The sequence below is a fragment of the Vanacampus margaritifer genome, chromosome 14 (genome assembly GCF_051991255.1).
Source record: "Vanacampus margaritifer isolate UIUO_Vmar chromosome 14, RoL_Vmar_1.0, whole genome shotgun sequence".
In the NCBI taxonomy this organism is placed as follows: domain Eukaryota; kingdom Metazoa; phylum Chordata; class Actinopteri; order Syngnathiformes; family Syngnathidae; genus Vanacampus; species Vanacampus margaritifer.
This window is the reverse complement of record NC_135445.1, coordinates 9,355,070-9,598,862: the sequence shown is the minus strand read 5'-3', so window position 1 is coordinate 9,598,862 and position 243,793 is coordinate 9,355,070. Positions and strand designations below refer to the sequence as shown.

At 38.2% G+C, this 243,793-nt stretch overlaps 4 protein-coding genes and 1 long non-coding RNA gene across 8 annotated transcripts; 2 read left to right on the top strand and 3 right to left on the bottom strand.

Annotated features, from left to right (window-relative positions):
* Positions 1–1,264: 1,264 nt before the first annotated feature.
* On the bottom strand, positions 1,265–7,174 carry LOC144063940 (bromodomain-containing protein 3-like). 3 transcript variants are annotated; one of them, XM_077585980.1, is made up of 12 exons: positions 7,011–7,174; positions 6,894–6,940; positions 6,048–6,389; positions 5,323–5,460; positions 5,109–5,241; positions 3,864–3,940; positions 3,452–3,781; positions 2,633–2,761; positions 2,380–2,541; positions 2,198–2,310; positions 1,625–1,893; positions 1,265–1,416 (listed from the first exon to the last, which is right to left on the bottom strand). In XM_077585980.1, exons 3-12 carry the CDS (start codon positions 6,240–6,242, stop codon positions 1,319–1,321), a joined length of 1,644 nt encoding a protein of 547 aa, XP_077442106.1. In that variant the 5' UTR covers positions 6,243–6,389; positions 6,894–6,940; positions 7,011–7,174; the 3' UTR covers positions 1,265–1,318. The 3 variants fall into 3 exon arrangements, with proteins under 3 accessions (XP_077442106.1, XP_077442107.1, XP_077442108.1); XM_077585981.1 differs by lacking the exon at positions 6,894–6,940 and having other exon boundaries at positions 7,011–7,172; XM_077585982.1 differs by lacking the exon at positions 6,894–6,940 and having other exon boundaries at positions 7,085–7,158.
* A 394-nt stretch (positions 7,175–7,568) lies between these two features.
* Positions 7,569–15,766, top strand: LOC144034320 (uncharacterized). 2 transcript variants are annotated; one of them, XM_077543067.1, is made up of 9 exons: positions 7,569–7,757; positions 8,992–9,377; positions 9,672–9,733; positions 10,046–10,114; positions 10,227–10,295; positions 13,735–13,894; positions 14,670–14,777; positions 14,851–14,899; positions 15,081–15,766. In XM_077543067.1, the coding sequence occupies exons 2-9, from the start codon at positions 9,072–9,074 to the stop codon at positions 15,179–15,181; spliced, it is 924 nt and encodes a 307-aa protein (XP_077399193.1). In that variant the 5' UTR covers positions 7,569–7,757; positions 8,992–9,071; the 3' UTR covers positions 15,182–15,766. The 2 variants fall into 2 exon arrangements, with proteins under 2 accessions (XP_077399193.1, XP_077399194.1); XM_077543068.1 differs by lacking the exon at positions 10,227–10,295.
* A 578-nt stretch (positions 15,767–16,344) lies between these two features.
* Positions 16,345–24,546, top strand: wdr5 (WD repeat domain 5). The gene is made up of 14 exons (XM_077543061.1): positions 16,345–16,550; positions 17,334–17,438; positions 17,533–17,641; positions 17,864–17,937; positions 18,633–18,722; positions 20,876–20,965; positions 21,086–21,169; positions 21,264–21,319; positions 21,391–21,437; positions 21,536–21,611; positions 23,481–23,514; positions 23,631–23,705; positions 23,782–23,869; positions 23,963–24,546. Exons 2-14 carry the CDS (start codon positions 17,361–17,363, stop codon positions 24,061–24,063), a joined length of 1,002 nt encoding a protein of 333 aa, XP_077399187.1. The 5' UTR covers positions 16,345–16,550; positions 17,334–17,360; the 3' UTR covers positions 24,064–24,546.
* A 744-nt stretch (positions 24,547–25,290) lies between these two features.
* On the bottom strand, positions 25,291–129,446 carry rxraa (retinoid X receptor, alpha a). Its single transcript, XM_077542300.1, has 13 exons — positions 129,409–129,446; positions 129,050–129,134; positions 126,861–127,257; positions 103,166–103,279; positions 71,817–72,037; positions 55,817–55,967; positions 53,384–53,563; positions 49,152–49,321; positions 39,694–39,823; positions 36,532–36,664; positions 33,249–33,340; positions 31,358–31,463; positions 25,291–30,121 (listed from the first exon to the last, which is right to left on the bottom strand). The coding sequence occupies exons 3-13, from the start codon at positions 126,886–126,888 to the stop codon at positions 29,971–29,973; spliced, it is 1,476 nt and encodes a 491-aa protein (XP_077398426.1). The 5' UTR covers positions 126,889–127,257; positions 129,050–129,134; positions 129,409–129,446; the 3' UTR covers positions 25,291–29,970.
* An 83,944-nt stretch (positions 129,447–213,390) lies between these two features.
* On the bottom strand, positions 213,391–218,535 carry LOC144063629 (uncharacterized). The gene is made up of 3 exons (XR_013296610.1): positions 218,364–218,535; positions 217,943–218,069; positions 213,391–214,135 (listed from the first exon to the last, which is right to left on the bottom strand). It is a non-coding gene; the product is annotated as an uncharacterized LOC144063629 (long non-coding RNA).
* Between the last annotated feature and the right edge of the window lie 25,258 nt (positions 218,536–243,793).

Sequence of the window (243,793 nt, the reverse complement as noted above, 5' to 3'; positions counted from 1 at the left end):
TTTTGGTCTGTATCAAAACTTGTATTGTGACTAAGATTCCAAAACCCAAGTACCTGTACTTCAACATGAGAAACTGCCACCAAATAAATAATAAAAGCATATTCTCCAATTGTTTTAGTATTTCAGGGTAATATTAAGCTCCAAAAAAGGCACATTAAGACAACTCGGGTAAGTGGTTAATGTGTGGCCAGTAAAAATAATAATAAATCAAGCACTGGGGAAAACATGATCACATTAGATGAAAATGTCAAGAATGCAGACAGTTAACTATTTAAGAGTATAATTATATGCTAAAACACAAACTTGTGAAAAGGAACATGTACAGCGGCATAAATATACTGCCCAGCTATGAACAGCACGTACAGTATGGCTGAATGAATAATTGACCAGCCGGAATCAAATTCAAGTCAGACTCAGTATTTTATAGTTTCAGGTTATACTGAAATTTTAAAAAAAAGTTCAGCATGAAGAGCAAAATAAAAATGTGATTAGACTCAAGAACAAGGAAGTTTTGGGTCATCAAACACAGATTGATGAGTGCCCTCTTATATGACATGTAATGTAAAAATAAAAATAAAAAAAAATACTTCAATGAAAAAAATGATCACATTTGTCCAGTTTGGTATGCCTGAGATTGGTTGTTGACGTCTTTGAAAGCTAAGCTTCATTTCTTTTAACAAATAATTGGCAACGTTTCACTGTATGACCAAACTGAAACGCAAGGACTTGGCCTTATCTTTATATATAAAGTGGATATAAAAAGTCTATACAGTTTGGTTCAAAATATATAGGGCCAGCGAAGTGAGAAAAACAAATGTTTGGCAGGATTCTCACTCTATTTTTAGAATTCTGACTTTAAAATCAGAATTTAAAATATTTAAAGTCAGCATTCTGAGATTAAAATCAGCATTCAGACTTTAAAAAAAATCTGAATTTAAAGTCAGCATTCAGACTTTAAAGTCAGCATTCTCATTTTGAAATCAGAATTCTCTGAAATCTGAATTTAAAGTCTTTACAGCCCAGCATTCTGACTTTAAAGCCAGCATTTTCACTTTAAAGTCAGAATTCTGAGATTAAAGTCAGAATCCTACCAACCTTTTTTTCCCCTCTTCACTGGCCCTAATCCTCTTTCGCAAAAAGACAAGTATTTGTGATCAACAAAAACCGATATAAATAATTTCAAAAGCTTTATATTAAAAAAAACTTTGCGTTTCATTCATTAAATGATTAGTGTCTGATAAAAGTAAAGCTACACCATAGAACATAGGAGAAAGTGTGTTTATTAAAAAGGCAAAAAAAACAAAAACAATTGTCACTTTCACAGGTCAGTATTTTCTGCACTGGAGGCTAAACTGTGATCAGAATCTGAGGAGCTGCTGCTTTCCATCTGATGAGACCCAACTTGACTCGGCTTCTCTGTGTTATTGAAAAGCAGTCAGTGAGTCACTGCAACGTTAATGATTCATAATAAATATATAATATAAATGATATATAACTGAAATTACATGTATTCCATATACACATATTAATATTATTACAACAATGAAATATAATGAACATAATTTAAAAAAAAAAAACACACATTTCCATAAGCAAAAATCTATCTAAATTATTGTTCACTTACTTTGAAATCTCTTGAACTTCTTGTATAGGCAACAACGGACATACTGCTGCAGTTCACGCAGAGTTGACGGTCTCAGTGTCTCAAAGTCGATCTCGATCTCGTCGGGATTTGGGTCACATACTGATGGCTCTCGTTTCTGAATGATGTGCACAACCCGGCCCAGCTTTATACCAGATAGCCTGTTGATGTCAAGGCTCAGTTGGTGCTTCTCGTCGTACGTCAATTGCAGGGATTCTTCATCGCAGTTATCGACGACATCCTTTGACCTCCTTGAAGTAAAGACGGCGGTACGTAAACACATTTCAAAAGCGGAGGTGGGCACTTGTTGTCATTGACGGATACCCGGCCGCATTTTTTCGACAAGTGCTTTATGATGCAAAGCCTTGAAAAAAATACACAGACTGAGAACGACCGTCTGTACTTACCCGGATTGACAGATGTACAGTAAACCTGCTTGTCGGTGCTCAAAGGCTTCGCTCGATGAAAATGCGGAAGCGCGTACCGAAAGGTGGGCATCCGTCAATGATGGGACGACGCCAAGTGCTCACCTCAGTCAATTTCAGGCCTTCTTACCTTGAGCTGTCAATATGAACAAATTCGTTGCTGTCTTTACTTTGTCTCCTGTCGGTCTTCTTCCTTGGTGGGACTTGCGAGAGCATTGTGAGCCGTTTGTGAACATCTTTAAACTGCGTCAGACAGATCGGAGTTAGAGTGTTTTCAACCAACCCCCTTAGAGCAATAGAAACTTTACCCACCTGCTGTTGCAACTCTGCAAATTGTGTGGTTTGTTCATCGGATTTATCCAAAGTGGATGAGACTGTGGTGCTCAACCCACTAAGCACCGGACTGTAGGCCACCTGTGAAGGGCTCCTGATGGGCTCGTCTGGAATCGTAGCGAATCTCCTCTCAAATACGCCCTATGGCAAACAGGAAGGAGTTTAATCAAAGAAGTTGAAGTCCGGGAGAGAAACGTGCGAGTTGAACTGCGTGATGTTCTACTGATAGTACTTGAAGCTTCTTGGCCAGGGCGACAATATCAAGGTGCGGTGGGTTGTATTTGTAGCAGTTGGAGAAAATCAATCGGACGTCTACAGCAAAACTTTGAGCATCCTGGTACTCTCCTCGGTTCATTTTTTCCTGGTAACAAAATGAAGTTGAGAGATGACAGCGTTTGCTGAAATCCAATAGCACCATTTGTTAAAAGTAGGTAGAATTTTTAATCGTAATTAATCACATGACTTCAATAGTTAACTCAATTAATTGCAAATTTTATATCTGTTCTAAATGTACAATAAAATATTTTTTTCCAAGTTTTCATTATCTTGTTAACATTAAAGTGGATTTTTTTTTTAAACTAATAGCAATATAGATGCATCTTTTAGTCATTGCTACAGTAATTTCGAATAATTTAGTTAAAATTATGATGTACTGTAAAAAACAAGTATTGAAGTATTTTTTCTGCCACTAGATGGCATAATTGCATTTGTAAGACGTTGATGACAGCTCAGTGCATTTTCATATTAAGAGCTATCTAATCTTTAACATGAAGTAAATTATGCAAACATTTTATATATTATAAAAAGTCAAATACAACTTGACCCAAGTCTTCATAAACATATACATTATTATTAAATTTATTACTGCTAAATTTTGACGTGCTGCGTTGTGACTGGAATTCCCCAGTACAGGCTTTCCAAGTAAGGGGCGGTCATTAATCGCACGTTAAAAAAAATTTGTGGCATTAAAGAAACGTTCAATTAAATCAAAATTAACACACTCATTTTGACACCCCTAGTTAAAAACAAAAATAAATATGTGACTGAATACCTTGACAGTACTAAGATCCATTGGGTATTTGATGATGTCATGATAGTCATGCAGCTGCAAAGCTTCGGCATCCACGGGCTTGTAGAAAGGCCAGGCGTACGCTGCATGCTTCTTGGAGAGCATTTCCTTCAGGATTTCCTCGCAGTATGGGAGTTGTTTGCTCAGCTGGATCGTCTCACCGTCTAGAAGCGCCAGCACTTTTTCGCTGACATCGCTGGGAGAAAGCACGGCCGAACGGTCTGGGATTTCCCGTCTTCTCTTGTTTTCTGGTGACTCGCTGAGACCGGTTGCGTCAATGTCTGAATTGCTCTTCCTCTTCAGGCCTTTCGTCTTCAATAATACAATGAAATAATACAGTAAGCTCTCAAAATACAAAAAAATTATCATATGGTGCAGGAACAAGACGACATACAATGGTGGCCTGTGACGCCTCTGTGGAATCTGTCTGTAGGGACGGATCTGAAAGAGACGCAATCGCTTTCGGACAACCTGCAGGCATAAATGAACCCAAATTTGTTAACTCTGGATTCTAATTGCATTCAGGAGTTTTTAAGAGACTGCAATTTCATTTGAAATTAAATTTAAGAAACACTTCACAATAGTTGGGTTTCCATTTCCATCTTCCCTTTTTTTATTTTCCAGAAATTACTTACCCAACTTTTACCTTCATCTGTATTTTGATTGGCAGCCCTTAACTCATTCATTCACTGCCATTGACGGTTATAGACGTCAAAAAATAATTTTAACTATTTCTATGAGTTTATCTTTTTTTTCTACTTTTGTTAACAAGAGTATGAAAACCAAGACATTTTTTAAATAATCTTTTTTGGTGTTGAAAAAAAAGAAAAGATTATTAAAAATTAGGGGCGTCAGGTGATTTTTATTTTTAATTAATCGCATGACTTCAATAGTTAACTCACGATTAATCACAAATTTTCTATCTGTTCTAAATGTACATTTTCATAATCTTGTTAACAAAAGTGGAAAAAAATGTTAAACTAATAGAAATAGTTCAAATGAATTTTTTATGTCTATAGCCATCAATGGCAGTGAATGAGTTCATCGTGAGGTAACTTTTGAAGTCATGCGATTAATTAAAAATAAAAAAATAAAAATCACCTGACGCCCCTAATTTTTAATAATCATCTCGTCAGGCGGTTAATCACAAATTTTCTATCTGTTCTAAATGTACATTTTCATACAATTGTTAACAAAAGTGGAAAAAAATGTTAAACAAATAGAAATAGTTCAAATGATTTTTTTACGTTTATAGCCATCAATGGCAGTGAATGAGTTAATGGTCACGTTATTCTCTTTGAATTCTATGTGGCGAGGCAGTTTAGTGTTTAAAAACATTATTGCCATGTTAGTCCGAACTTATTATCACAACTTGACTAGGAACTGAAAGGCCAGTTGCATAAAAGGCAGCTATGTAAATCATGCCACTGCCACTCGGTGGTGTAGAATCTTACTTTATGCAAAGATAGATCAATTAAATGACCAGAGGTAAAGCTTCACTGACAAGTATCTTAAAAGCACTTGTTTTTGTGAACCCACTATCGGGTTGGTCCCGACTTACAACAGTCAAACAAAGTTCACCAATGCATTAAGGCCAAAGTACTGATGTAACAATCTGACGAGGCATTGATTCCATTACCTGAACTTTTCTTTTTGCTTTTCCCTTTGGCTGCATGAGGCAACAGCTCCACTTCGTTCTGAGGCATGTGTGCAACTCTTTGCAAATACATTTTTTCCAAGTCAAGAGCCATCAGCACAATATCATCTGTAGGCTAGAGGAGAAGATGGAGTAAGGGTCAACCCAAGAGCAGTTAGGAGGCAAAGCAGCGAACAATAAGGTGCAACTTACTCACCTTGTTATAAATGTAGCAGTTGGAGAACATGGTGTTGAAGTCCTGCAAACATTCACTGGCACTCCAATAGTACTTGTTCTCCAGCCGTTGTTTGATGGTTCCCAAGTCCATAGGATTGGTTACTATGGTATGATAATCCTAATTAATAGAAAGAGTCCTTGTGTTACAGAAGTGATGTCACTTTTTTGTCTTCTTTTTTCTCTCTCTACATTTTACACACAAACATAATTAGTGATTTTAGGAAAGCCTAAATCCTAATTGTGTTCAGACTTTGGCCTGCTTTTACATAAAAAAAGATACACTTATGCATATGAATGCATAATTAAATTACACAATACACACTATAGAATAAATTAGAAATTATACATTCTAGCAGCCTAGCTCTGTGCTAAGTGCTAACCGGCAAATTGTATTTTTATGTAATTAATGCTTCTGGTCATTGTATTTATGTCTATTTTTTTAAAGTCATTTAAGGCCTTGATTTTCAACAAAATCAATGTAATTAATTTTAATGCTTTTTAATGGCCCATGGAAACCCTGTCTATCACTATGACTTGGACTTGTTTTAACTCATATTTAACATAATTGATCATTAAAATATTCAAATTAGTGAATCCAAGAACACTGTTGCATTATATTACTGTGGTACAATCAAAAATATTCAGGAGAACTCATATCTACCTATTTATTTATTATCCCATTTATTGCCCATGCACAGTACTCACTGGTAATTTAAGAGCCACAGCATCGACAGGATGGTAAAAAGGCCAAGCAAAATGATGCTTCCACACAGCCTTCACAACACTCTGCATGAACTGAAGCTGGTTGGTCCTTCGACTTAACTTGTTGGCATTTCTGACCTCAGGAGGTGGAGGGTTCTCAACTCGTGGTGCACGTGGGTCCGTGTCCGGTGGCATCATCGTCGGTGCAAGATCAGAAAAACCTTTAAAACACCCACCAGTGTTTTATATTATCTTCTGCGAATTGCACAGCTGCTGTCTTCTGTGTGGTAAAAGAAAACTGCAGCCATTTTTTGCATTCTTCTTCTTCGGGCCACACAGCATAACCTATTGGAATGAAAAATGGTTAGCACAATGTGATGGCTAAATAAAGAATACCAACATAAGTCAGCAGTCACCAGTACAATTATTTACTAGTCCATTTAATACAAACGTCATCACTCAACTGGTACATTATAATCAGATCCAATTCAAGTTTATAGAATAAAGTTAACTTGTTTGCCGTGATGTAAAGCCTACTGTATTATACTGAAAGAAGTGTCTGATATTTTGGTGGGTTTTGTTGTTACATAGAGGGCAAACTAAGAAACAATGTTACATGCATTCTGTAAGACAGAAATACAGTATCATTCACCTCGACCTTGCAGATAAGCACAAGGAAAATGAGCGCACACATTATGCACTGAAAGCCACTTGTTATCTTATTGTTAGCCTAGCTTGGCCATTGTGCGCAACGCCCAAAAAAAGCATTCATTTGAGAATGAATGGCATCATGTCTTTCTTGAGTAGTAAACACCCTTGCTACATAGCAAGCCTTCCTGCATCATCTACCTGCACTTTGCGACACGTGTTTCTCATCTTGGAGCACAACAGGCAATCTAAGACAGAAAGCAAAGTCACTTTCGTTTCACTTCGAAAGTGAAACAAAACATTATTTAATCGCATTACCTCGAAGGCGGGGCGAGGGAGCCGTTAGTTCGTTTCGGAAAATACAGACATGGTCAATGAAAATAAATATGTACTGTATGTTTGGGGAAAGTTTCTCTTCCAGGACAACGGTATAAAGTTGCTGCCTCTCCTCACTATCGCTGTGGCGTTACGCAGTAAAAGCATTATGGCGCCCCTTTTGTTTAGGAGGCCCAACTACAGATACCACCTTATTTCACTTTCTTTTTTTTCTCTAAACTTATTTTTTGGTATCCCTGAACCCAACAACTTTAACACTGTAAATAAGAGGTTCGGAAAATGGATGGATGATGGATATATTTTTGACCACCATTTAACATCGTTGCATATAAAAAGTATAAATGTGGTCAATTTTGCTTTAAATTACTTTATTTTGACATCAACTCGTGCAACGCGACTATAACAGGCAAAACCCATCTCTAGTTTAAAAGGTTAATGCGCTGTACTAATGCACCAAAGTCAAAATTACATCTTTAAAAAAATAAATAAAAAATAAATAAAAACAGGAAACGGAAACGGTAGTGGTTGCCCCGCAACGCATATTTCTATGTGATACGTTTAGGCTTTCATATGACAATTTTTTTTCCTCCAGTCTGTTGTCTAATTTTAACGGCACTTTAAACAACAGTCCGTTGTGAGCCGAGGAACTAAATCCTCGCATGCAGAGCAACTGAGACACATTGGGGACAACTTCAAGTCGGGAGAAATGATGTGTCGTTGATCGCAGCTGTAAGTTGTGCGACTTATTTTCAAGTCTTTGAAGTGGTCAGCTGACCTCTAGGTAAAAATGTCAGTGTGATCATTTCATTATTTACAGTGCAAATTCCCCATCTCGGTAATATTTAGCATTTCGTTTTAATTTCCCACGTCTTTATTTCTATGGACCCAAGTCAGCGATTGCTCGCTGTATCCAAGCAACACACGATTTCTGGAGAGTTCTCTCTGTCCTTTACTTTGATGTCACGTCAGCTAGTGGAACATGGCTTTTTTTTTTTTTTGTACTAATACAGGTCAGATCAGGTTTTACATAGTTTATTAAAGCCAAAGTCAATAATTTGTTGTTTTTATTTTGGGGTTCATCAAAACCCAACTGCTATAAAACAAACAAACAAAAAAAACGTTACGTCCAGGTCGACGTAATAATAATAATAATAATAATTAAATAATAATAATAATAATAGGATACGATTTCGGATAATGCATGGATAATAATCATAACACCAATGATGATCATCATATGAAAATCTCTTCATTATTCCACAAATCATCCATAAGTAACAGTTAACTCCAGAAAAGAATTGTATTTAATTAAAATATCCCCTCCGACTTCAGTTACATCATCAAAATGTGTTATAAAGATGTTAATTAATAATAATGTTTTAATTTTGATTAATAATGACTACTTTTTTGGCTGGTATGGCGCTAACTGCCTTAGGAGAGTCTTATGGTGTCCATTTTGTCTTAATTACCAAATGTTGTTCCTTTCTCTACAAAGGACAAACCATTTTCTTTCGACCAACCACATTGCATCTGATGTTTTATTTATTTATTTATTTTACTGATTAAGCGATTATTTTTTTCCCCCAATATTTAGAATTCTTTGATTAAAATGTTTCTTTGTCTATTAACACAAACTATTTTCATCTGATCAATGACATTGCATCTGTTTTATTTATTTATTTATTCATTCATTCATACATACTGACTTTAAACGATTATAATTTTTTCTCAATATTTAGAAATCTTTGAGTAAAATGTTCTTTTCTCTATAAAGGCAAACTATTTTCATTCGATCATTGACATTGCATCTGATGTTTCTTTTCTTCTTCTTTTTTTAACTGTAAACATTTTTTGCTCAATATTCATAATTATCTTTGAGTAAAGCAAGCTCACTACATCTGTGATCTATGATGTGACCCTCAAAAGTGTCTCAAAAGCAGCTTCCCATTGATGTGTGTCACAGGGACCCATAGTCTTCAGCCGTTGTCATTCTTCAGGAGGGAGAGGCGAGGAGTAGGGTCAGAAGGCGCTAGTTCTGACAGTATGGAGCAGCTCAGGGCAGAATTTGAGAAAGTTGTAGCAGAACTCAAGTGGGAGGAAGTTGTTTCCACTCTCCTGGAGGTGGTCAGCGGCATGGTGTGTACCACGGCGAGCTGTCCACCTCCCGTGCCTTCTTGGCTCAGGTTTGACACCCACTGTCAGTTGGTCGCTGGTCACAACAGAGGCTACGGCGGGTGCGTCCCGCCCAGTTCAGCTTTTGTGCAGCCAGGTCAGATGATGGCAGGACCGCAGTCAAATCCGTACAGCATGCACGCATTTGACATCAAAAGTCAGGCAGGTGGCCCTCAGGTGAGTGGATAATAGATGGTAACCTGTGCCTAGCTGGATGTAAAGGCTCTCAGTTCATAAAGGCTTTGTATATGTTTACCTTTGTGATAGTTATAAATAGGGGAAATACAAATTTTTAGGTTTTCCACTGGAAGAAGTTAACTCATTCACTGCCCAGCCTAGTTCAAATGGATTTTTGACGTCTATAGCCGTCAATGGCACTCAATGAGTTAATGTAGCTGAATTGGAGAGGAGCATGCTGCCACCTTGTGGACATTTGGCGACTAACTTTTTCTGTTTTATTTGCACGACCAGAATATATCTGTACCTGGACGATCACTTCCCGAAAGTTCCAACTGGTGTCCTCCTGGCATGCTGTAAGTATCATACGCAGAAGGCTTCATCAATATATTCACATCCCGTTTCAAATAGTGTTGTTCCGATACCGTTTTTGCCCCCACCACGATACGATTCCGATAACCAGCTTTGCAGTATCGACTGATGCCGATACCATACCGATATCTAAGGTGTTTTTCTCAACATAAAAAAGCTGTCTTGCCATTGGTTTGCCTATATTAGCGTGTTAGCATGTTACTTGTTAATACTCACTGATACCGATACAACTGTTTTAATGCCGATACCAGTATCGGAACAACCCTAGTTTCAAAATACCATTTCAATCAATACAGGAATGGAGGAGACATGTTTCAGATGACAGGCCCTTCGGTCTATGCTGGTCCAATGAGTTCCACCTCAAAGTAAGAATTTTTTTTTCCACGTTTGCGACTTTTCAAGCGGACACATAGCATCAAAACAATTTTATATCTTTTTTTCCCTTTAACAAATTGTTTGTTTCCTTTATCCGTATAGAAATGGAGGGGTGGTCTATCACATTGCTGGCCCCCCTGTCTTTGCTGCTCCCCCAATAACATGCACAAAGTAAGATAAAATAAAATAAAAGTCACTGTTGTGTGAAGATTTTATGGTTGAGTGAGTGAATGCAGTTTTTCGCAGGTGTTGTTAAGCATCAATAATCCACCCGTCTCGGGGGGGGGGCGGGAAAATGACGTTACAGTTGCTCAGGGCTCTGGTAACGACCAATCACGGCTCAGGTTCAGAAAACAGGAGAGCCGTGATTGGTTGTTACTTCAGCCCTGAGCAACTGAAACAAAATGGCCGCCCCCTGAGAATGGATGCAAACAGATGCATTTTGCTGCTTAACTCATTCCACAAACGCTGTATTAATCAGAATACCATGTTTAGACGAGTGGGGCTGCATAGAACATAATTTTGTTAAGAAAATGTTATTGTTGCAACTGTCAGCAACAATGGTAAGTGCAGATAAATTTTCGGCCATTGAAAAGTACGGTAGTACAGGTTGCTAGCCACTAGCCACCAACTTTATTTGAACAATTTAAATTACTAACAGCACTGTGTAATTACACTTTTTTTTTTTTTGCGGATTGATTATTCTCGATGATGGAGATAGAATACCAATTTGAACAATGCAGAACCATGAGAAGAGCCGTTGTGAGTCAAAGTGTCTGCCTTTAGCTAGCTAAAAAAGTGGATCTGACCGATGATGTGTAGCTTATTGTTGAATATTTTAACAACATTATCTGATTTAGTTTGACCACAGCTAACCAAGTCCGGTCCTTGAGAGCCCCTATTCAGCCTGTTTTTTTTGTTTTTTTTTTAATGTTTGTTTTTGAATCAAATGATCAGCTCATCAGCAAGCCCCAAAGAAGCCTGATTCATTTGATTCAGGTGTTTTGGAAGAGGAAGACATGGAAAACAGGTTGGATACGGGCTCTCGAAGACCAGACTTTGATAACCTTGCCAGCAAGCTGAATTCACAAACTTTGGAGAATACATCTTGTACCGCTCTCACTGATATTTTTGAAACCGACCTTTTTTAGGTTGGACCAATCAGGGTTTAGGGTGGAAGAAGCGCCGATGACAGGGTGGGTGGGAGAAACAAACAAACCTAACAGACGAATGGATGCTGCAATTAATTCTGTTTTCACAGAATTACTCTCCGTTTCCTTGGTGAATGTTAAACAGGGAGAGGCGCTACCTGCATTTTTACATTTTTAGGGTAAATCCTTGGTAGAATTAAGTAAACAACATTATATCAAAGCGCACCCCCTGGGGACTCCCTCGTTCTGCTGGGGGACTTCAACGCTCACGTGGGTAATGACAGTGAGACCTGGAGGGGCGTGATTGGGAGGAATGGCCCCCCCCCCCGATCGAAACCCGAGCGGTGTTTTGTTGTTGGACTTCTGTGCTCGCCGCGGACTGACCATAACGAACACCATGTTCAAGCACAAGAGTGTCCATATGTGCACTTGGCACCAGGACACCCTTGGCCGCAGCATTGCATCTCTGCTTTTTGCAGATGATGTGGTGCTGTTGGCTTCTTCAAGCCGTGATCTCAAGATCTCACTGGAGCGGTTCGCAGCCGAGTGTGAAGCGGTTGGGATGAGAATCAGCACCTCCAAATCCGAGACCCTCTCCGGGTCGGGGATGAGATCCTGCCCCAAGTGGAGGAGTTCAAGTATCTTGGGGTCTTGCTCACGAGTGAGGGTAGGTTAGAGCGGGAGATCGACAGGCGGATCGGTGCAGTGATGCGGACGCTGTATCGGTCCGTTGTAGTGAAGAAGGAGCTGAGCCGAAAGGCAAAGCCTATGGTCACGAGCTGTGGGTCGTGACCGAAAGAACAAGATCCCGGATACAAGCAGCCGAAATGAGTTTCCTCCGCAGGGTAGCCGGGCTCTCCCTTAGAGATAGGGTGAGAAGCTCGGTCATCCGGGAGGGACTCAGCGTCGAGCCGCTGCTCCTCCACGTTGAGAGGAACCAGTTGAGGTGGCTCGGGCATCTGGTTCGGATGCCCCCTGGACGCCTCCCTGGGGAGGTGTTCTGGGCATGTCCTACCGGCGGGAGGCCCCGGGGACGACCCAGGACACGCTGGAGAGACTACGTCTCTCGGCTGGCCTGGGAACGCCTTGGGATCCCGTCGGAGGAGCTGGCTGAAGTGGCTGGGGAGAGGGAAGTCTGGGCTTCCCTGCGAAAGCTGCTGCCCCCGCGACCCGACCCCGGATAAGCGGAAGAAGACGGATGGACGGACATTATATCAAGACAATACATTATAAAATATAATACATTAAATAAATAAAGTGCACATCATAGGCAACAATAAAAGCAACAAAATTCCAGCTCTTTATTTTTCTTTATTTTTTTAAGCATTTGTTTATTGAACAACTTTTAGCATTTGTAAAATATTGGAGTGTTTAAAAAAAAAATCTTTGTCAATAATCAAACAAAAAGTTCTGGGCTCTCCTAGGGGCAGTAGCATTTTTTAAAAGGTTAAATAAAAACTTAAACAATTGTTTTCTACAGTAAATTATTCAAAAATTTCAAAATATCTGAATTTAATTTTTATTTATCTTTCTTAACTCATTCACTGCCATTGACGGCTATAAACGTCAAAAATTCATTTTAACTATTTATATTAGTTTAACATTTTTTTCACTTTTTTTACCAAGAGTATGAAAACCTAGATTTTTAAAACAGATATGAGATTTGTAATTAATCGCGAGTTAACTAGTGAAGTCATCCGATTAATTACGATTAAAAACTGACGCCCTGAATTTTGTATCTTTTTAAAAAAATAAAAAATAGTCATTCACTGCCATTGACGGGTGTAAATGTCAAAAATTTATTTTAACTATTTCTATTTAACATTTTTCCCCCCACTTTTGTTAACAAGAGTATGAAAACCTAGAATTTTATTATCGTATATTTAGAACCAATATAAAATTTGTGATTAATCGTGAGTTTAATTAATTACAATTAAATATTTTAATCGCCTCTTGCCCCTAATTTTTTATAATCTTTAAAAAAAAAAAATGAATTTATGGCAGTGAATGAGTTAAAAACAGAAGGTACAGAGAGTTTCCAGGGCCATCATAATCTCTGAAATTACAAAAAATAATAATTAAATTGTTCCCTGAAGTTAACTTTGTAAAAAAAATTGATCTATTATCGGCCATATGATTCTTCAAAATGGCTGACGCGGCCGATAATCGATCTATCCCTACTGTCTACAACCTCTTGCAAGGCCCCTTTTCACACGAACCCCAACCAAACTTCCCGGAGTCCTGGTCCCATCACCATTGTACTGTGACTCATCTCCACTTAATGCCTGAAAGCAAAACTCACTTCCCTGTTGAACAGGTGTGCTTTAGCTGTTCAAAAATTCCAATCATTATTGAATTTTCCTTCAATCCTGTTTCAGTATTTTTTTCTATCTTTACCAAACGTCCTATTTTCACACAAGAGTAACCTGAGTTCTTTGTTTGTTGTTTCCGTACATCAGAAGAAAACGAAGGCGCCGGCGCATACGGGATGCAGACCAACCATACGTCAAGAAGCCACCCAACGCATTCATGTGTTTTCTGAAGGAGCAGAGACAACATGTAAAGGCACAGATGAATTTAAAAGACAGTGCTTCTGTCAATACTGTCCTAGGGCACATGGTGAGTGTGCTTGTCCTTAACTACATTAACTCATTCACTGCTATTGACAGCAATAGACGTCCAAAATTAATTTGAACTATTTCTATTAGTTGATTTTTTCCCCCCCGTTTTTGTTAACAAGAGTATGAAAGCCTAGGATTTTTTTTGTACATTTAGAACAGATATAAAATTTGTGATTAATTGTGAGTTAACTAGTGAAGTTATGCGATTAATTACGATTACAAATTTCAATCACCTGATGCCCCTAATTTTTAATAATCTTTTATTTTCTTTAATTTAAATTATTTATTTTTTTTAAAGAAAAGATTATTAAAAATTAGGGGCATCAGGTGATTGAAATTTGAAATCGTAATTAATCGCATGACTTCACTAGTTAACTCACGATTAATCACAAATGTTATATCTGTTCTACATGTAATTTTTAATTTCTAATTTTTAATATCTAATTTTTAATATTTATCTTTTCTTTAATTTATTTTTTTTTTTTAAAGAAAAGATTATTAAAAATTAGGGGTGTCAGGCGATTACAATTTTTAATCGGAATTAATCGCATGACTGCGCTAGTTAACTCACGATTAATCACACATTTTATATCTGTTCTAATACAATAAAAAAAAATCTAGGTATTCATGTTCTTGTTAACAAAAGTGGGAAAAATGTTAAACTAATAGAAATAGTTCAAATGAATTTTTGACGTCTATAGCCGTCGATGGCAGTTAATGAGCCTGAATATTGAGTACAAATGTGTGTGTGCTTTTTTTGTTGTTGTCCACAGTGGAAGTTGTTGACTGACGAGGGACAGGCAAAATATTATAAGATCGCTGATGCTGAGAAAAAACTCCATTCCCAGATGTATCCAGAGTGGTCCAGCAGTGACAACTATGTGAGCCCGACCTCCCCCTTTTCAAATTGTATTAGTAGTGGACAAAAAGTCAAAATGTTTTTTTTGTGTGTAGGGCAACAAGAAGAGGAGGCGCAGCGTCACAACATCCGCCAATATTGCAGGTGTGAAATTAACAAATCAATCCCTCACATCCTGTTAATACCGGGTCATATTTATAATGGCCTCCAAGCGGGTTTCTATCCTGTGAATCATGGTTAGCTTACCACATGGGCTACCTGCTGGTATAGTGGTAGTATAAATGGAATGATGCCTTTCTTTTTTCTTTTTCTTTTTCTGTTCCAGAGCCAGATTCTCCAGGTGAAACTCCAACTCCACAAACCAGTGATGATTCTGAAAAAATGCGTATTGCGGACAAAGTCTTACATATGCTGGGGTGTGCCTAGTCAACTTAATGCTCCATCATTGGTTGCGGGTGCTGCCGGCAGCCCTCCTGTAACACTGTGTCCACTGCAGATGATTGTTATTTAATTTATATAAATACATTTAAATATGTACAAAAAAATGCAAATATGTTTTAGTATTTTACTGTATTGTTTTTGATTAGACCAATAACAACAATGATGTATTGAATTCACACCTTCTGGATTTTCGCACAAGTTCCAAAACACAAGATGGAAAGGTGTGAAGATGTTTCAAATAAAACGGTTACCTATGTTATTATGCACACACCAAAAACAAGACAAAGCAAATGTATCCCCGTGGGATGCCAGATATTCACAAAGTGAATGAAATTATGGAATCAAAACAGGCTTAACATTAGCAAGCGTGTCAAGCTAATGCTGGTCTTGGTGTTTTACCAACATGTGCATCTTTACAATGTTCATGTCAAACAAAGTAATTAGTAGCTAAATAGGATGTTTGTCAATTATGTAAACCTGAACCACTGTTTGTGTAACACTGATGAGTCATGACTGTGACATGCAAAGGCACAACAATGAACAAAATGCTGAATAAAAATGTGAATTATGGATCTTGTTCATATTTTATCTTTGGGTTTATATGATGATTTTAAATGTATGATGACTTTCCTGGCCTCTAATAGACAGACATACCTCAGATTTATGCATGCATCTTGCAAGGAGTACACAATTATAAATTGAAATCAAATTAGAATAAATGAAAAAAATAATGTTAAAGTAGGCACAGGAAATGATTGTCCTGTTATCACAGTGGTTCTTACCTTGGCGGAGGTACAGAACCCCATCAGTTACATATGCACATTCACAGAACCCTTTATTGAATAATGATTTTAATAATCCCTTCAAGTTTAAGATAAAGGTATAGAGTTTACTGGAGAACCAAATGAACGGGGAGAGTAGCCTTAAATCGGTCTTCATCTTGAATTCAGCAAACTCTTTAATAATTAAAATAATCATGCAAAAACTATTTTTTTTTTGTTTACTTGGGTTATCTTTGACATTTAAAATTAAATTTCACAAAAGGGCAGAAACACAGCATTGAAAATGACATACAGTAGTTTACATATTGACATGAAGTCCAAAGCGCGTTTGTGCCCGTTTTGTTGTGTGTCCCTCCTGGCGGCCCGTATCTCATGAGGTAATCGCGCATGCGCTGTGGACGCCACTGCAGCAGCACATTCCCCGCTTTTCGTCGCTGCTACTTAACAGCAAACGTCCAGCAGTAAACACATTCGGCTCTCCCTAATTGTTTTGACGCCAAAACACGTGCACATATTCATACCGGTATTTTATGAGGAGCAGCAAGCAGACGCCAAAAGTCAATTAAATCCCCGTGAGTATCGATTTATGTACGACGCCTCATTGTGTGAAATGAGGGCCGCTGCATAGTAGTTAACTCAGTTTGTCAACAGCATCAGTGCGTGGGTAGCGGTCGGCTGATCGAGCGCTAGCAACTTGTAGCTCTTGCATGTAAACTGAAAATTCATAAAGCTTTAAGATGACAATATTGTCCTTTATATGCCAAACGCTGAGCAATATAGTAGAGAGGTTGTAGCTTAGCATAGCATGTTAGCCTGACTATCAGCTGCATGTCAGGGAATGGTTGAATTTCTGTGATATTTCCCGATCATGGTTTTAGTTTGAACAAGAAATTATTTGATTTGGCATACAGTAACATTTTACTAAGCTCCAAAATTGTCTTGAGGTGGTGCTTGCAAGTTACAATAGATATTGTAATGATTATGGGCGCAACTTCCTGTGAGACACCGGAAGTAGCAATGAACCATTTGTTTTTCTTTCCCCGGAGCAGTTTATTTGAACATTTTGTTTACGTTTTTAAACGTATTACCCCCCCATAGCATTTTTAAATATTTTGTGCATCTTGGGTTTGGGAACTTGTTCTGATATATGATGGTGTGGACTCAATGCCAGGGGACAACCATCTTGCGTTGCCACTGTTACCGACAACTTATTTTTTCCCACTGAAAACACTGTTATTAGTGTATGTTTTATGCCAGGATTCCTGTATGGAGTAATGAGAGCCTCTCAAACCACAAACTTCACTTTTAGTGCACACATAAATACTGATTGCACTATATTGTGCATTTACTGACAGTGCACAGTTGATGCTTCCTCCATTGCCATGGCAACAGAAGACAAGAAGCCTGAGACTGACACAAAACCTCCAGTGGGGACGACAGCATCTTCCACTCAGGGCAAGGTTGGCCAGACTTCAATACAATGAAGAAAAATGACCAAATTGCAGTTTTTTTCTCGCCATATTTGGTGATTATCTGTCATATATTCTTTTGCAGTCAGCACCTGCCAAGCCCAACTACGGACTGAAGTTTACACTAGCAGGCCACACTAAAGCCGTCTCCTCTGTCAAGTTCAGTCCCAGTGGAGAGTGGCTCGCCAGCTCTTGTAAGCTCGTCAGCCATCTTCTATGACTATAACTTTAAGATTGTGCAAAAAGGATGGCTTGTTCGCTAAAAATATTTCAAATTTGCTAAAGTTCTTTTGACCTGTTTTCTGGAAATTGACTGCAACATGTCCACCACTTTGCAACCCTACTCAAGCTCCTCACTGTTTTGCATTCTCATATCTAAAACAACCTGTGGATGCCTGTGTCCTTTTTCTATACAGCTGCTGATAAACTCATCAAAATCTGGGGAGCTTATGATGGCAAGTTTGAGAAAACCATATCCGGACACAAACTTGTAAGTTGAACTAAGGCTGATCGATTATGGGGGGAAATAATAATCATGATTATTTTGGCAATAATTGAAATCACGATTATTCTAATTATTATTTTTTGGGGTACAAAACAAGAAAATGTTTAAGCATTTAAAAATATTAAGACCAGTTAAAACAAATTTGAAACACTTCAATTATGTAAGTTCCTTTTGGACCAAACTGAATTTATAATAACATATATTTATAATAATATATATTTATTTATTTATGCAAAAACTTGAAGTTGGAGGAGAGCTTCTGCACTGTGCAGTAGGACGATCATTTATTTTTTGGTACAAAACAAGAAAATGTTTACGTAAAAACTAATTAAAAATATTAAGACAAATAAAAAAATGTTGGGGGAAATACTACAATTATGCAAATTCCTTCCTTCCTGAAACAAAATTTATTAAATTATTATTTTAAAATAAAAAAAGGTGTACTGCACATTTAAAGAACTCAAAAATTTGTATTAATATTCATTTATTTTATGATTATGCTGATTTTGTAATTGTGGGGTGTAATAATTGAAATTGTAATATAAATATATATATGAATCAGAAAATCTATTTTTGCTATATTTGATCTGACAGAGGGCCATTCATGTTTGCATTTGTGTGGACTAAACGAGCACGCGCAAGCGGGTCCTTCTCACGGCACATTCCTCTGAATCCCACAGGGCATATCCGACGTGGCCTGGTCGTCCGACTCCAACCTCCTGGTGTCTGCGTCCGACGATAAGACCTTGAAGATCTGGGACGTGAGCTCGGTACGTTCTGAGACCCGTGTCGTCTGTGTGGTGACTTTGCAGAAATTGTTTTTCCACGATAAACTGGAAGAACAACCTTGTTATTCTCTTTGGTGGTTTGCCGTAAAGCTTTGAGACACAAGGTCATGTTTTTAATCGCAAAACTAGACAAAAAAAAACAAACTATTATGACTGAACTTCTTTTTTAAATAAACTATTATTCTTAAGTGGGTTTTGCTAAATTTCGGAATTAAAATGGCATAAAAAGCAATAAATATGATGTCCAAACATGACATGCAAATGTTTTAATATTGCTGTTCATACTTTATTTTACGTACGCTGTTGTACAAAAGAGTCCCTAAAACGCAATCTAGCAATAATAAATGTGATTAAAAATATATGTATTTGTGAGGAGTGGTGACTAATATGCACTGTTCCCCTCACCAGCGTCCAACATGAAACACTAATGCCACCTAGTAGCAGAAAACTACCTCAACAGTAACACAAATGTATGACTCAACGATTTACACTCCTTTTAACTTTTAAAAAATATTTTTAACTGCAAGTAATATAATATGAAATATTTACTATACAATTACTGTGTCAATGGTCGAAAAGACACAACCACATTTGTCCAGTTTTATGTTAATTAACGAGAGTATGTAAAAACTTTTTTAAGAAGTACATAAAGAAACGTGAATTTAATTTGCGATCAATCATGAGTTAACTATGAAGATCGTGATTAATTCTGATAAAAAAATTGTAATCAACTGAAATCCCTAATATATAAATCGTATATCGTTGCTGCTATGTGGAAAAACACTTATGTTCATTTTTGTTTTTTTAAAAAAAATATTATAATTTTTTTTTTTTTTACATTTGTATGTTTTTGGTATGAAACTGAATGCGGATATCCCAAAAATGGAAAATTGGGGAAAAAATGGACATAAGTGTTTTTCTCATAGCAGCGACGATATGCATATACATGCATGCATGTATATGTTTGTGCGTGTGCATATATACAGGGATGTGATTTTTCCGCTAATTCGCGGAATTCCGCTTTTTTTTTTATCTTCCCCCCCAAAAAAAATCCGATTTATTATTATTATTATATTTTTTTTTTTTGTAGTTCATTGTGTATGCACATGACTCCGACAGATAACATCTTCTGCTATAACAAAGACATTTGTGGTATGCTCTAATATGAGTGACTTTTCATTTGGTCATGATACAATTATTTGTTCATGAAATTTGAACTCTTCAACATTATTTATGTGTTAACTTAGTAATCACATTAGTTAGATATGATGATATTCTCAGTGATAGTTTTTAAAAGCAAAGGCAGTCCAATGTTTTTGAATGTGACTGATTTTGAGTTGACTAAAACTGCCATTTTATATGGGATAGTTCAATATACATTGAAAATTTATGCTGTTGTTTTGTCTATTTCTTTGTCATGTGAGTGCATTGAAAGTACTTAAAAACACGGAAAACCCATGAGCCAACCCTGGACCTAGCTGGGTGCCAGCGGCCCCCAGACCCCCGGCTAAATTTTCAGATAATTTCACTTTGGTCAAATCACATCCCTGATATATAGTATGACATGGCCGTTACATTTATTTTAAGTTGCATTAGAAATCATTAAATTAGACTTGCTGATACCTGCAGAAACCCGGGTGAGCAATTACCGTACTTTTTTTTTTTTTTAATTAAGCAAGCAAAGTTAATATGACATTTGAAAGGCACATCTGCTGACTCAATTTTGCATTATGCCTTTGTCACCCAAATTCACAACAGATGGAAAATACCTTTTTAAATCTTAGGTCAGCCAGTATTTGGCAATGTATGGAATGTTTGCCTTCCAATGTTCCACTGTAGTTTATGTCCCGGCACTGCGTTCTTTCATACTTTGGCTTCAAATGAGCATTCCACATTGAGCTTAAACAACCTCGATTTATGTTCCATCATTACCGCGTTGCCGTTTTGGCCTGCTAGCTTTTGGGCTCTGGTGATGACTTTATTAGTTTGAGAGCGTGTCGAGGCATATCTGCTGATGAATCAGCTGTGTTGATGATAGTTGGACCACGCTACATTTTATTTACTATCTTGAATGTGTGTGTGTGTGTGTGTGCATATTGGGGGTAAGCAATAATTCTCTCTCTCTGTGTCTGTAGGGGAAATGCCTAAAAACCCTGAAAGGTCACAGCAACTACGTGTTCTGCTGCAACTTCAACCCGCAGTCCAATCTTATTGTGTCGGGATCAGTGAGTACACTTTTTTTTTTGTTTTAGAAAACCACCAGGAATTAAAGGAATTTGACCATAATACGTAAATTTTTTTTTTATTTAAATTTTTTATTTATTTATATTTTTACTTTCTCCTAGTTTGACGAGAGTGTGCGAATATGGGACGTGAAAACCGGCAAGTGTTTGAAAACATTGCCCGCTCATTCGGACCCCGTCTCTGCCGTAAGGATGTTTGCGCAGCTTTTATTGATCAGCTCTCAACGTGAAATGATGGAACGAATCACGAACGGGATCGTCCGTTTCTGCTCCTTTTTAGGTCCATTTCAACAGGGACGGCTCACTGATCGTGTCCAGCAGCTACGACGGACTCTGGTGAGAAACAACCGACACGTATCATAATTGCTACGAAGAATGGATGCAAACTTTTTTTCTTTTGTTTCCAGCCGAATTTGGGACACAGCATCCGGGCAGTGCTTAAAAACCTTAATAGGTACGCTGACGCAATTGTTGTTTGTTCAATTCATAAAAAGACATAAAAAGTTGAATGTCACAATTGGTGCAAATGTTGGCTTGTGTTGTTTGTGTTAGATGACGACAACCCTCCTGTGTCCTTTGTCAAGTTTTCTCCCAACGGGAAATACATCCTGGCTGCCACACTGGATAAGTGAGTAACCAAACAACGCCCCTTCATATTGACACCCCCCCCCTGTCAGTCACTTTATTGAAATTTCTGCTCAGAAATGACCTTTTTGAAATATTGATGTAAATAATGAAAAAAAGAAAGCCTGTTTAACACAACTGATTTCATTTTTTAACTAAATATAGAATAACTAGTACAGGAGTAACGTGGATAAGCTTAAAGGGACAGCAACATGAAAAATCAACTTTTTGGAGCTTTTATCCATGTTAACTCATTCACTGCCATTGACGGCTATAGACGTCAAAAACTCTTTCTATTAGTTTAACATTTTCCCCACTTTTGTTAACAAGAGTATGAAAACCTAAAAAAAAATATTAATTGTGATTCATCGTGAATTAACTAGAAGTCATGCGATTAATTACAATTACAAATTTTGCCTGACGCCCCAAATTTTTGATAATGTTTTCCTTTTTAAAAAAAAAATAAAAAATCATTCACTGTCATTGACGGCTATAAACATCAAAAATTCATTTAAACTATTTCTATTAGTTTAACATATTTTTTTCCACTTTTGGTAACAAAAGTATGAAAACGTATAATTTTTTTATTGTACGTTTAGAACAGATATAACATTTGTGATTAATCGTGAGTTAACTAGAAGTCATGCGATTAATTACAATTACAAATTTTGCCTGACGCCCCAAATTTTTGATCATGTTTTCCTTTTTTTAAAAAAAAAAATCATTCACTGCCATTGACGGCTATAAACATCAAAAATTCCTTTAAACTATTTCTATTAGTTTAACATATTTTTTTCCACTTTTGGTAACAAAAGTATGAAAATGTATAATTTTTTTATTGTACGTTTAGAACAGATATAACATTTGTGATTAATCGTGAGTTAACTAGAAGTCATGCGATTAATTACAATTACAAATTTTGCTTGACGCCCCAAATTTTTGATAATGTTTTCCTTTTAAAAAAAAAAAAAATCATTCACTGCCATTGACAGCTATAAACATCAAAAATTCATTTAAACTATTTCTATTAGTTTAACATATTTTTTCCACTTTTGGTAACAAAAGTATGAAAAGGTATAATTTTTTTATTGTACGTTTAGAACAGATATAACATTTGTGATTAATCGTGACTTAACTAGTGAGGTCATGCGATTAATTACAATTAAAAAAAAATTAATCGCCTGTTGCCCCTAATTTTTAATAATCTTTTTTATTTATTTATGAATTTATAGCAGTGAATGAGTTAAAATGCTAATACATCACCAAAGTGGTGCTACCCTCCATTCGCCCCTCAATGAGAAATTCTAGGTCATTCTGCTCTCCAAGCACCAGCCCCTCCCAACCTGAAAAAAACAAGCGGGTTCTCACTGTATGACGTCATGAGTTTGCGAAAGGTCTTAAAATACCGTGATGTGATCCCTTTAAATATATATTTTTTACATTCTTCCTTTAAAAATCTACTTTATTAAGTCAGTGTCCCATCACTGGCCAGCTAATTTTGAGAACGGTCCCTTAGGCCATAGGTGTCAAACAGTCCTGCAGGTTTTGGAGGTTTCCCTCTTCCAACACAAGCTGATTCCAATCAGCAGGATCGTTATCAGGCTTATGCAGAGCTCGCTGATGAGCTGATCATATATCAGAACGGAAAACATCCAAAACCTGCAGGACCGGAGTTTGACACCCATGCCTTGGGCTACTCGCGTTGCCATTGATAGATGTTCATCAAGGGGGATGTTGTGATGCTCCATAATCTTAACAAGGGGAAGCATGTAGATATTAAAGTGGTTCAAGAAGGGAGCCTTGTGGAACGCCACATGTGAGCGTTGTTTCTTTTTCTTGCTTAAACTGTCTCCGTTTGTATTTTGCCCCTCAGCACACTGAAGCTGTGGGACTACAGCAAAGGAAAGGTGAGAATGTTCATCTTTTTTTTTTTTTTCTCCCTGAGAATTAAATCAGCTAGCCGACTTTGAATCCCAATCACGACGGTGCTTAATTCCTCCTCTTTGTTGCTTCAACTTTGCAGTGCTTGAAGACGTACACGGGCCATAAAAATGAGAAGTACTGCGTATTTGCCAACTTCTCGGTCACAGGTGGAAAGGTCAGGTGAAATGGAAGACACGTTTTTTTTTCTTTTCTTGTTGTGGTAACATGAGACCAAATGTGCTCCCTCGCAGTGGATCGTGTCGGGCTCTGAGGACAATATGGTGTACATCTGGAACCTGCAGACGAAGGAGATCGTGCAGAAACTGCCGGGCCACACAGGTACTGCTAACAAAAGGCTCCGTCTGAATAGCTTTTAAAAAATATATATATATATTTTTTTTTAAATCAAAATGTTCCTTTTCCAAATTCCAGATGTGGTCATTTCGACCGCCTGCCACCCGACAGAGAACATCATCGCATCAGCCGCACTAGAAAATGACAAAACCATCAAGCTTTGGAAAAGTGATTGCTAAAGCCTGACTATTCATATTTTTTCTTTAGATTTTTTTTTTTATATGTATAAAAAAAAGAGGACTTTTTCTTCCCACCAGTGAGCTTGTGCTGGATGCAGAGCTTCCAGGGAACGAACTTTAGCAACGATGCGAAAAATGAATTCCCTTCAGTGGAAAAACAATAAAAAAATCTGTTAGGCATTTTGTCTTGCACAACATGCAATCATAAGTCCATGTGCTTTTGTGTCTCGCAGCCTCCCTACACCACACATTTTGTCATTTAACAAAATGGATAATTTAACAAACTTGATGACACCATTTCTAGTGCTTCAGTATTATTGGACAAAACTTTTAACGTCGGTGACAACACGGTTCATGACAATTCACTTATGTCCTGTACAAGAAAACAAAATAAAAGGTTACTACTTTTGCCTTTTATGTATGTGTTATTGTCTAGTGATGTCAATCTTGATGATGTTTTTCTAATAAACAAGTTACCCCATACATTGGAGTTTTCTTTTCTTTTTTTTTTTTTTTTTTTTTACATATATGCAAAACAAATGTACTGTAAACCTCATTACCAAAAAATCATTTGCATTTGTGTTACTGTGTGCAAAGGTGAAATTCAGACAATTGCATTATTTTATATGGTTTACAATGATCATTTAGCATGATTTGTGCCTTATAGTGATGACCCGCCCCCATCATGATATGCAAATCAACTTATTTTAAAAACACACATATATATATATATATATATATATAATTTGTTCCGATATTATTTAGAAAAAAACACCCTGATTTTATTAGAAGCTAAAAAAAAAAATCTTAAATCTGGACAATAAGTTTGGAGTGTATTACACTTCTAAATTAAATACTGTGTTTAATTGTGTTTTTGTGTGTAAACTGTTCATCTGATTTAAAGTAATAGTTACACATATTCTAAATCAATCTTTGCAACTTGTAATGGACTAATGAAGCACTTGTGATTTTTCTTTTTACTCCTCCAAATGGCACTCTTGTTTTAAAGATTAAATCATGTCCCATTGCACTTGCCTTGACATTTTAAACCAAGAGCACCAACTCGAGAAGTAAAAAAAACAAAACAAAAACAACTTCATGTTCCCTACCTGTAATACAAGAAAATCAGTTGTGATGTGTGAACACTAGGGGCGCTATGTCCATAAATAATAGACGAAGAAGAGTATTAGTTTCCCTGTTGTATTCTCACAAAAGCTAGCAGCCATGTTCACTTTGATGTTGTTTTTTTTTAATACATTTTTTTTCTCTGTCCATGAAACAGTGGACAACACACAAAGAACAGATGACAAAAATTCCATCTCCTTAAAAGTCAACACAAAATTATGACGGGACAGTTTGCCACTTGGCGGCGATAAGTCAAACACGGCAATGTAAAAAGCCACAGTTTATTAGCAAGGTGCCGGCTCCTCCTCAACATTATTGTCCGCGTAAACATCAGCCCACAAGAAGAACGGGACAAAAACGAGTACATAAGCAAGGGATAAAATTTACTTTTCTACAAAAATAGATCTGTTTTTTCCTCTCAAAGTTTTTTTTTTTTACTTTTACATTTCTCTTGAATAGTTAACTGTCTGCACCAAACAAAGCAGTGATTGTTTCACAAGTTCAGCTTATTATTTTTTTTCCTGATTACATTTTCGAACATACAATTGCCAAGCAAAACATACAATTTGAGGAGGTTAATGTCCATAACCGTCTTCTTTTCTATAGAGTTTGAGGTCCCATTAGTCGGCTGAAGAGCTGGTTGTTGTTATTGTACACATTTTGGGCTACTGGGATTCTGCTGGTTGTTGTTTTCAAAAGGCTGCAACGCATAAAATTGCCTTCCTTGATAATCGTGTAAAGACACCAGAAAACTGGCGTGGAATTATTTTGGTCTGAAAGACTCCTCTTCCTCTTTCAATGCTGGATATACTCAAGAAACAGAGCTGCTGATATATTTATTTATAAATATATACACATATACATATTAACAAAATATAGCTTTTACATTATGAAGCGTCTATGAAGGTTTTCATTTTTTATGTTTTATTTTTTGTTTGGGGTGGGGGGGGGGTGAGCTTACATCTCATCCACATTTTATGGCTTAAAAGACCTTCAAAGAGAGGACTTTTTTTTCTTTTCAATGTTATATTATTTTGGGGAAACTAGTGGCTAGAAATTCTGGCTAAAAAGCTGAAACACTCCTCCCAAAAAAAAGTTTATTTTTTCAACATACAAATTATTTTTTTTTTGTATGCATAAATTTAATATATAAATACTGTACTGTAAACTGAGCTCACACTGGCAGTCAATACTGTCACCTGGATAGTTCATATTAATAATACAGGCCACCTTGCTTGCAGAGAAACCCCAATAAGTCATGAATAGTTATTGCTCCTTTTTTCTCTCTCTCTCTCTCTTTCTTTTTGGCAATAGCAAGCACGGAGACTGTGCCACATAAACCCTGTGAGAAAGTGCCGCCTCTGTCAAGATGATGAAAAATAATAATAATAAAAACTCGTGGTGTTGCAGTGCAGATTCTCCTCCACTAGAGGGGGCAAGAAGGTCATCCCTGGTTTTTAACATGCTCTTTGCCTTGGGACCAATTTGAGGGGCTTGCTTTTGAAAGGGCTGTATGATAAGACAAGAGATTTATACACACGTGTCCGGAATTTCCATCGGATATCAAAACCTCAAACATGGGCATGACGTCATTGCTGTCTTGAGAGTAGCAGAGTCACCAGGGTGCCACTCGAATAGTTTAAGACTGTTGATTGTTTTGTTTAGGAGTATTTAGGCCATATTGAAGAGAAAAGATCATTAAAAAAAATTACAAGAAAAAAGTTGTAATGTTATGAGAATATAGTCACAATATTAGTTCTGGCCCTACGATTGGCTGGTGACCAGTCCAGGGTGTAACCACCTGCGTGCGACCTTTGTTAAAAATATCAGAATTGATATTGGGTGAACTTTAGTTCTGATGTTTTGACCTCCTGGCAGTCCTGACATTACGTGAAAAAATAAATCACAATCTAATGACAATTTGACAAAGGAAAAAAAAAAGGTTAATATTGTGAGAAAGTCCAAATAGAACTGCCAATTTATGACTGTGGCATTATGGGCGGAAAAAAAGGTCAAACTGAAATCATGCACAGCAGACATATTGATAAATCATCCAAATTGCGGCTAAGCAACGTTTACTTAATTTTCAAACATACTGGTCTAATTTAGGGCAAATGCTTAAAAAAAGAAGCTTGCACATGCAAGCATCATGGGGGGAAAAATGCTACATTTTTAGCAATTAGCCTTCAAGTACGTTTTTTTGCAAATCATATACACAAGTAACTTTAAATGTATTTGCAAGCATGTTTGAACGTATTTAAACTCGTATTTGAAAACAAGTTTGAACGTATTTGCTCGTCAAGAATGTTTACTTAAAAATACTCAAATTCTGGCAATATGACTTATTCTCATACAATTGCAACCATGTTGTTTGATTATGATTTTCTCCGTAATATATTTGTCTTCATTATTTTCCACGTGGCCTTCGGAAAACGAGTAGAACAATGTGATTAGTAAGATTCGTTAAACTGAAGATCAGAATGTCTTCAACGCCCTCTTTTAATAAAAGAAGTAAAATGGCGTGAGAAGTAATCAAGGATTGAAATTAAACTGACAAGTGGCACAGCCCCCCGACTCTGTTACACCTCCTTAGTATTAATACAACACAGTGCTCAGGTCCTGACTGCTTCAAAGTGCTTATGAAAGGAAAGAACATGCAGATCAAAAAGAAAATTCATGAAATTATCATCTTTTTTTAGTGTTCTTTTTTTCCCTCTCATATTCAACATGTCCCCTTGACTCCGTTGTTCCATAATCTATATATACTGTATATACATAATTGGAGATGAAAAAAGAATAAGAAAAAAGAAGCTGTCCTATGTAAAGCCAATAATGAGTGGTGGGATGTGAGGAGAGCAACGTGCCAAACATCTGCATGAAGTGAGAATGGTGAGATTTCATATTTCCTCATCCCAGACAGCAAGTTGAGGAGGAAAATAAGTGGGGCCGTCCTGATTGGGCCAAATTCCCAACTCGGGAGGTCAATTGCGTTGACGTCAGCTGTGCCGTGAGCTTAAGTGCAAAAAGTAACATATAAACAAACAACCGCTCTGCTGCGATGACAAGCGCTTCTCTTTTCAATGTATACTGTCAGTGGGTGAGGAGGGTCAACGAACTGAGGTAATAGTGCAGTGCTTGCTCTGAAATGGAACAAAAACAAAACAAAAAAGACGTAAATACTGTTTCTGGTTGTAACTTCCTGCCTGGAAAGAGATGAGGTGACGTTTGAGACGCTGACACCTGTGGTGTTGAGCGCTTGAGGGGTGGAGGTTGGAATTATGGAGGACCAAAAGTGCCAAAATTAAAAAGAAATAAATGAACAAATAAATGAATAAAAGTGAAAATAAAAATAGATATAAAAAAATATCATTCAGAAATTTGATGCAAAAAAATATAAATGGAAAAAATAATAATGAAAAAAATATCTATCCATCTATCTACAAATACATAAAAGTAAAATAAATGCAAATATGAAAAACAAATATTTATTTATATTTTTTGAATCTCGTTTTTTTTTTAAATTAATTTTTACTTTTATTTATTTATTTAGGGATAGATATATATTTTGTTGTTTCCATTTATATTTATTTTTTGTATTTAATTTTTGAATTATATATAAAAAATATAATTCAAAAATTAAACAAAAAATACAAGATCTATCTATCTATCTATCTATATATATATATATATATATATATATATTTTTTTTTTTGAATCTCGTTTTTATTTTTGTATTTATTTTTTATTTCTATTTATAAATATATATATATATAATATAATTTTGGAATTATATTTTTATATCCGTTTTTAATTTCAGTTGTATTTATTTATTTAATCATTTATTTATTTTTTGCAGTTTTGGTCCTCCATACGGAATTCACATCAATGAGAGGGGCGACTGCTGAAATGAACACTGAACAATGAACACGCAATATTTTTTTCTGCTGCAAAGATAAAAAAAATAAAATAATTAAAAATAAAAGGCAGAATGTTCGAATATCAGTTGCCGGTCGTGTCAACTGACAACCGCCTGGCTTCTTCCTGTGCGCACAAACAACTGTGCGGATTGTACATACATAACATGCCCCCCCCCAATTCAGCATCTCGAGGCGGATCACAACATTTTCCTGATTAGGCCGATTGGTAAAGTCGCCCTCGCCGATGTTGTTGCACAGTGTTGATACAGTAAGACATGGTTGGATTGGTTTGGACCTGGGCCAGACACCTGAGGTTCTTTTAACACTTGCAGTCTTTGTAGCACACCTGTCAAGTTAACATCCACATCCCAGAAAGCTGACACCATATATATATATTTTTTTTAGTGCAAGACGTGTTGAGTCCAGTCGGGCGAGGACCTGCAGTTTGTTTTGATGACGAGCAAGAGTTTGCGTCCGATTGTCCTGCTCACCAGGCTGAGGGTCCCAACGTGACGTCCGCACCGTCTTTGCGTACACCCGGCGAGCGTTTGCGTGGTTGAGGATGCTGAGTCGTCTTGTCAAGATGCTGGGAAAATGCTAAGAATGGCTCAGTACATTGCTTTTGTCTTCTCTCCACCGCATATTCTGCTGATATATTTATATATAGAATTCTTATTGATAGTACTTTACAAGGTATAAAAACACACCCATAATGAATTTTTTGTTTCCGGGGATTGATGATGGCGAAGGGGGGGGAAAAATGTTCACCATCCCATGATGGGTCTCTCAGTGGAAAAAAAAAAAAAGAAAAAGAAAAAAAAAGACCCTGCTGGGAAATGAAGACGACGGGGCTCCGCCCTCTCCGCTATAACGTCATTTGATGCGGCGCTTCGAGCATTTCCATGAGGAAGGTGTCGATGGGCGTGTCGCCTATGAGTTTGAAGAAGAACAAGTGTTCCAGACACTTGAGGCCGATGGAGCGCAGTGCCGGTAACCGCAGCAGCAGCTTGGCGAATCTGTCACACAGCCGAGTGATGAAGTTGGAGGGAAGGTTAAGAGCAGTTTAGCTCGGTATGCATTTTGCAGAGTTTGCTGTCAATAGTTAAAGCAATTATTATTATTATTTTTCTCCAGAAAAGGAAAAAAAAAATAGTTAAAGCAATTTATTTTTACGTATTTTATGCACCGCAGGAAAAAAATAATCATCATTATTTTGGCAATAATTGAAATCACAATGATTCAAACGAGTATTAATTTTTTGGTACAAAACAAAAAAATGTTTAAGCATTTAAAAATATTAAGACTAATTTAAAAAAACACACTAATTATTTAAGTTCCTTTTGGATATCAATAATAATATATATTTATTTATTTATGTTGGCAAAAACTTGAAGTTGGTCATTTATGTTTAAACGTAAAAAACTAAAAAAAAATATTGTTACAAATATACAATTCTTTGAAACACTATAATTATGCAAGTTCCTTTTGGATGAAACAAAATGTATTAAATTAGTTATTTTAAATTTAAAAAAAAGGTATAAATGTATACACTTAAACAACTCAGTATTAAACATTTTTTTTTTTTTTTTTTTACGATTTTGTTGTGGAGTGTAATAATTGAAATTGTAATTGAATTTCAATTAATTGCACAGCCCTAACGGACCATTAGTATAACCCCATAACCGTATTATTAGGCACAATATCAATGAAGGGCTCTATTTTAAAATATTCTCATACATAGGGGCATTTTTTTGGGTGAAGCACTACCACCTATTTTTATTAAAATTTTCAAGAATTGCAAAAATAAACCTGAATGGAATAGTACAAATTAGAAAAAAGGCCTAATATTGGCAAAAAAATAAATAAAAAATTTAAAAATAAAAAAATATATACTGTATATATTTTTAAATGCGGCAGACGATAAGGTATGATATGGTTTTGGGGGATAAAGAAATAAAAAAAAGTGGAATTAATAAAAGAAGCGAACATTAATATTTTGTTGCCAGTCAGCCGAGTGTCTCGTGGCAGAGAGTCAAGTCAAGTCAACTTATATAGCACCTTATAATGAAAAGAAACAACTCAAAGTGCTTTTCACATAAAAAAAACACTCTTTTTCTCTCTTTAGACCCAGAGCAGCTAAAGCTTCAATGGTATTTTTTTTATTTTATTTTATTTTTTATCCCGGTAGAAAATGATCAGTTCGAATCTCGGCAAGGTCATTTTGACTTTTTAAATTGTAAGCGTTGTCATACCTGCCAGGCTGCTCCGGGTACTTGTGTTTGCAGTAGGCCTCTAAAGACGCGTAGACTTTCTCTCTGAGAGCTTCTACCTCACTTGGGTTTGACAGACCTTTGGAGTCTGGGAAGAGACGCACACAAATGACAGCTTTAAGTCAGAAACAACACTAAAATAAACTTTTTTTTTTTTTTCACTTGAGGGGTTACCGTTTATTATTTCGGGTAGAGGGGAGCCTACTGTTATGAAAGTGGCAATCAATTTCTCACCTCCTGCTGTGAAACACAGATGAAGGGCAGGAGTTTGTGATAGACAAGTTGAGCTTTAACCTCCCGGCCCTGTGAGGACCTCTCGTACCTTTGCATTCTGTGCAATTAGCACTCCTTTTTAATGACGTTGTTGATTGAACCAAAAAAACTAACAAAAAAAAAATCTTTTTCCACTAATGGCTGAACTCAAGATGACACACAGTGAGAATGAAGCACTCCCTTTTTTTTTCTGTCAGAACAATCTGGTGAACTCTAATTAACAAGGACTCAGGCAAAAGAAGTGAAGCGGGGCCAGCAGGCCCGGGCCGGCGGAGTCCCCAAACAAAAAAGTGGAACACAGAGGATCAGTGTGTCTGGTGTGGTCTGATCCACATTGGCCTCACAGGGACGGGGAATCCCACACTGGGTCATGTTGGTGGTTTGGTTTAATGGCTTACTTTGGCGTGTTGTTCGTTTGTAACATAGTGCAAAAACATGAAGCTCGGGTCAGAGAAGATGTTGTGGCAGGCTTGAACAATTGAATTTCATTGAAATGTGTTAAATTTTTGCCTGTTTAACTCACAACTCAGCATGGACGAAAAATGTCATTTTCTCATGTAGCAGTGTAGAAATAGTCAATTCACTTCACAACTAGCTAGAGCTACACGACACTAGATGGGAACATTTACACCAAAGTTATTATAGTTAAAAAAAAAAACTAGCAAAATAACCAAATACAATTAAAAAAAAATATATATATTTTAACCCAAAAAAATGTACTTAAAAAAATATATATTCATTTCATACATGAGCTTTTGAAGACCCATTAAAAAAATAGATATAATATATTAGTGCTGTCAAAGTTAAAGCGTTAACTGATTAATTAATCAGAAGAAATTATCGCATTAATCGTGAATTAATGCAGATTAATCACACTATTATTATTTTGACCACAGATTACCCTTTAGCGTGACAGCTGATGGCTACGTTTAAGGTAGCACAGGTTGTTTGAGCAATAAACATAATTACATGCATGTAAGTAAAGCATTTAATAAATGTTTTCGTATCAGCTTTAAAATATTTGTTCATGTCAAAATATCGGGGTCAAACCTTCCCCCCCCACACACATTTTTAATTATGAAAGTAATTAACTGATTAGAAAAAGAGGAGGCTGAGCATGTGCAGTGGATAAAAAAATGTTGAAGAAGTCCTCATAACATTAAATGTCAAAAGAATTAACACATTTTTGGCGGGATTTTTTAAAAAAAAGAAGTTTTTTTTAAGCGATTAATCGTGATTAATCACAATTCTAAAATGTCAAAAATTTAATTGTTTGACAGCTCTAATATATATATATATATATATATAAACTTCAGCCAGTGTTTTTTATCATCTGAGATGAGTAAATACTTGATCTGCAAAAGTCCCCCATTTTCTGGCAGCGTCCCAAAACCCCAAGCTACATTCCAGTTTTTGACAACATTCCAGAATCACAACAGGTTTCAAACATGACATGTCTCTGCTGTTTAGAGGTCTAATTCCTCCATCTGATTGTTGATGGTTCGAAGTAAAAATACAACCCCCCCCCCCCCCGCGCGTTATTAGAGATGATTATGTACAGCTGGTTCAAAGCGCCACTGAAAAGCTCCCTCATAGTTACCTGGGTTGAAAAGGACTATCGCTCGAAGGCACCCCAGTTCTGTCTTATCCATCTGCATATCCCGCATCTTAGACACCAGCTCTGTGAGAACCCTGCACCAAAGACACAAAAAGGCGGAGATAACATGATTTACATTGTTATTGACATAAAACTCATTTCTTATCATCAATGCTGCTGTCAGCTCCGTCAAACCTTTACTCGATTCAGTACAAGATTTCCATAATAGGAAAAGTCACAGAGCTAACGTTAGTTCAGTCGCTGGAAACTCTTCGCCCTTCTCCGACAAAGTCACACCCTCTTCATTCCGTCTCTCTCGATTGTGACTCTAAACTCATTGTAATTCAATTTGCTACGAGGAACAACACAGGGAAAAAAAAAAAAAAAGACTGAGGTGTTTATGATAATCTGTCTCATTTAAATGAGGAAGACAGCGAGAGGGAACGGGAGAGCTTTAGATAAATAAACATTATCAGCTCTGTGTATCTTAACGCACGCCGCACTTGTTACGGAGATGTAATATATCCTGAGGCTGTGACAGCAGATTGCGCAGAGACTGGCAAAGATATTGACAGATGACTCCAACATTGCTATTAATCCCCCTGCCAGTTTAATCTCTTGTTCAAGGGATGATACAACCGGCAGAGCAACAGACACTCATGGGCCACTTCATTAGACACACTCCACAGAATCAAATTCCGAGACAAGAGGTGTAAAAAATACTGTTTACAAATGATGATCTGCTTTGATCTCTTCTATGTTTTATTTTTCTCTCTCTCTCTCTAAATGAGATATTATAATATGTTAATGCAGGGTGCCATTGCAAACTGAGTTTCGATCAAAACAGAGCATTCTTTTCTTCTTTTTGCTAGACAATTGATCATAATATTTTATTTTTAACGGCTTGAGACGTGGGTGGGTCTATTTGGCACGACTCCTGATTTGTTTCACTCATACCTGTCAGAATTATTATTATTATTTTTTTGTCAGCTTAGGTAACTGTGTTTCACAAACGTTTGATATTGAATATGGTGTTCCGCAGGGCAGCATTCTTGGTCCTGTTCTTTTTTCTTTGAATATGCTTCCTTTAGGCAACAAAATTCGTCAACATAACATTAATTTAGCATTCAAATGGATTGATTCTCTATAGTATATATATTTGAATGTGTATTGTATTGGAATGTATTTTAATGTATTTGTTTTATATCATGCCTTTTAACTTGCTTGTTAAGTATGTTGGGTTGCATGTCAGCATAAAAAATAATAGGCTACATAAATAACATTTATAATAATAATGATAATAATAATAATTATTATTAACTCATTCACTCCCATCCATTTTCACTGAAGCAACCCCCTTCGCTCCCAGCTGTTTTAATGGATTTTGACAGATTTTGCAAGGCCCGCAGAATATTGTGTTCTATTGCTATAAAAACCTGGAACCTACGTAACAAAAGATTAGAGTCTCTTCTTTCATCAGGAAAAAAAATATATTTCTATCTGTTTCCGTTCAGCATTAGAATATAGCTAAGTTTCATCGTTATTCACAAATCTGTCTAAAACTGCGGGGAAAACAGCTCGTTGCAAGATGGCCCTGGTTGATCTCTTATACTCTGCTGCCACTTGCTGGCCGTTTTTGTAATTAATTAATCTCTGCACTTAGGAGGCTGCATCAAAGCCTTCTGAATGCTCTAGCATAAAAAAATAAATAAATAAAAAACGTATAAATACGTCTTTGTGACAGTGGCAATATTTAAAATAGAACGTATTGTTATGTTTTGGGAAGCAAATGAGTTAAAATTATCTGTGTAAATGTTTAACACAGCTTTTAAATTGGATCTTATTAGACTGTGCCGGGTTACCTACTGTCATGAAAGAAATGAAAGCAGCGTGTCGCCGCATTTAAGAAACGGCAAGTTGCAAATACTTTTCAGCATAATTCATCGAAAAACACTGCTGTTCAACAGATGCTGCAGCCGCCTGTGAGATATTAGCCTGTGACAGTTTGTTGACCTGAAACATCAACAGAAGTCACCAGGGGGGTTCCTTCACTGGCCGTGGCTTTTTTTCTTTTTCTTTTTTTTCTTCTTCTCATGCCCTTCACTGTTTGGCATAATTAATTCTCCTAACACGCTGTGAACTAGAAATTGTTTTGATTGTTTAGTGTTGTAGGTTAATATGTTGTGAGATAAGTAAGCTAAATTAACAAAGTAATTCAAACAATGCAAATAATTTAAAAAAAGAAACATGTGACAATAACATGACAGTGGAGCCTCTAATGTAAAATCTAAAAGTCATAAAACACTATCTAAACTTCATAGATGATAGGCAAAATAATAAAAGAAAAATGAGTGGCTTTGCATATACATCGAAAACATTTCCTTATTAATTTTTCTGCTATAATTAGACCTAGGCAATGTGTGTGTGTGTTTTTTTCCAAGAAAACAAACAAACAATTTCAGTAATTAATGTTCCCCCGCGCTTACAGGAAAAGCAAATGACAATCTCATTATTCAAAACAAATATAGTTCCCTCAATACCCCCTTCCGCGATTTGCTTTATGAATTTTTCTTCAAACCACCATCTTAGCGTATAATTTTTTTTTCTTGGTATATAAAATGCATGACAAACATTGCAACAATGACAATAATAGAACATGTATTATTTGTATATGTAAATTTACATAGTTTTTAAAATTATCTATTTTTTGTGTGCCACGGTGTTTTTTTTTCATTTTGTCTTTCTCTCATCTGCTTAAGGGAGCAAGACGAGATATTGCAAACTCATATGCCTTTTTGCTCTGATTCACGTTCACTATCCTTACGAGAAAAAAACTAGTGCCAGCGGATACTGGTTAGCCCCAAGGACAACATGAGTAGCCCACGGGTTTGTTCTAATAATAGTTCACTAGAGATGGGACACTGTAAGTTACTAAGATACTGCAATCACAGTTGCCTTTTTGCTCTGATTCATGTGCACTGTCCTTAAAAAAAAAAAAAACTGCCAGCAAATACTAGTCAGTAGTCAGCTCCAAGGACAACATGAGTAGCCCACGGGTCTGTTCTAATAATAGTTCACGGGTGATAAGACACTGTGAGTTACTAAGATACTGCAAACACAGTTGCCTTTTTGCTCTGATTCATGTGCACTTTGCCCCCACCAAAAAAAGTACCAATGGGTACTAGTTAGCCCCATGGACAACATAAGTATTTTTTTTTTTAACATTCAATATCGTGATGCACATCAAAAACAGGCAGGTGAAATAAGCTTCAAAACACCCACAGACCTGTCAAAGATGGCTCCCACTCCCGCACTGTGGGCGCTGTTGCGGTGTACGTGGAGCCCGGTTGCCAGCAGAATCCCGTCCTTAACGGCTATCGAGCGGTGCGAAAATGACGCAATGAGGAGTTCGTTCCAACCTGTGGCAAAAATGGTGAGAGGGATTGAGGAAAAGTGCAAAGTAGTGGGAGAAAACAAGCAAATCCCGGTACAAAAGTTCACAGTGCTTTCAGGCTAAATGAAAGTGACAACAAAGGGCGGGTGTGGGGGGAGAACTGCAATGATTCAATTAAGCTGCGTGGTGAAAGCGCTCAGGGTTCTCAAGCACCGGCATCGGGTTATTACTAAGACATTGGATTCATACTTTCTGAAGAGACAGGCGTGTAAAAGGGATGAACTGTGGCTGCCAACACGATAAAGACAACAGGCTTGATGTGCCAAAGCAGGGGCTTGACACCAAGAGCACCAAAGACACAAGACGCTGATCTGTGAGTGACAGGGCTCCTTTAACAGTTCTGCCTGGCAACACTCGCCTCTTCTCCCCAGAGTTGAGTTCGGTACGAGAGGAGCCGGGTTTCTTTTATCTGTGATACAGCAGAACTAAAGCGGTTATTTATAGAAAACCTGAGAGCTGAGAGGAGACGAGCTCTCTGGAATAATGTCTCTCTCGCTCGCTCTGCTTGGCTGAAGTCTCTCCATCACTTGTGTGTGCACAGCATAAAGACTGATGGGAGGATGTGTTTTGATTTCGGGGGGTGTGTAATAGCATTTCTTTTCCTCAAGGTGGATTAGGAATATAATGGTGTAATTTGGAGCGACAGGCAGCCAACAGGGGCAATGTGTTGGGAGACCCTGAAAGACCCTCCTGCGTGTGATGTTGGTGAATGGAGAAGAAGTGACAGACAAGTCACACTGTTTTAAATCCCTACTTGCGTGATCGTGAGCGTCTACACACATATCAGAAAGACACAATTCTCTTTGCCTCTTGTTCTAGTCACAGGACACTGAGAGCAACACGTGGCTCTGAACAGTGTGAGAATGGAGAGTATTTTTTTTTTTTAAATTTAAAACACCACATCTTGGTGGACCAATTAGTCAACGACAAATTTACTATAAAATTATATATGCACCCGTGTATAATTTTTCTATAACTTGTGGAAAATACTGTAATGCTATAGTGTATATTCTCTTTCAAAGTATTTTCAAAATAGAGTTTGATTTTTCAGGGCCGATAATGATACCGATGTCAAGGAGGTTGATAACCTTTTATCCGCAGTCGATATTCATTTTCATATTAGCGTAAAAAACTAACTTTTTTTGAAATGTCGTCTTTAAAACACAATTAATGAACAACTTTTCAGATTTTTCGTAGACAATAGCCACCTTTGTTTTACAATTCTAACACAAAGTCCAAGGAGTTGCCAATGTCATCGGCATGTCTTAAAAAGCTAAATAAAAACTTGGGCAAATGCCTCCTTATAGTTTTCTGCAGTGAACAGTTTTCCAAAACTTCAAAATATCTGAAATGTATAATTTCTATGTACGCATTTTTATTTGTTATTTTAAGCAAAAACAGATGGTGCAGAGAGTTTCCTTGGGTTAGCAGCATCTCTTATAACGTTAACAAGACAATTAAATAGTCCCCTGAATAGTTCCCAGTTTTTGTCACAGTTGTGGAGTGGAGGACCCAAATGCAGGGATGCATGTTATACTGAAAACGATTTCTTTAACAAAAAACACTAAAATGTGTACTGGGTGACCAAAACCAACAACTATCTGAAAAGACCAAAAATCAAAGTAACATCAAAACACCAGTGGTGACAGCAACAATGATCCAACCCAGACTGAGGGGAGACAGGAGACTAAATACACACACACTAACGACACAACAAGACACACCTGGGGCAAGACATGAGGGCACGGATTGGTTGACACGAGGAAGGGCAGGATTACGCTCAACAAGACCAAGAGAGACACACAACCAAAAACAGAAACCAAACATGACAGTTTTCAATTAATATAGTATCGGTCGTCAGATTTTTTTTTAAAAACACTGATGCCGATATTTGTCAAAATGCTGAATATCAAGACCCATAATTGGCCTGGCTAATAATTGGTCTGCCTTTATGTTAAAATAATGTTTTCAAAAATCCGGCCCACTAAACTCTTTCGATTTTTAGCGAACAATTTCTTTCCCTTTACTTTACTTTTATGTTTTTTTTCCCTCCTGCTTCTAAATGGTATTAACATATTGAGTTATGTTGTGTATGAAATGCGCTATAAATAAGTGCTATTATCATTTTTAACAACTCCTAGGTACTGACTGCCTAGGTACTGATAAATGTTTAAACAATGTGAATATTTAAAAATTTTTATTAAGCCCTCTGTATAATAGCCTACCACATTATTTTTTATTTTTTTGCAAAATAAAGAGAAAAGAAAGAGTGCTATCCATAGGATTTTACAGGAATTGGCAACATATTTACTATGTGAAGTGGGATTCAAGCAGCAATGATATATTTGGCTTACTTGGAGAAAATACAGTATATACTATGACAAAAGTAGCTGAACGCCAGGCCATGAAAATGACTGGCTCTTGGAATACTTTCAAAAAAGATATACAGTATATCTGTACAATTTTTCCATGCATGCAGAAGAGCATTTGTGAGGTTAGAGCAGGGGAGGGCAGTGATGTAGAACGTTTGGAGTTGAGGGCTGTGGTCTGTGGGACAGTTAAAAATTTCCCCACCAAACGCATCCAGCTGTAGCCTTTAAAACATGGCAGATAAACTAAATGTGGCAAGATGTCAATCAGAAATAATCACAACTGAAGAACTTGCCTGCAAGTTTTTTTTTTTAAATTTAGACAACACTACCCCACGTACAGAGCTTTTTGTTGTTGGGTAAATTAAACAAGACAGTGGTTTCCGTGATCGAAACAAACATTGTTCTTATGAATCTCGTACTTCTCAAGACTTCCTGGGGAAGGTTTCTGTGGTTGAGATGAATCATATACTGAAGATTCAACTTGAACTCTCATTGATGAAAAATATGGGTCGTAAGACTTCATCCATTAAAGTATCTATGAATTAGAGAAATTATATTCTGTCTTCATCTCAAGTCTCATAATAATAATCATTTTTATTGTGTTGATTTTTTTTTAACACACCTGCTCGTAAAAGGATGACCTGGTCGTCGAGCGGCAGTTCAGAGAAGTGAGGAATCCTCTTGGCCCACTCGACTAGCGTAAAGAGCTGTTTGTCTGCGGCTTGACAGATATTTGTCACCGGGTCGTTGGGCTGCAAAGAAGGAAAGACAGAAGAACCTGAGTTAGTTATTTGATTAAAAAAAAAAAAGTTTTGGATTAAGGAGCTTTTACGTACTTGTGTATTACAATTACACAAACATAGAAAATAAACCTAGGGAATTATCGTTGCTTTAAAATATACGGGCAGCTGGTGGTCCAATAAATTTGTTGAGCACTATTTCTATATGAACACCGCAGAAAAAAAATACTTTCACTAAAGCAGACTTTCTTTTTTTGTGGCTCTTTCAGCAGACACAAAGCAGCTGTTTGGATCGCTGGTAGAGCTCAAGAGGCCCAAGCTGACATTTCACAACAGCTTTAAATGTGACTTCATCTCCAGATTGGTCATGGCTCCACCGTTTCTATACATCCTTTACATATTGTTAATGTCGCCATTTTAGTGGTAGAACATTTGATATAGACAGAAGATAAAAGCAGGCAGTTCTTGGAAATGGGGCGGAAAAAAGGTCACACCGCCTTGTCCATCTAGCTGGCAAAATAGGAACACAGGCTAGTTTCTATGTGGAAAAAAAAGTGTGCATGAATCAAGCAGGAAAAGTAATCTATTGATTTTCCTTCATTAGAGCCACTCAAGCTATGAGGGCAGATGAGCATAAAAGCTTTGAGAAATGATCAGGCAGATGAAAGCAGCTATTTTTTTTTTCCAAGTATGCCATGTAAGACACCGAGTACTCTTTTATAAAGCCTTTTTTTCACTTTGGGAGTACAATGACAAAATGTGCGTCATGAAAAATCATGGCGAATGATCGGCTATAAAAAAAAAAAGTTGCATTGTACATCCCTCATAAAAACAATACAATTTACTGATTAACATAAAGAAAAGACCAGCCATGCTTAAACATGAACACAACCAAGGTTAGCATGTGCCGGTAGGTTTCAGTTTCTTACATAGGGAAATTTATTGCCCGCCGCTGCACTTTTGGAACAAACGTATTGGGACATGGAGTCATAAAATGTGGGGAATAAAATGTGGAAAATAAAGTTATGTTCAAAACTCACTGGATCATGACTGTTTTTATGATTTGCACAGTGGATTTAAAAACATGCGGTTTTGATTTAAGACGTTTAAAAAATGCGTTCTACAATTAATTAGGTCATTTTATGTAGTCTCTATTTTCAGGATATTTTGAATAAAGTGAAGTCATTGTAAATGTTTTATGTTTAATACTTGGCTCGGGTACGGTGGCTGGCTGAATTTTGAAGCTTACTGGAGTTCGTTTAACTTTTTGCAACATTCTCTATTAAAACTGAAAGTCCAGAAATGTCTTGTGACGGTGAAGAATTACGACTTAGCGGAAACTACGGGGCCAAGTAACAATTATACCTATATGATTTACAGAGGTGGCAAGGTCAATGAATTCCATTCCAATCACTTGTCAACAGTTGGAACACCCTTTCGTTATCGTCAATACGTCAGTATTTCAAGCCGAACCAAACTGTAATTGTTAATCCGTCATTCCTCAGTGAAATGCGGCGTCTGTCAATGTTTCTGTCATTTCTCGTTCATCAGCAAGATGGGCATTCCATCAATATTTCCGTCATTCGTCATTTAAGTGGATATTCCGTCATTGACGGAATGCCCAGATTTGTTAGTACTGACCCGGTTATTGACGATAACATACATTGACGGATGAAAACCCCCTTCAGACAATGTTTAGTTTTTTTTTTTTTTGAAGTTTCCGATTGATTGTTAATTATCAACAAAATAGGCGTCTTTGAGTGCCGGATTGACAAACCTTCCGTCAATAGTCACTCTCATGACTTATTTATATATAGATTATGTTTAGGACTTTCGATTTATTATCTCAATGCTTCTGAAGTTTGAAAACCGAGACCTGGAGTGCATGTCGTAAAGTGTCCAAAACCAAATATTCAGAGGCTTTGTTCTTTTGTCCCACAGAGAGCGTATTATACAGTGCTGAGATTGTAATGCAACACAGACCCGGCTAACTAAAGTGTAAATCCACTCCAATCCCAAATTCCTGTGCCAATCTCTAATGAGTAATCTGCTGCCATCCTTGGAATACAAACACTTGATATGAACCTCCGTAAACAAAGACTGAGCACACGCTTTTGTGTATAATTTAAATGAGGTAAGTATGCTTAAATTCGAAGTATCCCCGTGTGAACTCGCGTACGAACATAATCGGCAGAACCTCCCCAGTTTCTTTCTCCAAAGCCTGTTGATCGATTCTAAAAGCTTGGAGGATCCAAACTATCAACTGCACCTCTCAAGAGGAGATTAGTTCAGGATGAAGGAGAAAGCGTCCCTCCACTCACGTCCTCCTTTTGTAACACGCAGACCAGAGACATCTCTGTCTGTCCTCCATATTCCCTCCCTTCGGTGTGAAACTCACACTGACTGCTCAGTATCACAGAGATGCAGTGGAAACAAGAAAAAAAAAAAAGTTAGAGCAGACACAAAGACGACACTCTTGGAAAATGAAAGTAGTGTCGTATTCTTCAGCGGGAGAGTGAATACTGGCAACTCATGAATATTGCAGCATGTGATCTCCTTGGGAGATGTGGACGGTGTAGTTGGGCATGACGGATATCGTGAGACGTTCTTCCTCTCAAAAGCACATCAGTTAATTCATTGCAAAAGGGCAGACCCAGCCGAAACAAAAAGCAACCACAATGCGTCTTCGCAGTGCAACGCAGTTGAACCTCACCTCTTACACAAGTCCCGGAGTTGTCGTTAAACACGGCAAGCCTCATGAATGTTGCATGACTATCTTAGCAGTGTTTACACTGACCCGGTTTCTTTGCCTCTGTTTGTGGAGATGACAGGGGAGTTTTTTCCTGCAGCAATCCGCAGGCATCACATTACTTTAGACACTGTTCAAATCTCCAGGCAGCATTTAGGATGTTATCTGGTCACAATGGAGCGGCCCATTGAAAGATGAGAGAGGGAAGTCTCAATTTCACTACAATGACTACGTTTGCATTAGGGGGGTTAAAATGAGTGCGTTCATTTTGAGTTAATTTACATTTCCTTTAACGCCACTCATTTTTTTAACGCGTGATTAATGACCACCCCTTACTTGGAAAGCCTGTACTGGGAGGATTCCAGTTGCAACTCAGCAGACATTTTCCACGTTGAAATTGAGCAGTATTAAAAGTATTAATAATGCATGTATTTGTGGAGACTGGGGTAAACTTGTGTTTCACGGTTTTAAAAATGTGCAGAATTTCACAAGTTACTTCACGTTAAAGATTAGATAGCTCTTAATATGAAAAGAAAAATGCACTGATCTGTCGCCAATGTCTTACAAATGCAATTATGCCATCTAGTGGCAGAAAAATTACCTAAACACAAATCAATATCACATTGTTTTTTTACAGTACAGTACATATTTTTAATGTTAACTAAATTTTATGAATTATTATGAATTTATTGCATCAATGACTAAAAGATACAGCCATACTGTAATTCTATTAGTTTAATATTTTTTCACACTTTTATGTTAACAAAAGTGTGAAAACTTAGGAAAAAAACATTTTATTGTACATGTAGAATATATATCAAATTTGTGATTAATCGTGAGTTAACTCGAAGTGATGCGATTAATTATGATTTTAATTGCCTGACACCCCTAGTTTACATACAATCAATATTCGGGTTAAGGTCGAACATGCCCATTTTTTTACATCCTGTCCGGTCATCCAGGGTTGTTTTGTAAATTCATGAAAACATCCACCTTTCATTGTTTTTATGGCACCAGTTTTGTGCGCATCTGTTATTATTGTTATATATTTTTAAAATTATTTTATTATCTTTTTAAAGAAAAAGTGGGTCAGCTTTTTAAGTTAGTAAAACCTCACTTCCTGAGTGGTCAAATACGGTGCTGACCTGTGTCGGTGACCCAAAAAACTTTAGCTCACCGGTAGCGCTCTGTGTTTGCAAACCGGAGACGTATTTCATTATTTATTCATTTGTCAAGTAAGACTTAAAAAAAAAAGAGTTATATTTTTTGTTTTGTTTTATTTTCTAGCCACAGATGAGGCACATATTAAAATGCTTATAATGATGGCATCTTTGAGTAAAGCATCTCGAGGCCAAGCGTCCTCTTTTTTTTGTTCCGTAAATCAAAATACGGTAGTCTTAGCTACGCAAGTGGCAACGTAAGACGGCTGCCGCGTATACAAGTGGTCCAGACCAAGATTCCTTTTGAATAGAGCGTGCACAGAACACAAACCAAAGTTCCGTACAAAGGAGCTACCACCATATACGTTTGATCAACTATTTGGAGTAGAGAACGAGTCTTATTCAGGTTCTAAAAATCTGAATAAGGGCATATATTGCCTATACTGTATTCAGGTTTTGAAACGGTTACTGACTGCATGCAACGTAATTTTGCAAGTCCTACCATCGCTCGAGACAAAAAATATGTGAACTTTTATAACGGAAAAAAAACGCTTAATGCAACTAGCATGGTTGTTCATCCGACCAAGTTTGGGAAAAAATGCCAGGCATGCACGTTCTCCTATTAAGATTTCATCGCCTGAGGAAAAAGATTTTCCTTTCAATTTTTCATTATTGTACTCGAACCAGCCAATAAGAGAGTGATAACTAGGAGAAAATTGAATGCTCACACATCAGCATAGAAATGAATTACTCAAGTGCCCCACTTTTTTTTGGGGGGGGGGGACTCCTACGTCAGTAGAAGGGATGAATCATCAGTTAATCCTGCCTATATTTCTATGATAATCAACTAAAGCTCGACAGAAACTCGAGCATGGACATTTGAGAACATGTATCCAGAAGAAAAAACAAAACACCTGCAGGATTAAGGTAACTAAAGCCTCCCCTCCATCTTAAGAAGAGGCCTCCCCTTATCTGACTGGGCACACATTACTAACGCATGTTTAACTTCTGTTCTAGGTCACCATGAGATAAACACACTTTATTCAGCTTGGCCAGACCCCAGCCATTAGACGTTGGTGGTGGCCCATTCATGGTTGTGCACTCATGGCTCGGGCCCTGTGATTAATTACAGCACGGGGCAGTGCTTCTCAATGGAGACCTTGCGGGGAGGGGGGTCGAGAGGCAGGGAATGTGACTTGAGAGAAGAGGAGTCCTTGTGGTCAAGACAGCCTGCAAGGAAGTTATTTTGCTAACATCCCAGGTCACAGTTTGGTTAAGTGGACTGTTATCCAAAATTATTATCCCAGAGGTATCTAAGCATGCGTTTTTTAAGTACAGCACAGCCTCAGAGGGTTTTTCTTTGTCTTTTGAGAAAAAGCAATATACAGACACATTCAATGAATTAATCACGCTACAATATAATACAGTGGAAACTCAAAATTTGAAGGGCCCCGAGGCTTAAGAATTCAACCCAATTGGCACACTTTTTTTCCTGCCATCTTATCAAGATGTATTCTATAAGAAGGAGCAGCCTCAACAAGGTATTTAAAGACAAAAAACAATATCAAAGTTACATGAATGGGACTCGTATTCCAAGCATTAAAGACTCCAGCGTCACTTTTTATTTATTTATTGCTAAGGTAGCGTGTTATATTACCTTTTAACTTTAACTGCATTCACCTCTTTTGTGCACTTGTATGACCATAAAGAATGGCAAAATGTTACTTCAAATAGCATGTGCTGTTAATAAAAATTGTATGATGCTATGGTGTAGTTTTACTATATGTACGTGAACAATAGGAGTACTCCAAACTTGATACCTACCTTTTGTATACAGCTGAATTTTCTCACCAAGCTAATGTATTACTTACTTTAAAAAAGTCTTATAAACTGCTAAAAAAAATTCAACACCAATAATAAACTCGTACTTTGCAGCCTGCAGTCAACTAGAGACCAGCTTGTGTGCAGGGTAGCATCCCCTGCCTAGGTTCTTAACATTAGCGATGTAACAATAACGGCAATATTGCAGTATTAAAATTTGCTACATTATCATCGTTGACATGTCATAATATTAAAAACATCACATCTGTTAAAAAGGGAGGCTGTATTCTATTCGTGCAATTCCAGCATACTCTGGTTATATTACTAGTGCAGTTTAATTTCAATTAGGCATGTTTTGGCCACCTACGTGTAAGACCCATGTTTAGGGTCAGATGAAGGGGAACATAACATGTTTGAGTTCCTCCACAAATTGACTCGATTCACAATGTGTGCGTGCATTAATGTGGGTGGATTTTTTAAAAATGTGATTCATTAATTCATCACCAAAAAATTATTGACAGATCAATCGAATCAACAGTTAACCCACATGTTCAGACCGGCCGATCTCACCATAAAACCGTGATCCGAATACCCCTAGTAATGCAAACTTTCTTCTTACCTTTCTAATAATGTATCAACATTTCTAAAAAAAAAATAAATAAATTATGTGAATATATCGAATAGCACATGATGTGTTCAAGTCAGCCCAAGCATGAGTTGTACTTCCTTCATGCATCATAAAATGATAACCGTTTGGTTTCACAAATCAAAATGTTACCAGAGGCACACTGTGATAATTTACTGTACGGTAAATTCTCATTGGTTTTCGTTCGCTTTATATTGTTTACCGCTGTGGTGCAGTTCTACCGAGTAATCAATCTGACATACATACATACATGTTTCTCCGTTGTTGTGTGACGGCAAAACAACAATGAGCCACAGGAACCCTATGTACCTCCACTGTTGGTGGAAAAAGCTAAGTGAATGAGTGAGTCAGAGTGTCTGAGCTGACACCTTAATGTCAACGCTCATCTCCCACATGTCTATCTGGCCTCCTAAAATAGCTCCATTTACTCACATAACAGCCTTCACATCTCCACTTTCACTTCATAGGGCATTTCCCTCTCCCGAAGCAGACGAATCCCAGAAGAAGCCCTCCGCTCTCGCTCTCTCTCTCCCCTCTACCTTCGTCTTCAGCCTCACCTTCCCTCCCTCCTTCTCTCTCGCCCTCCTTAGGCTGCTGCACAGCTCCCATGTTTCTCATGCTCCGGCAGAATTCCTGAGAAAGCGGAGACTATGTGGGGATGCTTTCAAGAACAGTCTGCCTGTTGTATTATTCATCACTTTTCGTCTCTACTGTGTCAAAGACGGCCCACATGGCCAGCTGTTGCAGAGGGGATAACGGGGCGAGACTGGCAATGAGGGGAGCTCGTACAAGGTGAGCAAGGAGAACGCTCGTGATCATAAGTAGTCCTTGTCAAAGGGACTCTGGAGAGGAGCTGCTCTGACCAGGAGAGATTTCAAATTTGTGCGGCTAATGTTACTCTGACCAAATAACATTTCAAATCTGTGCGATTTTCAATAATAACATCGAAATATTCTCTGTTTAAAGCTAATACGATGTGCAAGAACAATACAAGTGCAGACCTGGCAGTACACAGTAATTGGAAGGAACTCCAATTCCCTAATGTGAATTCCAAATATACGTAGTTTCTCCAGTACATTTATAGAGAAATATCAGTGCACAAAAACACATACTGCATGTTTGTAACTGACAGGCTACATGACTCCCCAAACATATTTTATGTTTTTATGCAATGGTGTCCCGTTGTAAGATATGATACATTTTACAGTAATAATGCTCTTTCTATATAATAATAGTCACAGCAGTAGAAGCCCCGGAAATAGCAAAAACTAAAAGAAAATGTATGTTTAAAAAGCCCCCAAAAACCTGTACAGACGCTCCCCTACTTACGAACATTCGAGTTACGAACAACGGTACATACGAACATTTCTGCGCGTACAGTATGTCGAAAAATGTTCGGAAAGAGATGCTGTAAGTTAGATTTTGTATTGCGCGTAGTGCTTCTTTCCGCCGCTAATACCGACGCTTGGCGCTGTGAGAGCTCATTGGAGGCTGAGCAACGTGTCGAGGAGGAGGAGGAAGAAACGCCGGTCCCCATGAAGCAGGAAATAACTTTTAAAGCCGATTCCAGCGACGATGAAGAATCTCTCATGATATAAAATCCTCCTCTTCCTCCTCCTCCATCATCTCCTTAAGCATCGAGTACATCTTCCAAAAGTAAGTTAAACTTCATTTTATTTATCTTATTACGTACATGTACAGTACATACTGTGTGTGTCTCTCGCTCTCTCTCTCTAACATACGTAGTACAGTACAGTACTGTACGTATTCTCTCCATTTTATTAAAAGTTTTTTTCAGTACAAACCAATGCAGGTTACTTGTACAAGCCTTAAACATACTTATATAAACCTTCAATATACTTATATAGGCTTTAAACATAAATTATAATACAAAATATAGCACTGAAGCAACTTACGAACAAATTCATCTTACGAACGATCGTCCGGAACGTAACTCGTTCGTAAGGTGGGGAGCGTCTGTATATATAAAAATTATGGGTGTCAAAATTTGTGTGTTCATTTTGAGTTAATTTGAAGTTCATTTAACGCCACTAAGTTTTTAACGTGATTGACCGACCCTAACTTGGAAAGCCTGTATTGGGGGAATTTCAGTCACAATGCAGCAGACACGTCCACGCAAAAATTTAGCAGTATTACATTTTATAATAATGCATATATTTGTGGAGACTAGGGTCAAGTTGTATTTTACAATTTAAAAAAAAGTGCTGAATTTCACAAGTTACTTCATGTTAAAGATTAGATAACTCTTAAAAGGAACCCCGACTGTAATGACAAGTTTGCTCTATATTATTATGCGGCGTGCAGCCAAATAAAAATTCTACAACATGTAATAAACTGAAAATGATTTTTGAAAAATGAATCTCATAACCTAACTTGTAACTAATAACTACATAATATAGAGCAAACTTGTCATGACAGTTGGGGTTCCTTTTAATATAAAAAAAAAATGCACTGAGCTGTCACCAGCGTCTTACAAATTCAATTATGCCATCTAGTGGCAGAAAAATTACATCAACACAAATCAATATCACACTTGTTTTTTACAGTACATATTTTACATTTTAACTAAATTTTTTTTGAATTATCATGAAATTACTGTATCAATGACTAAAAGATGCAGCCACATTTCTATTAGTTTAACTTTTTTCCCCACTTTTATGTTAGCAAGAGTATGAAAACTTGCAAAAAATGTTTATTCTACATTTAAAACAGATATAAATTTTGCGATTAATTGTGAGTTAACTATTGAAGTCATGCAATTAATTACGATTAAAAAAATTTAATCGCCTGACACCCCTAATAAACATCAACTAAAAGCTCCACCAAACAGTTGCAAATGAGTTCTCTGTGAACATTAGTATGGTTTCATAGTATGTGATATGGAGAAAAGTGATGATTTGTTATGCATACCACCACAATTAAAACAAACAAAAGCCAACTCACTGAATTGGATGGAACCCCGAGGTTGGTGTCGATGTAGGTTTCGGTTTTGGGTTCAACCGCCTGCTCGGCTTCCAGTATCTTCTCCACGGGCATGTCCTCATTGGCGCAGCTGGTCGACTCCACCTCATTCTCATTCTTTTCCTTGGCTCGCTGGCGCTCCTCCTGAACGGCTGCATGTAATAAAACTGGTTCCGGTCACTACTGCTGTTTATTATTTAAGATATACATACAGTATATAAGATATTCATTTTGCATTTATCCACTAAATGCCGAATTCATTCGAAAGGGTCACTAATTCTACTTTTGCCGAAAAACACGTTATAGTTAAAAAAATATGAAACATCCAATTTGGTCATAATGGTAAATGAAGTGTGTCTACAGTACATTTATCTGCATAAAGCACTTTTACAAGCCTGATATTCACTTTTTTGAAAACATTGTGTACCAAGACTGTTAACTGAAGATTTCAATCTCAAAGATCCCTCGCCGTACACTGTCCAACGGCAGACCCACAGTGTTTTTTTGTTTGTTTTGCTTTTGGTAGTTTGAAATATATCTGTGTCAAGTCTGTTGTACTTAGGGTGGCCAGACATCTCATTTTGCCCCGGAGAGTCCCATTTTGAGCCTTCGATTACGCATCCGTCCTGTCCCGGCGTCCCTGTTTTTTTTGCCATCTGTTTATATAAACCCATTAAAAGGGAATCTAAGAGTTAAATGACTTCCTATTTACTTCCAAATTCATGTTTGCATTCTCATTCGCATCTAATCATTAACAGGCCGGAACTAGAATTACTTCCTGCTTCCGTGATTAAGAATCATGGGAAATGTAGTCCTACTGCTGCGGTTGCTGGTCGTCAGAGCCAAGGCAAGCTGAGCTTTTCTGGCGGTATGTTTCTAATGGCGCGAGGTAAGCAACACAGCCATCTTCCAATAGCTGCCGGGACAAAGCAAAAAACGTTTGATTGTCTAGCGCTGGTGAAGTGCCAACCAAGATAGCATTTAGCATTAGCTAAAGTAGTACCCCTGACAAAGATTGACTGGTGATTACATTTGGTGAGAATTTATTGTAGAGTTCATTGTCAGCGTAATTGTAGTGTCCCAGTGTTTAATTGTGAAAATCTGGTCACCCTAGTGCTACTACTAGCTAGTGCTAAGCTAACCTAAGACGGTTCGTCACTCCGGTCCAACGTCCAAGTTTGCAAACTCCCTTTGTCCTAGGACTGTAACTTAATATTTTAAAATGCGCGGGGTTGGTTGTCAGCGTAATTGTAGCATCCCAGTTTTTAATGGTGAACATCTGGCTACCCTAATCATACTACTAGTATGCGCTAAACTAATCTAGGACGGTTCGTCACTCCGGTCCAATGTCCAAGTTTGCAAACTCCCTTTGTCCTAGGACTGTAACTTAATATTTAAAAATGCATGGAGTTGGTTGTCAGCGTAATTGTAGCATCCCAGTTTTTAATGGTGAACATCTGGTCACCCTAATCCTACTAATAGCAAGAACTAAGCTAACCTAGGACGGTTTGTCACTCCGGTCCAACGTCCAAGTTTGCAAATTCCCTTTGTCCTAGGACTGTAACATAATATTTAAAAATGCGTGGAGTTGGTTGTCAGCGTAATTGTAGCATCCCAGTTTTTAATGGTGAACATCTGGCTACCCTAATTATACTACTAGCAAGCGCTAAACTAATCTAGGACGGTTCGTCACTCTGGTCCAACGTCCAACTTTGCAAACTCCCTTTATGCTAGGACTGTAACTTAATATTTAAAAATGTGCGGAGGGGGGGATGCAGTAAGTTTTTCGTGTTTTACAGCTTTTCACAGCTTCTTGGACTCAATATTACACACAGACTATGTGCAAAAGGCCTTGAGTGTATACAGTATCCCTGAACCCACAACACAAGCAAACACATCCGAGTGAGTTCAGTCATCAATAATTGCTTCAAAACCGTCCAACACTACAGATCTGCATTATTCACGCAGCATTGTGGGAATGCTCAAGGACTTATCTCTTTTCCTCCCAAAGCAATGTGTTTTTCATGCGATCATACTATGACAAACATCTGGCGCCTTTTATTCACAAATCATTTCTAAACACATAAACAAAGTAAAGTCTGTCACTAACGTGTGGTCGCCAAACTGTCTCAGCTTCAGTACAACACAAATCAATGAGGACTTTGTTTTGAACATCCATTTTTTTTCTACATGTCGCATACACTAGCGCATAACTGTAGTGGTTCTGTCATCTGATTGGCTTGGCGAGGAGACACAGGAAATGGTTTGTGTGCTCAGCAGACACCGAGACTCACTGTGGCTAAGGCAAGAAAAACCGCACCTTCACCCTTGAGTGGAGAGAGGAAAAGATGCACAAATGTGTGTGCATGTTTTTTTTTTTAAAGTATAATTAACTTGAATCAAAATAGTACATAAAAAAATTGAGTAGCTATTTTAAAGTTTATCCTTGTGGGTAAATAAAAGGTTTGACACAAAATCTCGTTGCATCATTGTGACTTTTAGCAATTTGGACTCAATGTCCACACACACCTGGAAAAGTGACCTGACGCACAAACGCAACCAACGGTGAGTTTGCAGAACGGTCTGTTTTCATACGTTTCTGCGGTCACGATGAAGGGGGCTAGCAGTGGTTGTTTGAGGAGGAGAAGGAAAGGGGCCCCACTTTAGAGGATCTGCTGTCTGGCGGTGGAGGTCAGCCCAAGGGTAAAATACTTGTGTTGGAGTCAGAGAGAGGTGAAGAGGGCTGAAATCATGTTAACTTCACCCTCATCCCTCCTCCTTCTCCTCTCTCCTGACTGCAAGAGTATAAATTTATATAATCCTGTTCGTCTTTCTGCGGATTCACTTAGCCTTTTGGGCTACTACTCGCCTTGTTCTGCAACTACTACCCTCAGGGTGTAGTAGGCGGCTTAGGCAGCACCGTGAGTGAGGCAAGTGACGGTAAATGATAATACCCTTGAAAGAGTCCTTCACTGGTGGAGGGGAGGCCAACTAAAGGTCAAGGCAAAAATGGTCTTGTATATAGAAAGTGTTTAGTCACACTCTCAGGTGCACACACATGCTCTTGGTTAACACCCTTCAACATCTTTAATCATTGCCTCCTGCCCATATGTGTTGCTCACACGGTATATGCCTGTATTTGGTAACAGTGGTCACCATAATTTCAAGAGTGATTGGTGCTTTCAATGTGCGAAACAGCTCCGAACAGCGCTGCAGAGAGCGATAATACTTTTAACACTCTCACGAGGTGTTAAAATTCACACCTTCATGTCTAGGAGCACCCCCCCCCCCCCCCCATCCCAACTCTCCATGGTTTTATATTTAATATTTACTGGAATCTTTCAGACCAGGAGATCTGGTTTCTGATTTCAATTTGGTAAAAGTCACATTTTTGTCAAAAGCCCCACAAACAGAAATTGTTTCAAATGCATGCCAGGACACGCCACTTGTCCTCCCGCAGGAAGTTGGTTTGAATACACTTCCTTGCAAATGTGAGGCGCTTCACGAATGAAGCAATTCAATTTTCATAATTGGGTATTTCATAATATCAACACACAATACATGTGTTGTGTGGGTGAAAAGCTGTTCCAAACAATTTCCAACAAGTTCCTATGAATCAGCAGGGCTGTGACTGCAAAAAGCCAAAGGATGCGTTACAAGGAGAGGTTCACACGCCTCTTTTTCTGTTTTCATATCTCCAATCAACATAACATGCTTCCCTCAGGACAGCCTATTCTCATAAACTTCGTACAGAGTTTCCATATCCAGCGAGGCAGGGCTTCTTTGGGTTGCAAAAGCAGAAATCAATATTATCCCAAACGTATTGCTTGAAGCAGAACATTTTATAGTAGAGCCATTATGAAGATAATGTGATTACTACAAAATGCTTCGCATGTTTTTCGAGAAATAAAAAGATTATTATATAATTTATGACTATTATTGTATATAGTTAAAAAGCAATGTTAACTAGCTGGTAGCAGCTGTGTTGAGTTGCGGGGGATTTGAGTCTGACATTAATATTATTTTGGGATGATGAATTAAAGTAAAGCAAAATTAAATAAGTACTGTTTCACCAGTATTTTAAAAACAAGTTAACCCATCCACCCATCCAGCTGATATGACAGTTTGATTATTCCCACTGTTTAATGGTATCAAATGCATATTCGTCAAAGTACGTGTGTAAGTGTGACTATCCTCAACGGTATGTGCTTTACCTTCTCTCTTCATGCCCATCGCTAAACACTTTTGGTAGCGGCAGTATTGGCACCGGTTCCTCTGGCGTTTGTCAATGACGCAGTCCTTGTTATCGCGGCACGTGTAGGTGAGGTCTTTGCGCACTGTCCTTTTGAAGAAACCTTTGCAGCCCTCACAACTGTATACACCGTAGTGTTTTCCTGAGGAAGGGTAGACAGAAATGTGTGGTTTGTCAATAAACAATCCAACCAACACCAACATGCTACAATGTAACAACAACAAAAAGCTGAAAAAATAATAATAAAAAATAAATAAATAATATATATATATATATATATATATATATATATATATATATATATATATATATATATATATATATATATATATATAATTTTTTATTTTTTTTTAATTTAAAAATAAAAAAAAGCAAAAAAAGGGAACATGTATTTACCAAGAGCTGGTAGTGGGAAAAATATACAAGCTGAATAGCCCCCCACGGATTTGCGTTGTGTTATGATAAGGAACGGTTGGTTCGGAAATGGTTTCTCCGCTATTCTCAACTTCGCCTCTTTGCTATTTATGGTAGCTCAACCGAATAAATTCTTCAGCTCAGTCTGATTCTTTGTAAGTCCTCTTCTGGTCAGATAGAAAAGATAACAGAGAGCGCCTCCAAGCACAGTTCAATGAAGCATGACTTGATATTAAGGATTTGATTGTTCCCTTTGGTTCCATGTGACGGCAACGCTGTAGGACGGCTTTTGAATGAATTTGATTGGTATTAGGGCTGAACAAAGTTGCAATGTAATAGAATGTCATTTTCAAGACGCAAAGGTCATCATGTTGATGGCAGCGAACAAGATCTGGCTGGATACAAAACTTCCGCTTTGAGCGACTGGAACGTTTTAGTTTAAAATGGTTTACAGAAAGAACCGTAACTGGAAATTGATAAATGGACTGTTTTTTGTATATACTGTATATATCACTATGTCTACAACATATGTGTCCAAAGCGCTTTACAAAGCCTCACATTCATCCATTCACACACATGCCATGCGGGGTACCGCCAGGCCCACTGGGAGCGAATCGGAGTTCAGTGTCTTGCTCAAGGACACTTCGACATGGTCCCCAGGGGTGAGGATCGAACCCACAATCTCACAGATGGAGAGTCATCCCGCCCATGTGATATTATATTTTTTCCTTCTTTTTCATGATGCATTATTTTGTTTGGTGTGACACTCTCTGGAGTGACTAATAGTTCGAATAATACAGTAGATTATTTTAAAAAAAATTGTTGAGCCCTAATGTTGTGGCAGTGATATTCTAATATTTATAGTTACCATATTTTTGTAAACATGCTAGTGAAGGTTGGCTGGGATTTTTTTTTTTACTGGCTAACAGGGACGGTTTAGTTGCTTTCAGAGCCTTCTTTGGTTGCACCCTTACACTCCAAAGTATTTCTTGCCACTTCTCATGGTTATGAAAAGATTTCAACTTCTTTTCATGTGCTTTTTTTCTCAAGAGTTGCTTCTCTTTGACTTTACTACCCTTTAGCCCGAAATTCTCAAGACTGTTCTACCAACTACATTCATACTTCCCCCTCACAGCAGAGCTGCCGGGCTTATTTATTTGTTTAGTTTTTAGTAGGACGGCTGGCTCCCAAGGTTGAGGTTGTGAGTTCGTTCCTACGTTGAGTCACTTTTATTTATTCCAATTCTTTATTTTACTATCTTCCAAGTGTAAACATTACTCTAAAATAGTCTATTTGGTCCTTATCTAAATAGAGTCAAACTGACTACAGAATTTACTGTGTAGATTAATTTAACATGCAATATCCAATCTGAGATGAATTTCGATGGCTGAATTTGCGTTTTTTTGAATACCACATCTGAAAGGCAGGTGCAAACCGGCATGCAGAGCGGTGCCAGCATAGCACAGGAAAAATGAGCGGCCAACCACAAAATGGAGTCATAACAAATCACCTATGACAAATGTTCTTTCAACCCTCTCCCAAAGCAGTTTTTTCAGGTGTGCTGTCCTAAGTTTCAAATACACTGTTACGTAGGATGAGTATGGACATAGCCAATACACACACACACATTCAGGGAGATTTAAATAACAAAAAAAGCTCTGCTTTTATGCTATCTGCCTTCCCCAAAATTATCGGAGCAATCCTATAACTGTTTGTCTTCCACTAACACTTCCAATTCCATCACTTTGTGCTCGAGATTTTCTCCTAAATTTTCCATGGAAAAAAAAACATCAAAGCTACCTTAAGTGCAGCCGTCTCTCCTGCATTTACACCTCTTGCCAGTGTAGAGTAAGTAAACATGCACCACATCACACCACAGCCACTAATTTGGGATCGTCAAGCAGGCCTTTATGTTTTTCCTGCATGTAATTTGACATGCATAATGATACACATCAAGCATGTCATCATTAGAGCATCTTACCTGAGGAGCGGTCCCCACAGATGGCACAGATGTGTTTGGTGAGCGACAGCGCCGTGCCAGAGGGCTGAGCGGGCACTTTCATCACGCCGTTGAGGCCCAGCGGGGGCTTAATGTCCTCCGTGCTGCTGACCGAGTTCATCGGCGAGTTCAGCTGGAACATCAACATACACAAACACACACAGGCAACAGGTCACAAAGCAGTCCTGCTGAAAGCAAAACGGATATCAAACACACTTCACATTAAACAGGCCTGTTCTAACATTAAGTAAAGTTGGTGGAACATACAGTGGTAGCTTCGAGTTTGAACGAGTTCAATAGAAATGTTCACTTTTGAAGTGTAGCCACCACCATACGGTACGTGAGCGCTCATGCTAACTAAATAGCAAACTAGCAAACTCAAATTATCTAACTAACTAGCTAACAAATGTGAGACGAGAAGAAGTGTATCCACCAAAAGTTAAAATTAAATAAATTGTCTGACTTTTTCCAATGTTATGGCAGTCTGAGAAAAATGTCCATAACTTTGTAAATGAGCATGAATGTTGGTTATGTTTCAGATTTTACCTTCCACAGCCAAATCTCACACGATTCAACCATTGGAACTCTGTTATTTATCCTCAACATGCCCCATTGCTTCAAAAATGATTGACACACAAAATCTACCGGTAGACCATTAAAAAAATCAGCGGTATATCTGGAAGCTTAAATCTTACCATTTCTCTCTGAAATTGAGCTTTGATAAAAAGTTCTTCTGAAGATGACCCCTCTTTGCCTTTTGCTAAAACTGTGAAGTAAGTAAGGCAAATTATTTTTTTTAACTACCTACACGCTGTTTCAGGGGAGATAAATGTTAGGCGAGCATAGAAATTATCCTAAAAGACTAAATGTACTGAATGGAACAGAATACTGCAGCCCACCATTGGCAACATTCCAGGGGGAAAAAAGCATCAATCCTCTGACTAGTGTCAAGCAACGCTATAGAGAAGCATTATGGTGTGGAAGCAAAGGCAAAAATAGTGTGCATTTGGCTTGTATTGTCATGTGTTGTAGTTGCTATACATGTAAAATGTATGCTATGTAAAATGCATGTATCTTTTTCACTGAAAAAGATCTATAGGGAACAGTTCAGTCAGAGGTCAACTGTGTGCTTGTAATATTCCTGTGCTTATGGTACTTGATTTATAAAGCACTTTTCCACCTGGCAAGGCCCTCAAAACATTCAACGACCAATCTACCACTGAGCCACGCCGCCCGTTGTAGCATATATACAATTGTTGAGATTGTATGTATGATTGTATCAACAACTGCCTGTCATACTGACCAAATGGCAAAAAGTATATTGTTGCTAAGAAAATCACCAATATATATTATAATATGCTGGGCTATGACAAAGGACGAGGACACTTGTATTATAAACACACTACTCACAAAAAATAAAAAAAATAAAAATACAATAAAATACAAAATACAAAATACAAAATACAAAATAAAAAAATAAAAAATAAAAAATAAAAAATAAAAAATAAAAAATAAAAAATAAAAAATAAAAAATAAAAAATAAAAAAATTAAATAAAATGAAAAATAAACACACTACGAGTAAAAGGCAGCTTGAAATAGCTGCCGGAACCGGGCAAATAGAGTTGGATAATGCTGAGTGCATTGGCTTGCTCAGCGGTATCGAACTGTCAACCAAGATAGCATTAAGCATTAGCTAAAGTAATAACACAACCACCAGTCACCAGATTGTCTCGCGATTAAATTTCTTATAAATAGTAATAATTATTGTATATTTGATTTTCAGCGAAATTGTAGTGCCCTGGTGTTTAATTTTGAAAATAAGAGTCACCCTATTCTATGTAGTAATAATACATGAGAAACTGTGTTCACACATTTGACTAGTAATGCATTTATAAACATTATAAACCTGTGGAATGGATATACAGTACATATGAGTCTGTAACACACAGTTCAACTCCAGTCAATAAAAGCACAATTGTAGTAAAAAAAACATAACTATACTGTACTGTAGGTAAATATATACAGTTCACAGATACAAGTTATATTGTGAGCTATTTCTAATTTCTAACACACACATACATAAAATATGAGACACATACTAGTAAAAGCTGGAGAAGGTGTAAAAAAAAGAAAAAGAAAAGAAAGATGTACAAGTCTAGACACACGCAGGATTTGCTCCTGGCATCACATTTCACATTTTTAAACTCTTAAACACTTAAATCTTCAACAACATCACTGCCATGTACATTCTTGCTCAAAGCGATAATGTATTGTGTCTTCGTAGACATACATACAGTATTCCAAGCCAGATGCTTCACCGTCCAATCACATGGAAAATTCCAGAGGACTTCTGCAACTTTTTAAACTCTTTTTTTTTTTTTATAGAATTCAGCATGACATGTGTGGTGTCATGGGAACTTGCGTTGGACCGAGACTAGAAAATCAAAAGCTCATGTGGGCTTCAATATTTGGCTGGTTCAGTCGGTTGAAAAGTTTAAAACCTCCCCAAACACTTTAAACACACTAAAAGACACACACACACACACACACATTGGCATATATGCGCAAATAGTTCATTAGGCCATTGAGATTAAATTCCAAATATAACACACTCTTTCATTAATAATTTCAAGGGATGCAATCTGTGAATTTCAAGGAATATCCACAGATCTTGTGCTCTGTGGCAACCCGAGCTGCCACTGCATACAAAACAAAGTCATTGTAAGGATTTTTTGCTGAAAGGCAAAGCAGCATGTTGCCAGCAATTAATGCAACAGCACAACCGCGCTGATGTCAATGAGTCCAAGTTACTTAACGTCTATCTCGAGGCTAATAAAAGCAACTGAGGAACTTTGTCAATCTTTGTTGTTGTGCACAGATTGGCCAATGGGAAATCCCATTCAGTTTTTGTATGTTAGGTAACGGGAATATGCGAAAACACATAATACACTTCTGGTAAATGTCAGAATCGAGGAATTTATCTTTCTTGTCTGTTATATCAGCTTGCCTTAAGGGCAGAGTTATGAAGTGATGTAGAACTGTGGTGGGAAACTTTTGTGTCATCCATCCAAGCTTGTTTACCTGCTAAAGCCAAACTCTGGCAGAGTTGTTACTTTCTGGACCTGAATTTCCCATCTTTGTTGTTTCGGAATGTTTTGCCTCCGCAGAGATTTGACCTTCTGAATGTCATCCTCTCTGTCCTGTTGTTAAAATCAGCCCCCCAAATTGAAGTAATCGCCTCATATAGACGGCTGACTTTCACACACCCTTCCGCCGTCGACGAACGATGATTAGGATTCGGTGAATGTTGTTCATTGTCCGCACCCTCTCCATTGACGAAAACGATTCTTCGCGTGTCGTCGTTCGTCGTCTGCACCCCCCCCACCTCAACATCTCCCCACGCTCCTTACCGATGTCGCCGAAAAGGATTCGAAATATTTTCCCAGCCTGAATTTTGTTCCCAGTCTGTCCGTGACCGCTAGGCTTAGCAGGTTTTCTGGGGGAAACCCTCTACTGCCATTTATGTAATCTAAGTAAATAGCACAAAAATTGAGAAAATTATGTCAGGGTTAACCCTATAAAGCCTGAACCAAGAAACATATGAGAGAAAATTCAGATTTGTTGTAAATAGAGTATTTATTGGTCCTTTTGAACAAACAATTTTTTGGGGGAAAATCAACTGCCTCATATGACTTTTGATTTGTGTCATATTTGATAAATCCGGTCACAATGCTTAAAATTTGTATATTTATAACTGTCAAAAATATAAAAATAAGCAGACATGTCAAACACATTAGTATTTCCAAAAATCAGAAATAACATTGAGTTATTGAGTGATACTGCCTTCAAATGTATTATCTGTGCAATGCATGTGTCAGATCATATACGTGAGGGTTTTATGGGAAAAAAATATTATAGGCTACTCATGAAATAGAGCGCTCAAAATGTCTTGTATTTAATAGGATGAATTTGGCTTTATAGGGTTAAAAAACATTTTGAGTAACTCACCACACATTTTAGCCACAGGTACATATGAAATTATAAATAGTTAAATATTATTGTAAAACATAAAGCTGAAATATTACCTAGTACGGTGGTGGCTTTTTTGTTGTTGTAAAAATCTTCTCTTTTTTTTCCTTTAGTATTTTGGATTGGCTTTTACATCAGCGACCTTGTAATGTCTTTCACCTGCAATTCAAATTCTGAATTGCAGCATTAGTTGTCGACAGTTGGCCCCACACACATACTATGCGACAGTTCGGCACTGTTTGTTGTCGACAACACAGCTGCATGAACTGTTCGGTACCAGTTTTGAAACCAAGTGCACAGCCACCTACATCTCAGCGTACTCAAAGATGCGCATACGTGCACGCGCGCGCACATACACGGTCTTACCTCACTTTAAACGCTTGTGTCTAGTCTTTTGCCCTGCAGCGTGGCACTAACAGAGCTGTCCCGTCAGCTGGGATGGTTTCTATCAAACCCTCTTCTGCCTGACACAAAAGACTCTTCCATTCACAATCTATTTTCAGTAAACTTGCAATTCAATCTCAACAGTGATGCTCAGTGCTGTGGGGTGGGTTGGCTGGGACCCTTTTTCTCCTGCTCTTCTATCCATGGTGAAGGACTCAAGTCTGGGGGATTAAAGTAGCTCAGGGCCGGTACTGGAAATAGAATATATGCCCCCTGAACACATACATGTGACCCCACACAGAAAGGTATGCCAGCTGTGTGTACAGTATTATCATCTTAGAAAATCCCTTGACGATCCCATCTTACATATTGTATGCATCTGTTTTGTTTTCTTGCAGTGAAAGTGGAATGCTTAGTTTGAAACTTTTACAGACTTAGCGAGATAAACAAATTAGGGGCATTTAATCTCAAGGACTGGAAATGTAGGACATAGGACTCCCTGCAGTACAATGTGCAACATGAGTGGATGTAATACCCCAGATGAATAAGTTTCATGTGCAGGATGTGTTATGTAATGTGATGAGGAGAACATTTGGCTGGTACATCCAGTACATTGGCTGCATATGTATACTTGTAGGTGTAACATTCATAGAATTGATGTATGCAAAAATGTAGTTATCTGTGCTACCAGCTGGATTAGCCATATTGCTAAACTATTCAGCCAAGATGTAGTATGGAATTGAGACTGGATACAAATTTGAAATCTAAAAATATATTTTTTGGTGTAAAAGATTAGAATCCTGAGAATTGTAACAGCAAGCAATACTCAAAGCATTGTGACTACATTTGCATGCAGTCAATAACCGTTTCAAAACCAAATTATTTGCAATATGATGGTTTTGAAAGGTCATGTAAATGCGCAAAAACCTGTAAGTGTGGCGGCCATCTTACGTTGCCACTCTGTAAACAAGCCAATTTTAAATACATTGCCATTTTGCCACATTGATGTTTCTGCATTTGGCAATTTATTATTACATTATATTATTAGTATGGAATTTTTTTTAATGGGCTTTAGGTGAACTGATGAATACACACACGCTCGCACGCTCGCACGCACGCACGCACACACACACATACAAAAAAAAGTGTGTGTATATATATATATATATATATGTGTGTATATGTATATATATATATATATGTTTAAAAAAAAAAAAGAAAAAAAAGAAAAGAAAAGAAAAATGAGAAAAAAAAACATTTTTATTTATTTTTTTATTTTTTTTTAAAAAGGAGAGCAATGATGATGTCAAATCGAATGAACAATACTGAGCTCTCCTTAAAAAAAAAAAATACATTGCCATTTTCAAGTTATTTTCTCTCTGTCTCTACTGTAAGTCTCTTTCTCTCGGTGATAATGCCACAGCGTGTATATGTACACAGTACACACACATGTGTGTATGTAAATCAGTGCTTCTGGCGCACAACCTACCATAAATACACAAAGAAGTAAACGAACAGGGAGAAACTGAAATGGATCACAGCAGCAAACTTTTGTAGCAGGGACCAGACTGACTACTTTATTAGTGGGATGAGTGAAAAGAATATGTCTTCTTGACCATACAACGCTAAAAGCGGAAATTACGTCTATGTGCGTAATGACGTTGTCCGTGCGTCCCGGTTTAGATCTGGGTATGTATACGGGAGTAACTTTGCCCGCTCACGCATGTAAACAAGTTATCCTGAGTGTTTCAGAAACCGGAATTTTGACCTTAACCCGAATAGTCAATTAACTCTTTGACTGCCAGACGTTTTCAGAAAAGGGATGTCGCCAGTGCCAGCCGATTTAAGCATTTTGACTGATCTTTCAAGGTCCACAGAAAATTATGTGTTTGGACTATGGAAACACACATACTACCAAATGAAAGATTGAACTCTCATCTTTCATCAGAAAAAAAAGTTTGTTTCTACCTTATTCTGTTTCTGAGTAATCAACAATAGAAAATGGTTAGTTTCACCTCTGTTTTGAAACAAACGTCTTTTAACGTCTTTGGCACTCCTCCATAGGATTTTACTAAACGTTATTTAACGTTTTTGGCAGTCAAAGAGTTAAGGTTTGAAAATAAGATCGCCATGGCAATTCCTATAATAGCCACTAATCTTGGTTGAGTCGTTCCTATAAACAATTAGTATGCAACGCAAAACACGTTGCTGAAAAAAAATGAAAAGAGCCATCCCTGGAGTGAGCAGAGGAGAAAAGGAAAAAGAGTGGAGACAGTTGAGGCCTCTGCTTAAGAGGGGCTTAGTTTGATTCAGAGCACAGACTTTGCTCAGAAAGACACTTCAAAAGCAAACATCAAATCCGAGCGCACCACTCTTCAATACGTAACTCTCTTGTGGAACTCCGGTTGCTTTCCAGTTCAAGGGCACCTTTTTTAACTTACAAAAAGTTATCTCCACAGTATTAGTGTACTGCAATGATCTACAACGTTCTAGTAAAAAGAGGAAAGTTTTTCTTCGGATTTGTGAAAACTTCCACAAAAAGACGACGTGATCCTAATTCACACAGTCCTGCAAAAAGTCCTATCACTGTAATATTTAGTAATGACCAGTGGATGATTTGGTAAAGAAACATGCATATATGAACAAACATCCTTATCCTCGGTCTTTTACAAAACTTTTATGCTTTTTGTCAGCAGACTTGCAGTTATATGCACTAGCACTGAAGTAGTTGCAAACTTTTCAAACCAAAAATGAAACAATAACCTTGTACCTTTACATTCTTTTTAACTTGTGAGGTATACATGATTTGATTTAACTTGTGGTGGGCATTTGACTTCATTTCCTTGATGGACTATGGGAAACAACTGAATAGGAGCCCTATGAACAGGATTGGGGAATCTCTAAAACTGCTGAATTCCACTTTCTATGTCATGTTGCCATCAATGCCAAAACAAAGGAGGCATTAGACTTTAGTGACAAAACAGACTTTCAGCCCGTTTTCATTGCGGGGGACTGCATGAAGAGGGTCTCCGACTTCCAGTTACTGGCCGTGCACATTGATTATGCCCTGAACCAGAGCGAGAACAGCAGAGCCATTATCAAAAAGGCACAGCAGTTTGTAGTTTCACAGAAAGAGCAAATTTGTGGACAGTAGCTTAATCTGTGAGGATTTGTACTTCAGGATCGGAGGGCATTGTTCAAACCCCAGTGTGGACAAATACATGTAAAAATGGCAACTAGTTCTTGGAGAGCTTGCTGTCTACTGTCACAATGCCCTTGAGCAAGGCACCGTCCCAAGTGGTGCAGCCCGTGTGAGATTTATGTGTGTGGTGTGTGACACAAAGTATACTTTGGAGTGTGAGTTAAGATTTCCCCTTGAGGGACTTAAATAAAAAGTCCTTTTACGTCGCTCCATTGAGAGCATCCTATCATATTGCATCTGCATGGATGTCCACCTGTACAGCGGCAGACTGGAAAGCACTCGGACGCGTTGTCGACTAACAGGGATGTGATTTGACCAAAGTGAAATTATCTGAAAATTTAGCCGGGGGTCTGGGGGCCGCTGGCACCCAGCTAGGTCCAGGGTCATGGGTTTTCTGTGTTTTTAAGTACTTTCAATGCACTCACATGACAAAGAAATAGACAAAACAACAGCATAAATTTTCAATGTATATTGAACTATCCCATATAAAATGGCAGTTTTAGTCAACTCAAAATCAGTCACATTCAAAAACATTGGACTGCCTTTGCTTTTAAAAACTATCACTGAGAATATCATCATATCTAACTAATGTGATTACTAAGTTAACACATAAATAATGTTGAGGGGTTCAAATTTCATGAACAAATAAATGTATCATGACCAAATGAAAAGTAACTCATATTAGAGCATACCACAAATGTCTTTGTTATAGCAGAAGATGTTATCTGTCGGAGTCATGTGCATACACAATGAACTACAAAAAATAAATAAATAAATAAATAAATAATAAAAAATCTATTTTTTTTGGGGGGGGGGGGGTAGATAAAAAAAAGCGGAATTCCGCGAATTAGCGGAAAAATCACATCCCTGGACTAAGAAACAGTTCTTAGGTGGGAGCTGTAATTGCACTGAACACTGCCAAATTGCCAAAATAATTTCAGATTCCTCACATTCTTTTTCATACCACACCTTTTTTGTGTACCTACAACGAGAATAAAGCCATTCCTATTGATCTTGAACTATTTGAAAGATTTTTCTCTCTTTACACTTTGGACAGAAAGATGTTCCCAACTTTCGCAAGTAATTCTGTGCATTGTAAGGAAGAATGTTAAGAGAAAAATAAAGTGGAGAGGATCTCAAATCTCCTGTTGACAAGAGTCAACACCTAACCAGCTGCCTTCACAGAGGCGTGGACAGAGATAAGGTCATGATATAACCTAACGATAACCCTGTGTCACCTTTCAACCCTCACAGAGACCATTTCCTTCGAAAAGCAATTTACCTTAACTTAGCAAAGTACTGCTGGCTTGACTAGGAACTTTCTTTTTTTATCCCTAATTAGTGTGTGTGTGCTTTTGTGTGCGTCTTATCGAGACACGAATCAGCAGAAACGGAGGATTGGGTTTCACACAGGAGGGTGTTAATGGGATTGCGCTTCTGTGGCCTTCAGGGCGAGATATTCACAATAAGACAACCTTTGGGATCAATTACACTTTTATATGTTTGAGGAACACCTGTTTGAACAATACGTGCTTCACAAACAAGTACATGTGGGTGAATGCATGTACAGCATATGTGGCTCCCAGACACTATGTATGTGTGCTGATGGACTGTAGGGAACTTCTGCAAATACCTGTCATATCACGGCAATTATTATTGAGATTACTTTCACAACCTGGATGCATAAAAAAGATTGCTTTCTGATTTTTACACAATTAAAGGTCTTGTAAAATTAGTTAAGAGGTTTGTTTATAAATACATTATATATGTTTGAAGATACAGTATTTGCTGAAAAGTATTTAGTGACAACTATGTAGTACCTAAAGGCCTTTGGGAATAATGACTACCGCCGCCGATGGTATGGAGGGGAATAACTTCTCGCACATGCGCTGAAGGTGAGTAATAGTCGGGTCGGTGCGGTGTGTATTTATTAATTTTTCTACGCGTATCTAAGCCTTAAGTGAGGAAATACAGTGTCAAACTTTTTCTTTTTCTTTTTTTTTACTTTTCCGTTTTCTTTATTTTTGGGATGTGTCTAAAATGGCACTTGTGACCCACTGGGTTAGCACTTAAATAATTTATTTGCATACTTCTACTAGCTACAGGGATGTGATTTGACCAAAGTGAAATTATCTGAAAATTTAGCCGGGGGTCTGGGGGCCCCCCGGAGCTCATGGGTTTTCCGTGTTTTTAAGTACTTTCAATGCACTCACATGACAAAGAAATAGACAAAACAACAGCATAAATTTTCAATGTATATTGAACTATCCCATATAAAATGGCAGTTTTAGTCAACTCAAAATCAGTCACATTCAAAAACATTGGACTGCCTTTGCTTTTAAAAACTATCACTGAGAATATCATCATATCTAACTAATGTGATTACTAAGTTAACACATAAATAATGTTGAAGAGTTCAAATTTCATGAACAAATAATTGTATCATGACCAAATGAAAAGTAACTCATATTAGAGCATACCACAAATGTCTTTGTTATAGCAGAAGATGTTATCTGTCGGAGTCATGTGCATACACAATGAACTACTATAAAAAAATAAATAATTTTTTTTTAAAAAATCGGATTTTTTTTTTTTTTGGGGGGGAGATAAAAAAAGCGGAATTCCGCGAATTAGCGGAAAAATCACATCCCTGTAGCTAGCCATGTTTACACCCCCAAAATGTATCTTTCCTTGATGCCAAAATTTACCAAAGAGTGAGGTGTTGATATTTAGAAACCCAACTGATATGTATTTTGTGTTAATCAGGCTACCGTATTATGCTGGATGTAAAAGCGTTGTGGATATATAACTAGCAGGAATTATGTGCCCAAATGTCTGTCATGTAGTGTGAACCGCAGGCTGAATAATGTGTGCTGCCAAGTTTATTAAACAGTTGACTTTTTCTTAAGTGTCTCTGGACCCACACACTGACATAACACCAAGTGATGAGCCGGCTGCCCGTCCGTCGGCTGAAAGGAGCTGAAAGGTTTGAAGAATGCTCCGTGACGATATGGTGAGATATATTCCAGCCACCTGGGCCTTGAAACAGCTATATTTTCGTGGCTAATACTGTAGTGCTGATAAATAGGCTATATGTGAATAAATCACTTACATTAATGCTGCCCATTAAAAAAAAAACACGCACTTTCTACACACTCCCACTGGATAGTATTTAAGGGGAAGTACACTAGACAGCTCAGAGGTTACTCAAATTTACCCCATGCTGGGCCCCACTGGCTAACGTTAATGGCTCAGAAGCAATGCTGGCTTTTCACTCTATTTTGTTTTTTAAAAGCAAAATACAAAACTGAGAAGAAATGCGAGGGCAAATATGCAGTTTTTGAAAAAATACTTGACAAATTATCCAAATAGTTGCCACTTGACGTTTTTGTAAAAATTACGATTGAACAAGAAATGAACCATTAATCTTCCAGTTGCCTAAACATCTACTTGAACGTGTAAAATAACTTGAGAGCAATGTAAATTGTTTTTCACACACCCCTGTTTATATTGGAGGCCATAGATATCTACACTATGGCGGCTCAAGCGTCTGACATTTTCGGACAGGGTGCGCTGACCCACTTGAATACACGTAACTTGCTAAATCTTTACCGTTTTACAGATGATTGGTTTCTTACAAACATTATTAAAGTGGCTATGATTCAGGCAAAACGTTTAAAATCTGATTTTTTTTTTTTTAAACATGGCATAATTGTTTGTGTCATCTCTGTGTCATATCTAACAAAAATGAAAAATCAGCGGAGAATTTGGAAGAGTTGAGATATATCTACAGTTAAATCAAAGCCGGCAAATTCGACATGTTGAATCGGCGTCGGGCGCATTTGATCACTGTGATTGGCTAGCGGATCAGCGCACGGGGCAAGAAGAGCAAGTGACAACGCGGATAAACTACTCTGTGTACGTACAATACAAAAATGGGAAGCAATGTGCGTACATTGATACTTGGTTGTCTTCCACATGTTATTACACTTGACAATAATGTCAGATCAGCATGTATTATGGCCATGAATTATTTGAATGTATACTACCTGGAATGGTCCATTTTCTGCATTAGTAGTTCTATAACTTAAACCTAACGTTGCTTAATGCAGCTAGATCAATTTCCTAAACAAGAGTATGAGCTCCAAGAACGCACACAAAAGTGGATGTTGGTGACATTCCTAAGTTGGTATATAAAAACATCCCAAATAAATTTTAAGTGGTTCTCAGAAATTTTTACTTCAATAGTTGTTATTCCCCCAATCTACTTTTCAGGTCTTTCATGTATCAGGCTTCTGTTAATCAAAGCAACACCTCCTACAAAAGTTTCTGCATGGATGCCTTCCAAGTTGGAGTTGTTTTAAGCATTGAGTTTGCATTAACAGCAAACAGCTGCAGTAAACATCAGAAAATGGGAGCAGAGCAGGGGAAAAAAACATTCCAATTCTATAAAATATGCAAGTATGCTCTAAATACAACTCCAAAATAGCTTTACTACATTTCTGGTAGTGGTACTTTGTTAAACTGCCATTAGTGGGGGTGGCGAGCGAGCTGCTTCTAATTGCCACCTGGAAACAACTTTGGCTGCGAAAACTCTTGTCCCCCATCCATTTGGGGGTTGATTGACATTAGAGAGTCTTAACTGTTCTCCAGGGAGCCAACACAGAGCCCCTTTGTGCGGCCAATAGAGCCCCGCAACTATGATGTCATGCAGAGTGACTGCAGCAAGGCCCATCAAAGACAGGGAATGGACCTTTATGACTCCCACACAGGAAGCGCTCTCTCTCTCTCTCTCTTTCTCTCTCTGTCATTTGCTGTCTCTTAGCGCTCTCTCGTTCGCTGCCACTTAACTCTTTCTTTTGGACATGTTGTATTCCAGTTGCCAAGCGACCCTTGCGAAAACATGACATATTCAAAAGTGGTGCATGACATCACCGTCGCTGCTCATTTTTAAAACTCATTTGGCCCGAGCACCATTTCTTTTAAATCATTTACACCCAAAAATGAGTGTCTCTTCTGTGTTTGAATTGAGAAACACGTTTTAGATGTATTTTTAAGGCATACTGAAAGTCGCCGCATGGCCTCTTACGGGTTAGAGTGTTTAGAAACATTACAGAAGGACAACGTATAAATCATATAGACCAAACTAAAACAAGGAAAATGTCGGAAACATTGGTCCACATTTTAAGGTTGACCTTTTCTTAAAAAAAATAAATAAATTGCCACACAGTTAACAGTCATTATGAACTAGTTCCATGCTTAATAATGTCTTCCAGATGCTTTGACAGTTAGAGGGGACAGGGCGTACTGCCAGCAAGCTGAAGCCTAAAGATCTGACCACTTGCTTAATTGGCTATGTTCTGGCTTCTCCCTATGACAGGATATCCAGCAACATTGTGCATCTACCAAAAGTTCCAAGAAAGTGATGCCTTATTATGTGTCAGAACAACACCGATACAGTATTTTCTGACCAGGTCTAAAACACCCTTGGCTAATAAACAGGAGCTGAAATGCAAAAAAACTACAGAGACAAAGTACATTTGTGTTTCTGGCTGTTGGGACATAACTTAAGAGAAAAAAGTAACATTTTCTTTGCATTGATGTAAGAACTGGCTGATGATGAAGGACAGTCTTTCTCTCAACATGTGGTTTGGGCTTTGAGAGAACACAAGAACCTAGTCATAATGGGAGTTTAGTCATCCTTTCCCCTGCTTTCATTGTGGTGTCATTTCTGCCCATCATTGCAGGAAATGCTGTTTAAGGCTCATTAAATTACACATTTACAGCTTTAGAACATGAGGATGTCTTTGTTTAACACAAATCTAGCAAGTAACACAAGAATATAGTGAAGATACTTTTTGTAATGCCTTTAACTGTCTCGATCAGGGATGCTCAATACGTCGAGCAGGTAGTATTAGTAGATTGCATGGCGTTAGTCAGCCTATCATCCAAAATAAGCGTTAAAATTACGTGCTCAGTTTTGTCGACGGTCCAGAGATTAGATTCCATGTGAACTGGATGCGACGTTGGTGTTTTCCGGCAGGTGCACGGATTCTGCCATAGTGGTTATGGAAGAATACAGACTCTTATCTGTAACTTTGTTCCAGTTAACTCGCAGAACAGTAGTCAGGCGAGTGTTTTGATCAAATAGCAGCGGTCGCCTGATGCAATTCACTGTCCCATCTAACACCGCACGACCAGAGACATGCCGTCATCTCAACCCTCCGAGTGACATTTTCACATCAAATTGACGTTCTCCGCCCTCAAAATGCAACAGTGAACAGCCCCTGCAGTCTAAGCTATGCAAACATTCCCGGATTAAAGGCTCAAATCATCAAACATTAGACATCACACATTATGTCAGATCGAGGACTTTGCAGAATTTCAATGTGCAATGCATGCTAATAAATGCATGAGTATTTGTGCAATAATAGGACTGGGACGCATTAATTTCACATAATTATTTACAGAAAAATATAGCCCATTTAGAAAGAACACATTTAATCACACTTTTGTATTCCTGCACTCTTGGCGTCACAGAATATCTCTGTGCCCTAATTCCTGGCACACTGATGTACAAAATGAGAATATGAGATTGCAGGATGCAAAATATATTTTTTTAAATGGACAAAAATATCTAATAGAGAGGAATTTCAAGCCATATGCTGTCACCTCAATCCAAAACAAGTTGAGCATGGCTCACCAGAGCTAATATTAGCATCATCAACAGTTCAAATATGAACAAGCAGTTTATGGGTCCAAGTCTGGTTTGGGTGTATTAGCCTAATGGAAAATCAACATTTTCCATTGAATTTTGTTGTTTAAGTTCACATTTATAGCATTAGGCCATTACACATTAAGGTTTCAAGGCACTCATAACATGGAAGTGAACAATAATAATAAAACTGAAATATTAAAAACTGTATAGCTGGCCTGGAATGAATCACACCCACATTGATTTAAATTAAAGTAAACTTGCCATTACTCCACTGGTCACTGACAGCAATTGTTTTCATTATTTATTGCATTCAGATCATATTTAATGGTGAACATGTGTTATATTTGCAGCGGTTTGGATACATGATGGATGCTTTTTGTGTTCATTTGTGTTTATACAGGTGTGCATATGTAACCAATTTGTGTATTGACGATATTAGGGTCATATTGATGGGATAAAGGCAATCTGTCCTTTTACACTGCCGGAAATTTGAGAGATTTTATTCAGATTATTTTCCATTTGAATAATAAAAATAAATAAATAAACAATAATAATAATAATAATAATACATGTGCCCTGTAACATGTGTATACCGCCTATAATGAATGACAAAGCCTCTAATTAATTAAATATTATTTCTATCAAAACAATAATAACAACATTCAACCAATCTACTTTATACTCTATATGTAGATGTTGTAAACTTGATCTTACCAATAAATGGTAACTTCGAAAACAGTTATAAAGTGTTAAAAACAAAAAACTCTCTGTATGCCTTTCTAGCAATTAAAAAAAAGTGGTCGCCTTTTGTCATCCACACTAGTTTTTGCTCAGAAGGGAGCGATAAGCCCTACTATTGTATGAATAGTCCATCCAAATAATTTCACGAAGCACAATTATTAGCAACCACAAAAAGGGCAGCAAATGCATTTTAAAAGAAACTTTCAATTTTAGATATGGCTCAAGGCAGAAATTGGGCCACTGCAGACTTTGATGTCTTAATTGTGTGTGCGTGCCCTTGTATTTGTAAGTGTGTACGTGTATGTGTGTGTTTTGATTCCAAAGAAACTAGCTTGATGAACAAAAATGACAGAAAGGGGAAGATGATGCAAAATAGATGAAGGAAAAAAGGACTACCACAGAGAGAACTGAAGAAGATTGAAGGGATAGAGGCAATGTGTGGAGTGAGACAGCGACAAATGCGTCTCTTATATAGCAGAAGAGTGACAGAGCTAAACTACTATGGAATCCAAGTTGAATAGGCCTTGATTAACTGTGGCATGGGGTCAAAGAAGAGCCTCAGTCTGATGGGGCCTACTTAAGAGAATTAAGTGTGTGTCATAGTCAGCGTGTGCGATTTGCACTTCTGAGACACGTCAATACAATTTGTAAGACACGATAAATTAAAAGGGCAGCTGTAGTTTTTTTTTCCCAGTGTGACACAATATGAAAAAAAAAACCTATTAAAATAATAAGGCACTGAAAAATAACGTTAGTCACAGAGAGGGGCACAGAGAAACCATGTGAGGAAAAGCACCCAACAGAAACAGTGTAACGAATCACCGTTGCACTTGCAACTTCATTAAAAGGTTACATTGGTTAACAGTGGCACATGTACGCACGTGTCAGTGTCTGTTACTGGCCTTACCTGGGGGCTGACACTGGGGCCGTAGCCCATGCCGGGCGAGGTCATGGAGTGGGGGCCCATGGGCGAGCTGATGACAGAGAAGGGTGAGGCCAGGCCGTTCATGGGCGAGCTCAACGTGCTGATGGGCGAGTGGAGAGACCCGGAGGGCCCCATGCTCGTTGGACTTAGCAAAGATGGATGCATTCGATGGGAGGTGGGGGAGCCCATTGGACCTGATGAGTCTGTTCAGAAGGAAATTATACATTTTTGAGTGTTTTGTATTGCTTTCATACATCTATCCATCCATCCATCCATCTCCTCTCCCACTTTCTGTCTGGAGTGTATTTTAGCGAGTTTGGGTGATAGGTGATGTCACCCTCAATTGGTTGCCAAAAAGCAAAAAGAGGGTGAAAAAATACCTGGGAACTTTTTCTCTAACAGCTGCGCAACTTATCGAAGTTTAATATGTGGTTGACGAGTGAAAGAGTGGTCTCTGGAGGATTGAAAAAAAAACAACCTTGCACTCAAGTTGAAGGTTACAAGATTGAAGAGAGAGTGATGTGTTCATGAGTATTGGAGATATTCTCTCACTCTCTCTTGCTCTCCCTCATAGAAAAGTCCTACGCTTAACCTTGAATGAAAATCTATCAAGCATCATCCCATCAGATGTCAACACACAAGATACGGAACAGGCAAGAGCAAAGAATTTGGTGACAGGGTCGTATGTGCACTGATAATGACACCTTCCCACCTGTGTAATCTTTCAGCACTGCCTTTCACTCAGTTACCCCCCCCCCCCACTAAGGTCTTTTTTTTTTTTACACTTGTATAACAATGAATAGAACCCAACAAATAAGAAAATGTCAAATGGAAAAGAGGGTGAATCTTTGCATCAATGTGTTGTGCGTTTCTCAGCGCAGCAAGCTCGCTGCCAACTCAACTCAGCCAAACATTTTCCTGCACATCCTGCTTGCTTCATGAGCACTTCCTGTGAGCGCATACACACACACAGACCTCATCCTTTGGAAAACAAACACACATCCTTCTTAATAAAAGCCAAACAACAGCTCTGCATCAGGCTGTATTAGTTCGGTGTTTAATCCTTTGACTGATACTCCTCGAGCTTCTATCCCTCCAATTACATTTTTTTCCCTAAAATGCGCCCACACACATAATTCCTTCAAAAATAAACAAATAAACAAATAGATCTTTATGAGCCAGCAATTCCCACAACCCCTTTCCAATTGAGTTTTAATTCAGGCAGATAAAAAGAGCTGCGGTATTAGAGTTGCCAATCTGCCATTGTAGGCCTCAGCAGGGGGTGCTAGGGGGGCTTTGGGGATGGACTCAGCTGACAGATTCCCAGCCAGTTCCACTTCTAGGGGGATAACAGACTGGAAGGTAGATCTTGTTCTGTCCCATTCATTCTCTAGTATTCCTTCCAATCCATTTCTCTTGGATGAAAGCAGAACATTCATACAAAAAGATGACAACATCCTCTCTGATGGTGATCAAGTGATGTTAGCAAAGCGCTGCAACAAAATATCTCACAGTAAAACAAATGCATGTCTGTGTTTGCTTGTTAATTCTTGCCTGCCAGAAGTGAGATTAGAGCAGGAGGGAAAAGTATTCTCTTCATTTCCTGCCTTCGCACCACAGGATGGAAGGTCAAAGGAAAGTATCCTAAAATTACATTTTGAAAATAGTTGCAGCATCCAAGACAAGATTGTAAGTCATTCAGCTTCTATGCATGCCAACATACTGTACACAAACACAGACTTATTTAAATGGGGCACAATACTGCATCGCTATTGTTCAAACGACGTAAATGTACCACCGACAGATAGAAATAAACAAATTAGTACCCATCTTCTACTGCAGCAGCCAACAGCAGATTTTCCTGTTTACCGCCTCCATTCTCCATACAAGCATCTCTTATTCCTAAACAATACTTCCTCTTCCCTTCGCTCTTATCCTCTGTTGTTTAGTGTGAATGTGAAGAGGAAATTTGCCAATTTGTGCTCTGCTGTTGCAGTCTTGGATGCTTTATATGAATGGATGATTGAGAGCTATGCGAGGATAAAAGCAGCCTACAAAATTACAGCATGTGTTATTAGATGAAACACTCGCAACACGGTTCTGTTTTGTGTGACAGGTGAGCTTTTATAGTGGATGCCAGCAATGACCATCGTCTCCAAATAGACCCTCCTAATTTGTCCACCAACTGAGGTGATGTTTTTGCAGTGTTTTTTGTTTGTTGTGTTTTAGTAGAAAAGTGAAAAGGGGCTAACATAAAGCATTGGAAGGAAGTTTAGCGTGGATGATTAGTTTGTCACCTGGAGTTATTCTGTCTTAAATATTAGTTCTTATCCTTTTTTTTCCCAAACCGATACGAGTACGAGTACTGAATTCTAGTAGTCACTGAGACTGATACCAGGTAGTGATACCACTAGTACTTTTGATACATAAAATTTCTAATGAAATATAATTTTAAAGAAAGACATTTGCATCCCAATATATAGTATTTTTGCTTAAAATTGCATGAAATTAATGGCATTTAAAAAAATATATTTTATTATTTCTAGTTCCTGATCGTACTGGTAAGTAACTGCAAGTACCTTCAAATAATACCTGGTACCTGGTATCGTACTTGCCCATCCCTAATTTCTGTATTAATAAATACAGTTTTTATTTGCCTATCGTTACTCCATTAAATTGAAAGAATTCTCAACTAAATGATGAATCTGCCTTTCCCTATTAAAAAAAAAAAACGGTGGTTTAAGCCACATAAACATGATTTATTCAAAAGAAACAAGAGGAAATACAAAACTGTTAAATTTATTTAACACCTAAGACCCATCTACAAGATAATTAGCATCAAAAAATGACTGACCTAACTGACCTGGCAACAGTGGTTCTATTTTGAATATAATGTATCTTACTTTTACTGTCTTGGAGTGTTTGCAATTCATGTCAGGCTCGCATTTTGTTTTGTCCCTGCTTTTCTTTCTTTTTTAAATGCAAGCACAAACACCTTTTTTTTTTTAATAATGGCTATAATGTAAACAAATTAAATTTTTGATTCAGTTCTGCTGGCATTGGGGCAATGCTGGTGAGATGCAACACATATTGGATAAACAAAAATAAAATTCATGGGTTGACTGCAGAGTAAATAACATCCATGAGTCACTTATGCCTACAATTGTGTATATGAGCAAACTGTGGTTCCTCCGAGAGGAGACTGGTCAAAAACAGTTTGTTTGTTTTTTCTCTCGATTCTAGGTGCCAAGTATATTTTCCCATTTTTCACAGGGACTTTTAGGAGAGGCAGGTGAGTCAGTTTTGAAATGCACAGTGCTCCACAGCAGAGTCTGGATGAGACGCTCGTCATTAGCATTTCTCCAGAAGTCTTCAGAATAAGTAGAAAGGAGAGGGGAGAGAAATTCAACAAAAATCCCAAGCGAGTGAGACAATTGCGTAAAACCCAGAGCCCAAAATAACGCAGAATTCAGTATAACAACTTAATTTTTTGACTCTTTACGCTGATATCTATATCAGTATGACAATAGAGAGCTCATATTTCATTCAGTGTTCCATGGAGCTATGTGGTTTATTGTTCAGTCAACGTCACGCTACCTTATCTCTCAATAAACAGAGCAGACTTGTATAGTTCAATTCAGTAAACCCTGATATGGATTGGATTTTGACAGAAATGTGAAAATATGATAGCTGTGGCTGGTACTTTGCTTACATAGCATCATACTAGCTGTACTGTTCGGTATGGTATCGATAGAGACAAAACAGGTTCTTTAATTTAGGGTCAAGATAATATAATTGACCGGCTGATGACAAGTAAACAGTTGATGTTGAATATGGGATGTGCAGTTGCCAAGAGTATACATATTTGGTATTCGCAAGAGTACAACTATAATAATTCTATCTCAGCTGCAGTGCTGTAAAAGACCATTGTTTTTGAATCATCAACGTTAATTTATAATAGATTAATGAATTTCAAGCGCGGTATAGTCTAATTGAATAAATAAATAAATAAACAAATCAACGGACCCTTTAAATGAAATTAACCTGCTGTGGGTGATGAGTAATCATATGAAAATCCTAATCCCGTAAAATCATACATAATCATGCACAATACATACAGTACGTATCATACGTAATCGTATGTAAAAATACGCATGATTTTTACATACAAAAATAATGGCAAAAAGTCCATAAACTCAAACGTCTTGTAAGCTGTGATCACTGACGTATTTGTAATTATTTATAATAAGAACTTATTCCAAAATTGAAATACAGGTATATGTTAAGGAAACAAAGATGCACTGGTGGATGATTCATTTCAAACCAATTGCGGCAATGGGGAAAAAGAGACGGTAAATACTATTAATGTCTGTCCAATTAGAAGGAAAAAAATTGCCCCTCACATTCCAACATTCACGGTACATTGAGAAGCTTGTGTAAGGTGCTTGTCAGGACACGTTGTGATCACACAGACTCGCTAAAGCTACAGCTGAAGCTTGACAGCTCAAATCAAAAGTATTCAATCCCTCGTTCGGCTGCTTTTAACGCCCCTATCTGCTGACATCCATGATCCAACTTGCAGACTAAAATGTAAGAGCAAAAGAAACAAGTTTTAATGGAGACAAAATGGCAGAAAAGAACCAAAACAGGCCACCCATAATTTTACAGTAGGTGGGCCACAATCATTTGATGCCCAGTGTTTATATAACCCCATTCTGCCCTCATTAAAGACTTAAATCTTTCCCTTACGCTCCTTATTAGTGTTTTCTGTCACTCGGCTGACTTTATTTTCCTCAAATTTTCATACATTGCCCAAATATGATGTGGATGAAAGCACAGCCTCTTCAGACATGCCCATGCCCTCTCTGCCTTTTGAGTGTCTGAAGAGGCTGTGTGGCTGGCCATGGCTGGATGCCAACTACAGCCACAGATTACTGGAGCTATTGCAAACACTTCTACGACTGCCAACACTCCAGTCTGCTGATATGGCCTAATTGTTCTCTTCGGCTCTGAAGTGTTATACCGTCTCTGGCTAGGAACTCAGAGCAAGAGCGCTGCGAGGAGAACCGTACAAGACAAGTTTGAACAAATGCTGCTGAGAATAGCAGTCTGAAAATACCTACACAAGCCCACATGATAAAAGTATTACTATGAAAACTGTGGAATTGGCCCACCTTGATTCCCCAAAAATAGTGAAAGAATTTATTTGATATGTGAAATATTTTCCAATGAATTCAGACTACGGAACTCAATAACTATGAACATGACATTAGGTTACTAGACTGCTGTCCACGTATGAATACATTTGAAGTGATTATGCAACAACATTAACATTAAACATTAATTCTGTAGCTATTTAAAGAAAAGGTTCAGAACAGAAGATGAGGTTAAACTGGAGAAAGTGATGTGGACCCTTAGCCCGAAATGGCCTTAGAACAGCAGATTCGTCTATACCGGATCACCTACTGTGTCTAATTTGTACTCCAGATATGTGTCATTGAAAAGAACTAGCACATCTATTATACTTTAAGAAGAAAAGCCAATGGAGAAACAAGCCCTGAAGAAAGAATAATCATACACACTAATAAGAAAAAGATGCAATACACAAATGAAAAACAGCCAGCTCACTCAATGAACCACACTGGCTGTCCTTTGGTCAGCATCTTATAACAGGACCATCAAATTGACAATAGTATTTTCATCAAGGAGAAGACACATAGTAATAATTGTCTCCAGGGCCTGTGGAGCAGGCATCAGGGGATTACATTTACAACAGATGTCCTTCTGCTCTTTTTTAGGACTTTTCATTTCATGACAACATGATTGTATAGAGCTACCAACAGGACAAACTTTAATTTACACATAAATGATTGAGTTAGTCCAAAAAATATTTGTATGTGGAATTCCCGTCCAACCTAAATCTATAGTATAGTCATGAATGGCACATTTGTATGAATCCAAGCCACAGTAGTAGTGCAAGGCTGTCAGGAAGCTATGATTTATCAAGCTTCCTCGTCGAGATGAAAATCACCACCCAGGCCCCTTATCTATCTCTCTCATTGCCAAAACACACTAGAAAGCTTTCGGTCAAATATATACATAGCTCGAACATAGGGAGATAACATGGCTGCAACAGCAGCAGTTGTACGAAATCTGATCTTACGTTCACCAATTTTGTTAGCTTTGCTATCAGATGTTTGACAGTTTGATTTGATAAAATTAAATGGAGGATAATGAACTGCCTCAGCGAAAGCATCAAGTTGCAGCTAGATTACACTTCTGGACAAGTATGAAAGGAAACAAATGCCAACGGGAAATGACAGACAATACATATACAGCACACAGCTAAAACAACAGTAACAGTCAAAAGTTTGTACACACCTTCGTTGACTTGTACTGTATTTGACATGGTGTGAATATTAATTTGGGTTGATTGATTTTGCCATAAATAAAGTAATTGGTCTGTTGCAGGTGGTGTGTTTCCACACAGACATTCCATGGATTTTCTTGTAATTTGGTGTTTACATTTTCAGCATTATTAAGTTGTCAAGACACTTGATTTATGGTAAAAGTCTTTTCTTCAACCTGCAATTACAGTAAAGTGTCTGTTTGAGTGGTATCTGAAACATTGATATATGGGCTATACACCATGAATATACACACTCACAAAGTTGAGAAGTTTGTCAGTAAGTGCCTAAATACACACTTTCACATACCAACACACTTTTTCAGATAGTACAGTGTTGACTTTTCATAGAAAAACAGAAGAAGGAGAGGAAGAAGAATATTAAGTAGTAGTAGTCGTAGTAGGAGTCGTGGCCGTGGTAGTAGTAGTAGTAGTAGCAGCAGCAATAAGTAGTAGTAGTGCCGGTGGGCACCTTCATTAGCATGCTAGAAAAGGTGGCGGTAGGGCACCAAAATACTTTACCAAATGTAAGTAGAAGAAGAAGAAGACAGTTGAACAACGCTCTGAATTTCCGAACGGTCGGGGTGAACAGTGTCACCCAGAATGTATTTCAGATGTGCTCACGATTAAGGAATGGGACATTTGAGTGCAAGTTTGAGTTCTACTGTTCTTGGTCTCGGCTTTTGTAAAATACATTTCTCAACAAAAGGCAACTTACGCTCCGGAGGGACTTAAAGTCCGAAAAATACGGTATTTGATTGCATTTAAAGTAATCAGAGTTACCCCGAGGCACATGTACGGGTAATTAAGAAAATAGTCAATGAAAAAGAAACCCTTCAAGTCTTTATTTATATCTGCTTGCTTTCTAATAGTCTTTAGCAATGTACAGCCGTTTGTGTATTGAAGAGAGGAAAGAACAATCATTGTTGTTCTGGGAGGCATTCAGCACATCAAAACAAGATGCTGTACTTGTGCATCTGTGCATGTGAGAACACCAGGATGAGGGCCGCAGCAGATGTTCCTGACCATTGTGCCCCATATCAAACCCATACCTGGGAATTGAAGAGCTAAATATTGCATTGATTTCAATTAATGGCTATTTTATAAGCCTCTTAGTCCTCCAACTACGCACAGTCTTTTACTTTGTTTTACTTTCCAATTTTCCTCTGAGCTCCAACATTCACTTTTCTCGCTCCTTCTTAGAAAAAAAAAAGTGATGAGGAAAATGGGCAAAACAAACAATGAATGCTTGAATCAATAGAAAAGGGTGTATGTACGCTGTATTTCGAGAACATTTAGATCAAACCATGTAGCGTGAGTAAGAAAAAGCAGCCTCAGAAACATTTTGAAACCCCTGGGGGCTTAGTGGAGTGGAGGTTAATGGTGAGATCCGGTGGCAATGGGAATTTAAGGCGTCTATGCGCTGCAAGAAGAGGCTTCATGGACCAGCGATACCTACATGCTATCTATGTGTGTGCATGAGTACAGCATGTTGAGCGCGTTGAGTGTACTTTGGATCAGTGTATTGACCCACAGCAAGCAAACACGGCTCCTTTGATTCCACGAAAGACACTCTGTCCAGTACACACTAAATATATGAACTATTGGCCCATCATAAACAAATAAGTTGCATAGTCAGTTTGACAGTATACCTTGTTCAACTAAGGATGTGTTTCGGGTTACACTGAGTACTGAATGCATGGAATCTCTTCGTGTTCAATAACAGATAAGTTAAGATAAGATCAATTATTTGATTGTGGTTAAGATCTTAAACTCTACATGGTTAAAAAAAACAAATATGTAATTAACATAAAATTGATTTACTTAATCCAGTAAATTAGATGGGAATGTTGCTTCACTACTTTAATTAACCATTTCAACTCATAGCCTAGGATATAATTTATACCTGTATAATGCAAATGGCAGAGGTGGGCATTCACTGTCACTGACAGACAGCCGTTTGCTGACGAATGACAAGAGTCTAAAAAAAGCAATAACAACAAAAACCCACAATAGACGGTGGTGGATTTTTGTCCGTCAGTGTAATCATCGCTAACAAAATCAAGTACCGAAAGACCTCTCAATCCAGATGCCCGTTTTGTTGATGATTGACGTACTGACGAACAGTCCGTCAATACGACCAAATGACCACCTTTGTCTGTCGGTCCTAAAGTGGTGATGATGGCGTGATGGCGGAAGCGTAGTTAAAATAAAATGACGTACTGATTATTTCAATTTGATTATTGATTGGCTAATAGTAAAAAAGAGACAGACTAACAAAGATGCAAGCTATGACATGCTAATAGGGTTAAAGAGCCTCCTAATATTATTAGTAGAGTGACGATCTTTAATAAAGCCTGTTTGGTCGCTATGAATGATTGTCGAGATTACTGTTTCTAGTCTAGATGCGAAAGCCTTAGTGATAATTTTAATATCAGTGTTAATTAGTGAAATCGGACGGTAACTTGATGGAAGGGTGGGGTCTTTTTCTGGCTTTAATAAAAGTTTAATTGCTGCTGTATTCATGTGTGGGCGTATGTAACCATTCGTTTAAATTTCTGTTACTACTCTTAACTCTTTCACTGCCACTGACGTTTAAAGACGTCAAGTAAAAACCTACGCTTCACTGCCAATGATGTCAAAAGACGTCATCCAATGATTTTTTATTTTTTTTTTTGAAACAGGTAGAGGAAACCCTTCCGCATGTCTGGTGAAAGTTTCAAGTCTGTCTGTTGTGCCTAATGACTATTTTTGGCCCCTAGAGGGCAGCGATGACTCTCTTTTGACAAGATCGGGTGGGCGTCAGTAGAGGCGGAGCTAGAGCGTCGAGCAGGAGATGAGAATGGAAGACAAAGGAAAAATGGCGGCCGGTCGCGAGGAGCTCACACCCGAGACGTTTTTTTCAAAGACCAAAAGCATCGCTGAAAAAGCACATTGTTGACGACGATGATCATCATAGATGATGAAGATGAGGGTGACTCCGTGGTTGGAAAGCATTGACGCGGCAGTAGAAGACGTTAGATGGAGCTAGATGGAGGAGGGAACGGGCAATGGCGAGCGTTTGCAAGCAGCTCTACACTTACAAGACGAAAGGCATCGACCAACGCTAAAATAGTACATTGATGACGACGGTGATCATCCTCGATGATGATGAAGGTGAATCCGAGCTTGACGGCGAAATTGGAACCGCTGACGCGGCGGCTATGACGGTGTCGTAACGCGGAGCGCAACCGAGCACGCACAGGCGGACGTTCGATCGGACGACGGAGAGTGCCCCGAGTCCAATGCATATTCATCGGAGGAGTGTGTACAGTCTGCTACTTGCTTTTTATTCCCCGGAAAAAAAGGCCGTCAAGAAAGTGTAACGTTTGCACGCAAAACGGACCAATGTGAAAGTGAAAGTAAACTGTTGTGCGAGTCCTGGCGTCTCCTTGCACGCAGGAGAGCGTTACAAAAGGAAAAACTGTATTTGAAACATCCACATAATTGTAAGTAGTACCACAGTTGCACACATTTGTAAATAGTTTGCGAAATTGTTTTGTCAAATTGTTACACTGTTGAATGGAAATAAACGCATTTTGCAATCAAAAAACACTTTTTCATTGTTGGTGAAAGCGTTTTACAGAAGTAAAGCACTATTTAGGTGTTTGTGGCATCATTCATGGACAAAAAGAAGTGTACAATTCACTAGAGTGCATGAAATAACATCGTTTCACAAAAAGCTCTTTTTCTCCGTTTTTTGTTTCAAAAGAGAGAATTTCGGTGAAAGTAACCATTTTCTATTGTTGATTACTGAAGAACGGAATAAGGTAGAAACAAACTTTTTTTTTCTGATGAAAGCTGAGAGTCCAATCTTTCATTTGGTAGTATGTGTGTTTCCATAGTCCAAACACAACATTTTCTGTGGACCTTGAAAGATCACTCAAAATGCTTAAATCGGCTGGCAGTGGGGACAACCCGTTTCTGAAAACGTCTGGCAGTGAAAGAGTTAAGAATAGTGGAGCCAGCATTAACCAGAAATGCTTAAAAAATATAGCCGGATAACCATCCGGACCAGGTGCTTTGCCATTAGGCATACTATCTAGAGCACTGTACAACTCGTTTATAGTAAGTGGCGCATCTAACATATCTTTATATTCAGTAGTTAACTGAGGTGGGTGTTGACAAATATCGGACTAGCAACATTTTGTAAAATGCTCATCTCTGGCAAACGTTCTTCCAGATGAATGGGAAAACATTTTCAGAAAATATGTTGCAAAATATTGTTGTAAGATTTCTGAGACAAAGAAAAGCCGGTCCATATTTTCTTCCAATTTTCTGTTCTTATAGATCTCATGGCCAGGTGTCCCAATGCGTTTGTTTGTTTTGTTTTTTTCCAGGGATGAGATCAAACAGGGACATGGGTCCCTGGTCCATGAATATAATTACTAAGCAGTACCTCAGGGGGCTTGAGGCATGTTTTGAAAATAAATTAATACATACAAAACATGAGCCAAGCATGAAGGTGGTCAACAAAGAATTGTAAGCATGAGAAGGCCCCTGCGTGGACTCGTGGAGTCAGAGCGGACTGCACTGTATGTCTCTTTCATCTCTCCCTGGTGCTCATGCTCCCACATTTCATTTTCTCATTCTCTCGTTCTCATCTGTTCCTACTTCTCTCTCCATTTATTTCCACATCCTTCCAGTTGCATTCAGTGCTCATCAGAGAAACTCCCAGGAGGTCGGACTAATCCCAGTTCGAAGCATGAGTCTTTCATGTTCTAGTAAGAGGACTGGCAACTCTGCATCAGCTACCTGGCCTTGCAACGTCTATGTCCACCCCCCCCCCCCCCATTCTTGTTTTTGTTTGGGTTCTTTTTCATTACAGAACAATCAGTTCTGCGGGGGACGAGACTAACAAAGCTTGCTTACGATTAGCACTGGCACAGTAAAAATGCCACATACTTTGTTGCATCTCAAGGTTTTTCATAGCACACCTATGCCTGCTCTGCCTAGAAAAGTTTTCACTTATTATAGTGTTGGTGAACTATGACACCAGAGTTGACAATGAGTGACATGCCTTTACCCACAATTACCTCTACAACTAAGCATTTGAAGTGTTGGCATGGATTGGGAGTTTCACTCTAAATGTGAGCAAAATGGACGTCGTACATCGTCCCAGAATACACTGCAACCTTAAAAATTCCATGATATTACCATACTAAGAGCATGCTACAGGGTTTCCCCCAGAAAACTTGCTAATCCAGGTGGTTAGGGACCCTTAGCCTGGCAGGGGTGGCCCATCAGGCTTATAAAACACTAGGGGAAACAATGATGCACATGTACACATGATGTGTTTACAGTCAAACTCCTAAAAAAGTACTTTAATGCAATGTCTATTATGTTTATATTTGTTGCCTGGACAACTCATACTATTCTTAATAACGCATAACAAGATACATCAAGTGTCCATAATATGTAAGAAAAGGATTCACATTTGCAATCTAGTTTACAATTATTCAAACATGAAAAAGCAAAAGGCAAAAAAAAATGATACATTTTTCCAGCACATGAATGTTGAACAAAGATCCCTCAGTGCTGTCAAAGGGTGAAGAACATTTTTCCGATGATACAACTTGCATTTGCTTTGACAGTTGTGCTGGGAAAGTCATTTTCTGGAAGGTCCATTTAGCAACGATAAAATCCATATTTTTATTTTTTTAGCTTTGCCTCCCATGGGCTGGATGTCAGTGAATTATGTGTTGGGATTGGCTATACGACAGCAACCAAATAAAGAGGGTGTTATGACTGGCATGGACAGCCATGCTTGAAAGACACAAGTGTTGTTCATTGGTTTGCACTAGTTTATCCATTGCTTTGGAAGGAAGACTCTTCATTGGTGAGTGTGAGCTACTGATGCGATGAGAGAAAAAAAAAGCATAAGGAAGGGAGGGAGGTTGAGGGGCATGGCGAAGAACACACCACCTCAACAGCCGACCTGACAAGGTCAATCTTAACAGCAGTCAACAGAAGACGGCCAGTCTGCTGACTTCCCTTCTGTTGCATTTGCACTGGCGCCTGTCCAACAAATACATGCTGTCCGGTAAGCTTTTCAAAAGGAACATCTACTTGGATTTTTCCACTGCGGTCTTTTTTTTTAATTGCAAAGCCAAATGAAAGAAAGCTAAAATAAAAGTCTAATTGTCATTGTGATGAACAGCTAAATAGTGACAATGGCTCATGCAAATTGTGCACAATGCATTTCAATTAAGAGCGTGGACTGACCTAGAAAAGAAAAAAATCTTATTGGTTCCCTTTTTTATTACTTCTTGAAGATACTGTACCTAACTCGCCTACCCTTGCCACCCAAAGGCAGAGGTCCAGAGTTCAGTGAGTCTGTCTCAGGGGTTCGGAGGAGGTCAAGACACACACACTCGACTCAAACTATTTGTGATGACACACCCCGAGTATGATCACGATCCATTGTTTGGCCTATCTGTGCTGCAGGGAATTTAGTGCAATATGAATTCACATGTATAACGGGACATATGGTGTTCCACAGGGTTCAACTCTGGGGCCTCTGCTGTTTTCATATTCAATTTATATTTCATATTCAATCATATTTTATTTTTCAATAGAGAAGGGTTCGGTGAATGCACATGCAGTAGGGAACTGGTGGGGTTGAGTACCTCCAACAAGATTAAGAACCACTACCCCAAGAGGCCCTTCTGCCTTGACGAAAATGCCCCCTTAGGGTAAAAAGGACATTGGCGTCTCACTCTATTTCTTCTTTGAATCCTTCCTTGTGTGTTTAACGGGTCTTGGTTGTGTGAGAGGGAAACATCCAAACACCATGATAAGCCCCGTTAGACACTAATGAAAGGTCAGTGACCACAAAACTGCAGCTCCGCAATGCCACACAAGGAGAAATATTTTATTTGGAGCTCAGATTAATGAAATGGGCTGAAACTCAGATGGCTGGCCGTCTGTCTCTTCTCAGCTGAGTAAAACTCTTTACGCTAGGGGAGTGTCAGTTCAGGCCTATGAAGAGCAGGACTCCCACGGTCACACATTGTCTCTGGAGATAAGTCACGGATCTTTTACAAACACACATTGATATCCCACCCACAAAAACATGATTAACACGCCAATTAGACCAGGAAGCCACAGGCCCAAAGGCCTGCTTTTTTGTGTCATAAATAGAACACATACATGTATATACATGCAAAAACATCCTGCAAATGTGTGCAGGAAAGCCCACCACGCATAGGCACGAATACATAAACATACATACCATGGAATGATCAAATGATTCTACAATCATGTACCCACCTTTATCCCCCCCACCCCACCCCCACACACACATATATATATATGGAAGAAAGATACAGATAAATACAAATGTACAGATGCTAATGTGTCATCACACTGACCTACAAAAGGAACTACTGGACAGGCATTGCAGCATTTTCAGTGTGCACTGCACAGTGTAAAATAAAGAAAAATATTATACACAAGCAGACTGTCAGCTTGTTCTCTCTGGACAATGTCTTTAAGAGCCTTTGTCACTGTATATAATGTATGTGGTGTATGAATGAAGCACATATTAATGCAATTCCACTGTCACAACAGTAATGCAGTAAATCAATACTTCCTTGGGAAAGTATTAGGTATGTTCCATATCACTTTTTTCAGACCAAAACCAGTACGAATACTCAACTATGTAGTATTTTTGATCAGTGTTTGAATGGAAGAGATAATAATGTAAAAAAATAAATAAATAGATAAATGTGTGTTTTCAAGCTCCGAAATGCTATCGTATGGAAGAGATATCAGTTGGTCTCCTGTAAATCAGTTCAATCCTCTTTACATACCCAAAAACATCTATTTAAATACTGGAAATGAATTACAAAATTTTGACAAAAGGAACAAAAACAAAAACACTTTCTTAAAATGTACAATTCAACAATTTTAAACAGGATCCATCCATTTCCTGTACCTCATAATCCTCATTCGGATTTTGGGTGTGCTGGAGTCTATCCCAGCTGACTTCAGTCGAGAGGCAGCGAGAGTACATTCTGGACTGGTCACCAGCCAATCACCGTGTCTCAATTCCATTTTCACATTTAAGTCATAAGAGAATGACATTTAACCGTGGTACATTAGAATAGGGCACCCATTCGTATATATTTACTGTTAAATTGAAAATATTTGGAGATTTATGGAATATGAGTAGTTACATGAAGCAGCTACTTCTGAGTCAGGAGCTGAGAAGAACCTGTCTGAGCTCAGAGAGCTGCCGTTGCGCCTCGACTTGACGCTGACTGATAGCTGCCTATGGTTCCTGAAGGGCATGGTGAGTTTAATCACCTATAACCGCAATTACCGACGTACACGTCAGACTCATAAAGCACTGAAACAAGATGAGAGTCTCCCTCCTATCCTCCCCTTGGCGCACATCAGCCAAATTCCACTAAAGCCAGAGGAGGAGCTGAAGGCATAAGCCTGGAGTGAGAGCCCTACCTAGAGTACTGCATTAGAGGGAGAACTCATTCACATTAATTAGTGCTTTTAATACACTTATGAGCCATTAAACAAGTCATAATGAGCTGACTGTTAAGTAACGATGCATTGTTGGTTGAGTGAAGAGGTGTGTGATATTTTTTATGTTATTTTTAAGTTATTTGAAGATCTCTAGGAGCCTTGAAATAGAAGATTCAAAGGGCTGAACCACTGCATCAGCGATTGCAGAAAAATACAACATTAACATATCAAATATACAAACCCACAAGCACACGTATACCTAAAGTGTGTATGTTCATGTGAGCACACACACCCTTAATGATCACATAAAAGCTCATAGTACACAGTAAGACAGGCCTAAGGATGGATTAAGATGCAAGCCTTTATCAGTGGGTTCCCACAATCCCCTGTGGAATATCTCATCTCTTTTTTCTTTTTTTTCCCTTTTTTTTGGTCCACTCCCTACTTCACTTTCCTTCATACCTCAGGGATTGTGCTATGAGAAAAATAGACGAGAGAGGAGAAAGAGAAATACTTGACCACATGGCCAGATAGACAGCCCACTAGCAGAAGGTCAGCTCCTTTTTTTTTTTTTATCTTCATGTGCTTGACAGTTTAGCAACAAATTAGATCCAAAGTCATCATTATGGTCTTTGAAAGTCAAGCGTTAAAGTGGATAAAGGGGGGGGGGGGGGGCACCATTTATTGGCAAATAGCATACGCTGGCAGGGGTCACCCAGTCAAATGGCTGTCATCTGCAGTGATAGGAGATGATCGAAAAAGAGGAATCACATGGTAAAGAAGATTAACCCCTCTAACACTGGTTATGTTGTGAATGCAGCATCTTAGCATTGACTTCAGTTATCAATCAGATGTGAGATCTGCCACAATAACATACAAAGTTCTGACAGCAAACATGGAATGAATCACGCTTAAATAAAGAAGAGCTTATTTGATTTAGGAATAAAATGAATGCAAAATCAGACATATCAGATGATATATTCAGTTACGACTGCAACAAAATAGATAGACTTTCATCAAATGTATCCTCAAGTGAACCTAAACGGTATATGGGTCATTGACGAATATGGTTCTCCGATGATGCCTATTTTATGAATTATCATGTGGTGTGACCAAAAATAAATAACCAATTCGGGACTTTTACTCTGAACTACATTCAAAAACAATAATTTGGATCATCCACAAGACAGTCGAAAATCCATGGGAACAGCTATCAGGTTTGTATTGTCAAAACTATGTAAAAAAAAGTTACTCGTTTAGCAACGAGTGGTCATCTTTGGACATTATGTGGCATGACATGAAATAAATAATATTAATTTTGTCCAACAAATATATATTTTCATTATAATTTTACTTGTGTGGATAGTTAGCTTGTTTTGTTTAGATGGCTAATTGTTAGCCTTATAACCTTAAGTTGACAATATGATGTGGTGCAACCAACCATCATTTGGGGTGGAATATGGTAGAAAGCTTTCCATGATAAATGTATGTCCGGAAATTACAGATGTCCTCAATTGTAGATAATGGTAAAATTAAAATAGTAGGTAATAGTAAATTATAATAAAGAATTCATATTTATGTGTTATTATAATGAATTAAATGTGCTGGGTCTGGTAAAACCCTTACCCGTCAATGAGCCGTATACAGTATATCGTAAGGCTGGAGTATTGCCAACAACCTCACAATGCGATACGTATCGCGATACACATATATTACGATACATGGCCTTCAAGGCGATAAGTATCCCAATATTTTACATTGAATACGTTTTTATGAAAACTGTCTTATGTATTATATCCAGCTGATATTTTTATTCTGCTTGATGGCAAAAACATTTTCTTCTTCTAATGTTAGCAGTGCTTCCGGTTTACCGCCAGTGTCATGCCTGGTCGCAATGTGTGCATACTGTAGCAAGGAGCAGCTTTCAGAGACTTGCCAGCAAACTTTATGTATGTGCAATATCGATTCTGACGCCTCCGTATTGATATGTGTACTGTAAAGAGGCCCGCAACGATACATTACCGTATCGATTTTTTTTTTAGCACACCCCTAGTATATCGTAGCTGTTTAAAGTTAAAGTACCACTTAATTGTCACACCCACCTAATTGGGGCGAAATTTGCTCTCCGCATTTGACCCACCCAAACTGCTGTGCCTCAGATTAGGCAATTTGGGTGGCCTCGCTGTATACGTAAGCAGAATTTCATCTGATTCCAGTCATAGAGGGGCTAGTTTACACCTCTCTTTGCTGTTCAAGAGCATATTTGGAAAAAGCTTCAGCGTCAACCTTTGAACTCCACCATTGAGAAGAGGGAGCAGCAGGTCACAAGATCACTGGAGCAGTTGATTCATGAGATGGTGACTGCACAAGGCTGTCTCTGTCTTCCACACACGGACCCCTCCATAAATAAGCCCTTGGCCAGGGGCGATGAAACTATATGGACGTGAACATCAGAGGAAAACATCACGTTTTCTCTCATCATTGCCACTCACGCAGACCTGAGTGTTTTTCTCTGCTACCGTCAACAAAATTTCCCACATGATTGGCTCCAATTGAGTCGTCAGCTGCACGCTGATGTGGGGTAAAAAAAAAAAGAAAGGGTATGCTGCCCTGTGTGTGAAAGGTCAATGTCTCTATTGGGCAATGGCAGGCGGACACTGTGTAAACAAGACAGGCTGAAAGATCAATCATCGTGACCATTGTAATTGGCTTTGTGGCGTAGGTGTACATTAGTCAGGACAACTCAGATGGCAGAAAGTAAAAAAAAAAAAAAAGAGAAGTTCATCGGCTTGATTTAAGATATCAATCTAAGTCAAACTTTTAGGTAACATTCTTAAAGCAATGAACAGTAAAGATAAACACAGACAGCAAGACAAAGGATGGAGAGAGATGTGAAGCATGCGTGATGGTTGATACTTTGACAGATCATTAGCGACCTGTGCGTTTGACTAAGAAATTGCTCTGCAATTCAAAGTGTAATGAGGGAAGGAAACAGTCTGTCACATTAGCAGCCTTCACAGAAATGACACTGGGAGCTGGGAAAACATTATGGTAGGGTTCCCAGTCAAAGCCTTCGGTGAAAAGGTTCCTTGTCATTTATCAGCAGCCGTGTGTATTTTAAAGGGAATTTGATTGCCCATCACTTTGTTGGGCATGTATCTCCTCCTGTTTCCGGATACAGGAAGACCTGAGCCTTTGACTTCCCGGTGTATAGTGCAAAGGGACCTTTGATATGGAGCATGGAAGTAATGTCGCATTGTCCTTCTGTGGAGACAGCATAAGAATGTTGCAGCTGAAATTTTGCTTCATGTCACATGTTAAATTTTCATACTAACTGCATCTGAAATTGCAGGACAACCTACATAATTACAGCCGCAACTGAGACTAATGCCATACAAAAGGATGCTAATTAGAATTATGTAAATAACAATTATGTAAATCCTTGCCTGCTTTGATCAATAAGGCTGGTCAGATATCACACACACTTCAAATGTGAGTTAAAAGCACGGATGGAGCAAATATATGTGCTGTCTGATGTGTGGAATAAAAGGAAAATTTGAAAAATGTATCAGTGTCAACTAATGCCCCTATTAAAGATAAAATAAGAGAGATGTTACACCCAGCCTGAAGCCACAGATCCAAATTTAGTGCCTCTTTCAAGGATATTTTCTATAAATATGCCAATTAGAGGAAGGTTCCCCCATTCTTTCATGCAAAGCCAGAAATGTTCTCATCCATGGGATTTGTTTTACACATATATATATATATATATATATATATATATATATATATATATATATATATATATATATATATATATATATATGTATATCCATCCATCTATTTTCTTAACCGCTTGCCCTCACAAGGGTCGCGGGGGCGCTGGAGCCTATCCCAGCTGGCTTCGGGCAGTAGGCGCGTTACACACTGAACTGGTTGCCAGCCAATCGCAGGGCACACAGAGACGAACAACTATCCACAGTCACAATCACATCTATGGACAATTTGGAATGTTCAATTAACCTGCCATGCATGTCCTTGGAATGTGGGAGGAAACCGGAGTACCCGGAGAAAACCCACGCAAGCACGGGGAGAACATGCAAACTCCACCCAGGACGGCCGAAGTCCGTCCTCGGCACTGGGAGGCGGACGTGCTAACCAGTCATGGAGAGTATCTTGTCCACTGTCACCTCGACTTGTTGTTGAGCAACTCAAGTCACAAGTTGTGGTGACAAGATAGTTGTCTATTGCTGGAGCTCTCCGTGCAAAAAAAAAAAGTTTTTATTTCCATTTATATTTATTTTTTTAATTAAATTTTCTAATTATATTTTTCAATTAAATGTTCTAATTATATTTTTTATATCTGTTTTTATTATTTTTAATTCTGTATATATATATATATATATACAGAGAGAGTAGAGGTATTTTACAGAAATTTGTAACTTTGTAGGTTTTTTGTTTTTATGCCGCTGTTTGAATGTCACTCAATTAGTGATCATGTGGTCTAGAGCGTTGCACATCTAAATTGCCTCTATGTGTATGATTTATGGATATCATGTGCGCCATTGAGCCTATTGATTGCTACAAGGAAAAACACGTTCACCTACTAATGCTAATTAACTGGGTTTTATTTACATCAGTCAAAAGTATGGCAAATTGAACCTGAATATACAATATAGCTTTCATTATTGTTTTATTTTTATTTTTTTATTATTAAACATAAACATAAAGAAAACACATTACAAATCTGAAATATAAATTGAAGTAAAAAAGAAAACAAGAATAGGAAGAAAGAAAAGAGTTTATTTGTTCAAAAGCATTTCGACAGCAAGTGAGCGTTACAAATAATGATGCAAAGGATAATGCTGCTAAGCCTATTGTTTACTTTACTGCCAACTTTTTGCTGGTTGGATTAACAATCACCACTCGCCCACTCCCACTCAAATACCTCATATCCATCAAAAGCCCCTTTTGTGGTATTAAACAGCCCCAGACCCAAAAAGATGGTGTACTGCGTTCCAAGTTTTGGGCATCATGGTAAGTAATTGATTCAAATTAAATTCATAAATCTAATAAATCACTTGATCAAACGATGTAATGCTGGTGAAATGAAAAAGTGGAACTCAGAAGTGCAGTGCCTGCTCAGTCTCTGGGGATTGTCTGCTATGTTAGTATTTTTTTATTTTTTTCAGATTTGCCTGCAATATAGGCTTGTATGTCTTATTGTTGAGGGTATATTGCTTTTTCTACAGTGCAGAAGAGCACAAATGTTCTTGTAAAAATATATAGTTGGACTGTCAATTAAGTCAACTGTACCTGAATTCTGCTGACATAACACATGAGGTAATACAGTAATAAATATAAGTTCAGCTGACGTTTTACAACCTATTCAAAATGGACAAAGTCAAACTTTTTCAGATAATGTGAACCAAGTGATAACATGTAGTCTGATAACAAAGTCTCTTATAGCTCTTGTTGTACTGCTGAGAGCAAAAGAAAATACCCATTTTGTAACAGTGCTATAATGTGTTGTAAATTGGTAATGCAATGGGGTTTACTGTATTTCCTGAACAAGGCAACAAAAGCTTGATGTAATATTTTTTTCAAAAAAATATGTACATTTTTCTATTCACACATCCATCAACTATCTATCCGACTGCAAACACATACAGTCCGTGACGGAAAGCATCGCGATCCCTACAAAAGAGTAAGCAGAGCGGGTCTGCAATTCTCTGCTATTTTATACATGTGAACTTGATGCCCAATACTGTCTGTCTGCTTGTTTCGGTTTATGTGCTCAACCAACGAGCTAAGTTTGAATAATGGAATTGGCGGCGCATCAGTGTCTGCAGTGAGTCTGCCACCACAAAAGTAACCCGGCTGTTGTGTAATCATCAGGCTCATACACACGTGCCCTGCTTGTGTATCACAATACATGGAGCAGATGGCAGGGAGGTTGTTAAATAATCACAAGTACATGCTCATTATAAACTTAAGTTACAGGCAGCAACTACCGCTCATTGTTCTGTTTGACATCGACGGCATAAACTTAACAAAACTAATACCAACCAAACAAAATATAAACACATCATAGAAGGAGGGTTTCAATAATGCAGAGGCTGTAATCCAGACCTGGCCAAAGCACTCTTTTTTAAGTAAAGATAAAATGTAAAATATGAGGTTATCATGTCGGCATGGCCATGGACAACTAACTGTTCCAATTTCTCACATGGCCCCTTTGGAAAATTAATTGCCAACCCTTGCTCAAATCAATACTCACTTTTGGTTCCTGCCAACGCCAAAGCCAAAATCATATCAAACTAGGTAATTGATATTCATCACATCATTATGGCCGATTCCATAGTTTAAAGCACAGCCAATGTGCAATGTTTGCGTTATCAACATGGCTGCGAACAGAGTGGAGGGAGTTTACAAAAAGCCCAGTCACTGTTGCCTAATAAGCAACCGTGTCACTAAATGACCCCTCAAGCAACTATTTTTTTTTTTTAAACAAAAGTAGATAGAAGCAGACAATATTTCACATTCAACACCGTGGATGGCAAATGTAGGGGTCACTCGTGGAAAACATTGGCAAAAAAATGGCGCCCATTGGTATGTTACAAAAGCAGTTGTTTTTTTTTACTCGTCACTGGAAAGGTTTGACCGAATGTATTTGTACAACTCAGTGGAGAAAATGTGATGCTACCTTTCCATATTGCTGGAATTGGGCCAAAACATCATATGTCGCAATTTGGTAAAAATTCACATATCTATACTATTGGTCAGTTCACCTGAGTGGATGTTACTTTTATACATTTTTGATTGATCTAAGAGTTGAAAATGGCTTGTGGTCTGTGATGATTTAATGTTAACATGCCGTTTTTAGGGTCTCTTGAAAAGTGACAATTTTGGAGATACAAGGATTCCACCAGCGCCAGCGTTATGTTTAAATGCTGAACATTTAAAACAGTGATTTATTAGGAATCATGTTGAAAAATGTATTTTGACAAAAATGTTTTTTTTCTCCAAGATGAGTCATTTGCTATAAACAAAAGGGAAAAACTATTTAAAATTAGATGTTTGCAGAATTTATAAAACATTTTAAAGGCCACATTGCCCAACCTGACAGAAATTACTATTTTTGTTTCGGGAATTAACCTTCTAGAGTGGAACCAAATATTCTATGTACACTGGATGGTTTCATAATATTTTGTGCAACACTGTCCATTTAATCATTAACTACTCACTGGCAGAGAAATAGCCTTCAGGAAAAGGTGGATAAATCATTTAAACAACTGATTAGTTATCAAAAAGGATTGGTCTTTTTTTTTTCATACCTTTGATAGTTATAAAAGTTGCCGAACAAACAAAATGTTACCAGTACAATACTATAAATAAATCGTTGAAGGAACTGAACAACACCACTACACCTTTGGTAAAATAGGGAGTACAGTTCAGAGCCAATTCAAAGCATCCATTTTAACATTGACTTTGTCCCCATTCACAGTCATTCCTCATTGTGTTCACCCCCTCCTCCTCTCTCCATCACTCATCCTATCCCTAACCTCATTTCGAAGTCATGCCACCATTGGTGTACGATATGAGTCAATTAGCTCAATGTCAATGACTGCAATGGAGTGATGGCGCGATGTCCCTGTGGCGCTTGCGCAGCTTTTTACACAGCCTTTACACCATCACATATTCCCATTGACTTAGCTTTTACTCAAAAGGTCAACTCCCCGCAACAATTCCCATACCAATGCCTCAGGTATTCTTGCAATGAGTATGACCTAGTTAATACATCATTCCATTTCATTGCAAGACTTCAACAAAATTCATATGGATTAACACTATTTCAACCATTTTAATGAATCACATCTAGAAGGAACAGATTTTTTTTTAAAAACATGCCATGTTGGCTAGAAGCAGGAACAAAATATAAATAGTAACGGAGAACTCAATATTTAGCACAGTTCTCTCATGAGCCTTTGCTTGTTTGCTTGGCTTGTTAACAACTTTCACCATTATTATAATCATTAGCCACACAATGCAAAAAAGAGTTTTATTTTTTATTTGAAGGTGTTTGTCATGTTTTGGCAAACAGGGACTTTAACTTGAGACCCCACCACAGCCCGAATCTCCTCCACAGAGTTACAAGATATTTCCATTAGCCGCTACGTTACCACCACTCCACTGTATTCCACTGTGCACCTCCACTAGCAGAGAAACCAAGTGGGGGATGCAAACACTTCCGTCATTTCTACGGTGCGTGCTGGCCTGCATTAACACACTCGGGTGGGCCTGTTGCTGTGCAGCAGGGACATGTGACACAGGGAGGTTGGTACTCTGTCACCCTGGCTGTAGGCAATAATATCTCACACACACATTTTAAGATCATTCTGTTCAACCTTCAATGACCAAATTCCTTCTTTGTCCTTTTGTGGGTGCAGAGGTGCAGCCTCTGGAAGCAAGGATGGCCGGTGCTACCTTTCTGACTTCCTGTTGGGAAGACATCTGTGACATTCTGATCAACCACTCTGTTTGTGCTTCATCACCCTGCCCCTGCTGCCAAGCCAGCTATAATGCCAAGCTTGTCAAATCACTTTAGTGTCAAAATACAGACAGACCACCACCCCCCTTTCTGTCGCTCCAACATCTCTGACTGTCCCTGGCTTCTCCTCTTCTGCGTCAGGGAGATGCAAAGGGTCCGGTGATATGTACCTGCTCCTGCCCAGCAAGTTCACATTGATTAAGACAGGGGCAACGGACCATATAGAGTGGGGCAATGGTTAGAGCCTTGATGGAAGCTATAGGTTGCCTAGCTCTAAAAAGACAGCTGAACTCTGCCCATCCACCTATTTCTATAGTGCTTGTCCTGTTCAGGGTCACAGTCAGTCATGAGTATAAATGGATGCATACCCAGCTATGTGAACCAGCACACTATTAATGACCAGCTAGACTCCATAACCACTAATTGAACATACAGTCCGAGGAACCAAGTTGACTGACACAGACATGAATACAAATTCACAATCCATCCATCCATCCGACAAACAGGCTATAAAAAAAAGTCTACACACCCCTAATAAATGCCAAAAAATGAGAAGATAAATTTCAAAACGTTTTCCAACAACTCTTGAGAGGGAAATAAAATTGAACGGCTCCAAAGAAGAGTGAACATCCTCTTGATAACTATTCAGTATTAACCACTCCCATTCAAGCATTTTTCAAAATTCCCACCCTACACTAGGCATGGGCCGACATTAGCTATTGCCGATATGGTAACCGTGAGCAATATTGTGGTGTCACGGTATCACGGTATTAAAATTACAGCTCTAAAATGTCCTTTAAAAAAAAAAATATATATATATATATATATATATTTGGGTAAATAAAAACAGCTTTCTTTTTTCATTCAACACATTCTATTTCATTTTAAAACTAAATATAAACTATTTGGTACATTACGAAACGTGTACCATGCTAAGTTTAAATAGATACACGCTGACATTCTTCTTGTTTGGATTCTTCTTAGCAAGTCACATTGTCCCATCACTGGTGAGCTATTTTTAGAACAACTCATTGTCCTTGGGGAAAACACTTGCACCCACACAAGTACACTTTTTTTTTTTTTTAAGGACAATAGGGATCTCCCCTTATCCCCACCTCTCTCCATTCTTCCCTCTTCCTCCGTTCAAGACTGCACGTGCACTCGCTGTAGAAGGAGAAGAAAGTTAATTGAAGGCAATTCACTTTAAATTGGCTCGTTTACGCAAGAGTTCATTACCGATGACAGACAGTATTAGCGGTTATTGAAACCGTGATTTTTTAAAACCACAGTAAATCGTCAAAGCGATTATCGGCCCATGCCTACCCTACACCTTGACTAAGTCACAAGTTCCAGCTGAATAAAAAAGGGTGTAAAACATGATGCACAAAAGGTGTGCAGACTTTTTTTTATCCACTGTAGAAAGCGGTGTGCAGACTTTTTATTTTATTTCATCCACTGTAGAAAGTAAAGTGCATAGAAGCCAACTTAACTGTTCTTTTCCAGTGGTTTGCTTGTGCTCTTTTTTTCATACACAAATCCTCCAATGTTTATCTGTGGTTAGAGGAGGCCGCTGCCCTTCAACACTTAGTCAGCCTCACGGATATAAACATGGCACTTGCCTTCAAGTTTACAGACAGTGAAATCATCTGCATCAGACATCAGCAGCATTTTCACCTAATCAGCTCATATATTTCAGGAGCACAACACAATTCGCAGTTATTAACATATTGTTCTGTGTTAGGCAACATGGGGCTTGAAGAATAAGAACTTGCTTATTCATTTTTAATTTATGTGAATAAAAAATGCAGTTTCTCCCCCCCCCCCCCCCTTTCCAGATGTAAGCGTCACACGCTTCACTGTAAAACTCTCTAAAGGGGTCAGGTTCAATTTAGAGTTGAGCGGGAATCTGTTTCAAGAATTGCACCTCATTTGCATAAATTGCCTCTGAGAGAATATATTACATGTGAGCTATATATAAATAAATATAAATGTGACACACTAAAATGATGGTTTTGGGTTGAGATGATGCAGATTATGAAAAGGAAAACAATACCTACTTCATTAAAATTAATTTGGTGTTGGATTATGAAGTACTCTTGATGATTTGACATTTTGATATTTCCTTTGAAAAATACACCTTTTGCTACTGAGAAATGTGTTTCAAACTGTATAAATTAAGCAGATAATGCCTATAACTGAATGATAGCAGGGACAGGACAGTATCCTGTCTGTCCCCTGTGTCCATAGCTGTCTACTGCCCTCGCCCTGCTCTGGATTTGAGCTGCAACAATGAGATAGCATTTCACTGTGATGGTGCTGCAGGGGGATTATAGGCTCAGGGAGTTATCAAAGGCTTAGTCGCTATGATTTCTAGTGACCCACCGTGGACGACTGCCATCATTCTGCGCATGCAGGGAGACCTTCACCTCTGCAGATGCACCCAAGCTGTTACACTACAGGGTAAGCCATCGCCACCAGGACCCATGTCAAAAGGGGAAAATCTCACTGGCAGACAAGATCGACAAAGATTATAGGGATTCTGTCAGTCCCCAATGGATAGCACAAAGGAAGGAGCGGCACTGGAAAGATACGTGCCTTGATTGTACTGCCTTCTGTTTACGTTTTAGTTTAATAAGGAAACTGAAATGAGTATTTGTCTTTTTCACCAATAATTTACTCAACAATAACAATAAGTAAATCTGACAAAAACTACTAGAGTATTAGGTCAAACATCACACCTAGGCTGTGTCCGAAAGTGCTCTAGCGCTCTTCCACCTTTAAAACCGGGAGAGCGGATAAGTCATTTTGTTTTGTTTTGACCAATTCTTGGTCTCTTAGCCGATGAAATACATCAGAACGTACAGTACAGTAGACGAGAGGGTGACGTGGGCTTCGTAGCATGTCCTAGACGTTTAATTGAGCATTTATGGCGTTATGAAAAGAATGACGCGATTGCGGACGGCGTGGGAGGAATTCGAATCAGTGTAACCAGTAGACCGTGACACTTCTGACAATACTGTTAAGAAATGTGTTTGTAGACAATGAGGATGTTAAGAATTTAGACGGCTTTGTAACGGAATGGACGACGAATAATTACCACTCGATCCTCTAACGTTATTACAACTATGCTCCAGTGTTGAAGGTAAATATACCCGCAGATGCGACATAGATGTTTTTTTGTTTTTTTTTATGTATTGAAGGTTTATAATAATAAACTTATGTTTTGTGTGAACGCCACAGCTGTAAGCTCTGAAATGTTTGCTTCAGGAGCTGAGATATTAATTATTTAGTGGACATTGACAATATTGTTGAATTTCCAGGAAAACTTCAGGTTTTTGGGGGTGACTCTAAAGTCACCCAAAGGTTTTAGACATGTTTTGGCAGTCGCTTAAGGCTTTAATGTTTTTTTTTTTGTTTTTTTAAAAAGCAAGCATTGCCATGAATATAGTCACTGTGAGCTTTATATCTGTGTCTCAAAAATATCTTTCTTCGCCTATATATGTGAAAGCAGCAATGTAAATAGAAATGGAGGAGCAACTAAAACCACAATGTGTTAATGTCTGCTGAGTAATAAGAATTTAATATATACACAGTTAATCAAAACAGTGCAGTTTGGCAGCTGTTGTGCCAGTGATCACAAACCTCAGTCCTCTGGTCTGAAGTAAGCTCCCGCTCATTAAACAGAATGAGATACGATAGTTGGAGTTTTTGCATTAAAACAGTTTGCAGTGCTTGCTGATGATTGGGGCTCGAGCCCATAATCTGCAGCCAAGCATTCTCTGGCCCCTCTGCCTTCTGACCCATCAGGAAGCGACCAGGGAGCATTGACTCAGGCCAGCCAATTAGAGTGTAGGGTGCATGGAGCATGCTGAGGCTAACGAGGCCCCTCTCAGTGACCCTCCTCACCTCTGTGGGACCCCACGATGGGAAATGTGAGGAGATGGGAGCCACTTCAACTTCATGCAATCCTTCCCCCCCCAAGCTTCTCTTCGTCGCCTACCCTCCTTCCCCAAGCTCTGGTCTCAAACCCTGCTGTGTGACCACAAGTTCTACAAACACATGCTGCCTACTTATAGAGGCCCTCCACATGGATATTACCATTGCACTGATGCTGCAGAGCAACCCGCAGAAAAACAATGAGCATGAATGTACGGTATAAAGGTTGCTTATACAACACTGGCTAGGTGTCGCTTCAAGTTTATTATACCATGGTACTAGATAGATGCAAGATCCAAATTAATTGAGAGGATTTGAGACGAAGCTTACATGTAGCGTTATGCGTAATTGTTACTTATTCAAGCAAAACAAAGCGGAATGAAAAGAAAGCCGAATGAGCGGGTAATGAAGAAGTGAGAAACAGTGGGACAGTCAGAGTGCATTGGAGCGTTTCCGCGGACAGTCCACGTCCAAGACTAATGAAAGCAAAAAAAAAGGGGAGCCAGTAATAATCATGTATATCCAACATCCCACCCCCTTTTCTCTCCAGGCAGAATTGATTCTGTCAGTTGGACCTTCCAAACAGGGACCATATGTGAATTCAGCCCTGGCAATCAGACTGCATTGTGGAGCAGGCGGCTGAGTTCATCAGGAAAAAATTAGCCTGCCGCTCTGCAGGCCTCTTTCCTATTGGCTAGTCATGCGGCCCGCTCTGTTTGAGGGCACCCCAGACATTCCTGCGGATAATCTTTTCCATTCCTCCACTCAGCTCGATGAGGACAGACCAAATCAGAGTACAAGGCTTGCATTGTGAGCACTTTCAAGAAGCCCTATTTTTGTTGTCGTCTCTTTTACGTGATTCTTCTCGCTCACCTCATTCAACACAATTCCAGAAAGAAAGCGATTCATTTTTCTTTTGCCATTGAATGACTACTTTTTTTTTTTTTGGCAAAGCAAAATCCCGAACCGTCTTGTTTCTCACGGTTCCTTTCCAGTAAGTTTGTTTTTGAAAAGCCAAAATAATGTAAAACCTCTGAAACCAGAGCTTAGCCACATCAGTGTGCGGCACAGAGTTCAGCATATCGCTGCTGAATCCGGCTCCTGAGGCGAGGTTTGCAATCCTTCCCAGAAACCTCCTGCTAGGTCACCGCTACACGCCTCTCACAGCAGCTTGTCATTGTGGTTAAAAATCGGGCCACTGAAATGTTGAGATTGGAGGACAATCACTCAAACTAGGATTTATAGAAACACTTTCCATAATTAGACCCATGATTATTACAGGGTCGATAAAGTTTGGACTCCAGAGAGGTCGTCCACCGAACCCCCCCCCCCGTTACCTCAGTTTCTTTACAAGCAAGCATTCTCCGTTTCTCAAAGAGCATCTCGCACACCCAAAAACATGCTGAACATCACCTTGTAAAACTTCTATATTAAAAAGTGCAACCAAACTTTGGCTATGGAGTTCAAGTCAGGCAAAATCAACTCTGTGACCCCAATCTTCAAGTACAATCGGCCTTAAATTGCCACAACACAAATAGGGTTTGACTTGTGCGAATGTGCTACTCATCCATATGCTTCCAATTGTGCAGGAAACCGCCAAATCTTACTGTAGGCTGACAGTGACAAATGTTGCAATCTCTCAGAAAGCCCAATAGAAAACAAAGACAGGACTAAGGCTGGCCAAAAAAGGTGCACATCTCACTGATTATGCTCGAACTTGTCCAGTGGCAAGCAGCTGTCATGAAAGGTGGTGGGACATTTTACAAAATAAAATATGTCCCTAGACATTTAGACTGTGTTCACACTTGTAATTCAGTAGACTGGTCCAGATCAAAGTAAAAAAAGATATATGGTGTGCGCATTCGGTCTGGTTCGCCCAGGGTTCACATTTGCATTTTTACCATCGGACCAAAGTTGCTTTGGAAAAAGCTTGTACAAAGTCTTTCAATTTTTGCAAATGAGAAATACTGTCTGCTGGGTTGAATGCTTTTGGATATCTTGTTAGCGGAGGTGTCAGTGAAAGCATTTAAAATGTATTGTAACAAGTGCAGTTGCAACACAAACCCACACACACACACACGAAGATGGAGACATGCAGCATGCGTTCCTTATGCTCTGCTCAGCCCTGCCGTTTTTAACACTGGTCTGTGTGTTTGGTCCATGCAGAGTTCACATTTGAGCTCAAGTGAACCAAACCACACTAGAGTTCATTTAAGTGGGCCGAAACCCACCCCTTCATGTGGTCTTGGTGTGTTTGTTTGGCATGCACCAGCATTCGGATGATTGCGCTCGCACTGCACAAGGAGAGCAATTGCACCAATGTTCGTTTGAGCTGAACTAAATATGACCAGTGTGAACACAGCGTCGCATATATTTATTTATTTGGAAAAATGTTTTAATGCCGTTCTTGGTCTATTACTAGATTGAGAATTAAGGCCCAACCAATGTGGATTTTTTTGGGCTGGAAAAAAAATACTGATTACAATTAATTGGCGGATTAATTTAAAAACATATTTATCACATGAAAATATTTTATTGTGCCCAAATGCATCAATTATACGTGTGGGTCAGCTATAAATATATTGATTTTAAAAAATCCTTTCAGTGCAAGGATACAAGAATATTGTACAGATTTACGTGCAATAAATATTGAAACCATTGTTGTGTACAAATGCTGCAAATGGTTAAAGTACATAAAGGTAAAAATAATCCGCTGATTATTTTGGCTGATATTTAAAGTGCCTTAATGGGCCAATTTATGTTTGTATTTATGCTATGTTAGTAATGTGTCTGGCCAGCATAAAATCACTATCTTGTGGCACAATGACAAAAAAAAAAGCTTGTTTGTCAGTCTTCAAAATGTAGTCGCAAAGGAGACCAGGAGATTTGAATCTCCTAAACCATTTCACTGAATTTAACGGATTTCACAGAGCTACATTTGAAATATATTGGAGTCTGAATGAAGACGTGTCTAAAAGCTTCAAGGATTAGATTCAATGTATTATGTATGTTCAGTATTTCATTTTTCATCTATTGTACATTTCATCTTGAATCAAATTCAACAGATGAGACATTAAAAATGACAGTGCCTACATGATATGTATATGATATTGGACGGAATGTGAATTCCTCATGCCATATGACCCGCTCAGTGAGTCACAGGATGTTGCATTACTTTACATTACAAGTCAACCTTCACTATAGAGTGATAAATGTGTCAGCAATAACTACATGTTCAGATCTGGAACATCCTCAACGATTAGATGCAAAACAGACTATTTCGATGATGTCAGACTCAACTTGCTGAGGTATATTCAGGACGAGCTCATTTTCAGAGCACCTATGTTACCGCGTCAATCACTGGGGCTCCAAATGTAAACACACCATAAATCATACCAACCGAGCATGGTGCTGTCTCCAAAAAGGCTCCAAGGCAAACCTTTAAGGGAGATGGGTGTGCAGTAGAAACTTGCAACATTTTTCCAGTTCCACTAGAGTTTAAACCGCCCATTTAAAAGTTGATTTTATTGTTTTTATTACTACACAAACGACAACTGATTTAAAAAGTCATAATTGTAGAGGATCTTTTTAGCGTTTTGATCACTCTTTAATAAGATTATACTGCAAAACACTACAAATGTAAAATTATTATATTCATCATTGGTTTGGATGTCAACAACATTGTACACAATACATGTTATTCTGCACTTAAAAACTGCAGACTTCTACTGATTTCTACTTTAAAATGTTCTGCTGCACAATTAAATATCAATCAATACTTTAATAATACAACAAGCCAACACATTGTATATTAATTACTTACCTGTTAATTCAGTGAGTCCATTCTTACTCTATTTTATCCTAAAACTAACGAGCACACAAGTAGAACAGGTTTGTGGGGACAGACAGCATTACCTGAGGATAGGCGACGCTGATGGAGGGAACACATGCCGCTGAAACAGGAACAGGCTTCATTTGAGCGGCCTCGCTGCATCGGCGGTGCTAACGAGCACTGGGGCTTGAGGAACCCTGTAACAACATAACCATATTATGATCATTATGATTATGAAATTTTAAAATAAGCGACAATAGTAGTAGGGGCTCAACAAATACTTGAGAAAAAATAAGAAATGGACAGTGCACTGTGTGTATGGAGGACCAAAACTGCCAAAATTCAAAATTAATAAATGACTAAATAAATTACTAAAAGTGAAAATAAAAACGGATATAAAAAAAATCTAATTAGAAAATTAAATTCAAAGAAATAAATATAAATGGAAATAAAAACATACATATATATATATATATATATATATATATGTGTTTAATTTTTGAATTATATATTTTTTTTTGTTGCATGGAGAGTATCTTGTCCACTGTCACCTCGACTTGTTGTCGAGCAACTCAAGTCATAAGTTGTGGTGACAAGATAGTTGAAAAAAAAAAACGTTTTTATTTCCATTTATATTTATTTTCTTAATAAAATTTTCAAATTATATTTTTTTGTATCTGGTTTTTTTTTTTCACTTTAAGTGATTTATTCATTTAGTCATTTATTTATCTTGAATTTTGGCAGTTTTGGTCCTCCATATGTGTGCGCTGTGCCTGAAGTGAAAAGCACACATGAAAACGCAAGCCCTATGTGGCTTACTGGGCCTTTTGTCTGAGGATCATGATAGTGCCAGCACAATACCACAGTTTGACCTAATCAACCTTTCACATTTACAACTGTCCAAGTGGCCTCTAACCTCATCGCCAGTGGCAAAATATCAGCTCAGCACTCATGTCAACCACTATCAGCAAAGAAAGTGCTCTTGAGAGTACCACAATGGCGAACATGCTCCTTAACCCTGCCCTAAAGGAAGCTACAATGCAACTGGCTAGTGGCTACAATTACAACAGCACTGTCAAAAATGTCAAATTTGGGTTTTACGTTGGGGTTCCAGCTCACATTGCGAAATCTGAATAGTAGCTAAAAAGACGGGTGTCAGTCAAATCAGTCTAATCCCTCCATGTTTACTACAATGTGTCCATTGACACTGAATTGGATGCTGCCTGAATCGATTCAAGGATGCTTGTGTTTGAATTGTGTTTGTGCTAGCTAGATAGGTAGACATAGTGAGCTAGGAAGTTAGCTAGGTAGCTATCTAGATAGCTAGATAGCTCTATCCAGATAGATAGATAGATAGATAGATAGATAGATAGATAGATAGATAGATAGATAGATAGATAGATAGATAGATAGAGCTAAATGTGACAATGATATTTTTGCTGGCATTTATCTCTAAACTTCTTTGTGCTCTTGTTGTTATTGACACGATGTTATTCCAATTACCAGGCTTTTCCCTGCATATAAAATTGCAGCCACCTCCTCTGTACTTCTGGGCCGCCTTTGGCACTAGAAGCTCTGACATCATGAAAGTTGGGTGTCATTTTTAACTGCAATTGCCATGTATGAAAAACAGTGGAAGTTGCTCCTAAAACTGTCAAAGAAAAATCTAGATGTTATTATAAAATGTTACACAATGCTTCAATCATCCATCCATCCATCCATTATCTGAACCGCTTATCATTGATCTTCATGAGGGCCGCAGGCATGCTCCAATCAGTTATGTTAAAAAGAAAAAGTGATGTTTAAAATCACAAAGTAATGGTTGCAGAACTTGCAGTAACTGTAAACAGAGAGCAAATTGGCATGGCTCAGAAAGCCATGCTTTGTAATTGATGCCGGTTTTGTGGCCCCGAGCAGCATCCATTTGTTTCTGCTACAGTCTCTACAGACTGGATATACCTTAAACCTCATAACTAAGAGCAACCACAGGCAATTATAAAGGGAATGCCAATTGCTGGTATTATACTTGCCTCTTTCTATATTCTCTTTAAAATCTTATTTGGGGGGGAATTGGGAAAAAAACAAAAATATTGCCTTATCCTGTTGGTGTAAATTACTATGGACTATGGGGCATTACTTTCCGAGCCTTGAGGTAAATGAGAAAAGAGTTGTTCTGGCTTATGCATGTATGTGCAGGTTCAGCACCTGCTGTCATCCCTGGTTTAGCTGGTACTCTACTCTGCATTAAATCTTATCTAAATCACAGCTCTTGTCATCACTGGTATCACTACAGCAGGTGAGAATATGTTGTAAATCACGTAGCTGTCATCACTGGTATGGTTGGTGCGCGGCCCATCATTAAAACCACTGGATCATTATAGAGTATGTTTGCCCACATCAGCAGGACCTTGATTATAGAAATGCTTGATCTTTTTTTTCTGCTTTTCACTTCTTAGCAGAGAAGATCCTGTTAGCTTTAAAAACCTCATGACGCAAGTCTTCCAGGGACAAGCTCAAACATCTGCATTAGTCTTATTGGTGATCTCAGGGAATCAACACAGGGGTTTGACTCATTAAAAAAGAAAACTTTAATATGAACTGAAAGGAATGTCATTCATAAACTGACTTCATGACAAAATCCTTATAGAAACGTAAAATTTATTTTAACATCTGTTGTATGTGTCAGTGAAAGTGCTTTCAGATTTTACAAGACGCCACAAACGTCTTCTCTGAATGAAACACACTGAGGCATTTATGAGAGTTTAAGGTATTGCAGCCTAGCTCTCTTCATGATTGTTCCTATCCTGCGTTGCCAAGGGGATCAAGCCCAAGGTCAAAGTTCACTGGGCCCTTAATGTATCTCCGCGGTGCAATTAAAAAAAAAAAAAGCCTTCCCCATATAGGACTCCAGGGTAAAATATCCCGGTAGGGCTCAGAAGGACACGCCAGCAGAGGAGCCATCAATTGCCACAGTTTTCAACTTCAATGTCATTCAACATGGGCACTTTTCCACAGCAAGCCTGAAAGCCACTTTGTGACAAGACAACCTGTGAAAGGACAAGTTTGTCCTTCCTTTTGTTTGTCTTGTATAACAGTCTAGGAGATTCAAAAGTTCTCATAGTCACCCAATAGGTACATTTCATTATGATGTTATCCTGACAAGGTCAGGAAAGAAAATAGAAATGAAATGTTTTAGGGATATTTCGTCAACTAACACACTTTTGTTTGCAATAATATGCATAGATAAAGCGTGTTTTTTTCGTAATTACTGTTGTCTGCATTTTATAACACTCATAAAGAAAAGTAAATCAAATATAGTATTTTTTTTTTTACAGAAATACTTTATACTTGAGAACCCTAATGCATCAAGTACTAATTGGCCACTGACAAAAGCAACACCTAAAATAACTTCTACCTTCCCCTCCATCCTTTCTGATTTGTATAGAAAATATTCTACCTACTCAGGATCACAAGTGCTCCATCAGCCATCCGTCCCCCACATCATTGATGTTACTCATTCTGAAGATGATAACAAGCCTCTTAGCACGTATTTATCCCATCCAAAGCAAAGCCTGACAATCAACATCACAAAAACAACAACAAAGCACTCATCATACCCAATACTACCAGGAATGCCGGGAAACACATGTGAGCTTAACAAACATTTATAAAATGTGCTTTTTGTATCGCAGCTGCATGCACCTTGTTGCTCGACACCTGTCTTCTTTTTTCACTAATTGTTTATATATGGTTTAACATTTCATAATGATTTGTTCAAACCATTCTTTTTCTGTTATATATTGTTTTTATTTATTTTTTACATTAATCTTATTGTAGTTGCAAGAGAAGTCAATTTATCTAAGCAGTGTTCATTCATATTTTTGTTTTAGTGTTTTTTTCTAAACAATAAAAGTACCAATAACATTTATTTAAAAAAAATATATATATATATATATAATTAAAAAAAAAGTACCAATAAGAATACCATTATAAAGTACAAGATTGATAAGCAGTATCGTTAAGATTAGTTGTATTGTTAAAACGATACCTATCCGTAATGGTCATTTCCTCAAGAATGCTGTGATATAAATTTAAGGCCCCATCACACACCCCTAGCCCTTAAACTGCTCTTCCCTGCCTTGGTTGTATTGGGAAACCTGAGGGCTTCTTTCGGTCAAAGACAGAAATTAGACATAATAAAGAAAAAACAGCAGACCTTGGTTTGAAGACACAATTGTCAGGTTAAGACAAAACAAGCCAAATCACTTACAGGAAAACAACCCTTACTAAAAGAACCATTGTGAATTTCTCTTCAGATTTGTTCATCGTGTCCCTAACTCATTGCTGTTGCGATCTGATCTGACAATAAAAACTTTAACCACAAAGATTCAAAGTGACTCTTTTACAAGAGCTACGGTAGGGCACTTTTTTTTTTCAGTTTTCTGCAACAAGTTGCAGAAAGAAACACAATATTAGGTCTATACTGTATATTCATTACAATACAAAGGAGTGAAAGTGGCAGTTGCCATGAATGGCGTGGCATTTGAAGCAGCAAGCTTTCTATGTGTGGAAAAAGTATAACTAAAGACCAAAGATTAAACCACAGCTCGACGACTGTTCTTACTGAGAAGCACATGCCTACTGACAGTCCTAAGCATTACCCGCAGCTTAAAAAAACACAACATATGATAAACAGAGAACAGAACAGTAAAGGGATTTATTTTGTAAACTGTCACCTCACAATGTACACAATGTATCCAGTTTTCGTTTCAGATTCATCACTGACAAAACTTAGAGGGTAATAACATATAATTGTAACTGTTTACCATATTCACCTAATAATACGCTTCAACAAAAAGTGAACTATTTTGTTCTAAATATGATGGCAAAGAAGAGTTAAATACTGAATTTGATTTGACAAGATGGTGACTCAGGTTTTCTTAATCCCTAAAACATTCTTAATATGAAAAATGGTAATTTAAAGCAACAGGAGCCCAGGATTTGAGTACATGAAAGTGGCAACTCCTGATTATTTATTTTTTCCTGTGACATTAAGGCAAAGTCAAACGTAACAATGACAGACAGGGTGTAGAAGGGGGCATAAGTTGCAAAACGGAAGAGAAACTAAAAGAGTGTGGCAAACCAGGTTAGAGGGGAAGAAACAAAAGGGGTCAGTTCAAAGTCTGATTCTGCACGTCAAAACCTTTCTCGAGGGCAAATAAGGGAAACAAGGGCCACACTGCGGGCCCAGCAGCGCTCGGGCAAACGACTCTAATCAAATTTGTGTGATTGGAGTAAAAAAAAAGCTGCACGAGCACAAAGAGGCTGCTTTGCTCAGGAACGGACACACATAAAAATAAAGATCTTCTCCTCTTTTCGACACAGTAACTTTTCACATGATGAAGTCTTGCCAACCGCTGACCCTTCTCAAGTGTGATATATCACCACCAGAGCAGCAGCGCTAAAACTATCTTGTAGAGTCTTAATCTAATGGATGGCCATTGGATATTTGTCCCATATTTTCTTATAATCACCCTGGACTCAAAGGGATTCAAACCTGCATCAAAAGTCTTGTTTTTCCTTTAAATATGCATTGCAATTAGTTTTGGCCTTCATTTTCCTTGATCATAGCTGACGTTATGGAGTGATCAAAGAGAATTACCTCCAGCAACTAATGTTGAAATAAAGCTCGACTTCACAGTGAGGACTGGGATGCATGCAGAGTGAAATGTAACGCATCAGTGTAGAAGGTGCTCCAAGGCAAAAAGCGATGTGTGGAGTTGCTTTGCGACCTGTGCCCCACTCATCTGCCTCACTCCCACCAGAAGGTTCAGGAGCATGCTTCCTGTTAGGTCGCTAAATTGACTCCACACACCCATGTTAGCATCTGTACAGGAGAACATTTTCTGCCAGTCATTAACCCAACTCCTATTGCTACTTAAGCGCAGTACATTTCAACATTAACGTAAATATAAACATATAGAAAGACCCAAGGACAAAACACAACAAAGAACCTATGTCCGGCCAGAGTCGTGAGGCCGTCAGGAGACCCGAGGAAGGACCAAAGAAAAGAAATGCTCACTCTTAGCTAACCTCAAATCAAGTAGTGAATGCAAAAATGTGGTTGCTTTACAATTGCAACACAAATGCTGAGATTTTACTTCCATCCATCCATTTTCTTGGCCGCTTTTCCTCACTAGGGTCACGGGGGTGCTGGAGCCTATCCCAGCTGGCTTCGGGCAGTAGGCGGGGTACACCCTGAACTGGTTGCCAGCCAATCGCAGGGCACACAGAGACGAACAACCACACTCACATTCACACCTAGGGACAATTTGGAGTGTTCAATTAACCTGCCATGCATGTTTTTGGAATGTGGGAGGAAACCGGAGTACCCAGTGAAAACCCACGCAAGCACGGGGAGAACATGCAAACTCCACCCAGGAAGGCCGAAGCCCGGACTCGATCTCACGTCCTCTGCACTGGGAGGCGGACGTGCTAACCAGTCAGCCACCGTGCTGCCCGAGATTTTACTTGTACTCCTGAAATTATTTAAAAAAAAAATTGAAACTCTGGTCTGTTTTCTTCTTTAAAAATAATCAGCATCTATCAAAAGCAACATGGTTAAACGAGTGACACACACATCACACGAGTAAGATTCTTGTGTGATAGAAGTGCTACATAATTTAAAACATGAAACCAAAACATCTGGAGCTGCACCTGTTTTGCATCAATGTGTACTGAAAGCAAAGACAATTAAATATAAAAAATGAGTAAGAGCAAAATTACCGGCCAGATTAGACAGAGTAGATAAATGTGCTCTATGACTACTGTCTTTAATTAACATAGTGGATTCAAATGTGTAAAGCAGTTAGGGACTTGACTCCAGTGGAGAAAAAATATTGTAATCATCTTGTCAAGGACATCAAATTTTAAAACTCAATAAATAGACATGAAGGTATTTTATATTTCAGAGTAAAATAAATACACAACATTGACGCTCCAAGTTGGCTGCTTAATTTATATTGTAAGGTCAGAAAAAAAATGGCCTGCAAGAGGAAAAATATCTGACAATCCGCCCCCCCCCCCCCCCCCGCCAAAAAAAAAAAAATTGCCAGAAGAGCTATCATCATAAAATGTGCTACATTAATGCCATGAGGAATGTATTGTTTTCACTTCAGAATGAAGACAGTTAAAGGTAAATGTGCTCTCTTCAAGAATGAATACATGCCACACATTCCAAGGGGTCATCTAATCGAATACTTTGCCAAGCAACCTGCTTGGCAGCCTTCACAGCTGCTCTTGCTGTAAAATCTTGCCAAGAATGCGTCTTTTGTCACTGTACAGTACATTGTTATTTATATCGACAAAATGAGCGATATTCAATCTGTTCTTATGAAAAATGCATATCACTAGCTGAAATATGTCAATGGCTGACTAGCCCGACCAATTTTACAGCAACAAGTTTTTATGTTACACTGAATAATGAATTGACCAACAGGTCAAGGGAAGGGCATAACACCAAACTAATGAAATTCAGAAGCAAATGGAAGACTTTCACTTTCACACACTTTTTTGCAGTGCTACTTCATAAAAAAAATAAATAATAATAAAAAAAAAATAAATAAATAAAACTGATGTGTTGGGGATTCCTGGGCTGTGCTTTCAAAAAGAGAATGATTATTCATCTCTGTCTTCCATTAAAAAAAAAAAAAAGAAAGAAAAAAAGGCGAACGTAAATATGAAGACATGACTGACGTCAGTAAAATTCATTCTGCACTGTCATGTGGCAATCATTTTTTGAGCGGCACTCCCTTCACATGAAAGATTTATGATTTTGAACCCGGTATGCAGCCCAAGGATGCACTGACACACAGTACAGCACCAAGAAGAACCATTTTTCACACAATTTGAATGAGTCAAGTACATGCCGACATTAGTCTGCATATGGGTGGACATTGAGGTAAAAAGAAGAGAAGGGATATGGAGAACAGGGGAGTAAATAACTCAGAGATAGTTTCAAAAAGTGCAATGGCCAGGTTGAGAATGAAAGAAAAAAATGGAGACAGGTAGAGGGAGGCAAACAAAACTAGGTCAAGTCACATGACTGAGATCGACTGTAGGCAGGATTAAATATCCTACAGCATGTGGTCATTTACACAACAAATGTAGATTTCATTTTATAAATTATTTCTCCTCCACGGGGGATGAGGCTCAGCATAACGAGTGTGATGCTTTACTGTATTCTGGTGGGAAGCAAGGCTTTTCAGTGAGCACAAAAAGCAGAGTATTAAAGACTAGAATGAGCCATTCCCTCTGAGACAAAAAACAAAGCAAAAGCCTTCGATAGCATGAAAATGATCATAACAGGAGTGAGCACAGTTCCAGCGTGAGACGGCCTCATTATCCTGCCCATTATCTTACATGATGGCAGAGGACGGTGAAATTTAAAAACAAAAACAAAAAAACAATGTCAGTCGATGTTTCAGGGCCTATACACCGACAGCCGAAGTGTGCATTCATATCTAGGATCACTCATTAAAACATCTGTATTCCAATAAACGTTAGCGTTACAGATGCCATAAAAGCTGCACAATCGATCAAATGTACTGTTTTAAAATTAACCTGATTGTCTGTGATATTTTCATTTATTTTTTCACTCACAGAATCAACCACTTCCTCAACCAGTAGTCAGTCAACCACCAGGGGGCGAACACAAGTTTAAGGCTTTATTAAGCTGCCTAAATAGCAAGTGAGCGCAACTGACTGATGAGAGTGAGTCATAGAGTATATTATTTTCAGGTTTTGGAATTGAAGTAGTAGGGCCCTACTTTTATTGGGGCAGGCAGCACTCCTGTAGGCCACTGATTGAGGTGTCTATCATGTCAGCTAAAGTGACGGCCATTTAATCCCCAGCAGTCCATTTGTGGACAGTAAAAGAATTCTTGGGTGTGAATGTGGGCGTCAGTGGGTGATTGAGAAATCGGAGCACTTGAGAGACATCATTGAGACCCTGATGCTCGATTCACACTTAAGTCATTTTAAGGTCGCTCTAACTAGAGTGTGAGCATTTCATGAAGGTGTCTAAGTGATAGGATGACCATATTCCCATTTCTCCCCAAAAAAGACACTTGCCCTGGCCTTGAAATTGTGGTACCAGTCACAGTTGCACAGTGTACTTCACCTCCTATTAGTCACGCAATGCCATGAATTTATAAAAAACCCAGACACCGAACAGGACGTAAAGAACGTAAGACGTAAGAAAATGGTCTAACCTCCCAAAAGAGGACACGTTTGGTCACCCTAACTTGTGACCATGGGAGAATCTGCGCAGCAGCGCTCCTTTTCTGACACAGGTACATGAGTGAATATGCCCCCAATTGAATACTGTAGAAGGTGGAGTGGCCAATCGGATTCAAGCCAGTCAATATGATGTAATTCCACTGACTCACACAAAGTTCTTCACACAGATAGCTAACTAGCTAGCTAGATACGTTTATTCATGCTGTGAGGGAAATTGAATATTGTGTATTTAACCATTCTACTTAGTGTTTTAGTATAAAAATATAATAACAAACATATAAAACCCAGACAACAGTAGATGCTACCAGTAAAGTGAGCAAAGTTATAGGTCAATTATCGGACACAATATGCATCAGCAGCGCTGTAGCAAGATTTCTGCTTCCCAAAGAGAAAATCGGATTCAAGTTCAGTGCAATCTTTTCAATGTGGTTGAGTTCAAGTCAAGAGGTTAGTCCCTTTTTGAGGTCGTGTGTGGACTTCTTTCATTGAAATGTCACTGATGACATCACTGTGCATTTACCTGCAAATGCTGCAAGAGGCACTGAGCCATTGTAGCGTAGGGCAGCTCTAAAAATATGAAAGCTGCCTTGAGGGGTAAAAACTCTTAACTCAAATAACAATTACTGACCAAGAGAGACAAACTGTCAGATCAGTTTAGAGCTCAACAATGGTGCACCACTCAAAATATAAGGTCCAAAACAACAAACCTAATTTGGATCAGAGAGATACAAAGCTGGTCAAGTGGATGAGCAAGAGTGAGGTCACTTTGCTTAAGAGAGAAGCACACAAACTGAAGGCACAGGGAAAATATTGCACATTGGTGCAGGGTCCACATCCGTGGACTTACACAACAGAAAAGATACGGTACATACCCTGGCAACAAGTTAGTGCTTCTTTAAGAAGGCTTATATTATATGTCATTGTTCCATAATTTTGTGGACACTGGACACTTCATTTGGTACATCTGTGCAACCTAGGGTTAGGGTTAGTGTAGTGTAGTGCTGAATTGTGGAGAATTGTAAATTGTTGAGATAGAGCATTTAATGTTTTTCACCATTTCAGGTTTCGTGATTTATTTTGGGTGTGGCTAAAACGGGGCCTAGTGATACACGTGACGCACCGCCCCAAAACGCATCAATCGTGGTATCTGGCATGGCTGCACACCTATCTTCACGAACTGCATTTATTTTATACCGAATTGTGTTGCAAGAATTGTTCTATCAACTCAAGTCTGACTGCAGCATAAGGTAGATTTTAGAGTCCGAATCTGTACCGTAGGCCGAATTTATACCGTTTGCAACATTTACCGCACACTCCTAAACCCAATATGCATTTCTAGCTCCTCCCCTAACTCTTTGCGTCTGATCACTGCCCTCTACCCACCAGTGGGCACTGCACTGCTCAAGGAGACCCTTCGTCAGTAAACGTCAGATCAGTAGCAGACCATGAGACATCGTCTTTTGATCAGCAAACTCGCAACATTAGCATGTACCTCAGTGCTCTCCTGCTTTCCCTTTCAGTCGAATCTACTTGCCCATCAGCAACACCAGGAGCTCCTGAGGCGCTTCAACCAGGTAAGACAGGAGGTGCTCAGAGCTTGTCGAAATCTTCATCACTAATGAGCACGCGAGCGGAGAGAGAAGACCTCTTGTGATCTCACTGCTGAGGATAGACTCAAGCTTTTCTGTGCCTCCCCGAGGTAGGCAGCAGTATCACCTCAGCCAAATAAAGTGATGATTTAGTGCAAAGGTCTTTTTGTTGTCATCTTGGAAGTTAATACCTCAATGGCAAGCAAACACAAGACCCTTCATTATAAAACAGGAGCCATTCTCACAACAGCCATTTCAACATGTGGCACACATGGTTACAGGGATGTGATTTGACCAAAGTGAAATTATCTGAACATTTAGCCGGGGGTCTGGGGGCCGCATATCAACATATTGAAACCTGAAAAGTGCAAACATGATCATTATTACGTTATAATATTTTCGAAAAAAAGGGGAAAACTGTCAAATTAATTTGAAAAGTTTACCACCTACCTCAAAATTCACGACTCTATCAGCAACTGGTACAGGTTGTTGGGGTGGATCACGTCTCTTTATTACCGCTTCCGATTGTGATTTCAATAAGGGATGGAGGCCGTAAAGTTTTGGAGTTTTCGTTTGGGCACCGAAACTTCCAGCGATGGAATAATTTGTTGTTCTTGACTAGAGTTCTTTCACGTGTTTTTTGCTCTTTGCGTGACTTTCAAGAGCTTTGAAACCTCTCCCACCAAAGTCAATGGTATCATGGCACCAAATGCAAAGCGCTTTCCCGGCACGATCGATCTTCCGAATAAAGTCACTGAACAAATTCGTCACAGTCTTCTTTCCAACATTTGTAGATATATCCTTCTCTAACCAGTCCCATCGAAACTTGTTTTTTACGATCTTGTCAATTTCCTTAACTCGCAGAGCATCTTTGCGTTCGATCACGGACATCTTTCTTTAAACACCCGGCAAAAACGTGTGAGAAATGAACAATGGCATACTCCTATGCCTTTATAACAAGCGCGTTTATTGGTCAACACGGAGACTTCAGCCAATCGCAAGATCCGTTTCACTTCAGCCAATCGCAAGATCCGTTTCATTTCAGTTACGGAAACACTAAAATGGAATGCTGTAGAGACGAAATCGGAAATTTAAAATTTTTATTTTTGGAGATAAATAAAGCGGAATTCCGCGAATTAGCGGAAAAATCACATCCCTTATTGGTTATCACAGATTGTAGGTTGAATCTCATTTCTAGCTTTTCTGTGTTCTGTTCCGTGCTTCCTCTGGTTTCCTTCACCAATCAAAAAATATATATGTTAGGGTAACTAAGAGAGTCTATACTGTCCATTGGTGTGAAAATGTGTGTGAATGGTTGCTCTGTACCCTGCAGTTGACTGACAATCAGTCCAGGGTGTCTTACCCAGAAATAGGAAAGGCTCCGTCTCACCTAGAACCCTGAACAGTACAAAATGAATGAGTGAATGTTTTCAACTGAAAACTGATACAAACAGTGTCACTGTGGATGGTTGTTTATATTGCAAGTGTGCTGTTGAGCCGGAAAATGTCAGTGTTTGTGAAAACAACATGGTTAACATTTAAATGCTGAAAAAGGTCATCTGTGTGATGTGCCAGGGTCGACACATGTTGTATATCTGTAGTAAGTTTGATAACACTTTGACAGGCAGAGTTTCTTGGCTTGCATGAATCAAATTATATATTTTCTATATCTACGGCAATAAAGGCTACTCAAAATATCCTTCTATCTAAGACCTAAGAAAACTAGTAGAATCTTCTAACTACTGACCTTGCATGCATATGACAGCGCAGTAAACCCTTGCTATTTGCAAGGGATATGGATTGCTGTGAATAGCGAAAAACCATGAGTGATTGATGCCACTCCTAAATATTCATAGATGACTATAGTAATAGTTTAAACAAAAATATATCACAAATTACAATCCAAAACAGTTTAATATCATTTCAAACTCATCTTACATTATGCTTTAAAGTAAAGTAAGTAAATTGCTGACAGGTGATTTGATTTTGAAAAACTGCAAAGTTTATAGTTTCTCAGCCATTTTGTGACAATGAAAACAATCAATTTTTACCTTATTGTTGTGTAAACAACATCTGTGTATATTGAATATCATTAGCAAAACGTAAAATACTGTATTTTATATTTAAAGTATGGGTGGAATTACACCCAGACTTTATTTTTCAAGCAATGGTTTAAAGTTTACTGTCTGTGGAAGGTGGGGAATTCTGCAACTCTCCCCCCTCCATTTTTATGAGTGCTTGTGCTTGGCCCAAGTCTGGAAAAGGTCTAAATTCACAGCCCGGTGCCGCTTAATTAGCTGGGCCTTGCACCAAGGAGAGTTGGTCACATGGGTCCAATTTGAGCCACTATAAAGTCTGCATTTGTTCAACATGCATTTCAACGTGAATATTTACGTGCCTTCTGGATAAAGGTGCAAGACTTTGAAGAAGCAGAAAAAAAAGGGGGGGGGGGTGAAAAAGAGAAAACATAACTGAAATGAAAGGAGGGGACCCTTAAAATTCCAGGGAATTGTTCCAGATGCTGAACAAATATTGTGCTGAGGAAATCCAGATGTGTATATCACATTATTCCCTCCTTCTGCTTGTTCCTCCAAATCCTTTCTTTCCTTACGCTATTTTCTTTCAACAACACAATAGCCCCTCCTTCCTTCATATCAGTCTTCTCTTATTTTAAGTCAAGACTTGAACAGCCCCCAGAGCAACTTAGCATTGACAAGGATCCTGTAATAAAGAGCCACTCTCATTCGCAACATAATAAATGTGTGTGTGTGTGTGTGAGACGCACACACTGTGTGTGCGTGTATCCGACTGTGCGTGCTTGTGTGAGCTCAGCTGATTAGGTGACTTGTACATTACTCTGAAGAACAATTAACAATTATCTTGGATGTAATGTTGGCTGTGGTGAATCAATGAATTACAGTAAGTACTGAGGGAAGCTAAATAAAAACAGCATGCTTTTGACTTCCGTTTGCAGTCCCTGATTCCGCCTCTGCCTCTTTGCTTGTCATGTCTGCTCCCACAGAGCGTGACCCAGCCACAACCTCCTGACCTTGCCTCTTCCAGACAGTACATGAGCTTCTCAGCTGCTCCACATACATGAGCACAACGTCACTACATGCAAGCTCTAGCACTTACCATGCCGGTGGCAGCTCTCTCTCTCTCTCTCTCTCTCTCTCTCTCTCTCTCTCTCTCTCTCTCTCTCTCTATATATATATATATATATATATATATATATATATATATATATATATATATATATATATATATATCAATTATACATGGATTTTCCCTATATATATATATATATATATATATATATATATACATGGATTTTCCCTATATATATATATATATATATATATATATATATAGGGAAAATCCATGTATAATTGACACCCACGGAAATGCATTACAAAAAATATATAAATAAAATTAAACCCCAAAAATTATATAAAAAATGTTGATAACCGTGCATGGGACTAACAGGCTTTTTATTCACGTTTGAAAGAACTACTTTATGTGCAGTTAAAACAATCTGTTTGTATTGTTTCACAGATACGGCTTGTCATAAATAAATTGGGATCGGAAAAAAAATCGGGATTGGCAGATCAGACTTTTCAAAAGATTGGAGATTGGCAGAAAAATTGTGACCCTTGAACTTGTCTGAGCTGTTTGAGCGTGCGACAATCAACACTTAGGTATGCAGCTTACAATGACAAAAGACAACTGCTAGCATTTCGGCGCCAGCCTGTCTCTGTTGGCCGAGTATACCTGGTTGCTCAACTTTTTGGGGACTAGAACAAAGCAACCATCCAAAAATGTCATCACTTTTTCATACATGGTTCTTCACTTTAACTATTCAATAGCACAGGCAGCCCTCTACCAAGCAATGCTAATCACCACCGCATTGTACACATCCTTGCGAGGCAAATTTTTGTCATCAAGTTTTTGGAAAATGCATGCATCCCGACTGTACACCGTTATTCAGATATGCATCACCATTTCGGATAGCAAACTAAGAATTGGTGATGAAAATGCAGCCTCAAAAAGCATATCTAAGGTATTATTATTGTTGTTGTTATAATAAAAATGGATGTAGCATGTGATTATGTAAGTACAGAATTGTTTGACATGTAAATAAAAAGATTATAAACACTATTCAGAAGGTTCTACTTGCGTATTAAATGCATTAATAATGTAATTTTGTGATTGTCCAATAATAATATATATTTTTAACTATCTTTAAATGTGGTTTTTTTTCAACATGAAGAAAAACATTTCTTGTTTTGGAAAAGAAAAAAAATCTGTCCCACAATAACAAATCTATTCGATTAAAATAAAACAATTTCTCTTTTGAGAGCTTCAATGTGGAATGAAAAGTTTGTAGTCTATTCATTTCACAAAGCCAAGTTGCAATGCTCGTGGTGTTTTTCTTGCCCCTCCACTTCCAGCCTTCCTGCTGTTGAGAACATTCCTAAAACCAGACGTGCTCGGCAAGGTGTCTAACCATAGGTGACAAAGCCCTCCAGACTGCTGCTCAGACTGTGTGTCTATGTATGTATGGGTACATGTACAGGTGTGTGTTAAATCTGAAGGGCCACACTCTGGGCGGATTTATTAACATGTTAGAGCTACAGGCGTCAACAAACAGTTAACACAAGAACACACCACATTGGGAACCTTGTTAGCTCTCATAATGTACTTTTTTTGCTTGGTAATTTGTGAAAGAAACTTTTTATTAAACGAATACATTTTGTTTCAGCCGTGCTAATAGTACTCCGTTCCGGGTCCCTGGTTATCAATTTCATCAGTACTTTACACAGTTTAGTTGTTCCTCTAATGGATCTGCTGTTTATCATAATTGCAGTCATAGCCTATATAATCCCAAAGATTGGGTGTTGTTCCATCATGGTATTGTGAGAAATTGAAGAACACGTTGCAAGACACTGAAGTCATTAAAGCTTAGCCATAATAGGATATGGCAAAAAGTACCATTAGCGATCTCATTGAAACATCTTCAACTTTCATCAATTGCCACCGGGCAGGCTCAAAGGGAGGGGAAATCTACAAAACAAAATGACCATGAATTCCAAGAAAGACATCACAGAAAACAGCAGGCGGCAACAATGAGAACCAGCTCATATTCTGTACGTACAGTAAAGACCTGGCTGAAATGAGATACTCAGAGGTCTGAACAACAGGAAAGGCACTAGCGTGGAAACGTGATCTCTGTGACGAAAGATGGCTTGAAACATTTTCACTGAACACAACAGTGAGTACCGCACAAGAAACAGGAACCCAGGTGATTTACACTCAAAACATACAAACGCAATGTGATCCTTTTCAGCTGTTGTGGTTGCTCTAATTGCTGGAAATTGATTCTTTTTTAAAGCAGGTGTTAGCAGAGGTTGAATGAAAGAATCCCTCTGAAGTAACATCACTTAAAATAAGTTCTGCTTCAAAACAATTAAAATCCAAGTTGATGGCATGATATTAAAGCAGGTGTGTACCTCATCTTAAATGCTAATTCAAAAGTGATTCCATTAAATTAAAAAGATAGACAGTACAGTAGATACGCTAGGATAATATTGTTCTCAAACTTCTATGACGATCAAGTTTTCGTTAGAACACAGTTGTTTTTCCCGCGCGTTTGACATATTTTTTGACAGTAGCCGTCATCAGTAGTAGTCATTCCGATTGAAATCATTCAGAATGATGATCTCTGGTCACTTGTTTACATGTGACGAGATCCATTCCAAGCTACCGTTTATATGCTCTGCTCCTTTAATCGGACCAGTCCAGCGGCAGCCGCGAGTGGCGCGGACATCGACCACGTGATTTATCAAGATGGAGTTCATTAGCACAGTAGTTGTGATAGTGATAATACTTTTATTGAAGCAAAATTTTAGTGGGTGGAAACAACGACATCACGTCAAGACAGAGCATGCGCATCCCGCACGCATCCTCGTCATTCCAATTGAAGTGGATACATGACGCTCGTTTGGATTGACGAAAGGAATATACCGCCCCTGTGACTCCGAATGAAATTCCATTCAGTCTTTTCATTCCGATTGAGATGTTTATATGGAGCATTTTCAATCTGTTTGGCTGTTCGGATTCATTCACAATCGGAATGCACGGCTTCGTGTAAACCAGGCTAATGACAAGGACATTTGGACTGGCCCGTTCAGCCCAGTGTCTGAAGGGAGGCGGTGGCCCGACACAGCAGCGCACTGGCCCCGACCTACCGGGCAACCATTAACGTGGCCATGATTGTGGGGCACGTAGCAGACACATCATCACTGGTATAAGTTCAGGGGGGTCTATTTAAAAAGAAATAGAACTACCAAAATAACCACAACACACCAATTCACTTGATTTGGCATCCTGTGACCAACAAGGTCCAAGTGCTTATAACTTAATTACAAAACACAACATAGCCTAGAAACAGCAGTCATCTTCATGCATTAATGCAATCCAAGAGGAAGATTAGACAGTTGTTTTTATTGTGGAAAATGTGCCAAGATGAGGAATGTGGAGGAGTGGAAGGGAGGAGGGGTTTCCGCCTCTGACAGCTACTGATTTTATGGTTTCTTGGCAGCATTTGAATGTCACAACACAGCTATATCATGTTGTGCATTCCCTCTTTACACTTCTTTCTCACGTATGTTGTTTATGCCTCATGTCAGTTTCGCTCATCTTTCCGTATCTCGCTCATGGCACAAGCGCAACAAGAGAGCAGAGCACTGGCTCAAGAGGAGGGCAAGACGACCTTCCTCTCAAAGCGAATTACGGGTGTGATCTGGTCAAATTCCCACCGAGACTACGCTTCCACTTCAAAAGAGTGGCCGTACGCACCATGAATACTGACAGTGGAAAGAAGAGCCATTCAGACAATTAAGAGGACTAGAAATAGACCCTTAAACTCATCGTGCTCGGATGACTCATGAAAGGGAAGCATCAAAACAACACAATGCGCACATATGTCGGTACCCTTCCAGAGGAAAAAGGAAAACTCACGATGGTCATTAAAATAATTTGAAATTGACACAAACAATTATTGAGTACTAATCAATGAAAATCTAACATTGTTTTTGAATAGTGATGTAACTGAATCAAAATTGCCCTGGAAAAAAAGATGGTGGTACATCTTCAGCTGTCGACGACATAGTTAGGTTTTGTTTAGTTACGTTTAGGATAAGACCTGCGTAACATCAGGACAAAAATAATGAGGTTAGCGAAATTCGCTGGGACGCGGGACTCAAGGCTCAAAAACGCAACTGTTTCGGCGAAAACGGACCATTTTTGTATGCTAACACAGCAAGACAGCAACATGCTAAATGCTAAAGAAGATTTGTTTTACATCCTACCCCTTAGTCGGACACTACTGCTGATTATGCTTGTGGATATTCACATTCAGGTCATTTCTTACTCCGCATTGAATTGCTCGCAACGGGATTGCTCTGGTTCTTTTTGAAGACGATTCACCTCTCATTACTGACGAGTGTTGTTACAATACTAACATACTGAAAGTTGGTAGGCAGCAACCCGAGTATGACTGGAAAAAAAAAAAGCAAACAGCATCACCGTGGCCAGTATACTGTATGTTGGTACAACCTAGGGGTGGGTGTATTGACGATATTAGATCGTTGGAAGAAATGCAGGACTCACGATCTGTCATTTCTGTGGAATCGTCTGATTGCGACGTAAAGCATTTCAGCACAATTTGACCGTCAGCTCATTTTCTGCCACTGACTGAAAAAGACAGCCATGCAGTCTGCCCCTATATGACAGCCAATCAGCGAGGCCAAATATCGCACACACCTCGTCTATCTATTTCATATTAATAAAAATAAATCATTATAAAATCAAAATCGTGGTTTTATAATTAAAAAATCGCGATATTCAATTTTTGCAAGATCGCCCACCCCGAGTACAGCCCTGTTGCTGACTCACACTACGTGCCACACGTCTGGTGGGCGCTGCTCTACCACGACAAATGTACTGTATTTACTTTTTTCTATTTCCACTTTCATTCAGCTAGCATAATAATTGTCTATTGAAATGCATTCATTGTGTAAAAATTGTTTCCAACTGCATTGCAATGCATCCAAGATCTTTTATTTTTGTTATAATGAGGGTCGTTACAAATACTGTGTAGCAGAAAAAATATTGATTGAAGATGTATTGAAAATCGTGAGCAGAAAAGTAGCAATTATGAAGCACAATCATATTGAATTGTGAGGTGGTGAGAGATTCTGTTTTTATTTTCTTTGTGTGCTTCATTTTTGTGTTTGCTCACAGAGCTAATATGACTTGCCACAAGGTTTTGTCACATCTGGACATTCTCCCAGAAGCGTTGCGACTTGTCTATACAGTATATGCACTTTGGGAAATTCCACTCTTGTCAGAGTCATGTTATTGTAGAGACCATTGTGTGTGTGTGTGTGTGTGTTTTTTTTCTTTAACAAAAGGGTACACACTGTGAAGGAACTCGTGAGGTTTCATTCCTTACATTTTCATATTGTAGATTGCCAAAATAGGAACAAATAAAATTAATAACTGAAATTGTTGAAACGTTATCTCATTTGCTCCCCAAAACATTTTAAGTGTCCCAAAGACGTATTTATATGCTTTTTTAAATGTTTTTTTTATGCTAGAGTATACAGAAGGCTTTGATGCAGCCTCTCAACTGCAGAGAACGGTTGAAGAAATGATAGTTATTACAAAAACGGCCTGCAGGTGGCAGCAGAGCAAAATAGATCAACCAGGGCCATGTTGAAAAAAGCTCATTCACCCACAATTCTCAACAGATTTGTGAATAATGATTTAACTTAGCTATATTCTACTGCTAATTGCTGCAAAACAGAAACAGGTAGAAATATACTTTTTTTCCTGATGAAAGAAGAGACTCTAATATTTCTTTTGGTTGGTCCATGTTTCTATAGCAATATAACACAATATTCTGTGGGCCTTGCAAAATCTGCCAAAATCCAGTAAAACAGCCAGGAGCGAAGGGGCTTGCTTCAGTGAAAATGGCTCTCCACAACACCCGTGACAACATCGCTGGCTGCTGACAAATGAAAGCAAAGGGAAGCAAATATAAATAAAGAGAAAGAAAAAATCTGGAAGTTACTGTCTTTAAACACTTTAAACAACAGGCCGAACGCCAAAGGCAAATTCCTGGAATGATAGAACAGATGGGGAGCAAAGGTCAAGGTTTGAGGAGCAAAGTTCACTGTGAGCATTATCAATAAAGACCTCCTGTGAGCTTTTTGCAGAAATAATTAACGAGCCTTTGGGTCGTTCTGTGATTTCTGTATAAGAGGTACGGAGAGAAATTTGTGATCATGAGCAAAGCACGAACCACAACTGAATAAAATGTGCAGTGCACTCAAGCTGACAAGTTATGACATCTAATTGTAACCCAATGTTTTACACTGGTCAACACTAGCAACCACAATCAAAACATACTTACTGGCATTATTTTGTAATTATGAAGCAATCGTAGCTGTGATTGTAAAAGATGCATGAATCATTTGCTCATCAATTCCTCGGCTATATTTCATTTGGATGTTAAGAAAAGTGAAGACCGGTGTATTGGAAAGGGCACATTCTCTTTTTTTTTTGCATGGAATTGAAGGTCTCATGGGTGAAATTCAGACGGAGGGGTTCGGGAGAGAGCTGTCACTTTAAGCCATTAAGTCTCGCTATAAAACTCCCCCCAATAAAAATGACAGCTGCAGCCCTGTTCTCTCAAAAGGGGGAGCAAAGGCATCACATCAGGAACACAAAACTGGACGGCAATAAAAGACAAACTTGGCCAAATGCTTTTGGCGGTGTAATTCCATGAGCCCCTTTCCAGCACCACACAAACATGCACACACACACCCCTCCCGGAAGACAGACACCCTCTCCCAGTATTACCTTTGTTCCTGAGTTACAGCCAGAAAAGGAATGTGGCTCTCCGTTTCGCTCACACACACATGCACACACACACACACACAAATCCCACTTTCTCGTCAAAGACTATGAACTTCATTGGTTTTGGGAGGGGGTCATGTATGTCTGAGTGTGTTTGTATATTCAGGTGAATATTCTACCGTACATCATATCCTAACACTCCCAAATAAAAAGCAACTCATAGCTAATACTGTAGTGGGAAATTTGATTACAGACTTAAGCCATCATTAGCAGGTGATAAAATAAGTTTATGGGGAAGCAGGGACAGGCCTAAGCTACCGATTCACTGCCGTTAAGTAAGAAAATATTTGGTTTAACACTCACAGAGCCACAAGGCTGGTTGAATCGGGTATTGTGACGGTGGAGGTGACCTTGAGCCTTTTCGAGCCATTAAAATCTGGGTTCCGTGTAGTCCGTCAACTAGCAACTCAGAGCAATTTGCGAGTACATTGGAAAAATATCACAAATGCAAACTTTGTTTCATTTTGGCAACTGTTTAAAAAAATGTTTTTATCTTTGGCAATAGATAGCTTTGTTTTCAAATTCGACTAAACTAAAAGCGCAACAGCATGTCTTAGAAAATGGAATGCAAACTTCAACAAATAAATACCTATCTGAAGTTTACTCCAGTAAAAAAAAAAATTCCAATTGAAATCCTAATGTTTTAATTACCTTTGTTTTAAATTTAAAATTAAGTGAAAATAAACACTTAAATAAATGAATAAATAAATTCTCTGAGGCTTACCCAATTTTAACACGACATAAATTTGACTCATACGGCTGAAAGATTTTTTTTTTAAAGGCTGATGCCTTTAAAATGCCAAATATCTACACCAATAATCGGCCCTGCCAATATACCTCAAATAAATGACAAGTGAAACTACAAATAACCTAATCGAGCAGCATTTTTTCTTGTCCTGTCCAAATACGGTTCCATTGATGATTTTTAATCAGACTTTAACGAAAGCCTCATATCACTCGCATAAAAAAAAAAGACTCTCCTATCAGTCATTAATTACGTCTTTATAGCTTAACGTCAAATTTGTGAAGCGCATGGAGGAGTTGATAGCCGGATCAAGTGGACAATCGTCATACTAACGCGTAGCATAAATAGCTCTGGGGAGATGTTGCTATCACGCTAACATCTGATCTATATTTGTGAAATTGCCATTTCAAACAGCTGCGTGTCAAAATCCCTAATGTTGCGTGACAGATCATAACCCCAAATGAGTGGCTAATCAATACTCCCAAGGACTTAGTAGATAGCAGCGTCCTTGAAGTGACCAATTAACAAATCGGACCTACCATGTGGACCTTTGATAGACCGTGTTTAAATAGAAATGGCCATAATAGAACAGGCAGATTAGCACCAGGAAGCTGCTGATACAGCATGTGATGTATCTTGAGGGAAAAGATGAGAACCATCATTTTAATAATTACGTTATACATTGCGTTTCACATCAACCGCAGCTTGCTTATATGGTACTTATATGTGCTGACGGGCATACAGATGGACTACTTTGATCAATTGAAAGTCCTCTCTCGCTTAATGTGGCCGCACAATACAGCGCACCAAAAGCACAGGGGAGGTTCGGGTATACAGTGCACGCACAATAAAGGGGGAGTGGAGTGGGGGGGCATAAGTGTCAGCAAACTGTAACCGAAGAAGTCCACCCCGAATCCCACAAGTCCCATGAATGTTGGCGATGCGTACGGGCGGCTGATGATACGTGTCGAGGTGTAACAGGATGCTCTCGTGAAAGTGCAGCAGACAAAATAACAGGGCAAGCCCACGCCAGGGTTATGCTGCATCACCTCTACAGGGGACAAAGGTCATTTTGACAAGCATACAGTAGCATAGCATTTTAATGATTTACAGTGCAATGCATGCAAGTGTGAACCGCCTGCATACATAGAATCTTTAAAACACACTGAAGCAATAGTTTATGTAACTAGAGATTCACAAGTGGACTTTTTTTCCTGAAAGTTCAAGACTCTGTCTTTCATGACTATAGAAATCATTGGGAAGTCTTTTTTAAGCGCGAACGTGCAATCTTAAAATGGACTATTTTATTCATAACCCCATTACTGGGATTTCATAAGATTAAATGTTGCATTATTGAGGCCAGTTTCTTTAAAACTGCAGAATAAAAACAAAGTGATATTTGACTATATTGCCAGCTCTTTGCATATTTTTTTTTGGTTTAGACTTTGAAATAAAATAAAGTCTCTACCCCCAAGAGTGAAGCAACTTGGAGTTGCATTAGAAATAAACAAAAAGTTTAAATGGTCATGTAGTTATAACCTAAGTCACGTGTAAACATTTTTAAACCGATCTTTCAAACAAATGCACTACATTATCGGATTATTTATAAGAAAACACACAAGCTTAGTGTTACGTAACAGAACCCAAAATTAAATAAAAGCTACTCCACCTCCGTTGAGTTTCACTAAAAAGTCTGGTTACACTTTTATGTTCTAATAGCAAGCAAAAACAATCTTAACTCCTGTCCTAATTATTCAAATGTGAGGCTATGAAAAAAAAAAATTCGGTCAACTTAAAACAAGAAGCGCACAAGCGGGAGCGCAGACAGTTTATCCGGAGCGAGTCTGTCACTCAAAGCGGAATGTCATCAGCTCCGATAACAGCATCGGAGAGCGACTCCATGTGTCTTCTTAGACCCCACATTTCACCATTCCAAAAGAAAAAGACAACGGTCATGCTCTAGTTCAAGGCGTGTGGACGCGTTTGGCAACTCGCTGTCAAATACACAACGAGAGAACGAGAGAGAGAGAAAAAAGCGAGGCAATGAAAAAGACGACATGAGGACATTTCAAGCTAGCCCACCGGTTTAAAAAAAAAAAACAACAACAACAACGCGGCATTGCAGATTAAAAAACTGTCATGTGGAATTCACAAACTCACCCAATGACAAGAATGGTTTGGTTTCCATATCTGCCTGGTTGGGTAGGTTAGCTCATGCCAGCTGAGACGACCGCGTTCGGGAGTTTTTCCACCGGCGGCTCGAGGACACCAAACCAGGTGTTGGTGGTGTTGCTGCTGCTGCTTTCAATGGTCCACTTCGAGTAGCCTTTGGAGCGGTTAAAAAGTGACAGGTCGTTGTCTAATAGTCTTCGTAAGATAACGTGTTTCTACCTCTCCTTGTTCACTCAGCTTGCCGTACTCCTCTCCTCTGCCTCGCGTGCTCTCTACACAAGTCCAACTACTGGATCTGCACTGCAAAGGGACCCACGCAGGGGGTACTCCTACAGCCCCACATCACTCCGCAGCGACGCCTTGCATCGAAGCCTTTGCATGAACCCTTAAATAAACACCACGGGTAAAAGAGAGAGTGATAGAGACTGTATACTAAGGGGGGGATAAATGCACTTTACTCTTGATATTAAACAGATTCCATCGCAGTTTAAGTTTCCCAAACAATGCAGCGCCCCTTGCAGCACCCCAGTGGCTACTTATTCTTCCTACTGCCTATCTGCTGTTATTTTAACCTGGTCACAACTGTTGAACTAAAGTTGTGGGCTCACTGCATAGACGTTTAGATGCTTCACCGCTGAAGCAATTAGCTTATCTCTGTGGAGAAGCTACCAGCACGTTAAATGAATAAACAAACAATGTAATATGTGAGAATTTTTTGGGTATTATTTCTGCTTATCGAATTTTATCGCTCATTTTAGACCTGCACATCTAATAGCTTTTTTTCCTCTCAGACAAAGCCTTCATTAAAATGGTCCTGATCCGATATTCGGTAACAGTCAAGGATGTGTGGTCAGGGGATGCAGTGCTATTTTGCCTTTATTGTGCCAATACACGTGTCTCATCACACATGTACTAATCAAATCTAACTTTACTTATATAGCACCTTTTGTACATTAAAATGCAACTCAAATTGCTTAGAGATTAAAACATCCATAGTACAATATAAAGAAAACCCACCCCTCCTCCAACATCCATGCACAGAGAAACAACATACACATGACATTGGGCTTGAGTTGGGCTCGATAGGGTTAAGGTCGTAGAGGTGCCAGGAGTTCTGAATGGCTCTGGATGTTGTGGGAATGTCTTGACTGACACGCCTCTGCATCATCACAATGACATCCAGGACAGTGCCTCTGGATTGCCAGACCAAGGTGGTGCACTCCCTTTTTAAGAGGGGAGGATTTGTTCCATCTACAGGGTCTTTTTGGGGTTTTGGAGAGAAAACGAAGTTAAACCTCAGATCAGGCGTAACAGTGTGTTTTTTGTCATGGCCATGCAACAGTGGACCAAATCTACACAACTCTCCGCAGGTTCTGACAGGGTGCGTGAGAGTTTGCCAAATCAGTCTGCATGTACTTTGTGGACTTGGAGAAGGTCCCTCCGGGAGTCCTGTAGGAGGTTCTCTGAGACTGTAATCCAATAGAGTAGTTGCGTGATGATACAGTTTCTCAGGCAAAACCAAGAAACACAAGAGGAATTATGGAATGCAGTCAAATCATCAGCTACAGTATCAGTTCACATAATGTAAAAATACTTTGTCTTTTGATGCTCATTGAGCTGAAGTTTCATCAGATATGCTTACGTCTTGAGATATGATATTTTGTTTAGTCATGTGTAATAAGTTACACTACACAATTGCACACACAAAAAAATATATGTTATTATCAGAGGTGGTAAATTTACAAAATGATGCTTCCGTCATCTCATTTTATTTCAAGCAGAACCAAACTATCATCGTCAGCCCGTCATTTTATTTCAATCACGCTTCCGTCATCACTAGTTCGTCACCACTATTTAAGACGGACAGAAAAAGGCAGGCATTCCATCGAATGCCCACCTCTGTCTCTCAAAAACAAAAATTAAAGTAACAATAAAACTACATTTTACAGCACATTATTTGCGTTATGTTGATAAATCCATTGTTAAAGATATCTGGCGTGATTTTGGGCTCACGATCTAGTCGTTTGTTGACATTTTGGAGCTGTTGTCCTGTCCATTAACAAGCCGAGCTAATATTGCTAATGCCGATTAGCATGAATGATACTTACATTATTTATATTAAAGATCAGATGATGGTTGGTTGCATCACATATTTTCAAATTAAGAGTTTTTCTTACCTTGTTTAAGTCATGTCTTCGTTTTGTCAACTGTGGCTGTCGCTTTAAGATCGTGCACGTACTTGCACGTGCACCCTGAACAAGCCTGACACAGATGCTGCAGTTACGCTTTGGGCCAGAGGTGGCAGTCATGAGTAAAAAAAAGTGACAAACTGCACAAAAATCCTTTAAGAATTAGTCATCTAAACAAAACAAGCTAGCTAGCCACACAAGTAAAATTATAATGAAAATATTTATATGTTGGACAAAATGATGTGATTTTTTTCTTCTTCAGGCCATACCACACGATGTACAAATATGACCACTACTTACCAGTTGCTAATAGAGTAACTTTTTTACATAGACAAGGCAGTACAAACCTGATAGCTGCTCCCATGGGTCTTGTGGACGATACAAACTCGTCTTTAAGTGTATTTCAAAATAAAAGTCTCAAATTGGTTATTTCTTTTTGGTCACACCACATGATAATTCCTGAAAAGGTCATCTTTGGACAAACATATCTATCAGTGAGTCGCACAAATTTGACTCCGTTCAACACAACGCAGAGGAAAAATACGCCGGTTGCATATGTTACGATGGTTTGATCTCTACTGTGACTTTTTTGGTCGATTTTCCATTCTGGGCATTCAAATTTGTAGGTCCTAATCAGGCAATTCATTCTTTTATTATTTTTATTTTTTTACCTCAAGGAAATCCAGTCTCTACATTCACTAATGTTTGCTTCATTAACTCACTGATCTGCTAACACAGCACAAATATATTTGAATTTATTCTAGATGCAAAAAAGTTTGGGCAGATGCACACAACCCTCACCCCTTCGGCTAAACCCTCAACAAGCGGCAGCATGTTCAGTTTGCATAAATCTTACTGCATTACAGCACTGTTAACTCTCCACCACTTTACTCTCATTGTCCTGGCTGCTCTATATGCTCAGACCATGACAATTCTCTTCCTACTTCAAACACCATCCATCTTGCCAGCACCTCCCGTCCTTTTAACACAGACAGACCAATAGAAACATGTCACTTATTTTTGTCAGCTTGAAGCGGAGGATTACAATTTGTTAACTCTGCATTCTCCCACTATAAAACCACCAGCGCAATGCATGCAGAATGTAGGGCATGCATGTGCCTCCTACAGCCAGCATCCACTATTTCCTTATGATGAGCATACTGCTGTTTAGCACTAGAAGGTGTTCACCAACCATGTATGTACTGAGGCATGCTACATAATTAATGCAATGCATGGCACATCAAAGATCAAAAGGAGACATTTTAAACCTGACCCTCATTCAAGGTGAGTATAATTTGTATGGGGCTAATATGACTCTTGGATGCCTTTGTGTGACCATTTCCTTCATCCATCTTGAGAATTAATAATCATAAAGGTCTTGCAATGTTTGCAATGTGATGTTAAATGACATAAATGCTCATTAGAGTAGGTTGAGAGGGGGCAAGGGCTGAATTTGTCCTCAGTTCAGAGGTCTGCATAGCCTCGGGCTTCTCCACTCTGTAATCGAAGACAGACGCAACAATCTTTTTAAAACCTCACCCAAGCCAGGTTCTCTCATCTGTCTGCGAGACCGAGCCATTTAATCGTCATCATGCATGATGATTAATAGTGCCCTGACCCTTCACCTCTATCCATAAATTCTCTGGAGGCTGTTTTGGCTCTCTTCAACACCGCACACCTCTTTTACCAATGGTCTCCTGTCTATATTTAACTCATATTGCATTTTCTCTTTGCACTGTTTCCTCTCTATTTCTTCATTTAAAGCAATGGGTTTGGGCCTCAGGGGACGAGAGACCACCGCTGTTACGGTTAACTCTGCTATGGTTGCTTTGACAGCCCCCGCCTCCTCTTTCTCCCTCTCTTAAAGTGGGTGATAAATGAGACAAGGGCCTTTTGGTCTCCTTTGTACTTTGGCCATTCATGACAAGCTCATCCGTAAAAGTGATTATGGCCGTTTTGGTGGCAATGACAATGGTTTCCAATCCGGAGGAATGTACAGCAAAACGCACAAGAGACTTTAAAGGCTGCAACTAATGTCTTGATTATCATTCTAAAGTTTGGGTTTTTGGAAGTCATAATAATAAAAAAACGGGGTTTAAATAACATCCACGAATGACAGACATTTACAATATGCAATTGCACAACACTGCCTCAACGCCTCAAAAAACAACATTGTCCTCAATATTCTTGCCCCATTTCTATCAAGCTCCATGGAATTGAAGGTAATCAAAACAAGTGGGGCTCGTTAGGGATGGGTTTGCTAATTGCAGTTTTTCTAGCCCAAACAAATATTGGTTCCAAAATATTGGACTTCCTGTTTTTGTAGGAAGCTCAAAAGTGAAACCATGGACCAAAAACAATAACATGGCAATGATGTCAAATCATTGCCGGAAAACAGGTTCTAAAGTTTTAGCTGTCCCATTTTAATTGTGGCAGTCCCAGGTTTGAGCCTTGAGCTAAAGTAAGAACATGACGACTAGTTACCAAACTGACTAGTGATTAAATTGGTTATAAGTAGTTGATGGTGATAATTTATTGTATATTTGATTTTCAGCAAAACTGTAGTGTCTCGTGTTTTTTTTTTCTTTTCTTTTTTTCTGGAGAGCTCAGTATTGTTCATTCGGTAATTTTACCGATTTGACATGTCATCATCATTGCTCTCTCTTTTTTTTTTTAATGTGGGTGAGTATGTGTAAGTGCGTGTGTGCGTGTTTTGAATTGAGCAAATCTGCATAGTCACCCTAGTATAAACGTAAAAATTTTACATATTTTGTTGTTTCACAAACTTGCTGACTCAATAAAAAAGTTTTTCTAAATCAAATTCTAAATATTAAGGCCTATTTTACACTGTATGCATCACAGTGGTATAATTGAAAATGCTTAATTGAGGTGCATCAAATAAGAGAGGCGATGGCATTGTGATATCAGAGCGACAACAGCAAGCGATTTCAGCCGATTTTTTACAGTAAACAGAATGGAAAAAATGGCGGGTGGGACAGATGACCTACATGGTAATGGAAATTCCACTATGTTGAATATACTAAGTTGGTTGAAGGTGTTAGAAATGCGTGATTTTTAGTCGGCCTATTTTTACTTAAATTACCTTTAAGTAAAATAGAGCACGGACACGCATGCTTCACTTGTATCATTTCCCTTTCAAATCAGTGTAAAAAGACGCCAGGCTACTTCTTCTTTGGTTGCATAGCAACTCGTGCCAAATATGGGCACGCTTGCGCTGTGTCGTCCCTGCGCAGCCCTGCCTCCTACCCTGCGGTGGGTCCCGTGACAACCAAGTGCAGCTTTTCCGTGCCTTACCATGTAAACACAAAAAAAATGGTGATCTGTTAATATGCTGGACATGTGTGAGAATGTTTAGTGCTCAGTTGGGATATGAGCGTGTACATCATTGTCTAATCATGTTCTTCTCCAAAACATGAGGGGCCAAAGCATCTCTGTTTTTACAAAAGATTACTGAAGGAGTTGTTTCAAATGAAGGTCCTAAATAAGATAATCTAATTTATATTTTCAGTCATATTAACCTGTGGGCAGTATTTTATTTTGAAATGGCTTGGTCAGAACCAACAAAAAGCCAAAAAATGGTCACAATAACGCCTAGCGGGACGCTAATAAATTTGTCTTGAAAATGTGCAATGTTAATCTCTTCCAAAGTTTAAAAATAGAAGAAAATTGCACTCTTTATTCTGGACAAGACTGTGAGCTAAATGACAATGTAAAATGAGGAACATAGATCATTAGGGTGTTTGCTGAGGTGTTCGGCATTGTCCTCCCCGAGGGAAAGTCTTGATCGTCACAACGCTGGGTTCACATTCCTTAACCCCTGGGTCAGGGCTTTGTCTGAGGATAGCACTGAGGCAACTTCCCCTGCGGAAATCAACAAGAGCTGACACACTGGACACTGGACACGCACACAGAGGCAGGAAGAGGCACCATGACGGCACAAACAGAAGCACATGTGTTGCCGTTTAAACCAAACTTGATGGCCAAAATTCATATTCACATTAGATGAATAGCTAAAATAAGATACTGTTTAGTAAAACGACAGTAAGAGGGTTGTTTTCATTCATTCATGCGTCTGACTTTCCAGGGTTAGCCTCCTACCGTATCCATATATTCTGTACCATACGATAGCCGGATTGCCCAAAAATGATTTCAGGCCTGTTTTGAGTTCATTTCACTGGTGATGATAAGGGCTTTGTTTGATCACTACCCGTCAAATGGAGCTCACTGAGTACAAAATAATGCAGGTTAAAGAGTTTTTTCTTTATTTTTTAAAGTATCGTGTTTTCCTAAATGATCAGAGCCCATTCCACTGTGGGCCGTTATCAATAATGAACATTGCATCAGCGGTATCAGGAGCGCATGCTGGCTTTTGAGCGGCGTCATGGACAGGCGAGACTCCCTCAATGGGAACATCTAAAAGCATAGACATGCATCATTCTTTAATATCGTATTAAAGGGAAATTGGCTACATTCAAAGAGACAGTGCAATAAATCTGATCAGTACTTGGCAGAAGCTGGATTTATAGCAAAGGGGAGAATCACCATCCCTGCTGAGCATGTTTTTTACTTACAAGTGAGTCCAGCGTTATTGCATCATGATCGAATTGCTGATGCCAACAGACTAGGTTGGTGAATTATTTGTGTTGAAAGGGTTGAAAGTGTTGTCAAACCTTTCTTTTTCGAAGGTGGTTAAATGAGTGACGGAAGAGTGATGGAGAATCTTATAATCAGATCTTGACAAAACAACTTAACTCTACGTATATTTAAGCAATAAACTATTGAATGGATATGGGTTGAAATGCCCTTCAGGTAGCTTTGTGACTCATAACTCAAAGAAGACAGAACGCTTCACCTTCAAGATGTCCTCTCGTCATTTTCAAATCCATCAAAAGTGAAATTTAATTTATTTTTATTTATTTTTTTATTTTATTTCTGGAGAGCTCAGTATTGTTCATTCGGTAATTTTACCGATTTGACATTGCTCTCTCTTTTTTTTTTTTTTGTATGTGGGTGAGTATGTGTATGTGCGTGCGTGCGTGCGAGTGTGTGTGTATTCATTAGTTCACCTAAAACCTATTAAAAAATCCCATACCGTTCACCTAAACTGAAATTTAATTTTTAAGCAAACACTATTTGCTATGGTTGCTTCAGAAATGTATTGAACCGGAATGAACTTATAAACAGCAGACTAACTCCAAGGTTGATTGGATGGCATCCAGTCCAGGTTGTACCGCACCTCTCGTCCAAAGTCCAGCCCTAATGAGGGCAAGCGTTATAGAAAATAGATGTTCACATGTATTTAAGCAAGGGACTTCCAGAAACAAGGATCTACGATGACTTGCCCAAAGTTGGACATTCCGTCAATATGTGATGTATGGTTCCTATATATGACATCATTTCCTGTCACATACAGTACATCACTGAGGGGAGTCCAACACTGTTGGACTTCAGCTGGGTAAACATTTCCCACTGAGGCCAGAGATTTTGTGTACACATGGGGCACTGTACACATATAGCAAGGATGCGTGGTCTAACCAGGCCAGAGTCCACGTGGGCACTGCCGTCCGAGTGTGACAGGGGACCACCCGGGACCGTAGAAACCCTAATCGATGGCAAACACGCCATCTCAAGTGAAGTAGAGGATGTGGCGCTTACATGATTCTCACCACCACTTTCATGCGCACAATCATACTCATGCAGACATGTGCAGGCTGCTGCACGTTAAGCGATCCCTTGATTACCTGTGAAGGAAATGGACTTAATGGTGCTTGAAAGAGACGGAGAGAGTCATTTTCACTGAGAGGAACATTAGAGTGAAGAGGAGTCAAATGATGCCTCTTTTGTGGTTTTCTCACATTGGAAGTAGGAGTGACAGCCGTGCACACATGAGACTGCGGTTAATAAAAAAAAAAAAAATAGATAAAGACAAAAAAAAAAAAAAACAGCATGTCGTTGTTTCTCTTATAGTTTACTATTGAGGCCTGTTCGGATACCAGTGCATCTAAGTTCAAACTAACCCAGGGGATCAGCAGAAGTCAATTTTTTCTCTTTTTAGACGGGATAAATAATATATGAATGAGAGGAGTCTATTGTCAAAGGAATAATTTGTTCTGTTTTGGAGACTATACAGAAGCGCAATACCAGTATTAATCCTTTTTAATGTTCCCAACATCTAAAAAAAAAAAAGAAAAAAAGCCACAAGTTAGAGGATGAAGATGTCTCTCATTTAGTTAACTTGGAATCGCTACATGTACAGATAAATCATTTTCTGTCTCAACTTAGAAATGCGATAAACAAGTCGTGTTTTATTTCAACTTGGATGAACAATTTCTGGAAAAAAATTGTGTGAATGCTAAAATGCTGTGAGAAAAAATATAGAAACGTAGAATCATACTGAATAAGGTGGAATGTTGTTGAAATATAGGCCTATTATATAATTAAGTCAAATTGTATTGAATAATTTGGAATTATATTAAATGATATGGAACGATATAGCAATCTTGAATGGTACTGGTTAGAATGCATGTATTCAATAGCCAGGTTTCATTCAAATTGTTTTGAATTTTTTAAGCAAATTTACTGAAAATGCACAAAAATCTTAAATTTTTTTTTTTCAATCTGTTCTTCTTTTACGAATATTAAGAGGAGACTCCGCCACTGTAGGTGGCAGTATACATCATAGAGATGGGATCCACCAGTAATTTAAAAGAAGAAAAACAGGAAGCAACTGCGCCGTGCGAAATCCACCCCCTCCAAGCAAAAAACTTTTTTTTGTAAATTTTGGGCCCTTTTTCCAAATTTCTAGCGTTTCAATTCAGTTTTATTTTCGCAGGAGAAGACTCACCTCGTCATCGAGCTTGGACAGTCCAAAGACAAAGCAGTGAAGAGCGCAGCAGTGACCATACACACTAGGTGGAAGTGGTGGGCCCAGGAGGAAGTGGACCAAGCAATCTCCAGGCTGCAACACAAGGAGATCTTGGGAAGAGTCCAAGTCAGGGCAGGGCTAGGCTGGGGGCAACCAGTCTAGTTGTGGTCCAAAGCCATGAGGGAGCAGAGGAAGACCATGATCGTGGAAGAGGTCTCACAAACAATGCAGGACCACTACCTCATCAAGGCCGTGTCCCAGGGGAAACAGTGAACTTGGACTCATTAGGAGGATACTCTCCACAGAGTCGTAACATGGGCCGACATCTGGCAGTGATGGTAATTAATAATACTTATATTCTATTATATAGAATACGATACTGGTGAAAATGTGTAAATGTGATAAAAAAAAGGCATTTTTGGTATGTGGGAATTGTGGGAATATTGAAAATCCTTCCCAAGGTAAACTGAATGTAGAACGGGAATGTATTGTTGAATGTGTCATTGGGAATGAGTGGGTAATTTGTGGATCAAATATATAATATTCTGTTACATGTGGAAAGATTTTGGCACGGAGGAAATATATCAGACTAAATGGCAGATGAATTGAATGAGGGGAACGTTAGCAATTTTGAATAGGAACGATACAGAATTTTGAATAGGAAACGATACCCTAAATTCTAACCCTGACCCCCCCAAAATTTGCAATATTTTGGTGAAAAACGTGAACTTTTCTTATGCCTGACTAGGGGGAGTTTTGTCCATTGATTCCAATGTGAATTGAATGAGCTGAATATTCTGAATTTCAAATGGAAGTGAATTGATGAATTTTGGGGGTGTAAAAAAAAAAAAGCTAAATTGTGGTAAAACTGTGAATATTTGGGGTAAGAAAAGTAATGGATCGCGAAGCGCTAATTTTTGGAACATGTTGAAGTTGGAATGTTTTAAATCAGTCGAGAAATGTAGAAGTAGTTGAATAAATAAAATAAAATAAAATAATTATAATCAAAAAATAAATAGTTACATAAATGTACTATTGTGTGGATGCTGAAATGACTGTTTCTGCCTCATCTCATTCCCGTTTCAAACAAAGAAAACTATTTAAAACAATTCCAAACTTTCAGCTGTCTCGTCACCAGCCCACTGGTAAATCGCCCTTCCTTCACACATGAACTGCAAGCATAAGGCTGGATGTGTTTGTGTGTGTCCAAGCCACACTCTCAATGTGATTTACAACCCTTCTCCCCCTCTCCCCCTCTGTCTGTCTGCTGGTCAACTGCCATGGTGAAGGCGGATACAATAGCTGACTACTAAGCGTCATAAATCTGGACGCTTCCTACCACTGTCTCCTACTTCAAGGGGAAGCCTGTCCTGTTGCAAATGTGATTAACCCTCTTCCTCTCTGTCTACAACCCCCAGCACACACCCTTCTACTTCTCTATCCTTTCCCTCAAAAACAAACCTGCTCCAGGGTATAAACAGTTTCCTGCAAACCTCAGAGGCAAACTATGGGAAAGTTTCAAATTCCGTTGTTCACTTATTAAAAGCAGACAAAACGCAAATTAATAATCTCAGACGGTGGGCATATAAAATCACATGGATATGAATGATTGATAAAAGTAAAAAACAAACAAACAAACCAAACATGATCGGGAATATATTAAAGGAACATACAATGTCACTCTTAAGTGAAAATGTAAAACTCCTCAAGCTTTCATGGAAGTTCGTCTCCCCAGATGAAAAACTCAAGGAAAGTTTTTTCAAACATTTTCAATCACAAAAGACTTCAAGATAAGAGAAGTGATGGTCTGTGCATGCCAAAATGCAGCACAGTATAGAAGCTAGCTTCGTGCAGAGTTGGATATGCAAAATTCCTACTTCATATTTAGCCTGAGGCGGACAAAAAGGTGGGCACGCACTTCCATCATCATCAGTCTATCATTTTTTCAAGCCGAACCAAACTGTGATCGTCCTTCATTTGATTTGAACCACACTTCAAGTTGTCACCCCTAATTTAGGACTGACAAACAGAGGTAGGCATTCTGTCAGTCCGTCATTCGTCAATTATCAACAAAATGGGTGTCCGTCAGTGACGGACTGAGAGGTCCATCTGTACCTGACCTGGTTAGCGATCGATGAAAGTGCTTAGTTTGTCTTTTTTTGTTCCTCCTTTTTTATTTTTTATTTTTTTTAATTTTCTCATCATTCATCAGCAAAACGTCAATATGACAGACTGACGGGCAGTCCTTCATTACTGCCCACATCTGCAAAATAGTGCAAAGCTGTCTGTTTTGTGTTTTTGGATTATTGTGCAGTCAGTTCCAACACTTTATTTGCCAGTTCAAACTGTAGGTTGTGACGTTTTATGTAATGAGTCAAATGATTTTTGTCATACGCTCATTATATATGGTAAAGTACAGCGGTTAGACACCAATTTCTCCCATGCACCACTTCCTGTTCCCCAAACTTACAACTGAAAACTTGATGATGTCATTATTAATACAGTAATATCAACAATGAACTCCTTGAGCAACACCTGTTTGATACAGCCTCTGGGACTTTATTCAGCAGGCAGTTGGCTTGTTTTATTTATGTTTTTCTGTTGCGGAACAAAATAAATAAATGACAGAGCAACACTCTTTATGCAAATCTCATTTCACATGGATCTTATGTCCTGCCACGCTTGCTTGACAGCCCACAGCTCCAATTGCGCTGCAAATGACAGTGCAGAGGCTTAATATGAGTGATTTTCTCTGTAATAATAATGCGATTGAGCACAGTTTGTGAGGAGTACAAAAGGGCACATGAATAAGAGAGGGGGTTTTGAGTTAAAATGCAGATGATCAGAGACTTATTAGGCCAGCCCACTTCTACCTAGGATTACATGGCAGCCACAGTCATCTCTATTGATGGAGAACATTCAGCATTTGGGTCTTAAAAGTGTGAATGAGCCAAATAGTGTGTGGAAGTTTAATATTGCTTGATCTTGTGCTTACATGTCCAAATGTGGTGTTTATTTGAAATATTATCATGAATTAGACAAAATGCAATTTCTGCAGAAATAGCGTGGGAATGCTGAAAAGCTGAATGCTATCAGCTGAACGCTAAGATTTGAATTAATGTGCTTATGAAGTAAATTGAAAGATAAATTATGTGAAAATTACAAATTTGTAGGGAAGAATCCCTATAGCTGTCTGTAAAGAAGTTATTTATTACATAACAATAGCATATAATACACTTACATAGTACATAGTACACTTTCTAATTAGATGGCATGTTTGCATGAAAATATAAGTTGTGTTGGTGAATAGCTCAGTGGAATAAACCATCACCGGTTTTGATGGAGGAGATCATTTTTTTGCAGTCACCGCAGTGACAGCACATAAATACTATTATTGAGCAGTTGCTGAGATGGAAAACCGTTTCTTTTTCAAAGTTTATGGTCAGAATAAAGAATGATGACATCTCGCAATCTCTAAAGTGGATCTGGAGAGCTTGTCGCATACTTGTGGCATATATAATACCTTCATTAAAATTCCAGTGTCATGTAATTGGCTGCCGGAAATGGTCCAGTTGAGGCCAGTCAAGAATAGAGGATGAACATTTGAATAGCCCCGTAGGGAAAGATTTTTTTTTTTTTTAAATAACAAATGAAGCTGCTCTATGCTACACATAGAATGGATTTTTAAATATATGCACTCGAGGGTTTTGTGATTTTTTTGTTTGATTGCTTGTGATGGTCAGAATCAACCATTCACATTCAAACTCATTTTTTAAATATATATTTCAGACATTCTAGTAGGCTATTCATGACATTTTTGTACTCACATCTTACAGCAAAAGCCAAGGTCAATGTTAGAATATATCAGGAGAAGGGTAGAAAAGAGTTTCCAAGGCATTTAATACATAGAACATAGTGAAGACAGTCATCTTCAAGTGGTGTGGATAATCATGAACAATTCCGCATACATGTGAGTGTTATAACAAACCCTTTAGATTTCTGCTAGAGAGCAAAAAAATGTTTGGAAAAGCCTACTAGAACATCTGAACTTCGTTTGGTGTTAATAGAAGCACTTTAAATAGCGGGCACGTGTGTGCTGACTACCAAAGTTTGAACGTTTTTGGTTGATTCTGAACACAGCTATAAAAGGGTGTGCACACTTCAGCAACCACATTTATTTATTTAAATTTTAATTATTTATGTATTTATTTATTTATTTATTATTATATTAGCTTTTTAAATAATAGTAAAAAATAATTCAGAATAATTATTTATGTGTTTTTATGAATTTGATAATAAATTAAATGTGCTCTGCAATTATGTGTCGCATATTTAAGAACGCACAGCTCTCTGATGCAATTTATAAGAAGGTATCATTTACCGGTTAATATTTTAAATCCCTTTTTCTTTCAAAGCTGTTGATTCTGTCTAATCATCAAAGTGTATCTAATTCAATGTTAGTGAATGCAGCAATGCATTAAATGAACATCAAAAAGTGCCCGAATCTTGCATCTGTGACAATCCTGGCAAAACGTCAACATCAAAGCGTGTTCAGCCATCACACGTGGGCTTGTTGGACAGTTACCTCTACCCTGACAGAGCTGTTGTCATTTACATAGCGTGGAGGCGCAATCAAAAGGCAGACCCATCAAACTGCTGCCAAGATTTTCCCCCCTTTCATTTCACATCTGTCACTTGAACCTCTCTTTTGCCCCACAACTCCAAAGCAACAACCAGTCCTAGATATCCAAGTCTACTTCATAGAGTTCACAGACTCCCCCTCGCTTCTTGTCTCTCCTCTGTGTCAGGAATATACTATTTTATCAGTATGCTCAGGAATCGCCAGCCGTCTAACCCCATTGTACAACGGGGGTCAGGGGCAGGTCAGCTCTCAGGATTCCCAAGAAAGAAAAAGCTCTGGCCTGGCTATGCCCTTTCTGTCACGCACCTCACCCCGCTCCCAAGCCTCTCTCGCCATGTCTGTCCACTCTGCACCCTGCCCCCTCAAGACCGGAGACACTCTGGAGGTCAGCAGCCTATTTACGAAGACACTTGGCTCTCCACAGGGGGCGAGATATCCTTTACAAGAGGCCCTGTCATCTGGACAGTGACTAATGAAGCCGGCTCGGTGACAAGTACAGATGAGCAGCCCAAGGCTGGTTTGGGTTGCATTGCCCTACTGCTAATGACACCAACTGTGGCTCTGACTCCTGCCTCAGCAAGTTTTCAAAGTGGAGGCTCATCACATAGAGGTTGGAAGACTCAAACTCGGGTCTTTGTTGTTTTTTTTTTCTTCTTAAATGACTTAATTAAAGCTGAGGGCCAAGCAGTCACTGGCAGCAAGTAATTCCCGTACCCTGATGCTTCATTGGCACCCACACAAAGCGGGAGATGAATGAGCACAAACAGCCTGATGAAACATTAATGCGGACACTTGGTCCTAGGGGAGGAGCATCACAAATTAAATGACACAGTTTTTGTAAGACAAATGCAATCCCTATCATTTCTTTGTAGATGAAACATTGCTTTCCCGGGGAATAAGAGCATTGGCGTGTGCGTGTCATAAATGTTCATATATCATATGTAAGGTGAGAGAAAATGACTGGCAGCATCAATGATTGGCTAGCAGAGACAATCACAGCATGCACGGAAGCTCTTTTACATTTGCTTTTTTTTTTCTACCGATTTGACATGTCATCATCATTGCTCTCTCTCTCTCTCTTTTTTTATTTTATTTTATTTTATTTTATTTTATTTTATTTTATTTTATTTTATTTTATTTCCATCCATCCATCCATTTTCTTAACCGCTTAGTCCTCACAAGGGTTGCGGGGGGCGCTGGAGCCTATCCCAGCTGGCTTAGGGCAGTAGGCGGGGTACTATTTTATTTTTATTTTTATTTTTATTTTTATTTTTATTTTTATTTTTATTTTTATTTTTATTTTTATTTTTATTTTTATTTTTATTTTTATTAAATTTGTATTTTATTTTATTTTATTTTATTTTATTTTATTTTTATTTTTATTTTTATTTTGCTATTATTTACTCACCAGTCTGTCAGGCTAATGACCGGCTACAAATGAAGGCCACCAGTTTTTGTTCAATATACAGACAACAATATTTTAAAACTATCCTCATTTGAGTCAGCCTGAAAAAGCCAGTAAGCACTATCGCTGCAATAATTTTGGGGAAGCCAGCAACCGCATAAAAGCCATGCTTTGTTTGATTTAACTTGTCAGTTGGATGTTCCATAGCTGCCCATCCTGCAAAAACTACTGGCAACACACCTGGAAAAGCGCGCTGGAAGAAGCCGGTAGCAATTACTGTATTACAGTGTGCTGAAATGACCTAGACACATGGAAAAGCAATTTTGAAGGGAGTTTGATCAAAGACAATATGACATAACTCCTTCCGTGACCGTGCCTTAGAATCTTTGAAATTGTATTGCTGAAAAAGTAAAAAATCAGTAATCCAATTTTCCCATTCATTTCGGACAGAGGAAGAAATTGCTTTAAATGGTTTCACCTCAACATTATTTACAGACAGATTCACTCTGTAACAAGGAAATATACTGTCGATGACAAGCGCTCTGTCACGAGCTCTAAGGGAATAAGTCACAATCGAACCATCTGCGCTCACGTTGACGTAAATATTTCAACAGTTTATGGACTAACCATTCCATCTGTGTATCACTCCCAAGTCCCTTACCCCAGTTGTTTTTTTCTCTCCATAACATGATTTATTAGGCGTGGGATTTGGTCTTTTATCTATCTATCTATATATATATATATATATATATATTTTTTTTTTTAAATCTCTTTATGGCTTTAGTGTCGGGGGTTTTGTTCTTTAGTGTGCATATTTCTAAATATATCTAGTTTCCTAGAGAGGCAAAGAAAAAAAGCACATTTATTCTCTCATTCCTCCCCCACCCAACCTGAAGCGCTTATAGCTCAACACCAAGGATGAGAGAGAATATTTAATTCAGTAAGATAAAATAAAAAAAAAATCAGACCCTGAATTGAGTATGCATCCAGGGAGGCCGCAACATGCTTCTTTTACTCTAGTGCTCACCTGCTGTGTACACAGACAGAATTATGTTTCTTTTTTTAATCATTTATGTTAAAGCAATACAATTAGAAATTGCAAAGCCTTTCTGAAAATTATCAATGAAAGTTCTTTTTTGTTTTTGTTTTTTCCTCCGGTAGCAACAATTTACTTGCATTATTTATCCCCTCATTGGTGTGGCGCATACTAGATATTCATTAGCGGAAATATCTCAAGTACATATAGCATCTATATGCTGTAAATTACTGTTCCAGATCCATCCATTATTTAAAAAAAAAATAGAATGACATTTACTGGTTAGGAATTATCCAGTTTTAATGTAAATGGCTGACAGCCTTGTTATCCCCCCAATAATTCACTCCTCCACTGCAACAGATGGCCTCTGTTTTTATTTCTTTAAAAAAAGAATGGTGGATAACAGAAAAGAAGCTTAGCTGCAATACAGAAGGACAATATTTTATACAGCGATTTGGAGAAAAACTAATCATGTTTTCCACCCACGATTCAAGCACAGAACTGAACTAAACAAGAAACTGACCTCTCTGCCCGCACCTCTCTAAATATTATGGTTCAATGTGGAGGTGAAAAGAGAATGGACCCAATGGGATTGCTCCACTTAAATCTCAATATATTTTCTCTCGGCCCTTTGTATGTTAATGCAGAATTTATAGTGTTAATTTTATCAACCATTTTGCTGGTTGTTTTTTAATCACATTTAGTCAACATCAGCCCTTATTTTGTCAAGTTTTATTGACCTTTCCTGTAGTTTTAATCAACAAAAATTATGAGCAATTTAGTATAGTTTTATGTGCTGTATTTTTTATCTAGATGAATTGTTTTAGTTCATTTTGTCGCTGCCCAAATGATTTGTGTTGCGACTTGTAGATTAACTCATACTTCTTATAGTTTTCACTAAACTTGGAATCCAACTGAAACCATAGTTGCCTGACTAGTATAACATATCTCAGTTGGCACAAATTCAACTTCACACTTAAATGTGATAACAATCGCAACATGCTACAAGCTATTAAGTTAGCTGCATGCTACAAGCTATTAAGTTAGCCATCTTTAGTTCGCGGGTCAGTTTAAAGCAATACTTAGGAACTTTTCAACTTTAAAAAAATATTTTCATAACTCTTCTGATTAAACACCGATTTACAGCTAGTTGAATAGTACCTTTATCATCGCCTAAGGGGGTCTTTTACTGGCACTAAGCAACTTTAAGGAGGGCGACAGGAACCCTGCCACACAAACTACAATTGTGAACTGCTTTACGGCATACGTCACTTCCCCCCTTTCCCCATTCGTTACAAAGACGTAAGTCGATTCGAATTTATGGCAGAAGCTGTAAAACAACCGAAAAGTTTTGTCTGAGAAGACAAAAACAAAGAGAGTACCGACTGTGTTCTTATGAACAAGAGCAAAGCAGAGTGATACTTTCCATTCAAGTTTATGCAAACTGACGCCACCAAAAATCACACGTCTAACATATGGAAAATCCCTTAAAACTATGACAGAAGACATAAAACTGACCATGAAAACCAGTGCCAATGAATAAAGCACAGACAAGGCACTGTCTGCGGAGGTGGAGGCGCCTAGTAAAAACTTTATGCCACATACAGAGCAGTAGGGGCCTGGAAAAGGTGTCTTTTACTCCCCCCACTTGGCCTCATGAAAATAGATCATTTTTCAAGTAAAGAGAAAAGAAAATGTAGCAGGCTGCACACTGGGAAGTTTTGACAAGCAGGAAATTCATGCTAATATTCGTGCATAACTCTAAAAATATGAGCGGACTGGCCACCCAGTTATCGAGATCAGTACAGTACATGCATTTACAGGTAATATATCCACCGTGTTCTTTTATTTCACCTGTAGGACTTCAAGTAATACCACTTTCCTATTGAGTTTGAAAGAATAACCATAATAGAACCTTAGACGTTTTACGACTCTTTGCACAGTGGGAAGTGCAAACAACGTGACATATCGGGGATTTGTGCATAATTATGTCCAAGACGGATGACTCAGTCCTGTCTGCGCCCCAACTGCTACTGTCCATTTGTCTTTCTGATAAACGAGAAGAGAGACGGCACCCTGTCATCATCTGCGTCCGAAATGGCATCAGTAAATCTCATGCAACCGCAAATATGTGTATTATGTGGGTGTGTAGGTGGTCGAGTGGGCATGCAAAAACTTGAATTGCTCGCACGCACGCGCACACACACGCACACATACATACTCACCCACATACAAAATAAAAATGTATAATAAAAAAATAAAATAATAATAATAAAAAAAGAGAGAGAAAGCAATGATGATGACATGTCAAATCGGTAAAATTACCGAATGAACAATACTGAGCTCGCTTGGAAAAACAAAAAAAACTTGACTTGCTATATTTTGTTATATTACAATATGGCGTGCTGAATGGATAATATGAACTTTGTTTCAAGATTGAATCAATTAACTTAAACTGTAAGGCTGCAAAAGCTGTTGAGTGTGTTGTTGGCTAACTGTCAGTTGTACAGCTGTATAACGGCTATGCAAATGGTTGAGCAAATGGCCAATACACAGCCTGTATGTTTTTACAGTTACCATCTGTGGTGACGAAGTACTGAACGCATGCAAAACAAGAACATTTATTTATTTTCTTAGCAACCAGCGTCTTGGTTCTCATGGACATGGAAAATAAGCCTTGTTCTATTTGCCGGTCAGATTAGCAATTACTATGCCTGGGCAATCTTCTTGCACATGTGCAAACTGCCACAACAACAAAATGTAAGTCCCACCACCACAAATTACTGTGTCATGCATGGACTTCTTATTAAAAAACAAACTGATTTTATACAATAAATGTCAGGATTTGTTGGCCAGGTATATAAAAACACACAAGAAATTTCTCTTCACAGTCAAAACTCGAACAAGAAACACACAAAATAAACCAACAGAGGGAAACAGAACCGGAAGCCTGGAGGTTTGCCAATTAGCACCCTGAATTTCTTTGATGGGTGGTAAGAAATCATGAGGATAGAGGGTCTGTATGTTTAATATGGTTATTTAAAGTTTTTGGGTGTGTGGTGGGGAGTAGGTTTTTTTGGGGGGTGGGGGGGTTATGCAAATGAGGGGGCAGCCCATGATATCGCCCCATCTCCTCCCTCATTTGAACAAAATTTCGACCAGCCAGAGCATCTGTAGCAATAAATAAATAAATGTGAGTTTTTATTATGTATACGTTTTTATTATATATATATATATATATATATATATATATTATTTTTTATTTTTTTTTTTTTTTAAATTTTATTTCTACATTTATTTTTATTTTTATTTTTGAATCTCATCTTTTTTTTTGTATTCATTTTTGCTTTTATTTATTAATTTTGGGATATATATATATATATATATATATATATATATATATATATATATATATATATATACACAGAATACACACACATATATATTTTGTTGTTAATTATTCCCATTTCGTATTTAATTTTTGAATTATATTTTTTAAATCCATTTTTATTTTCACTTTTATTAATTTGTTTATTTTATTATTTATTATTTATTTAATCATTTATTTAATTTTGACAGTTTTGGTCCTCCACAAGGCGGCACGGTGGCTGACTGGTTAGCACGTCCTCCTCCCAGTGCTGAGGACGTGAGATCGAGTCCGGGCTTCGGCCTTCCTGGGTGGAGTTTGCATGTTCTCCCCGTGCTTGCGTGGGTTTTCTCTGGGTACTCCGGTTTCCTCCCACATTCCAAAAACATGCATGGCAGGTTAATTGAACACTCCAAATTGTCCATAGGTGTGATTGTGAGTATGATTGTTCGTCTCTGTGTGCCCTGCGATTGGCTGGCAACCAGTTGAGGGTGTACCCCGCCTACTGCCTGAAGCCAGCTGGGATAGGCTCCAGCACCCCCGTGACCCTAGTGAGGAAAAGTGGTAAAGAAAATGGATGGATGGATGGATGGATGGTCCTCCACATATAAACCAATGGTAATTGTTAATATTGACAAAAGCTCAGCTCAAATATAGTGTCCTATCTTGCCTGTTCCTGTCCTCTCTTTCTTTGTACTCTTCAGTTATCAACTTCCACCAACCTTTGCCGATGAACTAACTCCTTTGATAGCGGTCTACAGGCTGACTTTTTAAGTATATGAAATACAACTGACTTTAAAAGTTGTTTTATCTCCCTACAAAGCTGTGTATCTTTGACCAGGGCCCAGTAGCGCTTAAGATGCAGGGACGGCTTTGTTTTTGTTGTGGAAATCTGAGTGTGACAAGGTGGGAAGTGGGGGACACAACAATGGGCTGTATTTATGTTTTGTTGTTGCTTTGTGGTTTTGTGGCTTTGGGTCGCTCCTTGCCTCCTGCTCATTTCCCATCCTGGATAGCACAAACATACGTTTTCCACACCCAGACCTAACTGGTTGTTTTTCTTTAACACACCCACATTGCTTTTTATGTTTTTGCTTTATTTCCCACTCTAAAAAAAAAAGAAAAAAGAAGAAGCTTGTATTGCATTCTAAAGTCCCAAAGGACTGAGATAAAATCCCTTCCTCAGTCTTGGGGGTTCTGTGAAGGTAGCGTAACAGTTTCTTGCAGTCACAGCTCCAGGCACTGAGAGGATTCCTCTGCCCATCCTCCCCTTGCATTCGTTACCCTCCTCCCTCTCATCTTCACTCCAAGTTCCACCATAAGCTGATCGGAACAAGGTGTGATAGTTGATGGGGAGGTAAAGGGGCTGTGGAGGAAAGTATGACTGGCTGTGCTGGTTCAGCGCTTCCATCTCAAATTGACTTTCCCATAGTGAAACACATTTTTTGTTACACTTCAAGGGAAATATATTTACAAGTACAAAGAAGCAAATACACGGATCTCAGCATGAAACTGTACACTACAAATTTTTAACAAATTTCTTGGCAACAAGAAAAACTGTTTGCGACCATTAAAACTGTTGGAACGTCTTAACCTGGGATCAATTTAACCCCAGAAGTTCGGTGAGTCACCCTCAAGGGTTCAACACACACACACGACTCATATGCTTCAGGATGATACGCCCCATCATCAATCCCTTCATACTATGTCATGCAAAAAAAAATAATAAAGTGATCGGACTATTATGTGCAATGTGTATTCACAAGTAAAATGGAACGTATGGTGTTCCACAGGGTTCAATTCTGGGGCCTCTGTTGTTTACATTGTATCTGCTGCCCCTGGGTTCTATCTTGAAAAAAAAAAAACAGCGGCGGTTGTTTTAAAGTTCTCTATAAATCTAGAGTTGAGTTGAGTGATTCATTTTGAGTTGATATATCTTGTACGCCACATTAACATTTTTATAAAACATTACATTTATAGTTATTCATAACTTTGATATGTTGCACATATATAACACACTGTAAAGTTGTCAAGATACTTTTTGATTATGTTCAGAACCGGGGTTATTATAGTTTTGGAATTTTCATTTCATTTAGTTTTTATTTCATTTTGAGTTTTGTTTTTTAAATATAGGTAGTTGTAATTATTTTTCAAGATGGTTCTGTTAGTTTTTTATTAGTTTTAATTATTTAAAAAATGCTTAATTTTAATTTAGTTTTAAGCCCTGTATACACGTAGGGTTAGTATTAGTCTTTGTTTTTTTATGTGTATTACTTTACTATGATAAAATGTAAAAAAATTATGTATTTCTTACCTAGCATTGCATTTCGGCTGAATTAGGAGCGGCGTCATCTGAAGGTGCTTTTCTATTAGCTGCTGCTAGATGACGTCACTTCTATGTGACACATTTTCAAACGTCCTTCTTCCGGTTAATATCAAAATAAATATACTCAAAATCACATTTAAAATCATCTCCAAAGGCTCATGTATTAAATTAGTTACCAAAGAATAAAACTGATATTTTTGCTACATTTATAGTTAGTTTTAGTTAGTTTCATTTTTCTTTTTTTTTTAGATAGCATTTTCGTTTTTATTTTATTTTGTTAACAAAAATGTTTTTGGAATTAAAAAAAAAAGTTTTTTCGTTAGTTTTCATTAACTAAAATAACCTTGTTCAGAGCTGTAGGAGAGGATTTGTATTAAACACTAAACACCATCAACAAATTATCGTAAAGACTAATGTCAATCCATGCTTAAAGTCTTACCTCTGTATGGATACCTGCAGACTTGAATTGTAGTCACAATGATGCTATCAGCGCTGTGTTTATAAAAGGTGGCATAACAGAAAGTGAAGACCGTAACCAGTAACACATGGCAGCATGCGGCTGAGATCAAACTGGACGCGTATGGGTAAATACATATTGTATAAATATGTATATTATATGTGCATTTCAGGATCACTATACTTTGAAGTGGATCTGACAGTGGTGCTTGTTTAGGCTTATCGGGAGTTGTCATCCTCTAAGGCTGACACATAGATTTAAAAACGGAAACCCCAATTATTATCATCATGTGGAACTTGCTCCCTCCAGATTTGAACCCATCACTATGAAAACAGTTCGTCTGAAGCGTTGTTTGTGCAGATTTGAAGTCCATACTCAGGTTGTGTAATTGTGACTCTGACTTAAACTCTGTGTACTGAGGATTTTGCTGCAACTTTAGAAGGTCTGCAATCCAATCCCATTTGTTGCTATGTTTGCATTTTGGACAGTATGTTTTGGAAGACTGCCTACTTGTACTGAAAATGTTTTTTATTTTTTTATTTTTGCTTTTATTTATTTTTTCTTTTCAAAAAGTAGACCAAAAAAAACCCAGTATTTAATGAGGGTTGTGAAATGGGTAAACTGCAGTTTATAAACATGTCCATGCATTGACTTTCTGTAAAAGTCGGGGCAATTCATGTGCCATTTATAGAACACAGCAATAAACATTTATGTGGACTCATGAATTCCTAACAAAAAATTTATGCACAACCACTACATTGTACATTGCACAAAGTATATGCGTACAGACAGACAGGGAGCAACAGAATACATGTAGTGGTATTATGCATTCAGGATACTGAATAAATATAAAATATTAAATATATAAAATATAAAAAAATATAAAAAAAAAAAAGTATTTTGTGTCAGATACAGAAAAAAAAAACACTAAATCAGATTACAAGTACTTTTACTAATTACAATATGGGCCATTCTCACAAATGTTCTTCTTCAGGACTTCAAGCATAAGCAATAATGGAGACCTTATAAATGATAGGATATTTATTGTGTCTCAGGTTAGCTCTGTCAGCATATATAAGTTGTTTAGCTTTATCACTTCCCTTCTCAGAGATCGGCCTACTGAGGCAAATGCGCTGCGTCACGTGTGTGACTCACAAACTCACGTGACATCGCACACGCAACACATTTGCCTTACTATCTCTGAGGAGTGAAGTGAAAAAGTTAAACTACTCAACAAACTACTTATATATGCTGGGAGAGCTAACCTAAGACAGAATAACTATCCTATAATTTATAAGGTTTCAATTATTGCCTTAGGTTGATAATTATAGGTATATAATATTATGGTACTTGGATTTCATTACTAACAACAATTTTTAACAGGTAACTAGTAATTGGCAGATGAGAATATTCTCATCGATATCTGGCCTCATTTCAAGAACTAAAAATGAAAAATTACAAGATTAGAACATTTCCATTAATTGCATGCAATTTCAGGGAAAATGCTATACTGAGATATATAGGCCTATTGAAAAAAAAAGTGTAATTATTTTTGGGGATTTTTTATGCATCAAAATTACTAGCAGTATTGGCACTTGGTTTTGGTGAATAGTTGAATATTCGTACTGGTATTGGTCTGAAAAAAATTGCTAAAAAAAGTGGTATTGAACAACCCAAATATATATGACAATAAATATATAATAAATTGCAAATATTCTTGCAGTAAATGTAATTCAGATTCTGAAATAAATTGGATTTTGCACTATTTTTTATTTATTTATTTTTTTTACAAAAATTGATTCCTTGTGAATTTACTTGCCTTTTTTTGTAGCGCCGTACCCTGATGACATCATTACAACTCACAGACATGAGGTTTTAAAACAAAGACAGAGTTTTACATTTGGAACATCATCTGAGGAAAATCCAACAAACACAATATATGTTTGCTACATTTCCTACAGTACATATACTGAAAATTAGGGATGGGCGAATACCGATATCAGTATCAGGCCGATGATATCTGGCCTCATTTCAAGAACTAAAAATGAAAAATTACAAGAATAGAACATTTCCATTAATTGCATGCAATTTCAGGGAAAATGCTATACTGAGATATATAGGCCTATTGAAAAAAAAAGTGTCATTGTTTTTGGGGATTTTTTATGCATCAAAATTACTAGCAGTATTGGCACTTGGTTTTGGTGAATAGTTGAATATTCGTACTGGTATTGGTCTGAAAAAAACAACCCAAATATATATGACAATAAATATATAATAAATTGCAAATATTCTTGCAGTAAATGTAATTCAGATTCTGAAATAAATTGGATTTTGCACTATTTTTTATTTATTTATTTATTTACAAAAATTGATTACTTGTGAATTTACTTGCCTTTTTTGTAGCGCCGTACCCTGATGACATCATTACAACTCACAGACATGAGGTTTTAAAACAAAGACAGAGTTTTACATTTGGAACATCATCTGAGGAAAATCCAACAATCACAATATATGTTTGAACTCTTTCTTTCCTCTTTGCATGTTCTAAAGACAATTTAAAGCCCCATGCTCATTTTATGACCTTTCTTGGGGTCTTACCGAATTTCATACTCTTCACTTGTCTGCAATATTGCCGGTAAACTCTTACAAGCCACAACAGCTCCTCCCAGACGCTCAGACGACAGTATTTGCCCAGAATTAAATCATTTAAAGTTTTGAGCAGCCCATATTTTAGACATAATAGACACACGTCAGAGCTGAGTGGGATTTGCTGACAAGAATCCTCACTGTTCTTCTGCCTGATTTACAATGTTGCGTGATTGTAAGACCTGCGGTGCAGTCACATGAGGACTCGTGTCATTTCATCTGACAGTGCAGGAAGCAGGCCAAGGATGGCTTAGCAAACTGCCTAAAAGAAAGTATGAAGCATGCTAATTGCATTTTCATTTACTGTGTGATTCTCCACCCCAGGGTGGAGACTTGAATTTGTTTTGTTATTTTGTTTTGTTTATCAAATATAAATATTATATGATCACCCAAAATGAAAGAGGAAAAAAATTGGGCTTGGAGCATAAAACCCCTCATAAAAAAAAACAATGCAAACAGAAGGAATAGATTCCTTGGGGTAGGTGACACGATAATGTTTATTTTCAAAAGTCCAAAGAGAATTACAAATATGCATGGGCACTTTTTTATTTTATTTTTTTTTAAATGTCAACAATGTTGTCCTTCACTGTGCTCAGTCATAGCTCATCAAATTTGAAAATACTCCCAAGTCCTTGACGTTTTCTTTCTATGGGACTGGATGCATACACACTGTGTTTTTCATTCATGAGGTCAAAATAATAAGTGTGTTGAGGTCATATGAGCTAGACAACACAATCACACAGAAAAGAATACAGTATGTTTCCTGAGGATCTGTCATGTTTATGCTGCCCTGCATATAGGAGAGAAACAGGTTGCTATACAAAGGTGTAATGTAAATAATGTAAATAATTCCATGTAAAGGAGTGCAAAAAAATACTATCAAGTGGGGCAGTTTACTGTAAAATGCAGCAATGTTTATTTTCACCATTTAATGCATTCCCTTATGCTGCACATTATATGCTGTGATATAAATATCAATTCCTGCATTTAGCTGATGAACACAAGATGGATTTGTGCGTTTTTATTACACACACAACTCACCTTTGTCTCATTGTCTCATTATTGGTAACCCCGGCGCGATTTCTTAAAATTAGGTTTTACTGTGGTGCGCTGACCGTGTGATATGATGAAGTCATATGAGATGACACCTGGAAGTGCCAACATTTCTCACAAGATAGGAATTTCATTATTGTAATGACTTTGTTGCGCATATGTCAATAAAGACCTTGAAAACTGAACATCATAATATTTCTTGCGCCAATTGATTTGCCCAAAACAATTTGCTCAGCGCCGCATGGAACAAGACTTTGGTTTAGTCTTGCTGTGGGGCGAAGAAAGACAAGACAAAATAGAGCAGATAAATTGTTGATAATTCAAAACGCAAGAGAATTTGAGCTACTGATAAGATAGATGATTAGATGCTTTGCTTGTTTAAGGAAGTGTAATCACACCCCAAATAGGCTGAAAAGAGGCTTAAGTGTTCTGTCACCTCAGGTGATATCATTCATTAACAATTGTCACGATGAGGTACAATGATTTGTTTTTGGTGAAATAGGCACTTGTTTACTCAGGTCTGTGACCTCTTTATTGCCATCCCACTTGAAAAAACAACAACAACCTCGAGCCATTAGGTGGGATACCTGTCGTGACAATGAGTACTATATTTCATGTTGCTGCGATTTGCATTTTTTCAGATCAGCGGTTGCCACAGGAAGTCATCTCTCCCATTTTTTTTTTTTTTTTAATCCTGGTTTGGAGCCAGCATTGGCTGGGTATTGGGGCACTAGGTGGGAATACCTACCAGTGCAACTACAGTATTTTAAGCATAAAGCCAAATTCATTCTGCATGGGAATATATGTGTGTCACGGTTGTGTCACGGAGCGGCGTGGTGTCTGTCGAGGTGAGGCGTAGAGGACCCGAAATGCAGGGAGGCAGGAGAACCACGGCAGGAGTGCGGGTTAGACAGTTGTACTTTATTTGTACAACACAAAACCAAAAAAGACAAAACAAACTCCGGGTGTGACCGTAACAAATGGCAATGATCCCACAAGGACTGATCACCACCCGGGAACTAAATACCCACACAAATTAGGTTGATTAGTCACACCTGAGGCCAGGCACAAGTGGCTGAGAGCCCGGATTGGTCAGCCTGCGGAAGGGCAGGAATCCACTCAGGACCAATCGGGACCCTCAACCAAAACCCGATCCTCCCAGACATGACAGTGTGAGCCCCATAGCATTATACCCCTTAACCATCCATCCATCCATCCATCCATCCATCCATCCATCCATCCATCCATCCAGCCACCCATCCAGCCAGCTATCCAGCCAGCCAGCAGCCAATCGCAGGGCACATAAACACAAACAACCATCATCACTCACAATCACACCTACGGACAATTCAGAGCGCTCAATTAACCCGCCATTCATGTCTTTGGAATGTGGGAGGAGACCGGAGCACCCGGAGAAAAACCCACACAGTCACGGGGCGAACATGCAAACTCCACCCAGGAGCTAATACTCCTTGCGGACTCTCTGATGATTAGAGCGATACTGCCACCTACTGTAGTGGATGTGCAATTTCACTTTACTCTAGTACGGCAAAAATAAACAAACAAATAAATAAAAAAATAAAAAAATACATACATAAAAAATACATACATAAAAAAATAAAAAAATAAAATAAAAATAAAAAAATAAATAAATAATCAATTAAATAAATAAATAAATACATGAATAAATACATAAATAAATACATAAATAAATACATAAATAATTAATGAATCGGGTCTCCTGGCGGCCCCACGACTCTGGCTGGATTTTGAAGTGTTCGGTTTAGGTGAACGGTATGGGAATTCTTTTTTTTTTTTCTTTCTCACGCACGCACGCACGCAGGCACACACACACACACGCACGCATGCACACACGCACAAACACACATACAGAAAAAAAAATAATAATAAAAAAAGGGAGAACAATGATGATGACATGTCAAATGATCAATACTGAGATCTCCCAGAAAAAAGAGAAAAAAATAAAATAAAATAAAATAAAAATAATTAATGAATTAATTAAATAAATAAATGCTCCCTGAGGTCTTACGTACACCGCCCCTGGTATGCGTAAATGAATGTTCTCACATTCAAAATGAATAGAACAATACTATTAATACATTTATTTTGAAGACTTGACTCTCTTGCTTCCTTCCTTTGTTCTTTTTATGTCTTCAGCACTTGGTGGTTAAACAGCATTGTCAGGCTCTCGTGGTGTGCCGTGTTCAGGATGTTGGAAGTGTGAAACAACAAGTTGGCAAGAGATGGACAAAGTCTGTTGCACAACAGCATGCAGTCATGCAGAGTGCAGAAGGCAGTGGTTTCGCTTCACTTCTCCTCCTGGAAATCTCACACGACATGCCAAATTTTCATCCATCTGCTTTGAGATGAAGAGTGCCTTGTATCGTTTTTGGAAGCATTATTACCACAGTGCTTCAATGTCAGAAGACGAAACATCAGATTTTACTGCTTACATAAACCAGTCATTTGATTTGTCTGCAGGTTTGTAAACGTCTTTATTTTTACCTCACTGAGCATTTTGTTTTTCTGTGGAAGAGGTCACACTTTTCACAACACTTTCCATTTATGGGTTTCAGTGCAAAGGCGACAAAAGAAAGAAACGACTTAGCTGGCTAGCTTCCTGTTGTCTCACATGATCTCTGAAAATTAATGTTAAGGATTTTAAACGTTCTACCAATTATTTAATATTGAATAAAACTTTAAATTAAGCAGATTTGGCTTAACGCTTGGTTTACGAGGTCCGATGACTGTAGTGTTGTTGGAAAACTTCAGGAGTTTGACAGCTGAGTGTGTTGAACTGCAACCGAGAGAGGACACATCCTTGGAGGGCCTGGTGGATGTGGATGATGTGATAAAGGTATGCGAAGCAATTATAGATATTTGTCTATATAAATTGTCGATATTTCTGTAACACTTCAGACCCGCGTTTTTTACTGCTGGGCAATTATTTATTTATTTGACTGATTTTGACTCTTCCCACAGAAGAACAACATGCATACAATTTTCGGGGGTTATCTCATGTTTTTATTTGTTATAGTGGAGGCCAGGATAGCATGCCTGTAACATGTTGTAAACTTACCAAGCTTATATGTCACATTTTTTAACATGAACATCATGCCAATCAACTTGAGATTGTGATTTCTTAGCTAGGAGCTAATCATGAACCAGAAGTGTTGACATCATCCAAATTATGCATTTTTATTGGTTGGAAAAGGTAGGTGCAACAATAAAAACAAAACAGCTATCAGATAAATTTAAAAAGAAATACAAGATGATAAAAGTGCATTCCAAGACATAATGCTGGATCTCTCTCTCTCTCTTTTTTTTTTTTTTTGAGGGAGCTCAGTATTGTTCATTCGGTAATTTTACCGATTCGAAATGTCTTCATCATTGCTCTCTCTTTTTTTATTCCATTTTTTTTATTTTGTATGTGCGTGAGTATGTGCATGTGCGTGTGTGTGCATGTGTGTGAGTGTGTACTCATTAGTTTACCTAAAACCTATTAAAAATCCCATTCCGTTCACCTAAACCGAATACTTCAGAATCCAGCTAGAGTCGTGAGGTTGTCAGGAGACCCGAGGAAAGATCAAAGAAAAGAAAGGAAAGTGAAATCCAGCACCGACCAGACATTACCTACTACCCATCGGGTTACCAACCAGAGTCTTTTACCAATCCCAGAAACATCTAAATTCCAACAAATTCTCCGGTGTCAATCAAGGCAAAAGCCACTATTCATCTTCACTGCAGCAAACCAATTTCCAGTAGGCTGCCTGGCGAACTACAGCAGTAGATCATAATCTAGTAAACAATCCTGCTCCCTAGACAATCACATGGTCAAATCAGGAGGTGTTGCTCATGTGTGTCAAAGGCGTCACTAGTCAGCCATAGGCAACCTCCTATTGAGGAATGCTGATGAGGCCGAGCGGCACAATCTCCCCTGAGCTCTCGGGGTTGAGCACATAAGTGAAGATTGGTTAAAACATATGTGAAGTGGCTGATTGAAAGCCTGATATCCTCTCCTCTGGTCTTCATTAGATGGAGAAATGGGGGGGAAGGCAGGGAGTTTCTTCAACCCGAGTAGCGCAACGCTCACAACTCTGGTTCCTGTCAGGCAACTGGGTCAGGCAGAGAGGAGCGCTAACTCATCAGATCTGGCAACCATGGCCTGTCACATACGCTGCGATATAAGATGCCCTGTCTTTAGATGTGTTTGACAAGTGACTTGAATGTCTTGGGAAAATGCGGCTTTCAATGCAGAAGGAAAAAAAAAAATCTCCTGAGTTATCCAAGCAGACAGTTCCAACTCAGTGGCAATGTGAATGTGTCTGAATTGTCCGTCTCTTTATGCGCCGTGTGATTGATTGACTGGTGGTGGATGGATGGATAAATGACGATGATATATATATATATATATACTGTATATATACATTCTTTATTAATATTGATCAATTTGATAAAAGTAGACTATACAAAGTGTGGCTTCTTTTTTGGTCATACGAGCTTCATCATCGAATGATTTTAAATCCTGGAATGGAAACTTTAAAAGCAGCACCACATGCATTTTAGTGTACTTAAATGCTCGGGTTACTTTTGTGGAGAATCCAAGATGCAGCAGATAACATTTGAGTGTGTTATGCAATAAGAACATAAATGTAGAAGGCCTTAAAGTGTCTCAGACATTTTTGTCTTCCTGGTTTCCTGCAGATCACATATGCGTCTGGATGGCCAGTAGATTATGATACTCATAATTTTATTCCCCAAAGTGTGAAAATTAGGGGTGTCAAAATTAGTGCGTAATTTTGAGTTCATTTAAAGTTCCTTTAACGCCACTCAGGTTTTTAACGTGCGATTAATTACTGCTCCTTACTTGGAAATTCAAAACGCAGCAGACACGTCCACGTCAAAATTTTGCAGTAATAAATGTAATAATAATGCATATATTTGTTTATACTGGGGTCAAGCTGTATTTTACAATTTTAAAACTGTGCAGAATTTCACAAGTTACTTCATGTCAAAGATTAGATTATTATGAAAAGATAAATGCACTGAGCTATGTCTTACAAATGCAATTATGCCATCTAGTGGCAGAAAAATGACCTCAACACAAATCAATGACACACTAGGTTTTTTTTACAGTACAATACATCTTATTAATTATTATAAAATGACTGTATCAATGACTAAAAGATGCAGCCATATTTCTATTAGTTTAACATTTTTTCCACTTTTATGTTAACAATAGTATGAAAACTTATTGTACATTTTATTGTAAATGTTGAACAACTATAACATTGAGTGATTAATCATGAGTTAACTATTGAACTCATGCGATTAACTCATTCACTGCCATTGAACAGATATAAAATTTGTGATTAATCGTGAGTTAACTAGTGAAGTCATGTGATTAATTACAATTAAAAAATGTAATCACCCGATGCCCCTAATAAAAAAGAAGAAGAAAAGATTTTAAAAAATTAGGGGTGTCAGACGATTTTTTAAAAATTGTTATTAATCGCATGACTTCACTAGTTAACTCACGATTAATCACAAGTTTTATATCTGTTCTAAATGTACAGAAAAAAAAAGTTTTCATGCTCTTGTTGACAAAATTGGAAAAACAATGTGAAACTAATAGAAATAGTTAAAATGAATTTTTGACGTCTATAGCCGTCAATGGCAGTGAATGAGTTAAACATTTTAATGGCCTGACACCCCTAGTAAAAACATATTCAGTGTGTCAAGTGGAACAGTGTCTCGCTGAAGTCACATCAGAGTCAGTTTGAGGTTACAGAAATTATTTTATTAGGTTAGGTATAATTTATGTTTCTTTTATGTTATTAAAGATACTATCCGATGGATTTGTTTTGGCCTGTCCGGTACGTTTCTGGGCGGAGACTCAATTTTTTTTCTCCAGCCAAGCCGCAGAGGCAAGCTTTGATCAGTGGCATATGCAAATTTCGCTGTGCGAACCCCTGGTCCTGATTGGTGGACTGGTTGCCTGCCATGTTGCGTTTACAAACAGCAACGGAAATCCGACAGTACCTTTAAGCTTTGTTTTTTTTTTCCATGTCTTTCCTCTCTGTTATGTTTTTGTCTCCACCTGTGTGTCAACCAATCAGATTCCTCCAGCCTTGTCGCATCTGTCCAATGTATGCCTCGTTGAGACAAAGTTGTGGAATTCTTTGTTAAGCTGTCTTTGGTATAAATACAGTTGCACGGGAAGTGTACGTTTTTTCAAATTTTCAAATAAAGCCCAAATGTAATGCTGTTAATGTTGATAATACTGCAACTCAAAGTCTATTTCGCAATCTATTCTAGATTTTAAAAAACATTTCATAATGAATAATCAGTGTGCTGCTGGTGAGTCACTCAAGAAATGAGCCTGACATGATGAGATGCGACAGCCACCAATTAACTGAGTACCAGGAGTTCCTTGTCCACATTAGGGCACGGTTGGAAAAAGTATCCAGATGGCTCACGTAGCCTATTTCATGTATTCATCGTGTCCTGTTCTGATCTCTGTTTTCACCGCAATAACAGAAGTTAATCATCTGATGACTACTCTGCAGGTTCCAATGGCTTGTGTTGTGTAAGCTTTGATGGAGAATTGGCTAGTGGAAAAATACGTTTTCTACATTTACTACCTTTTGAAGTAGTCAGAAGAATTTCAACATTTTCATCTTGAAATAATTACACATGTGGAAAGTATTAGGAATTTTACCAACTCGTACAAAACCATCCATCCATTTTAAATATTAAAAACCGTGGACTATTATAACACATTTTATCGCTTGTCAATTTAGTAACCGCTGGCTGTGTTTTTTATTTAGCAATTGCTAAAGGATATCTTGGTTAACAGTTCAACAGCGCTAAACAAGCCAATGCACTCATCATTATCCTACCTTTTTTGCTCAGTCCCCCAAGCTTATTGGAAGCTGGCCGTTCTGTTTACCTCATTAGCCTGGACTGTAAAAAATCAAATAAAATACAATTTAAAAAAACTATAATTTTTCAACAGCTTTTTAAAAATGTTTTTATTTTATTTATTTATTTATTTATTTATTTATTTATTTTATTTTTTATTTTTAATTTTTATTTTTTACAGTGTATGTATATCTCATTAGATGTCCTTTCAAAATAAATGTCAATACAATGAATGCTACCATTGCAGAAATTGTAGTTATTTTCACTTTAAAAGGAATGTCAATTCACAAAAAATTATGGTAACATTACAAATTTTTTACTGTTAATTTCTCAGTAAATATATATTTTTTCATTTTTTGTTAAGGTTTTAAAGTTGAATTTTACATTTTATTCCATTAAATAGCAGACAAATATTTGTGAAATTATAAAAAGATATATTTGTGAACGTATTTTAACAATCAATATATTTATTTCTAATGGAGTATTTTTTTTAAAGAACAAAAACAGAGTGTTTTTACAGTTACAGTTATTTCGTGTTATTTTACATTTACATTTACATGTAAAATCAGAGTTTATTTTTGTCAATTAAATGATATTTTTAAAATACAAAAAAAATAAAAAAATAAATTAATATAATATAAAAATAAAAAGTACAATTCTGTTATATTTCAGTTTGTTGTTTTACAGTATACATTGTAAACATGGTGCCAGAAAAACTCAGCTTGCGTTGGGTCTCTGATTGGTCTAAGGCTACATTTCTCATGTTTCTTAGACACAGAAAGCAGGAAGTAGTTCTAGTTCCGGTATGATGAAAACACGGCTTTTTGCGGTTTGATGTGGATGAGAGTAAGAATGCATACGTCAATGTGAAAGTGAATAGGACGGAATTTAACAATTACATTCATTTTTAATTTGTTTCTCTTATGAATCGTGATGACAACTGTGTGATTGACATTACACATGGCCCAACCCAGGACGAGACCTACGTAAAAACGGGACAAAACATTGGTGCTGACAAAATCCGCCAGGACTTGTGACACAAGTGTCAGTTTTACCAGGATTTCTGGTCACCCTACACCAGTAAATGCCATCATATTGATTTGAGCCCATAAAATAAAGGATGCCAATGAACAAGTCACCTGAATAAGAATTTGAAATCAATACAGCAAGAAAGCATGAAAAATGTTTGTAAGAACTCATAATGTGAAGACGTAATAAACGTGTTATTTCAGCGTAGGTTGAGATGTATGTGAAATATTTACACATTTGGCACGTGTGCTTAATCGTTAAAACCTTCCATTCCATCTGTTACTACTCTCTTAATTATTTATTCATTTACTGTGTAGCTATTTTATGAAAGCTGAAAATGATGTTTCAAATATTGTATTGTTAATCAAAGATAAAGCGTGTTTGAGTTTGTTCTTGGCTTTGTCATTGTAAAATGATTGTCTTTAGATCAAGTTCAGATGTTTGGCGTTTTTTTTTTTTTTTTCATTATTTTATCACAGTGATTCAAAGTGATAAATACTAAATTGAAATCAGCAACCCCCCCCCCCCCCCCCCCTCCTACTGAAGGCCAAGTTGAAGTCTCGTTCCCTTTCAGTGACCAGATGTCTCTCCGCTCTCTCTTCCTCATCTGTGCATGTCCTGCGGTTTTGTGGTCCTCCATAACAAGTCCAGTTGTCCATTTGTCTCCATAACAAGTCTGAATAAACAGCACTTTGGCGAGCCCACCTGCAGGAGCCCCCGGTGCAGGTTACGGCTCACCACCGGCCTCCCAGGACTACCCACAGAGGAGGAGGCAATTAAGGACCTGCGGAAGGAGCCATAAATCTCCATAAACTTCAACCAGCAACTCTCCCCCCACTTTCGCTGGACACTCAGATAATGCCTCTCCTCCGTTACTGCCACCAGACAGATTTTAAAAGAGAAAAGGAGGATCTGACAGCTTAGCAGCTTTTCAAAGTTCCTCCATAGTCAAAGCCACAATTCATTGTGCAACACTTTTGGACCATTCTATTGTGTAGCCTTCCATAACTCTCTCCGGATTTTATTTCTTTGAAGTTTTGTTTTGACTGTGTAACATCTGCCAACTCACCAGGTAGGGGTTATAATACAAACCGAACTGAGGCATTTGAGAAACAAGCATGTGATAAATCAGCTGTGCTGAGGCAACACATATTCAACGCAAACTGGCAAAGCCTCGTCTCATGACAATTTCATGATTGAGTGCATGCTGAAGAATAGTTATAAATTATACAGGCACTTTCCCCTTCCGTGAAATGGAGAATATTTCCACAACATGCTGTTCAACCTGGAACATTTTTCTGTAAATGTGTTGTTAAGGATTGTCTTGCGGTGGCGTTCAGGGGAAAGAGGCGTTCGTCTCACTAATCAGACAGGATGTGCAACGGAAAAACATTCCTCTTGAGGAGGAAAGGCCTGCTTCCCTTTTATCATATTCTTAAGGATATGCCACTGTGCAAAGCTGCTGATGTCTTTCTTTACTGACATCACCGATACAGCATCCATCCATGCTCGTTTCAAGGTAAGCAATCTGTTGCAGATGGCGGCGTGTTGTAGCTGTAAAACACCCACTGAAACTGACAAAACTTTAAAAAAACGCTGATGTGTTTTTAAAAGAGAACCCAGGGGTGTGTAGATAAATTAAAAAAGCAGAGGCCACATGAATGAACCCTGTGGAACACCGTACTTTCTTTTATACATGTGAATTCATATTGCACATATTCGTCCGACCACCTCGTTTTATTGCTTGACAAATTCATAATCGATATCGAATCGATTTTAATTTTGGTGTCTGATATCGATTAAAAAAACAATTAATCAATTATTTTTAATATATCTTATTTCCCATAAATTAATTTTAAAAATCATTTTAAAGGCCATTTTTTGTATCTTAGGGTTTTCTTGAAATGTACTGTTCACATGAATTCAAAAGTATTTTCTTACATTTATGAAAGACCTGACTTATTGCATTTTAAAACAATTCAGAATCTTTTTTTTTTATATTCACAATTATTGAATTAGAATTATTATCATCCTTGCTGATGTCAATGTTTGTGTAACGCTTAAGTGATCACGTGTTACTTTTATTAATAAACTAAATAATTTAATTAGTTACTGCCTCTGCAATTTTTTTTTTTTAAATTTAATGTTTGTGGAGTTTTTATCATGTCCTTCCTAGTTAAGAAGAATTAATGTTCCATGATTAATCAATATCGATTGAATTGAAGTAAATTGAATAAAAAAAAAAATAATCGAAATCGAATCGAACTGAACTCTTGTGAATTGAAATCGAATCGATTGACGAAATTAAAACCAATACCCAACCCTAGTATAAAGGGATTACAATAATAAAGGAATCACACGACATACCATCACAACAGTCACAAGTCGACTACTGAACGCACCAAATTCCCTTCAGCACAGATGGGCCAAGCAATATAGCCTATCATCACGGATCATTTGAGTCGGGTGTGTGTCTTGACCTCCGCAAGAACCCCTGAGACTGACTCACCGAACCCCTGGGGTTTGATTAAGAACCTCAGGGGTCTTAATCAGGTTAAGGACCACTGCAATAGATACTGTCGATCGATCGGGATAAGGGGGGCTCATGTGACCTCAGGGAACATGTTTATTTTTTGCCTTAATGTTGATGTGATGTGATCGACTTTTTAAAGTTAACTTCAACCATAGATATTCCATCCTCAAAATTTCCATTTTCTGTACGGCCGGCTTACTTTTTAAAGTCACAACAGCTCAATGAGTTTTGCCCAGATGACAAACGGCAACAGATAGAAGACCATGAACTTGCTGTTAGGGGTGATGAAGGCGGTATTGGTTGGCTATTATCAATTTTTTTCAATTTCCTCGAATAAGCCCAAGAAAAAAAAAAATCCAGATGTCACGATTTCTTCTCTTTAATGGTGTGTTACTATTTTACTGGTTCACCGGATTTACCAATGTCACAGACGGGACACATTTGTCACCTTCCCTTTACCTCTTGAAACGACAAGTTTTCCTTGGTAGTGCTCAAGACAGCCAGCTGTCATTCTCACCTCCTACTTATCGCAGACTGAAACCAAGAGTGGAAGGTGTGTGCAAGTTCAGTGAGAGGAAGAGGTAACATAACAGGGGGAAAGTTGATAAGCATCATGCTGTACTTGTAGAGCCGCTCATCTAACATTAATGGCCGAGTAATTGGTTTCTAACAGTAACACTTACTCGGCCATCAATAACGACCAGCCGGGGGAGTGTTGGGTTACTTGGTTGGGATAAGGGGCCATTGTAGCGGAGCTGAAGCCACAGGATCAGCTGAATGGGCCAACAGTTATGTCGGACAAATATTTATACAGTATCATGTTACTGGAACATTCTAACTGGTGGAGACAAGAATAGGCAGGGTGATTGAAAAGTTAGATACACATGTATGACTGTGCTACTTTATCTGAGGATCTGATGTTGGATCGTACTTTGAACAAAGCTGCGGAAATACCGTATCGGAAGCCTCATATAGACTTAAGTATTTGTTTTGGACTGCTATGAGACGTTTGCATTTTTTAAGTTTAAATAAATATACATACAGACATCAATCAGTACGTTCTTGCTGCTGTGACTTTCGGTTTGTATAAACATCGACATTTTATTGTATGTGTATATTTATGTTATTCTTTGTATTTATTATACTCTGTATGTTTTATATATTTTATGATTATTATTATTATTCAAATTTTTTTGTTGAGAGCTCAGTATTATTCATTCAGCAGCCTTTTCTTTTGCTTTGTGTGTGTGTGTGTGTGTGTTGTCAGGAGACCAGAGGAAGGATCAGAGGAAAGAAAGATGAAACTACGTGAAATCCAGCACCAATCAAAAACCACCTACCACCCACAGAGTAACAAAACCACAATCTTTTACCAACCCCAGAAATATTTAAATTCCAACACATTAGGGAGACCTCAGGAGAACATAGGAAAGACTAAAGGAAGGATAGGTGAAGCAGAGTGAGATCCACATTTTTCATTATTAACGAAATGCTCAGGCAGCACGGTGGCTGACTGGTTAGCACGTCCGCCTCCCAGTGCAGAGGACGTGAGATCGAGTCCGGGCTTTGGCCTTCCTGGGTGGAGTTTGCATGTTCTCCCCGTGCTTGCGTGGGTTTTCACCGGGTACTCCGGTTTCCTCCCATATTCCAAAGACATGCATGGCAGGTTAATTGAACACTCCAAATTGTCCATAGGTGTGATTGTGAGTATGGTTGTTTGTCTCTGTGTGCCCTGCGATTGGCTGGCAACCAGTTCAGGGTGTACCCCGCCTACTGCCCAAAGCCAGCTGGGATAGGCTCCAGCAACCCCGCGACCCTTGTGAGGAAAAGCGGTCAAGAAAATGGATGGACGGATGAAATGCTCATAACCTCCTCACCATTACAAACGAGCAGAGGTGGGCATTTCGCCAGTACTGACAAACTGTCTGTCAGTCCGCCATTGGTTGGATACCCGATTTGCTACCGAATAACAAATAAGGAGAAACTAAGAAAAAAAAAAAGATGGACTAAGCACTGACGAAAGTGAGTTTTCAGATCACAGTTTGGTTCGGCTTGAAAAAATGACGAACCAATGATGACGGAAGAGTGCCCAGGGTACAGATGAATGACGGACCAGCAATAATTAAAAAAAAAAAAAATGCCCACCTGAGTAAATAAACTTGTGCATAGGGTGCAAAATCTCAAGCAAATTTTAAAGACAAATTTGTTGAAGTATATGTAGCATCCCTATCAGCAGTGACACTTATTTATGAGATAACAACGAACCTACAACAACAACAATGCAGCTCTACCGAGTCCTCATTGGCAGCCAGTCGATTGGTTCAGCATCCTGGGAGGTGCAATTCACATTGAAAGTGACCTTTGCCTGACCCGTGTCGACGCCACTTTGGGAGTTGGGCTGTGAACTCCAGTTGGACAATACCACTTCAGCCTTTTAAACTCTGAATCAATGCAGTTGTAACTCATCTTGGTCTTGGGTTTTAAGGGAGTACTGTATAAGATGGCAATTATTGAGTCAATAGGGGCTGAACAATTTCTTTTTATTTGTCTGTCTGATTACGTTTGTCTTTGAATCTTCCATTCGAGCTTGCCAGTGTTTGGTAAGGCGTTTGTTGTTTACAATCAAAATACGCACAAAAGTATAAATCACTCAAAGGTGTAGAGTTGGACTGAGATCTGTTGAAAGTCTTTGCATGTAATCATCCTTTTCATTCTCAGCTATCGACATCGCTTCCTCTCTATAGACGAGTCTGATTATTCCTGACATCTTTTATTCCCGTTGGAAGAGTATAGTATCTTTCAGATTAGCCCTGAAAAAAAAAAAACTGTTTTAAACCGTTCTTTGTGCCATGGCTGTCTTTTAATACTGACAACAGAATGCTTCAATGTTCTGTAATGAGACTGTGTAGTAGAGACAGAAATCTGCTTGGCATTTTTGGGCGACTGAGGCGAAAAACAAGCAGAGGTGCCAGTAAAGCCCAGAAACATTATCTCAACAGCAGACTTTGGCTCATGCAAATCCAATTAAATAAAATGGGAAATGCCGTAATACATTGTCCCATGTCTCTATATACAGATTTGTAGAATTTACGTGTGCTTAACTTAATCTTAAATTTTAAAAAAGCTGTAGTATCGTCACTAAAGGCAGAAAAAAGTAGGACTGTGGCAACTTGATATTTCAAGTATATTACAAAAATACCGCTATGACTAAACTTAGAAATTTTTTCTTGAATTGATAGCACTGCGTTTGTGCGTCTGCCATTTTATGGCTATGGAAGTGCATTTTAAGCACATTATATACTGATGGGCTGTTCAATCTGTAGGAATGCGTCAGTTTGAATTCATCATTACGTCACAACATTTTCACAGCTAATCCAAAGGGTTTTAAACAAGCTTATTCATCTTGAAACTAAGATAAGAAAATGTAGTCTTTTGATGTAACATTACAATTGAGGTTTACAATTGAGGATATGACAATGTGGATTAAAAGGTTTAGGGAATTGTACACTGACAAGTGAACAAATGCAGATGTAGTGGAGGGGATCCAGATTTATAAACTTGTGCCGCCATTTTCTCATCACCAACGTTATATATAATGCACCATTTACCTGCAAGATAATGCATTAACAATATTTGAAAAAAAACAACAACTGAGGTTCCACTATATTTTATGGAACCTGTTCAATTGGATCTCACTGTAATGTGCCTTAATTTGTGGTCAGTGACTGGAATCCAAAGAGTATAGAATTCTCTAATAAGGCAATTTGGTGTAAAATCAAAACATTGAAGGAAAAAGGTTTTCGATTAGATTAGATTGCATTGCCATGCGACCCTCTCCTCTCCACCAGTGTATGGTATATTCCCTTGAGAGTCACAGCTGCGGGGGACCTCTGTGTGAACTCACGCCAGGAGTGGAAAAGCACCCCTAGCCCCCGATCTGCCCCTTCTCTTCGCTGTGGCCTCAACTTCTGTAACCATAGCCTGCCCTGTACTTTTAAACAGGGCCAAAACCTTCCACAGCAGCTGCTCGCCTTGTAAACAGATCCACACGGGCGGATCACCTGAGAGCACCGAGGGATAGAGCTTCGCTGAGCTGCTCAATTGTCCCTGTACGTGCTTCATTTTACAGATGGTCACCAAAGAGAAGGATCCATGTGACCGAGGCGTGTCAATGAATTTTGAGCGTCCATCATTCGTCAAATGTCAACAGTCGGGAAAACCTCCCATCATCGTCAGTACGTCAATATTTCAAGCCGAACTGCATTGTATTCGTCAATCCGTCATTCCTCAGCGAAATGGCCATCCATCAGTATTTCCGTCATTCGTCAGCAAAAATGTAAAACAAAATGTCAAAAATACCCATATCCGTTTGTACGGACCCAGTTCTTGACGATTACATTGACACACAAAAACCCACTTTTGACAATTTTCCCAAAGTACTCGTCAGGGATTAATCGTCAACAAATTGGCCGCTCGTCATTGTCAATTGATGGAATGCCCACCTTCTGATAATAATACAAATATCTTTTTTTTTTTTTTTGGGGAGAGCTCAGTATTGATCATTTGACATGTCATCATCATTGTTCTCCCTTTTTTTATATATATATATTTTTTATTTTTTTAAATTTTTTTTGGTATGTGTGTGTGTGTGTGCGTGCGTGCGTGCGTGTAAAAAAAAATAAGAATTCCCATACCGTTCACCTAAACCGAACACTTCAAAATCCAGCCAGAGTCGTGGGGCCGCCAGGAGACCCGAAGAGGGACCAAAGAAAAGAAAGAAAAGCGAAGCCCAGCACCGACCAGACACCACCCACCGGGCCATAATACAAATATCTTTACAAAGGTGTGAATGTGAGTGAGTTTGGTTGTCCGCAAAGGTGGGCACATTAGGGGACATTGTTTAGCTCACTGGTTGAGCACCCACACCTTGCACTGAGAATAGTCCTCGAGGCAGGCGCCCCCCCAGTTCCATCCATGCATGTCATTCCCTCTCTCTCCCACTTGCATGTCAATTAAAGGCTAAAAAGCCATTAAAAAAAAAAGGAGCACCCTCCCGTCATCGCTAAATTACAGTTCGTCACCGCTATTTTAGGACCCTTGCGTCACACGCAGGACAGCACAGAGCAGACACACTGCCAAATATAATAAAAACAAAACAAATACTCACACTCTCTCAGTCCGCTTGATATTGTCTGTTATATTCCTATTCTCTTCCTTCCTCAGTAATGTCGCCGTGTTGGAGGAGCACACCGTGAATACTGCCGTCAATGGCCAAACGCACTCAATATATATTTTGGCTGTTCAACAACATGCCTAATTTAAATTAGCAGAGCGATTCCGTCATTACGTCGACCTGTCATTGACGGATGCCCACCTTTCGGTGAGTGCTTTTTGACACAAAAGCAAAACCTTGAATAAATACATGAACCTGCACCAACGGATGCAGGTTTATGTTCATCAATCCGGTTCAGTACAAACAGTCCTTCTGAGTCCATATATTTTTCCGAGACTTTGAGTCATAAATCACTCGCCGAAATGGCGGGCATCCGTCAATGATGGACTGATGTAACCACGCAAGTGCCCATCCGTGTAAATTAGCGCAACAAAGGACCCCTTAAGGACCCGTCGGCATGGGCGGGCCTTAGGGGTCCATGCCTGCTTTGGCAGTCAGCCGTGCCCGCCCGAGCTGTTTTAAGAGGCCTCACCAACTATCAGTCACGTAAACTTGCGCATAAGCAAAAGCAGGGCGTGCCAGCCAACCACATACCTTCTTTCAAGTTTAGCTTTGATTGACAGCTAAAGCTAGCCAATGACATCGGGGGTGGGGGGTGGGGGCGTGGTGGATCCGGGTAGGTAGTGAGTTGAATTCAGTTTTTTTGGGGGGGCCAAGTCTGCCAACTGGCTATAAATTCTAATTTTAAAAAAAGCACTTTACATATTCTTTTGGATTGACATTTTGCTTAGTTTTCACTGACCCCTGACTGGGGTCACTGACAGTGGACTAAGATCAATGACGATTACGGACTTCATTTCAAGGTAATGCTTTAACTGCGAAAGTTCAAAGGATCCGATTCCGACACTTACAAATTCCTATACATCCTCAAGGACAAAAACATGCCAATTAATCAGGCCTTCAAATTCCTCACATGCTATGATGTCTGCTTACATTTAAATCCATGTTCACATCTTGCTGCAGCTGATCCAATAAGAACATTGCAGATACCTTTTCTGCAAGTGCACTGAACAGTCTACATCTCCAAATTTGGTGCTCTTGATATGTTAGGATTAAGTGTTCTCTTGGCTGAGAAAATCCCCTTACTCTACTTTTGATGCTAAACCAGCAAAAAAACCATTGGATTACCAGAAAGACATTGCCACAAAGCTGAATAAATGTCTGTTTTTCTTGATAATACACAATCTTTCAACTTCCTTGGAGTGTTTAACCTTGAAAAGGTAATCCTTTACTATCAGTGTTAGAAATCGCAGCATATTATTTAACGTTTTATATTCTGTATTGCTATTATTTTCACTCACTGGACTTCAAGCTTGAGTCCATGTTATTTTATGGAGATCAAAACATTTTGTGTTTTATAATGTATATAAAAGATCAGTGAACATGAGCTCGTTACAACTGCAAAAGTGTAATTGCTTTTTATATGGTGGGATTGGTGGAAGGGGGGGGGGGGGTCGAGTCTGCAGGTCAGCAATCACACAAAACACATTTGGAGATCATTATGTAGTCAGTCATGCTGGGTGACTCTTAAAGGGCCAAACACTGCGTACAGTGTTTCAAGTGGATTGGATGAAAGCTCTTATTCAGTGCAGCTCATTAGTTTGAGCCTTGGATAGCACACGTCCAAAGATTAAGGGGGGGTTGTTTCTTATTTATTTATATGACGTCAACTACTCCATAAAAGCACGTCATAAATTCAAAGGTAATTAAAGCTCTCGGTTCTGAGACAACAAATCCTGTATACAATCTTCTGTCTGCAATTAAACTTAAACCTCATCATCGACAAATTGATTTTTTATGATGCTATAGTAAATATATCTGCAATAAAGTATCAAGCCACACATTTTTTTAAATTTATTATTGACCATTGTTTGGCACACAATCAATATTTAACTCATTCACTGCCATACATTCATAAAAAAAAAAGATTATTACAAATTAGTTGTGAAAGGCAATTCATTTTTTTAATTGTAATTAATTGTTTGACTTCACGAGTTAACTCATGATTAATCGCAAAAAATCTAGGTTTTCATTCTCTTGTTAACAAAAGTGGAAAAAAATGTTAATCTAATAGAAATAGTTCAAATGAATTTTCGACGTTTATAGCCATCAATGGCAGTGAATGATTTGGGGCATCAGGTGATTAAAATTTAAATCGTAATTAATCGCATGACTTCACTAATTAACTCACGATTAATCACAAATTTCATATTTGTTCTCAATGTACAATAAAAAAAAATTCTTCATTTTCATACTCGTGTTAACAAAAGAGGAACTAATGGAAATAGTTCAAATGAATTTTCGACGTTTTTAGCCGTCAATGGCAGTGAATGAGTTAATTGAAATATTTTTGTTCTAGTTCAGCCATCATCTGAGGTCACTGTGTGTGTTTACTACCATTTCTAGTAATTATTTATTGGGTAAGGTTAACAAGCTCTTCTGTTACATTATGCACAGTCAGTGTAGGGCCACTGCGTCCTAAACGCTGACAGCAATTTTATCATTACTAGAATACAGTAATGAGCACAATACGTCTGAAGTCAAAAGGCATTTACTAACGTCAAAAGCAATTAACTTCTTCTCTGCGGTGTGTTTGTCATGGTTTCCAAATGCGCACCATATTTCTCTAAACCCATTAAAACTGTTTACAGAGGTCTGTTTTGAGAGTTAGGACGTTACATCAGCCAAAGAAGTCATGTTTTTACTTTTGTTTGTGTGGATGAAGCTGCTTTATGAATTTCTCTGGAAATTTGTGGCAAGGAACAACAAACAACTAATTCAATGCTAGCTGCTCCTTGTAGTGTAAAAAAAAAAAAAAAAAAAAAATATATATATATATATATATATATATATATATATATATATATATATATATATATATATATATATATATAAGCAACACCTCTCAGTATGATACAAAAAAAAAAGGTTGAGTTTTAATTTTCTCCATGGCAACCTTAAAATCAAGACTGGAAAGTAATTGCCTTGTTGAAACCTTTCTACAGCAGGAAAAAATTGATTAAAATTGAGCCACTTCTCACTTTTAAGGGTCACATCCATCCTCCATCCCCTTATAGCCACACCGCTCACATCTGAGAGCGTTCATCCACACGCAGGGACACGTGCCTTCGCCTACGTGACCCCGGACCCTTACAGACCGAAGTCGGAGCAGACTCCGGTCTCTGGTCCACACGGTGAGCTGTCAAAGCCCATTATTGTCACACACTCTTGAAATCAATACCACACAGCCTCCTGACAGAGTGTGTTAGTGCAGCACCTCCTGTTAACAGTAAACTCCACAGAGAAGTGAGCAAGGGGAAGCAGAGTGCATGGAGTGGGAATTGTTGACAACTAATTTTTCAAAAGCGCATAGTTTGGAGGTTGAAATCATGTTTGTTACATTATATAGAATGCTAGAATTTCTCACACGTCCCAATGTTTAACACATTTAGAAGTGTGACAGTATAGGGAGCAAGGTTATTTTAGGTAACTAAAACTAACAAAAATCCTAAAATTCAAAATACATTTTTGTTAACAAAATAAAATAATAACGAAAATTATTTTAAAAAGAACTAAAAGTAACTGAAATGACATTTTGCATTTACAAATCTAGCTATAATTAGTAAATTAAATACATGAGCCATTGGGGTTGATTTTAAATGCGATGTAAGTATATTTATTTCGATATTAAGCGGAGTAAGGACATTTGAAAGTGTGTCGCACGGAAGTGACGTCATCTAGCAGCAGCCAATAGAAAAGCACCTTCAGATGATATCGCTCCTAGCGAGCGGCTCACCTGCTTTTTCATTTAATTCAGAAATGCAACGCTAGGTAAGAAGTGTGTTAATTTTTTCATTTTACCGTGTTTTTTACTAAATCTTGCACACCATTTTTTTTAAACAAAAACTAATACTAAAACTAAATAAAACTAAGCATTTTTTAATTAACTAAAACTAATTAAAACTAACTGAATTTAAAAAAAACAAACTCAAACGGAAATAAAAACTAACTATAATGAAATTTCAAAATTGTTTTGTAATGGCTTCAGCTTAAATTGTGAGCAGTGATGTATTAAAAATCAGAAACAGCAAACATTAAACCTTAGTTTGACTTTGTGTTGCCGATTGGAAGCAATCAACATGGAAATAGAAAATGTTCACCTTTGATTGAATTGTTTCAACTAAACAACACCTAAACAATCATGATACAACCAGTACGAAAACTGAGGCCATTTCCTCCCAAAAAATCCCATACAAACGGAAACGTTTCAAGACATGCGTGCGTCCACAAGAAGACGCTGAAGACACTGAACGGCTGTAATGTATATGCCAAGTCTGAGGTGGCGCTGTAGCGCAGCCACAGAAAGTCATCGGAACGCATAGAAGAAGCCAGAGCATAACAGAAGTCCCTTGGGAACACACAAAAAAAGTCTCCAGTACATTTTTGTCTGACTGTCTATTTTCTGCTCAGCTCATTTGTAAAAGAATGGAAGGTCCCTCGTTGGAGATCAATCTGTTGCGACCTCTCCATTCTGGGCTCTAGGAAATCCTGGCTTTCTTTCATTGGATTGTGGTCAGTCTGAAGATTTTCGTGTGCAGTTGAACGAAACAGGACATTCTCATGGTTGTGGTAGCCTCGAGCACAATGTGACTGCTGCTTGATTGCGAAATTTCAACACCACTTTTGTGTTTTGATGGGCATCATTCAAGAACAGGATTTCACATGAATATTATCAGAGCTTCACACGCAGGTAACCAAAACACAGTTTCTTCCACAATTGCATCATCCAGAAGCTGGAACAAAAAGCATAATTAGGATGAAAAAAAAAACACTTCCTCAATCTCTTTTGTTTACAAATGTGCTTACTGAACAATTTTGTTTTTTTTATATACACCCATGATTAGATCCTATCCACTTCATGAGCCATACGGGGACATCTGAAGTCTCATGGGCACGTCATTTGTCACCGAAATCTGGCGGCGAGAAGAGATCCATAACATCATTCCATCACATCCACTGTGACATGAGGCCATGGGCATATATATGAACCGATTTGATATTTAGACATCTCAGGGCTAGCATTCAGTCCCTGAACTGTAATGGGCCAATTCAGAGAGTTCATAATGCCTTTTTGGCACTCATGTTCATTGTTGCACGGCTCATTTTCACAAGTTATTTTCGATATTAAGTGGGATGTTATGTTCCGCAACTCATTTATTTAAAAAAAAAAAAAAAGAGAGAAAAATCTTGGCATGCAAAAAGCTAAACTTTAGGTTCTAGCTATTTTGTGGTGACAAATTATATTTAATGAACTTGACGTGATCACACAAAATACATGCTATTATCAAACTGAACCTTGGCTCACTGGCTAGCTAATTTTCGGCTATAATTTTCATGAAGTGTAATTTCCTAAACGTGTGGGTTTTAAAGTAACAATCTGAGGCAACAAAATGAATAATTGGATAGCATTTTGTACTATTTAAAAGAATGACTGATATATTGGTCTTTGCATTAGCGACTCCAGACGTACTTTAGTGGTCTATAAAATTGTCGGGACAGCCTAGACGCCTCACATGTGTTGGCCAAGTTGTGTGCAGTCTTTGTACGTACATGTAATAAATATTTTTAACCCTTACCAGGTCTTCATTGAAATACTAGCAAGGAAAGTAATGACGTTATCATGTTTTGGTCATTTAGTATCGGTTTGACATACAACTAATAAGAATAAAAGCTAGCAATGCTTTATTTTATTATTTTTATATTGTACTTATATAGTACATATTAATGATACACGGCTTTTGTATAATACAAATAATACAATAGTATAAAGGGTGACTAATATGACTTAAACAATTTGTATTAGTTTGAATTCTTCTTTAGCTTTTATTTGCTGACATTTATTCAAACTTTATATTTGTTCAGTGATTCATAAAAAAAAATCTGAAAGTAAATTATATTGCTGCCCTTTACTATGACTAATGTAACATTAATCAGTTTAGTTGTGTGTTTACCCAATTTTGTTGTTACCATTTCTTCATCAATTACATTCAACATTGAATGACTCAGAGAGGTTACATCATGCAATCTCATAAATCGGCAGTCTTCATAGTTGCATACCTGTGCCGCCCGCATCCGCACATCCTCACCTCCAGTTAGACCCAAAGGTCAAACACAGAACAAATAAATATTTCCTCTCTGACTCAATAGAAAGCTCTTGTGGGGTGGGACAGACAGGTTCTGGATTTCAAGGGAAATCGGAAGGACAGACATGCCGTGACAGACAAATTAGACAAGAGGAGAATGAAGAAAAATGCAGACTGGCTGGTGAGTTGGCTGGGGGTAGACAAGCTTGTGTTTGGAAGGTCTGTCATGTTAAAAAAAAAAGAAGAAGAAAAAAAAGGGTTCGGGAAAAGGGTCCATCATGGTTCAATTAAAATGTTTGGCCTGGAGGCAGGGGCGTAGTTGAGGAGGGAGGCTTAGGAAGGGACTCTTCCCCGTACTCACTTTTAGGACAATTCAATTCCTTTACAACATGATATAACAAGTTTTTCCGAGCTGATGAAGGCATCATGAACAGTTGCCAGAACATACACACTCAGCAGATCAGACAGACAGAGACAAAAGTATACTTCCTGTTAAGTCAAACTGTTAGACATCTCGAATGTTGCCAATTTGACACATTAAGATTACAACGTAAACGTTACGGGATGATTAGTAGTCTCATTCATTATTGCCATTATTATCACTTACAGCTTTTTCAGATCAAACGTTATGTGCATTTTTATACACCAAATCAGAATCACAGCCCCAACACTAAGACCGATACAGTATTCTTAACTACAGTATGTTAGCTCGCTAGCTAGCTACAGGATTTTATTATTAATATTCATGCTCCCTGATTTGCACATAGCTAAATAGCATCAATAAAAGCACATTTTTATTAATGTTCAGAATGAGTGAATTGGACTTAATGAAAATTTGTAACACACACTACACTGGGTATGAAAAATTTAAAATGACATATTTGAGAATTATTAGCACTGTAGAGGTTTTGTGAGGATTTTCAGATTTTTCTGTAGGTTTTTGTAATGAATGATGTAATGTTTGTTTCAAAACATTTAAGGACATAGGCAAAAACAATCAGTTTTCAAGTCCCAAGCCAATGTCCATTAAAATACATAAATAAATAAATAAATAAATAAATAATCTACTTTTATATACGACTAAGGAAATCAAAGTTTTCCACACTTTGAGATACTAAAAACCAAGGATTTAGGCTTTTGAAAGTAATATTTAAAAAAAATAATTCCAAACGTTTTTAATTCCTTTCCATCTTGTTTGTTAGCTTGCTAGCATGAATGATGTTTTACTGAATCTTTGTGTTTAGTCTTCCCATTAGACATTTAATTCGATTTAGAATGATAATCTTTATTGCTATACCGTCATTGTATTTTTACTCAAACCGACTTTGACAGTTTGGTTATTTACTGTAGTTCTTTGGCAACTATGGTGATCATTTGCTCATAAAGGTTTCCTTATTCCTGAGCTATTGGTCTCTACCCACCTCCACTTTTGCTCCTTTTGCCTTTAGGGGAGCTCCGTTACCGCTCGGGGCACTCGTAAGACACACACCACATGTGCAAGCAGTGGATAGTGGACTGTGGAGGAAAGAGTAGTTCTAGAGATGAAGACTGACATTTGATACTATTTAAACAAATCAGTGATGGATCAGTCACTGAGGACGTTGTGGGCGATACCACTGGTTTCTTCCTTTATGCAGAGACATTTGTCTCTCTCTGAGAATATTTCTAAATAGAGAAATTCTGTCAAATGTGTAGTGGGACCTCTGAGGTTGAACACAATTTGCTTGGGGCCATCTGATTTTTTTTTTTTATGTTATTTATTTGAGTTTGGGGAACATTTCACCCAATATAATCTACAGAAGACATAAGGAAACTGTCTTTGGGTCAAGATCTCACTTTGACAAAACCTCTATTGTCCGTAAAGTCAATTTTAAGTAACATTATAAATTTCCTGACAGTTATAAATTGTAAAAAAAAAAAAAAAAGAAAAAAAGTTGCCCACTGTAAATAACATCTTCCTGAGGCTGGTTCTTCTTTTGGAAGTGTCACAAACAGACCACAAAATGGCAAGGAAAAAGCAAAGCATGCAGCAAATCTTACATTGAGGTTTCATGCTGACACCTTCCAAATGAGTTCCTCTGGTTTTGTCCGACTTTAGACGTGTTGGTCAGATTTCAAAATGTACCAACCAACTTCAACTTTTTTCTATTCAGTTGGAATAAAGAGTAACACTTGCTAGTCCGGGTGTCACTAACAAGCTATTGGATGTGTTAATGCTCGGTTGCGTCCAGCAGAAATGCACGTGTAAGACCCAGATGGTCAAATGTAATACACATGGCCGGTGTTTTTGGCTTACATCAAGGGTATGGTGTTTTATTTCATCAGGGCCTTGGGGCATGAATGTGTTCACCCGGTCTCTCAAGTACACTTTACAAGGCTGTAGAAAGAAGTCTGTTACCACTGTGTTTGATTTTTTTTTTTTCTTGTAACGCACCAATTGGGAGGTAGTGGAATAAAAAGAGACCGTGGGGAGTAGGGAAGGGATTCATATGGCCTCCTGTGGGTGCCGGATGTTGTACTAGAAGACGACATGGCTGCCAGGGCCTTGTGGCTGTGGTCTGTTCTCAAACTCCATCAGTGTACAAAGTGAGCGGCCACATCTGTTTTTACTCAAAACAATCAAGGGCCGGCACTGCAGGCAGCTTGGGCCTGTTATTAAAGGCTTTCTGGGGCCTGCTGAGGTACGAACCAGACGGAGTGATTTATCCACTCTTTGCTGAGTGGACAAGGATGGAGTGTCATGTATATGAACGTGGAATTCCAATCGGTCATCCTCTGCCAGGACACCTACTCACAAGGGCTGAACAAAGGGATCAGAGACACACATCTTGCATGAATAAAATAAAAAAATAACAGATTCTTGTTTTATATTGTTTCAGATCATTTCAAGCTATTGAATGGATCCGCCTGGCATTGATTAGCTGGGCATTCCGGTGGACTCAGCTACCACACCCCCGGTGCATCTAACAATTTGGTGACAAAGAGCAGACTCGAAAAACTAGGTCTTTCTAGTGGCGCAGGTGGTGTAACGCGATTTTGTGTGCGGTGGTTTTAAAAACAATGAGGGGAGCCGTTTCGGTTGTGTGGCTGCATTCCATCAGCTGATTTTACCCCAAAAAAACTGAAGATCTTGTGATTCAGGGAGCAGTAGTATAAAAAACCAAGGAGCATTTCAGTGACAACTCTACTAAGATGGTAATTGGTTTGAACATATTCAGTCACTTCGACCTACTTGGAGGTTTGCATTCAGTCTCGGGAACATGCTAATATCTTGTAGGACTTGAGCAGTATATAATCTATTGATGAAGGGTCACTTAAATTAAATATACCCACCAGTCTTCATACTTTTTTCCCCATATTAATTGTTTGCAGTGCTAGACATTGACAACAACGGGCTCTCATGAACAATGATGGATGTGTGAAATGAGAAAAACTGTCTGAAAAAAAAAGTTAAGGTATGGTGACATGCAAGGTTACATAATCGAACAGACAGAATTAGAACACACATTTTTAACGTGATCCTCATCACAAATCTTCTAAGCGATCATTTTTCAAAGTATTCAAACAGATAATTGGCTCCCACAGTGGGAATTAGATGCCCTTTCATATACAATACCAATACAATCATAAATCATGAATGTGTTCTTTGAGTTTTTGCCTCCAGAACTTGAAAACTATGTGAGAGCAGATGACAAGCTTCTTTCCAGCTGTTTCAAGTATTTTCTTCATTGTTAAAAAATGAATAAATGTCAAAACACATTTTTTATAAATTACAATTTTTTAAAAACTTAGGTCGACTTGTTGAATACGAGTGGGGCATTCGTTTTTCCACCAAGTACTGTAAGTAGATACTCTTTCATACTTTTTTTTTTTTAACTTGACTTTGTCATTCTACATTAACCGACTACGCCTGTAAATTATTTGGGGAGAGCCCTCTGCAAGCTGAATAATTCACTGCAGCTTGATGACGTTCCCAACCAGCTGGGTGTTCCATGAAAAGGCACAGGACTCGACAGCTTTTGCCTGGCAGGCCATTGGAGGGAAGGGAAGCTGGAAAATTGGAGCGGGGGGGGGGTACGTTGGCAGGGTGATAATTCTGTACTCACCCTGCCCACTATAATTACATCAGCCACTGGCTCTCTGATAGGGAAACAGCCTATATATATATATATATATATATATATATATATATATATATATATATAATAACATTTGAGCCATTTGAGCATTTGACAGGTCAGACATCTTTCTCCTGCCACGTGACCGAAGTATACCTTTTTCAATCTAGACTGCCTGCTGACTTGAATGACCCTCGTCTAGTCTAGATGGCTGCCATGGCTGAGCAGCTATCTTTAGAACAGACAGAAAAAAACACACACAAATTTAACTCATCTTAGGCTCATGTGGCTGCGGAAGCAATAAAATAAATATAGCCTTCACTACTGCTTTCCAGTCACTAAAATTGGGCATCAAACTAGAAAAGGATTTTCTCTTTGATGGATGTCTTCCTGCTTGTTGTTTCCCCCCACATGCCAATTACCAAGGGGAGGCAAGGCAGCTTTATTTACGGTATATAACATGGTAAAATAATATTTGAAAGCTAAATAAAGAAAAACATTGAAATAATTTATATTAAGGCGATGAAATGTGAAATGATGAGGATCTGTCAAGAAATATGTTGGACAGAACTTGACAGTTACTTCATTCCATACCCATAATGGCACCTTGTTCATTGATTACTTACTATGGACATTTTTCTACAAGATCCAGTCATCATTCAGGCTAACCTTGTGTGCGTTCCCAAGGGCTTTGCCTAGATTCCCCAAGGCCTGCCTCCTTCTCAGTGGATAGACCCTGTCAACGTCTGCCCTGAGTGACAGAGTGACCACCTTTACCTTGCGTTGCCAGCCAGCTTCATTCATAACATCATCACCTTCACTTGGTCGTGTCATGCCTCTTACAGGAGACGGATGTTGCGACCCCAAGGATAACTGGGTAATGGCCCTCAACACAGGGAACAATCACCTGTCATTCTCAGTCTGCGAGCTGATCGGCAAACAATGCAAAATGAGTGAGAAACTTCTCAATCTCTTGTGATGCATTTGCTACATGTACATCTTCCTAGAAGAGAGAACGAATGAAAATGGGAGTATCAATTATATAGTTTTCTTTCATCTTCACTATCCGGTGCAGTGACCAGGTGATGATATTGTATTGTATTCTCTCAAGTATCTACGACTCTACGACGGCGTATTAGGGCCATGTATAAATATAAATTTTTTAGAGGGTGGGAGCAATATTCCCCCCGCAAAATTCTTGTGCAAATTTGCGACTTTCTAAAGTGGCAGATTTGCAAAAAAAAAGACATAGCGTACTACTCGGATTTTTGTGCCAATAAATTTTGGTCGGTTTTCAAATATATATATATATATATATTTCAAAAATAATAGGCGATAGTATTTGCTTTAGCAGAGATAAACCATATAATGTTAAGCATTCGCTCTTTAAAGCGTTGGGTACGGACAGCGACAAAGACGCCTTGCTTTGCTAAGGACCATTAAGTCCACACCCTGAGGATCAACCATTTCAGTTAATTTGTTAAAATGTATATTTACTTGTTTGTTTAAATTTACAAAATTATTATTTACACATTCATATATTTTAGTATTTTTTTGTACAAGTAACTAAGTTGATGTTAGGTTTCGGTTTTGTAGGGGTTGGATTTTGTTTATTATGGGTATGTTTGTTGTTTTTGTCTGTGGTTTGTGTTTGTCATGTGTTCCTGATTTCTCCCCTTGTCCCGTTATGTCTGATCACGTCCACCTGTGTGTTTCTTCCCTTCCCAGTGTGTCTGACCAATCTGTGCCCTCAGCCTATTGTGTTCCCCAGGTGTGTCTCATTAGTGTCGGTGTATTTAGTCTGTTGTGCTTGTGCGGTCTGGGTCGGTCCGTTGTCGTTTCCAAGTTTTGTCGTTTCGCCCATGTCTTGCTAATTCCTCGTCATGCCTCTTGAATTTGCTTTGATTTAGGACTTTGTTGTTTTTTGTCGGCACGTTGTGCACCACCTTGTTTTTGTTTAATTATTAAAACCCTTTTGTTTTTTGACTTTACCTCGGCCTCCTCGCTCTGCCCCCTCACACTTGGGTCCAAAACCACAAAAAAACGTGACAGATGATGTGTCGAATCTGCTGCCCCCCCCGTATGCTAGCTTCTGATTGGTTAGTGTTAGTCAGCTGATGGGGAATCAGGAAGTGTTGTAGCTCTATCTGCCGTGTATGACGAATAAAGATTAAATTGAATGAATCCGTCTCCATCCTGCCTTTTCATTTTAGAAACAGTATTCCATTAACCACCAACGAATCCTCACGTTAGACTATACTAAGCTACGTGTATTTGCTGTTTTTTTCTTGCAAATTTCCCACTTCCTAAATTTGCAAATTTGCCACTTATTAGACTTTAGAAAGTGGCAAATTTGCAAGTTTTTCCTCTGAAAATTATACCCCCCCCGAAAAATAAATAAATAAATATATATATATATATATATATATATATATATATGTGTGTGTTGCTAGTCAATCACAAGGCACAGGAGCGGTATTAAAAAAGGCCAAAATCCAGATGTTGGGGGTAAGGCAGGGCAAGAAGCAATTTTCAAATAAATGTGATAGTAGGTCTTATGTCAAAATTTAAACATATCGACAGAGGTAACCGCTCAAATTTTCCTGGGTTGGGTATTTAAAAATAATGGAGCCCGATAAGAAAATGCTCTAGAAGAACCGTCAGTCTTCTTAGCTCTCATAGTCACCATAGCAACTGAACAACAGAGGGTCAATCATTGATCCCTGCGGGACTCCGCAAGTGACATAACATACTCAGAGGTCATATTGTTTATGAATTGCAAGGTGTCCACTCTGAGAGAAAAGATCTAAACAAACCTTGCATTTCACACATACAAAGCAGCTTTATTTATATAGCACATTTCATACACAAGGCAACTCAACGTGCAGAACAAGGTGCAAGACTATTCTGATTAAAATGCAACATCTGCCAAAGTTAGTGAGTCTTCCCTTTTCCTCTGGGGCAGACCATGATGAGCAGAAGTGAGCATTAATGAACATGTAATGAGCTACAAATAGCTTTCCAAATGTTCTGGTTTATATGCTTCTTCCCGGGTCCTCAGGTTAACGGCAAATAGAAACAAAAACATCACAGGATTAAGATTTGATCATACCGTATGGCCATACAGTTCTTGATGAAAAATGATCAACGTTCCAAAGTTTGGTTTAATATTGAGGACAAAAAGTGTGTGACACATTTACTAAGCGGGCAAACACACAGCTCTGCATAAACACTGAAAGAGATTTGCATTTTCTAATTCGTAATTCTCTTATACAGAACAAATATAAAACCTACATTTTTCATAGCTGGGCGGATACGCTTTGAACAAATGCAGCCTTTGTGAAAGCCAAACTGCTGCTGATGAATCAGTGATCTCTTTTATTAATAATAGCGATGACAGCATATCCATGACTAGGGGCACTTCCTCTTTTAGAAATGACTTCTGAAATCTCTTAATCCGTCACCAGTTAGCAGTTTTCTAAACACCCCAACAGTCATCTCGACATGCGAGACAGGAGAATTTCACATTGTTCTCCAGAAGGCAAAGGAAAGGGGAAATCATCGTGGAGCATTTGTCGGGATTGTCTTTTGACGTTCTTTCATTTCTCTAAAAAAGAAAAACATGTAAATTGCAATTACGATAACAATATATTTCTGTTTTTTTTTTTTTTTTTTTTTTTTTTTTTTTTACTCTTATACAATATGCAATCTATGCAGTAGGGGTTGGGGGCATCATAAAAGGCAAAAAGGTATTTTCTCTTTGTCTCTGATGTGTGTGTTTTTTAAGTATCCAATTTCTTCTCCAACAGTAATATACTCCCTTCCTTCCTTGGTGTACTCAACTGTGCCGTGTTGTGTGATTGGCTTGAATATATTTAGTTCCCTGGTTATGAGCATTTCTTGTCTTGTTGAGTCCTTTTCGTAGATAAGAGCTCGGTTATTAAATCATTTTGAGTTTTGCGTGCACTACTAGCTAACTGCTTTGTTACTTTACTACCCGTCATTATTTTTTAACTCATTCACTGCCATTGACGACTATACACGTCAATGATCAATTTTAACTGGGCTGGCAGTGAATAGGTTTAAAACAATGAACTGTGATTCTGACTCAGTATTTCTGCATATGTTGTTTTCGTATTACGTTAAATAAAGTGCAGTCAAAGATGCACCCGAATCAGGGCTTGAGTTATAGAGAATTATTATAAATTGTATGTTGGTTATAAAATGGATAAAAAACTACAATAAATCACAAACATACATCACATACAAACCTACCTGTCCAGAGTTCCACAACAATTTCATTTTAATTATTCATGCACACCTAATATGAAAAGGGAACAACCGTCCTTTTTCATGCGGAAACAAAATGAATTCTACATTTTTTTGGTACATTTCTGTTTCTCTCCCTCGACACCCCAAACCAAACCCCTCCCCATAGTAAATGTTTGTTGTTGTTTTGCCAACAAAACTGCGAATGAGCAGTGGGAAATCTAGCATGGCACACTCCAGACCCAACCAACACAATGGATCTGTGTTTCCACGCACTCGAATGAAATAGCTGAGATATTAAAATGCGAGCGTAAGGGGGGGGGGGGGGGGGCTGTAGTGTTTGTGTGTACTATATTCACAACTGGTATCCCGCAACGTCGCTGCAGGAGGAGCATGTAGAATTAGCATTCACAGAAACCCTGAGAGGGACCGGCGCAGGGGTGTTCTTCAAACACTGCACTGTGCTGATGGGACTGAGGGACTGGGCGTGGATATGATTGGATTGTCAAGTTTTTTTTTTTTTTTAATACCACCAAAAACAAGGACAAGTTAGGCTCAATCAAACAGGAAAAAGCTTCAACTCTGATATTGCTCGTTACTTTTTTGTCTTGATTAAATCATTTGAACCACACATTTTAAATGTGAATGAAGTACAGTATGCTACATATTTGTTTTAACAAGAAGGTTACAGTATATACTTCATGAATTTGTTATATATTGTGACCCTTCTAAAACAAGGACGACTAGTCCCAAAAATGTGTCTGTGAGAAAGCTGTTCTGATTCTTATTGTTGTACAGGTCCTGTATGGATTGGAGCAAATGATCAACCTTCTCAGCAACGTGCACATGGACATGAAGGTGGACTTGATGATGGCCATGTAGAACTCCACCAACATCTTGGTTGGCAACTTCAGTTTATTCAGCTGCCGCAGGAAGAACATCCCCCAATGGGCCTTTTTTTTTTTTTTTTTTTTTTTTAGGAGGGAGCTGATGGTTGGCTTCCATTGTTGGTCCCGGGTAAGCAGAAGGAGTCCATGATAAAGATGGAGGAGGGGGCCCTGTCTGAAATAAGGCAATGAGGGTGATCTTTTTATGGACTGGTGGCTGTAGGTCGCAGCAGTTGGTGTATAGGGAGAAGTGCCAGGGGTAAAAGTAATGCGCTAATATTCACTGCTATTTAGAACAGTTCAGAATTTCCTCCACCTTGCAAAAGGCCCCAATTCCAGGTGAAGAAAAACTGTCCCAAAGCATGATACTACCACCACCATGAGCCATTGTAGGTGGGGTTAGTTGATGTTCTTTTGGTGATAAGCACTGTTGCGTTGCACCAAAGATGTCCTTTGAAATGAATGTTGTCCAGTTGGCTCATGACTCAAATGGGTATAAGCACTAGAAAAAATGGATGGATGCAATATATGGCTCCATTATGCTTTATTACACAGTAATAACCAACTCAGATCAGATTTTACAGTGAATCATATTGATATGAACAATCACAATTTTTTATGTGGACACATTTGAGTAGAATGTACCTGCATAGAACTACAACCCTGTGTTATAACACATTTATTAACAGGGATTAAAAATTACTTTTTATAAATACTTCATTTTTTTCAATAAAGTGTTGCTACTTACTAATAATCTGTAATGGCACAGGGTTTGCATTTAATGTTGAAAAGAACATCTAAGATGGTTAAGTACACAACCCTGAGTTTCTCCGGTGCTTGTGTCTGAGTCTTTCCCAGTCGCACGTTTCTTCTGGTGAGCTGTGAGAGCTTTTCCTGGAATACAGCAGCTGGGAGGATGGAGTTGAAAGTAGAGCTGGAATGTAAAATGTACAGCATGCTTAAAAACAAATAAACAAACAAAAAACTGATTATATTTTTTAAATAGTCCATACAACTGACATTTGAATTTCATCAGCCTTAGGGTTGGGCTACATTTTTAACTAACATATACTGAGACAATTATAGAACCTTCAACTTTGAGAAAATGCTTTGACTGAATGTCATTTTCATCATTGAGCTAGGAAGGCAAGGTGTTTTATTTTTTTATTGGACGCTTATCCACAACCAAATGTGAGTCATACCAGTGAGAATTCTCCAGAACATTTATGAGAAAATAAGAAAAGGTCGGGAAGAAGAAGAATTCAACCTCTCGTCCGTACCCTCAGTTTCTCTATTGATTTGAATAAAAATGACACATAAGGCAGAGTCTCATTTCCATTTGTCACAGTAGCGTATACTGTATGATTTATACAGACGATGTCATAATCGATAACCTTGGCAAAGGGAGAAAAAGCGAGTACAACATGGCTATGTTTCAGTCATTGTCATGTGATTGATGACTGTGTAGATTAATTAAACAATAACAGAACAAATAAGAGTGACCATGATGGGATATAAAAAAGACATGAATCAAAATAGAGTACACGAACCAAACATGTAGGATTTAATAGTTTCGTGTCGTGTCAAATGTTTCTGTAAAGCCTTTCTTTACTATGTCGTCGCTTGCTATGGTTTGTATTGACCTCAGGCATCTAAATGAAAGAAGCTGGTTTCTGAGGTATTGGCAGAGTGAGGAAAATTGTATAAAAGGGAACACTGTGTCCAGAATCAGAGGTAAAACAAAACAAAACAAAACAACAACAACACTGAAATGTGTGTGTTGCCAACAAGACACCCACTTTATAATGTGGACTTGGAAATTGCATTGAAACTAAAATAGCTTTGTTTGTGGCAGCTTTAAAAGGCAGAGATAAACTTGTTCCTTCCTCCTATGTTTAAGAATGATGAAGGTGTAATTGAGAAGATGATTTTGGTCATGATTTACTCCCAAAAACATGCCCAGGATTTTTTTTTATTTTTTATTTTTTATTTTCCTAGGGGCCCCAAGCAAGAAGGGATTGGGTGCCCCGGCAACCATTCATAGTACTGTACATATTGTTTCATTTTAAAATTGCACATCTGCATCTTCAATAAACAATCACTATTTTTTTTTAAACAAAACAAAATGCCTTATTATACATGGTCGTTCAAAAAAAATAATAGACGTGACCGTTTAAAAAAAAACAAAGGCCTTACTATACATGTCTTGTTTTTTTTTTTTAAAGGAAAAAAAAACACCTGACTCGGGGAATTTGAGACGGTCAATTGTCGGCTAATGCGAAGGATATGCGGTTTGCGACAAATCTGTTGGCCCTCTGGGGGCCCATGCTGACTAAGGGGCCCCAAGCAATTGCCTGCCTTGCCCGTTGGCAAGCTACGCCGCTGGTCAATGTGGAGGGACAAGAAAAGCCTTTGGGGGCCGTCAAGCTTGTGAAGCACTGGGGGAAAACCTGTTCTAGCATGACAACTATGCTTACGGACACTGAAAACTTATTGATTTGGTAGTACTGAAATTCCCTTTAGTTTACACAACTTTTGTTTATTTTTGGAATAAATTTGAAATAAGGCTAAAGAATGCTTGACAGTTCAAAAAACAAATAAAAACTATTAGAACACTAGTGATAGGATAATGAAGCTTCATGAAGCACTTTTGATATATTTTTTATTGGATGGTGCTCCTGGTTTAAATATAAACAAATGTGATTGAAATTGATGAAATTTCCACTGCATCTCTAAACCAAAAGTGCAATCTAGATGAGTCAAAAAAAATCTCATAAAGGTTTCATGAAGCTCCATTTGTCCATAAAATTGTTTATTTTTGGAATAAATTTGAAATAAGGCTAAAGAATGCTTGACAGTTCAAAAAACAAATAAAAACTATTAGAACACTAGTGATAGGATAATGAAGCTTCATGAAGCTTCATGAAGCACTTTTGATATTTTTTTATTGGATGGTGCTCCTGGTTTAAATATAAACAAATGTGATTAAAATTGATGAAATTTCCATTGCATCTCTAAACCAAAAGTGCAATCTAGATGAGTCAAAAAAAATCTCATGAAGGTTTCATGAAGCTCCGTTTGTCCATAAAATTGTTTATTTTTGGAATAAATTTGAAATAAGGCTAAAGAATGCTTGACAGTTCAAAAAACAAATAAAAACTATTAGAACACTAGTGATAGCATAATGAAGCTTCATGAAGCTTCATGAAGCACTTTTGATATTTTTTATTGGATGGTGCTCCTGGTTTAAATATAAACAAATGTGATTGAAATTGATGAAATTTCCACTGCATCTCTAAACCAAACGTGAAATCTAGATGAGTCAAAAAAAATCTCATGAAGGTTTCATGAAGCTTCATTTGTCCATCATTAGCGAACACTATCCTTACATAGTGGAGGAACTACTCTGTGCTAAATATAAACTGCTCATTAGAAACAGGCCTTACTGCGAGTGCACTGCTCTGTTCTAATAACCTAGCTTTGTCAATCTGTCGCATTGATGCTTGGCACCGTTGATTCCTGTTTACAAAAGAAGCTTTCTGGTGGTTGAACTGTAAGATTTTTTACACTAAAGCAAACAAAGCTGCACGGTGGGAGACAAAAAGTCAGGCCAATAGTTGGTACCGTAGCCACTGGAACCCTATTGCATAACCACCCGGGAATAACTACTCGTCCCTTTGAAAAGCATTGTAGTTCAGAACTGTTTGTTCTAGTGCAGTATATGCACATCACAATCATCTTCACTATACGGTACAGTAGTTTGTATTTCTTTCTGCTTTGTTTTCATTTCTTCCCATCACATATTTCTCTTTATATATGCCACTTTTAGGTGCTAATGAGTCCTTGTCTCACTGAAAACAAACACAGGGTGAGGCACCCATAGCTGTAATTCCTTTGACTGTATACAGTACTCTCATGTTAGTGTTCCCCCTATTTTCAGCACGGTGTCACATGAAGCACCGCAACTCCACCAAGCTGCTGCCAATTACAGAAATGTAATGACTAAGTCAGAATGTGAGTCAAACACAAGTCAAATGGTTGCTTTTGCTCACTAATTAAATTTATTTTAAGTCTCGTTGTGGGCCTTTTTCAGCGCATTCTTGAAGACACATTTGTTTTGTGTTCAGAACTGGAGGTCAGATTGCATTTTAACTGCTCATTTGGCAGGATAATGGATTCCACGAGGGTGCTTCAAACTTCAAAATATGGTCATGGCTCTTAAAGTGGAAGTCAACCTTAAACATTTCTTGACAATAATATCTTATTATATGTGACCTCACTAGTCTAAATATGACATTCTGATTAATATTAAATTTGTGGAATATGAGAAAATGGATGGATGGATGGATGCAGTTACGAAGCAAAATCCAGCCATTTTTATCCATCTTAGGGAGCGGCCATTTTGCCACTTGGCGACTGAAGATGACATCAATGTTGCTCAGGGCTCAGGCAACGACCAATCACAGCTCACCTGTTTTCTGAATCTGCGCTGTGATTGGTTGTTACCTGAGCCAGAGAAACATTGATGTCATCAGTCGACAGCAAGTGGCAAAATGGCCGCCCTCTGAGATGGATAAAAATGGATTTTGCTGCTTTACTCATATTCCTCTAACGCAATATAAACCGGAATGCCATATTTAGACTAGAGGGGATGCATAGAACATATTATAATTTTTTGATTGACTTTTTAACTCATTCACTCCCAGCCATTTCACTGAAGGAACCCCCTTCGCTCCTGGCTGTTTTACTAGATTTTGCAAGGTGCACAGAATATAAGATTAGAGTCTCTTTTTTCATCATGAAAAAAAGTATATCTGTTTCAGTTTTGCAGCAAATAGCATTAGAATATGGCTTAAGTTTCATCATTATTCACAAACCTGTTGAAAACACTGGGAAAAAGAGCTTGTTGAAACATGGTCCTTGCTGATTTCTTATACTCTGCTGCCACCTGCTGCCCATTTTTCACTACCATTGCTTGACGCGGCCTCTTCGTGTCAGAAACTGTATCAAAGCCTTCTTTCTGTATGCTGTATGCTCTAGTTTAAAAAAACAACAATGTATAAATACGTTTTTTGGGAGTGCGGGGCAAAGTATTAAAAACATATTTATACGTTTTTGGGTTTTAATTATTAATTTGGGTAATAGTGCGGGCTGAGGTCTATAAAAGTTCTAGATTAAGTTACATCATCGCTACACAGTTTTAAAACGTTTAAATATTGATTGGTAGTGAGAGGAGAGTCAAAGGCATTCATGCTCTTTCTTATACTTGTGAACTTGTGAGATGCTCTGTTATCCACCATATTATAGGAATGCGCGAGTACCAATACCAGGGATTTCATGTTATCGGTACTCGCAATGGCCTTCTTATGGCTGTTTTACGATGAGGAACTAGAAATTTGTAATATAGAAAATTGCCATTAATTTCATGCAATTTTAAGGAAAAAATTTATATTGGGAAATATAGGTTTTATGGTATCGATACTTGGTATCGGTATCAGTGACTCAAGATTTGGGTACTCTATATGTATCTTTCCATGCATCCACCCCCTCTTCCGCCCTAACCACATGTGCTCCTGTTGTCTAACCCTCTCCACATTTGGTTAATGGGTTGATGGTGTGCAGACCCCGAGCGCAGTAAAGAAAGGGGAGGCTCCCACTCGACTTAAATAACCAAATAATTGGAATTTATAAAAACAATGGCTTCCTGGCCCTTGTGTAACCCCCTCACCTTATCATGTTGGGGTCACGGGGCCTAAACTTAAACCTGACTTTGCCAGAGTTTCTGGCGAGCTGCCACCTCAGGTTCACCCCACAGCCTGCAGCCTGCCGCAAGAGTAACGGGCCCCTAAGCTCAACTCTACGGATATGGACTGCTGAGATAAGACCCCCAAACCCCCCCTTCCTAGGACGGCTGCGTGCTGCATCCTTCCACGCTTCCCTTCTGGTCTTTTGCTGTGATGTTTGAAGCCATAGATTAGTAGCATACATTATTTGCAAAATACAAAAAATATTTCGGTGGAAACTCTACCTAGAAAAAATAAACCATGAATTGGGTGATAATTAATGATAGCTGGAAAGAAAAGTACCGGTAATGCTGCCATTTTGAAGGTCTTAATATATCCTGCTGATGCAGGTGGGTACCATGAAAGCATCATCCAGTTACCGTGGTTACGGATCTCTGGTAATCTTTCTCTTTCTGCAGCCTATTGCAGAGAGTAGAGACTGGCCGATGAATTGCTGTTGATGTACAGTCAAAATTGACTTATTAATAAGCCTGGCTTTAATATTATGTCCATTAGGCTTTAGCTATGGGAGGTTCCAAACAGGTTTTATATTAAGAAGGTATTAAAGAAAAATAAATTGCGAGTTAATACATGCTGATTTTATTTTATTTTTTTCTCATTTCCATTTTAAATTTAAATCAAGATTGACATGAGAGTTCATCATACGCAGTAATGCTGCACTATAATCTTATTAGTAAGATGGGGGGGGTGGGAGGCGGGGATGAATCACTGCTATATTTAAGATATTATTCATCTAAAGGCATTAATTACTCAATAGAATAAGATAATATATGCAGTACACACGGCAGCTAAAACTAATGTGGTGTAATACAAGAAATCCTCCTTTCTTGTAGATTATAATTTTGACATTATATTGAGTTTGGAAGATTCATTTTAGGGTCACTTTGGAGGCTGTTTTTGTGGTTCGAAAACTCTTTTGTCGACCCAATGTATTCCAAATTTTAAATGAGTTTAATATATAATTTAAAAGATCATTTAATAAGCACATTTGACATGACATGTCAAATCGGTAAAATTACCGAATGAACAATACTGAGCTGTCCAGAAAAAATTAAAAAATAAAAATAAAAAATAAAAAATAAAAAATAAAAAATAAAAAATAAAAAATAAAAAAAATAAAAATAAAAAAATAAAAAATAAAAAAAATAAAAATAATAAGGACATTTTAATTTTAACCTCAAAAAGTAAGCACAAGGATACAAATCGGGTGAGAATTCATCAAGGTGATGGATGACTTTTAAGCAGTCAAACATCCATATTTAATAATATACAGTATTCTAAGACACGTTAAATGGCCATTGATGGGAATGGTTGGAAAGGAATATTCTATGTAATAAAATAGCAATAACTGAGCAAAATCTTGGCCCATTAATTGATTTGGCTGTTTGAGCATTGCTTTACATGATTAGAATTTTTCGACTAATCATGATCAGCGAGTTAAAAAATAAAAATAAAAAATACAATATCCATATAAACAACTTTTTAAAAATTAACATGTAAAATCTAATAATAATCACATACAGCTATTTCACAGTCTCTAATTTATAACAGCTGGCAAGGTTCTTAGTATGGCAATGGAGGCTGGTTAAAGGAAGCCATTTTAAACTAAAAAATAAAAATAATCCCGGATGGTGAACCAGAAGCCATAACATGCTATTGTACTCTCCTTCCACATACAATCTCTTAATATTTGAGCATTTAATTCAGCTTCAATACTAAAGGAGACCTTGGAGTGAGCATTGGTAAGAGACAGTGTGATGCTACACTGATGTAATATTTGTTTTGCCGGCCTTCAACATTGCACGCGGAGCTTTATCAACAACAAGGTGCGACTCGGGTCGACTCGTACGGTTTTATGAATGCCCTAATTCAGCAACAAAATGTAACGCATGTGATCAGACTTATTTCCATTGTGACAGTCACAAGAGCTGTTATCGTCAGATTGCCTCAAGAAGTTCAGTGCAAAAGCATTTTACAACACAGCTATTGTAACATGAGAGCATGAAAATTTAGGATGACTGCGCTTTAATCTACTTCAATTGGTAGAGGAAAAAAAGGGGGTGGGGGGCTCACTTATGGTTACCATTAACAGTTGCAGTAAGAAAAAAACTGCAGTTCTGTTTTTTTTTTTTTTTTTTTTTTTGGAGAGCTCATTATTGTTCATTCTGTAATTTTACCGATTTGACATGTCATCATCATTGCTCTCTTTTTTTAATTTCATTTTTATTTTTTTTAATTTTGTATGTGGGTGATATGTGTAGGTGTGCGTGTGTACGTGCCTGTGTGCGTGTGTGTATTCATTAGTTCACCTAAAACCTATTTAAAAAAATCCCATACTGTTCACCTAAACCGAACACTTCCAGCCAGAGTCGTGAGTCGTGTGATTATTATTTTGGATTAGCAAAACAAATCATGCAGAAACGCTTTTTTGTTCGAAACATTTCCACGTGTGAAGCCTAACTTCCTCCCCCAACAACCCCAAAAAGACAGGACTGGTTTTGAATCATTTTTGAAGTAATATGATTAATGCAGCCGCGGCATGATTCAGGATGTCACACAGTGACTTGCTTTAATTAAAAGGCTTCCACTGTAGCCTAGCCTCTGGCTGCGGGCTCTAATGTGGAAAGAAAAGTGAAGGGTTTGTAAAAGCTCTATGACGCAAGCGGCACACAATGAAAGAGCCAAGTGTGAGAGTGTTGAAGGGCATGAATTCACATGTGCTTCTCTTTGCTCAGATATCGCACGCGCATGCACATGCATGCACGCAAGTCATGTGAACGGTTGATACAGTACATACATTGTAAAGAAAACACCTGGCTATTGCACCTGCGGGAAGTCAAACTGGATAAAAAAATACGGAGTTACAGATACTCAAATACTTTTTAATGTTTCTTGGAATACTTTTGGAACGTTGATTGTTACCAGGATCAAATTGATCCATTTTAACTTTTTTTTTTCTTTCTTTTTTGTCTGGAGAGCTCAGTATTGTTCATTCGGTAATTTTACCGATTTGACATGTCATCATCATTGCTCTCTTTTTTATTTATTTTTTTATTTTTTATTTTTGTACGTGGGTGAGAATGTGTATGTGCGTGCGTGTGTATTCATTAGTTCACCTAAAACCTATTAAAAAATCCCAAACCGTTCACCTAAACCGAACACTTCCAGCCAGAGTCGTGAGAACGTCAGGAGACCCGAGGAAGGACCAAAGAAAAGAAAGGAAAGCCACCCACCTGGCCACCAACCAGAGTCCTTTTTAGACACATTTTAACTTATTGAATCCCAGACATTTCAATACCAGCTGTTTTACTGGATTTTGACTGATCTGGCGACGCCCACAGAATATTGTGTACTAGTATTGCTATATAAACATGGAACCTACCAAAAGAGAGATTAGGCTCTCTTCTTAGCAGAAAAAAGTATATTTCTATCCTTCTCCCCTCTTTAGTTATCAGCGTTAGAATATAGCTAAGTTTTGTCCAAATTCCAATTCCTGACAAAAAAAATAAATAAAAACGTAGAAAAAAAAGATTTTTGTAAAACAAACATTTCAAGCACAACTTTGACTTTAACACTACAATTTTTTTCTGTTGTGACAGCTCAAACGTCAAAATAATGTTTTCCTGCTATAAAACAACATTCCAAAAAGTGTTTTTTTTTGAGCCAAAAACAATCTTCCGAGGTTTACTGTTTTGTTCTGCCCATCGCTTATTTTCAAATTCGCCCCCCAGTCCCAACCTACACTTTCTCCATCTCTTCTTCTGCAACAAGATCCATGCGTGATACTGGCTGATCTTATACTTATTGCCACCTGCTGGCCATTTATTTTTATTTTTATTTTTATTTTTAAATAACATTGAAGTCAGGCCTAATCCTTCAGTCACAAGCTGCGTCAGACCCTCTTGTTCATTCTTGCATGAAAAAACACTTATGTTTGTACGTGGTGACAATGACTTTTATGACGTATTGATATGTCATATGTATGGAGTTAAAAGTAAAAAAAATATATATATTGATTTTTTTTCTCTCTATGAAACTTCACATCAACAGACTATAAGAATAATAAGCAATAATATATTGGGTTGTTGTGGAATATTAAACATCCCGGGTCAAACTGACCCATTTCAAGGAGGAAAAAATATAAAGATTTGTTTTTGGTTATGAAACTTCTCATCAACAGACGATTCAAATTGTTCATTTTAACGTATTTTCAGCTAAAAGTGTTAAATGTTTTTGCAACATTAAACATAGCCGGGTCACACCGACCAATTTGAAAGTTAACTACAAATGAGTAGTTTCTTGTTATAAAACTTACCATATAAAATTGCATAGGTTTACATATTTTCATTTAAAATGGTTACTAATATTTATTAGAATGCCTTTGGAACATTTCAGCTGAAATTTTAAATGTTTAACGGAATGATTTTGCAACATTAAACTTAGCCGGGTCAAATTGACCAATTGTCTTTTTCTTTTTTTCCCTTTTTTTGCTATGAAATTTCTCATTAATTCAAATTGTTTACTTTGATATATTTTAAGCTAAAATGGGTTCCTAATGTTTATCAGAATGCTTTTGGAACAATAAACATAACAGGGTCAAACGGACCCATTTTTAAGTTAAAGATCTACAAATAGTAGCATTTCATGATGAAACGTGTTAAATAATGGTTATTTTTTAAATCTTTTCAACAAAAGCTGTTAATAATGTTTATTGGGATGGATTTTCATAACTAAACATGGCCTGGGTCAAACTGACCCAGGAACATTATTGTTGTTCCTGAGAACCCATCCGAGGATTAAAACAGTACCTGCAAGTACCTCATTTGAAAATAGTTCTGAATCTGGTTGAAAAGATTTCAGTGTTTTTGAGGTGTAGCTACCTCAATGTTCCAGAAAGACAACCATAAAGAGTAAAGTGCCGAGAAGCGTTCTACTTCTGCCAAGAAAATGAGACCAAAACTAACTTTGTTTTTAACATCATTACCGAGGCAAATATGACATTAGGAGAAAGACAGCGTGCAGAAGAGCCAACCCCTAAAAATGGACCCATTAAAAATTCCATCTCCACATTGCCCAGTCCACACAAACAGCAATTTTTGCAGCAGTATTAAGCTGTCACTTGTAAGTGTGGCGCCACCGACTCGCAGCCAGGCTCCCAAAAAGTGGGGCGGGGGAACGAAATGGAGGCGATGGGGAGACTGTCTGAGCAGTCTGTGCGAAGGAGTCTAGTGAAGTAAGATCTCACTGTGCCGTGCTGGAAATGGAAAAGATGAATAATCGTTCCAAAACAATTCAATCCGAATTTTCACAGCATGCTCCAAATTACACTTTTCACACGTGTGCCTGGAATTTATGTAACTGTTGCTCGTCTCGGAAAACCGTCTGTGCTTTGTTCAGCTGGCAGACGGAGCCGCTGCCTATCAGCTTACCCCTACCCGTCTGCCTCTTACGTAAATAAATAAAACATTAATGAGGCCCCTATTTATCACTCCTCCTTTCTTTTGCCGTCTGCCTCCTACTCTTCTCTCTCTGATACCAACTTTCTCTCTTCTTCTTGTTATCTATGGTGTGCAAAAGGGAAAAAGAGGCCGGCAGAGCCCATCATCAGGCCATAACCAATTCATGAGACAGAAAACCAGCCATCAATTTTGTGAATACACACACACAGCCAAGTGGATGCACATTCCACCATAAATTTGACTCTAATTGCCCAATAGTTGTGTGTCCACATTTGCGGCGACCAGTCCAGGGTGTACCAACGTCATCTGGACCAGGCGAGTTCGCCTGTGACCCTGAAAAGGATAAGCCGAAGGAAACGGATGGACGGAAAGAGATGAACATCAGTTACGCAATAATAGCAATCCTCTTAAATGCTAGTTTGTTTTGACATTGTGCAAAATTTTCTTCCCTAGACTCGATTGTCTTCTTTATTGAATGAAGTTGGGGGACTATGTGACGACACCATCTGATTGTGAACTGTTAGATGGCAAGCAAGCATTTGTGTTGGAACTGCTAAGGTCAGGGAGTTGGTGTTTGTTCATTGATGACTGACTAGCACCCTCTTGTGGACATTTGTTTTCATTGTAATAATTTGAACAGCATTGAAAGATTCATTATTTTATCACCCAACATAAATAATAATAATAAAAAAAAAAAAATGTTAAAATAAAACAAAAATAATAATAAAAAAATAAAATAATAATTAAAAAATAATAATAATAATAATATATTTATTTATTAATTTATATATTTAATTTTCCAACTTGGTGACGAATGGATAGTACACATTGGATTAATCTGGTTACAATGTATAAGGGGTGTGCATCTCTCAAATAAAAGACAATTTGATATGTTGATACATGGGTTGTGATACGATTCCAAGACAGTCGGGGAGAGTAGGGTAACTAGTGCCAATTTTTACTTAAAAGTGCCTTTTAACTGTTTGAGAAATAAAGCTTTTTAAAAAAAAAAGGTTTTGTGGCAAAACTTGCCCCCAGTGCGGGGTAGGTTGTGTCATTAGTCAGAATTCAGTGGGGTAAATTGTGCCATTGATAAGTGAAGTAAAAAATATCAGTTTTATCTCACCAACGATAATGCTATATAAAAGGATGACAAATTCAATACAAAACTTGATTTACAGCTTTCAGAGGCTTTTTCTTTTTTAATTAAATGTTTTAATTTTCCTATTCGGCCTTTTCATCTTCTTTGTGAGCCTACTCCAAATCCATCTTTTCAGGTGTGTCAGACACAATTTTTGTTTTGACTTTCTTTATTTTACAATTCTGTTCTTTCGATTTGTGGATTTTGTCAAGGGAAAAATAACTTCTGAAGACACATAACCCAAGTGAGCAAAACAACCAGATTTGTCACTTGGTGAGTGCTCGGGAGGGTTAGCCTGAGCCTATTTTTTTCTTATCCCTATATTTTTTTTTTTATGGCTATCCTGCAGATTTTGATCTCCTGTCCAACCTGACGTATGTTCTTCCCGTCTTTCACTGCTCTTTTCCAACTCCTCAAGAGGAGTTGAAACCTGCCTGTCTGTCTTCCGTTTCTATCTGGTGGCATTATGAATTTTGGTCAATAATTAAGAATGACGCATACTTTTAGTGATAACATGTAAGAATACAGTTAAAAAAAAAAATAGCAATATAGAGTAAATAATCACAATTTCGGCACAACTTATTTTGAAAAAATAAATAAAATGCATCCTCCAGCTGTTTAAAGTCAGCATCATGCTAACCATATAAACTCATGATATAGCTTACTAAAGCGCTAAAACATGTGTGAACTATTTTCAAAGTTGTCCATAATTGTTCAAACACAGCCATAAAAAAAAAAAAAACTCAATCACAGAAATTTTACTTTGGAGGGCAAAAAAATGTTTTCAACTTAAATGTGCTTACCTCTCAAGCCACGTGTTTCCCTTTTTGTTTTTACTCCATTCTCACCTACATTGTAAAGTTTAATGATTTGATTCAGTTTGGTTAAATCAAATCAATTCAGTTTTCGTTCATTATAAACAAATATCAGCCTTGAGTCAAAGGTCTTCCATCATAAAAATTCCAGAGCATCAAATTTAGTTTGAAACCATACATTAATATAAGCCGTCACCTTCTAAACAAGGCAGACATGCTGTGCTCCAAAAGGTTACCATTGGTGATCAACAGGGAGATTATATTTACAGTAAAAACACATCAGAATGTAAAATTTTAAACAAATATATGGGATTAGTTTCTGAAAAGTGTGACAGATAATAAACTACTATTAGCAACTTTATCATCAGTCATTATCATGAGGGAATTGCCTTTTCATAGTTGACTTGCTGATTAGCATTTTTCTTTTTCTTGTTGTTTTATTTATTTATTTTGATTTTATTTTTTATTTTTTTTATTTTTTCTGGAGAGCTCAGTATTGTTCATTCATCATCATTGCTCTCTCTTTTTTTATTTTTTTTTATTTTTTTATTTTGTATGTGTATGTGCATGTGCATGTGCGTGTGTGCGTGCGTGTGAGTGTGTATTCATTAGTTCACCTAAAACCTATTAAAAAATCCCATACCGTTCACCTAAATCGAACACTTCAGAACCCAGCCAGAGCTGTGAGGCAGTCAGGAGACCCGAGGAAGGACCAAAGAAAGTTATTTTAAACACTTAACAATTATATAATTCAAAGTGGGAACAAATCCTGACTTAAACGTGTCAATGATGATTCCCTTTTTCCGTCTACTTCTTATCTTATCCTGAAATGTCAGTTTAAAATCAACCAAGCGAGTGCTTTCGCAGAACTATTTAAAAGCTAGCCTCAAGTTAGAAGTGTGTGTGTGTCTGTTGCGCCGAAGGCTAGAAAACATTTTCATTTCATTTCAGTGAGACACAGCGGCCCTGTTGAGGTGGTGCATTCTGCTGACTGACCTCAGAATTTCCGTTTTGCCTTCAGGTTTCAACTCTGCAGATCAACCCGCACTTTATCCCTGTGGTATAAGATGAAGAACAGAGAGGGATGCTTGTGTCATGGCAATGCATCAAAAAGAGCCGACACTTTTCTTTTTTGTGAAAAAAAAGATTGCAAAAATTCCAGTTGACATTTTGAAAGATGAAGAAAAGATTAAAGTTTTTGGCATTTAATCATGGCACTCGGGAGGATTTTACCGCAATATTGATTGTTATGCACTTTGAATTCATAATATAAAGCAAAGCTAATTGATTATTCAAGCTAATTTATCTGTAATAAACGAGTGGAGGGAAAAAAATGCCTCATGGTTGAATGTCAATATAGTCTCCATTATCCATCCAATTATTTATCTCATCTCCTCTGTCTGGCACAAATGCACATCAAAACAGTCAGCAACGAGACAAAAATACTTAACAGAGGTCAGACATAGGATGATTGCCAAATAAAGGTACGTTTAGTAATCATTACCCTTTAGCTTGGTCCTCTACACCAGTGGTTCTCTAATGGGGGGACGTGAGATTTTAATATCCATTTAAAAAGCATATGTAAATATTTTAGAACAATATAAGTTCATACAATTACTTTTATATTCAGTAGGATATTCAATTTCAGTGTCAAAAAAAAAAAATGCATCTCCCCATACCAGAATGGTTTGACCCAACTTGTCATATGCCACCTAGAATCACCTGTCAATCACCTGAAAACTTTATTTAAAATGTAGTTTTTATTTTATTTAATTTTTTAGAACAGAGCTTTACTATAATCCCCAAATATGACACATTAAGTTGATAATAATCTGTATGTGCACATATCTTTATTTATAATTTATTTATTTATATATATATATTTTTCTTCAATTAGAAATGTATTGCGCTGGTTAGGGGGTACATGGCTGAAAAAATATTTCACAGGGAGTACGTCAGTGAAAAAAGGTTGAGCTGCTCTACACAAACAGCACGAAAATGTGAGACACATTCATCTCAAGATTGGAATTTTGTAATCAATTTATATTGACCAGAGGCTAAAACAAACACACAGAAAACATGCAGTATTAATGAACCTTTTTTTTTTTCATTTTGAACTGCAGGTGGCACTGTTGTTCTGTATTTTCTGAAAGACGGCTGGCAGCGAAAAAGTGGTCAAATCCCAGTGGACAGTAGGTGGCAGTGTAGGTTCATTACACAACTGCTTGGGTCGTTTTATTTATTTATTTATTTGAGCAGACTCTCCAGGGGCTTGCAAACTCCATCTTCAGACACATGGGGAGCAAAAAAAAAAAGAAAAAAAGATGGCAAGTAGAAAATCACGTCATAACCCGAGATGGCACTCTTGCCACACGTGTCGAGTGAACGGAACGAATTGGGGCTATCAGAGGACTGAAACAGGGATGCGGGTTGGAGGTCAGACACAAGGGCAGAGTGCGTGAGGCGGATTAAAAGTGCCGGAACACATGAGGCGGGGGTGGAGGGGTTAGCAGTGGAGGGCTACTATCAAGCAGCTGAGACGGCAAGAGTCAACAAGAGGTGTGCGGGGAGTCTTGTTTGCCCTTATCTCGGCGGCCTTAGACCGCTTTAGCGCAGCAGGTGTACACTGCAATCCTATTTAACTGCATTATTAATGTCTTTTGATTGCATTGTGAATGTCACACAATCATAATCTGACAACCTCTGCACCCTTTGCTTGATTGTATAGTAAAAATCAAACCGTTCGTGTAAATGCATAATCAAGCTTTATCCTGTATTGTAGTCTTCACACTTTACATCAATGTGACACTCACTTTTTATAACACATTTCCTTTAAAGCACATGCAAGGATGCCAATTTGTAGCGCATAGACAAATCTAAAAGTAATTACTACCCCCGCGTTGCTTTTCATAATGTGCCTCATAAACGAGTGCTCACCTATGCCCCTATGCCAAGAATCTGATGTGTATGCTGTTTTGCAATTAGCTAAATTAACCCTTTATCATGTCATCTTGCTGCTGATATGCATGACACAAATAGGCTAATCGGATAACTAATATTAGACAATCCCCAGTGCAAGAATCTAAAAAAAAGAGTAATGAAGTGTATTGGATGTCCTTATTTCATGATACTTCACATTAAATATGCAAATCTTCTTAAGTACGGACACTGGAATCCTCGGCTCAGATTTAAACATACAGTATGTCACCAGTGAAATAAACAACTGCCCAAACGTAGATTGGTAGCAAATAATATCATTTCACCGCCAGTCCTGTAGGAGGCAGTAGTGCAACTTTCAGACTGTTTGCTAACTTCAGAAACAAGCAAGTAGAAGAAAACATATCAACCGTATCAATCCACGGAATTATGTATGGACTAACACTGCCGCTGACTCGCTGATGGTAGAATTGAAGCCATCTTACGCTGTCACTCGCTAAAACCGCTTAACTTGAGTACATTGATTTCTCTGCGGCGTTTTCACGTTATTTTCTGTCTACGGCAAAAATACCACCATTTATGGCAAGCGATTGTACCAATAAGTCTAGGAGAAGCACTAAATGCACATTTTATCAGTAAGAATGCGATTTTAATTGTTCGCTTATAAGGTATATTCGTCTGCATCATGTTGCCGTTACGGTCAAACTCTGGGGACTCGTGAGAGACTTAAATCGTTATTTTTTTAGACTTGCAACTCAACTTAGACTCGAGACTTGACTTTTGGCACATTACAAGTCGCTTGCTATCATTTTCTCTCCTTATTTCAAATGTCTATTTGTGTGTGGGTGCAACTTAGGTGCCGGCTCGAAAATTGTCCCTCCCTCTCCCCTTACCTTTCCGTACACCTGAGCAATGTCTAATGATGTAGAGTAGACAAATACAACAACACACAAACAATCACCAGCAGGCCAAACTCAGATAAACATTATAGCTTTTGTTTTTAAAGCCACACTAAGGAACTTTCAGTTTACGTTGATCATGGCGGCACCATATAGACAAAAGAGGTAATGTTATGCCTGAAGGAAGACCACATTTTTCATGAGGACAAGCGCATTGCTATGTTTTTTTTTTTTTTTAGCTCATGCTAGCGAGTAAAAGCAGTAACTGTGCGTCAACATTCAAATTGACTTTCGTCTTTATAACAAAAGGGGAAAGGGGGAGGTGATGTATGCCATAAAGCAATTAGCACATTTGTAGTTTTTTTGTGTCGCAGTCCTACTACCATCCTCCTCAAAGTTGTTTAGTGCCAGTAAAAATTATACAGACCCCCTAGTTTTAAATCGATGTTTCATCAGAAAAGTTATGAAAATATTTTATTAAGGTTGTAAAGTTCCTTAGTGCTACTTTAAGTACTTTATACAGTTAGTCAGACTCGTGGTCACGGTTTTCAGATTTGACTTGGAACCTAAAGATTTGGACTTGACCTGGACTTGTGAGTCAAAGACTTGTCATGCTTTCTTCACCATATGCTCCACCTACTCAACAATTAGTTTAAAATAATCTTGCCTACAAATCTATATATCGTCCTGTGGTCAAAAAACAGAAGAAGAAAAAACACAGGACAATCAGTTAGTTCATTTCTACAACAGGTTGGGGAGCAGTATTTGCCACATCGACCAGATACCTAAATGCCAGAGTAATCTCCTCAGTGCCTGACAATGCCAACAAATAGTCCACTGTGGCAACATTCGTCAATTGATTTCATCTAGGTGTTCAATGGGCACTTTCAACGATCACATCCTCGAGCACGGAGTCACCTCTGAGTGAACACCAGAGAGTGTGCCATGCGGACATAGTGTCTTAATTGGTATGTACAAATCAGCCGATTGGTGCTGTTGAAGAAAATAATCTTTTTCTTTGCGTGTTCGTTTTTCTTTCGGGTAGTGAGAATGTTGGTTATCCGAATGCAGGCTGGAGATCGGTGAACAGTTCCTTCGAAGGTTTTATTTCTACAGAATATTCCGGGCACAAGCGAGCTCCAAGCAATGGTGGCAGCCTCTCGCAAGTGCCCCGATTACAGAAACTTACAACCTTTTTATACTATCTTGAAGGGCGGTACCACAACGATAAGACTTTAAAAACATCATTGATTACAGACAGTTGGCAGAAATTGTGACATCACTCACAAAGACACATCCACAGATAAAAGTTCTACTGAGGAAATAAATAAATTTAAAACAGTTATGACTAAATCTGGGCAGAAGACCCTCTTCAGTGCCTAATGACTTTCCCCAGGAACTCGGTACTTAAGGAGGCCTTGCATCCTCGAAGCAAGTACCAGGGCCCTAAAGACTAGGACCGCTGTGTTTGGAAAGACCAAACACCAGAGGTGGGCAATTTACAAAATGTTGCTGGTCCGTCATTCGAAAACGCACTTCCGCCAGTACTTAATCTGTCATTTTGATCATCATTCGTCAGCAAAACTGGCATCTGTCAGCGACGGACTCACAAACCCACTTCTACCAAACACTCTGGCACAAGGTCTCCATTACTCAGCCCAGACCTTCTGACCCAGTGAACGCGATCTCTCTGCAACGCAAGGCAAGACACTAGAAGAAAATAATTTCTTCCTGTTGGAGGTAATAACCCACACAGGAACCTCCTCGGAATTACGATTGAATCCTCATTATGAATTTCAACATTGGGTAGATTATCGTTTTTTCGACAGCGAATGCTATTTTAACAATGGCAATAATGTGCATCGATGAAGGGAGAAGCCTCTGTATTTGTGTATGCAGTGTCTTTTGAGCGGGCCATTAATTTTCATTAAGTGCTGTCAGTAAGGACCATTAGCCAGGCTAGAGAATAATCACCTCCCCAGAGAGTTTGTGGCACAGGTAAGGGTTAATAGAAACAGGCCACCTTAGTGACACAACACTCATCATGCGCGCGTGCGCGTACACATACACACACACCTGTTAGCATTAGACAATCACTCATTTTCATATTTCATCATTGACGCCAAACTTGAAAACCCTCAAGTGAAAGGCCAACCGATATGGTTATTTATCACCGTGTCCACATGTTAGGACATAATTGATATGACACTTTAGTTTGGGGAAGGGTTTTGCTTACCATACAAATTAAATCAAGAGACCATCATTGATCAACTCCCAAGAGTGATTTAATATTGCATTTTTGTTTCACAATGATTTTTAAACGCGCATGGATCCAGAGATCACACATTAGATGAACTGAAATGGAACGCTTTGTTTTTACCCTTGTGATGATGCCAGATGTCTTTCAACATGTCGCATTAGTTAATAAAATACAAAAAGCATTTTGAATATATTTTCAATTTCCCTAAAGACCCCAACATATTATTTTTCCAGTTAGCCTTTTTAATATTGCAAATGCAACTTTGTCTTTGAAAAACTGTCATTGTACCACCAAAATCAGTACCCGCTACGTATCACTACAATCACAAGAGAAGAAAATATCAAAATGTTTGTTTCACCAGCAATTGACTGGCGACAGTCCCAAAGTCAGCTGGGAAAGGCTCCGGCATACCTGCAACTCTGGTGAGGATTATTGGGTGGTGTCTGGTCGGTGCTGGATTTCACTTTCCTTTCTTTTCTTTAGTCCTTCCTCGGGTCTCCTGACGGCCTCACGACAAGTGTTCGGTTGAGGTGAACGGTATGGGATTTTTTAATAGGTTTTAGGTAAACTAATGAATACACACACACTCACACGCACGCACATACACATACTCACTCACATACAAAATAAAAATAAATTAAAAAAAATTTATAAAAAAATTAAATAAGAGAGCAATGATGATATGTCAAATCGGTAAAAAATTACCGAATGAACAATACTGAGCTCTCCAGGAAAAAAAACAAACAAACAAAAAACAAAATGCATTTTGAATATATTTTCAATTTCCCTAAAGACCCCAACATATTATTTTTCCAGTTAGCCTTTTTAATATTGCAAATGCAACTTTGTCTTTGAAAAACTGTCATTGTACCACCAAAATCAGTACCCGCTACGTATCATTACAATCACAAGAGAAGAAAATATCAAAATGTTTGCTTATTTCACCAGCAATTGACTGGCGACAGTCACAAAGTCAGCTGGGATAGGCTGGGATAGGCATACCTGCAACTCTGGTGAGGATTATTGGGTGGTGTCTGGTCGGTGCTGGATTTCACTTTCCTTTCTTTTCTTTGGTCCTTCCTCGGGTCTCCTGACGGCCTCACGACAAGTGTTCGGTTTAGGTGAACGGCATGGGATTTTTTAATAGGTTTTAGGTGAACTAATGAATACACACATTCTCACCCACATACAAAATAAAAAAAATTAAAAAAGAGAGCAATGATGATGACATGTCAAATCGGTAAAAAATTACCGAATGAACAATACTGAGCTCTCCAGGAAAAACAAACAAAAAACAAAATGCATTTTGAATATATTTTCAATTTCCCTAAAGACGCCAACATATTATTTTTCCAGTTAGCCTTTTTAATATTGCAAATGCAACTTTGTCTTTGAAAAACTGTCATTGTACCACCAAAATCAGTACCCGCTACGTATCATTACAATCACAAGAGAAGAAAATATCAAAATGTTTGCTTATTTCACCAGCAATTGACTGGCGACAGTCCCAAAGTCAGCTGGGATAGGCTCCGGCATACCTCCAACTCTGGTGAGGATTATTGGGTGGTGTCTGGTCGGTGCTGGATTTCACTTAACTTTCTTTTCTTTAGTCCTTCCTCGGGTCTCCTGACGGCCTCACGACAAGTGTTCGGTTTAGGTGAACGGCATGGGATTTTTTAATAGGTTTTAGGTAAACTAATGAATACACACACACTCACACGCACGCACATACACGTTCTCACCCACATACAAAATAAATTAAAAAAATTAATTAAAAAATTAAAAAAGAGCAATGATGATGACATGTCAAATCGGTAAAAAATTACCGAATGAACAATACTGAGCTCTCCAGGAAAAACAAACAAAAAACAAAATGCATTTTGAATATATTTTCAATTTCCCTAAAGACGCCAACATATTATTTTTCCAGTTTGCCTTTTTAATATTGCAAATGCAACTTTGTCTTTGAAAAACTGTCATTGTACCACCAAAATCAGTACCCGCTACGTATCATTACAATCACAAGAGAAGAAAATATCAAAATGTTTGCTTATTTCACCAGCAATTGACTGGCGACAGTCCCAAAGTCAGCTGGGATAGGCTCCGGCATACCTCCAACTCTGGTGAGGATTATTGGGTGGTGTCTGGTCGGTGCTGGATTTCACTTAACTTTCTTTTCTTTAGTCCTTCCTCGGGTCTCCTGACGGCCTCACGACAAGTGTTCGGTTTAGGTGAACGGCATGGGATTTTTTAATAGGTTTTAGGTAAACTAATGAATACACACACACTCACACGCACGCACATACACGTTCTCACCCACATACAAAATAAATTAAAAAAATTAATTAAAAAATTAAAAAAGAGCAATGATGATGACATGTCAAATCGGTAAAAAATTACCGAATGAACAATACTGAGCTCTCCAGGAAAAAAACTAACAAAAACCAAAATGCATTTTGAATATATTTTCAATTTCCCTTAAGACCCCAACATATTATTTTTCCAGTTAGCCTTTTTAATATTGCAAATGCAACTTTGTCTTTGAAAAACTGTCATTGTACCAGCAAAATCAGTACCCGCTACGTATTATTACAATCACAAGAGAAGAAAATATCAAAATGTTTGCTTATTTCACCAGCAATTGACTGGCGACAGTCACAAAGTCAGCTGGGAAAGGCTCCGGCATACCTGCAACTCTGGTGAGGATTAGCAGACGATACTAAACTCAAACTGCACAATTGTGAGACTGGATCATTATGTCATGATATACAATCTTCATGTTGTTTTGGATTTTTTTTTTAAGAGAGATGGATCTAGTAATTCATCCCATATTTGCTCTCAGTTTGGTATTTGCTATACGGCGGTTGTACCTAGTCATTATTATCCATCAATGTGTCAACCACTTTGCAAGGGAGCAGCTGTCCATAGAAGGCCAGCCAATTGGTTCGGTACAGGTGAAGAGAGACGCATGATTGCCTTAGCAAACCTATCATTCTCTGGCTGCAAGATGACTTTGGCCAAGGAACACAAGACCCATAACAGACCTTGACTCCTTTCACTCTCTCTGAGGGTTTCACCACAGTGTTGTGGCTTGCTTTGGCCAGCTTGCCGTATGTTCATGACTGACCTCTCAGTCCTTTCCTCCTCACTGGGGGAACAAATATACACTTAGAGGCAGCAGTGCAATCCCTTTGGTAAGTCCAACAATGGGTCAAGAATACAGAAATTGGCTTGAGGGATGAGAAATGAGTGTTATTTACTATACCTCAATCAACTTTTCTATACTGCTAGAGAAAAGTGGGTCCAGGCAAATATACTAAGGAAATAAAAATAATCCAAAATAACATTCAAAATATCACACAATTGCTATTGCTCAATCTACTGGGGTCTACTTGCCCTCATGCAAAACAGCTTCTAGGTGAGAATCTGTATGAGTTTAATCATTTTAACCATGCTGCATGAACTTATACTATACTTATTTATTTTCTCTGCACTTTTTCTACCTACTGATTTTTATAAGACCTTGTGTTTGCCATGAGCTGTATTTAACAGTTACAGTTACTGTGGATCTAAAAAAACACACCCCTATATATATATATATATATATATATATATATATATATATATATATATATATATATATATATGCTCTTTAACTAGGCCAATGATGTCTGAGGGCAGATTCCACATGAAGTCTATTTGAAGTGAGCCAGAAGTATGTATTAAGCTTTCCTTGGAGCAAGTAAAATACAATTGCAATAAAAGTGAAGACGCTAGTCTTCAAAGGTAAACTTCTGCAAAATCTGACATAAAGTCAACCAAAACAGACAATTAATTTGGCTACTCGATAGACAGTGTCTTATTCAAATACATTTACTCACCTAAATTGAGTATCAAATACAAATGTAAAAGCTGTAATTGTTTCACTAACCTTGATGTTTTCAGTCCAATGCTATATATATATATATATATATATATTAGTTAGAATTGTTTTTCACTCATTTTGTCCCTGTAGTTCTTGACTGGCTGATTCCGTATTGGATGTGGGACCAAAACTGTGCATTTGTTGTTTGCGTGGCAATTTCAGTTTGTTTTTATGTTTTCTCTGCACGGCTCAACCCCCAGGCTACAAAACACAGAGCAGGTTTTTTGGTTCCAAATTAAAATGCATTGTCATCATTTAGATGTTTAACGCTGTGTGAGCTTGATTGAATCACAACTCCATGACCACATATGCATGCTTGTTTTACCCCCTGTTCCTCTGCAAAGCGATAAATTCCCAACTTAAGGTTATCTGTCAACATTAAAGCAGGCAGACCATAGAATAGAACGCCTCTGTTGTTTGCCGTGCTTTGTGTTTGAGCAAGATAATGGCATTGTCTGCTGGTGGCTCTGATGCTAGAAAGACACTGGATGCATTTTTTGATTACCTACGGTACTCTACTCTTAAACCATTCCTCACTTCTTTTTTCCGTTTTCCTTTAAACATATTTTAATGTCTCTTCATAGTTTGTACACATACTTTTACATTTACTTTTACAACTGGACTGATATTATGACATATTTAGTAGGATCCAGGGTCACTGGCCAAATGAACTCCTATGGCTTGATTGCTAGTAATGCATTAGCTTAGCTGGGGAAAGTGCCTGAAACAGTGGTTCTTGACCTTGTTGAAGGTACCGAACCCCACCCATGTACATTCACCAAACCATTTTTTAATGGAAAAATAAAATGTGACTTTTTGTTTTAAATTCAAGACATATGTGTGTTTACAGGTGAACAAAATGAACACCTTGAATTCAGAATGCATTGTGTTCTTGTCTTCCCCACATCCGTGCAGTAAGGATGCTGACTCCCATCACTTAAATCAACGCTTTATTTATAGAGCACTTAAAAACAACCACCGCTGTTTTCTTAAGATGGAAACCAGGGGCAGCAAATAGGGTACAATGAAAACAGCAGAGGCCCCAGAATTGAACCCTGTGGAACGCCATACGTTCCATTTTACATGGGAAATCATTTTGCATATATTCGCCTGACCACTGTCTTTTTTTTTACTCAACAGAGTTAGCATGATGGGATTACAATAACAAAGAAATCATGCGGCGTCACAACAGGTCCACTACTGAGCACACCCCTAAAACTTACTCACCGAACTCCTCGGGTTCGATCGAACCCAGATTAACTCATTCACTCCCAGCCATTTTCACTGAAGCAATCCCTTTCACTCCCGGCTCCTTTACTCGGTTTTCACTGATTTTGGAAGGCCCACAGAATATTGTGTTCTATTGCTATAAAAACATGGAACCTACAAAAAGAAACATTAGTCTCTTCTTTCATCAGGAAAAAAAAAATTCTGTTTTTTATTTATAAATTTTTGGGAGCAAATTAGTTAAGAACAACTAGTCAAGATAGAAGAATGTATGTTTTTGACATTCAGCACAAATGTACACTTGCAGGATAAAGTAACACAGTATTTACCTTATTCAACATTTCTTAATAACTGACAAATCTGCTCAGTGTTGTTAAAAACAGGAATAAGCAGTTAAATGTGATGTTTACGAATGCTTTTTGCTGTGAAAGGAGGAGATATGTTGGAAGAAAGTGCTTTTGTTGAATCTTTGAACATCCTATTCCCTGTTCTTTTATCACTTATCAATGTGTCATCCATGTTGAGAGCTTGACGAAGCCTGTCAACAGAAGTGCTCAAGCAATTATGCTGCTGCTTGTGTCAAGTACAGTAGAGGCAGCGGTGTTTTGTTAAGAAATGTTAAGTATTGTTGGTTTCCATTGAGCTGATTGCCTTTAATGCTTCGTGCAACAAACTGTCAAGCTGTCACACTGTGGCTTTCTGTGACAAGTAATATTTGGTTCTTTATCTTTAAGAACAGTACTAAAATTGAAACTGTCAGTAAGAATATATATATATTTTTAAACCTGCACTTATTTTGTTGTGCTTCATGATTTCAAAGGTTTCCCTCTCAAACCATCCCCCAAAAGGGAACTATGCAACAGAAATCTGCTGAAAGAACTTGCCTAGTGTATATTTCAACTTATTTCAAAATCAACACTGTATATTAGGCCCCTACCACACGAAAGTCCATTTCAATGTATCCTGTTTCGGAGTTTGAAACCGATCACTTTTAAAACCGGGCTCCAGAGTGGAAAGATTTCAAAACGCGCCCCGTACGCGTCCGTCTGGACACCAGATGCAGGATACTCCTCCAGTGATGGCGTAATGGTCGCAGCTCGATGACGATGCATTGTCGCAGATTGATGACGTATGCGCCAATTCTCGCGGGACTGCTCGCAAAATATTTAGCTTCTTTATTCCCACGTTCAACAAGCGGTGTTGTACTTGAATCACCCGCCATTGTCCCTTCTCCTGTGTTCGTCTTTTTCATGTTGTTTTGATACATGCCTAAAGCCATGTTTGTTCTGTAGATTGCAATAAAGTTTTTTTTTTTAAGTGTCCGTCTTCTTCGCTGATTCTTCTTCTACGCTTTCCGTTAACTCCCTGTGGCCGCGCTACAGCGCCACTCCAGACTTGGCATATACATTACAGCCGTTAAACGTCCTCAGCGTCTTCTTTTGGACACACGCAAGTCTTGAAATGCTTCTGTTTGTACGAGATTTGCTTAAGTAACGAAGCCGGCATCGCTTACGTCTGTGTGCGGTAGGAGCGGTTGGAGCTTTGCCATGGCCCAAGTACTGTTCCAATTCCTAGTACACAATATGAGTAATATATTAAAGAAGTATCATTTGAAATTGGCAAAATTGGCTTGGCGTCTTGTAAAACAGGACAATGTAGCAAAATGTAATGGACGTTTGGTGTTCCGCAGGGGTGAATTCTGGGGCCTCTGCTGTTTTCATTATATCTGTTACCCCTGGGTTCTATCTTGTTTTAATTAAGGCGCTCTATAAATGTAAAGTTGCCACCCTTGGATTAGATGCTAATGTCACCAAAGCACAATATACAACGTTAGCTTATTCGTATTGCACATAGCGTTTTGACATTACTGCTTTTAGAAAGGAGCCACTTATTAGTACAACGTATTCCTTGTGTATGGCCATTAAACTTCTTAACATAAATAAAAAGTAAACTTTGTCTTTTAAATTTAATCACATTACTTTAAATTAGCCAGCCCAAATAAAACAGATAAGGAAATAATGAACTAACAAAACATTGGGAGCTGTCAGCCCTCAGGACATGTAACAAAGGCTAGTTGCAGGCTGGGACCGTCAATATTTCACTCTGTATGAAGCACAAGACATTAAACACTTGCTTTTTCAGCTCCCGTAGAAAAACAACAAACATATCAATCTAAATCCAATCACCCATAGTCCACGTCATACACGCAAAGCCTAAGAAAAGCATCTCTCAGCTGTCTAGAAACATGGATGCCTTTTCCATACTAATGTCATTATTTTAGTTTTATTTATTTGAAATTCCAATGTGTATATTCTTCAAAAGTGTGGATGGTGTAATTGTAAAAGGTCATCTGTTAAATCCAATACTGGAGGATTTTTTTCTTCATCTGTCGATGTATTTATGAGAAGAGATTTTGCAAATGGCTGTTGACAGGGCAGGGGGCATTCATCAAGAAAACAAGCCACATAAGCAGGGACCAGAGTTAGGGGCTGGAATGAATCTCGTAGAAACAAATCTAATACAAGCTCTGCCAGAAAACCCATTTATAATGCTAAGATCACAACATTAATCCAAAGATGGGAAGCGAAGAGGAACCAAGACAGGGGCAGGAGAGAACCCGTTAAGTAAATGATGTATACAGTTTGAAGTGTTTTTAGACCTACAGTATGTCTGCTATCCAGTTGCTAAGCAATGGGGAAAATGGTTATGAAAGTTATTTTTCCTCACTGAAGCACCAAATTCATGGTGGTTTTAGGCCATTACTGTGCAAATCAGTACAGCGATATCCAGTATCGGTGAATAACTGCATAGTCCTCACGATAAGAGAGTACGGTAGACGCACAAACTACAGCAAGTGTACTTACTGGCAGTGATGTAAACAAATTAAGTAAGGCAAATGTTGCTAGTTCCCAGACGGAACTTGTTAGGTAAGGGACAGGAAGTGTAACTTTCTAGCTGCAGGATACGCCATAAACAAGAACGGTAATGCTCAGTCTCTGGCTAGTAGATGTCATGACTTGCAATATGCTTTTTTTGCATTATGTCAAACTTTGCCATATCAAGAACATTTTAAATTGCATCTCACCAATTGGACTTTATAAACAGCCTCTCCCAAAGTTTCTTCAATCTAATTTTTGTAGCAGGATTGGGAAGTGCCGATGGTAAGCGCTAAGCTAATTTATGAAAATAGTATTTTCGGGGCCAGTCATGGGCCGTTTGTATCACTTTTCTTGCCACTCTAAACTCATCAAGGACAGCTCTGTTGATGTCTGTACTGATAGTATAGCTCGTATGGTCTACCTGGACTAATTCACCGTAAAACATACTTGATATTGTGAAGCAATATGATTCAAGTTCGCTTTCATCTCCACAGTTTTTGTTTGTAACAAGTTATACAGCAAGTTATCAACAAGACCCTGAGCTAAGAAGATAATTAAAATAAAATATAACACCCAATGGGATTTAGGTACATTTCATTACAGAGCTTCATTCTTTGTGCTTCAAGGCAAGTTTGGATGAGGCAGTTCTTGCTTCAACTCTGATTGAAAAATTGGCAGTCTCGTAATAATCCACTTTGGAGCCTGTACGCTTACTTCTCAGCTGCTTTCACATCAGAGCATATGACTACCTCGGGCAGCTCGGTCATGAGCACTCCCAGGCCAAACGTGGAGCCTTCATCGTGGAGCGTCCTGTGTAATCCCAGATCAAAGGTCGCAGAGAAAGGGGAATGGATTCTCCGCTCTAACAAGCACACTCTCTCAGATGGAAGAAATTGGAACTCATTTTTCTTTATCGGCATTCTCCAGGCTAGCCCACAATGTGAACTCTAAAGATAGGCTATGCAATGATAGCAGGGCCGCGCTCATAGCAGAACGTTCAAGAAGATGGGCCTTGACACCTTTGTGGTTGTTAGATGTCGGTTTTCAACACACTTATTTTTATGCCCCAGTGGAACAACATGCAATAAAAGTTTAATCTATAGTCAGTAATCTACTGAATGAGTTATTACACAACACTCATTGGTTTAGCAGCAAATAACTTGCATATAATGTTTCATGTGGAGTATACCTGTAAGTTCTTTGTACAGTGTACATATTATTTCTTATTTTGTATGTGCGTGAATATGTGCATAAGCGTGTGTGTGTTAGTGTGTACTCATTAATTCACCTAAAACCTATTAAAAATCCCATACCGTTCACCTAAACCGAATACTTCAGAATCCAGCTAGTCATGAGGTTGTCAGGAGACCCGAGGAAGGATCAAAGAAAAGAAAGGAAAGTGAAATCCAGCACCAACCGGAGTCTTTCACCAACCCAAGAAACATCTAAATTCCAACAAATTAGGGAGAACTCAAGAGACCAAAGGAGAGACTGAGGAAAGGAAGGAAGGATAGATGAAGCAGAGTGAGATCCACAGACATCCGCCTCCACCGATATTACACATATTATTCATAATTTCAACTATTACTGTTACTACAACAGGGGATTAAAGTTCATTTTTTTTTCTTTTACAGAAACACCGTTACTCAAATATCACGTTTAGTATGGCATTATATACGGAGGAACAAAACTGCCAAAATTGAAAATAAATAAATTGAATAAATAAATTAATGACTAAAAGCAAAAATAAAAACGGATATATAAAATATAATATAAAATTAAATAAATCAAAAATACATGCATGTTTATCTACCAAAAATATTATGAAGAGCTTCACAAAGCCATACTGTAGCAAGATTTAATTGGAGAGGGAAAATCTGGCCTGTCTTTGTTTCCTGCCCAGAACCTTTGAAAATGAGATGATGACTAGCAGCCAGATTTGAAGAGAGTGGAGTTCGGATATGAGTCAAAAACAAACGCAAGGGGAAAGATGTGAGTCTGACAAATCTGAAAGTCATACAGACACGAGATCTCACTTTATTTGCACAAAAATATGACAAGTGGATCAAAACCATGTCGATTCCAGTTGGATCATAAAAAAATGAAAATGTTGTTGTGCTTGTTTCCAAGTTCGTCATTTAGTGAATGAAGATTACTAATAGAGGGGAGCTTGATGCTACATATGAGAACACACGAAAGGCAAACTGATTGGGTTTTTATTTCATATCTTTTCACCCTCTTCTGATGATCAGTTTCACCTTGTCATTCAGATCATTTAGTTATCCTTTTGTGGCCAACCAGCGAGCTTGCCCTTGTGCCATCGGTGGCTTGTCCTTGATTAGTGATCACATGCTCACACTTTCACCCATCTATGTTCTTTAACGCTTGTCCTAATTAGGGTTGCAAGTGAGCTGGAGCCCGTACCAGCTGACTTTGGATATGAGGTGGGGTAAACCGTGGACTGGCCATCCAATCACATGGTACAAAACCAACAACTATGAGCATTTTTTGTCTTCTTGTCAGATTCTAAAACTTTTTTTTTCATATCTTGAATAAAGATTATGACCATTTCCTAACCTGATTTTGTAATCTACCCCCCCCCCCCCCAAAAAAAAGGCATTTGTTTGATGCATGTTGCCTTGCAGACCTACTCAGCTTTAAAGCCAGTTTGATGTCAGATTCACTTCACTTCTCATCACTTTTGGCTGTTGGATGCAGCCGTTTGAAGTGTCAAAGATCTAAAAGCTCACCACCTGTTGAGTGAAAAATGACCCTATTAGTGTCTGGAAGAGCATATAATGGTATGTGAGTCATGTACAGTATATCCCTCAGATTTAAAATCTGAGTAAAAATTAATTAAATCTGAAAACTTCTGTAGAAACCTTTTGAAATCACTACTTTATGATCTGGAATCAAAATTGTTAAGATACATAAAACCAAGATTGAACAAGATCAGTTGAAAATAATGTTATTCAAAGAATCACGACTAAAGACTTTGGAATTTGCTATCTGAGCCTTAACCTTACCTTGGTTGGATCATGGACCTTGACTTCAGCTACAGCTGTCTTTTTTTTTGTTAGCTATCATTTTAAAATGAATTGAATTTTCCTTTTATTTATTTATCTATTTTTTTTCTGTAGAGCTCAGTATTGTTCATTCGGTAATTTTACCGATTTGACATGTCATCATCATTGCTCTCTCTTTATTTTTTTTCATTTTTTTATTTAAAAAAAATATTTTATTTTTTATTTTGTATGTGGGTGAGAATGTGTATGTGCATGTGCGTGTGTGCCTGCGTGTGAGTGTGTATTCATTAATTCACCTAAAACCTGTTAAAAAATCCCATACCATTCACCTAAACCGAACACTTCCAGCCAGCGTCGTGAGGCCGTCAGGAGACCCGAGGAAGGACCAAAGAAAAGAAAGGAAAGTGAATTTTTATTTAGACATGGGAAAGCCATTTCTGAAATTTTGAAGATGGTGGTTTTAAAACTGTGACCTGTAAACTGCTGACAAGAGACCTTAATGGATGAGGCAGACAAAGGTCAAATGTATTTAGTCTCATAGCTTGGTAGAGACTACATTAAGAATGTGCTGAGTAAGGGTAATCTCTATTTCCATGCCATCACATTTCCACCTTGTATGACCTAATACCAAAAATAAAGAGGGCACCAATCTTGACATAAAATCCCTGGCGACATCACAGTAACTTCAATTATCGCCTATGCAATTCCATCACTGACAGTCAGTGTCATTTTTGGAGGACAAACCTCAACAGTCTGTCATATGCAACTCTTGTAATAGATTTGCATTTGTAGCTGATGTTAGGAAAATGCAAATGTCAGTCAAGGAGGAGAACTGCCAAAGATTTGTAAGCACACTGGGCTACACTCTGTTGTTCTAAAGTATTTTTTCTCAGTTATTTTGTATTTCGTTATCACGCTCACATTTGTGTTAATTAATTACCTGCCCTTGTACCAGCTGTGTGGCATTTGTTTGATTAACCTGAATGTACTGTAATAGTGATTCTTAGCTTTTGACTGTTGTGATGGTAGGTCGTGTGAGTTTTTTGTTATTGTGGTCCCTTTATGATAACTATGTGAAGAAAAAAAAAGTTGTCTGACGAATATGTGCAATATGAATTCACATGTATAACGGAATGTTTGGTGTTCCACAGGGTTCAATTCTGGAGCCTCTGCTGTTTTTATTGTATCTGCTGTCCTTGGGTTCCATCTCAAGAAAACAGCGATGGTTGTTTTAAAGTGTTCTATAAATATAGACAGAGGTGGGTTGATTAGCCAAAAATTGTACTTGTAATTTTAAAGCATAATCATTTATTTTGGTTGTGATAATCTAACACACAGATAAATGTTTTTTTTTTGTTTACACTCCACATTTCAAAATTATCATGAAAATTATCACAAAATAACTCATTCTGCTTTGGTGACATTCTTTTGAAGTGCTCCCTTAACAATTGGGTGTAACAGTGGCATCAACACTGAGAATAAGTGTAAATGTTTTCTGCTGAGTTGAAAGATAAATGGCACAGCGCACGCAGCTTTTACAGCGAGGACAAATGTGTGTCAAGGCTTTTGCTGTGTGACCTTCTGGGGTTTGAGGGAGACAACGTCTTTTATCATACTCCATGGTAGATGGAAAATGATAATGGGCTATGGGATATCAAATACACACGCTGGGTTTCCAAAGATATTGTCCCTGTATCACCTGTTGACATTTTGTCATTTCACTGATTTGAGCCAGTAAGAAAAGTTGTGTTGCAGTGATGGGAATGGAAAAGGTTAAAGTAAAGAATGGGTATCATTGTGTTACATAATGCCATTTGGATGCTCAAATCCCTGAAATTGTCGAGGGAATGAAGTAGTTAAACAATGCATAAGCAATATGAAGCGATTATGCGTATGTTGTTGCTGCTGTTATCTTTTTTCTTGTCGTGTTATGTTGTGAAACCCTCCATTTCATCATGGCTGTTTAGCATGCACCATTAACATAGACACTAACGTGGATAGAGTCCCATACAATGAAGCTTAGTGTTTACTTCTTTATGTTAAAAGGGAGATCTACCAGTATGAATTATTCATTGCTACCCTGGGGAATTGTTTAATGAGTAAAGACAAATGAGAACCCCAATATGCAATAAAATGAAATCTGGCATAATGCCTTGTCTCATGAAATTAATTAAGATGTTCTCACTTCAGTCATAAAGAAAATGTTTAGTTTCTTTTAACTAACTTCAATTTAATGCAGATAATCAGGTGTATTTGTAATGGAATGAGTAGCTCTTTTAGTTGTATTCCAGGATGTTAGAGGTGACCAGAATGACATGTTTTGGCATTTGTGGATGTCTTGCTGAAATCAGATGGTAGCTTGTCAGACAACTAGCAAGAAAATCGGCTCAATTCAATGTCGATCATGCTCAAGGATTTGTGATTCCTGCCGTCCCACAGTTGACAACCCCAACCTTTTTCTGATCAAATGGGGAAGTAAAAATAGCCTTTAAAGACATTTGACGCCACAGGATCGGTCAGGATAATCTTTTAGAGACATTTAACAATCCTTGATTGCAAGAGGGAGATATGCCCCACATTCGTCCTGATTGTCAGTTCGCGTGTACCCCCATCAGTCTGGATATAATTAACAAGGAAAAGTGTCCCTACTTGGATGCAGGGCAATTATCCCTGTTTGAACATTTAATAAAATTCCAATTTCCTGCCAGTAGGACACTGACAACAAAAATTCAGAGCATGCAATAGATAAGAGGGTAAAATCGTATGTAGTGCCGCAATCTCAAAGCAACAGCAGTGTGTTTTGATAAGCAAATTTTCTTTAATAGTAAAAGTAATACTTGTGGATTTCAGCGGTGATCTTACACTTTTTGTGCTTCATAGGGTCTGTCAAAAGAAATTGGTGACTAACAAAATAAAAATAAGAAGCATACATAGCTATGTTGAGGGAAACCAGAGCCCTACCCTTGAGCCCAAACTGATTGGGAGTCTCTTATTCATCATCCCACAAGGTGTTGTTTCAACTGGTGGGGGTCAGCACACATCTGGGCTCACCCATGGGGCAGGGGTGGCACGAAACTGTCCGGTGGCCTCTCATGATTCATCACAGCTCTCGGGAATGGGCTCTTTGCACAAACCCACTACTTCCTGAACTCAATACCACTCCTTAATTTCCTGTCTTTCATGATTGGACAAACTGATTAATCCAGGTGTGCCTGGCCATTGTCGTCATGGTTACTGAGGTCAGGCACACCTGGATCAATCAGTTTTCCAATCATGGAAGACAGGAAATGAAGGAGTGGTATTGAGTTCAGGAAGTAGTGGATTTGTGCAAAGAGCCCAATTGGTTTTTTGGACAGTTGTCATCATGTTTTTGACACCATGACCCGGATAAGCACAAGTAAAATCATTGACTTTTTAAGATTTGTGTTTACATTTTTTTTTTTTCAAAAGAGAGACTCAAGACGTTTTAATGCCTATTAAGGCCTTCATATCATATCATTATAATACATGTCGTCAAGTACAATTATACAATACCTTCATTAAATCAACTTTTAGATTCCCGTTGAGTGCGGCATGATTCTCATGTAAACTGTTTCAGACTTTGCTCGCCGATGGATGGCTTGTGCAGGCCGCATGGAGGTCTGATAGAAAAGGTCTTCAACTAAAAATAAATACAAATAATTGGGGTTATCTCATGAACATCATGCAAATCAACTTGCGATTGTGATTGGTTAGCTAAGATCCAATCATGCGTTTTTATTGGTTTAGACACGCAAATATGTCATGTCCACTGGAATCATCTATGGGTCCGAAGAGGTTAAGGATCCACTTTCAATTATCTATCTAACTTAGAGCTCAAGTTGCATAGCTCCCAATGTTCTTATAATTGGTCCATTGTTGCATTGTATCCTTGACGTCTGGCAATTTTATAATGCATTGACTGTTAAAAACCTACCATTCAGATGAAAGATTGACTTGCAAGCGAGCGGGGCTGTTTGCTCCAATAGCCTTTTGAAATCCAGCCAAGCAAAAGCTGAGTTAATTATAAGTGAACAAAGATGAGGGGTAGGAGAAAGAACACTGGGGTTGACAGACATTTTCTTGCCTCCGAAGAAACAATGATCTGTCATGGCTGATGGTTCTTTGGTGATGGGGATGAAAGGCATGATGACACAAAGTGATAGAAAAGGGGACGATCTAAAGCACTCTGTGATCATGTGTCAGTTGGAATTTCATAGAATCGTTATTGCACAGTTCCAGCAATGAAAACCGCAAGTATTCATTTGGCATTGCAAATGAGATAGAATTATTCAGACTAGTAATTTCATAAGCAGCTTCGTGTGGCCTTCAAGTGGAGTTGGTTGCTTCATGTATGCCTGATTGGTTGTGCCATCACTCAGGGTTACGCACAACCAATTTTGGTATACAGAAAAACAACACAAAGCACTTCCTTCTGGTTCAGGTCACTGGTGGGACAAAGCACCTGTAGAAACATAAAATGTCAACAGTGTCCTTTTTTTAATTAATAATTTTTTTGTTGTTGTTACCAAAGATGACCATTTCCAATGATTAGGCTTCGTTCGAGATTACACGCTATATTTCGGGGGTGCCCAAACTTTTTCGACCGTTGTCAGCCAATGGTCAACACAGCAAGTCTGCCAATCTGTATGGTTATGTGATGTTGCGCAATAGGCCCCTTGAGATTGTCAACAAACTCAAAAGAGCAAAGCCAAAGAGTCGCACAATGGCCACCACTGCTCAAGAGAATGAATCATCAAATTGGATAAACGTACTGCATAATGAACGTGGACTCAACCTGAACCTTACTTTGTTTATCAGTAATTATAACTTATGGGTATAAGTGCATTGGTACTGGAAGGTCAAATTGGGTGGGTGGGGGTCTCTTTTGAAAGACAGCTTTTTTGGGTGCAGTCCTGCATAGAAATGATTTTTTTTGAGCAGGACATTTACGGAGACTGTGGCTCCATTCTATACTTGATTACAATTGACCACAGATAATGCCTTATCTGTAAGACAAGAGGAAGCAATTGCAATCAGTGTGACTGCTTCTTATTGATATTGATTGATGGATTACTTTCTAAATGTCCTATTACATGTACTTCACGGTTAACACTTCTTTTTATTGACAGAACTTTATTTTTGTGTGTGTGTTTGTTGTCTTACTGATGGTAAAATGCAAATATCAATGAATTGCAGCCACTGTAAAACTGAGCCTTAAAACTAATTTGCTCCTAAAAACATATGCATACGTTCGATTTTAAGTGTTTAAGTGTCCCAAAGACGTATTTATTCCTTTTTTAAATTAATTATTTTTTTTATGCTAGACTAGAGCATACAGAAGGCTTTGATGTAGCCTCTCAAATGCAGAGAACAATTGAAGAAATTGTATTATTACAAAAACGGCCAGCAGGTGGCAGCAGTGCAAAAGAGATCAATCAGGGCCATGTTGAAAAAAAAACACTCATTTACCCACAGTTCTAAAGAGATTGGTGAATAATGATAAAACTTGGCTAAATTCTAATGCTAATTGTTGCAAAACGGAAACAGATAGGAAAACACATTTTTTTCCTGATGAAAGATGAGACTCAAATCTTTCTTTTGGTACGTTCCATGTTTTTATAGCAATAGAAAACAATATTCCGTGAGCTTTGCGAAATCAGTCAAAATCCAGTAAAACAGCCGGGAGCGAAAGGGGGTTGCTTCAGTGAAAATGTCTGGGAGTGAGTTCAAACAGTGACTTGAGAGTCCATGATGTGAAATGACGATTTGACTAACAGTCCTTTTCTGACATGTGATGCTTTGCAATCACCAATCATTATAAAGAAATCAATTTCAAACATTGAGCTCAAAGCCAAACCAGGTTCGAATCTTATCTCTTGCTAGAAAAATGGATTATAGAGTAACAGATATCGCTCCAGTGTTAGGGATAGGAAGCAGAGATAGATATCCACATGAAGCCTCACAGACCAAAATCTGGAAGTAAAAATGCAACAAAAAGTAAATCAAAAAACCAAACCACTGTATAAAATGTGAACATAGATGCAGTTTTTCAGCAAAAATGGTCTTCACTTCTTTCTTCCATCTATGCAAATAGAAATAAACGTGTTATCTGCAGTTAAAACATCAATCCGTCACAATTTGTTGAACACTCTGGTTATTATTATCTAATTCTACCAAGTTTTTGCCCTATGATCTAGCTCAAGAAATTATTGGTACTTCTGTAGAAATAATTGATGAGAGCTTTGGTTGTATTTTGCGTGCACTCTCAAGATGATTTCTCAGCAGGGCGACTATTCATTCAGGCTAAAGGGCAATCTTAAATCCTTTTCAAGTCAAATTCTGCAAGATGATGGATGTCTTGAAATCAGCTGTCCTGTGTGGATTTGAATGTTGATGGCCTTCTTTTGAGGTACTGCAGTGATCTAAAACCTAGACAGTCATCAACAGGCCAGCAGGGGACCTTGAATTTAATAAGCCTTGAGACAAGCACACATCAGACTTTTACAGAGTGTGTAATTATGTTACATAAACTTGAGGGAGACTCACATTATATTGCTTTTGATTTTGGATTGTTAAATTAAAGTGGCTGGCGATCTGAGAGTCATTCAAATTCCATGTCTTGGATACAAATAGACGAGCTGTTCCATGGAAATTGCAGCTCATGTGCCAAAGTTGATTGGTTTCGGGAGGGAATAAATTGTCAAAATGACAACTGGTAAGTAAGTGTCTTGCTGTGGATCTGAACAAGAAAATGCTACTGTTGTGTTCCACCGAAAAAGATTGGCTGCAAAGCAAACAGTTTGCTACCTCATTATTGCTTTTCACAGCAGACGCAACTCAGCGTCTGGACCATTGTCTCTGGGATAATAAGGCACACAGGGCCACCTGAACTCAAAAGCAACTTTCACCTTTGGTGTCTCTTCGAAGGGACGATCATTTATCACCATCAGCATGCACAAGGCTACGCTGCTCATTCACACATTACCTTAATTAGGATTTTATGAGAGGTCATTGCTCTTGCTCTCCCGCCTAAAGGAGTGCACTATAGACATGGAAGGGAGGCAAAACAAATCACATTTATTATGACCACAGACAGTAACAAAATCCTCAGAGCTTCAAGTGGCACCATAAGACTTATTTGGGATGGTACTGTAAAGTGGAGTGTAAATGGACTTCCACTTGCAGGCTTATTTGAAGGCTAATTTATAATGTGTGTGTTTTGTAGAAAACAGTACTTTTATATTTGTATGCAGTATTGTGAGTGATCGGCGGCAACAATGAATACACAGAGACTGATATACTGTGCTAGAATAATTGTGTCCTTTATTCCCCGCAAACAGCAATCAACACACTTCAACGCTAAGCAGCATAATATAATCATCATCAGCGCTTACCTTGACACTAGACCGGAGAGACGACGGTCCGGGTAGAAAGAACTGCTTAACGGCTGGGCGAACGTACGCTTCCCTCAGCTGACTCTACCCACACCGCGCGCCGCTCCGTCTTTTATTCTTTAACAAGTAGGGATGAGCGTGAGAAGCCGGGCTGGCCAAGCCCTCTCCCAGGCACCCTTTCCTGCTTCGAAAACATGTTTCCGAAATAGGGAGGACTGCAGGTGTCCTGCCTCGAAAACATGTTTTCGAAACAGGGAGGACTGCAGTATAAACAAGGTAAGAGTTCCCAGGCTCGATTCCGCCAACAGTTCAGCCTTATATAAGAGGTTACATGAGGACATATCAAACCATGGTTATTTTCCATTCAGTGTGTTACAAGCGATATCTTGACTCTGTTAAAACAAAGCACTTAACCTAGAATATTCACAACTTGATATTGAAAACGTTTTTAAATTTCAACTCATATGTTTTGAGTAAATGGCTAAGCGCACATTTTTAGCTGTTGGCAAAATATCAAACAAATCAACAGAAGTGGGTGCCTCAATGAATTTTGACCAAACTGCAATCGTCAATCTGTCAACGTTATTTTAACCGGGCTTCCGTCATTGCTAAATTACACCCGACCCATAGTGAAATTCATGGGCGCAAGTTACATTTCGTCACCACTATTTAACGCTTGAGATTGTCTATTATGTTAGTAATGTTTTCCTCACTAATGTCGCCGCATATAGTAGGTGCACAATAACTGCTGGGAATACTGCCACTGTCTCGACAAAATAGCATACCCGTTGGAGTAGCATACCTTGCACTGTATGCGCTGTACGGAACAGGTCATGCGCAATAAAACAGGTTGGTTGTTTGGTTGAGTTTAGGGTAAGGCTTACAGATAGTTTACTATACGACGGGTATGCTGATTTAACAGAACACCACCCCTCACAGCCATCTCAATACTACCCTTTTTTAGGACTCCCTTAGCTGTTCAATAACCTGCCTGGTGTAAAATGGCAGACGTTAGCTGTCTAACAACATGCCTGATGTAAAATAAATGGACTGACCAGTAAACTCATGCAAAAAAAAAAGAGAGCAATGATGATGACATGTCAAATCGGTAAAATTACCGAATGAACAATACTGAGCTCTCCAGAAAAAAAAAAGAAAAGTAAACTCATGCTTGCACAAACGTAGCAATAATGAGGAATTTGCAACAAGAGTAAAACATTATCATTATGGTCTGTAGTCACTCGAGACCTACGGCGAGCTATCAGTTTGGGAAGAGAGAAGGCTTGGAGAATGGTGTGCGAAGAAGTTAGAATACCTGATAAGTGTTTATTTACTTGTTTATTGGAAGAGAAAAAAATGTGGTTAGACTGCAGTCCCAGGAAAGAAGTGGTAGGACTCTACGATGTGTCAGCGAAGTGTGCGTCCATTGATGAACTGAGAAGGTCCGTTTGACCCAGTTATTGATGATTACATAGACGGATGAAAACCCACTTTTGGCAATGCTTACTCCGTCAATACCTTTATACCTGTTTTTATAGGTTATATTCAATTTTAAGGGAACGATTGTGTACTTAAGTATATATTTGTATAGACAATACACATTTAATTAAGATATAATAATAATATAATAATTAAGTTCTCCCCTGCTCAAATTTGTTTTGTTGTTGTTTTTTTCTGCATGTTTTCTTAATGGGTTCATGGGTCTTGTTAATAAAAAAAAAGTACATAAAAAAATACCTCTATTTTTATTTTATTTATTACCTCTACCTCAAAGCGTACATACTGTTAATCTTTTTCCCAAGACAAAAGCTAATGTTTGGGATCACATCACTCACCTGGAGCAGTAAAGTGCGGGTTATTGTGACTAATCTTGGCTGCATCAAATCTGTTTTGATGCTTCTTCATTATGTGCATTGCGACTTAGTCAAGTTATGTTAGTTAACATTACCTTCTATACGTGAGAGTGAAAGAAGACAGGACACTGTGAAATCAGAATCCTCTGAAAGTCCAATGGTTAATTCGTGGTCTCATTAGTCATATCGAGAATCAGCCTCACACACGAAAAGCTAATCAGCTTTTCATTCATATTAAATGTCAAATCAAGGCACTAAATCCAGGCCCCTCATCCATTTATTAATGGTTTATAACCAGGTTTGTCTTAAGCTCAAACAAGTGAACCCTCATCATGTCAGACCCATATCATGAGTCCAAGTCCCCTTAATAAAAAAAATAATGAATAATCCAATCTGCAGATATTAGTTTTTTTTTTTTTTTTTTTTTGGAATGGTCTAAAAGAATAGAGGAGGGGAAGGAATTCAGATTATAATGTTTTTTTTCCAGCTCTTAGCCAAACAATGCAGAACAAGTCCCTCTACATGCATAGCATCTCTGTGCACATCATTAATCAGAAGGCAGGAAAATAGAAGTCGCTGCACTTTTGCTGACATTATTTCAAAGAAATACCATTGCCAGAGAAACGATGTATGCTGATAAGCTTACTTACAGAGGAGGCAGGAAATGCACTTTGTGTTTTTTTTATTCAGTGAACTTGCATATCCTCTGTATTTGCCAAATTTGCTCCAAGGTAAATTGGACTGGATTGTGACAAAATTGCAGGCCGCTGAACAGAATTTTGTGGTCTCTCTCAACCACCAATTTGAGGAGATTGATTTTTTGCGGCTGATGTGATTCACCGACATGGATCTAAAGGGGGGAAAAAAGGATCGTCAATTTAGGAAGTTTTGTAAGCAAAACAGCCATCCAAATTGGGAAGGCGGCAGCGCTATTTCATTTAGGACCCGGAGACCACTTTGGAATTCACAGTGCCTGTCCTTAAAAACAAAAATCAGCATTTTCAAAACATACAAAATCAGTTGGTGCAAAACATCTTCTATTAATGCAGTTTGCTGCGAGTCACGGCTTACGTGCATCTATTGTGTTTTATCCAGGTTGTTAGTAATCCACTTGAGTCTGTTCATGCTTTTAATCACTACTTTAATCACTCAAAACAGACAATAAACACACAGACATGCTAAGATAGCCATGTGTCTGTGTAGATCAATTGAAGTGAAAAAACTGAGAGGAAAAAAAACATACAATAACTGCTATGAACAGTTGGTGTGTTGTGTTTTTTTTTCTTAAAATTTCTAGGTAATTACATTGTAATCCTTTCATGATGAATGATCCACTAACACACGTTAAGGTGGCAAAAACCACAGTGACATATTTCTGATCAACATTTTACTAACTTGGCTAAACTGGCGAGAAGAAATAGCCTTGTGGGGGTTGAATCCATAGCTGACGTTCCGAGGGCCTGTCATGTTTATTTTCAGTCTTGTTTACTCCCTGTCATGTTTAGCTTGTGTTTTCCCCTTGTCTTGTCATTTCCTGTTTTATTGTGAAAAGTCTGACTCCTCTCGTTTCAGGTCACTTGCCTTTCCTTGTTTGGTGTCTTTGTCAACCCTGATCCCTGATTGTGTCCACCTTTCCCCATTACCCTCATGTGTCATCCAATCAGTGCCCTCAGCCAGGTGTGTCTTGTTATGTCATTAGTGTTGGTGTATTTAGTCGGTTGTCTCCCCCCCTGTCTGTGTCGGTTCATTGTTGCTATTGCCACTGTTGTAAGTCATTCGCCACGTCACGCTGACTTTTTTGCCTGATCAGGATCCATGTCATGCTGTTAGTTTTGCCTAAGTTGTTTTGCCATGTTTAGCTTCATGATTTGTTAGTTCCGTTTATTTTGCACTTTGAAGTTAGCGTTTTGATTAGAAATTAAAACCTCTTTTTTGGACTACACCTCGGCCTCCTTGCTCTGCCTTCCCGCATCTGGGTCCTAAAGCCCCCATCGTACTGACAGGGCCGCTGAATTGAAAGCTTTGAAAAAACAAATATCAAATTTTAAAAAATCAAATCAAATAGGATGCTATTTGATTTTCCTCAGAGCCTTTTCCCTACCACACAGCATTGTCCTAGGGAAATGCTCAACAAACCAATTTGCTGTGTCTTGTGACCTGTTGTCTCTGATTCATAAGACCACCGAGAAGCCGAGTACAACTGTATTCACAAAGGACTCTGTTCCATCTGCTTGGGACTGATAGAGTGACAAGGAGCTGAGGAAGTTATCACATAGTAGTCGTTCTGGGCATAATGCCTAGCCGTGATTCTGTATTTCTGGCATGGCCCTTTAAGCAAGACAAGGCAGCTTTATTAATACAGCACATTTCATACACAAGGCAACCCGATGCGCTGCACACAATGCTAAGACGCTACTTATACAAACATGAACAAACAACAGTTAATGACATTCAGAAGAAAAGAAGAGAGAGAGAAAAATGAGCTTACAAAATTATTTATTCTATTTGTGTGCAGCATAACAGCTAAATGCAGCTTCACCGAGTTTGCTTTGAACTCTGGGCTCCATTATTTAACTCAAGTCTGCATATCTCAAAACCCTACAATTTTTTTTTAATTCAATCAGCATTTTTTATGTCTTAAGAATCCAAACCATTCAGTGATTTATAGACGGGTAGCAATTGGTGTAATATGTTTGGATCTCTTTGTTTTGGTCAGAACCCGAGCTACACCCGTTTGATGCTCTTTTAAGAGAATCCAGTCAGAGGACCATTACGATAATCAAGTCCAATGGAAGTAAAAGCATAGATAAGCGCCTTCTGGTCTTTTTTTTTTCAGCTGATAAAAAGCTGTTTTAGTGAATGATTTGATATGATTGCTGAAATGTCAGCACCCCAAGATTTCATATTTGTTATTTGGTTTCTAAAGACAGTGACCCTAGGTGTGCAATCCTCCTTATTGCCGAAAACAATTACCTCCGTTTTGTTTTGGTTTAGTTAAAGGAAATTCTTGGCTCATCCAGTTGTTAATTTGCTCGAGACAGTGACACAATACGTTAATTGAACTTCTGTCATTTGGGGACATTAATAAACATAGCCGTGTGTCATCTGCCTAACCATGATAGCCAACATTGGCGTTCTGAAGCATTTGATCCAAAGGGATCCTAGAACTGATCCTTGCGGGACCCCTGATCAATTGTATTTAATGTTCATGTGTAGCGAGAAGGTTGTTCTCTGACCGAATGTGTGAAATAATCTGAGGTTTCTTAAAACAGGAGCTCTGACAAGCAATTTCGAATGTTCTTGCCACCACTACATAGGTTAAATACACTACAATCTCTTTTAACTTAAGTTGGTGCTTTCCAAAACCGTGTGATAGGAGTCAGTGTCTGCCAAATCCATATTTATAAGCAACAGCCAAGGCGACATTCTTTGCCCTTAGCCAGCTATGCAGAGCAGTAAATTGAATTCTGCCGTGCAGCTTTCTCTGACAGAATGCTGAATAAGTGAGAGGATTGGTACTTTAGAGAAATGCATGACTGGTGACCCGTATACGCATTAGAATAACTATACAATATGTTGGATGGTAAACTCTGATGGCATTTGACAGACTCAACAAAGGCAGGTGGTTTAAGCGTGTGCATGGCAGACAAACTGTTTTAGTTATCAACAGTAGAGATTCATAGTAGAGGAATTCATATCATGGAGGAAATGCTGATGAATGTATATATTAAACCTATAACTCAACCTATTTTACAACCCACTCAAAACCTCTCTGATCGGATTTTCTTCAGGCAAGGAGAGTAGTAATTACTCCTTTGGGCCTATTTTCTCTTGTGCCGTTGGCAGAGTCACCCCCCCCCCCCTTAAAAAGAGTTAAAGTCTGATACTGCAAAGTGGAATTCTGTGCATAATTAATAACAACTACAGTAGAACAATTTTAAGCCTGAAAACTATTTGGTGCTGAATAAAAGTAAATGAGAATATTAGAACATAACAAATGTCAGCATGTATTTGCATAAAATATCCTGCTTGCTATTTAGGTCAAGATCGCAGTGGCTGTGGCACAATTTAGAAGCTATTTTAAATTCCCTGTCCAGGTGGTACTGGAGAATCCCACAAGGACCTAAGATCAACAGTTAGTGACTCCTCATTAAAGCTGGCATACAAAGACCACCAATACGCACAATATATATATATATATATATATATATATATATATATATGATGGTTCCACTATGAAAAAGACTCTTGTACACCAAATTTAAAGGTAATCAATAGTTGCTTCCATTGAAGGTAATAGGCTATGTTTAAAAAAAAAAAAGAGAGAGCAATGATGGTGACATGTCAAATTGGTAAAATTACCGAACAATTCTGAGCTCTCCAGAAAAAATAAATAAATAAAAAAATTAAATAAAAAAGGTAGTAGGCTATGTTCACACTAGGGCTAGACTGGCACAAATAATGGGCCCGCCAGCTCAGCCCAATTCCTGACAACCCTTGGCTACCACGTAGCTCTACCACTGATGTTTATTGGTTCAGTTTGCTCTCTGTATTGTAAATGGATTCATGGGCTGCTCCCTCTAAATTGAAGCCCGGTCTCTTGGGGTAAAATGGAGCAAAAAAAAAAATTTGAATAGCACCACATCGGCCCCAAAAGTCACTGGCCCACCAGGCATCTGCCCTGTATGCCAGATGGCCAGTCCAGTCCTGGTTCACACCCACAATAGCACGTATCGCACGTTTCTATAACTGGACACATCAGCGAAAATTTCAAAACAAAGGAAACTTCTCCAATACACTCATTTATACTGCATTCTGCGCCATACTTGCCCTGGGCATGAATATGGAGACCAAACTAGTTTGCCTCATGGAGTTCTTGTGTAAATACAGCTATGACTGACAGAAATTGCCTCCGACTGTAAGTCAAAGAAAAGTGACCCGTGACAACATTCACAGATCCCCCTTGATTTATCTGTGCCTGAATTGCTGGCAGATATGGCTTGGAAAAGAAGAATATGCTGAAGCATCCACTGAAAATAAAGTTTTGGAAGCGTCTGTGTATCGTTATAAAAATACACAGCATGGGTTGGTAGAGCGGCTGAGCCCCTGACGTAAGCACATTCAAAGGACTGTCAGTCGAAAAATAAACCACAGGATTCAGGATGTTCTCTTTTCAAGATGACTAGATTATAAGAACATCTGATCTGGCTGGAAACATTTTTGGGAGGATATTTTTGTTATTTCCAATCATTTGCAAAGACCAGAGTGTTGAGCTCCAAGACACGGAGTCACAAATGTCAGAAAAGAAGCCTTGACATCAAAAGCTAATGACATATATTTACTTGGTCCTGGTTCTTTCTTCACTTCTTGTTAATGCTTCCGGTTTGAGAAAAGCACATTGTTATGAAGACTGTTGAGAATTTTCGATAATTGATTCTTTGCTATACAAAATGAAGGTATAGAGCCTAGCAAAGAAGAACAAATGCTGTCTTTCATATTTATTACCATGGTGATTTATTTGTTTGGATAGGCACTTCATTTTCAATATCCATTAGAAGCAACACTTTTTGAGATTATTGTCAACCGCTCGCTAGTCATTGATTTGATGAGCAGTCCATGTTGATGTGAAACTCACATATTACCTCACTTGACATACATTCACAAGGACAAATAGGACTAATTTGATGGAGCACCGTTGCGTTGTGAATATGTACATACAAATTGAGGACAGTGTGGCACATAACACAGGCATAATTTATGGGCTTGGGTGGACACGGGGGACAAGTTGCCTGCATTAAAAAACAAAACTGATAATAAACTCAGAGCCAGCAAGCTAGAGGACCACTTTGATAACCTTTTTTTTTTTTTGTAATTGTGATCTTCAAAGTACACCAGATTTAGTAATTTAAAAGTTAATAAATAAATAAATAAAATTCGGTCACACGTACATACTAACAAGTAGCCTATTTGGCTATTAAAGTAGGGGACCTTTCAAACCAAAGTGACTCCACAAAGCATGAAAATTAAAATAATTTTAAATTTTTAAGCGTCCGACAGCTTATACTAAAAATGGCATTTGACACAGCCCACAAGGCTAAAAAAAAAGGAGGTGGGCAGAGTGAGGGAGGCTGTTAAAAAGTAGGTGCCACTATTAATAATAAATTGGTTCATCTACTGTACCGCAGAGATTTTCTAAATATGCAAATATAGAAACTATTAACGACTTTTCTTCCACTTTCTGCTCTGTCAAGGTCCGATTTATGAAGATGTCACATTAATGATTCTCAAGTAACTGTTTTAAATATGGACAGTGAAGTAAAGTTTGCTGTTTATTTGTTTGAGTGTGGAGATGTGATTCAGCTGCTGATTTTCAGTGCAGGGCTGGATCTTTAGCGGAAATTTTGTGGGATCCAGGGCTGCCCACCACCCCAAAATCTTGAATTATTATTTTTTTCTTTTTCCTGGAAAAATCTTGAAAATTTCTTAACTGTTTGCCTTTTCACCTTGAAAATATAAACAATATATAATTGCTTGCTTGATTTTAGCATGTTAAGTTAAATCAAAGAATTGTCTTTTGCCTTTAATGCTTCAACCATTCTCTTCAGTTCAGAGGCTGCATCAAAGCCTACTGTATGTTCTAACATAAAAAACAAACAAACATAAAAAAAAAACGTATAAATACATCTTTGGGAGCATGGTAATATTTAAAATACGTATGTATACGTTTTTGGGATTACCAAAGAAAATTAACAAAAAAGAAGGTGCTACAGACGAGGCACAGGCGTCGTTAAGTCGAAACGTCGTAGGTTGCGTACGTTGCAACTCGAGGACTCCCTGTATCAACTTTTGTGTAACTGTGCAGTTAATCTACCTAATGAAGTTTATTAAGTCAGGATAATTTATTCCATGTAGGCACACTCAAAAACAAAGACGTTATATAAACAGTTGCACTGTCAGTGATTATATGTTAAAATAAAAACACTATTCTAGTTTGCTGTGGTTTACAAGCAGAATGGATATAATGAAGCAATAAGCCAGGAGCATCTGTGCAAATTGAGAGAGGTTACAGTTTATACTGTGCCTGAGTCATAACTGGCTCCAAGGGATGAAGGGGCTAAATGAGCTACCTTGCCTGTGACTGTGGTAAATTTGAAACTATTTCTGTTGCGCTCAGAGGCCTTGAACTTTATGAGGCATGTTTTAATGCAGAAGCATCCAAACGCCTGCTCCATTAGCACACAGCTCGGCTCGGTTTCTTCATTAAAAAAAAAAAAAAAAAAGTAAAGAAAAATGTTAACTTGGACTGTGTTGTTTCACTTTAAAGATATCGTAGCACATTAAATACATAGAAGTTGGGTTAGCATTAACATTAGCAGTTAGCCTAATATTTTTCTGTTCTTTTTATTCCTGGTTCATTGCAGTTTAAGCATGAGGTGGAACTAATTGTTCCCTCCTTGTTTATGTTGGTCACGAATGTTAGGTTTAACTGCCCAAACGGTACAGCCAAAGTGAAATAAAGCTGGTCAACTGAAGTATGCACCTGCTCTACAGCTTAAGTGGGTGGTTCTTAACCTGGGTGTGATCGAAAACCAGAGGTTCGGCGAGTCAGTCTCAGGTCTTCGGCGGAGGTCAAGACACATAACCAAGTCAAATAATTCGTGATGATGCACCCCTCTTGGCCATCTTTGCCTGAAGGTGACCAGGCTACCTTGCTTGGCCAATCGTGCTGCACGGAATTTGGTGCGCTCAGTAGTCGACTTGTGGCTGTTGTGATGGTATGTTGTGTGATTTCTTTATCATTGTAGTTGCTTCATACAATGTTGAGAAAAAAAAAAGAAAAAAGAAAGTGATCGGAACATAGGGTGTTCCACAGGGTTCAATTCTGGGGCCTCTGCTGTTTTTATTGTATCTGCCGCCCCTGGGTTTCATCTTGAGAAAAGAGTGGTGATTGTTTCAAAGTGCTCTATAAATATAGAGTTGAGTAGAATGATGGGAGTCAGAGACCTATGTCTTGAATTAAAAAAAAACAAAACACCCTCACATTTTATTTGACAGTAAATAAAGGATTGGTGAACGTGCAACGGAAACTGGTGGGTTTCAGTACCTCCAACAAGCTTAAAAACCATGTGCATTTTGTTGTACCGTACACACCTTGAAGTGTGTAGAACTGATTACAAATATGTCTTTTACAGCTTGGGAACACAGATATATTACTCTGATTCCCATTTCTGTCAGTACAGGCCAATCAATTAAAAGTAAGATTTACTAAATTGTCTGATACAACAAGAGTAGAACATATTGCAGTAGCATATAACAACTTGTAATAAAATGAGATTAAAATCTTGATAACGAGCAGGCTGGGTCGAGTTCATTGCACTGAAGTTATTTGAATGTATTTCCAATAAATGACGAAACATTGTGTTTACGCAGCACACTTCACAGGTTGTAAAAATGGTCGTGCTTTAATATGTACATTTAAGTCTTAAAACACTTTTTTTTTTTTACAGTTTGCCGATGTTTTTTTCCCATCCACTGTTACTGGCAATCATTAATCTACAGTTGGGCAGTGCAAACTAACTAACTAATAGCGTTTCCTCACTTGAGTTTTGAGTTGTCTCTGAAAATTTGGAAAAAAATTCTCATGGGCTAAGATAAAATTTCCACCAAAACATGTATGGAGCCATAACACTGACAATAAGATTTGGTATTGAAAAAAAAAAAAAATTCATTGTGGAAAAAGCTGCATTGTAAAAGGTTGTATTGAAAAATAAAAAAGTAATACAGACATAATAAAAACATATTTAAACTTATTTTTTTACTCTCTTTTTTTTCTCGAGTGTCACATGTTTTCAGTTTCAACTCTCTGGTTTTCAGTTTCAACTTATCGGCAGTGTTTTAACGTGGAAGGCGGGGTTGTGGTTTGGGGCGGGGCTTTGAGTGCGAGAACGCCTTTCAGCTTTTCAGGAGAGGAATACTTGTTTCAATGTCAATGCCGCTTTTTCCACAATGACATTTTTTTTCCAATACCGAATCTTACTGTCAGTGTTGTGGCTCCATAAACATGCCATTGACCTTTGCGTAAAAGCTCTCTTTTCTTTTGGATCTCCAGTGCATCAAGAAAAGCAAAATCAATGGTGCACATGGTTGTTTGAAAAGAAAAAAACAGCACAGATTGAGTTCAGGATGAAATATAAGTGAACAATAGAAGTGACATTATTTTGCTGCTACAGTAGTTAACAATGTCAAAATAAGTTGTTTGAGAAAATCCCATTAGCTGCAGTTCTATACTAAATAGAATTGAAACAAAAACTATATGAAACCTTTGGAGCAAAAAAAAAAAAACTGGATTCCCAAGTGTATTTCATTTCATGTCCATCCATCCATCTTGACATTCACAATTGTCGGTTTTATTTTTATGCGACCACAGTATGCTTGTAAGATAAATTTGAGAACAATATTGGTGTTGACATAACACATTTGGTTTCTGACTGCCCTGATTTAAACCTGGAAAAAATAGAGGAAAAAACAGGAAAAAATGTATCAATTAAAAATGTGCTTTTTCGTTTACAAGTCAAAATGTGACACAAAATTAATAAGGTTGACCTCACCCTTATAAAATAAAATCCTTGTCAAATACCTAGTCATAATAAAAAAAATAATATTTAAAGTAAGCTAATTAAAGTAAATTGCAAAGATGAACATGTTTTTCAGCGTATACATTACATTACATTGCATTACATAGGCCAGCCCAGAAGGATAATCCATATGATATTGCGAGGAGGCAGCAGCAGAGCAGGAGATGAACAGATGGTGGATGAATTCAAAATGGTTTACTTCAGGAGATTTCAGTGGTTATGGCTCATATACTGACTTAATTATGAGACATGGGGAAGCTTGAACCCCTTGGAAGAATGATTTGAAATGGCTGGGATATCTTCATTAGTACTACACAAATTCCAGCACTCTGATAATATTGTGACGAAAAATCAATCAATAAATATATATATATATATATATATATATATATATATATATATATATACACAATAACAGAAAATGACAAAGCACCTGAAAAATAAGTACATTGACACATTTAAAGGGCTTAGAGGGTCTTCAGTCAATTGCAGAGCTCAATGGTTATTATTAATCATCCATTTTTTGTACCATTTATCACCAATAGCGTAGCAGGTGAACTGCACATTCATTTATAAAGTTTCCCTGTATTTATTTATTTATTTATTTATTTTTTAACTCATTCACTGCCATTGACGGCTATAGACATCAAAAAATCATTTTAACTATTTCTTTTTGTTAACAAGAGTATTAAAACCTAGATTTTTTTATCGTACATTTAGAACAGATATAACATTTGTGAGTAATCGTGAGTTAACTATTGAATTCATGCGATTTATTACGAGTAAAAAATATATTTTTAAATATTTTTAATAACCATCTCGTCAGGCGATTAATTTTTTTTTACTCTTTTTTTAAACTTTTAATTAAGCGCATGACTTCACTAGTTAACTCACGATTAATCACAAATTTTATATCTCTTCTAAATGTACATTTTCATACTCTTTTTAACAAAAGTGGGAAGAAAAATGTTAAACTAATAGAAATAGTTCAAATTAATTTTTGACGTTTATAGCCGTCAATGGCAGTGAATGAGTTAACAAAAATGAGTTCATTGAATGTGCATCGGAAACTTTTGGGTTTCAGTACCTAAACAAGCTTAAGATTTAAGAACCACTGCATCAAACATTCAAAACATAGTAAATCACGTTTTCCTTCAGATATTTCCCATTTGCAGAATCTCGTTTTTTTTTGTTTTTTTTTTCATCCCAAGCAAGCAAACGCACTGTGGTTGTCAAAGTGAGTCAATGTGAAAATAAGCAGCACTATATAATAGCAATAGCACTAATATCCAGCTGGTATTTATGATCCAAACCCTCAAAATGGATCACTTGTCTCATGTTGTTGCAATAAAATGTAATATTCACTATGGGACCCAACTCCTAAAATTACCAGAGCCACCCTAATGGCCTGTTAGAGATCGAACGCTGCATAGTGATAAAAGTCCTCACATGCTCACTCATTAAAGCAGCTTTCACTGAAAAGTCGACCATGTGCCTTTTACAGTTTGCCAGTCAGTATACAGCCTCTTGTACTTGTAATACACAGAATAATGAATGTGGAGAAAACAGTGGACAATTCGCTCTACATATTATAGTGGTGAAAAGTAGTTCTCAGTAAGTTTTATTTTTCATTCCATGGAATACACATAAAACAAAAAAATCATTGTGCTGTATTTTCATCTTAACTTCTGTCATCTCTGAGGAACAGCCAGCACAACCTTTGTAATAGGGAAAAAAATGGCATTTTCTTCAGTGTTTGATACCTAATGACTCTTCTCTCTCTGGAGCCTGCCTCACTATTTGTAATATAGGTCTGAAAATGGCCCTTAATAGCTTTTTTCATGGGTTAAAGTGAACCTGAAAATGTCAGTGAAAGATCAGGTACGAGCTGCTTTGTCTTTGCGGTAGTAAAGTGCTGGTTGGGCTTGTTAAATTACCAGTTAACAGTAGTTCATTTTGCCAACTTTAATTGTGAGGGAGAAAAAATACAATTTTCAAAAATAGACGATGATGGCTAAGAGTTCTTAGATGAGGCCACTTGTCCTTGACCTCTCTTTATTATACTTTACAGATGCTACAATAATCACTGAAATTATTTTCAGTTTCCCTTCGTACCGTATCACATTGGCACATTAGAGAGAACCTTGACTGAACAAGATGACACTGATAGTCCCCATGAATTTTAAGTGCCACTCCCTCTTTTTTCAAAGAGATGAGCCGCAGGTCACCTCTTGTAATGTTCGGAATTTCTAAGGTCTTCCGTTCAGCTCTGAGAAACTATTATCGGCCACCGAGGGATCTGACAGATTAGTTATACAATGTCAATTACATGAGTCATCAGTTATGCCACGGCGAACATTAGATCACATCTGAGTGATGGCCGGGGTATTGTCCATGACCTTCTACTGGTGAAATCTTTATTCTTTTTTTTTTCTTTTCCCATTCCTTCTTAGGTTGGGTCAGAGAGGAGCCCAGGAGTGGAGAAAAAAGGTTTCCGTGTCTGGATGGTACAGCGTCAGGTCCTTTTGGATCTTCAGGGACAGAAAGCAGAGTGGACAGCTGCCGATGTCTGAATGCTCCAGCACACAGGAAACGACTAAGAGACACACACACAGCTGTCTACTGGCATTAGCATGAGTGACAGTCTCGCCACCTTCAGAGTCACACAAACATGCATCTTTATGTCAAGAGAGGAAATGATACTTAGCTGCAGGTATTTGGAACAGGCACATGAGGAAACTGTGGCCTTAAGGTGTGGACGTGTCCTCGTAGGAAGGCAACACAGGCCAGGTACATCTTTGAATTGCAGAGATTTCAGTGGTTGCAGTCAAAATGGATATAAAGTATTTTGGCTTTTGATGTGCTGCGTTAAATATAGAAAATATAAGTATAAGTATAAGTAAGTGGTGTCTGGTTGGTGCTGGATTTCACTTTCCTTTCTTTGGTCCTTCCTCGGGTCTCCTGACGGCCTCACGACTCTGGCTAGAAGTGTTCGGTTTAGGTGAACAGTATGGGATTTTTTAATAGGTTTTAGGTGAAAAAAAAAAGAAAAAGAAAATGTAAGTATCAAAAAATTTATCAATCCTGTGAACTGAAACATTATGAAAACAATTGAATTCACTCAAAATTTTAGCAAAAATATTTGGGCAAAAAGACGTTTGATACGTTTTTCGATACATGGGGTGTGAAACGATTCAATGATGGTTCGATTCAAAAGTGGTTTGACCAATTGGTATGATATGGTATGGCTCAGTTCGAGAGGGAATGATGCACTAACTTTTGACATTTGAATTAACTTTACAGTAATGTGTTTTTTTCCTTCCAAGATACATCTTTCCAAAAAAAGACAATTACAGGGAGTCCTCAAGTTATGGCGGAGTTCCGTTCTTACGCTGGCGATGTAGCCCAAATTTCAACTTAAGTCGGATATTTACATCAAAATATTTTGTACAGTAATTAAAAAAAACATGTTTGCACGACCCAATATTTCATGTTTCCGCACGGACATTCATTACTGATGGACAGAAGAACGGAGATAATTCAAAATTAAACATGAAAATGTGTTGCGCCTAATGGCGAGCCGACCTGCTAGATGGACGTCCGTTGCTGGAGGTAACAACAACGCAACTTTAAAATGCCGTGATTGCTGTGGGAAATTAACGAAAAAGAAGGTGCTACGAACGAGGCACAGGTGCCGTAAAGTCGAAATGGCGTAACTCGAGGACTCCCTGTAATCGATATGTATCTCAATCAAGAAATGATTTTCAGGTTCAAACCGATTTTTGTTACACTCCTAAAAAAAATATACAATACTTATCAAAATGTAATGTTAGATTGTTTAAACTTGATGGTCTTCTTATTTCTAATGAAGCTGGCTGTTTGAGGGAACAATTGAAGACAGAGAAGAAAGACTACATACAGTATACAATACAAACCATTGTATACATCTCACCACAATAATTAGAGTTGGGTTCGAGATAATAAAGGAAAAATTAACTAATAAAAACAAAACAAAACAAAACACTAGTGGGTTGTGAAGAAGAATAAAAGTATATTGTCCTCTTTGCGTGTTCCAAAAATCAAGATAGATTTAATGTAAGAAAAATACACCTTTGCAAAAATGATTTTTAATCAGTCAGAGATCTCTGGACAGATAACAGCCTCTAATTCATCACTTAAACAGGTGGGATTCAGAGCGTCAAATGTAGTTCTTCCGCATGTACAATGGTTTCTTATAGTTAAAAGACCTCCTCTCTTTCATTTGTAGACAAAACATACTCTCTGGTACTTTTCCGTGAGCGATGGCGAAAACAGAGTAAGGTGTGGGTGTTCAAAACAGATTCTGTTCTCAAAGACCAAATGTGTTTTCGCACAAAACGCTGAGAAGGAACTTTTTTAGACTAAATAGTATGTCCCAGTTTAAGGTCAGATTATACCGAAATCAACACCACTTGCTCTGCACAGGACACAAAACATTTCGACAAGGTTAATATAAAGAATTAAAATGTTAATAATGTGTAACAATGGTTAACATATGAAATGAAGCATCAAAAATGTTACAATATCTATCAGTTGCTCTCCACTGATATGGTTGGTCTAAAATAAAAACAACAAATTTTATTTCGACCGAAACAAATTGTAAGTGAATTCTGAGAGGGAATGTATTGTTTTTCAGCTATTGATGAGCATCCTCGTACTTAATACAACTAGTACAATAATGCACTTTAATGATGTAGAAAGTCTGCATGTGCAAAAAAATCATGCTGCTTTTTAGTAGAATCAAGTCAAGATCCGGTAAAATACTGTTCTCCACATTTTTCTTCAGGTCTGATTTGATATCCTCCACATTTTGTGTATTCATTGCAAGTCACACGTTGACAATATGCAGCATATTTGGTACATTTTTTTCCCCCTCATTCTTTGTATTAGACATTTCATACTATATGACTGCGACTGTCAGCGATGTGATAATATTTATCAAGGGTGTCTGGCTTATCTCATATGCACAGTTGAAAGCCTCCACACTCTATTGCAGTTTGCACAGGCTGCCAGATGACCTTGCTGCTCCTGTTTTAAAGTGCAAGATATGACCGAAGACCTTAGCTTCTCTAAATTGAGCCTGTCAACTGCTCAGACCCTTGTAAAAAAAGTATTTTTCGATTGGAAAGAAAAATACACACTTTCCTGTCATAGCGGTAAGCCATACTAAATACTAAATGCCCATTTTTGCAGAAGTTTGCGGTTTTTGCATCAACACTACATCATCTGTTTTACTTACAGGTAGAATAATAAAAACAGTACATTGATCTTTCCACAACTCAACCCATGTACTGTTTTCTCCTCTAGTCAGGTCATTAATCTCCCCGTTATTGGAGAGATACAGTGACCCCGTCTTTGTAAAATGATACTGACTTGCAATATTTATGCCTCATTTCTATGTCCCGGTCTTGCAACTACTCATCAAATCTACCCTTGTAAGTCAAAACATGGCAATTGAGCAGCGTTCCTGATGATACCCATAGCAAACACATCAGCAGGTAGGATGTCACTGGGAACCTCCGCTCATTGTCATAATAATGCCCCATCCTGACAATTAGTCTTGAGGAGGCGGTACCTTTGACTAGCAACTTCATAAACCAAATTATGCAACAAGATGTAATACATTTCAGTAAAAGGGAAATAAGCAGTGGTTCTTAACCCTTGTGCGATCTTACCTTGTTGCCAGTTTCTTATACGCATTTGCTGAACCGTTCTTTAAGGTGGGGTATACTTTTTTCAAATTTAACACGTAGGTATAGGGTTTACTGGTGAACAAAACTGTTAGGTTTCGGTTTTGTAGGGGTTGGATTTTGTTTATTATGGGTATGTTTGTTGTGTCTGTGGTTTGTGTTTGTCATGTGTTCCTGATTTCTCCCCTTGTCTCGTTATGTCAGATCACGTCCACCTGTGTGTTTCTTCCCTTCCCAGTGTGTCTGACCAATCTGTGCCCTAAGCCTATTGTGTTCCCCAGGTGTGTCTCATTAGTGTCGGTCTATTTAGTCTTTTGTGTTTGTCCAGTCTGGCTCGGTCTATTGTTGTTTCCAAGTTTTGTCGTTTTGCCCATGTCTTGCTAGTTCCTCGCCATGCCACTTGAGTTTGCTTTAATTTAGGACTACTTTTGTTGTTGTTGGCACGTTGTGCCCCACCTTGTTTTTGTTTAATTAATAAAACCCTATTGTTTTGGGACTTTACCTCAGCCTCCTCGCTCTGACCCCCCCCCCCCCCACACACACACACACTTGGGTCCAAAACCACAGCCGACCCTGACAAAAAACATTGAGAGAAATACCCACAATCGTCACTGAAATCACTTCAATCTTACAAAAGTAACAAACAATACATGAACATGTATGGGCACTGTTAGAAGACCATCTTTGTCTTCCGGGTGTTCGTTATTGTTCGGGTAGAGAGAATGTTGATTTTCTGAATACAGACTGGAGATCGGTGAACAGGTCCTTTGAAGGATTTATTTTACAGAATATTCCGGACACAAGCAAGTTTACAGAAAAATGGCTGCAGTCCTCTCGCAATTGTGTCGTTACAGCGGACTCACAGCATTCTTATACTATCTTGAAAAGCAGTATCATAAAACCCCCAAATCCTCAGGAAACAGCCCCCAGACCTCAGCTAAGACAGACATCATTCAATACACATTGGCAAATGGCCCTTTGATGTGGAAATATAGTAGATCTCAGACCTGACGTCACCTAGCATAAGATAAGACTTACAAAGAAATCATACTAACACATTGATTTCAACGACAGACAAATGGTCTATTGTTGTGGAAATAGAGGAGGACCCCCCAGACCTCATTCAAACACTCACCAAGCTCTACTGAGGAAATTAAAACTGTTATGACCAAATCTAAACAGTTATAACTAATTCAAAACAGTTATAACTAAATCTGGGCAGAAGACCCTCAACAGCACCAACATTTTTTTTCATGTGTGTATATTCAAACAATATTACCAATTAATTTGAGAAAAATCCCACAAACTATCAGAAAATTAACATGGAATACCACATTGAAATAGTATGTGAGAATCCCAAGGGTGAATCTCTGTCCTGACACCCCCTACTTCCCATCTCCTCAGTATCACCTCAGAGGGAAGGTGTGTCACACTTCACAGATCACCGGACACACTCACCTCCACTGCCACTGCTGCTACACATCACCAGCTAGCGTACCCACTGGAATTAGACCCCCCTAGAAACCTGTACAACCCATCGCTGTCACATGCTTGGTGTCACCTACTTTCAATTACGATTGATATGTTCTTTATGGCACGTGTCTCGTTGGCTTCTTCACTCTTTTGCTTACTGCTGAGCTCGTGAAATTTAAGAAACAGAGGCTAAGGACAGAGAGTATTTAACAGTAGATTGATGAGTGTATTTTGTACATGAATACGTGCTGGTCCCCAGAGGTTTGAAACAAAGCTCTCCTATTGCATATTTATGCAACAGTACTGTGAGCTGCAGAAAGCAGCATCACATACAAGCTTGTTTTCCAAAGCTAGAGCTTTACAACCTTTGGCTTGATGCTTTTTATGACCTCTCTCATTATTATTCTGTCTTTAAACAATGTGCAAGTTGCTTGTTGCTCAATAATCTTTTGTATGTTTTATTTGTATTCTTAATAACCTTTGATTCAGTGGTTTGTTTTCTTCTTTTTCAGGGGCTCTTATTCGAACCTTGAAGCATATACTGTAGACAGTTGTGGTACCATTTACTGACAGTTATTCCTAATTAGCAAGTGATGTTATGAAAACGTGTATTTGAAGAAAATCCCGGACGTACCACTTATCTTGTTCAGGAAGCTGGCGCCTGTCCCAGTTGTTGCCCAAGGTACCCCATCCAATATATGTCACAAATACTTACTTACTTCTGTAGTTCTCTTGTGACAGTAGATACCCATGCAGGCTTGGGACCAAGGTCCATATTCCCCGATGTGCTTAAGTCAAAAAAGCAATGCACCTGTCCACTCAAGTCTGTCGTTTACGCACCTTCGTGCCATATACACACCGAAAGGGGATAAACAAATCTGGTCGTCCACATATTTTCCCATCAACCTTTGTAAGTCCAGTGCTCTGTGAAGGTTAAACATCATATTGCACTTTGAGTTTTACAATATATGCTGCCAAACACCGGAAGGAACTTCCAAAAAGCTTTTAAACGTAAGTGGAGAGACTGAGCACACACAAAAAAAGTCGTCTTTTACGGCATTTTAGTTGTGATATTTAAAAACTGCACCAGCAGACGTTTTATTAATCTAGATCTGCTTGGAGTGATTTCGCTTCTAGCAACTAGCATTAGACGAGCCAGTTTGGAGTTTTTGGAAACCGCAGGACTCCCACACTGACTTGTCATAATACCACAATGGTGTAATTTGCTTCGATAACGATCGTCGAAATAAGTCTTTGTGATAAAATGACTTGCCCCCAAGTCACGTTGGGCATCATTGATCTAAAGAACAGCAGGCACCCTTTTATCGAGAGACCTCCAGACATGAATGTAGTCATAAACACAGTTTTCCTTTTTTTTTTTTTTTTTTAATTCTGGAGAGCTCAGTATTGTTCATTTGGTAATTTTACCGATTTGACATGTCATCATCATTGGTCTCTTTTTTATTTTTTATTTTTTTGTATGTGGGTGAGTATGTGTATGTGCGTGCGTGCGAGTGTGTGTGTATAAACAGTTTTCCAATAAAATTACTTTTATTGGGTTTATTTCCTATAGAACGAAAACCACGCTTTCATTCAAAGCGTTAGTGTGTTAGCACACGTCTCGACATCCGCTACATAAGGTATTTTCATATTCATGTGTGCCCTGTTTTTCTGATGGATTTCATTGACATTCACAAGTCTCAGGAAAATGTCATGCTTCAAGATTTACAGCCAATTTCAGAATTGAATGAATCGAAAAGATGGACGTGCAAATGGGTCAGTCAGCAAACACAGAAAGATCCTTGTACTCTTGTCATATTACTTTTTGCATAGCGATCTTTCACAATAGACATATCAGACCTTACGTCATCATCACTTCGTCACCACTATTTTAGGACTGACTGACAAACTATGCCAGTCCGTCATTCGTCAACAAAAGGGGCATCCGTCAGTGACGGACTGAGAAGTCCGTTGGTACTTGACCCGGATACACTGACGAACGAAAACCCACTTCCGTCAGTGCTTAGTCCGTCATATTTTTAAAGTTTCTCATCATTTGTCAAAAAATGGGCGCCCGTCAGTGACCAACACTGTCAGTACTGACGGAATGACAACCGCCAATTATAGTTTTAAGGTAAATGTTAACTGTTCCTCAGCTAAATAAACAGATGGGAAATTTTCTGAAGGGTGCTTTGCTTTATTTGCATCCATCAGACACAGTTTGCAGCATTGGAAACTATATAAAAATGAACACAATATCAGAACATAACATGCATATCAACTGACATAATATGCAACATTTTTAAAACAAAATTAATATTCACTTTGTGTACCACATTAAAGCCAATAATATTGAGTTAGGCCGTTCTCTGAAAAATCCATTTCTGTAACATAATTACATGCTGCAATGATAATGTCAAGCGTAGCCTCTGGACATCTGCAGTGGTCTTACTTAGAAGTGCTACATGATCTTAATCGTATTACATGTATATCATGTTTAGTTTATTCACCCCGTTATTGCACCCCCCCCTCCCCCCAAAAAAAATACATCTGAGATTCTAGTCATTCTTATTGGCATTGTGTGTGAGTGAGAAGTTGTCTCTGAATGTTGGTACACACCATACAGAGTACGTTGATGAAAGTAAGGAAGAAATATGACCAGAGGGAATACAACTGCGTAATCTGGCATCCAAGCCGTTTATTAGTATGCATGGTTTTCTATTGCCTCATTGTAAATAATGTATTGGAATTGTGACCATACGCAGCATTGCCATTACCCAACGGCTTGTAAATTAATGGATGGGGCCAGTGTAGAGCCAATGCCTCTTGATTGCATCACAAGCTATACATTTCATCTTTTACATTTCCTGTACAATACAGACGCTCCCCTACTTACGAACATTCGAGTTACGAACAACGGTACATACGAACATGTCTGCGCGTACAGTATGCCGAAAAATGTTCGGAAAGAGATGCTGTAAGTTAGATTTTGTATTGCGCGTAATGCTTCTTTCCACCGCTAATACCGATGATTGGCGCTGTGAGAGCTCATTGGAGGCTCAGCAACGTGTCGAGGAGGAGGAGGAAGAAAACGCCGGTCCCCATGAAGCAGGAAATAACTTTTGAAGCCGATTCCAGCGACGACGAAGAATCTCTCATGATATAAAATCCTCCTCTTCCTCCTCCTCCATCATCTCCTTAAGCATCGAGTACATCTTCCAAAAGTAAGTTAAACTTCATTTTATTTATCTTATTACGTACATGTACATACTGTGTGTGT

Excerpts from the sequence above, each read along its gene's own strand:
- rxraa (XM_077542300.1), bottom strand. The coding sequence starts at position 126,888 with ATGGAAACCAAACCATTCTTGTCATTGG. Across the intron at positions 36,665-39,693 it reads GGTCATCCTTTTACGAGCAG|GTTGGAACGAACTCCTCATT; the intron begins GTGTGTTAAAAA and ends TTTTTGCCACAG. Across the intron at positions 33,341-36,531 it reads GTGGGAGCCATCTTTGACAG|GGTTCTCACAGAGCTGGTGT; the intron begins GTCTGTGGGTGT and ends TCTTTGGTGCAG.
- LOC144034320 (XM_077543067.1), top strand. The coding sequence starts at position 9,072 with ATGGAGCAGCTCAGGGCAGAATTTGAGAAAGTTGTAGCAGAACTCAAG. Across the intron at positions 9,734-10,045 it reads TGGTGTCCTCCTGGCATGCT|GAATGGAGGAGACATGTTTC; the intron begins GTAAGTATCATA and ends CAATCAATACAG. Across the intron at positions 13,895-14,669 it reads ATACTGTCCTAGGGCACATG|TGGAAGTTGTTGACTGACGA; the intron begins GTGAGTGTGCTT and ends TGTTGTCCACAG.
- LOC144063940 (XM_077585980.1), bottom strand. The coding sequence starts at position 6,242 with ATGATGCCACCGGACACGGACCCACGTGCACCACGAGTTGAGAACCCT. Across the intron at positions 3,782-3,863 it reads AGGCGTCACAGGCCACCATT|ACGAAAGGCCTGAAGAGGAA; the intron begins GTATGTCGTCTT and ends GTATTATTGAAG. Across the intron at positions 2,542-2,632 it reads CCCTGGCCAAGAAGCTTCAA|GGCGTATTTGAGAGGAGATT; the intron begins GTACTATCAGTA and ends TGTTTGCCATAG.
- wdr5 (XM_077543061.1), top strand. The coding sequence starts at position 17,361 with ATGGCAACAGAAGACAAGAAGCCTGAGACTGACACAAAACCTCCAGTG. Across the intron at positions 23,515-23,630 it reads GGGACTACAGCAAAGGAAAG|TGCTTGAAGACGTACACGGG; the intron begins GTGAGAATGTTC and ends TCAACTTTGCAG. Across the intron at positions 23,706-23,781 it reads TCTCGGTCACAGGTGGAAAG|TGGATCGTGTCGGGCTCTGA; the intron begins GTCAGGTGAAAT and ends GCTCCCTCGCAG.